This window comes from Ambystoma mexicanum, chromosome 5q, assembly GCF_040938575.1.
Source record: "Ambystoma mexicanum isolate Mex_15411 chromosome 5q, UKY_AmexF1_1, whole genome shotgun sequence".
In the NCBI taxonomy this organism is placed as follows: Eukaryota; Metazoa; Chordata; class Amphibia; order Caudata; family Ambystomatidae; genus Ambystoma; species Ambystoma mexicanum.
Window position 1 is genome coordinate 822,599,589 of NC_090933.1, and position 288,358 is coordinate 822,887,946.

Sequence of the window (288,358 nt, forward strand, 5' to 3'; positions counted from 1 at the left end):
TCCCCTAGTAATTGGGCCAATTGGTCAGTTTTTGAGGTATCCATAACGCCCGGGTGGGAATTTGTGGGTAGGCTTCGCGTTCTGTTACGCTCACCTGGCTCCCACAGGGGCGTCGATCTGAACTGGACAGCTGCGGTCTCCACCAATGTGACGTGTAGTGCCGAGATGACGGACTGGACTAGCCCACACAGCTTCGTTTGCTTGGCCCATAGGAATATTCTTCTGCAAATGGAGTAAGGGAATTAACCACCCGTGGAGTTGAGCGTTAAACCCCACCCCCACTCCCGCTGTTCTCCCCACTGATCACCTTTGGTGTCCCCTCTTTTAGCCTCACCTGATGTTTTGGTGAGCACAGGGGCGCGTAGATAACCAGTTGCTTCACTGGCTCGAAGGAATTGGTGAGTTCCAGAACAATATTGACTCTGAGATTCTCGGCAAGACGTCGTAAGTATGTAGTTCGTAAGACTTCAAATGTCTGTCTGAAATGTTTCCCCTTAGGGGCCGGGGTTTGGCGAGGATGCAGTGGAAGCTGCACCGACCCGTGAAGAGGAATAGTACCCCCGGGGGTAAAATTAGGTAAGTCTATGGGGGTAACTAATATTGCCTCTGTGTATTCCCTTGGCTCACCTTGCTGTTCTTGTCTTCCCCTTAGGTGCCGGAGTGCGGTGGGAGCATGCAGAAGGATGCAGTGGAATGTGAATATGCTGCGAAGGCCGGTGAGATCAGCGCGGCGCTGCTGCAGGCGAGGCGATGCGCATAAAATAACTTCTTTCTTCCAGCTCGAAGGCACGATGGATCGGGAATTCAGGTAAGGATCAAAGGTATTGCTCTTGTTCTAACCTTTTCTCCTTCTCTCCCCTTTTTCTAGGAGCTCCGGACTCGAGGCGGGCATGGCAGAAGACTGGATTCAGACTTACAGGCACTGTGAGCGTTACGCTGCTGGATGCAGAATAACGAGAAGCGTGTGCTGCTCTTCGGGCGTGGTTTCAATAGCCTCCAAAGTTGTCCCAGGTAAGTATTCCTCATCAGCCCCACCGGAGTAAAAAAATAGTCCCTTAGGTAAAGTAGTCCCTTCCAAGCCTCCTTTGACTTGGAGCTCTTGCAGCATGGTCTGAATCAGGTGAGTTTGCAGCATGGTCTGCATCAGGTAAGTTTTAATCTATGAGCCTGGCGCCTATGGCGCCAGGACTGACTCTCCATATGAGCCTGGCGCCATAGGTGCCAGGACTGCACACAAATAGCCGCTAACAGGGGTTTTTGGGTTTGCTTAGTATAACTTGATGCCTGCTTCCGGGGTTGCTGAACTTGGTCTGGGTCCCCGGGGGTAGGCATCATGACAGCCTGTGCCAAAATCAGTGGTACAGGGCAAGGGCCCAGGAGCAAAATGTTCTTGTAGCTGCAGTCAAGTCTTTGGTTAATGATTTTGAAAAGGTGAATGCAGAAGGTGAAAGACAATGTTAAGAGAGAGGGGCGGCCAACCCAACAGGTAGGTAAAGGATTAAAAACACATTTAGTGCTACCACCAAGAAAGCGCGGCCTGGCAGAACAATGTACCTTTAAAATGTAGAAGTGGCTCCTGCGGTGGCGGTTGTTCCTGGTAGTTCCTGCAGTTCGGGGGATCCAGCAGAGGAAGAGAAGCTCTCGTCATGGAGGAAGGTTCGAGTTACTGCACTACCCAGGGATGAAACCAGCCGCGGTGGTGCCAGACGAATAAAAGGTACGCTCCTTTAAATCGTGGTCCGGGTGGACTGGTGCCTGGCTATCCGGCCTCCGGACAGCGTACTGGAGATTCGACCAAGGCAGGTCCGGGAAGGCGATTGGCAAACTGGTTGGCTCCACCAGCTCAAGGGAAGAAGGCTCTTGCAGATGAAGATCTTCTCTCTTCGTGTGGAGAAAAGTGGTGAGACGCTGCAGCAGGGCTTCACCGGTGGTTCAGTCATTGCAGATGTCTTTGGCTTCTCTCCTCTTCGGCTTCTTAGCACCAGTGGTGATGTCTTGCTCTTCGATTCCTCTGGACCCGGCTTTTATGCAAAAAGATCCCCATTCATACAGCTTGGCTGTCACTCACACAGTGGAGTGGTCATCTTGGCGGGAGACCCTGGAGCTTATCAGGATAGAGTGCAACATGGGTTGCTGAGGCAACCCTGTCCAGGGGTCCTACTTCCCCTCCCACACAATGGACCCACCCCAGACTCAGTGGCGCCGAAAGGAGGGCTTCTTGGCAGAAGCCCACCAAACGGACGAAGAAAGGATCCCCGACCTGGGTTAGGAGTTTAGAGATAGGCACGAGAAAGAAGTTATAATAAAGTTCTGGCAAATAAAACCTACCGGAGTAAAGTTAATATTAAAATGCACCAGCGGTATGATGGAGGCTGTCAGAAAAAGCGGTAGCATCGAACAATGGGAAAATCCCAATAGAAAATATTTGCGGTCAAATATATATGGTAGTAACCACTGCCACCACCAGCCAGAAACTTTTGAGAGAGGGACTGTACGGTACCCTCTCGAAAATGAACAAAAACTATTAACTGTTAGGAAAGATTTCATATTGTAGGTAATTTCCCTTCCATGTGGCAACCCCTAAACTTTTTGCTGTTGTTTTCACCTTGATCTAGACTTTGCCAGAGAAGCGCTGCCTTCTGCCGCACTCCTCTGGGCTTTCGCTCCATTCTTACGGGGAAACTGACATGCCCTTAAGACAGTCAGTACCGGGAAACGTTTTCCGTAGTTTTTTTCTCATGTTGCAACTTTCGCGCAACATGGCACAAGAGTGCACCGTAACTTACATTACCGCTCTTGGGTCTCTAGTCATTCTACAGGCCCTACAAACTCTCGATGGATTTATAACGAACTGTGCAAGTATGTCACGGACGGGACTGGTGGCAGCAATCGTTTCTTTGTGTTTTTGAACTCCCTTTTGCCCTGTTAACCGCGCTTCTCGCGTTTTGGCCAAAATGGGTGGCCTGGCTTCCAAAATGGCCATGCCACGAGGTTCTTTGTCCTGTCCATTGACTGTCTTGCCCCTTCACCTTCCCCAGGTCGAGCCGACCCGGGGCCATCCTTATTTGGGCATGTACTTTCCCGCGAAACACAGATGCTTTCGTGGGCTTCTGCATGCCTTGTGTGTGCCTCCAAGATGTGGGCTGGGATGTCTGGTCCCAATACACATCCTGGGTGCCAGAGAGTCTAGTGTGTCTTGAATGCCTGGGACCACCGTGGTCCATGATAGGTCCACGTATGGTGTGAGTGTTTTGTGAGCAGAACTTCCATTGGGTCCTCTCCGTTTGGCGCGAAGGGAACTCTGGATAGGAGGAGGCTGGAAACACCACTACCATGTCGATCTCCTGAGTTCTAACGAATGACGGATACAGGAGCCAAGTATCCTGCAACTAAGAGGCTGAACCGAGGAATCGCTGGTGACCCGCTGAAGAACTGCTCCTCTGCACTGCTGTCGCCCTGTGAAACCATTCTGCCTCTGATCGAACGAGAAGGCCTGTACTGGTACTTCGAACCTTTGGAATAGTGGGAACAACTATTCTTGGCATCGTCATCATCTCCTGCACGTAAGCCTTCAGAAGCGTCTCTCGGCCATCCAGTGGACTGACCAGCTTACCCAGGAGTCTTGCTCTGCAACTGCCGTCAGGTTGCTGCTGTATTCCGAGTCCTTGGCACTCTCCCACGATTCGTACACTTGGCATTCCCAGGTCTGAAGTGAGAAGTGTACATTGGGCTGAAATACACACAGCTGCTTCGTTGCCCTGCTGTGGTAACAAACTGTGTGGGTTCACTGCGTTTGGGACATCCTCAACTCTAACTTCTGCTGCCGCAGAATATACACGACGCTGAGATGTCCCCTGCTCATATCTGAACCTGCCAGCACTGAAACTGACGCAGAGAAGCCTGGGTCTGCCTGCATCGGGGACCGGTGAGTAGCAATGCTAGGAACTGGTCGCCCTCCTGCAGTAGCCCGTAGCTTTTCCTCGGTGTGTTAAACAGCACACCTTTTTCGCACTCGTGCTCTGCTTCTGCCTGCAAGTGGAAGCTGCGCTTGAGTAGTGGAGATCTGTTCGCCCTCCATTGCTCACCGCTCTGAACGGCCTGACTTCCTTGAAGAGACTCCCCTTAGCCCGTTGGCACCAGCGTGTGCAGGTACTTTTGAGCACAAGGCTCCACTCTTCGTAGGGCTCGGACTTCCTTCTAGTAAGGTGGCCTCTGAAGGCGAACTGGGTCTAACGATTACTTGCACTAACTGTTTTCATCCCCATCTAGGTGGTCTGCATATTTCGTGCTTCTAACTCTTTAGACCCTTCGGTAATTGTATATATATTGTATTTGATTGTGATGTCTTGGTTTACTTGAGTTTTATCGTGATTCTTTACTATGGTCAATGTTACAGAGGCCTTGTAATAAATGTGTCTATATTTTTAATATAACACCTGCTTGGAGTAATTTGTAAGTGTCCTTGCTTTGTGTGCTCATTGCAGGCTTTCAGTCACCCTCACCCCTCTTGAGACCTAGTCTTGACCGCCGTGATCGCTACCTTGATTGGTCTGGCTTGTCCAGAGGTTACCCTGTTCCAAGAAAGTAGGCTGGCCTTCTGAACCTCTGCCCCTCCAGGACAGAGTTCAGAAATCCATCTTAACATTAACCCTTTCCAGTACCTCCATAGTAAGATGGATTGGACTGGTTTAGTTTATAGAAATTGACTAGTAAAGTCATAGGGACTTTACATGCCCTGCGAGACAGTAGTCAGTCCCAGGGTATGGAGTCTATGTTTGGGGGTCGCTACGACACCTGTGTGTCACTGCACTGAGGGTGCAGTGTAACACATGTGAATAAAGATGGTTCCTATGGGGTGAGAAAATCCCATAGACATTAAACACAAAAATAGCCTAGAACACACATAGCAAAAATGCCTAAGAGTGGGAAAATGAGTCTCACTCTTAGCAGGAAAAAAGAAACAAACCCTTCAAATCCAGCAAAGCTTCTGGGGGACTCTATAGGTAAGGGAAATAAGCCATACAATGAGAATTCTCCCTAACAAACACACACTGGCGGACTTTCTCAATGTACTCCCTGTTCCAACTTGCCCAATGGTGTTTGGCAAAACAGTGCATCCATCCTTTTGTAGCTGCTAAATGCAGTTTTAATGCGAATCAGTGGTGCTCAAAGGAGCCAGTGCAGCCATTCTGCTGGTTCTGCTGAAGTGCAGCTTGGTTATGGATGGGAATTCTACTGAGTGGGTCAATGTATCCCACATAAGGAGATGGCTCATTGGTGTGCATACTATATTATGAGAATTAGTGGTAACACTCTGTACCCCCTGAATGCCAGTTAGTAAAAGGGCATGTCTGGCAATGAAAGGCTGCTGTTTGCTCATTCCAGCAGAATGTACTTAATTTCTCTTTGTGGTTGCTTATATCTAGGGTTTGTTCATTGTAGTTGGTTGAACAATGCCTTTGCAACATAAATAGGTAGTGCCCTGAAAGATCTAAATAGCAGGGCAAGATCATCATTTTGAGTGCATTACAAGGGCCTATCAAACACAATGCAAGGTTGTACCATTTTTTGATTTGTTCAACGGTGTGGGATGTTTTTACCGATGCATCCGAGCCCTACCACAAAAACTGTGCCTTACTGGCATTGAAAACATCATGATGGCCAGAACTTCCCAGAAAATGCACAGGGAAATGCATGAAGAATAGGCTGCCACCCATTGTTGCCGATGTTGTGGGCACAGAAGGGCACTGCCCACCATTGGGCTACACACAGTAGCCTGAAACCATTGCAAAAGGGGCAATGCTGATTGCCAAAAGCAACCCACAACTATTGGGAATTCATTTCTTCAATGGGCATAAAATTATTTTACTGCAGAACCACACCAGTGCCATGTGCTGAACCTGGATAATATACTTCCATGTAAAATCTCTTGTTTGAAATGCATTAATTCAAGACTGATCCAAAAAAAAAAATGCATGCAGTACCCGCTTTGGACTCAAGGCGGTGCTAGCGGTTTAAACTCTGACAAGAGAACTGCTACTTCAGAAGCTAATCAGCCTTCTGTGACAATTGGGACTTCAAAAGACTGTGGGTTAATTAGAAAGCTAACCACCTGCTGTTCCCAGAGACAATCTGATTTGATTAACAGGCCAAAAGGCTGGGAAACCTTCTCACCTCAGAAAGCCCAGGATATCACATGGTCATGCTAACCAAATGCAAAGTGGCCCCATGGTCTGTTGACCACAGCTTGCTGGAGCCCACACAAAAGACCTTTTCCCTTGAATAGGATATGATGATTTTGACTGTTTCCTGTCAACAAAGATCTGCCAGCCAGGAGAGACATGTGATCACTGTCATCCCCAAACTTTTGGGGCGGACTCAAACACTGCAGTACTTTGAATTGAAAGCAAATATATATTTTACAGAAATACTGATAACTCTGGGTAACCAGATGACAGAAATGTGAAATTTGGGGATCCTTAAAATGAAAACTTTGCCCACAATTCAAGCCCAAACTCCAATTTGTGTGATGTTCTGGGGCAAAACCCCGCTATTTATTGATACTACAGACTCTGTGTTTAAGCTAGAGACATGGGAATTTACTGGAGTATGTATGGACAGGCCGTGTATATGTGTATAATTTTTAATGAAAAACCAATGTTGCATAACCCACTAAAATCGAAAATAAGTTGCAATTTCTTTAACCAAGCTCCTAGAAACGCCAGAGTCGGAACAGTGCCTACCTCATGTGATATATGATGTGTGTAGATGATGTAAAAACAACTGTGTATTTGGGAAAATATGTATTTGGATCAAATATAGATTTGTGTGCAATTTGACAGGGGAGTGTCCTTTCTGCAGGCCATAAAATGACATCACTCTGACACACTATCCTTCCCCCAATCAAGGGAGAAAGGAAAGCTTGGCCAATGATAAATTGAGAGAGGGGCTGGCTTAGTGATGCTGCGCACACACCCACTTTCTAAACACACAAAAGCAGACAGTGCAGGACAAGTGGGGATCCCTTTTTAACCTTCCGCGGGACGCTCTGCAGGGAGACTTCAGACTTCAATCCATCAATCTTCAGAGACCAAGACTTTACTTCAGACTTTACTTCAGAATTTGTAAAGATCAGGCCTAACCCACAATCTGAGTTCTCTTCAGCAGGCCTCAAAATCATTTGCAGACTATTCACAGCCGGGCTGAGCTGTTGATTCTGGCCTGAAACCCTGCGCCAGAAAGATCCAGAAGCAGTGCTGTACCCAGAGAAAGCAGAGACACCCAGAAAGCAGACCAGAGATCCAGAGAACCACAGGCCGCTGTATCCGGGGAGCTGACCCAAACGCTGTGAGCAGAACCGGTGCCTGACAGACCCAGCAGAGCGGAGCTGACCCAGGCGCTGCGCGCAGAGACCGTCCGTGGCGAGGGAACCGCAGCCAATCCTGACCCAATCCGTGGCGAGGTCCAGTCCTTTCAAAGCTAGGAGTGAGTACTTAGATCAGATTGTGACAGAAATAAGCTCTTAGTTAAAATAATTTAATCCAACTATTTTAATCTGATTAGAACTGTCTCCTAGAAATCGTGTCACCTGTCATTTTCAAAGCTGTCACCTGTCACCTTGAGTTACTTTAAATCCGAAAAATGACCTTTATAAAATAGTTCATATCTCTGGAACCGTTTGTCCTAGGAACTTGGTTTAACTTTCCTCTACTCCTTATACTTTTGCCGTAATCGCGATTCACACACTCACGAATTTTGCTGCGATTTGCGATTTGGCCTGATTTCTTTACCTATAAAAAGATAGCAGCTTTTTGCTTTCCTCTGCTAAAAATTTGTTTGCCTCTTAATAACCATCCCTGAATCATTGCTAAAGTGAGCCTGAGCTCATCCCAAGTATCTCTCACTTACCCTGAACCTCCTAAAGGGAATTAAAAGCATTTTCAGCATATTTCTCACTTCATTGCCACCACATTCAAAGCAATTGGGCCTGTGTTTTAAAACTCATACCTGTTTTCTCTAGGCTTGCTGGGGTGGGAACTGAATTTTGTATTGTATTTGATTGCATTCCTGAGAACTGTGTGTGTTACTTCCAGCTCCTTGCATTGCAAATAGGGGGGGGGGGGGGTGAATTGCCACCAGGGGAACAGTGAACATATGATATCTTGTGAAACCATATTAGTTAGTTTCTGTACTGCATGTTCATTCAACATTGCATCCATTTGAAACCATAAAAGTATTTTCGCTGCCTTATCCATCCTACACCAGCTCCTCATCGATTATAAAGAAGTGTGCTAGTGTCAGATTACCCATTGTTGATTAACATTATATTCATAAGGGCAATATCGATTATTCATTTATTATAAAAGTGTGCTATCTATATGTCGTTTTATTTCTCAAATAAACCTTTTAAACTTGCAAAACAGAACTACTTCTTGGCTCAGTGGGGTCAGGGGGATTCTAAGAGAGGGGTGTTATATAGGGGTAGTCATCCAGAACTCATGAACTGGACATAAAGATATATCAATAAGGGTTTCCATTCAGTATCCCAGACTAGGCATTGACTTAGCTGTAGTGTTGAATTGAATCCTCTTACAAATTGGTGGCTCGTAGCCGGGGATTCCGGATTAGGTCTATCACTTGTGCAGATTAATACAGTGTGCTAACTGACAAGATACATACATCCGGTCGGATCACCACGCTGTGTTACGCTGTAAAGCACTCCTCAAAAGGACGCTCTAAGGGAAAGGTCTGTTTTGAAAAAATAAAATACAAACTTCTGTAAGTCTGGAAGGAACTCAAATTCCAGAATGACGACACTGGTAGACATCAAAATAGCCAGAGAGCACTTCTTACATAAGCTATTTGTGAGAGGACTCATCAGGACCAAACGGTCTGGTTGCAGGCAATCGCGCAACAGGTCACTGAAACAGGGTCAGATATATGGGGAGATCAGGGTCCCCTACATGTGGCCCTGAGTGAACTATATATGGCCCCTAAAGCCAAAGATGAACATAATAAGATTGCCAGGATATCAGCATATTTGTATCTATATATGGGAGCCATGCAGGACAAATGTGCTGAAGGCCAAGATCTGGCAAATAGGCAACAGCTGGCGTTAGAAAAGGCCCAATCTGACCTGGTCTCTTCTGAGCAGAGGCTGCAGAGGAGCCAGGAGTCAGGAAATGATAGCAGGCAGTATATCATTAAAATAAAAGAGGACATGGATAGACTGCAACAGGAAAAGGCTGACCAGGATACCAGATTTCTGGCCTTGCAGAAGGAGTACCAAGAAGGTTTGGACTCCCTTCTTGTCACACTCACCTGATTCCCACGGAGGCGCAGGTCTGGCTTCGAGTGCTGATGCTTCTTCTATGGTGACGCGCAGGACTCTGAAGATGGACTCACTGGCTCGCAGGAATATTTCCCTGTGCGTGAAAAGGGAGTATTACCTACTGACGGAATAATGCTCAAGCCTCCCACTCCCTTCCAGCCCTCCACGATACCCTTCCTCGATTCCCCGTGAAGTCTCGCCTTAGGGTCTGGAAGGATGAGTTCTCCATCCTGCTTCTGATGCAGGGGCGCGTTGAAACCCAGTTACTTCACTGGATTGAGGTTTTATGGGAGTTCAATAAGCTTGACTATTCAGGTAAGGCGCTGTAAGAGTTCTGTAGCAAGTTCCAAAGTTCAAGCTTAATAATAATGTTCATTGTCTTATTGCAGCAAGTGCTAACGCTTATGTCTTTTTCCCCTTAGGGGCCGAGGTTCGGAATGCCGGAGATATGGCGCCGACCCGAAGTGAAACGTGCAGTTCCAGTAAATGACAGGTAAGTTCTGGATGAGCGTTCGGGTAATGTCTTTGCATTCGCTCATTCAATGTCTTTGTCTTTTTTCCCCATAGGGCCGGGGTCCGGAATGCCAGGAAGCGGCAGGACCCGAAATGAAATGGGAATGACCCAACAGGTAAGTCTTAGAAGGAAACTGAGCTTTTCCTATTCCCTTCCTACTCTCACCTTTTGTTCTTGTCTTTTTCTCTCTAGGCTCTGGGAGGTGGCTGCAGATCCGGATGATCGCTGCTGAAGATGGAGGTGCCCAGGAAAGGTGAGTGAAATGCAGCGCTGCAGCGATCGAAGCGAAATGCTTTTAAAATGATGTCTTCCCTTTCAGGATCGTCGGTGTGAAGTCTCTGTGATGCAGCTTTAGCAGGTAAGGTCTTCTTTCTCTCCAATTCTCTCTTAGCAGGTGACCCAGGATGCTGACAGGCGTGGCTGAAGTCCAGATGCAGGAGCTGACACGGTGAGCATCCAGCTGCGAGGAGCAGAACAACGCGAAGCGTGAGTTGCTGATCGGCCGTGGTTTAAATAGCTTTGGAAGAAGTTCCAGGTATGTATCCTTCCACCGATCAGGTATGTATCCTTCCCCGACCACACCCAGGGGAAAGTAGGTCCACAGGTTAAGTAGATCCATTCAGGCCTCAAGAGGGCCTGGATGTAGCAGCATGGTCTGCATCAGGTAAGTGCACCTTAAAACACTTGAACACATGTCTAGCTTTATGAGCCTGGCGCCTAATGCACCAGGACAGGGGTCCAACATGAGCCTGGCGCCTAAGGCGCCAGGACTGTGTCCAAAGGGCCCCAGCTTGGGCCCGCTGGCGCTTCCCTGGGGGAAATGATGCCTGCCTCTGGGGTTGCTGGGTCGGACCTGGCTCCTTGGAGGTAGGCATCATGACAGTACCCCCCTCAAGGCCCCTGCCAAGGTTGTTCCCTCCGGGGGTTTTGGCTTCTTCGGAAATCTCCGGTGGAACCTTTGTATTAATCGAGGTGCGTGAACATGGTTACTAGGCTCCCACGATCTCTCCTGAGGTCCATATCCCTTCCAGTCAACAAGATAGAAGAGTTTTGACTTTAACACCTTGGAGTCTAAAATGTCTTTAACTTCGAATTCTAATTCCCCTTCAATTTGAACTGGGTCTGGAGGCTTGGACAGTCGGGTCCCAGGTTGTACTGGCTTCAAAAGTGATGCATGAAAAACTGGATGAATACGCATGTTAGACGGTAAATCCAGTTTAAAGGCCACGGGATTGATTATAGCCTTGATGGGATAAGGTCCTATGAATCTGGGATTGAAGGTTCGCGGGCCCTTGAGGGGTAAATGTTTTGTTGCTAGCCATACCTGATCTCCTACTTGGTAAGGAGGAGTTTTACTTCGGTGCAAATCAGCGTTTTCTTTATACTTTTTCTTGGCTTGCTGTAAATGAGTTGCAGCTTCTTTGAAGGCTTGGGTTATTGTGGAATGCAGATGATTTACTGCGGGCATTTCCAGGGTCAGAGTTGGATCTAGATCAGAGGTCCGAGGATGGTGACCATACAAAGTATAAAAAGGAGTTTGTCCAGTTCCGAATGCACTGAATTGTTGTATGCATATTCTGCGATCCAAAGGATGTCTTTCCAATTTAACTCGGATTGGTGTAACATGCACCGAAGATATTGCTCGAGAGTCTGATTGGTTCTCTCGGTTTGTCCGTCGGTCTGGGGGTGGTGGCTGGTGGATAGCCGCACATCTATTTGTGCTAGTTGGCAACACTTCTTCCAAAAATGAGAGATAAATTGACTTCCACGATCCGAGACTAATATGGAAGGGAAACCATGTATGCAAACTATACTCTCCAGAAATTCCTTGGCCAAGGTGGAAGCTGAAGGCAAACCTTTTAAAGGGATAAAGTGGGCCATTTTGGAGAATAGATCCACAATTACAAGGATAGTGTTGTAACCAGCACAAAGAGGCAGGTCAGTTATAAAGTCCATTGACAAGGTGTGCCATGGTGCCGGTGGAATATCCAAGGGTTGAAGTAGGCCGGCTGGCCTTTTCTTTTGACCCTTGTTTTGGGCGCAAAGTCCGCAAGACAAAACAAAAGACTTTATGTCTTTTATCCAAGAAGGCCACCAGAAGTGGCGTTTGATTTTTTCCTCCGTTTTAGCGATACCAGGGTGTCCTTCCATTAATGATTCATGATGATGGGCAATAACACGTTCTTGCAATTCTTTACTAGGCAGAAACAACCGCTCCTGGAAGTAGGGTAAGTCAACCTTAACGGTGTAATGAGGACCCTTTTGACTCCATTCCAGTAAGGCTGAAGAGTCTAGAAGTTGTTTTACTTGCGTTTGGATGTCCTCAATAGTTTGCAATGAAATTAGGCCTAAGATTCTTTGTTCTGGTATGATTGGCACAGGTTCTAAACTCGAATTGGGTTCTTCCATGCCAATCCGGGATAAGGCGTCCGCTTTACCATTCTTGCAGCCAGGGCGATAGGTAATTACAAAATCAAATTCCGCAAAGAATAGAGCCCATCGGAGTTGTCGTGAAGATTGAGCCTTGGCCGTCTTTAAATACTGTAAATTTCTGTGGTCCGTAATTACGGTGATGGTGTGTCTTGCCCCGAGAAGGTAGTGACGCCAAGCCTTGAAAGCAGATTTAATAGCCAGTAACTCTTTGTCGGTAATTGCGTAGTTGATTTCAGGAGGAGAACATTTCCTGGACCAAAAGGCCACAGGGTGTAGTTGGTTAGTTTCTGGGTCTCTTTGCGACAGGACAGCTCCCATGGCCGAACTGGATGTGTCGGTTTCCACAATGTAAGGGAGATCTGGGTGCAGATGCTTCAATATAGGTGCAGAGGTGAATTTGGTTTTCAGGTCCTGAAAGGCTTGTTCGGCCTCAAGAGTCCATTCAAAGCATTTGTTTTTCTTTAGGAGAGCTGTGATGGGTTGGACTGTTCGGGAAAATTCCGGGATGAATCTGCGATCGAAATTGGCGAAGCCGAGCATGCTCTGAACTCCCTTCACCGAGCTAGGAGATGGCCATTTGAGGATGGCGTCCACCTTTTGCGAGTCCATTCGGACTCCTTGAGGTGTCAGGATAAAGGATGGTAAGGTCTTCTTTCTCTCCAATTCTCTCTTTGCAGGTGACCCAGGATGCTGACAGGTGTGGCTGAAGTCCAGATGCAGGAGCTGACAGGGTGAGCGTCCAGCTGCGAGGAGCAGAACAACGCAAAGCGTGAGTTGCTGATCGGGCGTGGTTTAAATAGCTTTGGAAGAAGTTCCAGGTATGTATCCTTCCACCGATCAGGAATGTATCCTTCCCCGACCACTCCCAGGGGAAAGAAGGTCCACAAGTTAAGTAGTTCCATTCAGGCCTCAAGAGGGCCTGGATGTAGCAGCATGATCTGCATCAGGTAAGTGCACCTTAAAACACTTGAACACATGTCTAGCTTTATGAGCCTGGTGCCTAAGGCGCCAGGACAGGGGTCCAACATGAGCCCGGCGCCTAGGGCGCCAGGACTGTGTCCAAAGGGCCCCAGCTTGGGCCCGCTGGTGCTTCCCTGGGGGAAATGATGCCTGCCTCTGGGGTTGCTGGGTCGGACCTGGCTCATTGGAGGTAGGCATCATGACACTTCTGCAGAGCCATAAAAAGCTGGAGCAACAACTGGACTTCAACAGGGCATGCACAGAGCAGGTAGCCACCCTGCAAATTTGATTAGACAGAGAGAAAGAGGAAAGCAATAAATTGATTGTGAAAGACCTGGATACCCAGGCAGAGTTTGATCAGGAGCGCCAGAGAGCTGGTGCCTTCCGAAGGCAAAGGGACGACCTGGCAGCACAGATGCAGGCTCTTAGTCAGGAAAGGGATACCTTAGGCCAGGAAGTCTGCCATTTAAAAAGAAAAATGGAAGAAAATCACCTCGTCCTCCAGGGACTGGGTGACCTCCAAAAAGAAAACCAGAACTTGTTAGAGCACACCAGGAGGGTGGAGGAGGCTCTGGCAAGAAAGGAGCAGGCCAGTAGCGAAGGGACTCAGGAGGTAACCCTCCTGCAGCAAAGACTGGCCCAGTACTCCAGGAACAACCAGGAGGCACAGAGAGAAAATGAGGCTCTCTGTCAGCACAATGATAGGCTCCAGAAACAGGTAGCCATGCAGGAGAGACTGATAGAGTCTAGTAAGGCCTTAACTGAGGAACTGAAGGCGCAGGCTCTTGCATTGCAACAGGGAGCAGGGGCTGATAGAGATGAGGTTCGCTGGGAAAGGGAAGTACCGGAACATAACCTCGGGAGCCCTAGTACCAGAGGCCTTCATCTCTCTCAGTCCCTGGACTCTGCCACCCCCATATCCCCTGGCGCACATGAGCACAGGGATGGCAGATTACTATCCAGCCAAAAGCATGGGGATCATAGGCCAGTACCTCCCAGGAATGGATGGGCGGGTATCCAGGTATGGGCACCCAAGCACAGTGCAATTTAGTGGGGAACCCCAGGAGAGTAGGCCCATTAAGGGCATCCTGAAAACCTCTGCCCAGTTAGGTCAGTGGGGGGGATACCCAGCAAATCCTGGTAGCAAGGAGGGATCTGAAGACTCCTCTGAGTGTCACAGGACACAGGAGACCAGGTCCCCACATTCGGCCAACCATTCCCAGGCTCGCAGAATCCGGGAAAACCTGGAAGATCAGACGGGCACCTCTGGGAGCAGTGCTTCTGAGTCAGAGGATGAATGGACCAGGGTTACCCAAACCAAAAAGGCCAATAAGGCAAAAAGGGCCTTGCTTAAGGACCCATTGAAACAAATAAAGGCAATCAGGAGTGTCATCACTCCTTATCATAAGAACGCCAAGTATTCCGTTTGTGAACACTTGGAGCTCTATGAGCAAATGATGGAGACTTTGCATTTGAAGGACAGCAGTAGCTGCATCCAGTACGTCAAATGGACATTCTCCCCAGAATACTCCAGTTTCTTTGCGGGGCTGGAGGACCAAAATCATTTAAGATGGTCCACCTATAAGGCGGCCATCTTGAAACATTTTTCTGTTCACAGAAATCCTCAAGAGGCTCGCAAGGCAGCCTACAATTTGCAATGTGGGGAGGATCAGGCCCCACAAGAGTTTGTGCAAGAATTAAAACATGCTTTTGCGCAGACCACCAGAAGGGTGCGCACGGATAGCAGAGAATTTATCAATACGTTTTTCCATGCCTTACCCAAATACATAATGACCCAGCTCGTGAGAGATTTTCATGAGAAAAGATCTTTAGACTGGGTCATTGAACAGGCTACCCGGATCTATGAGGTGCAGAAGCCCATCGAAAATAAAAATAATGCGCCGAAAAACCCCAAAACCAACAGCACCCCTGCTGCTGCCAAGGTGGCAGAGGTAAAGGTTGCCCCGTTTAAGATTTGGAGATGGGGGGGGCCTAAAAACCTGCCTGCACCAAATAATTCACAACCCAGAATGCCCTCGGGCCAGTCACAGACAGGGAGTCGAGGAGGTAGTCCCACAAATGGGGTCCCCCGCTCCCCTGACTATGTAAGTCCCTGCTACAAGGGAAACCGACCAATCCTGGGTTATGTGTGGACTTCTCCAGCCCAAGGGGGGGGGGAATCCAGCCAAGCACCTAACCCAGGGAACTTCCCTCCTAACTTCCCCCAGGAGGGCAGAAATTCTCCAAATCCTGGGCAGAACTTTTTCCCCAGGTATCCGCCCAATTTCCAGCCCCAAAATCATCCATCCTTCTTTCCCCAATTCCCTGAGCCCAGACAACCTAATCCGGGAGAGGGGAGGCCAAGGGTGGAGGGGTACCAACATCTTCCCAACCAGGGGTACTACCAGAGAAGGGATAGCTATCCTTCCCGGGATCAGCCCAGGGGAGAAAATAGAGCCCCGTATCAGCCTGAGCGGGTTTCACAACTTGAGCGCCAGGTCCAAAATATGGCACGGGATCTGGGTCACATACTGAGGGCTCAACAGAACCCTCAGATGAGCATGCTACCGCAGAATGCCCCAAACTCTGGACCTGGTGCTCCAGAACAATGACGGGGGCAGCACCCCGATAACCCACCGGTTCCCAGGGAGGAGGCACAAGGGGAAGGGGGGTGTAAAGCCTAGGAGGAAGCTTCCTTCCCAACTTGTAAACAGCCCCTGGAAAACCAGGAACCGGAAACAAAATCTCCTGCCCCTGAAAGTCTGCCACCCAAGGAGCAGAGAGGGGGTAGGAGAAACAAAGGACCCAAACAGACCCACTTTGTGGAGGAGGTACAGGTCTTCCAATTTGAGGGAGAGGGATCCTCAGAAGATCCTGGGAAAAGGATCTTCTCCTTCAGAGATGGGGGAACTCCTCCCAAGGAAAAATGGATCCCAAGGGATGCCAATTCAGACTGGGGAGATGTGGAGACTGAGCTACCGCCGCCCATCATCTCATCCCAGAACCAACAATACCAAAATCCCGTGGGTCAAACCCATCCTGAGGACTGCCTCCAAAAAGGGGGGGGGTGGCCCAGAACCCAAAACCATTTCCAGTAGCCAACTTTTTCTTTCAGATTCCCCAGGCTCTCCACAGAATTCTGCCCAAATCTTTTCGCTAGCAATGTCCAAAACCAGAAAGTTAGCCCACCAGTTGTCCAAAAATGTGCATTATCTGTGCCCCCTTGAGGAGAAGGAGGGAAGATACTATGCCCCGGTACAAGTACAGGGGCAGGGTACAATTTTGGCACTGGTGGACACTGGATCCCAAGCTACCCTTCTGTCCAAAAGGGCCTTTGATTAACTAAATGCAGGAAGGGTGGAGAATTACCGTATTCCTCTCACCTCTCTTCCTGGGCAACTGCAGAACTTTGACGGGAAGGAAATTCCTGTTGAGGGGACCGCAGACTTGGACATTAAAATTGGGCGACACAAGGTGAAACACCCGGTCATAGTAGTGACTCCAGAGGGCACCCCTTGTTTTCTAGGGAATGAACTCCTGAGAAGGTTGTCACTCCTAATAGATTGTGTAAACAAGGTCCTCTGGACCCAGACTAGCTGACCAATAAAATTAAAACAGAGTGTCAACCATGTTAGTTTAAATGGCACCTGCCACATGGTTGAACAAAAATCTGACCAAGTAGAATTTCACTTCCAGAACAACCAAACTCCAGACGTGACAGTAATAGCAGTAGGACAACAGACTGGTGATGGGGGGTCCTCTCTATTTCTGAAAATCAACCTTCCTTCCAGTTTAAGGTGGTATTCCACACTGGAAGGGAACACCCTGAAATTCTTTACTAATCCACAATCAGAAACTCCCACTCCTATAGTCCAGAAAGATGTGAAATCAGCTCAGAGCCTGGCTGATATTCAACAAATTGGAGAGCAGTTGTTCATCCCTGTTCAGTTAAATGATGGGAAGGACTCTGTTCTCGCTCGAGTGTGTGTGAACAACGGTAAGAGCTTCATCAGCGAAGCCATGTTCCGCCAACTCCCAAAAGATCCAGCCATTCCCACATTCAAACAAATGGGAAATGGACCTGGAAGCACCTAATTCCAAACATATCCTGCCAAGAAGGTGTATGCTCAAAATCTCCATTGGCAACAAGAGCATAGTCCATAATTGTTGGGTCGTGCGAGACGTCACTGCCGCCTTTTACTTAGGCAGTGACATTCTCAATCGCTTTGCCATTAGTTTGGACCTAATAAACTTCAAAGCTTGGTCCCGATTAGCGGATAATCCCATGGGCTTTGATGATCCAGAAAAAGCATTTAGGTCAGCTCAATTGCTACCTTATGCAGTTGAAATTCAGAGCAAAGAGGAAGTCACCATCCCAGAAAGGACCCTACAATTCTCCCTGGAAGTGAAAGTTAAAAGAGGAAAAAAATTGAAAAACCCTGATGCTTATATCCATCTAAATGCTTCTCTCCAACAGCAATGGTTAGGGGTAAACCCAACACCATTAGTCAACATAGAACATGACACCATTCCAATAGAGGTGGATAACAGCGACTTAAAGAGTATTACTCTAGCCGCAGGCACCATTATTGGAATGGCGATTGATGACCGACATTTCTCCATTGATTTAGGAAATTAAATGTTAGGACCAATCCCCAAGGACTGTTTTGACAGTGACAATACAACACCAGACAGGATTTTCACCCGGCATGGGGGGAACTTCCTGGTGTACACTTCTTGCCCTTATGGTAAGGAAGATGTGACTTGTGACTTCAGGAGGGATGAGGTGATTTTCCAGGTCCATGAGGGCTGCCTTCCCACCTGAAGCATCCAGTCCAAATCAGCACTCTGACCAGGGACTTCTCCACCCAGCTGGAGGAGGCCGCTGAGATAGCCAAACCAGAAGTCTTTCCAGGCTTCAGGCAGATGGTGGAAGAGAGAGTCGACCTAGCTGATGCCTGTGTGACTCTGGAACAGAAGCAAAAGTTGAAACAAGTTTTCTTGGATTTCCAAGATCTCTTTGTGGTAGACTCATATGACTGCGGTCGCACCGACATCCACACCACAACAATTCCCACAGACCCTGGAATGACTCCAGTGTTTGTGAAGCAATATCGCTTGCCTCTCGCATCCATGGAGTCCCTTACTGAAATAATTAAGAACCTTGAGTCACGGGGAATAATTCGTCCAGTACACAGCACCTTCAATAATCCGGTGCTCGGAATATTGAAGCCAAACGGCCAGTGGAGACTCTGCGCTGACCTTAGGGAGCTCAACAAATGGGTCCATACTTCCCGATGGCCCCTGCCCTACATTGACCAAGGGCTGGCCCAGATTCAGGGGTCACAGGTATTCACAGCAATAGACCTGACCAATGGATACTGGACCGTGCCTGTCAGTAGGGAGGACCAATACAAACTGGCTTTTGCCTTTGGGGGCCAGCAGTACACATGGACCCAGACTCCCTTCGGATACCTCAAATCCGGCAATGAATTCAACATTTTCCTACATAAGGCCATGCCCGACCTGGGTGCGAGGGGTAACCTGGCTTATGTAGATGATATCCTCATCAAAAGTTCATCTGTGGAGGAACACACAGCAGAGATCCGTTATGTTCTGACACAGTTGAGGGCCGCCGGAGCAAAACTTTCCTTTCAGAAAGCACAGTGGTGTAGAACCCGTGTTAATTTCTTGGGGCATGAGATTACTCCTCAGGGTCTCTCTCCCCAAGAAAAGAAAGTGGAAGCACTCCAGAAACTGAAAGACCCCACAACTCTGCGGGAACTAAGGAGCCTCCTTGGACTGACTAATTACAGCAGAAAGTTCATTGAAGGCTACGCAGAGAACACTAGACCCCTGATTCATCTCTTGAAGGGGGGGTCAAGTGGGAATGGGGTCCTGAACAATCCGAGGCAGTAAGAAAACTCAAAAGAAGCCTCTCACAAGCGCCTTGCCTAGCTTACCCTGTCAGAAACAAGGAGTTCTTCCTGGAGACGGGGTTCTCTAATACGTGCTTGACGGCAGTATTCTACCAAAAGCATGACAAGGTCAATAAAGTAATCTCCTATGCGAGCAAAACTTTATCCTCTGTGGAGGAAAAATTCAACGATTGTGAGAAGGCACTCCTGGCAACGGTGTGGGCATTGAAGAATTACCGCCCGTTTACCCAGGGGGAACACATCATAGTGGAAACTCCACACTAGCCTCTGCAATATCTCCAAAGTGACAGAATCCGGGCCGGAAATGTGAGTAATTCCCGAATTACTTCCTGGATTCTGTCAATGCAAGGCTTTCCTGTGGAGGTCAGATATGGCCAAAACAAGAAGAGTCCCTTCGCGCAAGGTCTGGCTGACTTGCATGATTGTGCCAGAGAAAACTGTCTCGAGGACGAAAGTCTAAAAATCAAGGACAACATGGAGGCATACCTTAATTCCCCACACAAAGTCTTTGAAGGAGACAAGTGTGAGGGAATGCCCACTGTCTATGTGGATGGATGCTCTTACCATGTTGACAACGACGGGGAGAAAGAACTGGTTGCTGGCGTAGGGATTGCATGGGTGAAGGAGTTCCCAGAACCCTCCGCTGGATACAAAATTGGTCCCCGAAGTAGTCAGGTGGCAGAATTGATGGCTGTGCATCAGGCCATCCTCACTGCTGTCCAGCATCAACTCCACGAACTGGTCATAATCACAGACTCGGATTATGTACGGAACGGGTTCGTGGAGCACCTGGTCAACTGGAAAACCAGAGGCATGTTATGCGCTAATAACAAACCCCTGAAACATGGGAAGTTAATCCAAAATATTGATGATCTGGTCACATCGAATGGGATGACCATCTACTGGAAAAAGATCAAGGGTCATTCCAAAGTAGAGGGACCAGAAAACTGGAAATGACTTAGCTGATCAGCTGGCCAAAACCAGTGCCATCCAAGGGGATCTAATAGAAATAGAGTCCCTGTTGGGGGAAATCCAGGTCACTGCTATCACTAGGTCCCAGACAAATGCTCACAATGATCTTTCAACTGCACAATGGAGTAAGGAGACCCCTGATGCTGATTTAATTACAGCTCAGAAGGGGATCCAATTATTGGTAAGTTTTACCAACACCTTGAGGACCCTGAGAACTTTCCCCTGACGGATACCGATTACATTGGGAAAGAGGACCTAAGAGTGTTGATGAAATGTCCAAAAATGTTCCGGATCCAAGACGGTTTGCTGGTAAGGAAATCCAAAGCTGGCCACAATCACTGGGTGGTTCCTACCTCATTCCGAAGCCTGGTGTTAAGTCACGCCCATGACGCGTCCACCGCCGGTCATAGGGGGTTTCACACAACACTGGAAATCTTAAGAGAGGTTGCATACTGGCCACGACCAATACTTGAAGGGGTTTCTTGTGTGTGCACAATTTCAGCCATCATCCCTCACACACCGTGCTCCTCTCCAAAAGAGGGGGATGACACTGCCATGGTCAGATTTGGAAATCGACTTTGTAGGCCCTGTGATTCGCTCGTCTAGAGGAAACAAGTACATGTTGACCATTACATGCTTGTTTACCAAGTGGGTGGAATGTCTCCCAGCCCCAAACTGCAAGGCAGAAACAGCAGCTGCCCTGATGATTAACCACATCTTTTCCCGTTTTGGTCTACCTCCTAGGATTGAGTCAGACAGAGGTAGCCACTTCACCAGTGAAGTAATGACAAAGATGTGGGAGATCCTGGGGGTGAAAAGAAAGCTACATATTGCTTACAGACCAGCTTCTTCTGGAGCAGCAGAGAGATATAACCGAACCATTGTGAGCATCTTAAAAAAGTTTGTGGCAGATTCTGGGCCAAGTTGGGATATCCGATTACCTCTGGTCCTAATGGCCATCAGATCTACCCCTTCATCTGCAACCAAAATGTCACCATTTGAGTTGATGACTGGACGCAATATGGTGCTTCCCCAGCACTTGCTCTACAGAACCCAAGAGCAAACGTTGATAAATGCCTCCACAACTCATGAGTATGTGGAGAATTTAAGGAAACACCTTCAGCATGCTTTTGCCTATGCTCAGCGGAATCTAGAAAGATCAGCCGAGAGCATGAAGACCCACTATGATTTAAAAACTACCCGAAAGGAATATAAGGTGGGTGATCGGGTCTATCTATACAATTTCCAAAGGAACCAGGCCAAACAGCGAAAATTCTTGCTTACATGGAAGGGACCGTTTGAAATTATAGACAAGATCTCCCTGTTGCCTATAAGATCTGCATCCCCAAATGCAGTCTGGCGGAAGGGGAAGACAAGTGGGTCCATATTAACCAGCTAAAGTGTTGCCATCCCAGGCACACTTTGCAGCAACTGGAGGAGTCCTCTGCAATACCAGAGGGGGCCGCTCCAGAGTAAGTCAGTTCAAACTCTAAAACATTCCACATATAGCATATAAAATTCTGTGATCCTTGTATATATATATGTATGTTCTTGTCTCCTAAATTAAAAAAGAAAATGTATATGTTCATATCTTCTGATTCATAAAATGTATATGTTCGCCACACCATTAATAGTGGTGGAAAAATGTCTAGGAATGTGTATTGCCGCTTTGCTTTATCATCCTAGGAGAGAGGACACCATGGAGATTGACCAAGGAGGACGACCGGGGACCGGGAGCAGAGACCCGAGGGGCCCGGGGAACCGCCCAATATTCCCATCAGGACCGGCGAGGAGACCCGATCGATCCAACTGGATGGGGGAAAAGATGCTGAACTGTGCCATCTTCTGGAAGAAGATGAGGAGAACATCCCAGATCTTGCGAGTTCCATCTGAGAAAGGACAGAATGGCCATAGCAAGAGAGGGGGCTTGTGGGATGTTTTTACCCATGCATCCGAGCCCTACCACAAAAACTGTGCCTTACTGGCATTGAAAACATCATGTTGGCCAGAACTTCCCAGAAAATGCACAGGGAAATGCATGAAGAATAGGCTGCCACCCATTTTTGCCGATGTTGTGGGCACAGAAGGGCACTGCCTAAAACCACCATTGGGCTACACACAGTATCCTGAAACCATTGCAAAAGGGGCAATGCTGATTGCCAAAAGCAACCCACAACTATTGGGAATTAATTTCTTCAATGGGCACAAAATTATTTTACTGCAGAACCACACCAGTGCCATGTGCTGGACCTGGATAATATACTTCCATGTAAAATCTCTTGTTTGAAATGCATTAATTCAAGACTGATCAAAAAAAGAAATGCATGCAGTACCCGCTTTGGACTCAAGGCGGCAGTAGCGGTTTAAACTCTGACAGGAGAACTGCTACTTCAGAAGCTAATCAGCCTTCTGTGACAATTGGGACTTCAAAAGACTGTGGGTTGATTATAAATCTAACCACCTACTGTTCCCAGAGAGGATCTGATTTGATTAACAGGCCAAAAGGCTGGGAAACCTTCTCACCTCAGAAAGCCCAGGATATCACATGGTCATGCTAACCAAATGCAAAGTGGCCCCCTGGTCTGTTGACCTCAGCTTGCTGGAGCCCACACAAAATACCTTTTCCCTTGAATAGGATATGGTGATTTTGACTGTTTCCTGTCAACAAAGATCTGCCAACCAGGAGAGACATGTGATCACTGTCATCCCCAAACTTTGGGGGCGGACTCAAACACACAGTACTTTGAATTGAAAGCAAATATATATTTTACAGAAATACTGATAACTCTGGGTAACCAGATGACCGAAATGTGAAATTTGGGGATCCTTAAAATGAAAACTTTGCCCACAATTCAAGCCCAAACTCCAATTTGTGTGATGTTCTGGGGCAAAACCCCGCTATTTATTGATACTACAGACTCTGTGTTTAAGCTAGAGACATGGGAATTTACTGGAGTATGTATGGACAGGCCGTGTATATGTGTATAATTTTTAATGAAAAACCAATGTTGCATAACCCACTAAAATCGAGAATAAGTTGCCATTTCTTTAACCAAGCTCCTAGAAACGCCAGAGTCGGAACAGTGCCTACCTCATGTGATATATGATGTGTGTAGATGATGTAAAAACAACTGTGTATTTGGGAGAATATGTATTTGGATCAAATATAGATTTGTGTGCAATTTGACAGGGGAGTGTCCTTTCTGCAGGCCATAAAAAGACATCACTCTGACACACTATCCTTCCCCCAATCAAGGGAGAAAGGAAAGCTTGGCCAATGATAAATTGAGAGAGGGGCTGGCTTAGTGATGCTGCGCACACACCCACTTTCTAAACACATAAAAGCAGACAGTGCAGGACAAGTGGGGATCCCTTTTTCACTTTCCGCGGGACGCTCTGCCGGGAGACTTCAGACTTCAATCCATCAATCTTCAGAGACCAAGACTTTACTTCAGAATTTGTAAAGAACAGGCCTAACCCACAAGCTGAGTTCTCTTCAGCAGGCCTCAAAATCATTTGCAGACTATTCACAGCCGGGCTGAGCTGTTGATTCTGGCCTGAAACCCTGCGCCAGAAAGATCCAGAAGCAGTGCTGTACCCAGAGAAAGCAGAGACACCCAGAAAGCAGACCAGAGATCCAGAGAACCACAGGCCGCTGTATCCGGGGAGCTGACCCAGACGCTGTGAGCAGAACCGGTGCCTGACAGACCCAGCAGAGCAGAGCTGACCCAGGCACTGCGCGCAGAGACCGTCCGTGGCGAGGGAACTGCAGCCAATCCTGACCCGATCCGTGGCGAGGTCCAGTCCTTTCAAAGCTAGGAGTGAGTACTTAGATCAGATTGTGACAGAAATAAGCTCTTAGATAAAATAATTTAATCCAACTATTTTAATCTGATTAGAACTGTCTCCTAGAAATCGTGTCACCTTTCATTTTCAAAGCTGTCACCTGTCAATTGAGTTACTTTAAATCCGAAAAATGACCTTTACAAAATCGTTCATATCTCTGGAACCGTTTGTCCTAGGAACTTGGTTTAACTTTTACTCCTTATACTTTTGCCGTAATCGCGATTCATGCACTCGCGAATTTTGCCGCGATTTGGCCTGATTTCTTTACCTGTAAAAAGATAGCAGCTTTTTGCTTTCCTCTGCTAAACATTTGTTTGCCTCTTAATAACCATCCCTGATTCATTGCTAAAGTGAGCCTGAGCTCATCCCAAGTATCTCTCACTCACCCTGAACCTCCTAAAGGGAATTAAAAGCATTTTCAGCATATTTCTCACTTCATTGCCACCACATTCAAAGCACTTGGGCCTGTGTTTTAAAACTCATACCTGTTTTCTCTAAGCTTGCTGGGGTGGGAATTGAATTTCGTATTGTATTTGATTGCATTCCTGAGAACTGTGTGTGTTACTTCCATCTTCTTGCATTGCATATAGGGGGGGGGTGAATTGCCACCAGGGGAAAAGTGAACATATGATATCTTGTGAAACCATATTAGTTAGTTTCTGTACTGCATTTTCATTCAACATTGCATCCATTTGAAACCATAAAAGTATTTTCGCTGCCTTATCCATCCTACACCAACTCCTCATTGATTATAAAGAAGTGTGCTAGTGTCAGATTACCCATTGTTGATTAACATTATATTCATAAGGGCGATATCGATTATTAATTTATTATAAAAGCGTGGTATCTATATGTTGTTTTATTTCTCAAATAAACCTTTTAAACTTGCAAAACAGAACTACTTCTTGGCTCAGTGGGGTCAGGGGGATTCTAAGAGAGGGGTGTTATATAGGGGAAGCCATCCAGAACTAATGAACTGGACATAAAGATATATCAATAAGGGTTTCCATTCAGTATCCCAGACTAGGCATTGACTTAGCTGTAGTGTTGAATTGAATCCTCTCACAACGGTGCAGGATATTAGTTTTCCATAATTAGCTCAAGCTATTCAGTCATATCTCTGACATCAACTGAGCTTTCAGTTACGCGTTAGATATACTTGTTTTATTGAGATAACCTTTGTATCTGACACATTCCCAAACTGGCTTGCATGTGTCTCCAGATCGTTGAAGGTGATAGAGGGATAGATGGTACAGATTGCTACTTCCTAAGAATATAAACATATATGTATATCTCCAGTTTGAACAGAGCAGAGGGGGCAGTATAGCTTTACACATCATGGTGTTATAGCGGAGGGGTTACACCTGCATTGCACAAAATATGGGGAAGACGTTGAGTCTCATTATAAGGTTGCTAGTCCGGTAACAACGGTACCGTAAGCTTGCCGGTACCGTTGTTACCGGACCGGCAAACTACAAAGTCTGCTCGCGGGTGCCTTTTCGCTCGCCGGGTCCGACTTGGCAGGCGGATCAGCACCGGCAAGGTGACCATGTCGGAATGGTGAATGGTGCCCGTGCATCCGGCCTCCCCATTTCCATTCGAGCCCTGTGTGGCTCGAATGGCAATAGGGAACATTTCTTTCCGGCGCCCAGGAATGGGCAATTACCGGGTCCGCCGGGGCTGTAATGCCCCGGGAATTACCCATTCCCGGGCGCCGGAAAAAAATTATTTTTATCGGCACGACTACCGCCGGAGTCATAATGAAGCCCATTGCCTTTGAGTACCTCTTATTGTGGAGGTAATGGGTAGTATACCATGTATACAGAGATGTGCCCTGGAATTGGGATACATGAGATAATAGTTCTATGAATATCCACTTTCCTTAGGCAACCAAGTGTCCTGTCAGAATTCAATAGAGAGCTTGATTGACTGCACCATTGCTCCTTGTTTTTATTTTGTTTCTTGTTTTTTAAGAAAGGTAGTCATGTGTTCTTCTTTTCATGACTCCAGTGTATCCACTATTCCATGTGGTAGCAGGACTGTTGGCAGCTGCTAGAATGCCTCTCAGACCTATTGTACCTTACTATGGGATTTACTGGTTGGTGCATTCTTAACATAGATGCTGTAAACAGGGCGTCAATTGCAAGCAAGACCAAGCGGATGCAAACATGTAAGGTTACGCGGGAGGTGGGTAAAACGTTGCATTCTGGTGTGATATGGGTATTACAGAGCCTCTGGTGCGGTCCAATGAAGCGCATGCTGAAACGCAGTAGCTTAGAAATGAGGTGCTGAATTAATCATAGCGACCTATGTGTTGATCACGTGTGTTCTCCACTGAACTCGAGATGTTTGCTTATTCGTTAGCTCTGTTTTGCTCTCAGGTGGGATTGCAGCTGCAACCAGGATCCTATGCGCCCTAATTGCATAACAGTAGACATACAACAAATGATTCCTGTTGCTTTTGGAACTTTCACTTCTGTAATTATCATTACCACAAACTGTGTATATTTCTGACATGTATTAATTGTATCTAAAGTGTGCGATTTCGCATAACTCTGAACTAAGCATTGCAGGGGCATGGCCCTTAATCATTTAAACAGGTCCAAATGATCAGATAGTCCTGCTGACTTTATGGTGCTAGTGATACGTTTCGATAATCTAGTACTAACAATGGTGAGCAAAATAAAAACCCTAGATGCGTTATTCCTGACGTGGCAATAGGGGTCGCTGTTCCGCCATCAGCGGCCTCACTCTGTCAGTCTCAGTCACGTGTTTTTGGCTCGTCTCACTGAGACGCATGCTTGCTAGGCCCGCGGGCTTCTTTTCAGACACCTGCTATGACCTGGCTCTCGTTACGCTCCAGAGACCATCGAGACAGGCATCTTCATGCGTTCTTCCTGATGGCGGCACCGAGTGACGGGATTCTTCTTTCTCACCTAATAAAGCATACCATTTTTCGCCATGAACTCTTTTTTGATTAAGCAAGCATATTATTTTTATGACTGGTGATTGAAAATTACATTTTAGCAGACATAGGCGATGACAGGGGGGTTTGCTTTCCTCTGTACAATTTTCGCTGCTCTAAATGTATTAAAAATGTAAAAGAAAATGTAAAAGGGCACATTTACATAGAGAAATACATCTAATGAGACTAGAATATATGTTTCTTCTTCGCTAAAGCTTCTCACTCTGGAAAGTAATCAGGCACACCTTATGTTTCCCCCCAGGAAATCATGTAGCAAACTAGCCCTTATATCACAGAAGACCAAGGTTAGAAGTATGCTTTTTATAAGAGAATCAGCTTCACATCATGATGTGTCACTGATATTACTTTTGAAACTGAGCTTGAAAACCAGTTACTACACAAAACTGGTGCAGATTTTAATTCTCATCTCGTCTAAATACATGATAGGTTTGAAACAGATGCAGCTGGTGAGTTTTTTTCATAGGAGAAAACGTAGGTTAAATGGCAGTGTTTTGGTTTTTGTGTAGGTCTGGGCAAGTGTGGTAATAATTGACCATTGATGCCAGCAGCTGCAAAATGGTCTGAGAATGTAATAGCTGTAGCTGGCAAATGTCTAATACTTCTGCCCAAGACAAAAATGCTGGTTTTGCCAATGTTTTTTTTTTAAAAGGACTTCAGTGGAGGAAATGCAAAGTGCTTATAAATCGAGTGGCTGAAGGCAGGCCTGAGTAAGACATTTTAGTTACACTAGTAGTTCCTTTACAGCTACAATTAAGTCATTAACTTTCAGAAGACTGCTTTAAAAAAAAAAAACACTGACGGGAACTTTGAGCTCAAATTTTGACTTAAGGCTGGATAAACCTAGCTCAAAGAGATGCTAAGAGCAAGTGTTTTGGGTAGGGAGGGGCAGGAGGTGGGTGAGAATAACACTAGGGATTAACATGGTAATGAGCAGTCAATGGGTGGGTATATACCAAACAACACATACACGCTTTGTAACCTTCCTCATATACTATTTCTCCAATGCAAAGGTTTCAGTTTTTAGATGGCAATAATACTCCAACTGCTAAAACTAAAAAAGCCTTATGGTTTACAGTCCTTTCTGTAGGGGAAAACATGAAAACACTGAACAGGGTGTCAAGTCAATACACCATCAGTATACAACACAGAAGCATTTTGCAAGCCATTTTCAATGGCTTTGTCCAAAGAGAAACCACAAGACCTGTCTGAATAATGTATGCCAGAATTGTATTATACAACACATGTTCATCCTGTCTCTGCCCAGTAGATGCCACTGTAAAAATATGTGTTCATTCTGAGCTTGCCCAGATTGTTGATTGCATTGCCCTGGAAAACACATTTTCATACTGCCGCTGCCCAATATGCATCAGTATTTCCATTTTAAGGACACAATTTGTTATTTTGATTTATACCATGGACCGCTACCACCCAAGGGCAGTCTCAGGGCATTCACGTGGCTCTGCAAAAAAGAGGACGGGTTGGTTAGTGAGGGAACAGGGATAGGATAGGTCCAAACCCTGGAGAAACTGGAGTCTGTGTGTGTTGGCTTGCGGATGGTTGGTTGCGTGCACTGACATTGTATTTGTATGGGTAAGGTACACTGCCTGGGTTTTTTCTATGTGACTGTTATGTAGGAGTGTGTCATTGTGGTTTATGTGTAGATTGAATTGTATTTAAGGTTGTGCGCACTGGCTTGTTGTATCTTCTCTAAGGCAGTCGCTCTCAAGTCATCTAGATAGCTTGCAGAGAAACTCAGCATCTCTGGCGTACAGCGCACCACCAGAAGCCAGGACAAGTTCAGTCTTGAAATTAACAACTGCAAAAGGGAAAGGACCAGTAAACAAGCCTTCTCTCCCTATGCCCCAAGACTATGGAACCTCCTTCCCGTTAGCATCAGACTCGCCCCCACGATCCCACAATTCTGAAAAGAACTCGACTCATCTCTTCCAGGAATCTCTCAGCCTCAACACCTAGGCCATCACCTCGCCCCTCTTGCCACCTGACTTGCTAGAAGCTGCCCATCCCTCTCCTCCTTGCCACCTGGTACAGCTGTACCCCTCCTCTCTGCCACTCTGTATCCCACCCCTGATATATATCTGTATTTTTGTTACCTCTGACAAGTGCTCCATTTTGTTTCTGTACTCTTGTATAATCATAATTGTTCTAGTATAACACACTTAATACCAGAGACCAGTTTCTAATGAGAGACCGTGATTCCAACCTGTGTTGCTATGCATTGTCTTGCTTCCAAGACAAACACATTGCCCCTGAGCGATCCTCCACTGTAAAGCGCTACAGTATGTATCTGTATATGTTGTATACCTCTGTAAAGCGCTCTGTTGCTTATCAAAGCTAGGTCTGCGCTCAATAAATATAATAATAATAATAATAATAATAATAATAATAATAATAATAATAATAATAATAGTCCAATGCCTGGGTTGTTTCTATGTGACTGTTTTTTATGTAGAAGTGTGTCTGTGTGTTTTATGTGTAGATACGATTGTATTTCATGTTGTGTGCACTGACTTGTATCTGTATGAGTAGGGTCCAGTGACCAAGTGTGTTGTTGTAAGCTTGTGTAGGGTGTGTGTTAGTGTATAGGTTGGCTAGCCCACTGGGTGTGTATGTTGGTGGTGTGTTGAAGAAAGCATGAGTGGCGTGGTTAGTGCATTGGCTACTCTCTAAGTTCTTCTATGTGACTAGCAAGTCTAATCTTCACAGATCTATCTAAATGTGCAGCATGGCTATTCTTCACAATCTTTCTAAATGTGCCGCATGGCTAAACTTCCCAATCTATCTAAGTGTGACACTTGGCTAATCTTCACAAATCTATCTTAATGTGATGCGTGGCCAGGGGAGTTGCTAGGTCTGGAAAAGACCCGGGGCTAAGCTGATGTCGGAAGTGTTGGGGCTGGGGGCTAGCTAGTCTTTTGGCTGTAGCTCCTAAAATTCTGACCAGGGCTACAACCAAAAGATCAGGGGCTATAGCCCCCTTAGGCCCCCCTAGCAACGCCCCTGTGCATGGCTAATCTTCACAAATATATGTAAAAGTGCTGCCTGGCTAATTGTCGTAGATATATCTAAATGTGCTGCATGGCTAAATTTCTCAATCTGTCTAAGAGTGATGTGTGGGTAATCTTTGCAAATGTATGCAAAAGTGCTGCATGGCTAATGTTCACAGATCTATCTAAATGTGCCTATTGCGCCCTGATACCCTCGGGTCTGGCGCGCATTACAAATATTAAAACAAACAAACAAGCAAACTTCTCAATCTATCTAAGTGTGAGGCATGGCTAATCTTCACAAATGAATGTAAAAGTGCTGCATGACTAATCTTCAGACATGTATTTAAAAGTGCTGCATGGCTAATGTTCATAGATCTATCTAAATGCTGCATGGCTAAACTTTACAATCTATCAAAGTGTGACGTTAGGCTAATTTTAAAAAATCTATCCAATTTTGCCGCATGGCTAAACTTCACAATCTATCTAAATTTGATTTGTGTCTAATCTTGACATATCTATCTAAAGGTGCTCCATGGCTAAACTTCACAGTCTATATAAGTGTCCCACGTGGCTAATCTTCACAAATCTATGTAAACGGGACACGTGGCTAATCTTCACAAATGTATTTGAAAGTGCTGCATGGCTAATGTTCAGAGATCTATCTAAATGTGCTGCAAGGCTAAACTTCACAATCTAACTAAGTGAGACACGTGGATGGTCCTTGCAATTGCTAAATGCAGAGTGTGACTACTTGACACAATTAGGTTAACAGTAGAGGATTGCTACCTGACATAAATTGGCTAAAAGCAGAAATTGGCGAGTTGGCCCAATTGGGCTGACTGTATGTAGGCATATAATATTAGTTAATGGGGGAGGTGAGGGTTTACACAAATAGGCTAAGTGTGAGATATGGCTGACTTACTCAAACGGGCTATGAGTGAGGTGAGGCTACCCAACACAATTAGGATGAATGCAAAGTATGGATACCTTACAAAGATAGACTATATTTATAATGGGTAATTAGAGTGGTGGGATTTTAATGGAAGGCAGTAATGGCTGTACTCCCTTACCTTATCAGACACTGCTGGTTGACGGCGGCAGGATTCCCAGCCGAACACGGGCAAACACGCACTGCCACTGTTTCTTCAGGAGCAGCCTTTTGCCTTGGGGTGCTTAGCCGTGGGCTGCCCAGGCAGGGGCTGCACTGGGGGTCAGTCTCAAAAAATTTTACTCGGGCCAATCAGGGTTTGGGGTGGGTGGGAAGTGGGCAGCTATGGGAACATGGAACCGGGTTGTGGTGCCAGCTGGGATGCGGCTAGTGCACAAAGAGACATCTGACTGCCTCAGCCAATTGCTAAAGGGCTCGGTGGGGAAAGAAAAAAAGGCAGAAACAAACAAAGGACTACAGCACCAAACATGGGCACTCTTCAGGCAGACCAGCGCAAACAACGGGTTAGGAGTCAAAGTCAAACAACAAATAAATCCTTCTGGAAATCCAGACTATCCCAATAAATTATTGCAATAAACTCACACGTTCATCCATAAGGCATCCATAAGGCATCCAATTTCTAGCCAAATCAGATTGGAATCAAAAGGAAAGATCTCACTGGGCACCGGCCAGGCCCTAGGACTGATGACCAAGTGGTCTGTGTGTAGGAAGGCTGCAGATCACATTCAGGAAGGCTGGGTGGGAAAGGAAAGAAAAACAGAAACAAAGCAATACAGCACCAGACCAGGGCACTCTACAGGCAGACCTGCACAGAAATAGGTTGGGAGTCAAAGGGAAACAACAAATAAATCCCTCTGAAAATCAACAACTAGCCCAGAATAAAGATTGCAATATATATACATATCCCTCCAAAAGGCACCCAATTCCTAGCCAGACCGGATTGGAATCAAAAGAAAAACACTCACAGGGCACCTACCAGGCCCTAGGACTGATGACCAAGTTGTCTATGTGAAGGAAGGGTTCAGATTACATTCAGGAAGGCAGAGGGAAGCAGGGAAAGATGGCCACCAGGACAGAGGGATAGGGACATTTGACTGCCTCAGCCAATTGCTAAAGGGCTGGGTGGGGAAAGAAAACAAAAACAGAAACAAACAAAGGACTTCAGCACCAAGCCAGGAGATTCTACAGGCCGACCTGCGCTAAAATAGTTTGGGAGTCAAAGGGAAACAACAAATAAATACGTCTGAAATTCAATTAGCCCAAACATTTTTATTATTGCAATATATTCACATATTCCTCGAAAAGGCACCCAATTTCTAGCCAACATCAGATTTGAATCAAAAGAAAATCACTCACAGGGCACCTGTCAGACCCCAATATATTCCAAAATGTGACTGTAGGAGCACATGTGCATGCTGCCTATACGCACTGGCACATTTTACCATAGTTACCGTAATGTGTCAGTGGCAGTCTCCTCTGGATCCAGATCTCCTCCTCATCATGGAAGCATGGTGGCAGGCAGGAATACTCAGAAACATGTGCAGTATTTGTGTATGTATGTTTATGTTGAGTGAGCAGTGAGGCTCCATGAAATGTATTGGAATGTAATGATGCAAGTGGAATGGAGTGTCCAGCAGTTTTATTGAAGTCTTGATTTTGAGAATACTTATGAGATTGAATATTAGTTATTAGTTGAATATTGCATTTCCACGGTAGCTTTCTTTGTGGTATATGGAAGTCTGGATATAGGAATAGGCAATGCTGTATGTGTGCCTATCCAGCATTTGTGAATAGATGGAACAGTGCTTGTGATCTTGTGTCTAAGAAAATGATTTAGAGATTCTCTGTTGTATTAAGCGGCCGTTTTGTCGGTAAACATTTGTTTTTTTAAAAGTAACACATTGGGTGTACTGTCCAGTAGAGGTGACACAAGAATAAGAATGTAAGAACAATTTGTATCTAAATTTGACAGTTTACATAGGGACCTTAGGAGTAGCTAACCTATTGTTCCCCTGTATATCTGTTACTTCATGCAATACTATGGCAATAAGCCCCTCGTCGGCGGGCCAATACCACCCGTGGTAATGCCCCTGGGGCCCATAGGGGCATTACCATGGGCGGTATTGGGCCGCCGTTGAGTAGCTTATTGCCATTTGTATTCCGGGGTCTACAGGCTCGGGAAACTAGTTTTCCGGAGTCTGCAGCCCCAGAATATTAATCCGTTGACTAAACCTTTTCAAGCAGCATTTCATTTGCCATTTGAAAAGGTGTTACTGCAGTACACGTTAGTGCTAGGAACACTGGATTGCGCATACTGCTGCATTATTATGGAGAAACAGGGTGCCATTTTGGGCCAACTTGCTCCATAATAACGAATGTCAGGAAACTGGCCACCTTGGAAAAAGGTCCCTCGTCCCTTTCCATGGTCACCAGAAAAAAAGAAAAAAAAGAGAGTGTAGCCGGTGTGCGATGCACGTAAGTGTGTCCACGGGATTACACCGTGGTATGGCTCAGAAACGAGCCAATCCATGTTAAGTGTATCCCGTGGATGTCACCGCCGGGTACTAATACCTTGTATTGCAGTTTTTTTGTCTTGTGTGATCTTTGTTGAGTCAGTGGGCCTCATTACATGGATGGCGGTAAGGGATTACTAGTACCGGTAAGGGTACCGGTAATCCCTTACCGCCTTACTACGAGGTCCCTTTGTGGGTCCCTACCTTAACGGCTGGTTTTACCAGTCGTTAAATACGGGACCCGCAAAGGGACTCTGAAGGTAAATACGGTACTGCAATTTGCGGTACCGTAATTACTGCCTTCCCCATTCCCATTGAGCCCTATGGGGGCAAAAATGGGAATGGGGAAGTGCCATGGTGAATGGGGAATTACCGCCCCCACACACCTTGGAATGGCGGACTCGGTAAAATACCGGCAGCAAGCATGGCGCTAACAGCGCCATGGTTACCGCCTTCCGTGTAATGAGGCCCAGTATCTTTTCTAGCTTTTCCTACTTTTTAGTGTTCTCTTTAGGGGAGGTGGTTATTAGTTTGTCTTCATACATATATGGTTTTCTTTGCATTAGGTGAGGTTATGAGTTCGGACAGAATACAGGGAGTTATAGTGTTTTCTTTTCTTTTTGGGATAAGAGCGAACATTGTGCTTGAGTGTGAGGGACTAGAGGTCAGGATGTGGCAGATCCTGATAGAAGGTGCCAAGTTTCTATCAGGATGTGGCAGATCCTGATAGAAGGTGCTAAATTTCTTTGAAGGCTAAGTTGGTTTGATAATGTTTGTGCTTTCATGTGAGCGGTTATGACAGTTGTATTTGTACAGAATCATGTACGCATAGTAATTATGGCATAGGGTAGGGTTCCATACTGTTTGTTTAGGAAGGAGGATGTGTACTATCTGTGTATGTATGTTCATGTGAGCAGTGAGGCTCCATGGCATCTACTGGAATGTAATTATGCAAGTGGAATGGAGTGTGCTGAGGGTTCATGTAGTGACTGTTGGGACACACAGAGATAGACAGAGGAACCAGAAGGATGCTTGTTACCTCTCTCCTACATCTTAACTATATATGTAACTACGACATATTAAAGAAGCATTCATTTTCTACATTGCCTGATATGGAGTGGTTCCTGCATCTTCATTACTAACATAAGACCAGGGAGAATACTTAAACAGGCTAATCCAGCCCCTCTCCTTCTGGGCAGAGCTAGAATACAGGCCCTGCCTAGCAGGGGAGAAGCCTAGCACAGAGTGCCTCCCTTCATCACCCACCTCCCTTTGCTTCTGCACAGGCTGGGAATAGAGTCAGCATTATAACCCCATCCCAACCCTTGTGGTGACAGGGTGAGAGATAAATCCACATTGTGCTTTTCCAATGGGTTGCTTTGCTTGCGCCACACCACCAGATTACCATTTGTTCCCACCTTGCAAGCAACTGCCTAGTCACACTTGGAACATCAACCGGGCCTCTGGTAGGCCTTCTACCGGGCCTACCAGAATCCCCTCTAGTCCTTCCCTAATATCTCTGTTTTCATGTTGCAGATGGATAACATCAAAACACATTTTACCACCTCTTCCAACTACCCACTATCATTCACAATTGCAGTAACAAGACTATTGCCACTGAGGCATCACACTAGCAAGCCCAGAAACTATCAATATCTCAATGATGCATTATCCTTTTGACACAAACAACAAAAGATGTTCCTCACACTCACAATAAGTAGTATAAATAGAAATAGGAATGATTTATGAATCCATCATCACTTAGTATGTGCAACAGGAAAAAAAAGTAAAACAAATTAATTTAAAAGTTAATCCTGAGTTATATGCAGAAAACAACATCATTGGGTGGCAGAAAAACCTACACGAAAGAAACAGACATTACAGATACTCAGTTCAATCATTTCACATAGATACCTCACTTTCAACACTCATGAAAATAAGGTATACCATGCATGCAAAACAGTTTTAGCAAAAACAAAATAATACAAGTAATCTTTATGCACGGCCGGTAAAGAAAATAAATCCAACTATTAATTTCTATATATTCAATTTACAAAATGGAGGATTTGCAAACATACATGTTTTGACTACACATGCAGCAGTGATTAATTAGCACAATCTTCTCCATGGACATTATAATCAGTATAAATCTGAAGATTAGGACGAGAAAATGTTATTACTGCTCAAGAAAATGTGAACTTTATGTTGTGAAATGTGAGGGACTACAATACATTATTACAAAAGAATATCCTTTGTACTGAAATTAGTCAGCACACAATTATATACACTCTAAAGACAAGGATGCAGAATTTAATAGTATGGGCTGGCTATCAGATATTCCAACATGAAGCCACCAGAAAAGTGATGGCAGACCCTCAGGAGGACTGCTTATTGCAATCAAAAACAATTTGAATTGCGGTAGCAAATTAGCATCACACAAATGTAAAGGTCTCTTGGCTAACAAAATAGGATTTATGATTGGGAACAAGGGGAAGAAAGGAGGCGGAGAGAGTAATGTGGTTGCAAGCTTAGGAACCTGAGCATTCGGCACAAAGCTCCCTGACAAATAGGTTTGCAGCCGTGTTGGCGAACAAGGATGTGGTGTTGAGCGACGAAGATGCACAGTAGACACTGCCTGATGATACATAGCACGCAATGCAACATCCACAGTTCTGAGCCTTTAAGAGACTTTAAGAACCATGGATCAGACCCTGTGAGACAAGTCCCTAGCAAGACAATGTCGCAATGTTGAGCGACGCAAGTGCGTAGGAGACGCTGCCCGACGATATATAGCATGCAATGCAACGACGACGCTTCCGAGCCTTTAAGAACCAAGGACCAGACCTTCTGCAGCAAAGCCCTCACAGGACAAGGCTGCTATGTTGGGTGACGCATGTGTTTGGTGACAAAGGGGTCGGAGGGGATGTGGAAACGAAGAGTGGGAGCATGCAGCGTAGCCATCAACCAGCAGCAACTGCAAGGTAGGAAAGGTGCGTGCAGTGGGTGCAGCCATTACTGCGCCCTGGTACACTGCCCGACATTGCAAGTACTTTCCTTTCCAATAGGTTTTCTTACCTTGCATTGTGTCCCATGCATCCACTAGGCTGCCCTTTCTTCAGGGTAGCCGTACTCTATTTCTTCACTGCTTTTACTGTGAGCTGTTGTGCTCAGGTGTGGCAAGCCTCAGATCCTGGGTGGCAATCAGGACAGAAGGTGTTATAGAAACATTTTCAGACAGTTGTATTTGTCCAGAATCATGTAGGCATAGTAGTTATGGCCTAAGTTAGGGTTCCATATTGTTCCATATTGTTTGTTTAGGAAGGAGGATGTGTACTATCTGTGTATGTATGTTCATGTGAGCAGTGAGGCTCCATGGCATCTATTGGAATGTAATGATGCAAGTGGAATGGAGTGTGCTGAGGGTTCCTGTAGTGACTGTTGGGACACACAGAGACAGAGGAACCAGAAGGATGCTTGTTACCTCTCTCCTACATTTTAACTATATATGCAACTACGACATATTAAAGAAGCATTCATTTTCTACATTACCTGGTATGGAGTGGTTCCTGCATCTTCATTACTTACATAAGACCAGGGAGACTACTTCAACAGGCTAATCCAGCCTCTCTCCTTCTGGGCAGAGCTAGAATACAGGCCCTGCCTAGCAGGGGAGAAGCCTAGCACAGAGCGCCTCCCTTCATCATCCACCTCCCGTTGCTTCTGCACAGGCTGGGTGGGAATAGAGTCAGCATTCTAACCCCATCACAACCCTTGTGGTGACAGGGTGAGAGATAGGTCAACATTGTGCTTTTCTAAAGGGTTGCTTTGCTTGCGCCACAACACCAGATTACCATTTGTTCCCACCTTGCAAGCAACTGCCTAGTCACACCTAGGCACATGAACGACTTCTACCTGGCCTACCAGACTCCCCTCTAGGCCTTCCCTAATATCTCTGTTTTCATGTTGCAGATGGATATCATCAAAACACATTTTACCACCTATTCCAACTACCCACCATCATTCACAATTGCAGTAACAAGACTATTGCCACTGAAGCATCACACTAGCAAGCTCAGAAAAAATCAATATCTCAATGATGCATTATCTTTTTGACACAAACAACAAAAGATGTTCCTAACACTCACAACAAGTAGAAATAGAATTAGGAATGATTTATGAATCCATAATCACTTAGTATGTGCAACAGGAAAAAAAAGTAAAACAAATTAATTTAAATGTTAATCCTGAGTTATATGCCGAAAACAACATCATTGGGTGGAAAAAAAACCTACACGAAAGAAACAGACATTACAGATACTCAATTCAATAATTTCAAATACATACCTCACTTTCAACACTCATGAACATAGGGTATAGCATGCATGGGAAACAGTTTTAAAAAAACAAAATAATACAAGTAATCTTTATCCACGGCCGGTAAAGAAAATAAATCCACCTATTAATTTCTTTATATTCAATTTACAAAATGGAGGATTTGCAAACATACATGTTTTGACTACACAAGCAACAGTGATTTTTTAGCACAATCCTCTCCATGGACATTGTAATAAGTATAAATCTGAAGATTAGGAGGAGAAATTGTTGTTACTGCTCAAGAAAATGTGAACTTTATGTTGTGAATTGAGAGGGACTTCAATACATTATTACAAAAGAATATTCTTTGTACTGAAATTAGTCAGCTGAAGTAATTAGGAGACGACCCAAGTACGCTTTGTATAAGCTTTAATGAAAGGCCCCCGGTGGGTGGGCTGCTATGATGGAAATGAGTTGAACACTCTGTGTGAGAGCGTTCAACTCCAAACATTCCACACTGACGTAAGGTCAGTGTGTACATATTATAACATCTCCCTTACAAGGAAGAAATAAAGGGAAGGAAGGAAGGGGGGGGGGGAGAAAAGGGAAAGGAGGACAATGAAATATAACTGTAACACTTTCTCATCGGAAATATAACTGTAAGATTTCCTCATCAGAGGTTTCCTCTTGACAGTAGACTGCAGTGCTTCGTGCATCAGTAATAAACCTAGTCATCGTTATAATTTCGGATGATTCTCCGGTTCCTCTTAGAGAGGCTGACTGTAGGTTCAGAGGTCACGTCACTGTTCTCATCACAGTCTTGTTGATGTGTGTCTTCTGGCTGGATAACCTCTCTCGTTAGTATGTCCTTACTTGTACTGGGCTTTTTGTGGTCTCTCTCTATTTTCACTAGGTCATCGCCGGACCACTTCTTTCCATCCTCCAACAGTACAGATTTGCCAAAGCATCTCACTACCCTTTGCGGGGATCTAAAGCGGGATTCTCCCTTGACGATCTTCTTGGGTTCTTTAACACATACCAAATCTCCTTCTTGAATTATCATCTCTCTTACTTTGTTTTTTGAGTCGTAGTATGTTTTGTATTTGCTCTGTTTATCTCTTACACGTTCCTGAATGTGATCCATGTCCAATCTCACCTCTCCATTGTCCATAAAGATCCAGGCTGGTCTGAGTCGATTGCAGGCAACTCTGCCTCTCATCATTGTGAATGGTTCAACACTGGTGGTGGAGTGTGGAGTTGTCCTGTATGCACATAAGGCCTCCTTGAGTGTCTCCTTCCACGGAAGTGTGTTGACGATGGCTAAATGAATCACACTTTTCACTAGCCTGTTCATTCTCTCGACGAGGCCATTGGAGATCGGATGGTACAAGGAGGTGGTGATGTGATGGATAGCTTTGTCTTTGAGGAACTCCTGTAATTCTAGTGACAGGAACTGTGACCCATTGTCTGAGACTAGTTCTTTGGGATCACCTTCCTATTGAATATGTCCGTTAGGAATTCAGTGATTTTCTTTGTGGTTACATTTGTCTCTGCTACACACCACTCCGTCCATTTAGATGTATAGTCTACTAAGACTATAATATAGATTTTGACCGCTTCTAGATTTTCAAATGGCCCCATGATGTCTATGGCCACTTTAGACCATACATTCTTTGGGCTTTCAATTGGCTGTAATGGTGTTTTCCTTGTGGTTTTGGACTTGTCACTTGAGGAACAGGCGGAGCAGTTTTTGACCAACTCCCCCGCTTCCCTCCACATGTTCGGCCACCAATAGTTGCACCTTAAACGGTTCTTGGTCAGACTTCTCCCAAGGTGCCCTTCATGTGCCAGATCCAGCAACTTTTTTCTGAGCTGTATCGGTGGGATTAATCTTTCACCTCTGTAGATGTGTTCTTTGTCCATGTATATTTCTTGCCTGATGGGAATGAAGTCTGTTAGACTTTGGGATGGCGTTGTCCAATCGTCTGCTATTGCTTTCCTAATTTCTCTTTGCTCAGGATCACTGTTTGTTTTGCTTTTCCACTCATCGATGGGAATGGCTGGATTTATGGTTGCTATTATGTCTTGGTCTGGATCTTCAGGTTAAATGTCCTGATTGGTCGATAGCCTGGAGAAGCAGTCAGCCACTTGATTTTGTGTCCCTGGAGTGTAACATATGTTGATGTTGTATTGCATAATATCGAGGATCCACCGTCTTATTCTCGGGGATATGAGATGAGGTGTCTTTGACTGAAGAATGTGTACAAGTGGTTTGTGGTCTGTTCTGAGTGTAATGGGTAAAACCCAAATTAGATTCCGAAAATGTTGCAGGATCCGTCTTACTCCCAGTGCCTCTCTCTCAATCGTGGAATAATTTAATTCTGCTCCTTTTTGTACCCTGGATGCAAAGGCAATCGTTACTTTGCCCTTGCTATGGATTTGCTCCAGGACCCCACCTAGACCGATCTTACTAGCATCCACCGATATGATTGTTTTTGCCTTTCCGTCAAACATACCTAAGACGGGTGCTTGATTGATGTTGTGTTTTATTTCCTCAAATTCTGTTTTGCATTTTTCAGACCAGTCGAACTTGTTCATCTTCTTCATGATACTCCTCATGTTCTTGGTCTTGTCGGCATAGTTACCTACAAATTTTGAATAGTACTCGGTCATTCCAAGAAAGCTTCTCAATTGGTCTTTGTTTATCGGTTCAGCGATGCTTAGGATGTTATCTATTAGTTCTTTCTTGGGACTGATGCCATTGGAGTCTATGGAGTGGCCAAGGTAGGACACTTTGTTGCATTTGATGTTGCATTTTTCTAATTTTAAGGTGAGGCCACTTTTCTCAATCACTCTTAATACACTGGTAAGTATTGCATCGTGTTCTTGTTCTGATACAGCCGATATGAGGATATCGTCTTGGAAACAATGTACTCCTGCCAAACCCCCAAACAGGTGTGACATTAGTCTTTGGAACACAGCAGCGGCAGATGCGAGACCAAAAGGCATCCTCTTAAATCTGAATGCTCCTAGAGGATTGACAAAAAATAGGTGAGGCTTCTGGAACCCTCTTTCAAGTCTATTAGGTGATATGCAGATGAAAGATCTAGGGTACTGCAATACTTCGCTGGCTTCATGGTCGTTAACAGCTCAGATATGTTTGGGAGTGGGTGCCTGTCAATCCATATGTTTTTGTTTAAGTCTCTCAGGTCAAAGCACATTCTTATGGAGTTATCCGGTTTCTTCACAAGCACTATGGGAGCAAGCCATTCTGAGCTCTCAATGGGTTGTATAATGTCCTGCTCACATAAGCGCATTAGTTCTTTCTTGAGTGCTTCTTTTGTTCCTATGGGGACTCCACGGACTCTGTGGGCTATAGGAATGGCCCCTTTCTTGAGAATGATCTTATGATGAAACCCCTCCAGGAGCCCAATTTTTTTAGAGAACACTTTGGGAAACTATATTGCCAGGGTATCTTTGATGTTTTTCACGTCGCTCAGAACAGCCATTATGGGGTTCTCCTCGCCGGGATGGATTCTCACACAAAGAGCGGCTTGCTCTTCCCAGCCTACTATGGATGAACCTTTATTTGCTATGAAAAGCTTGCAGTAGGTCGTTCTGTCGCGGAACTTGAGTTGTACCCATGTATAACCAATAATGTCAATGGGACTCTTCCCGTACCCTGTAGCTCGTACTGCCGTGGTGCACTTCAGTGGGAACCTGCGTAGGTGGGGCACGGCACGTTGTGCACAGCTATGGGTGGAGATGAGATGCCTATGGAATCTTGTGGGACTATTCTGTGCTGCAAAGTCTCTAGGTATCAGTACAATGAGTGGGTCTCGGCATGGACTGTGACCTCACAATGGGCTGACATGTAGGATGGCTGGTCCTGGAAAGTCTTTAATGGAATGTCCAGATCGGGTTCTGAAATTGGATCACAATGACAACAATGACGGCTTGAAGCAGAGTGAAAGTTCCTGAAATTCCTTCTGGCTGCGTGGGCACTGCAGGGCAACAAAGTGGCAGCTTTTGAAAGAGAGACAACGTTCTAATCAGGGCAGCGGTGTCAGTTTCAATGGCAAATGAGGTGTATCCAATTAAAGATCAAAAGCTCAAACAAACAACAAAAAAAAATGTGTGCGTTTGGATGAAAACGCGTGCGTTTGCTTGACAGTTCAGAAATCTTAGTTATGTCCTCCCCCCACCTCTGACCTGATGGCTGGACAGCTCTTCTGCTGCGAGGAGCACCGTTGAGGCCGGATTTTATGGGAATGTGCGCCACTCTGAACTCCCAGCAGGGAGGAGCGGCGCCCTTCACTGGCAGAACACCAGAGGCTGTGGGGAGAGTCAGCAAGGCCTCTCTCGTGTATCGTCTGGCAGCCGAGTGGGGAGAGCAGGACAAAAGGTGCGGCGCAGGAAGCCGTGGGAGCGACTGGTACGGGATGAGTGTCGCAGGCAGGAGCAGGGAACGGTGACCGCTCCGGGGGCCTTATGGGGTGTTCCTCGTCGCCATTTGAAGTAATTAGGAGACGACCCAAGTAAGCTTTGTATAAGCTTTAATGAAAGGCCCCCGGTGGGTGGGCTGCTATGATGGAAATGAGTTGAACACTCTGTGTGAGAGCGTTGAACTCCAAACATTCCACACTGACGTAAGGTCAGTGTGTACATATTATAACGTCAGCACACAATTATATACATTCTAGAGACAAGTATGCAGAATTTAATAGTATGGGCTGGCTATCAGCTATTCCAACATGAAGCCACCAGAACAGTGACACAGACCGTCAGGTGGACTGCTTATAGCAATCAAAAAAACAATTTGAATTGCAATAGCAAACTAGCATCACACAAATGTAAAGGTGTCTTGGCTAGCAAGATAGGATTTATGATTGGGAACAAGTGGAAGAAAGGAGGTGGAGAGAGTAATGTGGTTGCGAGCTTAAGAACCTGAGCATTCGGCACAAAGCTCCCTGACAAATTAGTTTGCAGCCGTGTTGGCGAACAAGGCTGCGGTGTTGAGCGACGAAGGTGCACAGGAGACACTGCCTGATGATACGTAGCACGCAATGCAACGTCCAAGTTTCTGAGCCTTTAAGAGCCTTTAAGAACCAAGGATCAGACCCTCTGAGGCAAATCACTCGCAAGACAAAGTTGCAATGTTGAGCGACGTAGGTGCGTAGGAGACGCTGCCCGGCGATACGTAGCATGGAATGCAGCAAAGACGCTTCAGAGCCTTTAAGAATCAAGGACCGCACCCTCTGCAACAAAGCCGTCACAGGACAAGGCTGCATTGTTGGGTGATGCAGGTGTTTGGCCATGAAGGGGTCGGAACGGGATGTGAAATCAAAGAGTGGGAGCCTGCAGCATAGCCATCGACCAGCAGCAACTGCAAGGTAGGAAAGGTGCGTGCAGTGGTTGCAGCCGTGACTTCGCCCTGGTACACTGCCTGACGTCAGACATACTTTCCTTTCCAATGCGTTTTCTTACCTTGCATTGTGTCCCATGCATCCACTAGGCTGCCCTTTCTCCAGGGTAGCCGTACTCTATTTCTTCACTGCTTCTACTGTGAGCGGTTGTGCTCGGGTGTGATAGGCCTGAGGTCCAGGGTGGCGGTCAGGACAGAAGGTGTTAAACATTTTCAGACCATTGTATTTGTCCAGAATCATGTAGGCATAGTAATTATGGCCTACGGTAGGGTTCCATACTGTTCCATATTGTCTGTTTAGGAAGGAGGATGTGTACTATATGTGCATGTATGTTTGTGTAAGCAGTGACGCTCCATGGCATGTATTGGAATGTAATGATGCAAGTGGAATGGAGTGTGCTGAGAGTTCCTGTAGTGACTGTTGGGACAGAGAGATAGAGAGGCAGAGGAACCAGAAGGATGTTTGTTACCTCTCTCCTACATCTTAACTATGTCTGTTACTACGACATATTAAAGAAGCATTCCTTTTCTACATTACCTGGTATGGAGTGGTTCCTGCATCTTCATTACTTACATAAAACCAGGATTGAATACTTCAACATGCTAATCCAGCCTCTCCCCTTCTGGGCAGAGCTAGAATATAGGCCCTACCTAGCAGGGGAGAAGCCTAGCACAGAGTGCCTCCCTTCATCACCCACCTCCCTTTGCTTCTGCACAGGCTGGGAATAGAGTCAGCATTCTAACTACATCCCAACTCTTGTGGTGACAGGGTGAGAGATAGGTCAACCTTGTGCTTTTCCAATGGGTGCTTTGCTTGCGCCACATCACCAGATTACCATTTGTTCCCAACTTGCAAACAACTGCCATGTCACACTTGGCACATCAATGCCTACTACCTGGCCTACCAGACTCCCCTCTAGTCCTTCCCTAATCTTTCTGTTTTCATATTGCAGATGGATAACATCAAAACACATTTTTCCCCCTCTTCCAACTACCCACTATCATTCACAATTTCAGTAACAAGACTATTGCCACTGAGGCATCACACTAGCAAGCTCAGAAACGATCAATATCTCAATGATGCATTATCCTTTTGACACAAACAACAAAAGATGTTCCTAACACTCACAACAGGTAGAAATAGAAATATGAATGATTTACGAGTCCATCATCACTTAGTATGTGCAACAGGAAAAAAAAGTAAAACAAATTAATTTTAATGTTAATCCTGCGTTATATGCAGAAAACAACATCATTGGGTGGCAGAAAAACCTACACGAAAGAAACAGACATTACAGATACTCAATTCAATAATTTCACATAGATGCCTCACTTTCAACACTCATGAAAATGAGGTATACCATGCATGTGAAACAATTTTAGCCCAAACAAAATAATACAAGTAATCTTTATCCACGGCCGGTAAAGAAAATAAATCCACCTATTAATTACAGTAGTGGCTGTGTAGTTATGATTAAGTTGCTAATCCCATAGGAAGAGCACTTTTTGGCAGCTTATAACTTCGCTCTCCCTGGATGAATCCTCACCAAACCTTGCAAAATAAGTATATGGCCCACTCTGAATTGCAAAGTTTGATGAGATTTGGTCCGGGGGGGCAAAGTTATAGGGGGGGTCCCAAAATGTATTTTTTCCCATAGACTGAATGGGGAAAAATCTTTGCTCTCACCTACAGCCCAAACCGCAGGATGGATTTTCATTAAATTTGCGGCAGGAAAGCGTGCTGAAAGCGTGCTTTTGTACATTTGGTGAAAATCCGTCCAGTAGTTTTTTTTAAACATCCAAAAATGAGGTCACAAAAAATGTGTGATATCTATGGGGGTCATTACGAGATGGCCGGTAGCCATGGTGCTATTAACACCATGGCTGCCTCCCATACCATGACAGAGTCCGGTCTCGTTCAATGGGGATTTACCGGTGTAGTCCGACCGTGGCTGGACCGGTAAGTCCCCATTAAACAAACCATTGCCCATTCCCATTTGTGCCCCCATAGGGCTCAATGGGAATGGGGAGGGCGCTAATAACGGGCTCGGGCTGGAGTCCTTGTTCCAAAGCAAATGGAAACACGTGTCAAATTTACTAGGAGGCCATTGGCATAATGTCATCAGGGTAGAAGGTTGTGGAAGCAGGATGCACTACAGGGTTTTATGGTTGATTTCTGAATAGATCAGACTCAAATTTAGAAAGAGTTAGAAGCAAATCCTAAGGAAGAGGGGTGACAGAGAAATATAAGCAATGGGGCACCCTGGATGAAGATGAGTAGGGCATGAATGTGGTATTCCTACAGGATACTGAAGAGAAACAGGTGAATAAGGCCGTTGTGGTATCTAAGTAGATGTCTCAGAAGAATGAGATTGTGGCCTCTGAATCCGTTCAGCCCCTTGAAGGTGGGTGAAGCAGGTTCAGGAAGCCCTTGTCCAGTATCAGGCAGGACCGTAGATATCTCCTTCCATGGCATAGCCTAACTCATTATTGGTCTTGAGGTATTTAAGCTTGCCATATGGGAACACTTTTAAAGGGGAAGAATTCCCTCTTCGTCAGCACCCACCAGTATTTATGGCAACAACTAAGGAATGTCAATATGTTCCTCTATGCAGGACATGCCTTCTCATTACCAGACAAAAACTGTCATTAGTCCTCTGACCTTCTGATACAGCCCATGTACCTCTGCTCTTGTGCATAGCAATGCTCATTTTGCCCTAGTGGACCATCCACCAGCAGTATTACCATCACCATCTGCACATCAGCTTTTTAGTTATGGTGAGAATAGCTGTTTCTTCAGTCACAGAGGGGCTGACTGATGGGACATGCAGGTGCATACATTCTGTGTTGCCAAAAGACCATACATTTGCAGTAGCTAAACTCACAGCAGTGAATGATGCAGAGAAGTGATGCATGATCCAGCACCATCTGACTTTCTTGTAGGCTGTCCGCAGACATAAAAAATGCAATGCAGTAGCCCATATAGCCATTTAAAATGTTTGATTCTATGGGTGTGATCTATGGGTGTGAAATGCTGCGGTGGTTGTGGCCAGGGCCTAGAGTCTTGGGTGCATGGCCGTAGGCACATAAGACTCTAGGCCCTGGCCACAACCACCACAGCATATCACACCCATAGAATCAAACATCTATCAAATATTTGCAAATCTACAGTTTGTATACTGTTTGATTTGTATAGTTTGTATGTGAAGTTTTGGCTATGTCATGTCATTAAGATTGTAGAGTTTGGTAACAAGCACTGCAGTACAACATATCCATGGAAGTAAACATTTTGGATTGTGGTGCATGGTTAGACTTTTGCTTCAATGGTTGTGTTATGGAGCAGTATTTATGAGTTATATTATAATATACTTACCGTTTGATTTTTTGTGATTGGATATATTTTTTTCATGACTTGGGTAACTGGTGCAGATATTCTTTTTCAATTTCTGTGATGAAAGAAAAGATCATGTTATTGTAGGTAGTTTATAAAGACTGACAGGCCGATTCATGTAATAATTAGCGCGGCGCAAGTGGCCAAAAACGTGCGATTCGCAGTGGAATAGCGAAAATCGCAGTGCAAGTGCGAAAATCGCACGAAAAGCAGCGCACATCGATTCGTGGAAGGCCGTGCGCGAGAAAACCATCGGATGTGCGCTAAAAAAGTGTGCGGCGCACGTTGGCGCACAGGCCATCTAACGGCGTGCGCCAGGTCACAGCGAAAATCGCACAGGCCACAGTGAAAATCGCACATAGCGCGGCGCACACAACAAAAGTAGGCGGAACACGGGGCGTAACACTCAGAATGGGGAACAACTTGCCAAAATGTGGGCGTCACGGGGGAAGTACAGGGTGCAAGTGCGCGGAACGCCCACACGCTCGCCTACAACATGTATTCATGGAATCGAATAGGGCAAAAAAGCGCATGGTCAAACCAGCGCACAGGCACAAACACGACCGCCACAAGAAAGCAGGAGGTAGCGTCTCTGCACCTGTAATAAATGTGCGCCAAAAGGTGCGCCAACAAATAGCACCTATATACAGCTATGAAGAATGTCCTATACTGTGGCCCTCCAGGACAAATGACGTGCAAAGGGGTACCCACAAACACGGACACCCGCTGACTGAAAAATAACGTGTGCGTGTATTCCGGGGTGCGCGGGAAGTTTTACACGCGATTTGGCAGGGTACGTGGATTTCAGGGGTGCGCAGGAATTTCCACACGCGACTTGGCTGGGTACGTGGATCTCAGGGGTGCGCGGGAAGTCTCACACGCGATTTGGCAGGGTACGTGGATTTCAGGGGTGCGCGGGAAGTTCCACACGCAATTTGGCCGGGTACGTGCGCGGGAATTTCCACACACGATTTGGCTGGGTACGTGGATCTCAGGGGTGCGCGGGAAGTCTCACACACGATTTGGCAGGGTACGTGGATTTCAGGGGTGCGCGGGAAGTTCCACACGCGATTTGGCCGGGTACGTGCGCGGGAATTTCCACATGCGACTTGGCTGGGTACGTGGATCTCAGGGGTGCGCGGGAAGTCTCACACACGATTTGGCAGGGTACGTGGATTTCAGGGGTGCGCAGGAAGTTCCACACGCGATTTGGCCGGGTACGTGCACGGGAATTTCCACATGCGACTTGGCTGGGTACGTGGATCTCAGGGGTGCGCGGGAAGTCTCACACGCGATTTGGCAGGATACGTGGATTTCAGGGGTGCGCGGGAAGTTCAACACACGATTTGGTCGGGTACGTGCGCAGGAATTTCCACACGCGATTTGGCTGGGTACGTGGATCTCAGGGGTGCGCGGGAAGTCTCACACGCGATTTGGCAGGGTACGTGGATTTCAGGGGTGCGCGGGAAGTTCCACATGCGATTTGGCCGGGTACGTGCGCAGGAATTTCCACACGTGACTTGGCTGGGTACGTGGATCTCAGGGGTGCGCGGGAAGTCTCACACGCGATTTGGCAGGGTACGTGGATTTCAGGGGTGCGCGGGAAGTTCCACACGCGATTTGGCCGGGTACATGCGCAGGAATTTCCACACGCGATTTGGCTGGGTACGTGGATCTCAGGGGTGCGCGGGAAGTGGCACATGCGATTTGGCAGGGTACGTGGATTTCAGGGGTGCGCGGGAAGTTCCACACGCGATTTGGCCGGGTACGTGCGCGGGAATGTCCACACGCGATTTGGCTGGGTACGTGGATCTCAGGGGTACGCGGGAAATTCTACACGCGATTTCGCTGTGTGCTCGCAGGTATTCCCTGTACACCCTCCACGGCCCCTGCAGGCAGCCGACACCACAGGGGACTACCCTGCACACCTGCTCATGTCACCCAGCACCCCCACCCCCCAGCACTGTGGGGCACCCTCCACCAGGCCCCCACTCATATCCCTTATCACCCCCACCCGCCAGCATCCATGGGAACCCTCCACCAGGCCCCCACTCATGTCTCCCATCACCCCCACCCCCCAGCATTGCAGGGCACCCTCCACCAGGCCCCCACTCATGTCTCCCATCACCCCCACCCCCCAGCAGTGCAGGGCACCCTCCACCAGGCCCCCACTCATGTCCAACTCATGTCTCCCACCACCCCCACCCCCCAGCAGTGCAGGGGCACCCTCCACCAGGCCCCCACTCATGTCCCCCTGCACCCCCACCCCCCAGCATCCAGGGGCACCCTCCACCAGGCACCCACTCATGTCTCCCACCACCCCCACCCCCCAGCAGTGCAGGGGCAGCCTCCACCAGGCCCCCACTCATGTCTCCCACCCACCCCACCCCCCAGGACTGTGGGGCAGCCTCCACCAGGCCCCCACTCATGTCTCCCACCACCCCCACCCCCCAGCCACCAGGGGCAGCCTCCACCAGGCCCCCACTCATGTCTGCCACCACCCCCACCCCCCAGCAGTGCAGGAGCAGCCTCCACCAGGCCCCCACTCATGTCCCCCTGCACCCCCACCCCCCAGCATCCAGGGGCACCCTCCACCAGGACCCCACTCATGTCTCCAACCACCCCCACCCCCCAGCAGTGCAGGGGCACCCTCCACCAGGCCCCCACTCATGTCCCCCTGTACCCCCACCCCCCAGCATTGAAGGGCACCCTCCACCAGGCCGCCACTCATGTCTCCCACCACCCCCACCCCCCAGCAGTGCAGGGCACCCTCCACCAGGCCCCCACTCATGTCCAACTCATGTCTCCCACCACCCCACCCCCCAGCCACCAGGGGCAGCCTCCACCAGGCCCCCACTCATGTCTCCCACCACCCCCATCCCCCAGCAGTGCAGGGGCAGCCTCCACCAGGCCCCCACTCATGTCTCCCACCACCCCCACCCCCCAGCCACCAGGGGCAGCCTCCACCAGGCCCCCACTCATGTCTCCCACCACCCCCACCCCCCAGCAGTGCAGGGGCAGCCTCCACCAGGCCCCCACTCATGTCTCCCACCACCCCCACCCCCTAGCAGTGCAGGGGCAGCCTCCACCAGGCCCCAACTCATGTCTCCCACCCTCCACCCCCCCAGCACTGTGGGGCACCCTACACCAGGCCCCCACTCATGTCCAACTCATGTCTCCCACCACCACCACCCCCCAGCATCCAGGGGCACCCTCCACCAGGCCCCCACTCATGTCCAACTCATGTCTCCCACCACCCCCACCCCCCAGCCACCAGGGGCAGCCTCCACCAGGCCCCCACTCATGTCCCCCTGCACCCCCACCCCCCAGCATCCAGGGGCACCCTCCACCAGGCCCCCACTCATGTCTCCCACCACCCCCACCCCCCAGCATCCAGGGGCAGCCTCCACCAGGCCCCCACTCATGTCCAACTCATGTCTCCCACCACCCCCACCCCCCAGCCACCAGGGGCAGCCTCCACCAGGCCCCCACTCATGTCTCCCACCACCCCCACCCCCTAGCAGTGCAGGGGCAGCCTCCACCAGGCCCCCACTCATGTCCAAATCATGTCTCCCACCACCCCCACCCCCCAGCAGTGCAGGGGCAGCCTCCACCAGGCCCCCACTCATGTCCAACTCATGTCTCCCACCACCCACACCCCCCAGCCACCAGGGGCAGCCTCCACCAGGCCCCCACTCATGTCTCCCACCACCCCACCTCCCAGCAGTGCAGGGGCACCCTCCACCAGGCCCCCACTCATGTCTCCCATCACCCCCACCCCCCAGCATTGCAGGGCACCCTCCACCAGGCCCCCACTCATGTCTCCCATCACCCCCACCCCCCAGCAGTGCAGGGCACCTTCCACCAGGCCCCCACTCATGTCCAACTCATGTCTCCCACCACCCCCACCCCCCAGCAGTGCAGGGGCACCCTCCACCAGGCCCTCACTCATGTCCCCCTGCACCCCCACCCCCCAGCATCCAGGGGCAACCTCCACCAGGCCCCCACTCATGTCCCCCTGCACCCCCACCCCCCAGCCACCAGGGGCAGCCTCCACCAGGCCCCCACTCATGTCTCCCACCACCCCCATCCCCCAGCAGTGCAGGGGCAGCCTCCGACAGGCCCCCACTCATGTCTCCCACCCACCCCACCCCCTAGGACTGTGGGGCAGCCTCCACCAGGCCCCCACTCATGTCTCCCACCACCCCCACCCCCCAGCCACCAGGGGCAGCCTCCACCAGGCCCCCACTCATGTCTCCCACCACCCCCACCCCCCAGCAGTGCAGGGGCAGCCTCCACCAGGCCCCCACTCATGTCCCCCTGCACCCCCACCCACCAGCATCCAGGGGCACCCTCCACCAGGCCCCCACTCATGTCTCCCACCACCCCCACCCCCCAGCAGTGCAGGGGCACCCTCCACCAGGCCCCCACTCATGTCCCCCTGCACCCCCACCCCCCAGCATTGCAGGGCACCCTCCACCAGGCCGCCACTCATGTCTCCCACCACCCCCACCCCCCAGCAGTGCAGGTCACCCTCCACCAGGCCCCCACTCATGTCCAACTCATGTCTCCCGCCACCCCCACCCCCCAGCCACCAGGGGCAGCCTCCACCAGGCTCCCACTCATGTCTCCCACCACCCCCACCCCCCAGCAGTGCAGGGGCAGCCTCCACCAGGCCCCCACTCATGTCTCCCACCACCCCCACCCCCCAGCCACCAGGGGCAGCCTCCACCAGGCCCCAACTCATGTCTCCCACCACCCCCACCCCCCAGTGGTGCAGGGTCAGCCTCCACCAGGCCCCCACTCATGTCTCCCACCACCCCCACCCCCTAGCAGTGCAGGGGCAGCCTCCACCAGGCCCCCACTCATGTCTCCCACCACCCCACCCCCTAGCAGTGCAGGGGCAGCCTCCACCAGGCCCCCACTCATGTCTCCCACCACCCCCACCCCCTAGCAGTGCCGGGGCAGCCTCCACCAGGCCCCCACTCATGTCTCCCACCCTCCACCCCCCCCCAGCACTGTGGGGCACCCTACACCAGGCCCCCACTCATGTCCAACTCATGTCTCCCACCACCCCCACCCCCCAGCATCCAGGGGCACCCTCCACCAGGCCCCCACTCATGTCCAACTCATGTCCCCCTGCACCCCCACCCCCCAGCATCCAGGGGCACCCTCCACCAGGCCCCCACTCATGTCTCCCACCACCCCCACCCCCCAGCATCCAGGGGAACCCTCCACCAGGCCCCCACTCATGTCCAACTCATGTCTCCCACCACCCCCACCCCCCAGCCACCAGGGGCAGCCTCCACCAGGTCCCCACTCATGTCTCCCACCACCCCACCCCCTAGCAGTGCAGGGGCAGCCTTCACCAGGCCCCCACTCATGTCCAACTCATGTCTCCCACCACCCCCACCCCCCAGCAGTGCAGGGGCAGCCTCCACCAGGCCCCACTCATGTCCAACTCATGTCTCCCACCACCCCCACCCCCCAGCCACCAGGGGCAGCCTCCACCAGGCACCCACTCATGTCCAACTCATGTCTCCCACCACCCCCACCCCCCAGCCACCAGGGCCAGCCTCCACCAGGCCCCCACTCATGTCTCCCACCACCCCCACCCCCCAGCAGTGCAGGGGCAGCCTCCACCAGGCCCCCACTCATGTCCCCCTGCACCCCCACCCACCAGCATCCAGGGGCACCCTCCACCAGGCCCCCACTCATGTCTCCCACCACCCCCACCCCCCAGCAGTGCAGGGGCACCCTCCACCAGGCCCCCACTCATGTCCCCCTGCACCCCCACCCCCCAGCATTGCAGGGCACCCTCCACCAGGCCGCCACTCATGTCTCCCACCACCCCCACCCCCCAGCAGTGCAGGGCACCCTCCACCAGGCCCCCACTCATATCCAACTCATGTCTCCCGCCACCCCCACCCCCCAGCCACCAGGGGCAGCCTCCACCAGGCCCCCACTCATGTCTCCCACCACCACCACCCCCTAGCAGTGCAGGGGCAGCCTCCACCAGGCCCCCACTCATGTCCAACTCATGTCTCCCACCACCCCCACCCCCCAGCAGTGCAGGGGCAGCCTCCACCAGGCCCCCACTCATGTCCAACTCATGTCTCCCACCACCCCCACCCCCCAGCCACCAGGGGCAGCCTCCACCAGGCACCCACTCATGTCCAACTCATGTCTCCCACCACCCCCGCCCCCCAGCCACCAGGGCCAGCCTCCACCAGGCCCCCACTCATGTCTCCCACCACCCCCACCCCCCAGCAGTGCAGGGGCAGCCTCCACCAGGCCCCCACTCATGTCCCCCTGCACCCCCACCCCCCAGCATTGCAGGGCACCCTCCACCAGGCCGCCACTCATGTCTCCCACCACCCCCACCCCCCAGCAGTGTAGGGCACCCTCCACCAGGCCCCCACTCATATCCAACTCATGTCTCCCGCCACCCCCACCCCCCAGCCACCAGGGGCAGCCTCCACCAGGCCCCCACTCATGTCTCACCACCACCACCCCACCAGCAGTGCAGGGGCAGCCTCCACCAGGCCCACACTCATGTCTCCCACCACCCCCACCCCCCAGCCACCAGGGGCAGCCTCCACCAGGCCCCAACTCATGTCTCCCACCACCCCCACCCCCAGGCAGTGCAGGGTCAGCCTCCACCAGGCCCCCACTCATGTCTCCCACCACCCCCACCCCCTAGCAGTGCAGGGGCAGCCTCCACCAGGCCCCCACTCATGTCTCCCACCACCCCCACCCCCTAGCAGTGCAGGGGCAGCCTCCACCAGGCCCCCACTCATGTCTCCCACCCTCCACCCCCCCAGCACTGTGGGGCACCCTACACCAGGCCCCCACTCATGTCCAACTCATGTCTCCCACCACCCCCACCCCCCAGCATCCAGGGGCACCCTCCACCAGGCCCCCACTCATGTCCAACTCATGTCTCCCACCACCCCCACCCCCCAGCCACCAGGGGCAGACTCCACCAGGCCCCCACTCATGTCCCCCTGCACCCCCACCCCCCAGCATCCAGGGGCACCCTCCACCAGGCCCCCACTCATGTCTCCCACCACCCCCACCCCCCAGCATCCAGGGGCACCCTCCACCAGGCCCCCACTCATGTCCAACTCATGTCTCCCACCACCCCCACCCCCCAGCCACCAGCCACCAGGGGCAGCCTCCACCAGGCCCCCACTCATGTCTCCCACCACCCCACCCCCTAGCAGTGCAGGGGCAGCCTTCACCAGGCCCCCACTCATGTCCAACTCATGTCTCCCACCACCCCCACCCCCCAGCAGTGCAGGGGCAGCCTCCACCAGGCCCCCACTCATGTCCAACTCATGTCTCCCACCACCCCCACCCCCCAGCATCCAGGGGCACCCTCCACCAGGCCCCCACTCATGTCCAACTCATGTCTCCCACCACCCGCACCCGCCAGCCACCAGGGGCAGCCTCCACCAGGCCCCCACTCATGTCTCCCACCACCCCCACCCCCCAGCAGTGCAGGGGCAGCCTCCACCAGGCCCCCACTCATGTCTCCCACCCCCGACCCCCCCAAGCACTCTGGGGCACCCTCCACCAGGCCCCCACTCATGTCCAACTCATGTCTCCCGCCACCCCCACCCCCCAGCATCCAGGGGCACCCTCCACCAGGCCCCCACTCATGTCCAACTCATGTCTCCCACCACCCCCACCCCCCAGCCACCAGGGGCAGCCTCCACCAGGCACCCACTCATGTCTCCCACCACCCCCACCCCCCAGCAGTGCAGGGGCAGCCTCCACCAGGCCCCCACTCATGTCTCCCACCCCCGACCCCCCCAAGCACTCTGGGGCACCCTCCACCAGGCCCCCACTCATGTCCAACTCATGTCTCCCGCCACCCCCACCCACCAGCATCCAGGGGCACCCTCCACCAGGCCCCCACTCATGTCTCCCACCACCCCCACCCCCCAGCAGTGCAGGGGCACCCTCCACCAGGCCCCCACTCATGTCCCCCTGCACCCCCACCCCCCAGCATTGCAGGGCACCCTCCACCAGGCCGCCACTCATGTCTCCCACCACCCCCACCCCCCAGCAGTGCAGGGCACCCTCCACCAGGCCCCCACTCATATCCAACTCATGTCTCCCGCCACCCCCACCCCCCAGCCACCAGGGGCAGCCAACACCAGGCCCCCACTCATGTCTCCCACCACCACCACCCCCTAGCAGTGCAGGGGCAGCCTCCACCAGGCCCCCACTCATGTCCAACTCATGTCTCCCACCACCCCCACCCCCCAGCAGTGCAGGGGCAGCCTCCACCAGGCCCCCACTCATGTCCAACTCATGTCTCCCACCACCCCCACCCCCCAGCCACCAGGGGCAGCCTCCACCAGGCACCCACTCATGTCCAACTCATGTCTCCCACCACCCCCACCCCCCAGCCACCAGGGCCAGCCTCCACCAGGCCCCCACTCATGTCTCCCACCACCCCCACCCCCCAGCAGTGCAGGGGCAGCCTCCACCAGGCCCCCACTCATGTCCCCCTGCACCCCACCCACCAGCATCCAGGGGCACCCTCCACCAGGCCCCCACTCATGTCTCCCACCACCCCCACCCCCCAGCAGTGCAGGGGCACCCTCCACCAGGCCCCCACTCATGTCCCCCTGCACCCCCACCCCCCAGCATTGCAGGGCACCCTCCACCAGGCCGCCACTCATGTCTCCCACCACCCCCACCCCCCAGCAGTGCAGGGCACCCTCCACCAGGCCCCCACTCATATCCAACTCATGTCTCCCGCCACCCCCACCCCCCAGCCACCAGGGGCAGCCTCCACCAGGCCCCCACTCATGTCTCACCACCACCACCCCACCAGCAGTGCAGGGGCAGCCTCCACCAGGCCCCCACTTATGTCTCCCACCACCCCCACCCCCCAGCCACCAGGGGCAGCCTCCACCAGGCCCCAACTCATGTCTCCCACCACCCCCACCCCCAGGCAGTGCAGGGTCAGCCTCCACCAGGCCCCCACTCATGTCTCCCACCACCCCCACCCCCTAGCAGTGCAGGGGCAGCCTCCACCAGGCCCCCACTCATGTCTCTCACCACCCCCACCCCCTAGCAGTGCAGGGGCAGCCTCCACCAGGCCCCCACTCATGTCTCCCACCCTCCACCCCCCCAGCACTGTGGGGCACCCTACACCAGGCCCCCACTCATGTCCAACTCATGTCTCCCACCACCCCCACCCCCCAGCATCCAGGGGCACCCTCCACCAGGCCCCCACTCATGTCCAACTCATGTCTCCCACCACCCCCACCCCCAGCCACCAGGGGCAGACTCCACCAGGCCCCCACTCATGTCCCCCTGCACCCCCACCCCCCAGCATCCAGGGGCACCCTCCACCAGGCCCCCACTCATGTCTCACACCACCCCCACCCCCCAGCATCCAGGGGCACCCTCCACCAGGCCCCCACTCATGTCCAACTCATGTCTCCCACCACCCCCACCCCCCAGCCACCAGGGGCAGCCTCCACCAGGCCCCCACTCATGTCTCCCACCACCCCACCCCCTAGCAGTGCAGGGGCAGCCTTCACCAGGCCCCCACTCATGTCCAACTCATGTCTCCCACCACCCCCACCCCCCAGCAGTGCAGGGGCAGCCTCCACCAGGCCCCCACTCATGTCCAACTCATGTCTCCCACCACCCCCACCCCCCAGCATCCAGGGGCACCCTCCACCAGGCCCCCACTCATGTCCAACTCATGTCTCCCACCACCCGCACCCGCCAGCCACCAGGGGCAGCCTCCACCAGGCCCCCACTCATGTCTCCCACCACCCCCACCCCCCAGCAGTGCAGGGGCAGCCTCCACCAGGCCCCCACTCATGTCTCCCACCCCCGACCCCCCCAAGCACTCTGGGGCACCCTCCACCAGGCCCCCACTCATGTCCAACTCATGTCTCCCGCCACCCCCACCCCCCAGCATCCAGGGGCACCCTCCACCAGGCCCCCACTCATGTCCAACTCATGTCTCCCACCACCCCCACCCCCCAGCCACCAGGGGCAGCCTCCACCAGGCACCCACTCATGTCCAACTCATGTCTCCCACCACCCCCACCCCCCAGCCACCAGGGCCAGCCTCCACCAGGCCCCCACTCATGTCTCCCACCACCCCCACCCCCCAGCAGTGCAGGGGCAGCCTCCACCGGGCCCCCACTCATGTCCCCCTGCACCCCCACCCACCAGCATCCAGGGGCACCCTCCACCAGGCCCCCACTCATGTCTCCCACCACCCCCACCCCCCAGCAGTGCAGGGGCACCCTCCACCAGGCACCCACTCATGTCCCCCTGCACCCCCACCCCCCAGCATTGCAGGGCACCCTCCACCAGGCCGCCACTCATGTCTCCCACCACCCCCACCCCCCAGCAGTGCAGGGCACCCTCCACCAGGCCCCCACTCATATCCAACTCATGTCTCCCGCCACCCCCACCCCCCAACCACCAGGGGCAGCCTCCACCAGGCCCCCACTCATGTCTCACCACCACCACCCCACCAGCAGTGCAGGGGCAGCCTCCACCAGGACCCCACTCATGTCTCCCACCACCCCCACCCCCCAGCCACCAGGGGCAGCCTCCACCAGGCCCCAACTCATGTCTCCCACCACCCCCACCCCCAGGCAGTGCAGGGTCAGCCTCCACCAGGCCCCCACTCATGTCTCCCACCACCCCCACCCCCTAGCAGTGCAGGGGCAGCCTCCACCAGGCCCCCACTCATGTCTCCCACCACCCCCACCCCCTAGCAGTGCAGGGGCAGCCTCCACCAGGCCCCCACTCATGTCTCCCACCCTCCACACCCCCAGCACTGTGGGGCACCCTACACCAGGCCCCCACTCATGTCCAACTCATGTCTCCCACCACCCCCACCCCCCAGCATCCAGGGGCACCCTCCACCAGGCCCCCACTCATGTCCAACTCATGTCTCCCACCACCCCCACCCCCCAGCCACCAGGGGCAGACTCCACCAGGCCCCCACTCATGTCCCCCTGCACCCCCACCCCCCAGCATCCAGGGGCACCCTCACCAGGCCCCCACTCATGTCTCCCACCACCCCCACCCCCCAGCATCCAGGGGCACCTTCCACCAGGCCCCCACTCATGTCCAACTCATGTCTCCCACCACCCCCACCCCCCAGCCACCAGGGGCAGCCTCCACCAGGCCCCCACTCATGTCTCCCACCACCCCACCCCCTAGCAGTGCAGGGGCAGCCTTCACCAGGCCCCCACTCATGTCCAACTCATGTCTCCCACCACCCCCACCCCCCAGCAGTGCAGGGGCAGCCTCCACCAGGCCCCCACTCATGTCCAACTCATGTCTCCCACCCCCGACCCCCCCAAGCACTCTGGGGCACCCTCCACCAGGCCCCCATTCATGTCCAACTCATGTCTCCCGCCACCCCCACCCCCCAGCATCCAGGGGCACCCTCCACCAGGCCCCCACTCATGTCCAACTCATGTCTCCCACCACCCCCACCCCCCAGCCACCAGGGGCAGCCTCCACCAGGCCCCCACTCATGTCCCCCTGCACCCCCACCCCCCAGCATCCAGGGGCACCCTCCACCAGGCCCCCACTCATGTCTCCCACCACCCCACCCCCCAGCATCCAGGGGCACCCTCCACCAGGCCCCCACTCATGTCCAACTCATGTCTCCCACCACCCCCACCCCCAGCCACCAGGGGCAGCCTCCACCAGGCCCCCACTCATGTCTCCCACCACCCCCACCCCCTAGCAGTGCAGGGGCAGCCTCCACCAGGCCCCCACTCATGTCCAACTCATGTCTCCCACCACCCCCACCCCCGAGCAGTGCAGGGGCCGCCTCCACCAGGCCCCCACTCATGTCCAACTCATGTCTCCCACCACCCCCACCCCCCAGCCACCAGGGGCAGCCTCCACCAGGCACCCACTCATGTCCAACTCATGTCTCCCACCACCCCCACCCCCCAGCCACCAGGGGCAGCCTCCACCAGGCCCCCACTCATGTCTCCCACCACCCCCACCCCCTAGCAGTGCAGGGGCAGCCTCCACCAGGCCCCCACTCATGTCCAACTCATGTCTCCCACCACCCCCACCCCCCAGCAGTGCAGTGGCAGCCTCCACCAGGCCCCCACTCATGTCCAACTCATGTCTCCCACCACCCCCACCCCCCAGCCACCAGGGGCAGCCTCCAACAGGCACCCACTCATGTCTCCCACCACCCCCACCCCCCAGCAGTGCAGGGGCAGCCTCCACCAGGCCCCCACTCATTTCTCCCACCACCCCCACCCCCTAGCAGTGCAGGGGCAGCCTCCACCAGGCCCCCACTCATGTCTCCCACCACCCCCAACCCCCTAGCAGTGCAGGGGCAGCCTCCACCAGGCCCCCACCCATGTCTCCCACCCCCCCAGCACTGTGGGGCACCCTCCACCAGGCCCCCAATCATGTCCAACTCATGTCTCCCACCACCCCCACCCCCCAGCAGTGCAGTGGCAGCCTCCACCAGGCCCCCACTCATGTCCAACTCATGTCTCCCACCACCCCCACCCCCCAGCCACCAGGGGCAGCCTCCACCAGGCACCCACTCATGTCTCCCACCACCCCCACCCCCCAGCAGTGCAGGGGCAGCCTCCACCAGGCCCCCACTCATTTCTCCCACCACCCCCACCCCCTAGCAGTGCAGGGGCAGCCTCCACCAGGCCCCCACTCATGTCCAACTCATGTCTCCCGCCACCCCCACCCCCCAGCATCCAGGGGCACCCTCCACCAGGCCCCCACTCATGTCCAACTCATGTCTCCCACCACCCCCACCCCCCAGCCACCAGGGGCAGCCTCCACCAGGCACCCACTCATGTCCAACTCATGTCTCCCACCACCCCCACCCCCCAGCCACCAGGGCCAGCCTCCACCAGGCCCCCACTCATGTCTCCCACCACCCCCACCCCCCAGCAGTGCAGGGGCAGCCTCCACCAGGCCCCCACTCATGTCCCCCTGCACCCCCACCCACCAGCATCCAGGGGCACCCTCCACCAGGCCCCCACTCATGTCTCCCACCACCCCCACCCCCCAGCAGTGCAGGGGCACCCTCCACCAGGCACCCACTCATGTCCCCCTGCACCCCCACCCCCCAGCATTGCAGGGCACCCTCCACCAGGCCGCCACTCATGTCTCCCACCACCCCCACCCCCCAGCAGTGCAGGGCACCCTCCACCAGGCCCCCACTCATATCCAACTCATGTCTCCCGCCACCCCCACCCCCCAGCCACCAGGGGCAGCCTCCACCAGGCCCCCACTCATGTCTCACCACCACCACCCCACCAGCAGTGCAGGGGCAGCCTCCACCAGGACCCCACTCATGTCTCCCACCACCCCCACCCCCCAGCCACCAGGGGCAGCCTCCACCAGGCCCCAACTCATGTCTCCCACCACCCCCACCCCCAGGCAGTGCAGGGTCAGCCTCCACCAGGCCCCCACTCATGTCTCCCACCACCCCCACCCCCTAGCAGTGCAGGGGCAGCCTCCACCAGGCCCCCACTCATGTCTCCCACCACCCCCACCCCCTAGCAGTGCAGGGGCAGCCTCCACCAGGCCCCCACTCATGTCTCCCACCCTCCACACCCCCAGCACTGTGGGGCACCCTACACCAGGCCCCCACTCATGTCCAACTCATGTCTCCCACCACCCCCACCCCCCAGCATCCAGGGGCACCCTCCACCAGGCCCCCACTCATGTCCAACTCATGTCTCCCACCACCCCCACCCCCCAGCCACCAGGGGCAGACTCCACCAGGCCCCACTCATGTCCCCCTGCACCCCCACCCCCCAGCATCCAGGGGCACCCTCACCAGGCCCCCACTCATGTCTCCCACCACCCCCACCCCCCAGCATCCAGGGGCACCTTCCACCAGGCCCCCACTCATGTCCAACTCATGTCTCCCACCACCCCCACCCCCCAGCCACCAGGGGCAGCCTCCACCAGGCCCCCACTCATGTCTCCCACCACCCCACCCCCTAGCAGTGCAGGGGCAGCCTTCACCAGGCCCCCACTCATGTCCAACTCATGTCTCCCACCACCCCCACCCCCCAGCAGTGCAGGGGCAGCCTCCACCAGGCCCCCACTCATGTCCAACTCATGTCTCCCACCCCCGACCCCCCAAGCACTCTGGGGCACCCTCCACCAGGCCCCCATTCATGTCCAACTCATGTCTCCCGCCACCCCCACCCCCCAGCATCCAGGGGCACCCTCCACCAGGCCCCCACTCATGTCCAACTCATGTCTCCCACCACCCCCACCCCCCAGCCACCAGGGGCAGCCTCCACCAGGCCCCCACTCATGTCCCCCTGCACCCCCACCCCCCAGCATCCAGGGGCACCCTCCACCAGGCCCCCACTCATGTCTCCCACCACCCCACCCCCCAGCATCCAGGGGCACCCTCCACCAGGCCCCCACTCATGTCCAACTCATGTCTCCCACCACCCCCACCCCCAGCCACCAGGGGCAGCCTCCACCAGGCCCCCACTCATGTCTCCCACCACCCCCACCCCCTAGCAGTGCAGGGGCAGCCTCCACCAGGCCCCCACTCATGTCCAACTCATGTCTCCCACCACCCCCACCCCCGAGCAGTGCAGGGGCCGCCTCCACCAGGCCCCCACTCATGTCCAACTCATGTCTCCCACCACCCCCACCCCCCAGCCACCAGGGGCAGCCTCCACCAGGCACCCACTCATGTCCAACTCATGTCTCCCACCACCCCCACCCCCCAGCCACCAGGGGCAGCCTCCACCAGGCCCCCACTCATGTCTCCCACCACCCCCACCCCCTAGCAGTGCAGGGGCAGCCTCCACCAGGCCCCCACTCATGTCCAACTCATGTCTCCCACCACCCCCACCCCCCAGCAGTGCAGTGGCAGCCTCCACCAGGCCCCCACTCATGTCCAACTCATGTCTCCCACCACCCCCAACCCCCACCCCCAGCCACCAGGGGCAGCCTCCAACAGGCACCCACTCATGTCTCCCACCACCCCCACCCCCCAGCAGTGCAGGGGCAGCCTCCACCAGGCCCCCACTCATTTCTCCCACCACCCCCACCCCCTAGCAGTGCAGGGGCAGCCTCCACCAGGCCCCCACTCATGTCTCCCACCACCCCCAACCCCCTAGCAGTGCAGGGGCAGCCTCCACCAGGCCCCCACCCATGTCTCCCACCCCCCCAGCACTGTGGGGCACCCTCCACCAGGCCCCCAATCATGTCCAACTCATGTCTCCCACCACCCCCACCCCCCAGCAGTGCAGTGGCAGCCTCCACCAGGCCCCCACTCATGTCCAACTCATGTCTCCCACCACCCCCACCCCCCAGCCACCAGGGGCAGCCTCCACCAGGCACCCACTCATGTCTCCCACCACCCCCACCCCCCAGCAGTGCAGGGGCAGCCTCCACCAGGCCCCCACTCATTTCTCCCACCACCCCCACCCCCTAGCAGTGCAGGGGCAGCCTCCACCAGGCCCCCACTCATGTCCAACTCATGTCTCCCACCACCCCCACCCCCCAGCAGTGCAGTGGCAGCCTCCACCAGGCCCCCACTCATGTCCAACTCATGTCTCCCACCACCCCCACCCCCCTGCCACCAGGGGCAGCCTCCACCAGGCACCCACTCATGTATCCCACCACCCCCACCCCCCAGCAGTGCAGGGGCAGCCTCCACCAGGCCCCCACTCATTTCTCGCACCACCCCCACCCCCTAGCAGTGCAGGGGCAGCCTCCACCAGGCCCCCACTCATGTCTCCCACCACCCCCACCACCTAGCAGTGCAGGGGCAGCCTCCACCAGGCCCCCACTCATGTCTCCCTCCACCCCACCCCCTAGCAGTGCAGGGGCAGCCTCCACCAGGCCCCCACTCATGTCTCCCGCCCCCCACCCCCCCCAAGCACTGTGGGGCACCCTCCACCAGGCCCCCACTCATGTCCAACTCATGTCTCCCACCACCCCCACCCCCCAGCATCCAGGGGCACCCTCCACCAGGCCCCCACTCATGTCCAACTCATGTCTCCCACCACCCCCACCCCCCAGCCACCAGGGGCAGCCTCCACCAGGCCCCCACTCATGTCTCCCACCACCCCCACCCCCCAGCAGAGCAGGGGCAGCCTCCACCAGGCCCCCACTCATGTCTCCCACCACCCCCACCCCCAGCCACCAGGGGCAGCCTCCACCAGGCCCCCACTCATGTCTCCCACCACCCCCACCCCCCAGCAGTGCAGGGGCAGCCTACACCAGGCCCCCACTCATGTCTCCCACCACCCCCACCCCCTAGCAGTGCAGGGGCAGCCTCCACCAGGCCCCCACTCATGTCTCCCACCACCCCACCCCCTAGCAGTGCAGGGGCAGCCTCCACCAGGCCCCCACTCATGTCTCCCACCCCCCACCCCCCCAAGCACTGTGGGGCACCCTCCACCAGGCCCCCACTCATGTCCAACTCATGTCTCCCACCACCCCCACCCCCCAGCATCCAGGGGCACCCTCCACCAGGCCCCCACTCATGTCCAACTCATGTCTCCCACCACCCCCACCCCCCAGCCACCAGGGGCAGCCTCCACCAGGCCCCCACTCATGTCTCCCACCACCCCCACCCCCCAGCAGAGCAGGGGCAGCCTCCACCAGGCCCCCACTCATGTCTCCCACCACCCCCACCCCCAGCTACCAGGGGCAGCCTCCACCAGGCCCCCACTCATGTCTCCCACCACCCCCACCCCCCAGCAGTGCAGGGGCAGCCTCCACCAGGCCCCCACTCATGTCTCCCACCACCCCCACCCCCTAGCAGTGCAGGGGCAGCCTCCACCAGGCCCCCACTCATGTCTCCCACCACCCCACCCACTAGCAGTGCAGGGGCAGCCTCCACCAGGCCCCCACTCATGTCTCCCACCCCCCATCCCCCCAAGCACTGTGGGGCACCCTCCACCAGGCCCCCACTCATGTCCAACTCATGTCTCCCACCACCCCCACCCCCCAGCATCCAGGGGCACCCTCCACCAGGCCCCCACTCATGTCCAACTCATGTCTCCCACCACCCCCACCCCCCAGCCACCAGGGGCAGCCTCCACCAGGCCCCCACTCATGTCCCCCCCGCATCCCCACCCCCCAGCATCCAGGGGCACCCTCCACCAGGCCCCCACTCATGTCTCCGACCACCCCCACCCCCCAGCAGTGCAGGGGCACCCTCCACCAGGCCCCCACTCATGTCCCCCTGTACCCCCACCCCCCAGCATTGCAGGGCACCCTCCACCAGGCCGCCACTCATGTCTCCCACCACCCCCACCCCCCAGCAGTGCAGGGCACCCTCCACCAGGCCCCCACTCATGTCCAACTCATGTCTCCCACCACCCCCACCCCCCAGCCACCAGGGGCAGCCTCCACCAGGCCCCCACTCATGTCTCCCACCACCCCACCCACTAGCAGTGCAGGGGCAGCCTTCACCAGGCCCCCACTCATGTCCAACTCATGTCTCCCACCACCCCCACCCGCCAGCCACCAGGGGCAGCCTCCACCAGGCCCCCACTCATGTCTCCCACCACCCCCACCCCCCAGCAGTGCAGGGGCAGCCTCCACCAGGCCCCCACTCATGTCTCCCACCCCCGACCCCCCCAAGCACTCTGGGGCACCCTCCACCAGGCCCCCACTCATGTCCAACTCATGTCTCCCGCCACCCCCACCCCCCAGCATCCAGGGGCACCCTCCACCAGGCCCCCACTCATGTCCAACTCATGTCTCCCACCACCCCCACCCCCCAGCCACCAGGGGCAGCCTCCACCAGGCCCCCACTCATGTCCCCCTGCACCCCCACCCCCCAGCATCCAGGGGCACCCTCCACCAGGCCCCCACTCATGTCTCCCACCACCCCACCCCCCAGCATCCAGGGGCACCCTCCACTAGGCCCCCACTCATGTCCAACTCATGTCTCCCACCACCCCCACCCCCAGCCACCAGGGGCAGCCTCCACCAGGCCCCCACTCATGTCTCCCACCACCCCCACCCCCTAGCAGTGCAGGGGCAGCCTCCACCAGGCCCCCACTCATGTCCAACTCATGTCTCCCACCACCCCCACCCCCGAGCAGTGCAGGGGCCGCCTCCACCAGGCCCCCACTCATGTCCAACTCATGTCTCCCACCACCCCCACCCCCCAGCCACCAGGGGCAGCCTCCACCAGGCACCCACTCATGTCCAACTCATGTCTCCTACCACCCCCACCCCCCAGCCACCAGGGGCAGCCTCCACCAGGCCCCCACTCATGTCTCCCACCACCCCCACCCCCTAGCAGTGCAGGGGCAGCCTCCACCAGGCCCCCACTCATGTCCAACTCATGTCTCCCACCACCCCCACCCCCCAGCAGTGCAGTGGCAGCCTCCACCAGGCCCCCACTCATGTCCAACTCATGTCTCCCACCACCCCCACCCCCCAGCCACCAGGGGCAGCCTCCACCAGGCACCCACTCATGTCTCCCACCACCCCCACCCCCCAGCAGTGCAGGGGCAGCCTCCACCAGGCCCCCACTCATTTCTCCCACCACCCCCACCCCCTAGCAGTGCAGGGGCAGCCTCCACCAGGCCCCCACTCATGTCTCCCACCACCCCCAACCCCCTAGCAGTGCAGGGGCAGCCTCCACCAGGCCCCCACCCATGTCTCCCACCCCCCACCCCCCCCAGCACTGTGGGGCACCCTCCACCAGGCCCCCACTCATGTCCAACTCATGTCTCCCACCACCCCCACCCCCCAGCAGTGCAGTGGCAGCCTCCACCAGGCCCCCACTCATGTCCAACTCATGTCTCCCACCACCCCCACCCCCCAGCCACCAGGGGCAGCATCCACCAGGCACCCACTCATGTCTCCCACCACCCCCACCCCCCAGCAGTGCAGGGGCAGCCTCCACCAGGCCCCCACTCATTTCTCCCACCACCCCCACCCCCTAGCAGTGCAGGGGCAGCCTCCACCAGGCCCCCACTCATGTCCAACTCATGTCTCCCACCACCCCCACCCCCCAGCAGTGCAGTGGCAGCCTCCACCAGGCCCCCACTCATGTCCAACTCATGTCTCCCACCACCCCCACCCCCCAGCCACCAGGGGCAGCCTCCACCAGGCACCCACTCATGTATCCCACCACCCCCATCCCCCAACAGTGCAGGGGCAGCCTCCACCAGGCCCCCACTCATTTCTCCCACCGCCCCCACCCCCTAGCAGTGCAGGGGCAGCCTCCACCAGGCCCCCACTCATGTCTCCCACCACCCCCACCCCCTAGCAGTGCAGGGGCAGCCTCCACCAGGCCCCCACTCATGTCTCCCTCCACCCCACCCCCTAGCAGTGCAGGGGCAGCCTCCACCAGGCCCCCACTCATGTCTCCCGCCCCCCACCCCCCCAAGCACTGTGGGGCACCCTCCACCAGGCCCCACTCATGTCCAACTCATGTCTCCCACCACCCCCACCCCCCAGCATCCAGGGGCACCCTCCACCAGGCCCCCACTCATGTCCAACTCATGTCTCCCACCACCCTCACCCCCCAGCCACCAGGGGCAGCCTCCACCAGGCCCCCACTCATGTCTCCCACCACCCCCACTCCCCAGCAGAGCAGGGGCAGCCTCCACCAGGCCCCCACTCATGTCTCCCACCACCCCCACCCCCAGCCACCAGGGGCAGCCTCCACCAGGCCTCCACTCATGTCTCCCACCACCCCCACCCCCCAGCAGTGCAGGGGCAGCCTACACCAGGCCCCCACTCATGTCTCCCACCACCCCCACCCCCTAGCAGTGCAGGGGCAGCCTCCACCAGGCCCCCACTCATGTCTCCCACCACCCCACCCCCTAGCAGTGCAGGGGCAGCCTCCACCAGGCCCCCACTCATGTCTCCCACCCCCCACCCCCCCAAGCACTGTGGGGCACCCTCCACCAGGCCCCCACTCATGTCCAACTCATGTCTCCCACCACCCCCACCCCCCAGCATCCAGGGGCACCCTCCACCAGGCCCCCACTCATGTCCAACTCATGTCTCCCACCACCCCCACCCCCCAGCCACCAGGGGCAGCCTCCACCAGCCCCCCACTCATGTCTCCCACCACCCCCACCCCCCAGCAGTGCAGGGGCAGCCTCCACCAGGCCCCCACTCATGTCTCCCACCACCCCCACCCCCTAGCAGTGCAGGGGCAGCCTCCACCAGGCCCCCACTCATGTCTCCCACCACCCCACCCACTAGCAGTGCAGGGGCAGCCTCCACCAGGCCCCCACTCATGTCTCCCACCCCCCACCCCCCCAAGCACTGTGGGGCACCCTCCACCAGGCCCCCACTCATGTCCAACTCATGTCTCCCACCACCCCCACCCCCCAGCATCCAGGGGCACCCTCCACCAGGCCCCCACTCATGTCCAACTCATGTCTCCCACCACCCCCACCCCCCAGCCACCAGGGGCAGCCTCCACCAGGCCCCCACTCATGTCCCCCCCGCATCCCCACCCCCCAGCATCCAGGGGCACCCTCCACCAGGCCCCCACTCATGTCTCCGACCACCCCCACCCCCCAGCAGTGCAGGGGCACCCTCCACCAGGCCCCCACTCATGTCCCCCTGTACCCCCACCCCCCAGCATTGCAGGGCACCCTCCACCAGGCCGCCACTCATGTCTCCCACCACCCCCACCCCCCAGCAGTGCAGGGCACCCTCCACCAGGCCCCCACTCATGTCCAACTCATGTCTCCCACCACCCCCACCCCCCAGCCACCAGGGGCAGCCTCCACCAGGCCCCACTCATGTCTCCCACCACCCCACCCCCTAGCAGTGCAGGGGCAGCCTTCACCAGGCTCCCACTCATGTCCAACTCATGTCTCCCACCACCCCCACCCGCCAGCCACCAGGGGCAGCCTCCACCAGGCCCCCACTCATGTCTCCCACCACCCCCACCCCCCAGCAGTGCAGGGGCAGCCTCCACCAGGCCCCCACTCATGTCTCCCACCCCCGACCCCCCCAAGCACTCTGGGGCACCCTCCACCAGGCCCCCACTCATGTCCAACTCATGTCTCCCGCCACCCCCACCCCCCAGCATCCAGGGGCACCCTCCACCAGGCCCCCACTCATGTCCAACTCATGTCTCCCACCACCCCCACCCCCCAGCCACCAGGGGCAGCCTCCACCAGGCCCCCACTCATGTCCCCCTGCACCCCCACCCCCCAGCATCCAGGGGCACCCTCCACCAGGCCCCCACTCATGTCTCCCACCACCCCACCCCCCCAGCATCCAGGGGCACCCTCCACCAGGCCCCCACTCATGTCCAACTCATGTCTCCCACCACCCCCACCCCCGAGCCACCAGGGGCAGCCTCCACCAGGCCCCCACTCATGTCTCCCACCACCCCCACCCCCTAGCAGTGCAGGGGCAGCCTCCACCAGGCCCCCACTCATGTCCAACTCATGTCTCCCACCACCCCCACCCCCAGCCACCAGGGGCAGCCTCCACCAGGCACCCACTCATGTCCAACTCATGTCTCCCACCACCCCCACCCCCCAGCCACCAGGGGCAGCCTCCACCAGGCCCCCACTCATGTCTCCCACCACCCCCACCCCCTAGCAGTGCAGGGGCAGCCTCCACCAGGCCCCCACTCATGTCCAACTCATGTCTCCCACCACCCCCACCCCCCAGCAATGCAGTGGCAGCCTCCACCAGGCCCCCACTCATGTCCAACTCATGTCTCCCACCACCCCCACCCCCCAGCCACCAGGGGCAGCCTCCACCAGGCACCCACTCATGTCTCCCACCACCCCCACCCCCCAGCAGTGCAGGGGCAGCCTCCACCAGGCCCCCACTCATTTCTCCCACCACCCCCACCCCCTAGCAGTGCAGGGGCAGCCTCCACCAGGCCCCCACTCATGTCTCCCACCACCCCCAACCCCCTAGCAGTGCAGGGGCAGCCTCCACCAGGCCCCCACCCATGTCTCCCACCCCCCACCCCCCCCAGCACTGTGGGGCACCCTCCACCAGGCCCCCACTCATGTCCAACTCATGTCTCCCACCACCCCCACCCCCCAGCAGTGCAGTGGCAGCCTCCACCAGGCCCCCACTCATGTCCAACTCATGTCTCCCACCACCCCCACCCCCCAGCCACCAGGGGCAGCCTCCACCAGGCACCCACTCATGTCTCCCACCACCCCACCCCCCAGCAGTGCAGGGGCAGCCTCCACCAGGCCCCCACTCATTTCTCCCACCACCCCCACCCCCTAGCAGTGCAGGGGCAGCCTCCACCAGGCCCCCACTCATGTCCAACTCATGTCTCCCACCACCCCACCCCCCAGCAGTGCAGTGGCAGCCTCCACCAGGCCCCCACTCATGTCCAACTCATGTCTCCCACCACCCCCACCCCCCAGCCACCAGGGGCAGCCTCCACCAGGCACCCACTCATGTATCCCACCACCCCCACCCCCCAGCAGTGCAGGGGCAGCCTCCACCAGGCCCCCACTCATTTCTCCCACCACCCCCACCCCCTAGCAGTGCAGGGGCAGCCTCCACCAGGCCCCCACTCATGTCTCCCACCACCCCCACCCCCTAGCAGTGCAGGGGCAGCCTCCACCAGGCCCCCACTCATGTCTCCCTCCACCCCACCCCCTAGCAGTGCAGGGGCAGCCTCCACCAGGCCCCCACTCATGTCTCCCGCCCCCCACCCCCCCCCCAAGCACTGTGGGGCACCCTCCACCAGGCCCCCACTCATGTCCAACTCATGTCTCCCACCACCCCACCCCCCAGCATCCAGGGGCACCCTCCACCAGGCCCCCACTCATGTCCAACTCATGTCTCCCACCACCCCCACCCCCCAGCCACCAGGGGCAGCCTCCACCAGGCCCCCACTCATGTCTCCCACCACCCCCACCCCCCAGCAGAGCAGGGGCAGCCTCCACCAGGCCCCCACTCATGTCTCCCACCACCCCCACCCCCAGCCACCAGGGGCAGCCTCCACCAGGCCCCCACTCATGTCTCCCACCACCCCCACCCCCTAGCAGTGCAGGGGCAGCCTCCACCAGGCCCCCACTCATGTCCAACTCATGTCTCCCACCACCCCCACCCCCCAGCCACCAGGGGCAGCCTCCACCAGGCACCCACTCATGTCCAACTCATGTCTCCCACCACCCCCACCCCCCAGCCACCAGGGGCAGCCTCCACCAGGCCCCCACTCATGTCTCCCACCACCCCCACCCCCTAGCAGTGCAGGGGCAGCCTCCACCAGGCCCCCACTCATGTCCAACTCATGTCTCCCACCACCCCCACCCCCCAGCAATGCAGTGGCAGCCTCCACCAGGCCCCCACTCATGTCCAACTCATGTCTCCCACCACCCCCACCCCCCAGCCACCAGGGGCAGCCTCCACCAGGCACCCACTCATGTCTCCCACCACCCCCACCCCCCAGCAGTGCAGGGGCAGCCTCCACCAGGCCCCCACTCATTTCTCCCACCACCCCCACCCCCTAGCAGTGCAGGGGCAGCCTCCACCAGGCCCCCACTCATGTCTCCCACCCCCCCAACCCCCTAGCAGTGCAGGGGCAGCCTCCACCAGGCCCCCACCCATGTCTCCCACCCCCCACCCCCCCCAGCACTGTGGGGCACCCTCCACCAGGCCCCCACTCATGTCCAACTCATGTCTCCCACCACCCCCACCCCCCAGCAGTGCAGTGGCAGCCTCCACCAGGCCCCCACTCATGTCCAACTCATGTCTCCCACCACCCCCACCCCCCAGCCACCAGGGGCAGCCTCCACCAGGCACCCACTCATGTCTCCCACCACCCCACACCCCAGCAGTGCAGGGGCAGCCTCCACCAGGCCCCCACTCATTTCTCCCACCACCCCCACCCCCTAGCAGTGCAGGGGCAGCCTCCACCAGGCCCCCACTCATGTCCAACTCATGTCTCCCACCACCCCACCCCCCAGCAGTGCAGTGGCAGCCTCCACCAGGCCCCCACTCATGTCCAACTCATGTCTCCCACCACCCCCACCCCCCAGCCACCAGGGGCAGCCTCCACCAGGCACCCACTCATGTATCCCACCACCCCCACCCCCCAGCAGTGCAGGGGCAGCCTCCACCAGGCCCCCACTCATTTCTCCCACCACCCCCACCCCCTAGCAGTGCAGGGGCAGCCTCCACCAGGCCCCCACTCATGTCTCCCACCACCCCCACCCCCTAGCAGTGCAGGGGCAGCCTCCACCAGGCCCCCACTCATGTCTCCCTCCACCCCACCCCCTAGCAGTGCAGGGGCAGCCTCCGCCAGGCCCCCACTCATGTCTCCCGCCCCCCACCCCCCCCAAGCACTGTGGGGCACCCTCCACCAGGCCCCCACTCATGTCCAACTCATGTCTCCCACCACCCCACCCCCCAGCATCCAGGGGCACCCTCCACCAGGCCCCCACTCATGTCCAACTCATGTCTCCCACTACCCCACCCCCCAGCCACCAGGGGCAGCCTCCACCAGGCCCCCACTCATGTCTCCCACCACCCCCACCCCCCAGCAGAGCAGGGGCAGCCTCCACCAGGCCCCCACTCATGTCTCCCACCACCCCCACCCCCAGCCACCAGGGGCAGCCTCCACCAGGCCCCCACTCATGTCTCCCACCACCCCCACCCCCCAGCGGTGCAGGGGCAGCCTACACCAGGCCCCCACTCATGTCTCCCACCACCCCCACCCCCTAGCAGTGCAGGGGCAGCCTCCACCAGGCCCCCACTCATGTCTCCCACCACCCCACCCCCTAGCAGTGCAGGGGCAGCCTCCACCAGGCCCCCACTCATGTCTCCCACCCCCCACCCCCCCAAGCACTGTGGGGCACCCTCCACCAGGCCCCCACTCATGTCCAACTCATGTCTCCCACCACCCCCACCCCCCAGCATCCAGGGGCACCCTCCACCAGGCCCCCACTCATGTCCAACTCATGTCTCCCACCACCCCCACCCCCCAGCCACCAGGGGCAGCCTCCACCAGGCCCCCACTCATGTCTCCCACCACCCCCACCCCCCAGCAGAGCAGGGGCAGCCTCCACCAGGCCCCCACTCATGTCTCCCACCACCCCCACCCCCAGCCACCAGGGGCAGCCTCCACCAGGCCCCCACTCATGTCTCCCACCACCCCCACCCCCCAGCAGTGCAGGGGCAGCCTCCACCAGGCCCCCACTCATGTCTCCCACCACCCCCACCCCATAGCAGTGCAGGGGCAGCCTCCACCAGGCCCCCACTCATGTCTCCCACCACCCCACCCACTAGCAGTGCAGGGGCAGCCTCCACCAGGCCCCCACTCATGTCTCCCACCCCCCACCCCACCAAGCACTGTGGGGCACCCTCCACCAGGCCCCCACTCATGTCCAACTCATGTCTCCCACCACCCCCACCCCCCAGCATCCAGGGGCACCCTCCACCAGGCCCCCACTCATGTCCAACTCATGTCTCCCACCACCCCCACCCCCCAGCCACCAGGGGCAGCCTCCACCAGGCCCCCACTCATGTCCCCCCCGCATCCCCACCCCCCAGCATCCAGGGGCACCCTCCACTAGGCCCCCACTCATGTCTCCGACCACCCCCACCCCCCAGCAGTGCAGGGGCACCCTCCACCAGGCCCCCACTCATGTCCCCCTGTACCCCCACCCCCCAGCATTGCAGGGCACCCTCCACCAGGCCGCCACTCATGTCTCCCACCACCCCCACCCCCCAGCAGTGCAGGGCACCCTCCACCAGGCCCCCACTCATGTCCAACTCATGTCTCCCACCACCCCCCAGCCACCAGGGGCAGCCTCCACCAGGCCCCCACTCATGTCTCCTACCACCCCTACCCCCCAGCAGTGCAGGGGCAGCCGCCACCAGGCCCCCACTCATGTCTCCCACCACCCCCACCCCCAGCCACCAGGGGCAGCCTCCACCAGGCCCCCACTCATGTCCAACTCATGTCTCCCACCACCCCCACCCCCCAGCAGTGCAGGGGCAGCCTCCACCAGGCCCCCACTCATGTCTCCCACCACCCCCACCCCCTAGCAGTGCAGGGGCAGCCTCCACCAGGCCCCCACTCATGTCTCCCACCACCCCACCCACTAGCAGTGCAGGGGCAGCCTCCACCAGGCCCCCACTCATGTCTCCCACCCCCCACCCCCCCAAGCACTGTGGGGCACCCTCCACCAGGCCCCCACTCATGTCCAACTCATGTCTCCCACCACCCCCACCCCCCAGCATCCAGGGGCACCCTCCACCAGGCCCCCACTCATGTCCAACTCATGTCTCCCACCACCCCCACCCCCCAGCCACCAGGGGCAGCCTCCACCAGGCCCCCACTCATGTCCCCCTGCACCCCCACCCCCCAGCATCCATGGGCGCCCTCCACCAGGCCCCCACTCATGTCTCCCACCACCCCCACCCCACAGCATCCAGGGGCACCCTCCACCAGGCCCCCACTCATGTCCAACTCATGTCTCCCACCACACCCACCCCCCAGCCACCAGGGGCAGCCTTCACCAGGCCCCCACTCATGTCCCCCTGCACCCCCACCCCCCAGCATCCAGGGGCACCCTCCACCAGGCCCCCACTCATGTCTCCGACCACCCCCACCCCCCAGCAGTGCAGGGGCACCCTCCAGCAGGCCCCCACTCATGTCCCCCTGTACCCCCACCCCCCAGCATTGCAGGGCACCCTCCACCAGGCCGCCACTCATGTCTCCCACCACCCCCACCCCCCAGCAGTGCAGGGCACCCTCCACCAGGCCCCCACTCATGTCCAACTCATGTCTCCCACCACCCCCACCCCCGAGCCACCAGGGTCAGCCTCCACCAGGCCCCCACTCATGTCTCCCACCACCCCTACCCCCCAGCAGTGCAGGGGCAGCCTCCACCAGGCCCCCACTCATGTCTCCCACCACCCCCAACCCCAGCCACCAGGGGCAGCCTCCACCAGGCCCCCACTCATGTCTCCCACCACCCCCACCCCCCAGCAGTGCAGGGGCAGCCTCCACCAGGCCCCCACTCATGTCTCCCACCACCCCCACCCCCTAGCAGTGCAGGGGCAGCCTCCACCAGGCCCCCACTCATGTCTCCCTCCACCCCACCCCCTAGCAGTGCAGGGGCAGTCTCCACCAGGCCCCCACTCATGTCTCCCACCACCCACCCCCCAAGCACTGTGGGGCACCCTCCACCAGGCCCCCACTCTTGTCCAACTCATGTCTCCCACCACCCCCACCCCCCAGCATCCAGGGGCACCCTCCACCAGGCCCCACTCATGTCCAACTCATGTCTCCCACCACCCCCACCCCCCAGCCACCAGGGGCAGCCTCCACCAGGCCCCCACTCATGTCCCCCTGCACCCCCACCCCCCAGCATCCAGGGGCGCCCTCCACCAGGCCCCCACTCATGTCTCCCACCACCCCCACCCCACAGCATCCAGGGGCACCCTCCACCAGGCCCCCACTCATGTCCAACTCATGTCTCCCACCACCCCCACCCCCCAGCCACTAGGGGCAGCCTCCACCAGGCCCCCACTCATGTCCCCCTGCACCCCCACCCCCCAGCATCCAGGGGCACCCTCCACCAGGCCCCCACTCATGTCTCCGACCACCCCCACCCCCCAGCAGTGCAGGGGCACCCTCCACCAGGCCCCCACTCATGTCCCCCTGTACCCCCACCCCCCAGCATTGCAGGGCACCCTCCACCAGGCCGCCACTCATGTCTCCCACCACCCCCACACCCCAGGAGTGCAGGGCACCCTCCACCAGGCCCCCACTCATGTCCAACTCATGTCTCCCACCACCCCCACCCCCCAGCCACCAGGGGCAGCCTCCACCAGGCCCCCACTCATGTCTCCCACCACCCCCACCCCCCAGCCACCAGTGGCAGCCTCCACCAGGCCCCCACTCATGTCTCCCACCACCCCCACCCCCCAGCAGTGCAGGGGCAGCCTCCACCAGGCCCCCACTCATGTCTCCCACCACCCCCACCCCCTAGCGGTGCAGGGGCAGCCTCCACCAGGCCCCCACTCATGTCTCCCACCCTCCACCCCGCAGCACTGTGGGGCACCCTGCACCAGGCCCCCACTCATGTCCAGCTCATGTCTCCCACCACCCCCACCCCCCAGCATCCAGGGGCACCCTCCACCAGGCCCCCACTCATGTCCAACTCATGTCTCCCACCACCCCCACCCCCCAGCCACCAGGGGCAGCCTCCACCAGGCCCCCACTCATGTCCCCCTGCACCCCCACCCCCCAGCATCCAGGGGCACCCTCCACCAGGCCCCCACTCATGTCCAACTCATGTCTCCCACCACCCCCACCCCCCAGCCACCAGGGGCAGCCTCCACCAGGCCCCCACTCATGTCTCCCACCACCCCCACCCCCTAGCAGTGCAGGGGCAGCCTCCACCAGGCCCCCACTCATGTCCAACTCATGTCTCCCACCACCCCCACCCCCCAGCAGTGCAGGGGCAGCCTCCACCAGGCCCCCACTCATGTCCAACTCATGTCTCCCACCACCCCCACCCCCCAGCCACCAGGGGCAGCCTCCACCAGGCCCCCACTCATGTCTCCCACCACCCCACCCCCCAGCAGTGCAGGGGCACCCTCCACCAGGCCCCCACTCATGTCTCCCATCACCCCCACCCCCCAGCATTGCAGGGCACCCTCCACCAGGCCCCCACTCATGTCTCCGACCACCCCCACCCCCCAGCAGTGCAGGGGCACCCTCCACCAGGCCCCCACTCATGTCCCCCTGTACCCCCACCCCCCAGCATTGCAGGGCACCCTCCACCAGGCCGCCACTCATGTCTCCCATCACCCCCACCCCCCAGCAGTGCAGGGCACCCTCCACCAGGCCCCCACTCATGTCCAACTCATGTCTCCCACCACCCCCACCCCCCAGCAGTGCAGGGGCACCCTCCACCAGGCCCCCACTCATGTCCCCCTGCACCCCCACCCCCCAGCATCCAGGGGCACCCTCCACCAGGCCCCCACTCATGTCCCCCTGCACCCCCACCCCCCAGCCACCAGGGGCAGCCTCCACCAGGCCCCCACTCATGTCTCCCACCACCCCCATCCCCCAGCAGTGCAGGGGCAGCCTCCGCCAGGCCCCCACTCATGTCTCCCACCCACCCCACCCCCAGGACTGTGGGGCAGCCTCCACCAGGCCCCCACTCATGTCTCCCACCACCCCCACCCCCCAGCCACCAGGGGCAGCCTCCACCAGGCCCCCACTCATGTCTCCCACCACCCCCATCCCCCAGCAGTGCAGGGGCAGCCTCCACCAGGCCCCCACTCATGTCCCCCTGCACCCCCACCCCCCAGCATCCAGGGGCACCCTCCACCAGGCCCCCACTCATGTCTCCCACCACCCCCACCCCCCAGCAGTGCAGGGGCACCCTCCACCAGGCCCCCACTCATGTCCCCCTGCACCCCCACCCCCCAGCATTGCAGGGCACCCTCCACCAGGCCCCCACTCATGTCCAACTCATGTCTCCTGCCACCCCCACCCCCCAGCCACCAGGGGCAGCCTCCACTAGGCCCCCACTCATGTCTCCCACCACCCCCCCCCCCCAGCAGTGCAGGGGCAGCCTCCACCAGGCCCCCACTCATGTCTCCCACCACCCCCACCCCCCAGCCACCAGGGGCAGCCTCCACCAGGCCCCAACTCATGTCTCCCACCACCCCCACCCCCAGCAGTGCAGGGTCAGCCTCCACCAGGCCCCCACTCATGTCTCCCACCACCCCCACCCCCTAGCAGTGTAGGGGCAGCCTCCACCAGGCCCCCACTCATGTCTCCCACCACCCCCACCCCCTAGCAGTGCAGGGGCAGCCTCCACCAGGCCCCCACTCATGTCTCCCACCCTCCACCCCCCCAGCACTGTGGGGCACCCTACACCAGGCCCCCACTCATGTCCAACTCATGTCTCCCACCACCCCCACCCCCCAGCATCCAGGGGCACCCTCCACCAGGCACCCACTCATGTCCAACTCATGTCTCCCACCACCCCCACCCCCCAGCCACCAGGGGCAGACTCCACCAGGCCCCCACTCATGTCCCCCTGCACCCCCACCCCCCAGCATCCAGGGGCACCCTCCACCAGGCCCCCACTCATGTCTCCCACCACCCCCACCCCCCAGCATCCAGGGGCACCCTCCACCAGGCCCCCACTCATGTCCAACTCATGTCTCCAACCACCCCCACCCCCCAGCCACCAGGGGCAGCCTCCACCAGGCCCCCACTCATGTCTCCCACCACCCCACCCCCTAGCAGTGCAGGGGCAGCCTTCACCAGGCCCCCACTCATGTCCAACTCATGTCTCCCACCACCCCCACCCCCCAGCAGTGCAGGGGCAGCCTCCACCAGGCCCCCACTTATGTCCAACTCATGTCTCCCACCACCCCCACCCCCCAGCCACCAGGGGCAGCCTCCACCAGGCCCCCACTCATGTCTCCCACCACCCCCACCCCCCAGCAGTGCAGGGGCAGCCTCCACCAGGCCCCCACTCATGTCTCCCACCACCCCCACCCCCTAGCAGTGCAGGGGCAGCCTCCACCAGGCCCCCAATCATGTCTCCCACCACCCCCACCCCCTAGCAGTACAGGGGCAGCCTCCACCAGGCCCCCACTAAAGTCTCCCATACCCCACCCCCCCAGCACTGTGGGGCACCCTCCACCAGGCCCTCACTCATGTCCAACTCATGTCTCCCACCACCCCCACCCCCCAGCATCCAGGGGCACCCTCCACCAGGCCCCCACTCATGTCCAACTCATGTCTCCCACCACCCCCACCCCCCAGCCACCAGGGGCAGCCTCCACCAGGCCCCCACTCATGTCTCCCACCACCCCCACCCCCCCAGCACTCTGGGGCACCCTCCACCAGGCCCCCACTCATGTCCAACTCATGTCTCCCACCACCCCACCCCCCAGCATCCAGGGGCACCCTCCACCAGGCCCCCACTCATGTCCAACTCATGTCTCCCACCACCCCCACCCCCAGCCACCAGGGGCAGCCTCCACCAGGCCCCCACTCATGTCCCCCTGCACCCCCACCCCCCAGCATCCAGGGGCACCCTCCACCAGGCCCCCACTCATGTCTCCCACCACCCCCACCCCCCAGCATCCAGGGGCACCCTCCACCAGGCCCCCACTCATGTCCAAATCATGTCTCCCACCACCCCCACCCCCAGCCACCAGGGGCAGCCTCCACCAGGCCCCCACTCATGTCTCCCACCACCCCCACCCCCTAGCAGTGCAGGGGCAGCCTCCACCAGGCCCCCACTCATGTCCAACTCATGTCTCCCACCACCCCCACCCCCCAGCAGTGCAGGGGCAGCCTCCACCAGGCCCCCACTCATGTCCAACTCATGTCTCCCACCACCCCCACCCCCCAGCCACCAGGGGCAGCCTCCACCAGGCACCCACTCATGTCCAACTCATGTCTCCCACCACCCCTACCCCCCAGCCACCAGGGGCAGCCTCCACCAGGCCCCCACTCATGTCTCCCACCACCCCCACCCCTTAGCAGTGCAGGGGCAGCCTCCACCAGGCCCCCACTCATGTCCAACTCATGTCTCCCACCCCCTCCACCCCCCAGCAGTGCAGGGGCAGCCTCCACCAGGCCCCCACTCATGTCCAACTCATGTCTCCCACCACCCCCACCCCCCAGCCACCAGGGGCAGCCTCCACCAGGCACCCACTCATGTCTCCCACCACCCCCACCCCCCAGCAGTGCAGGGGCAGCCTCCACCAGGCCCCCACTCATTTCTCCCACCACCCCCACCCCCTAGCAGTGCAGGGGCAGCCTCCACCAGGCCCCCACTCATGTCTCCCACCACCCCCACCCCCTAGCAGTGCAGAGGCAGCCTCCACCAGGCCCCCACCCATGTCTCCCACCCCCCACCCCCCCCAGCACTGTGGGGCACCCTCCACCAGGCCCCCACTCATGTCCAACTCATGTCTCCCACCACCCCCACCCCCCAGCATCCAGGGGCACCCTCCACCAGGCCCCCACTCATGTCCAACTCATGTCTCCCACCACCCCCACCCCCCAGCCACCAGGGGCAGCCTCCACCAGGCCCCCACTCATGTCTCCCACCACCCCCACCCCCCAGCAGTGCAGGGGCAGCCTCCACCAGGCCCCCACTAAAGTCTCCCATACCCCACCCCCCCAGCACTGTGGGGCACCCTCCACCAGGCCCTCACTCATGTCCAACTCATGTCTCCCACCACCCCCACCCCCCAGCATCCAGGGGCACCCTCCACCAGGCCCCCACTCATGTCCAACTCATGTCTCCCACCACCCCCACCCACCAGCCACCAGGGGCAGCCTCCACCAGGCCCCCACTCATGTCTCCCACCACCCCCACCCCCCCAGCACTCTGGGGCACCCTCCACCAGGCCCCCACTCATGTCCAACTCATGTCTCCCACCACCCCCACCCCCCAGCATCCAGGGGCACCCTCCACCAGGCCCCCACTCATGTCCAACTCATGTCTCCCACCACCCCCACCCCCAGCCACCAGGGGCAGCCTCCACCAGGCCCCCACTCATGTCCCCCTGCACCCCCACCCACCAGCATCCAGGGGCACCCTCCACCAGGCCCCCACTCATGTCTCCCACCACCCCCACCCCCCAGCATCCAGGGGCACCCTCCACCAGGCCCCCACTCATGTCCAAATCATGTCTCCCACCACCCCCACCCCCAGCCACCAGGGGCAGCCTCCACCAGGCCCCCACTCATGTCTCCCACCACCCCCACCCCCTAGCAGTGCAGGGGCAGCCTCCACCAGGCCCCCACTCATGTCCAACTCATGTCTCCCACCACCCCCACCCCCCAGCAGTGCAGGGGCAGCCTCCACCAGGCCCCCACTCATGTCCAACTCATGTCTCCCACCACCCCCACCCCCCAGCCACCAGGGGCAGCCTCCACCAGGCACCCACTCATGTCCAACTCATGTCTCCCACCACCCCTACCCCCCAGCCACCAGGGGCAGCCTCCACCAGGCCCCCACTCATGTCTCCCACCACCCCCACCCCTTAGCAGTGCAGGGGCAGCCTCCACCAGGCCCCCACTCATGTCCAACTCATGTCTCCCACCCCCTCCACCCCCCAGCAGTGCAGGGGCAGCCTCCACCAGGCCCCCACTCATGTCCAACTCATGTCTCCCACCACCCCCACCCCCCAGCCACCAGGGGCAGCCTCCACCAGGCACCCACTCATGTCTCCCACCACCCCCACCCCCCAGCAGTGCAGGGGCAGCCTCCACCAGGCCCCCACTCATTTCTCCCACCACCCCCACCCCCTAGCAGTGCAGGGGCAGCCTCCACCAGGCCCCCACTCATGTCTCCCACCACCCCCACCCCCTAGCAGTGCAGAGGCAGCCTCCACCAGGCCCCCACCCATGTCTCCCACCCCCCACCCCCCCAGCACTGTGGGGCACCCTCCACCAGGCCCCCACTCATGTCCAACTCATGTCTCCCACCACCCCCACCCCCCAGCATCCAGGGGCACCCTCCACCAGGCCCCCACTCATGTCCAACTCATGTCTCCCACCACCCCCACCCCCCAGCCACCAGGGGCAGCCTCCACCAGGCCCCCACTCATGTCTCCCACCACCCCCACCCCCCAGCAGTGCAGGGGCAGCCTCCACCAGGCCCCCACTCATGTCTCCCACCACCCCCACTCCCAGCCACCAGGGGCAGCCTTCACCAGGCCCCCACTCATGTCTCCCACCACCCCCACCCCCCAGCAGTACAGGGGCAGCCTCCACCAGGCCCCCACTCATGTCTCCCACCACCCCCACCCCCTAGCAGTGCAGGGGCAGCCTCCACCAGGCCCCCACTCATGTCTCCCACCACCCCACCCCCTAGCAGTGCAGGGGCAGCCTCCACCAGGCCCCCACTCATCTCTCCCACCCCCCACCCCCCCAAGCACTGTGGGGCACCCTCCACCAGGCCCCCACTCATGTCCAACTCATGTCTCCCACCACCCCCACCCCCCAGCATCCAGGGGCACCCTCCACCAGGCCCCCACTCATGTCCAACTCATGTTTCCCACCACCCCCACCCCCCAGCCACCAGGGGCAGCCTCCACCAGGCCCCCACTCATGTCCCCCTGCACCCCCACCCCCCAGCATCCAGGGGCGCCCTCCACCAGGCCCCCACTCATGTCTCCCACCACCCCCACCCCACAGCATCCAGGGGCACCCTCCACCAGGCCCCCACTCATGTCCAACTCATGTCTCCCACCACCCCCACCCCCAGCCACCAGGGGCAGCCTCTACCAGGCCCCCACTCATGTCTCCCACCACCCCCACCCCCTAGCAGTGCAGGGGCAGCCTCCACCAGGCCCCCACTCATGTCCAACTCATGTCTCCCACCACCCCCACCCCCCAGCCACCAGGGGCAGCCTCCACCAGGCCCCCACTCATGTCTCCCACCACCCCCACCCCTTAGCAGTGCAGGGGCAGCCTCCACCAGGCCCCCACTCATGTCCAACTCATGTCTCCCACCCCCTCCACCCCCCAGCAGTGCAGGGGCAGCCTCCACCAGGCCCCCACTCATGTCCAACTCATGTCTCCCACCACCCCCACCCCCCAGCCACCAGGGGCAGCCTCCACCAGGCACCCACTCATGTCTCCCTCCACCCCCACCCCCCAGCAGTGCAGGGGCAGCCTCCACCAGGCCCCCACTCATTTCTCCCACCACCCCCACCCCCTAGCAGTGCAGGGGCAGCCTCCACCAGGCCCCCACTCATGTCTCCCACCACCCCCACCCCCTAGCAGTGCAGAGGCAGCCTCCACCAGGCCCCCACCCATGTCTCCCACCCCCCACCCCCCAGCACTGTGGGGCACCCTCCACCAGGCCCCCACTCATGTCCAACTCATGTCTCCCACCACCCCCACCCCCCAGCATCCAGGGGCACCCTCCACCAGGCCCCCACTCATGTCCAACTCATGTCTCCCACCACCCCCACCCCCCAGCCACCAGGGGCAGCCTCCACCAGGCCCCCACTCATGTCTCCCACCACCCCCACCCCCCAGCAGTGCAGGGGCAGCCTCCACCAGGCCCCCACTCATGTCTCCCACCACCCCCACTCCCAGCCACCAGGGGCAGCCTTCACCAGGCCCCCACTCATGTCTCCCACCACCCCCACCCCCCAGCAGTACAGGGGCAGCCTCCACCAGGCCCCCACTCATGTCTCCCACCACCCCCACCCCCTAGCAGTGCAGGGGCAGCCTCCACCAGGCCCCCACTCATGTCTCCCACCACCCCACCCCCTAGCAGTGCAGGGGCAGCCTCCACCAGGCCCCCACTCATCTCTCCCACCCCCCACCCCCCCAAGCACTGTGGGGCACCCTCCATCAGGCCCCCACTCATGTCCAACTCATGTCTCCCACCACCCCCACCCCCCAGCATCCAGGGGCACCCTCCACCAGGCCCCCACTCATGTCCAACTCATGTCTCCCACCACCCCCACCCCCCAGCCACCAGGGGCAGCCTCCACCAGGCCCCCACTCATGTCCCCCTGCACCCCCACCCCCCAGCATCCAGGGGCGCCCTCCACCAGGCCCCCACTCATGTCTCCCACCACCCCCACCCCACAGCATCCAGGGGCACCCTCCACCAGGCCCCCACTCATGTCCAACTCATGTCTCCCACCACCCCCACCCCCAGCCACCAGGGGCAGCCTCTACCAGGCCCCCACTCATGTCTCCCACCACCCCCACCCCCTAGCAGTGCAGGGGCAGCCTCCACCAGGCCCCCACTCATGTCCAACTCATGTCTCCCACCACCCCCACCCCCCAGGACTGCAGGTGCAGCCTCCACCAGGCCCCCACTCATGTCCAACTCATGTCTCCCACCACCTCCACCCCCCAGCCACCAGGGGCAGCCTCCACCAGGCCCCCACTCATGTCTCCCACCACCCCCACCCCCCAGCAGTGCAGGGGCAGCCTCCACTAGGCCCCCACTCATGTCTCCCACCACCCCCACCCCCCAGCAGTGCAGGGGCACCCTCCACCAGGCCCCCACTCATGTCCAACTCATGTCTCCCACCACCCCCACCCCCCAGCCACCAGGGGCAGCCTCCACCAGGCCCCCACTCATGTCCCCCTGCACCCAGGTCCTCACAATCCCCAATCATGTGCGTTATGGTCAGCCTCCACAGCCAAAAGGCCCTACCAAGTAACCCATTCACCCACATGGAAATGGAAATTACATGTTACACCCCCAATGTTCATAAAGCAAATGAACCCATGTCCGTCACACACAATGGTTGCAATTGAATGGGAAAACACCCAACATGACATGCATGAAACCAATGAGATGATACCACACAGTGAAGTATGAAAACAAAATTGTATTAAAAAAATTGAATGCAAATGAAATGAAACAAACTACAATGGCAATGAAAAAAAGGTAAGCTGCATGTCCGTCAAAAAAAATTAAAACTACAAATCCAAATCCCAAAAAATGTTGTCCAAAGTCACATTAAAAATAAAATCAATCCGAGAGAGAAAAATAAATGCAAAGACCATTGCTCCATGGTGAATAAATAAAAACAAAAAAAATAAAACAATCCAATGAAGAACTATGTACAAAACATCCAAGGGTCCATGAGCCCAAATGAACAAAGGAAACCTACAAAAAACCCTAACTAAAATGCAACTATATACAAAAGTGGAGCAGTGTCCGTCGACTCCAAATCATAAGAAGAAACAAAGGAAACCTAAAACTAAAGAACTATATACAAAGGCGGCGGGCAAATCCAGCGGCTCACTCCGTGGTGTTCCCGGCCAGGGCATCATCAAACTCCTCTTCGATGTCCCGGAGGCGGTCCTGTTCCATGGCCCCGAGGGTCCGCAGGGACGACGCCATCAGCTCCTCCAACCCCCTGCGGATTGCCTCGAGGCACTCGGCCCGCCTCAGGGCCCTCCGCATGGAGTTCTCCACCCTGACCATTGTGAGCCGCGCCTCTTCCGCCCGCCGCCGCTCCGCACCTATCTGCTGGCCCAACCGCAGCCACACGGAAGACACTTCCCGTCCTGGCTCCTCCTGCCCTCTGGCCGATGCCTGCCCCTCCTATGTTGATGGTCCCGAGCCATGATGCCTCCCACGTTGACTCTGCTGCTGCCTCCGACGCAACTGCCTCTGCCAGCACGACGGCATTCAGGCTGATGGAATCCACCGACGCCGTCATGCACGTGCCCTGCCTGATGATGCCGGCACATCCTCCATCTGCTGGGGTACAGTTGCTGTGGTGTCCACCCCTGCTGGACCTCCGACTCCCGACTGTGGCAGGGATGGGATCCCCACCGAGCTGGCTGCATTGGTCAGGGCAGGTCCACAGGGGGCCCTGGTGGCATCTGGGCCGGAAGACGGCAAGGAGAACGACCGGCGTATAGCCTCCACAGAGGAGGAGAGGGCCGCCAGATTGCCCGACACATGCAGGAAACCCCCGAACATGAAAGATCCCAATAGGGCCACGTCGGCACGGTGCTCTTCGTGATGACGTGCGTGCTCCTCCCGGGAAGCACGCACATCATCACAAATTGCACCCGCGCGCATCGCGACCCCAATCAGGACCTTCTCCATACGGCCACGGGTCCCCTCGTCCACAGGTGGAGGGGAGTCAGGTGACATGGACATCCCCTCTACCTGCGGACGGTCCTGGGATGGGGCATCCCTGCTGGTGCATGGTGGTGCACCCACAGGGTAAGGGACAGCGACATGCACAGGCCCCTCCACGGGGACCTGTGCTGCCTCCTGCCCCTGCCCCTGGACTGCACCACTTGCACCAGCAGGGATGCCCCCACCAGGCCCCATGTGTGCCTCAGTGGCGGCCTCCTCCTCCTCTGTGGAAACCACCAACCTGGATGGCTCCTCACCGTCTTCCGCCATAGCAGGCCCCTGTGGGGGCTCACCCACCCCTTCCGCTGCAGCCGTGGGGGCATCCCCGCCGCCTTGCTCCACAGCGCCGTCTCCGCCCTCTTCTTCACTAGCCACTGCGTAGAGGGAGACAGAGAACACAAGCATCAGGGTACTGTACAATGGTCCCCTAGACAGGAAGCAATAGCAGATGAGTACCACTATCAAAGTACACTTCCATCATGTCCCTCCACAACACATGGGTCAGTCCAGGCAAAACACACACAGTAACAGACATGGTGCATGCCATGGACATTTCCATACATGTCCAATGGACTCTTGAAACATACAATGATATGGAACTCACATGCATCATGGGTCATGCCTATCACATGCACACACTTCACCTCAGTCACATCCATCTGGCCTCATACACCCCAAACACAGCGGATACAAGGATAACTAGGCTGCATCAGTGAATCTGTGCATTGTCACACACATTTGTCATGCATCCATGGCATTCACAAGTCACACACACGCAGGTCAGGCACACAGACATGGCTACCATATATGTACCTGGCATCAGCACCCATCCCTCACCCCCACCCATGTCCAGGAACAGAGACTGGCATGTTCTCATGTGTAAAATCTACATAGGGCTCCCCATGTCACATTTAAACACATGCAACGACCATGTGGTTCACACATCACTGGTCGCACATGCATTACCATGATGTCCCTGCACACATACATGCGTACATGGCCTATGTCACACATACAGGCAAGTATCAGACAACCAGCACACCACAACATGCCCTGTCTCACACAGCAATGCTTGGCCACTCACCGCTCAACTCCAGACGGGTCTCCCTCTCAAGGATCTGTGCGTGGAGCGCTGTGCGTACGCGTTCCAGGACCCTCATCTGGATGGAACTCATGCGGCCCCGGCCCCCCTCCACGAGGCGCCGGGCCTTCACGAGGGTCCTGGACCTCAAGTCCTCCCAGCGCTTCTTGATCTTCTGGACGTCGCGGGTTGCCACCCCCTCCGCGTTGATGGCAACCACACAGTCGGCCCAGATCCTCTCCCGTCCTTCCTTGCTGGCACGGGACGATCCAAAGAGGGCATCATACTGCCCCAGGACATGCTCCACCAGGACACCAACTTCGGTGGCAGTGAAGCTGGTGCCCCTCTGCCCCTCTGGCCTGGGGTTGCCACTGGTGCCAGATGTCGAAGTGCCCGACATGGCAACCCCAGAGGCAGGAGTGGGTGGGCAACTAGGTCCTGGGGCTGGGCTGTGGAGCGATGTTATCCCAGTCGGGAGTCTTCTGTTCCAGCAGGGGTGGACACAGCAACTGGACCCCTGCAGATGGCTGATGTGCAGGCACCAAATGGCAGGGCACGGTGGCAGCAGGCAGGCAGGCAGGCAGGCAGCAGCAGATGGCACGTGGAAGGCTGCTCGGGGCACTGGGGGGCAGTAATTCGGCCTTCTGGGCAGGAGCGTGGTCTTCCGTGTGTTTTCACGTGGCCAGCTTGATACGGAGTGACGTGACCCGCACGGGTGTTTTCCTCATAGCACGTGATGACGGAACACACGTGGAAAGACTGCACGTCAGAGTGTCATCGCGTGTAATTGGACAAAAGTGCGCGTACACGCGATTGGCCTCTGTACGTGTATTTCAAGGGTGCGCGGGCACTTACACACGCGAGTACATCAGCGCACGTGTATTCCGGGGTGCGTGGGAATTTCCACACGCTATTGGCCTGGCTACTGGATTTCAGGGGTGCGCGGTAAGTTTCACACGCTCGCCTACAACACGCGCAAAGAAACACGTACGCCAGTAGGAAGCAGGCATACGTCGACCCGCGACGCATAAATTTGTGCGCAAAAAACTAAAAAGCTCAGACGCCAGGATGAATATACCGTTCCTAGCAGCAGTGGTCGTGGGCTACCAAAGGAGGAGGAGGAGGATAGTCAGGGCCAGAATTTTCACACCCAGAACCAGCCTTTTCGGGATGCCTGATGACCAGGTGTATGGGAGGTACAGGTTTCCACCACACATAATACTGGACCTGGTGATTGAATGGGAGGATGACCTCACATCACCCACCATGTGCTCCTAAGCACTCAGCCCCCTGGAGAAGGTCCTCAATGTACTGCACTTCTTAGCCACTGGATCATTTCAGCGGACAAGTGCCATAGTGGGTGGGGTGTCACAGGCCACGCAGTCACGCTGCCTACACCAGGTCTTGAACATCATCACTGCACGCCCATCAGTCCGCAGGCACATATACCTGCCCAGAACACCTGCAGAAAGGCATGCTGCCGCCCTGGATTTTTACGGTGTGGCACTATTCCCCAAAGTGCTAGGTGCCATCGACTGCACCCATGTGGCTCTACGTCCCCCCAGGGCATCTGAGCACATCTATAGGAACCGCAAGCACTGGCATTCCATCAACGTGCAGGTAGTATGTAATGCCAAGGGAATCATCACCTCAGTATATGCCAACTATCCCGAGTCCACCCACAACAGCTTCAATTACCGAATGTCCACCCTAAGCCGGGACCTAGAAGCTGGGCGGCATGGTGATACATGGCTGCTTGGTGAGTATGAATGCCACTGCAAATGCATGCATGTCAGATACTGAGCAAGGTCACAACCCGACCAATGATACCCATCACCACCTCCACAGGGGACAGTGCCTACCCTCTCAGCCCCCACATGATGACGCCAATTCGGAACCCCACCACGCCACCCGAGGTAAGATATAACAGAGCCCACATTGCAACCCGGGGCATAGTGGAGCGCACATTTGGAGTGCTTAAGTCACGCTTTCGCTCCCTTGACCGTTCTGGCGGGCAGCTGTTATACGCTCCCCCAGTAGTGTGCAGGATCATAGTGGCAGCATGTGTCCTGCACAACGTTGCAACACGCCGGGGCCTGGCCGTGGACATGGTGGTGCCCCCACATCCCCAACCACATGCACGCCCGCTGCGCATGGGAGGGGAAAGGGCACGGGGGCAGGCAGCCCCTACACATCTAGTGGCTAATTACTTCACATAGAAATCACACCCCTGTGGAGTGCACACTGCCCTGGCACATACCATCTGACAATCAATGATGACTCAACCTGACACTGATCCTGAATGTCTGGAGAATCAACCGTCAAAACCATATCAGCCTGAGATTGTTCACCTGGAAGTGTTACAATGTGTGCATCCCTACCTACACAGACACCACCAATGCAGTTTCGTGAAAAACCACATTCATGCAGCTAAAATGAATACCCACTTGCAAAATGCAACATGAGGACAGTGCCATGTCACCCAACCCATCCCCAGCACCGCCACACGACACACCATGCCATGTCATGCTATGTGCGGGTAAACAAAGTAATCCCCACAACATGACACACTTGAGCAGGTATTTAGAAATAACACTTATCAGCTACTGACCCTCAAAACTACCATTAACATGACATTACGAATGTAAGGAATTAGTAGTCTCACCACCTGGAAATGCCTGCACTCCCACCACTTCCAACTGTACAGTGTTGCCGCCATGTAGAGTTGTAGGTGCACTGCTGCCAACATGGACTCCATCTCCAAAGTAGAGGGCCTTGTGTAGACATGAGGAAAGGACCTGCAAATTAGGAGGTAGACATGGATGATGAGTTACACATCAATGCAACATGCAGTGTAAAACACAACAGCAATATGCACTAGGAATGTATACACAGTATTGACTAGACTACCCACACATGTAGTGGGAGTCCAATGTCACCATGTACGTCAATGTCACTTGGGCACACCCTTTGCAAGCCCATGGAAACGGGAAGCAGGAGGGGTGTGTGTGACAAAAACCCAAGCATCTGAACCAAATACATGACAAGCCTGCATGTGCCCAGCCACAATGCAGCGTATGCCCACGGGAGCCACACAAGGCAACACACTGTCGGAAAAAAAACCAAAAAAAAAGAAAAAAAGAAAAAAATCAAAAATGGCCATTAATGGGCCTGGGGGGGCTGGGGAGGCCACCCAGGAGGTCCGAGGACAGGGTGCACTCCAAAACCCACCTGTGTGGATCTTGCGAAAAAAACACCTCCATGGGCTCATGGCCCACACGGCTACCCTATTGTGGGAGTATCACTGCTGTCGCTATTCTCACCCTGTGCAGCTGCATCCGGAGGGGGTGGCACTATGGGAGGCAGCCCACGCAAGGCCCTAGTCTGTTCCTCCATGGCTGCAAGCATGCGGGTGTGGTAGGTCTCGTTCTGGAGGATGAGTGTGCGGAGGTCCCCATGCAACAACTCACGGGATGCCCGGACCTCCGCCCTGGTTGCCTGCATCTCAGCTTAGAGCGTACTGGTGAGACGCTCCAGCTGCTGTTCTGTCCTTCGGTTTGTTGAAGCCTCAAGCTCAACAAGAGTCGTCCTGAAGTGAAGGAGTTCCAGCCTCAGGGCTTCCCTGTGGCCCTGGAACTCTATGGAGATGGCTTCCTGCAGAGTCGCCAGTGCCGCCCGCCTGTCCCTGTTGGACGCCAACATGTCCTCCCTGTGTGACTGGCAGATGGAGTCGGTTGCCTGCTGTAGTCGCTCCATCAGCCTTTCGGGGGGGACAATGGAAGTGGCCACCCTATCCATGGCCTGAGCCATCATCTCTGATGATGCTGCCTGTTGGGTTGCCATACTGTAAATGGATTGCTCCCATGCGGTATTGCCAGGTGGCGTACGGCACCACACCTGTCTGGGGCAAGGCGAACTGCGCCTTGCTGTGCCGGCACTGCCTGAGGCTGCAGGACTGCATTCCCCCTCTGATCTGCTGGCCCAGGAACAGGATCAGATGTCGCAGAGTGTGACCCTGCATCCGTAACCACCAAAGGCGTAGCTGCCAACACTGACATCCCCATTGAGGGTTCTGACCCTGGTGCAGGTGGGTCGGACCGAACAGAATCCCCCCCCGGAACACTCACCTGCGACAGCACGTAGGTCTCATCATCCGAATCAACACCTGAGTACAGCTCGGGGGAGGTGCAGCCAGAGACACCCCTTGAGAGCACGACCTGCAGCAGTTGTGGGTTCTCACCCACCACCACACCACGTCCCTCACTGGTGGTCGGTCGGCCCTCAGACCCCTCCTGGGTCTGCACCATCTCCACAACCCCAGCAGTATCAGGTGCGTCTTCCCCTGCAAAGACATGAAAGCAAACAAATGGAAACAGGCATTAGCACCTTGGCACACAATGAGGGCTGAGAAGCAACAGAACCAGTACTTGATTGACACATGTCCCACATGACTAAAACCCTCCCATGCATGCACCCTCACTGCGTATGAAGGGTAGGCAAATGGCACACACTGATGACACCAAGATGGAAGATGAACACATTTTCTGCATGCTGCCTAGCAGTGGCATCACACATTGGCCTGTGATTGCCAGGTGAAATACACATGCCATCACACAGATGGCATGTACCATTGCTATTGAGTGAAGATGGAGAGGAGGGCAGCACTTATTCATTCAGTCCAGTTCCCTCATGTAATAGTTTTTCTAATTCAAACAGGTCTGATTTTTCACCTGTAGCTGCCAGTCCAAAATGGTCCGATTGCACAGGGACATGTCTAAACAAATGATATCCAGGTAACAAAGTCACTCCACTTTACCATAGCCATGTCAGACATGTGACTAGAGGACTGAGAAATGCCTAGTAAAAGTGGTGGAATGCAAACAATCTGCCTGAATGAACAGAGAAAAATAAGCAACAATGTTGTGGCAAGGTGACACTTCAAGGGCAACTGGCGTGCTGTTGGGCTAGATGTCTACTGCTGGCAGAAGGGATACTGCTATGGCCAAATGCTGCTGCGCAGAATGTATTGCATGAAGCACATGGGTGACCCAAACGACTCAGGCGCACACACCCTCACCTGGCACACAAACAGAAGCCCTCACACACACACCATGCACATGGATGACACACACATGCATGTGCACTCACCGGACAATGCCTCATAATCAGGCAGATCTCCCACGCCTTGGATCTGTTCCTCCGTGACGTAGGTCCCAGCGACTGACTCATGTGGAGTGAGTTCCATGTCTTCTACTGGAGACCCACCTCCAGTCACTAGAGTTGCGGCATGACTTGAGGCCAGCTTATTCTTTGGCTTGCGCTTTAGGTCATTCCAACGCTTATAGCAATCATTGGCTGTGCGCCTCACGATTCCAAGGGCACTTACGATGTCCGCAACGGTCTGCCAGTGTGCCTGGCGTTGTGCAGGTGTGGTCTTGGATCCTGCAACAATGACCATTTCTTTATCATGTGCGGACACATACTCGACAAGTGCATTCAGTTCGGCATCCGTGAAGCTGGGCTTCCTCGACGGGCCGGACTGTGTAGCCGTGTCTGGGGCATGTCTCCCCAGACACGGCTGCCTGTGCCGGACGAGCACTCTTCCTCTTCCGCTTGGAAGGTGGTGGTGATCCTGAGTGTCCTACGCCGCTCTGGACACTGGGGGCATGAGCCCTGGTGGACTCTGTATCAGGAGTGTGGGATTGCACACTCAGCATGGGAGTTGGTGCAGGCATTGGCTCAAGTGTAATGGTGTCAGGGGGAATGTCAGCAGGATGGACTAGGACCGACACTGTCCTGGCTGGGTGTGTGAGAGCTGGGGTGGATGGAGCCGCAGCTGCCCCTGCAGCCTCTCCACCCTGCCTACTTGGGGCAGCAGATGACCTTGCTGCCCCTGATCCACGTGGCCTGATGACATCAACGTGCAGCGCACGTGTCATAGGCCTGCTGACCTGGAAGTCAGCCATGGAGTCAGCCAGGTCTGGTGCCACAATGGGCTGGTCCAACAAGGGCTGAGCATGGATGGTGTCAGCCACATCAGCCTCAACCAGGGGGGGTGGGGATGGGATTATGGGTGCCCTTGACTGGTCCTCCACACATGGGGGGACAGGGTCACCCTGCAAGTAACTACCACGTCCCCTACCGGATCCACCACGGCCACCACTTGTGGCTCGTCCACCTTTGCCACCCTTACGGATTCCTCGCCTCCCAACCATGGCACTGATGTTAATGTGCGTATGGGAGTGGCTGTAAACTATTGTCCTGGGCAATTGGGGGTCAAAGGGGTTGGGTACCAGATGGTAATTGTACCCTAGTGCTCTAGCAAGGCTGAATGTGACGCCTGGGGAAAGATGACGGGTCACGCAACACACAGGAAGCCCAAAAAAGGGAGATGACGTGCACGCAACCCCTCCTAGACCACGTGTGCGGAAAAAAAAACCTGCACTACGCTGTGGCACCCAGTAACACAAGAATGAACGTATGCATGTCACACGCAGCCTAGAATTACCTCTGAAGGGGTAGGCTACACACGGGGCAAGCACAGATGTTAGATACTTGCGTGACTCACCGTCTGCCAGGAAAAAGAGCGTGAAAAAGAAGCGTGTGTGCGCGTTGGCAATACCCCCGCCAAAAGAAGAATTGTACGCTGTCTGAGGAGACAGGACAACAGTAGAAGGGAACGCTGTTTGAGGGAACAGGCCCAGGAAAACCAGAAAAAGAGAAAAAAGAGAAAAAGCTGTCAGAGGTAACAGGGAGTACGAACTTGAAACGCCGTGAAGTAAATCGCGTGTGAAACGACAAGAAGTACAGATTTCACCCACTCGCTCTCCACGAAAAGCATGTACAAGGAAATGGTGTTCTACACGTACCTTTTATGCAGGCCCACACGTCCAGCGTCACTTCCGCGTGTACGTGCTAGGGCCATTTCCACCAATTACACGCTTTGTCAATTCCGCGTGTACGCACTAGGGCCATTTCCACCAATTACACGCTTTGTCACTTCCGCGTGTACGCGCTAAGGCCATTTCCACCAATTACACGCGTTGACACTCAGACGTGTCTTTCATTTTTTTAACACGCAACATTTCAAACGTGTGCCATATTCAACGTGCACGTGACTTCATAGACGCGCTTACGCGCTAAGGGCCTTTCCTCGAATTACACGCAGACATGCTGGATTTTCACATGCAAAATCACTCTGTATCAAGCTGGCCACGCGAAAACACACGGAAGACCACGCTCCTGCCCAGAAGGCCGAATTACTGCCCCCCAGAGCCCTGAGCACACTCCCACCTGCCATCTGCTGCTGCCTGACTGCCTGCTGCCCACGTGCCCTGCCATTTGCTGCCTGCACATCAGCCAGGGGTGCTGTTGCTGTGACCACCCCTGCTGGAACCGAAGACTCCCGAATGCTTTTCCATCGCCCCACAGCCCAGCCCCAGGACCCAGTTGCCCACCCACTCCTGCCTCTGGGGTTGCCATGTCGGGCACTGCAACATCTGGCACCAGTGGCAACCCCCGGCTAAGGAGGCAGAGGGGCACCAGCTTCACTGCCACTGAAGGTGGTGTCCTGGTGGAGCATGTCCTGGGGCAGTATGATGCCCTCTTCGGAAGGTTGTGCGCCGACAAGGAAGGACGGACTCGGATCTGGATGGCCTTCGTGACTGCCATCAACGCGGAGGAGGTGGCAGTCCGCGACTACGAACGTGTCAGGAAGCGCTGGGAGGACTTCAGGTCCAGGACCCTCAACAAGGCCCGGCGCCTCCTGAAGGCAGCGGGCCACTTGTCGGAAGATCAGACGAGGGTCCTGGAACGCATATCCCCAGCGCTCCACATCCAGGTCCTTGAGAGGCAGACCCGTCTGGAGTCGAGCGGTAAGTGTACATGCATACTGATTGTAAGCTGTGCGTGTGGTGGTGTGCCAGGAGTGTGTAGGTTGAACATGTATTTTTATGTGGGCAAGTAGGGGGGGGTGTACAGGGCCGTGAGGGTGACACATGCGAGGGGTCTCATGTGTGACACATGGATGGTGCTTGTGTGTGGGCTTGCATGGCACAGGATGTGGAGGAATGATTGTCAGGTGTGACATGGATGTCGATCGGAACACTGCGACAGTTGGCGGAGGTGTACACATGCATGCAAGTTTGGTGGTGTGTGTGCATGTGTAGTGTACTCCCTATGTTGCATGTGATGTGTGGATGACCTTTGGCTGCTCATGCTGTTGTATGTGAATGGATGGGGCTGGCTGTTGCAATATGGCTGTGGTATGGCTCATGTGTGCAAGTTGAAATGACATGTGTGTTGGGATTGTGATGCCATTTCTGAGGTTTACCAATGCCACTCATGTATAACTGTCATGTGTGTATGAGTCCATTTTACAGTGTCCTGATGCCCGTGTTTTCTTTCTCCCTGTCTGCAGCGTCAACTGATGAAGAGGGCGGAGAAGGTGCTGTGGAGCACAGCGGCAGGGGTCGCACCACCAGCCGGAGACGCAAGGCCCGGATCCCCTCCAGGTTCTGATCTCGTCGGGGAGTGAGGAGTCCGGTGCCATGTCCCAGGCCGCAGCTGCCGAGGGGAGGTCCAAAAGGCGGAGGTTGGAGTTGGACTCCTCGGCAGCAGAAGGGGCAGCTGGGACCCCACAGGGCCCAACGGAGGAAGATGGCACAGTGTCATCCAGGTTGGTGGGGGGTTTGGTGGAGGAGGAGGCGTGCAAGCGACAGAGGCGGGGTCTGAAGGTGGGGATTCCACTGGTGCTAGTGGTGCAGTGCAGGATCAGGGACAGGAGGCAGCACAGGCTGCCGCGGAGGTGCCTGTGTGCAATCCTGTCCCTGCTCCTGTCACTGCATCATCTTGCACCAGCGGGGATGCCTACCTCCAGACCCGTTCTCAGGGAGGGGATTGGCTTACAACACCTGGCCTTCCTCTCCCTGCGGATGTGGCTATCCTGCACCAGGTTGAGCCTGTCCAGGGTGGGGTGGCGTTGCGTCAATGGGCCATGCGAGCTGACCTGCAGTCTTTTCATGATGAGTCTGCACGTCTTCTCGCATGGCTCGTTGACCGCGTTTACCCACTGGGACAGCTCACCAGGGCTGGATTCCTCCGTTTCCTAGACCTTGTTCCTACCCCCTTCTCCACAGAACCCCCTATGCCCCAGTCATCCTCCATGCCATCTTCCCACCCATGTGTCACCTGGGTGCCCTGTGGAGCTGCCTCCGACCGTGCGGCCAGGCTGGTGGAAAACAGATCCCTGCCACAGTCGGGAGTCGGACGTCCAGCAGGGGTGGCCACATCAACGACTGCACCCCAGCTGGAGGAGGATGTGCAGGCACCTTCGGACAGGGTACATGGACAGCAGAAGCTGCAGCAGCAGGAGGCTGTAGGTGGGAGCCACGATAGCTCAGGGCCTTCAACATCGGAGGGGCAGGCATTGGCCGGAGGGCAGGAGGACCCTGGACGGGCAGTGTCTTCCGTGTGGCAGCGGTTGGGCCACGCCATAGATGCGGAGCGGCGGCAGGCGGAAGAGGCGCGGCTCACGATGGTCAGGGCGGAGAATTCCATGCGGAGGGCCCTGAAGCGGGCCGAGTGCCTCGAGGCAATCCGCAGGGAGTTGGAGGTGAACATGTTGGCGTCCCTGCAGACCCTCTGGGCCATGGAACAGGACCGCCTCCGGGACATAGACGAGGAGTTCGATGATGCCCTGGCCCGGAACACCACTGAGTGAGACGCTGGACTGGCCCGCCGCCATTGTATATAGTTATTTAGTGATAGGTTTCCTTTATTGTTTATTTTTATTTGGAGTCGACGGACACTGCTCCACCTTTTGTATATACTTCCATTTTTGTAGGTTTCATTTCTTCTGTTGGGATGATGGACCCTGAATACTTTGTACATAGTTGGACTTTGCATTTGGATATTTTTTTTACTATGAATATTTTTTTCCATGGAGCAATGGTTTTCTATTTCTTTTTTCCCTTCATTTCCTTTTTATGGACTTGAACTTTGGAAGACATTTTTTGGATTATCATTTATTGATTTTATTTTGAAAAGGGACAGCCAGCTTAATTTTCTTTATTTTATACTTGTGTATATTGTTTAATTTTGATTGCCATTACTGTTGTTTTTAATACATTATTTTGATTTTTTCATTCTTCAATGTGTGGTTTCATCTCATTGTTTTCATGCATGTCATGATATGGGTTTTCAGGTTCACTTGCAACCATTGTGTGTGTGTGAGACACATGTGTTCATTTACATTGTTTCCATTGGAGTAGTATCATGGGCGCATGTAATACTTTGTTGTGTCTTTGGGCTGTGGTGGCTGGCCATGAGGCCCATGCTTGAGGATTGTCAGGGCCTGTGGGCAGGGGGACATGTATGGGGGCCTGGTGGAGGGTGCCCCTGGATGCTGGGGGGTGGGGGTGCAGGGGGACATGAGTGGGGGCCTGGTGGAGGCTGCCCCTGCACTGCTGAGGGGTGGGGGTGGTGGGAGACATGAGTTGGACATGAGTGGGGGCCTGGTGGAGGGTGCCCTGCAATTCTGGGGGGTGGGGGTGATGGGAGACATGAGTGGGGGCCTGGTGGAGGCTGCCCCCCCTGCACTATTAGGCGTTGGGGGTGGTGGGAGACATGAGTGGGGGCCTGGTGGAGGGTGCCCTGCTATGCTGGGGGGTGGGGGTGCAGGGGGACATGAGTGGGGGCCTGGTGGAGGGTGCCCCACACTGCTGGGGGTGGTGGGGGGTGGGAGACATGATCAGGTGTGGAGGGTAGTCCCCTGTTTTGTGGGCTGCCTGCAGGGGCCGTGGAGGGTGTACAGGGAACACCTGTGAGGACCCACCCAGCCTAATCGCGTGTGTAACTTCCCGCGCACCCCTGTAATACACGTACCCAGCCAAATCGCGTGTGATAATTCCTGCGTACCCCTGTAATACACGTACCCTGGCTAATCGCGTGTAAAACTTCACGCGTACCCCTGTAATACACGTACCCTGGCTAATCGCGTGTAAAACTTCCCGCGTACCCCTGTAGTACACTTACCCTGGCTAATCGCATGTAAAACTTCCCGCGTACCCCTGATATGAACGTTACCCGCTTTGCGTTTCTTGTTTGGCAGCCCTGTAAACTGGTCCAGGGTTAGCGCAGCCCTTTGCGATGATTTAGCGATTTTGATGGCTTTTCCTTGCGCGAGGGCGTTCTTGGGGGCGTCACTGGCGCTGCTGCAGGGTCGCTGCGATACTCTGTGCCACGGCTGGTTTGGGAGCCTAAAAATCCATGAATACGCTGTGCGCGGAAATCGGTTTTGGCGCACGCGCCTGGGGCAGACAATCGCACGCGGACACTCTGCGCCAGCCGCTTGCAACACTTTTCTGCGAAATTCTATGAATTACCCTGTTATTATATTGCATAATAGACATTTCTGCTTTATTTCAAGCCTCATGTTTAGTAGTTTACAAACCAGTGTACTGTGCAAGTTGTGTAAATCATTCTTCGGGAAGAAAAATCCATTTTGGATTAAAAAAACTTTTTTTGTTATGGTACAGTACATTTCTTTCTTTGTTTTGAGTGTTTACTTGTTGTTTCTGGCTAATGTTGGCTTGTTGCAGATTGTTATATACCTGTTGTCGAATTGTAACTGGTTAAAGTTTTTTATTTATATTCTCAAATTGCTAATCTATCTGTTGGGTTGTTGCAGATTCTTGGGGCAGTTAGATACATGTTGGCATATTGTAACTGTTTATAGTTTTCTAATTGAAGTTTTATTAATGTTTATGCACAGATTAGTTATTACATTTTGGTTTTAAGAATATTAAATAAGCGTTTATAAGATTTGCTGATAATCTTTGCTTTAGAGTAATGGTACTATCATTAAATTCAAACCATCCACAATTCTTTTTTATGTATGCAGTGTAGTGACCTTCATTGGTTGTGGCTCCTGCATGGTAGATTATACCTATTGTTGTGAAGGTTTTCTTACCAAGTGATACTTGACCATGTGTGAATCCAGTCAGCTTGCAGTTGTTTTTGGTACCATCTGCATTGTAACGAAAAAGCATTAGGATTACGTATTTACTATGTGTTTGTATTTGTAAAGTGGAGTGATTATCTGAATTGCAGATAGTACATAATCTGCCATGATTTGCATTTCGTACAAGTTGCTGAAATGGAACGGATTCACAGTTAGGTATGGATACATACACAAAACATTCATTAGGGATTTGTTCCTGTGCCATATTGTTGCACAGAGTGCATGTATGTTTCCACATGTATGAAATCTGGAAGATTTCATTTATAGGTATGTTTTTGTTTTCCAGTACTTGTAGTAACTACATTAGACATTCTTGTGGATCTTCTTGTGAGTTTATAGTGAATTTCACTATTCCAGCACAGTAGTCCAATTATTGTCCAATTATTGTCCATGAACACTATATGTGTTGTCAGGATTGTTGCTGGCATTTCTATGAAGGACTAACATTTACAAACACAATTGGTCTGTATTGCGTAAGTAAATGTTGTCGGCAATTGAAATAGAATATTTATTGCTACATTTGTGTAGCAATTTACACCAGTTATATTTGAAAATGTGAATGGACCAGATAGTTCTGTGTCTAAGTAATTTCTTCAGAGTGTGTGTTGCTTCTTTGAAGAAGTACCTGAGTTACTTTGAGTAGTACATTCTTCTTTGGTTGTAGTAATTGATGAAGTATTAATTTCTTTTATTCTCTTTGGAGGATTTGCAGTGAGATCCTGTTGCATTTCTGTTTGAAGTAGTTTTCTTTTACTACGTTTTGCTTTTTGTGGAACAGGATAGGTTTTTAGATGGGGTGTACAGTGAAGGTAGTCTATTGTATTCTAAAATGCAAGGTATATCAGCATTTACTTAACTTGCATCAAAGTTGATTAGAAATAGACCATCAAGTGTACGTAAGTGTGATAGTGCTACGTAGCTCATGCCTTCTTTAAAGACTGTGTTCCCAATATCTATCAATGCTTTATCTAGGGTAAGACCTTGTGATTTGTGAATGGTGACTGCGTATGTTAGAGTTAGAGAAAATTGCTCTCTGCGTACATACATGTCTTTGAAAAGAAGGAATCGAGCTGTTGAGCAGCCTATCCTTTTTACTTCTGATAGTTTGTCAAAGAGAATATCGACAAACTGAATGTTGATGTCACGTGGGTATGTTTGAAAGCCAACAACTGTACCAAGCAAGTGTTCCATTAACTAATGCTTGCTCCACATCAAGGTTACGTTTAAGCATTACTCTACAATTTAAAGATCATTTTAATATTTTCTCTAAACCAGCTGTGTTGGAGATAGAGTTTTCTAAGATATTTAGTCTTGTTGTGGCTTGTTAACACATGGGTAGTGTCATACCATGTACGTCCAGTTTATCTGTGGAGCAAATTTCAATTATTGGTTGCATTTCTTTTTTCAACATTGTTTCATTGAATTTGGAACAGCTTGCAAGAGTTGGTATCAAGGACATACAATTTATATTTTTATGTGCTCATTGTTCCATGACATCAGTAGCACATGTGTCATGTCCATAAAGTGCATGGATGTGCCGGGATTTTAATATTGCTTGTGCTTCTTGAGATAGTACACCAACTCTCATACTTTTTGAAATGTTGTCGTAGGTGAGGTCAGCAGACTGGCGCATGTTTTCTGTTAATTCTCTGTATTGGAAATGTTGCCAAAGGTTAACATTTCCTATGTTGCCAACAGTTTTACAGCAGAGTTTGTGTCCTAAGGTTTTAATAATAGGTTCACCTTTCACTGGTGTCAATTGAAGAAGATCTCCGAAAACAATGTGTTTTCCTCCAAAGAGCTCTTCGTGGTTTGTTTTGAGTACTTCTTGTAATATGAGGTGAATCAAAGCCAACATTAGGTTGGAGACCATGCTCACTTCATCTATTAGTAGCATTTTCATTTGTTTTAACACTCTGCGTGGTTCTATTGCAGCTGCTGTAGAAAATTTGTAATATTCCAATTTGTTTTGGTGTTCTACTGGAAGGAGTAGTAATCGGTGTAAAGTGACACCACCTATGTTGTAGGCAGCTAAACCTGTGAGGGCAGTTACAACAGCTGACAGTTTGTTGTTTGGCAATTGTTGAAGGAACTTGCTGATGATTTTAATTAAGAATGTTTTGCCTGAACCAGCTTGACCACTGACGTATAGTAGTATAGGTTTGTAATTTTGGCAGGTACATTCTTTATTTTCATGTTGTACACCATGTGCAATTTCTTTTGTTACTCCTTGAAAAATGCTACGCTGCTCTTTGTTCAGTTTTGATTGCAGTACAGTTAAGTCTTCTCTATCTTCTTCATAGTGACACATGGTGTTTTCTACTTCTGTCATAGCTAATTCTGCCTCGTTTGCTATTAGTGGCTGTCCCATTGGTTCTTGGCTTCCTGTTACAGAAGTTTGACTACTTTTGGGAGTGTCCTTATCTAGTTGGGCCTGGGGTTCTTCTTTGTGTTGCTGTTCACTGTGCATCATTGTTTTGTACTGTGTAAAGTTTACATTGGTTATAGTGCTTTCATTTGCTTTGAAAGCATCTTCATAGGAGTCATAGATATCTAGTATCTCTTCTTTTCCCCATGGTTTAAAAAGTTGTAGCAGGGACATGTAATATAGTTCTTTATGTTGAGGAGTTTTTCATGACAATTTGATATGATTAATTAAGCTTTGTTTGGTAAGTTTCACTAAACTGCCTTCACAATTTGTCACTCTGTATCTACCTTTATTTTCATCAGGATTTATATTATTTTTGTATGTGAAGTTTTGGGTTGTGTGGTATAGACACATGGTTTCCAAAGTGGTACTCCTGTTTGGGTAGTATGTGTCTAGTAAAGTGTTTTTCAAAATGTATTGGCTGTTGGGATCATTTTTGACTATTGTTTCTATGTTGTCGTATGATTTGAGAACTCTTTTTCTAGATTTAGCAGGACCAAGACTTAGCCATACTTTATTTTCAGATTTTCCATACAAAGCAGTACCGGTTAAACGATCTGCAGCATCATAGCAGCCACATTCTCTATGAGAGAGCTTTTTTATGCCTAAGCTCTACAATTTCTGAGTGTTTTGTCTGATGATAGGTCATTCCAGAGGTCTTGAAGCTCTGTTGTTTCTGCTTTGGTTAAGTAGTCTGTAACATATCGTGCAACTGCAGTGGAATTGTCTGCAATGTACTGTACATCCATGTTTGCATTCCATAAGAGGGCAATAATTGCATTGTCATCCATGATATATTTTGCTTCTTCTGTTCTTTTTATGTAACATGTGTTCTTAGGTGATTTACCTTTAACACTATGTCTAACAGAGGACATGAAGTTTTTCACTTCACCTGTTTCTGTAACTGGTCTAGGGAATCCAAAGTGGCATTTGGTGTAGTATTTCCCTTTCTTTTTGTATTTGCGACAACAATATTTCCCACATTTCTGTCTTTGAAATTGTACAATTTGTGCATGAAGGTCACTATTTGTTGCTTCTGATGGAATTTCACAAGTGACATATTTTTCGATAAACTGTAAAACAGTGGCATCACTTTCTTGACCAAATTTAAGAGCATCTTTAATCCATAAAAGCATGTGAATATGTGGTGCGCCTCTGGCTTGGTATTCTTTTCTCCAAAAGAAGTGTTGCACTTCTTCAAGGGGAGGAACAGTTTTATTACAAATAAAGTGTAGCATAGCAATAAAGCGATGATGGAAATACCTTGAAACTTTAACAGGATCTAGAGAGCAAAGTTTGCCAGGTGTTAGTATATCTGTGTTTGTTTTGTTTTTGTTTGATTCGCGTAGGAAATCATGTAAATCTTCCCATGCATATTCTGCACAAATTAATGTAACAAACCAAGTGGGCGGGCCAAAGTTTCTTATCGTACAACGTACATCTCCGTGACATCGGAACCAGTACACTTTAGTACCACGCATGTTTGCTAAAAGATTTGTAATGCTTGATTCTAAAATCTCATCTTTTTCTTGCACTTTTTGTAGTAATTGCATAGCTGACATATTTTGAAAGTGGGTACCTGATTTTAATGTGTGTGCATCTCCATAGCATAGAGTTGCTAGTTCACTTTCAAAGAGTGGGTGGAATATGTATTCCACATTTTGTCTAAATCTGGGATCTTCAGAATACATGCGTAACCATAGGTATTCTGATGCTGTTGTCTGAATGGGTCTATCATCGTACCTTCCCAGTAGGAAAGAGTAGAGGAAAAGCACGTGCTTCTATACTTTTTTCCCATTTGCTGATTGACGATCCTTTGGTTTGTCGCATTTGGTACGTTTCTAGTGCATCATCTATGTTGTCATTAGAGTGTAATGGATGAATTGTATAATGGTATAAAATATTGGATACTGTAGCAGGATCTAGAAGTTCAACTTGACCAGTTTCTGCTGACTTTTGAATTATTTCAGTGGGTTCCCTCAAGTTTTCTTCAATATTAATTTCTTTGTAGTATTCATTATTGTCTTTTAGATATTGCAAGGCTTGTCTAACTTTATGTAAGTTTACGAGTTGTTGCCAAATTATTTTGTCTTTTATTAGGTACACCATTTACTAAGACAATTAAATATTGCTCTATTGGACGTTGCACGCCCAGAGTGTGCACATTTTCCTTCAGATCTAATGGTAAATAAACTACTTTGCCACAAATGCCTTTCACTAATTCAGAGGGAGGTAATTTTGCTGTTTTTGGTTGAAGGCATATTATTGCTTGAAATGGGTGCACTGTTTGAATTATGATGCTCCCATATATATTGAGTTGTTGCAGGGGTTCAGTAGTGGGAATAATTCCAAGTTATTTGTGATAGCACATGAAGGAGTTTGGTTGTTGTCAAGTTTTGTAGAGTATTAAGTATTAAGAGTATTAAGGGGTCAGTTATTTCATATTTGTTGTCTGCTATAAGGAAGAGAGCTAATTCAAACCATTTGAAATCTTCATTGTCTTTTATTTTGTAAGTTACATCTACAGTTTTTGTGTTACTTTTATAAAAAGTTCTGCAGCAACACACAAACACATGGTTTGATACTTCAGCAGATGTACTTTTAAATTTTAGTATTTCTTTTTTGTATGTGTGTAGTAGAAGGTTGCCATCTGTACAATTGTTGCTAGTCTGTTGTAAAGCTGTTGTAAAGCTATTGCTTTTTGTAAGCAGCTTTCACTTCCAAAATATTTTCTCTGGATATGCTCTATTTCTTCAAGTAGGTCTTTGGCTGTACCGTGTAGAAGATTGCTATTTAGATTGGCTAGTGCTAAAGCAAAACTTTTAGCATAGTACAATTTATAGACTAGATTTCTTATGGTTGAATGATGTGTTATCATTTTGATATGATGGAAGGTGCTTTTGCAATTAGGTCCTGAAATGCAGGGTAATGAATGTCCTTGTAGTCCTGTGTATTTTGTAGTAGTTTCATTTTGATTTTGTCTTTGCCTTTCACATACTGATTGAGGAACTGGCTTAAAGATTTGAAAGATTTTTTGGCAATGTTACATATTGACGTGCACGGCCATTTGTATACTGGACGTTTTGGTTCAGTCTGATGGAGAGGTGATACTGAGTTTTCTGGGGATATTTTTGTGAGCAGCGTTTCTTGTTCCATAATGGTATTATTACGTTTTTCATACCCTCGTCCACTGCTATGTAGGGCAATTGTGTTTGTTTGCTTTTGTTTGTATGCTTCTTCATTGAAATATGGTTCTGTGCTCGTGGTGTGACTCCATTCACCTCCACAGATATTTAAGAAGTTATTTTTGTTGACATTCCGTTTATTGAGAAGTCTTTTTTGTAATTTAGTAGTTATTTTTGTTAGTGATTTTATTCTGTTTAACACTAAAATAAATAACTTCCTTTTGAGAAGGATTGCACTGTCTATCAAAGCTTCTAAAATTAATTTTCTACGGTAGGTTTTAAGGGTTGTGCATGATTTCGCTCCTGTTTTTATAAGATTCTGAACGACTCTGTGGCAGAACATTTTTCTAAGCTACTTTTTTTGGTATGGTTACTTGCCACTACATCAAGATTTATAGGAGCAGTGTTAGCAGTAGTGGTAGCTGAGTTCTTGTTAATCACTTTCTGTTTTGTTTTACATTTTGAAAGAGGAGGGAACATTTTTGTATTTGAAGCTCGTTTTGTTTGGCTTAATGACTCTATTAGATCTTTTGTTAGAACTTTTTGTACAAATTCTGCTAGAGATGGATGCTTATTTTAGACACTTTTATTTTCATTTGCTCTACTTATGCGTTGCTTTCTATGGACTTGCTTTTTGTTAGGCATTATTTGGGGTCTGTTGATAAAAAAAGAAGGTTTGGGTTGGGCTGTTCCTCAATGTATGTGTGCTGTGTGCATGAGTGTCTGAGTATGATGGTAAGGATGTATGTGGTGGTGTGTGATTGTGGATTGGGCAGCTACAACCAGTTGGGAAGGCTATTCTTGTATTTGTTTGTTACTATACTGGGGTTCAGATGACAGTACAAAGCAAGCTAGTGGTGAGGAGAAGCACTAATACTAAATCTAATGGTATAGAATTAAAACAGTTCTTTGTTCTGTAATACTAACATTCTAGGGGCAGCGTTATGTCATTTGTGCGCCGGAAAACAGGGATTTGCGCGCCATTCTGCCTGCTAATCCATGTTTAACATATGGGGATTAGTGGGCAGAATGGTGCACAAATCTCAGTTTTACAGCGTACAAATTCCATGAATCAACTCCACAGTGTGTTTGAGTAACAGTAATAATATTATGGTAGTATTGTACTTACTTTATTTGTTTTGAATGAGCAGATTTCGTCTGAGTTGTTGTTTGTACTTCAGATGCTGCTGCTTTTCAGGAGAGTGGTCTTCACTGCAATTGTAAAAGAAAGAAGTTAGTAATTGTGTATGTTTATAGCACTGATGTTAATTTAGACATTGATTTTTTTATGGTTTTGTGGTAGTATTCTTCTTTGGTAACTGAACATAGTGTGTGCATGCAGTTTCCTTTGACTATGTACAGGCTTTATATTTTACTTACAATATGTTAGTTCAACATGCTTTGCAAATGAGTAGAATGCTAAGTGTATGAAACTCACTTATTTTCTTAAGGCTGTGTTATTGAATGTTAGGAGATAGAAGAAATAATGATATACTTATTTTGCAATTTTTATAAGGTAAATGGCAGAAACTGTATAGAAAAACATGGAATGTATGCATTTGTGAATGTATGGGTAATAAAGCAGAAGGATGCGATTTACAGGCAGTGGTGGTATTTCAGCTTGGAGCTTATCCTGGCTGTTTGTAATTTTATAATACACTACTAAGTGTTTTTCTACAGTTATACTGTTATTTCTCCCATCTTTTAATATTATATTTTTTTAGATAGCTGTGTGTGTAATAGAAAATTTAGATAGCACACGGGTTTGGAAGTGACAGTTGATTATAGCAGATGGGAAAAATGACAGTAAGTTAATTTTATAGCTTATACATGTTAAGTGGCAGTTACTCTGTTTATATGCATTCATAAGAGTTGTACATGTACTGTGCAGAAAATATGCATACCTGTAGTTTGTATTCTTGCATGTGGATATGCTGCAAGGAGAAATCTTGGAGACTTGTACAGTAGTTTTTGTATTAGGTGCTTTCCAATGAAATGAGACTTGTACTCAGAGTGATCAACAGTACATTTGAAGTGCTGAACTCTGATGATGGAGTTAGATGTAGAGGACTTGGATGTGATTGGTGGATGGTTGTGTGACTGCTTAGCTGTATCCAATGAGGGAATGGCAGGGAGAGTGAAGTGGAAAGGGTAGAAAGGCTGTCCAAGAGTTACATGGTCCGCGGACACCGCGGCTGTCGGCGGACAGGGCGTGCCACATCCAGGATTTTCCAGCAAATGCAGCATGGAAAGGGGACTGTAGGGATCAGCCAATCAGATGTTGAGATTGTGGATTTGTGTTGAAAGAGACTGTGTGTAGTGAAGATGGCAGAGGTGGAGAAAGTCAGGGTGTTGGAGCTTGGAGATATGAGCAGTATGCTCAATGCAGGCATGTGGCAAAGAATGTTGATGTTAAAGGAGTGGAGGTGGTGTGGAGCACTGCGCCTGATTGCAATGTACAGGGAATTGTACAAGTTTGTGAAGATATGGGCAGGATGAACAGTCCCCATGTGGTAGTTTTGCACTATGGTGCTTTCCATTTGGGCTATGTCAGTGCCCCTACTTTGTTGGCAGATTTCGAACACTTGGTTCAAGTAGTAATGAACATCCTTCCAAATGCCAAAGTATTTTTTTCTGGATTAGTACCTAGGGCAATATGGGACAATAGTTCTGTTTTTTTGTCCTCAGCAAAACATTGCTAGGTGTGCAATAAACCGAGGCATGTGTGCCTTCATGCTTAGAGCTGGTATGTTCTTCTGTAATAATGAGAATATTGATTCCAGTAATGCTGTTTATTTTAAAGAAGTTGTAATTTGCTTATCTTTTATGGGAAATGCCATTCTGTTTTGGAATGTAAGGATCAGTTTGGAGAAGGTTATGTGAAAATTTCACGAGTAATGTAAGAAACCCCCCCCAAAAAAATACAAAATAACAGATGTCTGTCAAGCACCTGCAAAAACCCCCCAAAAAACGGCTCTTTCAGAGCCAACCTCAAAGGGGAAATGGGGCACACTATTTCAATTTAAATTCTCCACGCTCAGATTTTCGATATGTCCGCAGACATGGCGGTAGTCCGCGGACACCACATATTACATACAGGGATTTTGGGGTGGAGAGCCATGCACATGAGAAAGAGTAGAGCAAGGGATTGGTCAGTAAAGTTTACTGGGTGTGTTGTGTAAGGAGAGAGTTTGTCAGAAAGTCTTTTTCCTGAGAGAAGAACAGATAGATATGGCTGTGTGTTTTAGAAAACAGATTATCTGGATTTTGGGAGACTCATGGATACATTGGTTAGAGGTGCATGCAGAACACTGTGGAGTAGCTGCAGATCTTGGATTCCCTCATGTGGAAGTGTACTGGCATGGAGTGTGTGGAATGAAGTGGCTGGACTTGGTACCTCTCTGTGCTAGTTTGGAGAAAGAGCATCATCCAGACATAATTATAATTCATTGTGGAGGGAACAGTTAAGGAACGTGTCTGGAATTTCATTGCAATTTGCAATGAAAGAAGGATTTGGGAAGGTTATGGACACATTTCCAAATTCCCAAGTAATTTTTTCTTGTATTGCACAGAGACAAATGTGGCTGTGTTCTACTTTATTTGGTCCACAAAATGGAGAAAGCGAGGCGCAATGTCAATAAGGCTATTTGTGCCTTTCTAAGAATTGTTGGCATGTCCTCTTTTCACAATGAAAATATTATGTTTCATAGCACATACTTTTTTCGCAGAGATGGAGTCCATCTTACTTATGCTGGCAATCAGATTTTTCTGAGAAATGTACAAAATGCATTGCAACCTTTTTTGGAATTACAGCCATCCATTTTGCAGTAGGTGTTGACCATTTCAAGTTTTTCAAACACAAAAAAACCCACCAAAAGGCTGTTTTCAGAGCCACCACTTCCTCCCAGAGAAAAGTGCAATGGTTATGATATGGCAGCACCCTCAAATTTTAAATGTCTGCAAACTGTCCGCAGACTTCCAAGAAATGCACAGGGCCCTGAGGAGAAGAGGGGAAAGGAGGGTAAGGAAGGGACACCAACCATGGGGATAAGAAAGGGCAGGTGGAGAGAGGAAGATGTAGGGTGTGCCTTATTTATGTAGGTAGCAGACCTGGTGCTCCATGACTGCAGTCTCGAAAGCACTTCACTTAGAAGTTCTCCTCCCTGCAGAGTACTGCGTTGCAGTACATACACAATATTGTGACCCTCGAAAGGTAAGGGTCAACAGCATCGTGAAAGGCCTGTGAGGCAGCTGGAGGGATGCACTCTCCCACAGGAGTGTCTCTTGTGGTGACAGGAGCAGAAATGGAGGATGTGGTAGAGGAACTCAACCTACTACGTTGATCACAAGGTACAACCTTGCAAATGGCCCCACCGTGGAACGACCTTAGGTGTCGCTTCATGGATGTCGTACCAAATCTGTACGAACCAGGCCTCCCACGACTCAGCACCATTTTGCACTGGTTGCAGGTGTCCTTGTTCGCATGTGCTTTTGGTACGTCACCATGAATGGTAAACAACCGCCACACCCGAGACTCACGGCGAGTGCTGGTAGTAGGGACTTCCATTACCTCATCCTCTTCATCCGCTTCATCCTCCTCCTCTACATCCTCACACCTGTTCCCTTCTGCAGGCCTTTGTGGAGGTGGTGGTGGTGGAGGGGTTGGGGGTGGTGCTGAGGCAGATGTACCACCCCCAAGGGGTTGGGGGTGGTGTGGCACCAGCTGGAGCAGCAGCAGCCATGGATGCCATCAGGGTTGATGTGATAATCTCAGCAAGAGCAGCAAAGACAGCAAAAGTCAACCTGCAATAGCCAGAAGCACAATGAAGATCAGCTCTGGGGTATGGCCTTTTATAGGGTGCAGGTGCACGCTCTGCAGACAGCCGCACTGTCTTTGGACAGATCGAATACCCCAAAAAGGCTCAAAAAGTTCCAAAAAGTATGTAGAAAGCCAGGGTCATTGGCTGGGACATGTGCAATGGAGAATTTTTACTGTAAAATACTTGGGATTGTCTGAAAAGTACTTTTAAAATGTTCAGGGACCCGGACAGTGTCCGCAAATTAGGACACACGCTCAGCGTGGGTGCGGTCACATGATGACATCGCGAACACGTCCGCGAAGGGACCGGGTGTCCGCAGGACACCAAATGCACAGGAACGGTCATGCGAATGCGCGCGTGTGTTCTACGGACAGTGTTCGGGTCCTCAATCTAATTAAAAGTGCGACACAAGTGAGATAGACAGTTACGGACAGGCGCAATGTTCGTAGGATTTATGGGTGTGGTGCGCATGTGCATAGATGTTCTACAGACAGTACGGACAGGTATAGTGTCCTTACAACACCTCCATTTGGGTTAATTGCGAACATTCCGGGCACCGGGTGTGTTCTAAGAACAGTTCCATGTTGCTTGCGGACAGTACGGACAAGTATAGTGTCCTTAGGACACCCCCATTTTGGTTAATTACGGACATCCCAGAGACCGAGTGTGTTCTAAGAACAGTTCCATCTTGCTTGCGGACAGTACAGACAGGTATAGTGTCCTTAGGACACCTCCATTTTGGTTAATTATGGACATTCCGGACACCGAGCATGTTCTAAGAACAGTTCCATTTTGCTTGCGACAGTACGGACAGGTATAGTGTCCTTAGGACAGCCCCATTTTGGTTAATTATGGACACCGGACAGGTGCCCTGTCCGTGGACACCTTAACTGCCTTTTAAAAAAAATAAGACAGGACTGAATTAAAAAACACATAATATTTTTTTTATTATATACAGATATAAAATTTATGAAAGAGACGGGGAAGCAGAAACTCACACAAACACGGGGGAATTAGTGGTTTTGAGAAGATGGATGGGAGGGGATGAAGGGATGGAAGTCTCATCAAAATGTTTTTCTTGGTGTTTAGGGTTTGGGGATAGTTGACTTGGACATGGAGACGCGGTACAGGTGCCTGTGGGACAATTATATTTATTTTTTTCTTTTATGTGGTCCTCCACAAAATGTTTCAAAAGATTGAAATTTTCCATAAGCATGTCCATTTTTTGTTCCATGCGCTGCAGAGTATTTTCTAATGTCTCTTTTGGTGTATTATTTTTCAATGTTTGTATGGTCTGTTGAAAAACAATATATATGTTAAGTACACATATACTAATGATTATTAATTTGCTTATATAGAGAAGTGTCTACCATTAGTATCACTGTCTTCAGACATTTCCTCACGTGGGAAATTTTACTCAAGCCATTCCAAAGTACTGGACATTGCTGTGTAAAAAAATGTATTAATTTCAGTGTACCAAATACAGAAAGTTTAGAAATATATAAGAAAAATGAAGTTTACTTACTAGTTTCTGGTAAGTTGTGTTCTTACTGTTGTGTAGGTCTGTTGTTGCTCCTAGCTGTGCAGTTTCTGTGAGGTAATTATTTTGGAAACATTTTGTTTTGGTATATTCCATTTTAGCACATATGGTATTTAAATGGATGGTTGATGTGTTACACATATAGGTTCCACTTCTTATTTATTATTACATATAATGTGTTTATATCGTGCTTTTTGAACTTGTTCAGACTTTATATGGCATCCATCCACAGACCTATGCACAGTCCGCGGACATCAAAATAATTAGCAGGGGGTTCGGCATGTTCTATGTTACATGTATGTAAAGTAAGGGAATCCTAGTACACATCTATCAAATTCACACTATGTATATGTGTATTCAGGAAAAAAAACTTTGATAAAGGGAGGTTATGGTTAAGTTGCGCTACTAAAAACCTATGAAATTCAGTACAAAAACTTTGTTAAAGGGACGTTATGGTTAAGTTGCGCTACTAAAAACCTATGAAATTCAGTAAAAAAACTTTTTTAAAGGGAAGTTATGGTTCCAAGTAAATCCGAAAACCCCTGAAATTCGGCAGTTATGTTAAGCTAAGCAACCATAACTCGCGCCACCACCGTGCATTGCTAAGACTAACACCCAGGACATCAAAGGTGACATCACAATTGTCATTGATGACATCACTGATGACATCACACGACTAACTTGCTGTTTTTTCCTTTAGTGATATATCTTAGTATAGTTAGGAACAAAGAAATCAAAAGTAATATATTTGTAGACTTATACTTCAAATATGTTCTTACAATAATTCACTTAGGGTTCACTCACAGCATATGAAACATATACATAAGGAAAATACTCACTCGAAAGACAGCAATGCTTTCTGTGTAGGAAGACAATCATTAAGGTGATCAACACTTTCTTATTGTTCTGCTGTTTTTTTATTACTGTACTTTCTCTGGATATGCTCATATTTATAATCACATTACTTTCTTTCGGATGCAGTCACATCATGTGATAGTTATACATAGCGAAGTAGTAGCTGTGAAGCAGAGCAATCATTTCTGTGCATAAAGATAATCAGTTAGGTTATGAACACTTTCTGGTTCTACAGCTGCTTTTTATGCATACTTCACTTTTCCTTTATATACTCATATTTGTATGTGTTGTTCTGTCTTTGTGTTTTGTATGTAATAATAAAATTATATAGCAAGTGGGTTTTATTAGCTACTTATTACATGTTGCACAGAATGCAAAACTCTAATAAGAAAGCATTTACCATTTCACTATTCAACATGATAAGATTATGAATATTGCACCTTCATCATGTATGCTACACACAATGCTTATATGTATACATGAGTAGCTTAGTATACTGTTAAGAACTTCATAATAGAATGCTATGTATATCAATGCATTGCCTAATGCACTGCATAGCTCAAGATATTTATTACAACGATCCTTGACACTTTTTCTGTCAACATTATAATAAGAATCCCTTGTACAGAGTATTAGGGAGAATTCTCTGTTTAGGCTGAATTTCCTAACCTAGTGAGTCCCCCAGCAGCTTTGCTGGATTTTTGGGGTTTATTTTTTCTCTGCCAAAAGTGAGACTCTTTTACCCTCACTCTTGGGCATGATTTGAGTGTGTTTCTTTGACTCTAGATGTGTTTAATGGGCTATGGGGTCTTTTACTCCATAGGGCTTCATGTGTTTTTGTGATGTGTGTTACACAGCACCCTCAGTGCAGTAACACAGGGGTGTCATAGTGACCCCCTACTATAGACTCCATACCCTGGGACTGACTACTGTCTCCCAGGGCATGTAAAGTCACCATTGGCTTTACTACTCCCAAATTATTAACAGAAACCAGTACAAACCATCATATTGTGGACGTACTGGTCAGGGCAATCGAATTGATTGCCCCGGGGTCTGTTAGTCGAGGGGGCACGTCTCCGTTCCCCCTGATCGAGTTTTGGCTGGTGGCAGTGGAAACTACTTTTTATATTCGACCGCAAACATTTTCCTATGGGATTTTCCCGTTGTTCGAGGCTACCAACTTTAATTATTTAATTCCTATAGCCTCGAACATACCGCTGGTTTATTTATTTAATATTAATTCTCCGGTTGGTATTTTTTGCCAGAACTTGGTTCCAAAATGGCGTTTGTGTTCGCTTCTGTGACTCCAACCCAAGTTGAGCCCTTTGTTCCACTTTTTGGCGGGCTTCTCCACAGAAGCCTCCAAAAGTGGTGCCACTCTGTCTGAGTACCACAGGGGGTGTGGGAGAGGGTTTATGCACCCTGGACTGAGTTACCTTGGTAACTCAAGTCGCACTCTTGTGTGATTGGCACAAGTGGTGAGCCGGCCGGCTCACCACTTAGCATGTTTGATTGACAGCTAGGCTGAGTGAATGGGGGTATGCTGCATAAAAGCAGGGCTTTGGGGACTGGAACTTGAGAAGTTGCCACAGGACCTAAGAATCCGACAAGGGAGAAGCTGAGCCGACCTGCTACGACGACACCACCGGTGGAGCCCTGCTGAACCGTCTCACCACTTTTCCCAATCTCCAGCCCGGAGAGTCTTCTTCCTTCGACTGGTGGGGATAACCAGTCTGCTTCCTTTTTCGCTTCCTGGAGCATCTCGTGGCCGCCTTGCCTGTGCCAAGCACCCCGGAAACCGGGATACCACATTTTACCACTACCGCAAATCAAAGGGTAGTACCCTTAACCGGAAAACTCCGCGTGTGGTTTCTTCCCTGGCAGTGCAACGACCTTCATCTTTACTCCACGTCGAGATCTTCTCTTCCTCTGGACGACACCGCAACTTGCACCCGCTGCCAGGAACAACTGCCCCCCGCTGGAGGATCCTTTCCACATAAGGTACTGTGTCACGCCTGGCTTCCCTTGCAGCCAACTGTACGGGGTAGATTTAGCCCCTGGCTTTCGAACCTGGGTTAGCCTGGGACACCCTGGCTAAACTTTTCTGAGCCTACCTAAAACCTTTCTGAACTCCCTGCAAGGCTTTTTAAGCCTGTTGCCATTGTGTGATCTTGGGTGCATTTGTGCCCTGCTCTCTCCAAGAGTGGGCCCGGCCTATGGACTTTGGCTCACAAGTAACTTTTGACTTTTCTGCCTTGCTTAAGAGTTCCTAAGTATTAGTGTGGTGTATTTTCCTACATTCTGCCTTTTTCCCTCCTTTTTTCATTAACTTATTGGAGTGCCATCTATAGTTAAGCACTCACCTCTGTCTGGAAATAAGTGGTGTTAACTAAGACTTGTCTGATAAGGAATAAGGGATGTATATAGCTTAATAGTAACTGTGTTTAAAGTGATTTACAATAATAGTGCTGGAGTGTTTCAATCAGTGTGTTTTTAAATAAATAATTATATACCTTGATACCAAAGCTCTGGTCAGTGTTTGCTTGTGCTATTGTGTCTGAGTGCCCATCGTGTATACTTTGCATACTGCCTAACTCTTCTTGAGGGAAGTCTGACTGCTCAACCACAGCTACCAGGTAGATCTGGGTGGTACAGACTGCTGCCAAGTGGGTTTACTGCTAACACATGTAGTCCTAAATCTTTTGCAGTGTTCCCAAAGGGAACTGCACAGGTTTCTGCCTAACACAGAGTTTTCATAAAAAGTAAATGCACATGTGATGTTATCAGTGATGTCATCAATGACATTTGTGATGTCATCTTTGATGCCCTGGGTGTTAGTCTTAGCAATGCACGGTGGTGGCACGAGTTATAGTTCCTTAGCCTACCATAACTGGCGAATTTCAGGGGTTTTTCGGTTTTACTTGGAACCATAACGTCCCTTTAACAACTTTTTTTACTGAATTTCATAGGTTTTTAGTAGCACAACTTAACAATAACGTCCCTTTAACAACGTTTTTTTACTGAATTTCTATATATTCAATTTACAAATTGGAGGATTTGCAAACATATATGTTTTGACTACAAATGCAACAGTGATTATTTAGCACAATTGTCTCCATGGACATGTTAATCAGTATAAATCTGAAGATTAGGAGGAGAAAATGTTGTTACTGCTCAAGAAAATTTGAACTTTATTATGTTGTGAAATGTGAGTGACTATAATACATTATTACAAAAGAATATCCTTTGTAATCAAATTAGTCAGCACACAATTATATACATTCTAGATACAATTATGCAGAATTTAGTTAGTATGGGCTGGCTATCAGATATTCCAACAGGAAGCCACCAGAACAGTGATGGTGACCCTCAGGAGGACTGCTTATAGCAATCAAAAACAATTTGAATTGCGATAGCGAATTAGCATCACACAAATGAAAAGGTCGCTTGGCTAACAAAATAGGATTTATGATTGGGAACAAGGGGAAGAAAGGAGACAGCGAGAGTAATGTGGTTGTGAGCTTAAGAACCCGAGCATTCGGCACAAAGCTCCCTGACAAATAAGTTTGCAGCCGTGTTGGGGAACAAGGCTGCAGTGGTGTTGAGCGACACAGGTGCACAGGAGACCTTGCCTGACAATATGTAGCACGCAATGCAACGACGAGGATTCTGAGCCTTTAAGAGCCTTTAAGAACCAAGGGTCGGACCCTCTGTGGCAAATCCCTCGCAGGACAAAGCCGCAATGTTGAGCGACACAGGTGTATAGGACACGCTGCCCGACGATAGGTAGCATCCAATGCAATGTAAACGCTTCCGAGCCTTTGAGAACCAAGGATCGGACCCTCTGCAGCAAAGCCCTCACAGGACAAGGCTGCAGTGTTGGGTGACACAGGTGTTTGGCGATGAAGTGGTCGGAACGGGATGTGGAATCGAAGAGTGGGAGCATGCATCGCACCCATCGACCTGCAGCGACTGCATGGTGGGAAAGGTGCGTGCAGCCATTACTGCGCCCTACTACACTGCTACACTGCCCGAGGTCACGCATACTTTCCTTTCCAATGCATTTTCTCACCTTGCATTGTGTCCCACGCATCCACTAGGCTGCCATTTCTCCAGGGTAGCCATACTTTATTTCTTCACTGCTTCTACTGTTTACTTGCACACCTCTTGCATCTCCTGCTTTTTCCTTCTAGGTGAATGCTTGTCGACCCCTGCAACAACTTTGCCCTACAGTCTGTATTGGGCCACAGCTCTGTTCTCATGATTTGCTTTTTCCAATAGCCCTTTCTCCTCTAGCTTCCCCCACTCTGGCTTCCAGCTCTCCCCCCTAGAAGGCTCTGAGCTGGCTCTCACTGTTGGTACTCATTGCCAGTGGCTGTGCTGTTGTTTGCTGTTCTCTGTTGTAGAAGTTGTTACCTTACTGTAACCTATTGTTCTTTGCCTGTTCCCTGTACTTGTGTATCCCTGTGTTCTCTCTTCTCCCTCACCCTCCGCTTTCACTCCTCCCTTGCACCTCAATTGCTCAGCCTTGCGAAGTGCCTCCTCTCCTCCCTCCCACACCCACTATGGTGCTCTCTATTTACCCTATCTTCTCTAATTGCTTCTCTCTCTCCTATTCTTCTCCTGTCACTAAGTCTGGTAGGAAGAAGTTTAAGAAGGACACACTGGTCTCCAATCCAAGCCTTCCCATTGCTGACACCTATGTCAGTGCTTCTGCAGAGAGACTTGCATTGCTCTCTCCTTAGTCCTCGTAATGGTGGCACACGTTGGGAGGTCCTCTTAGTCTCCTTCCATTCCTCCAGAGTCATCATTAATGTCTATCTCAATGGTACCATCCTGGTACAATGGCATCAACACAACCTTCTACTTTTCGATAGACGCCTCCCTCACCTCATCAACTTTCTTCCTTCTGCCACCCCGGCTACTTCTGTGCTGTCCCCTCAGTCACCTTTTTCTACCACCCTGACTCCTTTGACATCTTCCTCCATGGCTCCCTTTCCACCCCCTCCTTCCGCTACTCTGGCTCCCTTACCAGCTTTGGATTTCCTGGCTCCCTTGCCTCCCTCATCCTCTACCTCTCTGGCTCACTTGCCAGATGACTCTCTCCTGGCTACCTCGCCTCCCTTGGCCACCACCTCTCTACCCCTCTGCCATCCACGTCTTTCTTTGCTCTTCTGCCTCCTCCTCTCTCTAACTCCCATACTCCTCTGCCTCTTCCGGTGGGGACCCTTGTCCCCCTCCTTGGAAGTCTTTTAAAAGCGGCAACCTGCTCCATACTGCTACTCTAAACTGTTGCTCTGCTGTCAAACACTCCTCTGACATCTGGCACCTCATGAACTGCTGGATCTAGATGTTCTCACTCTTACCGAGATATGGTTTAACGTCAGCTCTGTCATGAGTTTTGACACACTTCTCCCAGTGGACTACAAGATCCTCTCCGAGCCCAGGTCCAACAGACCCGGCGGCGGAGTATCCCTGATCTTTCCGGAGTTGATTCATGTCTCCATCATTCCCACTCAACCCTATTCCGCCTTTGAATGCATGGTCTGCAGACTTTCTATTTCTCCTCTCTTCGCTCTGAACCATGTCACCTTCTACATGCCGCCTGGCCAGGCCACCGTCTTCCTCTCTGAATGGGCTGACCTCACTTCTTCTCTCCTCAGGGCTTTTCCACAATCTCTGTGACTCTCTCTCTCTCTTTCCATTCTACCCTCTGGTCTGACCCACTCTGCTGGACACACCTTGGATACTCACATCTCCTCTGACATCCCTCTCTCTAACCCTCTCACTACTCCTCTCTCCTGGACTGATCACTTTTGTCTCTTTTCTCACTTGAAGTTTCCTGTTCCCCTGGAAATGGCCGACCCAGCACTGCCACCCTCCTTCACGGTCATCCGACCCATGATGACAGTGTCAGTGGCAGCCTTTGCCTCCACCTACTCTCCTCCACCTACTCATGTGGCTGACTCCCATCCTGACACAGCCCTTTCCAACTTTCAGCTTTCCATCTATAACACTCTTGACATCCTTGGCCCTGTCATGAGGATCCACGTTAAGCCTGCCAAAAAGTGCAATTCTTGGCATGACTCCGACCTGGTCGCCCTGACACGTAAGTGCAGAGCAGCTGAACAGAATGGGGAGCTTCAGGTTCACCCTCTGACAAAGTGGCATGCCGCCTACTTCAAAGGCAATATAGACTCTCCATCCTCTCTAAAAAAAGAGTTTACATTCAAGTTTGCATCTCCGCCGCATCGAACAACACGGACAAGCTTTTAAAAATCTACAAAGATTTAGCCAATCCTACTGCAGTATCTTCCTCTATCACACCCACCCAGGCCCTCTGATCAAACCTGGCCTCTCATTTCACCACAAAAACTCAGGACATCCTGTCCTCACTCTCATCTGCTCCCTTCCCTCCCTCTACCTCTCTCAGGCTCTGCTTGGCCATACCTTCTTTCTCTGCTCCTCCTTTCCTCTCTCTCTCCTGTCATACCTGATGAGGTTTCCAAACAAATCCAGTCTATGAAAGTCACATCCAAACATGTGTCTCCCTGTCCCTCCAGAACCATTAAGGACAACATTGACTCTCGCACGCCATCCTTGGCTGATCTCTGCAACCACTCCTTCGCCACTGGGATTTTCCCCTCCCAAGCACTCCCTTCTGCACCCCCTGCTGAAGAAGCCTTCTGCTGACCTCTCCATCCTGGAAAACTTGCGCCCAATTTATATTATTCCTTTCCTGGGTAAACACCTGGCTAACCCTCCACAATTAATCTGTTGGTTGTCTACATGACCATCAGTCTGCCTACAGAGCAGCCAGAGGCACCGAAACTGCTCGCCTGAACACCTGTGAAGATTTGCTCTCTAACCTTGACTTTAACTCTCCCTCTGTCCTCAACCTCCTCAACCTTTCTTCTGCTTTTGACAATGTGAACCACGACATCCTGATAACCCGTCTCCGAGATACCTTTGGCATCATGGTTCAGGCTCTGGCGTGGCTATCCTCTTTCTTCTTGGACCGACCTTTCCAGGTTGATCTTGGGTCCTTTCCCTCCTCCATCACACTCTCAACACGTGGTGTTCCCCCTTTGACCTATCCTCTCACCCTGATTTTTCAATGTCTACATGCCGTTCTTGGCCCGCCTGATCTCTACCTTTGCCTTTAACTTTCAGTGTTATGCAGATGACACACAGCTCTCTTTCAGGCTACCCTCAGCCTCCTCCTTGCTCATCCCTGACTGTCTTGACACTATTCAGAAATAGTGCACCTCTAATGATCTCTGCCTTAATGCCAGTAAGGCATAGATCCTTCTCATTGGAACCCCTGCTCCCGCTTTTCCCCTTTCACTTTGGCCAGTCTCCCTCAGCCCTGTGTCCTCACCCTCTTGTGAGGCAAAAAACCTCAGGGTTATCTTTGACTCCACTTTCTCCTACTCTCCACGCATCACAGACATCTCCAAAAAGTCCCATTTCCAACTGCACCTCCTCAGAAGTATTCTACCTTTGCTCATTTTCCCCCAGAAGCTCACTGTCACCAGAGCCCTGATTCTCTCTAGGCTTGATCATTGCAACAGCCTCTTTCTCAATCTACCTAACTCTACCCTTCGTCCTCTGCAACTCATCCAAAACAGGACTACAAGACTTATCCTTGGCCTTATCCTTATCCCTCCAATGTCTCCCAGTGGCGGCCAGGATCAAGTTCAAGGCTCTCTGCATTGTCCAAAAGGCCTTCTGGGGCCGGGGCCTGTACTATCTCCAATGCTCTCTTCCTAGGTACCTTCCTTCCAGATCCATCCGCTTATCTACTTCCAATTCTCTGCAGGCGAGTCGCTTCTCCAAGCAGAGACTGGATGGTAGACCTCTTTCCTCTGGATGTGCCTCCCTCTGGAATGGCCTCCCTTCCAATCCCTGCCTTGAGCCAGACCTCCTTAATTTCCAGAAGCTCCTCAAGACACTCCTTCTCTACTCTTCCTTCTTTCTGCCTCTCCCCTGCTAACCATTCCCTATCTCCTTTTCTATTTGCCTTCCCTCTGCTATCTTTCCCTTCCTCCTGCTCAGTTACATTGACTGGCTGCCTGGTGCTCCTCTGAGTCATATAGGACACCTGCCCCATACCCCCTGCCCAGACCCTAGCACTTGCCTTCTGGCCCTTCTGCACTGCCACCTGGGTACCTGGGCCAATAAGAACTCTGCCCCTCTCCTCTATGTTTGCTTGGGTTACTCTCACTCTGAATACAATAGTTAAGGCTGGAATAACATTTACAAGAAAACACATTCAACAACCCAAAAACTATCCCCAACACTTTCACACTCATCACACTGCCAACCTGACAGTTCCCCCATCTTAAGCCCTGACCTCAGGGCCTGGTTTTTACAGAAATTTCTTGTGAAATCTTTTAATTAAGAATGGAGCATGCATATCTTCACTTGCCTCCAATGATCTTTCTTCCACTCCAAAACCTTTCCAGTCAATCAAGTATTGCAAACTATCTTGCAAAATTCTTGAGTAAAGAATTTCCTTCACTTCATACTCCTCAACATCACTATCCAAATTCACTGAAGAAACAGATTTGTTTAGCCTAGTTCCTTCACAAACTGGTTTGAGTTGACTAACATGAAAAGTCGGGTGAACTTTTAGGTCTCTTGATAGTTTTAATCTAACAGCCACAGGATTTATGACCTTCTGGATCTCAAAAGGTCCAACAAACTTTGGACTGAATTTGTTCTTATCCTTCAATCTTAGGAAACGAGGAGATAACCAAACTCTATCTCCAACTCTATAACTTGGACTTGTCTTTCTCTTCTTGTCAGCAAACCTTTTATACCTGTCTTTACTCGCTAACAATGTCTTTGTAAATCTTTCTAAGCCTTCTTTCATCAATTGCAATCTTTCTTCAACTGGCGGGCTAGTAGAACTGTTTTCTAAAACTTCTCTAAGAAAACGTGGATGAAACCCCTTATTACAAATAAAAGGAGACATAGATGTAGAGTCTTTGGTGGAATTATTATGTGCAAACTCTGCCAACCATAACAAATCTTCCCAAAAACAATGTAGAAACTTTTCCAATTCCTGGTTGACCTTTTCACCCTGCCCATTTGTCTTGGGATGATACCCTGAAGACAATAGAACCTCAATTCCCAGATGTTTACAAAAGGCAGACCAAAATTTTGAGATAAACTGAGAGCCTCTGTCTGAAACTACTTGGCTAGGCAAACCATGAAATCACACTACCTCCTGAAGGAATTTTGTGTGCCAGCTTAGTCGCAGTCGCCTCCCTCTTGACCGGAATAAAGTGACTCTCCTTAGTAAGGCCATCCACTACCACCAATACACTGGAACATCCTTGATATATGGGCAAACCAACAATATAATCCTAAAACACTGTATGCCAAGGTAATGGCAGAATCGGTAAAGGTTCTAACAACCCAGCTGGTTTTCTAACCAAAGAATTTGACCTTGCATGAACTTTACATGTTTTCATATAATTAAGAACATCTTCTCTCATGTTTTCCCACCTAAAGTGTCTTTGAACCAAATCAAGAGTCTCACGATATCCAGGGTGTCCCACCAGAGAGGAATCATGACACTCTTTTAACATCCTTTCTCAGAGATCAGCATTTGGTAAAACAGTTGAATACCAACCCTTGGAACACCTTCCACAATTGATCGCACTGGTTCTAATTTCACCCAGTATTCCAACTGTTTAGAGGACATACTCTGTTTAATCTCTAGAAAGATGGATCCTTCAATTGATGTATTAGCCAAAATAAAATGATCCTCTGAAATCAATGGTCTAGGACTCAATTCCAACTCCTTTTCACTTCCTGGATTTTGTCTGGATAAAGCATCCGCCTTACCATTCAGCCATCCGGGACAAAAGGTGAAGACAAAATCAAAATCAGCAAAAGAAAGTGACCAACGAAGCTGTCTTGGGGTCAGTGTCTTGGCTGATTTCAAAAACAAAAGATTTCTATGATCCGTAAATACAGTAACTGTATGGCGAGCTCCCAACAGATAAAGACACCATTCCTCAAAAGCACGCTTAATGGCTAACAGCTCCCTGTCCATAATGGTTTAATTACACTCTGCCATAGAACATTTCTTTGAATAATAAGCAACAGGATGTATCTGACCAGTCATTTCATGACCCTGAGACAGAATTGCTCCCATTGCCAAATTCGATGCATCTGCTTCAACAAAAAATGGCTTTCTGGATTTGAATGCAACAAAATTGGACTCGAAACACATTTTTCTTTTAAATCCTTAAAAGCCTCCTCAGCATCTTCACACCACACAAATCTTACACCTTTCTTCAAAAGTCTAGTGATAGGTGGAATAATTTGTGGAAAACCCACGATAAATCTCCTGTAAAAATGTGTGAATCCTAAGAAACTTTGCACTTCTTTAATACACTTTGGGGATGGCCAATCCCTGACGGCTGGCACCTTTATCACATCCATTTCTAATCCCTTGGGAGAGATGATAAAACCCAAAAACTCCACTGTCTCAGTGGGAAACTGTCTCTTTTCCAATTTTTCAAATAGATGATTTTCTTGTGATTTCTTTAAAACTGCTGTAACATGATCTTGGTGTTCATCCGTATTCCTTGAGAAGATAAGAATCTCAACTATATATACAACAACAAAGATATCAAGTTATTCTCTCAAAACATCATTGATGAAGAACTGGAAAGCAGCTGGAGCATTGCATAAACCAAAAGGCATCACCTGGCATTCGAACAAGCCAAATCTGGTCTTAAAAGCTGTTTTCCATTCGTCGCCTTGCTTGACTCTAACCAGATGATAAGCTCCCCTTAAATCTAGTTTGGAAAATATTGTTGCTCCCTAAATCCGGTCCAACATTTCTTAGATTAGTAGCAGTGGATACCTAGTCTTGATGGTCAACCTATTCAAAGCTCTATAATCAATACAAGTTCTTAATTACCTGTCCTTTTTGGGACAAAGAACAAAGGTGAGGCGGCGGGTGAGTAGGAATGCCTAATAAAGCCTTTAGATAGATTTTCAGCTAATTACTCTTTAAGATATTCATTCTCTTTTTCAGTTAAAGAGTAAACTCTACTACTAGGAAGACTTGCTCCTGCCCCCAAATCTATCTTACAATCATATGGTATATGGGGAGGTAATTCACCTGCCTCAATTTCATCAAAAATCTCAGTAAAATCTGAGTAGCAGTCTGGTAATTCTCCAATGGTTGCCCCAACAGAATGACGCTCACCCATCCTCTCTGCCCAAGCCAGAATTCTGTTTTCCTTAACCTCCTTTCTTCCAATTTCAAAATTATAACAACATTCCTTACAGAAATCAGACCTTAACTCCACCACCCGTCGACTCCAGTCAATAAAAGGATTATGATAAGTCAACCATGGCATACCAAGAATTATATTTAGTTGCGGAGCATCAATGAGTTCAAACGTCAAAATGTCACCATGGTGTCTCCCATAACCATCTCCAACTGAGTCGTCTAATGGGTAATCGGGCCAGAAGTCAAACTTGATCCATCCACAGCTCTTACCAATCCAGTTACATCTTTCTTTACAAAGGGGATCCGTAAAGATTTCACCAAACCCCAATCCAGGAAATTGCTGGTAGCTCCCGAATCAATCATTATGGGACCAGATCCTTTAAAGATCCTTTCAACAAATAAGGATACAGTAGGTGTGATATGAGGCACTGCCGCTTGAATGGTATCAGCTACTTGTTAACCTCGATTATTCACTGCTTGAATTCTCTTTGGGGTATATGGACAATTTCCAGAAAAATCCCAGAAAATGTCCACTTCTTCCACAATATAGACAGAGGTTATGAGTCCTTCTCCTATCATTCTCCTCTTTGGACAATGGACCCTGCAGTCTTCTGCTTACATCTTGACATTTTTCCTTTTACTTCCTTTAAACCTGAATCCCCTCTCTGCCTAAAAACCTGTTGAACCATTCTCTGTTCATTCCAACCCCTCCTTCACTCACTCTTTCCCCTAATTGAAACTCAATCTGCAAAACCAAATCTACCAACCCTTCAAAAGTAGATGGGCGATAAACTATTACTAATAAGGCACATTTAAACTCATCTCGCAATCCACAATAAAACAATGACGCCCTCTTGTCCTCCGGCCAACTACTCTCAAGAACTAACATTTTAAATTGAGTAATATAATTGACCAATTCACGATTTCCATGCGTAAACTCAAGTAGCTCCCCATCAATCTCCACAGTAATTTGTCTTTTCCGAAACATCTTACGGAATTCCTCCTTAAAAAGCCACAAATCTTTTAATAAAGGACTTCCCTGACTAACTAGAAGAACTGACCAGGTTGCTGCCTCTCCTGTCAAAAAAAACAACATAAATACCACTCTAGCAGCCTCAGTGGGAAAACCTTCAGGTCTACATAAGAAATGTAACTCACATTGAGTAATAAAAGATTGAAACTTCTTTGGATACCCCCCAAAGCGTTTGGGAGGAGCCAACGGCACCAGAACAACATACCCTCCTTGCACACCAACTCCCATTTAACTTGACTCTTCCAATTCCTGATCTCCCACTCCCTCATTAACTAGGACAGGAGGTTCCTTTACATCTTCAACTCCCATGGGTAACTGAGGACCAAGAGCCACCTGAAGCTCTGACATCCTTTCACAAACTTCTTCAATCTTTTTATTTAGTTTGCCATTTTCCAAGTGCGCTACCCTTAGCTCTTCTCTCAGCTCCCTGACCACCTCCTCTGACAACTCCATATTCCTACTGTGGAACTCAGACAGCCTAGGCGGACTTCAATGGCCTTTCATTCTGTCCGGTCCTGTATTATTCTGTCCGCGGAAGCTGCTGAGTCCCACAGTCTCCCAAGACGGTGTGAGCAAAAACTGATCAAATTAAACAGCTGAAGTTCCAACCCTCCAAAGGGAAGGGGGAAGTGGAGAAAACAAAAAACGGCGCAGATCTTATCTCCAGACTGGCATCAATCTGTAAAGAAAATAAATTAATAATTGTTACTAAATCATGCTGTCCTTCCTGCATGCATTTGTATATTTTCTCACTGTGATCTCTCATACCTGTGTTCCCTCTGCATATTGCTTAGAGGGTTTTTTGGTTGCAGTTCTATTTTTTCTGTTTTTAATTCAATTTCTTTTTAAAGTAACTATTCCTTGTTCAATGCACCAAAACTGAGTGGAAAGTTGCTTTTAGAGTTCTGTAGCAACTTCAAATTGAATTGTTTCCTTAAAGAAAGTTCTGTATCTTACTTGAAGTCAAATTGGAAAGAAAACCTAAACAGTTCTTTTGGAGTCTTCTTCAGTAGTAAAATCTTTTAATATACTTATACTTTTAGAAATTTTCTTTTCCAATATGAAACTTTGCTGCTCCTGAAAACTCCTGGTAATTTTATTTGGTTTGATACCAGCGAGCTTATTCTTTTAATATTAAATTTAAAAAGTATTAATTTAACACTATTAACCTCATTCACATGTGTGCCTGACTTCTAATTTTACAGACAATCAATCGTGATGCATGTGTGCCAATTGAAACACTATCAGGCTTCCTAAACAATCTACTGTACGCATGCGTTTGAATTTGAACACCCTCAAACTAAGTCAACATTAAAACAGAACTATCCTAAAAGCGCATGCGTTTGCCTGGCCTCTCAAGAGAATAAACTATTACGCATGCGCAATACGAACTAGCAAACTTCAATGTTTAACTTTTACGTGCACGCGCGTTGATTTCCTAATGCCTGCCAACTGAATCTTTATTGTGAACGCATGCGCCTGCCTGAGCTCTCAAGACAAACCTTTAATGCGCATGTGCGAAACGAATTTAACAAACTACGTAGTTTTACTTTCACGCGAACACGGGTAAACCTACAAATGCTGGTAATCAGAATCTTTATAACAAAACTGCTCACTACCAAGCACAAGCTTAGTTTTCACCAAATAAACTTCTTAAACATCTTTTACTACGCAAACGCTAAACTGAAATTACATTGTGAAGTCTGACAAACATTGGTGACTCTTACATTCAGCTTTCAGTATTGTGCTATGTAAATTTTTCCTTAAGCATGTGTTTCACAAAGAAATTATCTTCTGAACGTTTGCTTTTGCTTAACCTAACTAATTACCTAAGCTAAATAGTCATTTTTAGAAGGAAATTCACAGAAGCAAACTGGTGCAGTTAAGTCCTTTGGCTAGAAAGGTTATCTCCATAATAATCCAAAGTAACAAAATGATCCCACTGAGTATTACAGGTTGTCTTGTCCCACACAGAATTTAGGCATGTTCTTCACCTTGGAGATTCAGGGGAAACACTATTTTTACAGAGTATTCTTAATTCTATTCTATTCTATTCTAAGATTGAGAAACAGGACCTTCCTGAGAGAAACTGGACAATGAAAGGCAGTTTAGAATCTTGCCAAGTCCACCAGTTGACTACCTGGGCCAATCAGAACTCTGCCCCTCTCATCCATGTTTGCCTGGGTTACTCTCACTCTGAATACAATAGATAAGGCTGGAATAACATTTACAAGAAAACACATTCAACAACCCAAAAACTAATCCCAAACACTTTCACACTCATCATAACGCAAAACTGACAGGGCCTCCCTCTGGAACAGCCTCCCTACCAATCTAAAACTTGAGGAGAACCATCTCCAGTTCCCGGAAGCACCTCAAGACCTTCCTCTTTGCTTCTCCCTTGCCCCCCCCCATCTCTCCTGCTGATCTGTTCTCTTCTGGAACTGTGCACCTGGCCACCCTATGTCCTCTGGGCCCAGGTACCTGCTCACCCTGCCACCCTCCCGCACTGCCTCCGGGCCACCCCTTGCACTGGGGTCTGTATCTGCGTCCATACAGTCCCCCCTCCTTTTTCTTCCTGCACTCATCAGACCTACCGTGTCTTCTGCCTTAAACCCAACACTTGCCACTTGCTGACTGCACTATCACTGTTTGTTGCCTTTATTATTTATTATTATTATTTATCTGTTTCTCCTTTGTTCCGCACTTTCCACTTCTCCCCCATGCATGCACTTTTCCCCCTCCACCTCTCCCATGCAGTTGCACGTTCTCAATGTCACTGGGCCTAGTAAGATAGTTGTTTTGTTCTCCACTGTTCCCCTCCCTTGCCTTGTTGGGCTCTTAAACAGTTGTGTACAAGCTCAATAGAAATAAAATATCAATTCGATTCAATCCAATGGGTTGCAGAACTGTCATCTGCACCTCCCAAGAAACAAATACCTTTTAACTGATGCAGCCTCTCTTTTTTTCCACAGACTTTTTTAGGGTGAAATTCCACTTCTGTCGTTGTGCTACCATGCCCCTGTGCACTTTTCCAATACCCCAAAATGGATCCAACCTGAGAATGACACCCACTATCCTGATACAGAATAAACAATCAGCTTTTTTGAGCATGTATTGAAATGTGTAAAAATACACATATCGAATAATCGTCATAGTCCCATTCCTTTTGATGACCACTGGTAGGATTCATTACCACAAATAATTTTTCTACAGCAAATGTCTCATGTAATCTATTGAAAACATTACAAAGCCGCTCTCTTTAGAGGAATTACAATGGTACAGGATGACAAATGTTAAAAAATTACGGACATTTAAAGATTTGGGAACTACTGTAACAAATGTAGAAGAGGATACAGTTACAGATGACGTAAAACAAAGAAAAGATTTGTGAGGCGACGACAGCATAAGGACATTCACTGAATAAGAGACATTGGCCCTCATTACAACTCAGGCGTTAAGGGTTAACGCCACCGTTAACCCTTAACGCCTGATTCCCACCTTAACGCCTGCTTTTTGCAGGCGTTAAGTTCCATGGTGCTAAGGCACCTTGGTGCTAATTACGGCACCGTAATTTACAGTGCCGTAATTAGCGCCTTCCCCACTCCCATTATGCCCTATGGGGCAAAAATGGGAATGGGGAAGGGAAAATGGGAAATGGGGATTTACCGCCCCACTCACCTTGTAATGGGGGGGTAAATCCGCCATCCACCATGGTGTAAACGTAGTTTACACCATGGTGGTAAAGTTGGTGCACTTAGCACCTCAGTTGTAATGAGGGCCACTGATTTATATGATCAATGATTTCTCGTTAACAACTACATAATACTAGACTAACATCTGATCCCACGAAACAAATAGGTTGCACTCAAATGTGGATAAGTGGTACCTTGGTTCACAGTTAAGTAAAAAGGGAATTATTTCTCTTAGAAAGAGGCCAGCCAGGCCAGAGCCTGATCAATGATACCCAGGTTATCACGGTATCACGGAGACAGTTGAGCAGGATGGTATGGTTTACCGTGTCAAAGGCAGGTTGGAGAGCAGATCTTCACGGATGTTCAGGAGAGCAGTTTCCGTGCTTCTGACAGCGCTGAAGCCAGACTGGTGGTCATGTGGACAGCCAACAGAATCGGTAAAGCAAATAAATAGGTTTCTTAATATGGCATAACGTTCCAACAAAATTATTTTTTAATGCTGGGATTTGCCTGTGCTCTTTTTTTAGCAGGTATTTATGCATTTGTGTGTGTCCTTTTAACAGTTCATATTATTCACAAATATTCGATAACAAATTGTTGTCAAACAAAATAAATACTTTCCATACCTGTCGTACTTAACATTAAGCGATCAAGACACAATGGGCTTTATTATAACAGTGGTTGCCACGGTATGAACGGTGCCGGTAAGGCACTGGCACCGTTCATACCGGGCCACCACATTACGAGTTCTGCTTGTGGGTTCCTGACAGCCCGCCAAGTCTTACCTGGCGGGCTGTGCGGCACCCGTGAGCAGAACTCGTGATTGCACCGGCACCGTTATCAACGGTGCTGGTTCAACCATGATCCCCACCCCCATTCTGCCCTGCGGGGCAGAATGGGGATTGGGAGCCCGACATTACGGCCACTCATCTCGTAATGAGTCGGTTATTGCCCAGTCATGGGAGGCGGTCCCGGTAGCGAGCATGGCGGTAGCCGTGCCTGCCATACAAGCACGGCTACCGCCATGCTCGTGATGGGGCCCAATGCCATCTTGTGATTTCCCCATGCACTTTTCTCTTACTTCACTGTCATCCATCCTTTTGGGCATAACCTTAGAACCGACATTCGTACATGGCTGTCATTGGATGAGAGGCCCTTTCTAGGAGGAATGAGGGGATGCATGCCACACATTGTGGGGTGAAAATAAGGGACGCACACAGCAAAGTCTTCCAGTGGCTCACAGCATTGCTGTGACCATTACACAAGCGCAAGGCTATGCATCTTTGAAGTTACATGTACTGGAGTCCTAAAACAAAAATAACCTAACATTTTCATGTTTCAATGCTGGCATTATTGAAAAACAAAACAGCTAAGAATATAAAGGCGTGGACGTGGTGCTTAGCAAAAGGAACATGATTACAACCCTAAGGTGAAGTGTGATTGCTTTCTACCTTTCCTGGCAGTTCTCAACCAACTGCAACACTGAGGAAGGCAATGTCCATCCTCTCTGGTGTCTGGGAAGTCAACTTCCACTAAAATGTACCGAATTTCCTCGAACCAAGATTCAGTCGTCAGCTGGTCTATGTTATTTGACTATGCGTCTAGGAATTGTAAATAGGAAGACCATACAACACTGACAATCGTAACATAAACAAGCATGACCAAAGTCAGAGAGAACATACTGTTGGTGCTGTGTTCACGGGTATTGACACATTGGAGAACTATACAACATAGGAGTTCAAAGGAATGACTTTCAGGGTGTGCAGTATAACCTTTATGGTGCTGTTCAGCCAGCCTCGCCCTTCCTTGCTGCGCCACTTTGCCTAATGCAGCCAGCAACAGAAGTGATTACTCGGAAGCTTCTTCCGCGTGCTCTGAGCTGTCTAGTTATTTTTTCCACGTGCTGGACACACTGGAAGCACTCAAGCTAATTGAACGCCATGATCTGCTGTTCAGTAAGAAGATTAATGGTACAGGAGTCAAGCAGAGAGTCCTAGGCAATAGCTCGCTGCATTGCCCGATATTTACTTCACCTAAACAAAGAAAAGAAGAAATACCTAGTCACATTTGAGAAATCAAAGTGACATTGAAACTATAGGGCTCCACATATTTTGAATGACAACAATATCTCCTCATTTTCTGTATGAATTCTTTAATCAGTGATAGTATACGTTATGCCCATTAAACACATCAGTTTTTTATTTCAAGCGCACCCACTTATGAAAGCATGGCCAGTTTCCATGATACCAGCTAACAGATTGAATTATGCCCGTTTAGCAGATCTTTGCCACTTTCTATCATGGATCGTATTTTATTATGGCCAGTCAGAGCAAAGTTACACATTGGTCCTCATTAGATATTTAGTGGTATTTTGGTGATAAGTCTTCTGAAATACCACCAAACGGATTTACCATTACCACCACTTGGTCCAGCAGAATTTCTGCCAGATTGCAACTGGTGGTAGGTGGTGTTAACCCCATTTATTGGAGACCATAGGACTTCCTGTGGATTTTGGCACAATTACCGCAAGTGGTAATTCTGCTAGCAGTAATTCCTCCAACTTGGCAATTTATTTGAGGTAAGGTGGAGAAATTACCTTCAGCATTTGAGGTTTTTCCACAACCTTACCTCCAAACCTGTCGTTTGGCGGTGCAGTAATGAGGTGGTAATACTGTGGTAACTATTTACAACTGCATTACCGCTGCTTTTGGTCGCACCACCAAACTTGTAATGAGGTCCATGCCTACAAAGAACATTACATCAAAATATGGGATACTACCAGGGTCCCTTACTGGAAAAATGAATACAGGAAATACTACGGGGACTTTGAAAAGAAATCATGTTCATCCTGAAATGAAGAAAATGAAGACTTCAAATGGTCATTGTGAGAACAGCGTCGAATAACCACACCGATATACCTACGTTTTGGCTATGTATTGTCATTGCTCGACTATGCGCAACATCTGTTAACTGGTCATTAGGTAAAACCTAATGACGTTGTGCCTTGGATAGAGGCCGATAACAATCCATTATGTTTAACACTATGGGACAGGATGCTTGACAATAGCTAAATCTTCCTAGGTGAACTCTATTCATGTAGCACTGCATGTGTCACCATCTTAAAATGATGTTGCGACTACTTGCGATAGTCCTTGGGTGGATCGTCACAGATGTAAAGACTTATCTTAGCACATTGATGAAGGCAGAATTGTCTCTTTGTGAGACTCTGGAGGGTAACTTGAGACTTAGATCTGTGGAGAAATGTCATCTTTATGGAACATCGAGAAGGGCCAAGAAATTACTTTAAAAAGCTGGCTAAATGGAGGATGCTAACAGTGCGGAACACGCTGGTTATACTTTTTGTGAAATGTCCTCACTCTGACACTATATGAATAGTGAATTGGTATCAGCTCAGCTGAATGCGGCCATTTCACTACATTTAGTGAGGGGGCCATTTCCCTGTATTTTTTTCAGTGTTTATAAAGTGGGTGCAGGGTTCGGTGACATTTTCATTCTTATTTTAGGGTAGTTCAGGGTTGATGAAGGGGCAGGGCCATATTAGAGAAGTGTAGGGGCTTCCCCCATACAAATGTTTCAAATACATGTGGGGAAACCAGCACAGTGAGTTTGGATCTGGTAAATTGTACAAGATCCTAGTGCATTACCGAGATTTGGCTCGAGGAAGAGGCATTAGGTTAGGTGACACTCTTTGGCAGAGCTGAAGGTGGCAGCATTGCGGTTTGACAGCGTCAAACTGTAAGCACTTTTATGCAAAGAAAGAAAAGCGCAAGTTTAAAACCAAATGTGAGCAGCATCTGAAAAAATGACAAGTCCGAGGAAATGTGATATGTTTGCAGCCCGTCTACAATAAATGTATACATTAAACATTATTTCAGAAAACACAAAAATCAATATTTGTGTTATAGACAGAATACAGCAAACATTTATTAAAATGGAGTTGCAGAGTCAGGGGACGCTTGAAGAACAGCTTGGTGTGCAAAACAAAGAGGAGTCAATGTTGGCTTGGGATCAAGGATGCAATTTTTAAGGAATAACTGCAAAGCACAAATGGAGGCATGCGGATAAGCCATGGATGAGATATATTTCTCTTAGATTAGAAGAGAGGAAAACATCTGCAAGAGCCAAGTTTGGACAATTAAAAGTGTATAAAGTGTATTCAAGGTAGAGTGAGCAATGACACCCAATATAATTAAATCAAATAGCAGTAAATAAGAGGCTGAAAAGGACACATTGTGGTGATGTGACAGGATTGTTATGCAATGCTATGCTATGGTATACTACCTTAGGCTCTCCCATATAGATAGGCCTCAGACCCTCCATTTCACCTCTCTCTGCCTTCCCTCTGCACACAGTCCTCCTCGCCCCGGACAGGCCTAAACCCCTCATGGGGTTTCGTAGGGTTTCTACAAATGCTGCTTATCCATAATACAATATGATGTCCTCGCAGGACTGCCTCACAAGGTCACAAGTGAGATATTGGGCCTCATTCCGAGTATGGCGTTAAGGGATAGCGGCCACCGCTAACGAGAGCGGTGGCGGTAATCCCTTACCGCCATACTCCGAGTTCCCTTAGCGCCATGGTGCTTTTAACACCTGCTTTTAGCAGGCGTTAAATACCATGGCGCTAAGGGACCTTGATGTTAATTACGCCACCGTAATTTACGGTGGCGTAATTGACGCCTTCCCCACTCCCATTATGCCCTATGGGGCAAGAATGGGAATGGGGAAGGGTAAATGGGGATTGGGGAATTACCGCCCCGCCAACCTTGGAATGGGGCGGTAATTCCGCCAACCACCAAGGCGCTGCCGGTCCGGGTACGGCGTCAACCAAGGCGTTAATAGCGCCATTGGTTAGCGCCGTACTCGGAATGAGGCCCATTGACTGTTCTTGCCAAAGGTCTGCAAGATCGTGCCAAGTAACACCCCCCCATTGTGAAAGTGCTAAAGCATTATAGTGGTTGCTTATGATATGCTATATAATCAGCATGCTAGGGGGGGACCTTGGGGGGAGGCCCTTGAGAGTGCCTTGAGCTGACTGCCCAACACTTGCATGCTGTTTTCCCTGCTGATAACTCTGCATGCTGTGTATTTGCAATATAAATACATGAAGCTTGATTTAACATCCGTCTGTCTAATCTCCTTATTTGCTGCAAACTGAAGCTGGCCAAGGGGGCCTTATCTTGGCCACCACAGTGGTCTCTTCACATGTGACTCAGAAGTTGAAAACCAGAGTTAATCATTAAGCCTTGGATGAAGATAGTCATGTGTGTATACTCCCTCTAATGTCTTTGACAAGAGCAGGCTACAAGGTCAACTACAGACGGGAAACATTGGCTCATGGCCAGACTGATAAGAGATGATGGACTAATAAGGAAAGTAGGGAGTAATCTGACAGGATTCAAGCACCTGGGTTTTGGTTGCCTTACGTGCTACTAGACGAGCTGAAAGTCCAAGGTCGTATGAGAATGCCAACCAATCAGTAGGTCTATGGGGAAACCTGCTATACAATGCTGCATAGACCAAACCACTGCCATTTTGTTTGCTATAATCAGTATTATACGAATTTAGAGGTAGTTTGAGGTTTGTCTTACAGATAAGAGACAGAGAATAAAGTACTAACCCATATGCATTCTATAAGTGACATGTTCCCCTAACCAATCCCTACCGCTAATACGTTTTATGGTTTGTCACGTAGGATGGTGTCGTAGATGACGCATGTTGGGTATATGAACTCTGTGTAATCAAGTTTGTGTGTGAGTGTGCAAGCATCCGTCTGATGTTTGCCAGTGTATCCTACTTATTAAACTGAGAATAAAGTAGTATTTTTCCATATTCTTTAGTCTGCCCGGGTTATTTGGTATGGGATCTTTATTGGTAATTCCATCTAGCAAAAGAGACACTTCAAGGTACTAGAGCACATATTGGTAGGAGAGGATGGTTCAGTTCTAGTCGACCTAGGCCCAGATCTTCCTACTTTGGGTTGCTCCGCCATTAGCCAGAAGACTGCAGAGATTCCTCTGGAGAATGGCATGCAACAATACATGTGTAAAAGATACGGTTGGCAGGACCCCCTTTGACGCAATTCCTTTCCAGTCCCCACAGGTGCCCTGTGGATGGAAGGAGAACTGGTTGGTTGAGGGAGAGTCGATGCCGAGGGACTCGAGCTGAGCCACCGACATAAGTACAACATTGAAAGTGGCAAAAATAGGGGGAGGAACTTTGTTGTAAATAATATATATATATACATATGTATAAAAGTAACATGATTTTGGGGGATTAGAAGAGAACGAGATACCTCGATTCCCAGTCCAAGGGGACGGAAGGGTACACACTAAAAAGACTCCAAATAGGGGTGTTATGGATTCCTGAAGCCAAAAAGAAAAGTGTGTATCAAGCTCCAAAATGGGCTAAACATGAGATGAGATACATTTACTAAAGATAGTAAAGGAAGGTGTACGCAGGTGAACATTTATTAAAGTACACATGTGTGGGCTTATAAATATGTCAGTGTCAAGCTTTTGTTGTGTTTAAACCAGTAGATATAAAACGATAGTAAAAAATGAAGCTGATTTTTAGATTATTTGATCAAGAAATCGACATAAATCAAAAGGATGAAAATCAAAGGAAACAAATAAATAAAGAAGAGACTCTTAAAATATCAATGATAAAACAACAAGATATTAAAAAGTGATAGAAAGTGCAAACGTAGGAACAAAAAGAACATTATTGTGTAGAGTTTTAAAAAACTGATAAAATATTTTGATTTTTGGATAATTAAGCAGCAATTGATGGTGCCTGCTTAAATTGATCTGTGTGGTATATTTGATAACATAAAGAGAAGAATAACAAATCAGTTCAATACAGACAGTCAAAATCAACATGTCATCATGGGAGACACTCCTCTTCTACATTTACCTAATATTCCAGGACATAGCGGGCTAAACACTGCAAAAGCGTCAAGTGTTTCAAGAGATCCCCAAGAAACTGCAGGAAGAGGATGTACCCTATAGTTGGATCTTCCCCTTTGGCCTGGTCTTGACCTGGAACAATCAAGATACAATATGCACGACTCCGGAAGAAGCATCACAGATATTGGACCTTCATACACCGGACGAACAAGTGTAGCAGAGTAGCAGCATTTGGTCAAGGGTGCCGGTGCTCAGTATACATTGTGGACTGGACAGTTCTGGGAAAAAATCAGGAAGTTAGCAACAGGACACTTAAAGGGGGAGCTCCTTCTGGTTGAGAGCATTGGGAAGGAGATTCCCTAGGGTGGAATTGTGGAGGGCATTGATGTTCTCTTGAGGAAGTGGGTTTCTCAACAGAGAGGGTCGAAAGAGAACTCTATTTCTCACCTCATGTAATGAGGGGGCTTTAGGGGTGTTGTAGGCATGGGTTTGTTGCTTTAGTTGAGAGGTTAGGGGTTAACATACACAGTTGCTCCCTTAGGATTAGTGGGGGGAGAGGTTGCTCTAGATGTATGGTATCCTTGGGTAGTGGGGGGCATTGTGTCGTATGCTTTCAGATTTTGCCATTGTGTAAGTGGGTACATTCACGGTCCTGACATATAATGTGAGGGGACTTAATACCCCGAAGAAGAGAGGGAAATTGTTATGGAAACTTAGGTGACTGCAGGTGGAAATGGCATGCCTCCAGAAGACGCACCTGGTGAGGAAGGACACAAGTAGGCTAAGATCAATGTATTATCAGCACCAATTTTTTACTGCAGAAAATAATAAGAGCAAGGGGATGCGCATCTTGATTGGTAGGGGAGTACAGTTCAAAGTGGTTAAAGCTAAAGCAGACAGAGAGGGGTGATATATTTTCACAGAGCACTGATTTAATGGAGTGTTTTTTAACAGTTGCCTCGACATATAGCCCCAACAGTGGTCAGAACAAATACTGTAACGATCCTGAGGGAATTTGTGGATTTTGCTGGAGGGGACATGATACATGATACTTGCAGGGGATTTTAACATGATGTTTGATTCTAATTGGGATGATTCCAGAGGTTCATATATGGGTACAGCACAGCCATCAGGGCATTTGTTGAAGGGGTTAGAGGAGGTGGGATTTGTCCACTCTTGGAGGCATGCTAATCCAGGCATGAAGAGTTTTCATTTTAATCTCAAGTTCACAAGATATGTTCCAGAATCGATTACATTATGGTGGGGAAGGTTGTTCTCTCCGTTATGGATTTGGCTACTAAGGGAACTATCCCATTTTCTGACCATGCTCCGGTCTACATTACATGGGATTTGCACCCCTGGGAGGCTAGGCCCTGTTATTGGAAATTAAATGTGTTTCTATTGCAGGGGTTAGTTTGCTGAAGGGAGATTGGGGAAGCCATTGAACAGTATTTTGAAGAGTATGCTCAAGGGGAGATGAGTGAGGTGCTCAGATGGGACGGCTTGAAACATACATACAGGGGGGACTGATCTCAAAAGGAGTAGGGCTGAATCGGGCCCAGAGAGTAGAATTGGAGCACTTACTAATCCAATTGAAGGACCTGGAAGGGCAGTATCAGGACTAGGGTTCTCGTTAATCTTATTGCACACTCCAGGCAGTGTGTGGCCAGATCAATACCGTGGAAGGAAATAAGGTAGAATATGCACTGATGGAAGGTTAAAAATCAATATTATGAACATGGGAATAGGGCGGCCAATCTGTTGGTTTGGAAGCTCAAGGAGAGGGCAACTTGGGGAACATAGGGCTGCTCAGGAGCCTCGGGGGTGGGATAGCCTGCTCAGAACCAGAGAAACAGAAGGCCTTTGATGGGTATTAAATGGGTTTATACTCGTCAGACTCTCCATCGCCGAAGGAGGTTTTCTCCTTTCTAGAGGGGTGTGGGTTGTTGAAGGCGACTGATGACCAGAGGCGGGCTTCAATGGGGAGATCACGAAGGAGGAAGTCTTGTGGGCCATCACTTCATTAAAGGTTAGCAAGTCCCTGGTAATGGATGGGTTCATCAGGGAATTCTATAAGACTTTTGCTAGGAAGCTGGTGGGTCCGCTTCCTTCATTGTTCAATCCAATTTCTCGACTCTTGGTGGCATGCTAATCCAGGCGTGAAAGATTTTTCATTTTACTCTCATGTTCACAAGATATGTTCAAAAATCGATTACATTATGGTGGGGAAGGGTATTCTCTCTGGTATGGATTTGGCTTCTATGGGAATTATCCCATTCTCTTACCATGCTGCAATCTACATTACACGGGATTTGCACCCCTGGGAAGCTAGACACTGTTATTGGAAATTAAATGTGTTTCTATTGCAGGATCCAGCTTGCTAAAGGGCGATTGGGGAAGCCATTGGGCAGTATTTTGAGGAGAATGCTCAAGGAAAGATGAGTGAGTGGGTCAGATCAGATGCCTTTAAAGCATACATACACAGGCATACTGATCTCAAAAGAAGTAGGGCTGAATCGGGTATTGAGAGGAGAATTAGAGAAATTACTAACCAAATTGAAGGACCTGGAAGGGCAGTATCAGGACTCTGGTTCTCGTAAATCCTATTGGGCACTCCAGGCAGTGTGTGGCCAGATAAATACCATGGCAGGAAATATAGTAGAATATGCACTGATTGAAGGTTAAAAAATGATATAATGAACATGGGAATAGGGCGGGTAAACTGCTGGCGTGGCAGCTCAATGAGAGGACAACTTGAGGGAACATAGGGATGCTCAGGAGTCCCAGGGGTGGCATAGCCAGTTCAGAACCAGAGAGACAGAAGGCCTTTGATGTGTATTACAGGGGCCTATACTCCTCTGACTCTCTATCGCCAAAGTAGGTTTTCTCCTTACTAGGGTGTGTGGGTTGCTGAAGGCGACTGACGACCAGAGGCAGGCTTTGAATGGGTTGATCACAAAGGAGGAAATCTTGGGGGCCATCACCTAGTCAAACATTAACAAGTCCCTGGGAATGGATGGGTTCATCCAGGAATTCTATAAGACTTTTGTGGGGAAGCTGGTGGGTCTGCTTCCTTCATTGTTCAATGCAGTTTGGAGGGAGGTCGGGGTACCGATACCTATGCAAGAGGCAAGGTTTTCAGAGATAGAGAAAGAGGGTAAGGAGCCAGAGATGTGCTTGACATACCCGCTAATCACAGTATTGGCTATAGATAGTTAGCTATATGCAAAGATCTGAGCGGAATGGCTACAACAGGTTTTACGAGACCTGGTGGGAGGTGACCAATCTGGGTTTGTGGCAGGGAGACAGGCGGCGAAAACACTAGATGGATGATAAACTTTATCAACATAAAAAGGAATCTCACTTAATGCTGTTGGCTTTAGTTGTGGAGAAGGCCTTTGATCGAGTGGAATGGGTCTATTTAAGAGTGATGATGGGCAGGCTCGGCCAGGGGGAGGACTTCGTAAGAGGGCATTTGTGTTGTACCATGAGCCCTGTTAGGGGGAATTCTCCAGAATGGCTAATTTCCCTTACCTACTGAGTCCCTCAACAGCTTTGCTGGATTTCTAGGATTTTTTTTCACCTGGTAAGAGTGTGAGCCTTTTTTCCCACTCTTACATGTGTTTTGCTGTGTGTTTTACATTTTTGTGTTCATAGACTGTGGAGTCTCACCTACTCCATAGGAATCATCTTTTTACTGTGTGTCACACAGCACATTTAGTGCAGTGACACAGGGTTGTGTTTTTCAGACTTCCCACTTTAAACTCCATTTTCTGGGACTGACTACTGTCTCCCAGAACATGTAAAGTTGCCATTGACTATATTAGTCTTTTTAAATTCACAGACCCAGTACAAACTATCTTCCATAGAGTACTGGGAAGGGTTAATAGTTATCCCTTTTTGTCTGTTTCTCATGGAACATTATTTCGCTCCCCTTTCTTTAAGATTTGGCTGGTGGCAGTGGTATCTACCATTTTTTTCCAACTGCTGACTATGAAAATAGCCTTGGTACTGTTTTAGGCTATGTTAGTAGCCTCAAACTTTAATCCGCTGGACCCCTTTTAAGTTTATTTGGCACGGGCTGGGTTTATTCACCATTTCTTTTTGTAAAGGTCTTTCTCGTGTTTTACTATGCGCGCCAAACCAGGTTTGGTTCCTTTATTTGCCGTCCATTGGCGGGCTTCTGCCTAGAAGCTCTCCTTAGGCGCCTGAGTGTCTGGGTGGACAGGATGTGAGGGAGGGATTTTAGGCACCCTGCACAGGGTCTCCTTGGAGATCCAAGTCACACTCTTGTTTGATTGGCTAGGTGACTGTTCTGCCAGGACCGCCACCCTGCTGTGTGATTGACAGACAGGCTGTGTGAATGGGGGAAAACTGCATAAAAAGCAGGTCTCTGGGACTTGGAAGGCAGAGTCGGCACTGGATCAAGAGAACCGAAGAGAAGCTGATGGAAGAGGACTACTGCAACTACTGAAACTCCCGGCGAAGCCCTGCTTTGGGTCTGAATCTCCTAAACTTTGACGACAGAGAAGATCTGCAAGGAATTTTCTTCACTTGAGCTGGTGGGACCAACCAGTTCGCCAAACACGAAGCAAGGCCTCCCTCCCCTGGTCGAATTTGCTGTGCATCGCTGCAGTGAAACGGATAGCCAGGAAGACCGGCCCCTGTTTGGGTTTTAAGGAGCGCACCTTTTATTTGTCGCTTTGCTCTGCTGCTAGTTTCTTCCCTGGGCAGTGCAGGACCCTCCAGTCTTCCTCCTTCTTGTCAGTCCGACAGTCGCTTCAGGAACCGTGAGCCTGCAGGACCTGCCAGGAACTTCTGCCTCAGCTACAGCATTCTTCTTCTACTAAGGTACTGTTCAAATCTGGTTGTTCGTTCTGTCCGACCCCGGTGAAAGTGTTTGAAATCTTTTGCTAATCCGAGGGCTTGTCCTTCTCTACTCTTTTAAATAATTTTTCTTCCGACCAACTTCGTTTCAAACTCTTGGCAAAGACTTAACCGCAAACTACTCTGAACTGTGTGATCCTCTGCAAAGACTCTGAACCATTAACATTGGCCCAGGCCTATTGATTTGAATCCCAGTTGTAGTAAGCCTTTTCTAGATCGCCCTGCCTACTTACTTGTTGGTGCTGCTTGATTTTGAATCACCTTGTCTTTCCCTCTGTTTTTAAATTGCTGAGTGCCATTTTTCTCACACTTCATTTTGAGCTTAACTTGTCCAGAATTCTTTGGGTGGTGTATAGTGTATTAAGATTGTGTTTTTATGCTGCTTTATATCAGTGAACTGTTTTATAACTGATGGTGTAAATAAATGCATATTCTTTTACTCAGAAACCTTGAGTCAGTGTTTGTTTTACCCATAGTAATTGCTGTCCTTTGTGTAACTTCTGATACTGCCCACTCTTGAGATAAGTCTGGCTGCTCAGCCATCGCTACCACTTTACTGTGTAGTACCGGCTTGTACCAAAGGTGAATTTGTACTTGCACTTGTAGTCTTAATTGCGTGTGGTGTTCCCAAAGGGTACTGCATATGATTCTGCCTAACAAGCCCAATCCGGAGAGGGTTGGTAAATGGTCAGCTGTCTCCGGGGTTTAGACTGTCAGCAGTATGAGGCAGGGATGTCTTCTTTCTTCACTGCAGTTGAACCGTTTGCAGTTAGAATTAGGCCTGACCCAGACATACAAGGCATCAGTTATGACGGGGTCTCACATAAAATTGCATTGTACGCAGGGGATATCTTTCTGGCCCTCTCGGAATTGGAAGTGTCTCTTCGGCTGATGCTGGAATTGCTTAGGAGTTATTTTTTTATTTAAAGTCTATACAAAACATTTACAAAAGCATAAAGAACATTTACAAAAGAAACATATTTTTTTAATGTATATAAACAATTAAAGCCAAATATTACTAATACAGACACATACCTAACCTTAAAGAATACAGACATTTATACTTACATTTCATACACTAAACTGACGAAAGAACACAAAACACATTGGGCCTGATTAATGGAAGTGTTTAATAATCTCGCAATCCCATAGGAAAACATTCCATGAATCAGGCCCATTATGTCACTTGACATATGCCAATATAAAACCTGCTAAAGATAACTTACTTAATTAACCTTAAATTATCACACATTACCTTCTCAAATACAAATATGTGCCAAATTAAAATCTTTAGTCATAAAACATTTAAAATCAACATTTTTTTATGCATATAAGAAGTTAGATACAATCTATCCACACGAAATGCATTTAATTTACAATAATCCACAAATATTTTTTTTAAAACACAGTTAATCTTATTTCGAACATTGTTCTATTCCCCTGTAACATTTGATACCATAAAAGATCCCTGTTTACAAAATGTATTGTTTCAACAAAATGAGCGAAGTAAACAATTATTTGTGGAAGAAGAGCAGGACACACAAGTAACAAATGTTGCAGTGTTTCTTCTTGATCTTCTATTTTGCAAAATCTACACAATTTTTCACTATAGGAATCCTTATTTCTAAATTTTAAGATCTCATTGGTGTTTAGCACATTAATTCTAAATCTCTTCGTTTGATTACATATGGTTTTACTTAGATGTTTGCTTAGATATTTTTCAATTACCGGTTGAAACTTCCAAAATGAGCAAACCCGATTATAGATTCTAGAATTATTAATGCTTGCTTTGTTCGCGTACCAATCAAAGCTTTTTACTTTTTTTTTTTTACTTTATTTGGATTGTTTAATAAAGTTGATAAGGGTAGGCCTAAGGTGGATAGCAAACTTCCTGCTTCAATTTTTAAGTTGTTCATGAAGATACCCTCATTATCTGCCCCTGCTATGGCATAAAGAACATTCTGTTTAGAGATTAAGCATTTCCTCAATAGTGAGGCTCTTTTCCATAAAACAAGAGACTTCAGTCACTGTAGTCCAACTTCGTACCTTATATTTTCGATCGTAAAACTTTTGGGCAGGAAGAATCGTACCCCTTTCCAGATGATACTTTCCACAATATTTAGATAATCCATAAATTCATAGGCACTAAACTCGAGACCATACAATACTCTTGGAATTACTTTCATTCTATAAATTTCTCTTACTGGGACCATGGAAATTTCCTTTATTTTCTTTCAACTATACGCATTTGGCGAAGCGCAGATTCGGCTTTGCTTCTATGGGAATTTATGGCAGTAATTAAGGAGCATGTACTGTAAAGGAGTAGCCCAAAAAACACAAACATTCTGCAATTTCACCTGTTTGCCTTCACATAGCCAGGTGAAATGAGCTTGTGATTTATTTCTTTTACCAAGACGTACAATAATCGTCTTGGAGGGATTGATTTTAAGTTTTAGGTCTCCAACAAAAAAGTTAAAAATTCTTCAATCAGACGTTGAAGACCTACTTTAGTACTGTCCATTAATAGAAAATCATCTGCATAGGAGAGCCACCCCAATGCGACACCTTGCTTAGGAGTTATAAAGCAATTTTGGGGTTCAGGATAAATCTGGATAACTGTGAGGCTTTGAATTTTACCTTATTGCATCATTACCTTTGAATCTTACCTTTTACTGGCACCTGCGAGGTGAGTGTCCCCCTTCTCGCTCTACGTGCCTCAATTTTTGCCACTTGCTGTAGTTTTTCTGCCCCTTTCCACCTTTCTTTCTCCTTTTGTCATCTTTCCTGGCATCTAACTCAATTTTTGCCACTTTCTGATGTTTTTTTGTCTGCCCCTTTCTCGCCTTTCTTCCTCCTTTTCTTATCTTTCCATGCCTCTGCCTCCATTTACGCCATTCTCTGGCCCTTTCACTCCTTTCGTCCACCCTTTTTAATCTTTCTATGCCTCTTCCTCAATTTCTGCAACTTTCTGCCCCTTTTGTGCTTCTTTCGTCCTCCTTTTTTTACCTTCCAGGCCTCTACCGTACCTGGCTCTCTTAGGCAACCTCTGCCCTGCCTTGTTACCCACCCCCACCCACCTACTCTTCCACTGATTGGGTCCCGCTTAGAGGGTGCCAAAACCTGCTTCTTGGGTCCAGACGGTGCAGTCCATCTTGCATCCTGCCCCTGCAAGGTGAGTATCCCCCTTCTCGCTCTATGTGCCTCCATTTTTGCCACATTCTGCAGTTTTTCTGCCCCTTTCCCCTTTCTTCAGTCTTTTGTCATCTTTCCAGGCCTTTGGGATTATACTTGCTCTAGATAGCGCTGATGCAACGCCTATCTAATAGGGATAGGAAGAGGGAAACTAACCATATTGCTATGATGAAACTCTAATAACGTATAGCAATTGGCTATACAGCAAATTCTAAAAAAATCTTTTTTATCAAAACAACAGTTTGGAATAATTCTCCCAATCTTGTGACCATCGGATGGTCAGGCAGTTTGCGTGGGACTGAGTTCCTCAAAAGTGATTTATTCGCCCTCTGCAAAGTGTGCTTGATTCATTCGTGGATATCTTAATGTAAGACCTTACTAGAGAGGAGACGGCTAATCTGTCATACCACTCTTCTTTTTTTAAGTAATAATATGCGTATCTTTGTTGTAACTGGTGTTTGTTATATCCGCAGTTGTCACACTTATATGTTCTCAAAATCTAAAATGTTTTGAAAGTTACAATAAATGCTATTTTTGTTTTTCTGCCCCTTTCTTCCTCCTTTTTTAAAAAATTTTTTCCATGCCTCTGCCTCAGTTTTCACCATCTTCTAGTGTTTTTTGTCAGGCGTCCCTCCCTCTATCCAGGTGTCACAAATCTAGGTGCTATTACATTTTACTGTGTACTGCTGTATCTTCAGTTAGGCATCTCTCCCTCTATCCAGGTGTCCCAAAGCTAGGTGCTACTGTATTTTACTGTCCACTGTTATACTCCCATCTAGGCATTACTCCCTATATCCAGGTGTCCTAAATCTCAGTGCTACTGCATTTTACTCTCTACTGTTGTATCCCCATTTGGCCATTTCTCCTGCTATACAGAAGTCCCAAATGTAGGTGCTACTGGGTTTTATTGTCTTCTGTGGCACCCCCTTTAGGCACCCCCCCACTCTATCCAGGTGCCCTGAAATCAACTCACACATCTACTGTTGTGCCTAGTTGGATGTGCCCCCCTCTACTGAGGCATATAATCTGAGGCATTTTCAGCGGCACACCATGACAGACTATTGTCCTCCCCTTACCCCTCTCTGTGGGCCCCTCTCCCACTGCTCAGACATTCGTTGCAGGGAGACCATGAACAGCAAGACCAAGCATTCTCATTGGACCAAGAGAAAGAACATTGCAGTTGAACTCCATCCAAGTACACAGTGTGTATACCTTACACTGCGTCTGTGGACTCAGGCCACAGGCACAGCCACCCAACCATGCACCTAAGAATACAGCTATGGCTATGCTATTCCGGTCAATCAGCTCACATAGCCGCCCACACTGAAACCCCTGACGTACCTCAACACCTCTGCCATTAGTATACAGCAACAACATATGAAAAGAAATTCCGTCTAGTGGGGCACATCAAATCTTCAGCACTAGCACTCTATCCTAAACCACTAACAGCACCCACCCACGTGCCTGACCTCCGTTTTGCTTACTGGAGCCTAGCCAGCCCACCGAAGTCCTAACATGGCAAAATGCAAAATGCAGACATGCATTTTAATTTAAACTCTTTCGAACCTCCTACACACAGAGGGCGTTCCAACCACAAAGCGCATTAAGGCCATATAAATGGGGAAAGGGCGCTATATAAATGACAAATACAATAGAATACAATAAAATAAAGAAACGCACACAGATGATGAAGATATGATTTTGTGAAAGGAAGGGTATAATGTTCTGTTTTGGGTGACAATTGCATCATGAGACAAGGGTAACTTTAAAAGCTGTATATTAGGAATAAGATAAAGCTAGGCCTGACCAAATGGCCTACCACCTCCCCCCCAAAAAGCTACAGGAAGAGGGATGCCTTGTCTTACCAAGGACATGAAACTCAAGGCTTTTAAAGCGTAACCATAAACAGTATGACTCTGCCTGGAGTTGTTTCACAGGATACAGGATATAAAAACAAATGCCCATTTTCAATTTCCATCTGTCCCTGAGCTTACGCTTTATACAAGAAAAAGCCCCTCTGCACTGCTCCCCTCTCAACTAATCTAATCTTTCAATCAGTCAGGCCAATCCTGAAGGAAAATTCACACATGGGAAGACTGTATGTCTCATCCACAAAGCAGTCATGTCCTGCAATCATTTAAAGTGGATGGGACTGATGTCATAAATGACCCTGCCAGCTTAACTGCAAAGAACCTTCACCATGCCAACAGTATTCACAGGAGTCATAAAATGCCCCAGCCCTGAACTAACAGTATGGGATACCAGATGTTCTGTTTCTGGGCAGATTCATTGGAGATGACATGTACACTTTGGTAAATAAGAGAAACATGCACCATTGAAATTCCATTGGGAATCACTTTATTGCTTATAACTTTTGAACAAAAATGTAGACACTTACAGGGTAATTCATAGAATTTCGCAGAAAAGTGTCGCAAGCGGCTGGCGCAGAGTGTCCGCGTGCGATTGACTGCGCCAGGCACGTGCGCTAAAACCGATTTCCGCGCACAGCGTATTCATGGATTTTAGGCTCCCAAACCAGCCGTGGCGCAGAGTATCGCAGCGACCCTGCAGCAGCGCCAGTAACGCCCCCAAGAACGCCCTCGCGCAAGGAAAAGCCATCAAAATCGCAAAATCATCGCAAAGGGCTGCGCTAACCCTGGACCAGTTTACAGGGCTGCCAAACAAGGAACGCAAAGCGGGTAACGTGCATATCAGGGGTACGCGTGAAGTTATACACGCGATTAGCCAGGGTACGTGTATTACAGGGGTACGCGGGAAGTGTAACACGCGATTGGCCAGGGTACGTGTATTACAGGGGTAGGCGGGAAGTTATACACGCGATTAGCCAGGGTACGTGTATTACAGGGGTACGCGGGAAGTTTAACACGCGATTGGCCAGGGTACGTGTATTACAGGGGTATGCGGGAAGTTTTACATGCGATTAGCCAGGGTACGTGTATTACAGGGGTACGCGGGAAGTTTAACACGCGATTGGCCAGGGTACGTGTATTACAGGGGTAGGCGGGAAGTTTTACACGCGATTAGCCAGGGCACGTGTATCACAGGGGTACGCAGGAATTATCACATGCGATTTGGCTGTGTACGTGTATTACAGGGGTACACGGGAAGTTTTACACGTGATTCGGCTGGGTACGTGTATTACAGGGATGCGATTTGGCCAGGTACGTGTATTACAGGGGTGCGCAGGAATTATCACACGCGATTTGGCTGGGTACGTGTATTACAGGGGTGCGTGGGAATCATCACACGCGAACTGGCTGGCTACGTGTATTACAGGGGTGCGTGGGAAGTCACACGCGATTAGGCTGGGTGGGTCCTCACAGGTGTTCCCTGTACACCCTCCACGGCCCCTGCAGGCAGCCTACAAAACAGGGGACTACCCTGCACACCTGCTCATGTCCCCCTGCACCCCCACCCCCCAGGAGTGCAGGGGCAGCCTCCACCAGGCCCCCACCCATGTCTCCCACCACCCCCACCCCCCCGCCACCAGGGGCAGCCTCCACCAGGCCCCCACCCATGCCTCCCACCACCCCCAACCCCCAGCAGTGCAGGGGCAGCCTCCACCAGGCCCCCACCCATGCCTCCCACCACCCCCAACCCCCAGCAGTGCAGGGGCAGCCTCCACCAGGCCCCCACCCATGCCTCCCACCACCCCCAACCCCCAGCAGTACAGGGGCAGCCTCCACCAGGCCCCCACCCATGTCTCCCACCACCCCCACCCCCCTGCCACCAGGGGCAGCCTCCACCAGGCCCCCACCCATGCCTCCCACCACCCCCAACCCCCAGCAGTGCAGGGGCAGCCTCCACCAGGCCCCCACCCATGTCTCCCACCACCCCCACCCCCCCGCCACCAGGGGCAGCCTCCACCAGGCCCCCACCCATGCCTCCCACCACCCCCAAACCCCAGCAGTGCAGGGGCAGCCTCCACCAGGCCCCCACCCATGCCTCCCACCACCCCCAACCCCCAGCAGTGCAGGGGCAGCCTCCACCAGGCCCCCACCCATGCCTCCCACCACCCCCAACCCCCAGCAGTGCAGGGGCAGCCTCCACCAGGCCCCCACCCATGCCTCCCACCACCCCCAACCCCCAGCAGTGCAGGGGCAGCCTCCACCAGGCCCCCACCCATGTCTCCCACCACCCCCACCCCCCCGCCACCAGGGGCACCCTCCACCAGGCCCCCACCCATGTCTCCCACCACCCCCACCCCCCCCCGCCACCAGGGGCAGCCTCCACCAGGCCCCCACCGTTGCCCCCCACCACCCCCACCCCCCCGCCACCAGGGGCAGCCTCCACCAGGCCCCCACCCATGTCTCCCGACACCCCCACCCACCAGCACTGTGGGGCACGTGGCCAGCAGGCAGTCAGGCAGCAGCAGATGGCAGATGGGAGCGTGCTCAGGGCTCTGGGGGGCAGTAATTTGGCCATCATGGCCAGGAGCGTGGTCTCTCGTGTGTGAACGCGTGGACAGCCTGATAGGGAGTGAAATCCCACACGTCAGCGTGTGAATCGAGGAAAGGCCCTTAGCGCGTAAACCCGTCAACAGCATATGCGCGCCTATAGTCACCTGCACGTGCAGGAAATTGTTGCGTGACACGTCCCAGTGTCAAAGCGTGTGATTGGTGAAAATGGATCTACACGCAGAAGTGACAAAGCGTGTGATTGGTGAAAATGGATCTACACGCAGAAGTGACAAAGCGTGTGATTGGTGAAAATGGATCTACACGCAGAAGTGACAAAGCGTGTGATTGGTGAAAATGGATCTACACGCAGGAGTGACAAAGCGTGTGATTGGTGAACGTACACGCCGCGTAAGTGACGCTGTACGTGTGGGCCTGTATATAAGGAACATGTAGAACACCATTTCCTTGTACGTGCTTTTCGTGGAGAGCGAGTGGGTGAATTCTGTACTTCTTGTCGTTTCACACGCGATTTACTTCACGGCGTTTCCAGTTCGTACTCCCTGTTACCTCTGACAGCTGTTTCTCTATTTTTCCTCTTGTACTGGTTTACCTGGGCCTGTTCCCTCAAACAGTGTCCCCTTCTACTGTTGTCCTGTCTTCTCAGACAGCGTACACATCTTCTTTTGGCGGGGGTTTAGCCAGCCAAACGCGCTCATTTTTCACGCTATTTGACCTGGCAGACGGTGAGTCACGCACGTATCCAACTTCTGTGCTTGCCCCGTGTGTAGCCTACCCCTTCAGAGGTCATTCTAGGCTGCGTGTGACACGCATACGTTCATTCTTGTGTTACTGGGTGCCACAGCGTAGTGCAGGTTTTTCTTTCTGCACACGTGGTCTAGGAGGGGTTGCGTGCACGTCATCTCCCTTTTTTGGGCCTCCTGTGCGTTGCGTGACCCGTCATCTTTCCCCAGGGGTTACAATCAGCCGTGCTAGAGCACTAGGGTACAATTACCATCTGGTACCCAACCCCTTTGACCCCCAATTGCCCAGGACAATTGTCTACAGCCACTCCCATACGCACATTAATATCAGTGCCATGGCTGGGAGGCGAGGATTCCGTAAGGGTGGCAAAGGTGGAAGAGCCACAAGTGGTGGCCGTGGTGGATCCGGTAGGGGACGTGGTCGTAACTTGCAGGGTGAGCCTGTCCCCCCATGTGTGGAGGACCAGTCAAGGGCACCCATCATCCCCCCCCTCCTCCCCCCCCGCCCCCCTCCCGTTGAGGCTGAAGTGGCTGACACCATCCATGCTCAGGTATAGTAGTAAGGTAAGTGCACACCTAATTAGAGAAGGTATTGCGAAGTATTGTTTTAACACCCACAAGGAGTGATCTCTATATTCTTGTGAGGTGCAGAGGAGGAATAGAGGGTCATGGCACAACAACCCTATAGTGAATAAGAACAAAGGAAGAGGACCCAAGGTTTGAGTCCTCCCGTCCCCTGCACACTCTAAGGCTACGCAACAGGGGCGTAGATATTTTAAGGTAAAATTCAAATATTTGTTTTTAGGCTTTCTATAGAAGAATGATTTGTCGAGACTTTTAACTTAAAACATAAGAACAATCGTTTTGGTTTCTTAGGTGTTCAAAAGTGGAGTGAGCACCTATTTATTAATACATAAAACAATGTGTAGTCAAGGCAGGAAAAACAGAACAACATTATAATGTCAACGTAAAGATGATTGATTGAGATTCCACTTTCTATGGCTTGACGCGTTTCGAGGAGATTCCTCTTCTTCAGAAGCCTTTGTGGATCTACTGTCTAGTCATTGTACACATAGAAATAAAGATCAAAAAGAAATCAATTAATCAAACGAAAGTATATGTCTACATAGGCTTCATTGATCAATAAAACAAAGTTTCATAACTACAATCAGATTGAATATATACACATATTGTGGTCTACATTGCACATATTCAGTTTAGTACACCCAGGGTTGCCATATTTTTAGTTGAAAGCAACTCCAAAAAATATCAGTCTAGTGCATTCCCTAGCACCTCTAATGGGAATCTAATACGATAAAGCAGTTCTACAGGTGGTACATGGGGGTTAGCAGACATGATTGCCCAGAGGAGGACAATTTAATTGAGTATGATTGACGCGGGCTACTCACCCAGCGAAGTTGTTTTGACAAGGAAAAGCATTTTCTAAGTAAAGTGCACTAACCTATAGAGGTCTAATGTTGTGGCTGAGAAGCCACCCACAGTGAGAAGTGCGTCAAAAGGTTACATACTAGAGAAACCAAGTTCTCGATGTAAATATTTTCCTGATGCCGGTTGGTGTTCCGACACTCTCAGTGTGACCTGTATGAAATAGTAATCACGTACAGGTCACCGTGTGTGATTCGATGTAACTATACAAGTGTGAAAACCAAAAATGCATTGGTCGGGATATGCCAAAATACCTCTCTGCGGCACGATTCAATGCTGTGGTAGTCTCTGGGACACGTGTAACATCTCAGGGGGAGCAGGTGAGAGTGGATCGGCGGAGTCCTAAAGCCAGCCGTTGTCTGTAGAAAGACAGTGGATTGTAAGTAAGCCTGCAGAACTTGGTAAAACATAGATCGCGTGAGTCGAGTGTGCAGAAAGTTAAAGGAACGCGTACCTATTCCATCGCGATGTTCTATTGAATCGGCAATGCTCTGCTCGTTGTTAACACGATCTCCATGGAAACCAGGGACCGTGTAGAAACAGTCTGGTATTTGGCGGGCTAGATTCAGTGAAGAGACATCAAGGAGGGACTAACCCAATCGTAACAGAATGTGGCGGCCATCTTAGGCAGTCTGGGTAACACTGGTAAGTAAATGTAGTAGCATGTAAACGATTCAGAGTAGCATCATCGAACAACTGAAACAGGAAGATGATGCCAATAGCATGTTTTTGAGAAATCTATGTTTCACCTAAAGTGATCAAATATAGAAATCAGAATAATTTTCTCAAGTGGTTTTTTACGTGATGGTGCTAAGCAATGTGGCATTACTAAGGCATTCGAGTATAGGTGAGTCCCCATGAACATTCATTTCTTTATTACACTTCGCTGAAACATCTGATAAAAAATCTACCAGGTGTCCTCACATTCTTTGTGATTAGCTGAACCATCTGGTTACGAGTACCAGGTGTCCTCACATTCTAAGTTGTACGTAACATACTCAATGTTTAGCCTTAGGGGATAGTTGTACGTAACATACTCAATGTTTAGCCTTAGGGGATACCATTGTAGGTTACATCTTATGTCAAGGATCTCAACTATGTACATACTGTGTAACATAACGTAGATACTCTACTTAAATGGTAGCGTCCCCATAGTTGGTGCTATTTGTGCAACAGATGGCTATTGTTCAATCGGGAGCCATTACGTTACTGATCATCTCATATATCAAATATCAGGTGGGTATTTATTGGATCGTTGCTGACAAACCATGTCCCAAGACTAAGTGAATATGTTGGTGTATACTAGAGGGTGCAGGGTCTACAGGACAGAAATATCTAGACTGTTAAAAAATGTTCAGATAAAGCAGTTAAGGGATGTTTCCTCATTGAGTCCCCTTGGATATTTAGTGTCTAGAAGATATATCCAGAATTTTTCTCTTTGTGACAACAGTCTTGTATAGTTGCCACCTCGCTGTGGTTTGCTAACAACTTCAACGACCTGAAATCTCAATTGGCTGATGTTGTGTTTTGCTTCCATAAAATGTCTGGCTACCGGTGATTTCTGGTTTAGGCACCGGATGGTGGACTTATGCTCTGAAATTCGTTCTTTTAGGGACCTCGTGGTCTGTCCAATGTACAATTTACCACACGGGCATTTCAAAGCATATATGACGCCTGCTGTTAAACAGGTGGCGAAGCTTCTGATCTTTATCTTCCTGCCAGTCGATGGATGAGAGATGGTGTTTCCCTTAATTACATTATTGCAATTGGTGCAATTAAGACATGGGAAAGTACCCATTTTTTTAGTCTGTAGGAATGTTTGTTTCTCCTTGTCAGGTCTTTCAGCTTTCACGAGTCTATCCCTAAGGTTACGACCCCTTTTAAAAGCCATCATTGGTGCTCTTGGAAAAAGTTCCTTCAGATGTTCATCACTCTGTAGTAGTGGCCAGTGTTTTCTTATTGACTTACCAATTTGGAAGCTTTGACGTGAATATTTGGAAATATACATCAATGGAGTGGAACTAGTTTTGGGTTGAGGTGCTAGCAGATCTTTCTGTGTTAGATGATTTGATCTGACGTTGGCATCTTGTAAAATGTCATGGGGGTAACCCCGTTTCTCAAAGCGTTCAATCAATTGAGTGCATTCAACGTCGAAGCCCGCTGGATCTGTTATAATCCTTTTAAGTCTCAGCCCTTGTTGGACCAGCCCATTGTGGCACCAGACCTGGCTGACTCCATGGCTGACTTCCAGGTCAGCAGGGCTACGACACGTGCGCTGGTGCACGTTGATGCTATCATGCCACGTGGATCTGGGGCAGCAAGGTCATCTGCTGCCCCAAGTAGGCAGGGCGGAGGGGCTGCAGGGGCAGCTGCAGCTCCATCCACCCCAGCTCTCACACACCCAGCCAGGACAGTGTCCGTCCTAGTCCATTCTGCTGACATTCCCCATGACAACATTACACTTGAGCCAATGCCTGCACCAACTCCCATGCTGAGTGTGCAATCCCACACACCTGATACAGAGCCCACCAGGGCTCCTGCCCCTAGTGTCCAGAGCGGCGCAGGACACTCAGGATCACCACCACCTTCCAAGCGGAAGAGGAAGAGTGCTCGTCCGGCACAGGCTGATGCCCCCGACACGGCTACACAGTCCGGTCCGTCGAGGAAGCCCAGCTTCACGGATGTGGAACTGAATGCACTTGTCGAGTATGTGTCCGGACATGATAACGAGATGGTCATTGTTGCAGGATCCAAGACCACACCTGCACAACGCCAGGCACACTGGCAGACCATTGCGGACATCGTAAGTGCCCTTGGAATCGTGAGGCGCACAGCCAATGATTGCTACAAGCGCTGGAATGACCTAAAGCGCAGGGCAAAGAAGAAGCTGGCCTCAAGTCATGCCGCAACTCTAGTGACTGGAGGTGGGTCTCCAGTAGAAGACATGGAACTCACTCCACATGAGTCAGTCGCTGGGACCTACGTCACGGAGGAACAGATCCAAGGCATGGGAGATCTGCCTGATTACGAGGCATTGTCCGGTGAGTGCACATGCATGTGTGTGTCATCCATGTGCATGGTGTGTGTGTGAGGGCATCTGTTTGTGTGCCAGGTGAGAGTGTGTGCGCCTGAGTCGAATGGGTCAGCCATGTGCTTCATGCAAGACATCCTGGGCAGCTGCATTTCGCCATTGCAGTATCCCTTCTGCCAACAGTAGACATCTAGCCCAACAGCACCCAAGTTGGCCTTGAAGTGTCACCTTGCCACTACATTGTTGATTATTTTCCTATGTTCAATCAGACAGATTGTATGCATTCCACCACTTATACTAGGCATTCCTCAGTCCTCTAGTCACATGTATGGCATGGCCATGGTAAAGTGGAGTTACTTTGTTACCTGGATATCATATGTTCACACATGTCCCTGTGCAATTGGACCATATTGGACTGGCAGCTCCAGGTGATAAAGCAGACCTGTCAGAATTAGAAAAGCTATTGCATGTGGGAACTGGACAGAATGAATAAGTGCTGCCCTCCTCTCCATCTACACTCAATAGCAATGGCACATGCCATCTGTGTGATGGCATGTGTGTGTCACCTGGCAATCACAGGGCAATGTGTGATGCCACTGCCAGGCAGCATGCATGAAATGTGTTCATCTTCCATCTTTGTGTAATGAGTGTGTGCCATTTGCCTGCCCTTCATACGCAGTGAGGGTGCATGCATGGGAGGGTCTTAGTCATGTGGGACATGTGTCAATCAAGTACTGGTTCTCTTGTTTCACAGCCCTCATTGTGTGCCATGGTGCTAATGCGGGTTTCCATTTCTTTGTCATTATGTCATTGCAGGGGAAGACGCACCTGATACTGCTGGGGTTGTGGAGATGGTGCAGAGCCAGGAGGGGTCCGAGGGCCGACCAACCACCAGTGAGGGACGTGGTGTGCTGGTGGGTGAAAACCCACAAGTGCTGCAGGTCGTGCTCTCAAGGGGTGTCTCTGGCTGCACCTCCCCCGAGCTGTACTCAGCTGTTGACTCGGATGATGAGACCTACGTGCCGTCGCAGGTGAGTGTTCCAGGGAGGGAATCTGTTCTGTCCCACCCACCTGCACCAGGGTCAGAACCCTCAATGGGGATGTCAGTGTTGGCAGCTAGGCCTTTGGTGGTTACGGATGCAGGGTCACACTCCGCGACATCTGATCCTGTTCCTGGGCCAGCAGATCAGAGGGGGAATGCAGTCCTGCAGCCTCAGGCAGTGCCGGCACAGCAAGGCGCAGTCCGCCTTGCCCCAGACAGGTGTGGTGCCCGCCGACGTGGTGGCCATACGCCACCTGGCAATACCGTATGGGAGCAATCCATTTACGGTATGGCTACCCAACAGGCAGCATCATCCGAGATGATGGCTCAGGCCATGGATAGGGTGGCCACTTCCATTGTCCCCCCTGAAAGGCTGATGGAGCGACTAGAGCAGGCAACCGACTCCATCTGCCAGTCACACAGGGAGGACATGTTGGCGTCGAACAGGGACAGGCGGGCGGCACTGGCGACTCTGCAGGAGGCCATCTCCATAGAGTCCCAGGGCCACAGGGAAGCCCTGAGGCAGGAGCTACATCAACTCAGGACGACTCTTGTTGAGCTAGAGGCTTCAACACACCAAAGGACAGAACAGCAGCTGGAGCGTCTCACCCGTACGCTCTCAGCTGAGATGCAAGCAACGAGGGCGGAGGTCCGGGCATCCCGTGAGTTGTTGCATGGGGACCTCCGCACCCTCATCCTCCAGAACGAGACCTACCACACCCGCATGCTTGCAGCCATGGAGGAACAGAGTAGGGCCTTGCGTGGGCTGCCTCCCATAGTGCAACCACCTGCGGATGCAGCTGCACAGGGTGATAATAGCGACAGCAGTGATACTCCCACAATAGGGTAGCCGTGTGGGCCATGAGCCCATGGAGGTGTTTTTTTTTCCCAGGATCCACACAGGTGGTTTCTGGTGTGCACCCTGACCTCGGACCTCCTGGGTGGCCTCCCCAACCCCCCCGGGGTTTTTTAAATTTTTATTTTTATTTTTATTTTTATATTTTTCCCAATTTTTTGGGGACACATTGTTGGCTTCCGTGGTTCCTGTGGGCATACGCTGCATTGTGGCTGGGCACATGCAGGCTTGTCATGTATTAGGTTCAGATGCCTGGGTTTGAGTCACACACACCCCTCCAGCTTCCCGTTTCCATGGGCTTGCAAAGGGTGTGCCCAAGTGACATTGAAGTACATGGTGACATTGGACTCCCACTACATGTGTGGGTAGTCTAGTCAATACTGTGTATACATTCCTAGTGCATATTGCTGTTGTGTTGTACACTGCATGTTGCATTGATGTGTAACTCATCATCTGTGTCTGCCTCCCAATTTGCAGGTCCCTTCCTCATGTCTACACAAGGCCCTCTAGTCTGGAGATGGGGTCCTTGTTGGCAGCAGTGCACCTACAACTCTACATGGCACCAACACTGTTCAGTTGGAAGTGGTGGGAGTGCAGGCATATCCAGGTGGTGAGACAACTGATTTATTACATTACTGAAGTCATGTTTATGGTAGTACGTGCTCAAGTATGTTGTTTGTCCTGCATTACAGTGAGCATTTCAGGTGTAGGAAGTTTCAATTGGGGACACTGTACATCGCAACACTTGTCACGTTGTGGGGATTACCTTGTTTACCTGCACATAGCATGACATGGCACGGTGTGTTGTGTGGCGGTGCTGGGGATGGGTTGGGTGACATGGCACTGTCCTCTTGTTGCATTTAGCAAGTGGGTATTAATTTTGGCTGCTTGAATGTGTTCCTTCACAAAACTGCATTGGTGTTGTGTGTGGGTAGGGATGCACACATTGTAACACTTCCAGGTGAACAATCTCAGGCTGATATGCTTTTCACGGTTGAATCTCCAGACATTCAGGATCAGTGTCAGGTTGAGTCATCATTGATTGTCAGATGGAATGTGCCAGGCCAGTGTGCACTCCACAGGGGAGTGAATACTATGTGAAGTAATTAGCCACTAGCTGTGTACGGGCTGCCTCCCCTCATGCCCTTTCCCCTCCCATGCGCAGTGGCTGTGCATGTGGTTGGGGATGTGGGGCCACCACCATGTCCACGGGCAGGCCCCGGCGTGTTGCAACGTTGTGCAGGACACATGCTGCCACTATGATCCTGCACACTACTGGGGGAGCGTATAACAGCTGCCCGCCAGAATGGTCAAGGGAGCGAAAGCGTGACTTTAGCACTCCGAATGTGCGCTCCACTATGCCCCGGGTTGTAATGTGGGCTGTGTTATATCTTACCTCGGGTGGCGTGGTGGGGTTCCGAATTGGCGTCATCATGTGGGGGCTGAGAGGGTAGGCACTGTCCCCTGTGGAGGTGGTGATTGGTATCATTGGTGGGGTTGTGACCTTGCTCAGTATCCAACATGCATGCATGTGAAGTGGCATACATACTCACCGAGAAGCCATGTATCGCCATGCCGCCCAGCATCTATGTCCCGGCATAGGGTGGACATTCGGTAAATGAAGCTGTCGTGGGTGGACCCGGGATAGTTGGCATATACTGAGGTGATGATTCCCTTGGCATTACATACTACCTGCACGTTGATGGAATGCCAGTGCTTGCGGTTCCTATAGATGTGCTCTGATGTCCTGGGGGGACGTAGAGCCACATGGGTGCAGTCGATGGCACCTAGCACTTTGGGGAATCGTGCCACTCCGTAAAAATCCAGGGCGGCAGCATGCCTTTCAGCAGGTGTTCTGGGCAGGTATATGTGCCTGCGGACTGATGGGCGTGCAGTGATGATGTCCAAGACCTGGTGTAGGCAGCGTGACTGGGTGGCCTGTGACACCCCACCCACTATGGCACTTGTCCGCTGAAATGATCCAGTGGCTAAGAAGTGCAGTACATTGAGGACCTTCTCCAGGGGGCTGAGTGCTTGAGAGCACAGGGTGGGTGATGTGAGGTCATCCTCCCACTCACTCACCAGGTCCAGTATTATGTGTGGTGGAAACCTGTACCTTCCATACACCTGGTCATCAGGCATCCCGAAAAGGCTGGTTCTGGGTGTGAATATTCTGGCCCTGACTCTCCTCCTCCTCCTCCTTTGGTAGCCCACTGCCACTGCTGCTAGGAACGGTACGTTCATCCTGGCATCTGGCTTGTTATTTGAAAAGTGCGCAAATTAATGCTTTGCGCGTGTTCTAGGCGAGCGTGTGACCCGCGCACCCCTGGAATCTAGTTCCCACTCCAATAGCGTGTGGAAATTCCCACGCAGCAGCCATACAGGTGCGCTGACGTACTTGCGTGTGTAAGTGCCCGCGCACCCCTGAAATACACGTACATAGGCCAATCGCATGTACGCGCACTTTTGTCCAATTACACGCAATGAAATACACGTACATAGGCCAATCACGCGATGACACTCTGACGTGCAGTATTTCCACGTGTGTTCCGTCATCACGTGCTGAGTGGGGAACGCCCGTGCGGGTCACGTCAGACGCGCTTACGCGCTGAGGGACTCTGGTCCAATAGAATCGCGTATGCGTGCTGACGCGCTTACACGCTAAGGGCCTTTCCTCAGATTCCACGCTGACGTGCAGGATTTTCACGTGCCAAATCACTCCGTATCAAGCTGGCCACCCGAAAACACACGGAACACCACGCTCCTGCCCAGAAGGCCGAGTTACTGCCCCCCAGTGCCCCGAGCAGCCTCCCACGTGCTATCTGCTGCTGCCTGCCTGCATGCCTGCCTGCTGCCACCGTGCCCTGCCATTTGGTGCCTGCACATCAGCCATCTGCAGGGGTCCAGTTGCTGTGTCCACCCCTGCTGGAACTGAAGACTCCCAACTGGGATTACATCGCTCCACAGCCCAGCCCCAGGACCCAGTTGCCCACCCACACCTGCTTCACTGCCACCGAAGTTGGTGTCCTGGTGGAGCATGTCCTGGGGCAGTATGATGCCCTCTTTGGATCATCCCGCGCCAGCAAGGAAGGACGGGAGAGGATCTGGGCCGACTGTGTGGTTGCCATCAACGCGGAGGGGGTGGCAACCCGCAACGTCCAGAAGATCAAGAAGCGCTGGGAGGACTTGAGGTCCAGGACCCTTGTGAAGGCCCGGCGCCTCGTGGAGGGGGGCCGGGGCCGCATGAGTTCCATCCAGAAGAGGGTCCTGGAACGCGTACGCCCAGCGCTCCACGCCCAGGTCCTTGAGAGTGAGGCCCGTCTGGAGTTGAGCGGTATGTGTCCAAGCATTACTGTGTGAGACAGGGCATGTTGCGGTGTGCTGGTTCTATGATACTTGCCTGTATGTGTGCCATGGGCCATGTATGCATGTATGTGTGCAGGGACATCATGGTAATGCATGTGCGACCAGTGATGTGTGACCCACATGGTTGTTGCATGTGTTGAAATGCGGCATGGGGAGCCCTATGCAGATTTTGGACATGAGAGCATGCCAGTCTCTGTACCTGGACATGGATGGGGGTGAAGGATGGGTGCTGATGCCAGGTACATATATGGTAGCCATGTCTGTGTGCCTGACCTGCGTGTCTGTGACTTGTGCATGCCATGGATGCATGACACATGTGTGTGACAATGCACAGATTCAGTGACGCACCCAACTTACCCTTGTTTCGCCTGTGTTCGGTGTGTTTGGGGCCAGATGGATGTGACTGAGGTGAAGTGTGTGCATGTGATATGCATGAGCCATGATGCATGTGAGTTACATATCATTGAATGTTTCTAGAGTCCATTGGACATGCATGGAAATGTCCATGGCATGCACCATGCCTGTTACTGTGTGTGTTTTGCCTGGACTGACCCATGTGTTGTGGAGGGACATGATGGAAGTGTACTTTGACAGTGGTGCTCATCTGCTATTGCTTCCTGTCTAGGGGACCATTGTACAGTAGCCTGATGCTTGTGTCCTTTGTCTCCCTCTACGCAGCGGCTAGTGAAGAAGAGGGCGGAGACGGCGCTGTGGAGCAAGGCGGCGGGGATGCCCCCACGGCTGCAGCGGAAGGGGTGGGTGAGCCCCCACAGGGGCCTGCTACGGCGGGAGACGGTGAGGAGCCATCCAGGTTGGTGGTTTGCACAGAGGAGGAGGAGGCCGACACTGGTGCACACATGGGGCCTGGTGGGAGCATCCCTGCTGGTGCAAGTGGTGCAGTCCAGGGCCAGGGGCAGGAGGCAGCACAGGTCACCGTGGAGGGGCCTGTGCATGTCACTGTCCCTGACCCTGTGAGTGCACCACCATGCACCAGCAGGGATGCCCCGTCCCAGGCCCGTCCGCAGGTAGAGGGGATGTCCATGTCACCTGACTCCCCTCCACCTGCGGACGTGGTAACCCCTGGCCGCGTGGAGAAGGTCCTGATTGGGGTCGCGATGCGCACGGCTGTGATTCGTGATGACGTGCGTGCTTCCCGGGAGGAGCACGCACGTCATCACGAAGTGCACCGTGCCGACGTGGCCCAATTGGGATCGGCCATGTTCGGGGGTTTCCTGCATGTGTTGGCCAATCTGACGGCCCTCTCCTCCTCTGTGCAGGCTATCCACCAGTCGTTCTCCTTGCCGTCTTCCGGCCCAGATGCCACCAGGGCCCCCTGTGGACCTGCCCCGACCAATGCAGCCAGCTCGGTGGGGATCCCATCCCTGCCACAGTTGGGAGTCGGAGGTCCAGCAGGGGTGGACAACACAGCAAGTGGACCCCAGCAGATGGAAGATGTGACGGCATCATCGGGCAGGGCACGTGCACGACGGCATCGGTGGTTTCCATCAGCCTGGATGCCGTCGTGCTGGCAGAGGCAGTGGCGTCGGAGGCAGCAGCGGGCTCGACGTGGGAGGCATCATGGCTCGGGGCCATCAAGATCAGAGGGGCAGGCATCGGCCGGAGGGCAGGGCAACCCTGGGATGGTGGTGTGTTCCGTGTGGGAGGAGTTTGGCCAGCGGATAGGTGCGGAGCGGCAGCGGGCGGAAGAGGAGCGGCTCGCCATGGTCAGGGCGGAGTTCTCCATGCGTCGGGCATTGAGGCGGGCTGAGTGCCTCGAGGAAGCTCGCAGGGAGTTTGAGGTGGACATGGGGTTGTCCCTGCGAGACCTCGGGGCCAGGACAGAGTCCCGCCTCCAGGACATCGACATGGAGTTCGATGATGCCCTGGCCAGCAACATCACCAAGTGAGCCGCAGGACTTGCCCGCTGCCTTTGTATATAGTTATTTAGTTAGTTAGTGCTAGGTTTCCTTTATTTATTTTTATTATTTTGGCCCGCTCGGACAATGGCCACTTTTTTGTACATATATTTTTCATTAGTTAGTGGTAGGTTTCATTTTTGGTGTTGGGCTCATGGACCCTGGAACATTCCTGTATATAGTTTGTTTTTTTGGGAGATACATTTTTTTAATTTCTTATTGTTTTCACCATGACGTAATGGTTTTTCATTAATTTCCTATGACATGATATTGCTTTGGACAAATTCATTTTAATTTTTTATTCCTTTGTTTTTTTGTTTATCACTTTTGTTCTCGGACATGGACCATTTATTTACTTAGCCACATCGTTGTATGTTTGAAAAGTTCACTTATTTTTGGTATTTAATACATTTTTTATATTTTCTTACACTTGTGTTATTTTCTCATTGGTTTGTTACATGTCATGATATGGGTTTTGACATTCACTTGCACCCATTGTGTATGTGTGTGTGACGGACATGTGTTCTTTTGCATACTTGGCATTGGGGTTGTGTCATGTGATTGCATTCACTATGTGGGTGGATGCAATCCTTGCCTGGGTGTTTGTGCTGGGTATGCTGGCCATTACTGCCATGATTGTGTATCGTCAGGACCTGGGGCCAGGGGGACATGTGTGGGGGCCTGCTGGCAGGTTCCCCACAGTGCTGGGGGGTGGGGGTGGTGGGAGACATGAGTGGGGGCCTGGTGGAGGGTGCCCCTGGATGGTGGGGGCTGGGGGTGGTGGGAGACATGAGTGGGGGCCTGGTGGAGGGTGCCCCTGCACTGCTGGGGGGTGGGGGTGGTGGGAGACATGGGTGGGGGCCTGGTGGAGGCTGCCCCTGCACTGCTGGGGGGTGGGGGTGGTGGGAGACATGAGTGGGGGCCTGGTGGAGGGTGCCCCTGGATGGTGGGGGCTGGGGGTGGTGGGAGACATGAGTGGGGGCCTGGTGGAGGCTGCCCCTGCACTGCTGGGGGGTGGGGGTGGTGGGAGACATGAGTGGGGGCCTGGTGGAGGCTGCCCCTGGATGGTGGGGGGTGGGGGTGGTGGGAGACATGAGTGGGGGCCTGGTGGAGGCTGCCCCTGGATGGTGGGGGGTGGGGGTGGTGGGAGACATGAGTGGGGGCCTGGTGGAGGGTGCCCCTGGTGGCGGGGGGGTGGGGGTGGTGGGAAATATGAGTGGGGGCCTGGTAGAGGGTGCCCCTGGTGGCGGGGGGGTGGGGGTGGTGGGAGACATGAGTGGGGGCCTGGTGGAGGGTGCCCCTGGTGACTGGGGGGGTGGGGGTGGTGGGTGACATGAGTGGGGGCCTGGTGGAGGGTGCCCCTGGATGGTGGGGGGTGGGGGTGGTGGGAGACATGAGTGGGGGCCTGGTGGAGGCTGCCCCTGCACTGCTGGGGGGTGGGGGTGATAGGGGACATGGGTGGGGGCCTGGTGGAGGCTGCCCCTGCACTGCGGGGGGGTGGGGGTGGTGGGAGACATGAGTGGGGGCCTGGTGGAGGGTGCCCCTGCACTGCTGGGGGGTGGGGGTGGTGGGAGACATGGGTGGGGGCCTGGTGGTGGCTGCCCCTGCACTGCTGGGGGGTGGCGGTGGTGGGAGACATGAGTGGGGGCCTGGTGGAGGGTGCCCCTGGATGGTGGGGGCTGGGGGTGGTGGGAGACATGAGTGGGGGCCTGGTGGAGGGTGCCCCTGCACTGCTGGGGGGTGGGGGTGATAGGGGACATGAGTGGGGGCCTAGTGGAGGGTGCCCCTGGTGACTGGGGGGGTGGGGGTGGTGGGTGACATGAGTGGGGGCCTGGTGGAGGGTGCCCCTGGATGGTGGGGGGTGGGGGTGGTGAGAGACATGAGTGGGGGCCTGGTGGAGGCTGCGCCTGCACTGCTGGGGGGTGGGGGTGGTGGGAGACATGGGTGGGGGCCTGATGGAGGCTGCCCCTGCACTGCTGGGGGGTGGGGGTGGTGGGAGACATGAGTGGGGGCCTGGTGGAGGGTGCCCCTGGATGGTGGGGGCTGGGGGTGGTGGGAGACATGAGTGGGGGCCTGGTGGAGGCTGCCCCTGCACTGCTGGGGGGTGGGGGTGGTGGGAGACATGAGTGGGGGCCTGGTGGAGGCTGCCCCTGGATGGTGGGGGGTGGGGGTGGTGGGAGACATGAGTGGGGGCCTGGTGGAGGCTGCCCCTGGATGGTGGGGGGTGGGGGTGGTGGGAGACATGAGTGGGGGCCTGGTGGAGGCTGCCCCTGGATGGTGGGGGGTGGGGGTGGTGGGAGACATGAGTGGGGGCCTGGTGGAGGGTGCCCCTGGTGGCGGGGGGGTGGGGGTGGTGGGAGACATGAGTGGGGGCCTGGTGGAGGGTGCCCCTGGTGGCGGGGGGGTGGGGGTGGTGGGAGACATGAGTGGGGGCCTGGTGGAGGGTGCCCCTGGTGACTGGGGGGGTGGGGGTGGTGGGTGACATGAGTGGGGGCCTGGTGGAGGGTGCCCCTGGATGGTGGGGGGTGGGGGTGGTGGGAGACATGAGTGGGGGCCTGGTGGAGGCTGCCCCTGCACTGCTGGGGGGTGGGGGTGATAGGGGACATGGGTGGGGGCCTGGTGGAGGCTGCCCCTGCACTGCTGGGGGGTGGGGGTGGTGGGAGACATGAGTGGGGGCCTGGTGGAGGGTGCCCCTGCACTGCTGGGAGGTGGGGGTGGTGGGAGACATGGGTGGGGGCCTGGTGGAGGCTGCCCCTGCACTGCTGGGGGGTGGGGGTGGTGGGAGACATGAGTGGGGGCCTGGTGGAGGGTGCCCCTGGATGGTGGGGGCTGGGGGTGTTGGGAGACATGAGTGGGGGCCTGGTGGAGGGTGCCCCTGCACTGCTTGGGGGTGGGGGTGATAGGGGACATGAGTGGGGGCATGGTGGAGGGTGCCCCTGGTGACTGGGGGGGTGGGGGTGGTGGGTGACATGAGTGGGGGCCTGGTGGAGGGTGCCCCTGGTGGCGGGGGGTGGGGGTGGTGGGTGACATGAGTGGGGGCCTGGTGGAGGGTGCCCCTGGTGGCGGGGGGGTGGGGGTGGTGGGAGGCATGGGTGGGGGCCTGGTGGAGGCTGCCCCTGGTGGCGGGAGGGTGGGGGTGGTGGGAGACATGGGTGGGGGCCTGGTGGAGGCTGCCCCTGCACTGCTGGGGGGTGGGGGTGATAGGGTACATGATTGGGTGCCTGGTGGAGGGTGCCTCTGGTGACTGGGGGGGTGGGGGTGGTGGGTGACATGAGTGGGGGCCTGGTGGAGGGTGCCCCTGGATGGTGGGGGGTGGGGGTGGTGGGAGACATGAGTGGGGGCCTGGTGGAGGCTGCCCCTGCACTACTGGGGGGTGGGGGTGGTGGGAGACATGGGTGGGGGCCTGGTGGAGGCTGCCCCTGCACTGCTGGGGGGTGGGAGTGGTGGGAGACATGAGTGGGGGCCTGGTGGAGGGTGCCCCTGGATGGTGGGGGCTGGGGGTGGTGGGAGACATGAGTGGGGGCCTGGTGGAGGCTGCCCCTGCACTGCTGGGGGGTGGGGGTGGTGGGAGACATGAGTGGGGGCCTGGTGGAGGCTGCCCCTGGATGGTGGGGGGTGGGGGTGGTGGGGGTGGTGGGAGACATGAGTGGAGGCTGCCCCTGGATGGTGGGGGGTGGGGGTGGTGGGAGACATGAGTGGGGGCCTGGTGGAGGCTGCCCCTGCACTGCTGGGGGGTGGGGTGGTGGGAGACATGGGTGGGGGCCTGGTGGAGGCTGCCCCTGCACTGCTGGGGGGTGGGGGTGGTGGGAGACATGAGTGGGGGCCTGGTGGAGGGTGCCCCTGGATGGTGGGGGCTGGGGGTGGTGGGAGACATGAGTGGGGGCCTGGTGGAGGCTGCCCCTGGATGGTGGGGGGTGGGGGTGGTGGGAGACATGAGTGGGGGCCTGGTGGAGGCTGCCCCTGGATGGTGGGGGGTGGGGGTGGTGGGAGACATGAGTGGGGGCCTGGTGGAGGGTGCCCCTGGTGACTGGGGGGGTGGGGGTGGTGGGTGACATGAGTGGGGGCCTGGTGGAGGGTGCCCCTGGTGGCGGGGGGGTGGGGGTGATAGGGGACATGAGTGGGGGCCTGGTGGAGGCTGCCCCTGCACTGCTGGGGGGTGGGGGTGGTGGGAGACATGGGTGGGGGCCTGGTGGAGGCTGCCCCTGGATGGTGGGGGGTGGGGGTGGTGGGAGACATGAGTGGGGGCCTGGTGGAGGGTGCCCCTGGATGGTGGGGGGTGGGGGTGGTGGGAGACATGGTTGGGGGCCTGGTGGAGGGTGCCCCTGGATGGTGGGGGGTGGGGGTGGTGGGAGACATGGTTGGGGGCCTGGTGGAGGGTGCCCCTGGTGACTACGGGGGTGGGGGTGGTGGGAGACATGAGTGGGGGCCTGGTGGAGGGTACCCCTGGTGACTGGGGGGGTGGGGGTGGTGGGAGACATGAGCAGGTGTGCAGGGTAGTCCCCTGTTTTGTGGGCTGCCTGCAGGGGTCGTCGAGGGTGACAGGACCCACCCAGCCTAATCGCGTGTGTAACTTCGCACGCACCCCTGTAATACACGTACCAAGCCAAATCGCGTGTGATAATTCCCGCGCACCCCTGAAATACACGCGCCCAGGCTATTCGCGTGTGGAAATTCCCGCGCACCCCTGAAATACACGTACCCTGCTGTAATCGCGTGTGGGACTTCCCGCGCACCCCTGTAATACACGCGCCCAGCCTATTCGCGTGTGGAAATTCCCGCGCACCCCTGAAATACACACGCCCAGGCTATTCGCGTGTGGAACTTCCCGCGCACCCCTGAAATACACGCGGCCAGGCTATTCGCGTGTGGAACTTCCCGCGCACCCCTGAAATACACGTACCCTGCTGTAATCGCGTGTGGGACTTCCCGCGCACCCCTGTAATACACGCGCCCAGCCTATTCGCGTGTGGAAATTCCCGCGCACCCCTGAAATACACGCGCCCAGGCTATTCGCGTGTGGAACTTCCCGCGCACCCCTGAAATACACGTACCCTGCTGTAATCGCGTGTGGGACTTCCCGCGCACCCCTGAAATACACGAGGCCAGGCTATTCGCGTGTGGAACTTCCCGCGCACCCCTGAAATACACGTACCCTGCTGTAATCGCGTGTGGGACTTCCCGCGCACCCCTGAAATACACGCGGCCAGGCTATTCGCGTGTGGAAATTCCAGCGCACCCCTGAAATACACGTACCCTGCTGTAATCGCGTGTGGAACTTCCCGCGCACCCCTGAAATACACGCGGCCAGGCTATTCGCGTGTGGAAATTCCCGCGCACCCCTGAAATGCACGTACCCTGCTGTAATCGCGTGTGGACCTTCCCACGCACCCCTGAAATCCACGTACCCGGCCAAATCGCGTGTGAGACTTCCCGCGCACGCGTATTTTTTGTCAGCGTGTCCATGTTTGTGGGTACCCCTTTGCACCTCATTTGTCCTGGAGGGCCACAGTATAGGACATTCATCATGGCAGTATATGGGTGCTATTTGTTGGCGCACCTTTTGGCGCACATTTCTTACAGCCGCTGAGACGCTACCGCCTGCTTTCTTGTGGCGGTCGTGTTTGTGCCTGTGCGCTGGTTTGAGCGTGCGCTTTTTTGACCTATTCTATTCCATGAATACGTGTTGTAGGCGAGCGTGTGGGCGTTCTGCGCACTTTTACCCTGTGCTTCCCCCGTGATGCCCACATTTTGGCAAGTTGTTCCCCATTCCGAGTGTTACGCCCCGTGTTCCGCCTACTTTTGTTGTGTGCGCCGCGCTATGTGCGATTTTCGCTGTGGACTGTGCGATTTTCGCTGTGACCTGGCGCATGCCGTTAGATGGCCTGTGCACCAACGTGCGCCGCGCACTTTCTTATCGCACGTCCGATGGTTTTCTCGCGCACGGCCTTCCATGAATCGATGTGCGCTGCTTTTCGTGCGATTTTCGCTATTCCACTGCGATTTTCGCTATTCCACTGCGAATCGCACGTTTTTGGCCACTTGTCGCGCGCTAATTATTCCATGAATCGGCCTATAAATGTTCCACTTAAAAGGCTCTATGGGATGGATGTAAATGACTTTTTTTTACATATGTTAATTATGCACATTATGAAAATGTGGATAGTTTTGTGCAGACACATACAACATTAATGATTCACATATCCTAGTATCTGTGCTGTTGTGCCTGGGACTTTGAGATGGAAAAACCTTGTTTCCATCTCAAACATCACATGTTGTACTGAGATGAAAATTTCATTATTTAATTTGCCTAAGTCAGATCAATCTGATGAGCACATTAGGAACATGATCACATGTGAGGAATATGCTGTTTTAGAAAGATATAATTGTTTAATCCATCAATCTCTAAGATTACAGCATTTCAAATGGGGGACATGGTGTGAAAGTTACTCCCATCAGACTGCTCTTCTCTTTAATTTGCCCAATGAGCAAGCAGAGGTTGGTTTATTGTGATGTCACTTTTGGGCCACCGACCAATTGCAAACATTGACCATTTAGGTTAGAGAATGATGCACACCTGTAAGGGGTGGGATTTCTGTTCCATAAAAGCTCAACCCCATACATTCCGAGACACTAAGTTTCTCGCTCATTGATGGAAGTAGAGAAAGGAGAATTGATAACAACAGAAAGAAAATTTAATAGACTGCCTTCCTTTTTGGAAGTATTTTGGATTAAAAACAGCACATTGTAATAGAGGCCTATCTAGAGTTGAAGACATATGGCCTAATTACAAGTTTGGTGGTAAGTGGTAAAGTTGGCGCCAACTCTGTTACCGCTAACTTTACCACTATGCCAAATGAAGTGTTTGGGCATGGAGTGGAGTATTTGCCTCCATGAAAATCCTGGAGGTAAATGCTCAAATTCAGCAATGTAAAAATCAGCAGATTCGGGGGAATTAACACGCCAGAAATCCCACCAAAGTAATTCCACCAAAAAAGCCCCTTTTAGTCCAATGGACTCTAATTAAATGGGGAATTACACCACCACCGCCACTTGTAATCTGGTGGAAATTCCACTGGACCAAGTGGCGGTAACAGTAATTTGTTTGGGTGGTATTTCAGCAGATCTATCTCCGGGATACTGCCCAACTCATAACTAGGCCAATAGGCTTTCTTCAGTGGAAATGAATGCAGCCAGGCCCCAATACTGAAAGAAGAATATCAGGCTGTAGAATGGAGCTGACAATGCCTTGCTGACTGATACACACTTGCTCCAGAGGGGGAGAGTTAAACCAGTCCTTAACAGGGTAATCACGTGTCTCTGTGACATTCAAAAGAAATGTTCATGTATGTATGATGCTAAGGGGAAATATAATACTGAGGGGAAAAATACTCTGTAGGGGAATACATTAAATCCTGCCCCTTTCATTTGTAAGTACTGATGGGTGGGGGAATATACATTGCCTGTACACTCTGGGAAATTTGAAAACATTTGAAAATTGTGCATGCTTCTGGAATTATAGATTTCATCAAATAAAACATTTGGTCTGTATATGGAGAGATCCCCTGACTAATGCTCTGTCCATTGGGCTAGCAAAGAAGAGTAAACAACATCTCACTGTGTGCATACCTAGAAAAATAAACAAATTGGAGTTATTTCCTGGCAACACCAAAATTAGTTCTGTGACTGTTGCGGATCCATTTAAAAATCTGGCCAAAGGGTTATTAACTGCTACCCATTTTCCCACCTTTAAATTGTCCATTAAATATGAGAAATGTAAATTTTTACACAGTAATGCAATAGGAATAAAACGTCAACTGCACATAATATCCTTATGTTGATCTCCTCTGTTGAATATGCTTGGAATCATAGGGAAATGATAGTCTACGGTGCCTACATAGATTTTAGTGCCACATTCGACACTGCGCGATGAAATAAGCTACGGGTGGAAGCGTGTGGCTTGGAACATCCCGATGGGGCTGCTTAAGATGATCATGTTGCTCCACGCTGAATCCACTGTTAAGGGCACCTAAATGGTGAAGACCAACTTTCTGCTTCCATTCCAACAGGTAGAGTTGTAAAACAGGGGTGTATTATTGCTGCCACCTTGTTTAATCTATATTTGGCGGATCTTCAACTCGCATTTGATAACAGCGATATTCGTGAAGTCAAAGTTGGGTCCCATCGCCTAAGTTGGCTAGCATAAGCAGATGACCTGTTGTTGCTCGATTTTACGCCAAGGGACTTCAATCTTCGATTAATGGACTTGGAGTCTTTGCCAAATATAACGATTTACAGGTCAATATCGAGAAAAGTAAGATGATGGTTTTTGCCAGTACACAGAAACTGAAGGTGAAGCCCCATTGTTATCTCAACGGTAATACATTTGAGTGTGTCAAATCCTATAAATACTTACAGCCCGATTCATGGAATAATTTGCGCTGAAATTGGGTATTTACCTTACTGGTACAGACTCATAAATTGCCCAGAAAATATTAGCATGTGACAATCATAGAAGAAAATATGCGCAAAATGCCATGCATCTCAGAGTTATGGTTAAAAATGACAAGGGACCAAGAAGGAAAAAGGAAGAAGAGAAGGAAAGGGAAAATACAATAAAGTTAAATATGTAATCAGATATATAATCTATATAGCCCTTCTCTATATCAGGTAAGAGGATAGGAGAAAATTGAACCTTCTGGGGGTGTTACAAAAATGTGTAGAATTATAATACATAATTTAAGGGGGAATATCTTCCCCAATACTGTACGATTCATATGTTCTTTTACATATTATCATCAATAATGTTTTATACCCCCAGGAAAGTGTATAATTCTTCATAGATATTGTGGCCAACAGGATTTTTACTCTCAAAATTGATAATGAATCTTGTTTCTTATATATGTATATGAAATAAGTAGAGACAGGTAGAGTAAGTAAGGCTGTTTTGGGGCACTGAGTGCAGTATTTTAGTACCTTTGGAGAACTGATTTGATGTTATCAAGCAACAACACATTTCCTTCATCAGTTAGGTGTACTCTGTCATGTCTATACAAATTAGTCATGTAGAATTCTATGTTGTTGTTTGATATTCATAATTGTTTTTGTTCTTTCATGAAAGCTGAAAATACTTTATTAACATTTCTCTGTGATTTTTCACTTTTAGAAGTTTTTTCTAGTGGCTAAAATGGAACTTAGAACCTAGCTATGTTTTTAGTTGCATTCTACAACTGCATACCTTTAGTTTAAAGCTGAATCTAGCTGTGCCTCGATTCGCATGCCGCAACTCCCTATCTTCAGGTTAATAGCGAAAGCTATATCTAACTGGGCTGCTATCTGCGCACCTGACTTAGTCAGCTAGCATGTACTCTCCTAAACCAAACATACTAAGTATCACTGCACTAGATAGGACAGCTAAGTTACCTCTCTACGCTGCCTCCCTCATCATATTAGTGGTATTATCACTCTCCTACCTGACCATGCCTATTTCTCAACAAACCATTGGACCTACAGTAAACCAATATCAAGATGATACTACCACATACAGGGCCTGTAGTACCACAGACAGAAACCTCAAACTTTGTGCTCGCCTACCAAAATTGTACGAACTACCAGCAAAGCAAATTGAACAAATCAACTTCCTAAAAATGAACATACAGCCGAAAACCACTGCAGAACACACTAGGAAAGCTCATATCCCTAAAAGACCCACACAAAAATGCTCCAAACCTACCATTATAGCATGCACCATGCTCACTAAACATCACCTCAAAGGTGCACTCATAAATGCTAGGTCCCTAGTCGCTCATGCTACAGAAATCTCAGATATTATTCTCGGACACCACCTAGACTTCCTAGCCATATCAGAATCATGGCTTCACGATGCAGCGGGTCCCGCCCTCTCCTTAGCAGTTCCCGACAATTATACCATCATACGAGCTGACAGACACACCTCCCGAGGCGGGGGTCTAGCCATTATTGCCAAGATCATTCTCGACAAAAGAGTCTCCACATCCCCCATCACGAAATCTTGTGAATGCCTCTCGGTCAAAATAGCCACCGCCAGCTCCCAAACATTAAACATTGTCCTGCTCTACAGACCTCCTGGTCCTATTGGAACCTTTGTTGAGGACCTCTCCACCACCCTGTCCAACAATTTGAAAAACACCTCCCAAACTATAGTGCTAGGAGACTTCAACCTAGGCTACAATGATATTAAAGACACCCAGTCCACAGCTACTGCTCTGATCCTAAAAGAGCTGGGCTTTGCCCAAAGAGTCACCTGTCCCACTCATAATAAAGGTCGCATCCTTGACTAGATAGCTGATCACAACTGTGGAGTAACCATTACAGACACTGTTCCCAGAATCTGGACGGACCACTTTCTACTTCTATTTACAGTAGATACTAACTTAGCCACAGCCAAGCCCACACCTGCCCCTCCAAAACCCACGTGGAACAAAAAGCTAATAACCACGGAAAAATTGTTGCCAATCATACTACCCCAACTAAACTCGCTCCCAGCTAACACGGAGCCTGATATGCTAGTTGATCAATTCAATGAAACTATGAACTCAGCCCTTGATCACATAGCACCGCTCAAATTACGGACTAGTAAACCAAAAAAACATCTCAACTCATGGTTCACCCCCCACCTAAAAAATCTCAGGTTAACCAAAAGAAAACTAGAATCCAAATGGAGACTTACTCCTACAGTAGAAAACAAACTAAACCTTGCAAAGATATCATCCCAATACAAAAAAGATATCCTACTAGACAAACAGGAAACTTACAATACCAGAATATCCCAATCTAAATCAAGTGTCAGAGAACTGTTCAGTATCTTGAAAGAGCTGGAAACACCCTTCATTCCCCAAGAAAACTGCACCAAGGACAAAAAATGGTGCTCAGACATTCAGTTTGCCCTTACCAACAAAGTAGTCAACCTACAAACTAAAATCGCCTTCAAAAAAGCATCTCTCACACCTCAGGACGCTCTAACCCCAGCACCCCTACTTAAATCTAAACAAATAACACGTTTCTGCTTCTCCAAGGTATCTACCATTGAAGTCGAAAAAGTGATCCTGGGACTTAAACCATCCAACTGTAAAGGTGACCATTGCCCTGCCCAATTAATTAAGGATGCTGCGAGAGAACTATCGCCATTCATAACTAAACTCATCAACTCATCCTTCACTACCGGCATTGTACCGAAAAATCTTAAAGAGTCATGGGTCCTGCCACTCCTAAAGAAGCAAACCCTCGACCCTGCCATTCCCACCAATTTTAGGCCTATCACGACTGTGCCCTTTCTTCTAAAAATTTTAGACAAAGTGGCATACATGCAAATACAAAATTTCCTTGAATCCAACCACCTGCTCGGAACCCGCCAATCTGGATTCCGTCCCCAGCATGGAACAGAGACTGCCCTTATCGATCTCAAGGCCCAAATAGATCAATGTAGGGACAATGGCCAAGCAGCCTTACTCCTCTTGCTAGACCTCTCAGCAGCGTTCGATTTATTCGACCATACAGTTTTATGCAGCCACCTAGACTCTGCTGCTCACTTCTCTAAAGAGGCCATATTATGGATCAAATCCTTCCTGAATAACTGCACCATGAGAGTCTTCTCTCCATCAGCCTCAGCTGACCCAATCCCTATAACGTGCGGTGTACCCCAGGGATCTTGTGTATCACCAACCCTCTATAACATATTTACAAAGCCGCTCTTTGACGAAATGGATCATCTGGGTATCGCCTACACCAACTATGCAGACGATACCCAGATCCTCCTTCCGCTTTCAGGAGATTACGTCGTGGATCTGGCTTAGTGAATAAAATTTACAGCATCGTTCAGGCATGGATGGCCACACACGGCTTATGCCTGAACGACGACAAAACTGAGCTCATAATCCTAGGCACCCCGACATACATAACTAAACTTAACACTGACTATGCCAGCTTCATTATCGATGGGAACAATATCAAAGTAGCAAAGGAAGTCAAGACCCTAGGCTTTTACCTTGACGCCACCTTAAACTTTGGCAAACAAGTCAACTCCCTAGCTTCTTCTACAGCATATACTTGCAAACTCATTAGAGCCAGCAAGCAATTCCTCTCTACAGACAGCTGCATCACGCTTGCCAGAGCCCTTATACTGTCCAAACTGGACTACTGTAATGGTCTCTACATTGGGGCTAACAAACAGACTATCCAAAAAATCCAGGTCCTACAGAATAATGCCCTGAGAGCCGCGCTTAAGATCAACAGGAAAGAGCATATCTCCTCTATAAGAAGAGAATATAAATGGCTATCCACTCAGGACAAAATCCAACTCAAAATTGCCTCCCTTACTCACAAGTGCCTCAATAACATGGCACCACCCTACCTCATGGACAGGCTACACTTAAGAACCTCACCTAGACCAACAAGAATGGTCAATGCGAATTGCCTCTATGTCCCTCGCTTTAAACGTGCCACTATTGGAGGACATAGCTTTGCAGTCAAAGCAGCACAGCTTTGGAACTCCCTACCACATGACATAAGAGAACCCCAGCCCTTTGCGAAATTCAGGCAGAATTTGACCAAGTGGCTGAGAGCTAATGACATCTAACTAATCCGACCTGCTTGACCTGACTGTCCCTACTAGCGATCCACCTGCATGCCCCAGCTCTGATACCACGTTCTGTATTTTACACCTTTGTATATTACTGTACTTATTCCACTGTATATCACCTCCACATTGTTAAATATTCCTGTACCCTTATCAGGGACGTCATTTGGGGGTCGCCAGGGGTCGCAACTGCGACCTCTGTGGTGTCCCTTGCGACCTCTGTGGTGTCCCTTGCGACCTCTACTAAAAAGAAAATACATTTTTTTTTTTTTTTTTTTAAGTTATGCAAGCTCCTGGGCTGTGGCTCTTTACTTCTGGGGTGGCTGGCTTTCTTGTTCAGGCCCCTTAAAAAAAAGACTTGAGGCACTTGTTCTTATTTTTCTTCTAACACTTTCAGCACTGACCCTAAATAAGAAAGAATAGGAATACCAAATAATGTGTCTTTCTGGAATTCTATAAGTAATTGCTGGGCTCATTAAATGTTTATTTCAGGCACACTTCAGGGAGTGAGTCACTGATTTAGTCTGTTCTTAAACGCCTCACTAAGCCTAAGCCGTTCATCCTTCTGAGGTCGATAAATGAGTACCAACACAGGTTGGGTGATATTGGGTGTATATTTTTTCTATATAAAGCGCTTAATGATGTGTTATTATATAGCACTTACGCTTATCATTTGGTCATGGACGTCTGCTTGCATACACAGTCATTTGGTAATACGGGCCAATAAACACTGAACTTAATGATACATATGGCGATCCATTCTTGTATGAATGTACACCATATAGTGATATCATAACTATATTTTTCATAGTGTACAATGCTATGTGATGCCACTTCCTGTTTTGTCAACGGGTGAAATGTCGTGTTCCATCGCTACCCGCTATATCACTTTGGGGCGGGGTCTAATGACATCACTTCCTGTGATGTCATCAGAGGGTCAAGGGTCGGGTGATGTCACTTCCGCTACCCCTGGCATTTTGGTGAAATGACGTCCCTGACCCTTATCACCTCTTGTCTGGACCTAGCTCCAGCCCTGCTCATTCTTGCTTATTGTATACTGCATTATGACCATGCACATGTACCTGTATATATTTTATTTATTGCTGAATGTACTATGATTATGTAGATGTACCTGTAACAAAGTTGAGCATATTCTTGTCTTGTGCGCCCTGATTCTCCAGGGCTTGGCGCGCCCTACAAATAATAAACTAAACTAAACTAAACTAAACTAGAATTAAATCTGGTGTCCCACTTCCATTTTTGCCTCTGAGTCAGATTGGAAAAGATGAAGATGGTGTTAGGAAGAAGTTCCATTCGTTTTTACAAGTCCTGTTTCATCATTAAAACAAGGGACATACCTCGTACAGTACCCACATTATTGTCACCACAATGAATCAGTATGATGTTTGGCTTCCCTGTCCTTCTTAGATTGAACAGAATCTGGACCATTGCATTCACTCAATCCAAACCATTTAATTCTAAAATAAGTCAAACCTATGTCCATGTTAATAGTTACTTTTTCATAAACAGTGACCACAAGACCCCAATTTCTCCAATTAGCCACACAGGTTTACAAAGAGTCATGATATCTGTTTTTCTTCTCAGTTTGTAGGAAAATGATTCTTTGTTTGAATTTTTAGTAATAGCAGGAGTGTGACATTCAAGATGTGTGTATTTTGGTGTTTGCAGTTGGTTAGTGTTAATGTTGCAAGTGAGTACTTAGCTGTGATAGGTTGCAGTAAAAATATGTTGCCCTTTCTAGTAGTATGCTTTCTACAGGTCCATTTTGTGCTATTGATTTTTTTTAAGTATGATATCCACCATTTGTAGATTTTGTAATTCTGATTGCAGAAGCCATACTGTGGATATGATGACTCTGTGGCAGTTGCGAAGATCTGTGCATTCTTTGGAATAGCTGAAGGGGAGTGATAATGTATTTTTATATAGTTTATGCTTTATATGAACTGTGGCTTATAAAAAGGTATATTAAGTACATTTATGTTTTTGAGTTAGTAAAGGTTTATACCTCTTATTTTTAAAGTGAGGTTTTTCTTTTATTGTGTGCATTTACTGTAAGTGCAACCTTTTTGCCCTTATATATCCATCCTAGACATGCACTCTTTAGTTGCAATAATTTCCATATTTTCATTTTCTATATACCCACCCATACACCTTAATTCCACTGTTGTTATCCTCATCGCACATTCTATCTGCACTTGCTTTTATTTCTATGCACCCATTCTATCTTTATTCTTTGTACTGTTATGTTTGTATTGTAAGTTAAGTTAAACTTGGTTTTATGTTTTTATTTTTATTTTGAAGGCTAGGTATGTATGTAGCAATTATATTTGTTTCTTTACAGCATTGTTGAATTATGCCTACCAAGAGGCGTGAAGAACGTGGCAGGAAGAAGGATCGTTTGCAGCAAAGTAATATTTTTTTAAATACAATTCTTAAAAGTCATGTTTCAAATTCTGTACACATTTATTTTAATAAAAATACATCCATGCCTGTTAGTGATGAACATGTCCATATTCAGATAGGAGATATGCCAACTAAACAAAGCAATGTAACCCAGCATATTTGAAGTGAAAGTGATGAAAAGAAAATGTATCAATACCATTAGTAGTTAGGAAAAAATAAAAGGTTTTTACAAGAAAAGAAAGAAGATGTCCTATAAGTTCTAAACAGAGGAATAAAGATATATATAAATGTTCCACTCTCAGGTCTTTACAAATCTTTGGAGAAGTCAAATCAAAATCTATATATTTTGTGAGGCGTTTTTTGGAAAACAATAATAGAAGGAATGATTAGAAAAGATTTTCATATCAAAAGAAAATTGTTCATTTTTGCATTGAACAAACTTACCAAGTTAATTAAGGTCACCATGCCATTCTTCAGAAAGATACAAACAGTTCATGTACTTACATGTGACAACCTTTGTGAAGTGTTTGGTGGAGAGTAGAAACACACTTCTCACACAGAAATATGTTTTAATGAGGAGAGTTACATTCAACAAAGGGATGTAACCCTTGCTATTGATGAGAATGGACGAAGATGTGATATCCAAAATGCTGTGATTTCTGAAAAGGAAGAAATCCTAAAGACAGTCAGTAGGGAAGTAGAAAGTTTAGGATGGTCTGCAATAAAACCTAGACAACAAGTGAGGTATGGACGTGTAATTATTTGTGTGATATTTATACGTTTTCTTGTAAAGTCAAAGAGATTTTTGCAAGTTTTGCAAAGAAATGATAATGTTCAAAAACAGATCAAGATGCTGCAGATAATAGATGACTGTGGAGTTCATGAGAAAATAGGACTTCTGGGTCACTCTCTAGCTTGTCTTGATAAAAGCAGATGTAAGAGTCTGTTTCATCATATACAGATGCCGGATGCACATCATACTGAAATTAGATATCTTCTGGTATAAATGCATCAGTGCAAAACACCACATATATCCCTTGCACTTTTAAATCAAACACTTTGTTTGTTTGTTTGTTTGTTTAGTATTTATTATGCGCACCGGACCCTGGGGTATAAGGGCGCAGAAAGTAAGAATATGTACAGCTTAGAGCATAAGTTACAGGTTACAGTTACAAGTTACAGAAATTACCAGTTACAGGTGCAAGTTTACAATACAAGTTTACAATCGTATGGTGCAGATGCTGTGTAGCAAACAGGCGTAAGCATTATCATAGGTTCAATTAGCAGTTACTGTCGTTAGCCAGTTGATTACAATTTGCCTGAATTTGGAAAAAGAGCATTCTAGCCTTGCGGTAGTGGGTAATTCGTTCCACAATTGAGCAGCTTTGACTGGGAAGCTAGCTCCGCCTATGGTGGTCAGTTTAAAGCGTGGTACTTGTAGGCGATTGGTGTAGGCAAGTCTGGTTTGTCTTGTGGGGTGTGATCTAGTGAACCTGTCCTTTAGGTATTGAGGGGCTTTGTTATGTAGAGATTTGTGTGTGAGAGATGCAGTTTTGAGTCTGATTTTCTCATGGGTGGAGAGCCATTTGTGTTTCCTTCTTATTGCTGTAATGTGTTCTCTCCTGGGGATGTTCAATGCCGCTCGGAGGGCCTTATTTTGCTGTATCTGGATTTTGTTGATGATGGATTTAGTGGCTCCTATGTATAGTGCGTTACAATAATCTAGTTTAGAGATGTTAAGGGCTCTGGCTAGTGTTAGACAACTGTGCTGAGAAAGGAATTGTTTCCCTGCTCTAATGAGCTTACATGTGTAGGCTGTTGAGGAAGCTAGGGAGTTTACCTGTTTGGAGAAAGATAAGGTAGAATCAAGGTAGATCCCTAATGTTTTAACTTCTTTGGCAACTTGTATGCAGTTCCCATCAATGGTAAAGGAAGAGTAATTTGTACTTAGTTTATTGATGAGGGGTGCGGTGCCTAGGATAAGAAGCTCAGTTTTATCATCGTTCAGGCATAGGCCATGGGTTGCCATCCATGCCTGAACGATACTGTATATTTTGTTCACCATAGCTAGATCTTTTTCGTAAACCCCTGTGAGTGGGAGGAGGATCTGGGTATCGTCAGCATAGTTAGTATACGTGATACCCAGATGGTCCAAATCATCAAACAGGGGCTTAGTGAATATGTTATATAGCGTTGGTGAAACGCATGATCCCTGTGGCACACCGCAGGTAATAGGGATGGGGTCTGCCGCTGCTGTAGGTGAGAAAACCCTCATGGTGCGGTCACTAAGGAAGGATTGTATCCATGCTATAGCCTCAGTGGAGAAGTGTGCTGCTGAATCTAGGTGGTTACATAGGACTTTATGGTCCACTAAATCAAAAGCGGCCGATAGGTCTAGTAGCAGAAGGAGTGCTGGTTTTCCAGAATCTCGTACTTTGTCTATTTGGGCTTTCAGGTCAATCAGTGCAGTTTCTGTGCCGTGAAGAGGGCGGAAGCCAGATTGTCGGGAGCCTAATAATTGGTTTTGTTCCAGGAAGTTCTGGATTTGGATGTATGCCACCTTGTCCAGTATCTTCAAGAGGAATGGAACCGTAGTAATAGGTCTATAATTAGTGGGTATAGTGGGGTCTAGAGTAGCCTTTTTTAAGAGTGGGAGCACCCAGGACTCTTTTAAGTTACTGGGGATAATGCCTGTGGTAAAGGAGGCATTAATTAACTTAGCGATAAATGGTGCTAGATCTCGTGCGGCATCTTTGATGAGTTGTGCTGGACATAAGTCTCCTTTGCAGTTGGACGGTTTTAGACCGAGTATTGCTTTCTCTACTTCTAGTATGGAGACTTTGGAAAAGTGGAATTGCGTAGTGGGTTTGGAGTTAGGCGGTGTCTTAATAGGCGGTAATATATTGGGTGCTAAGGTCTCGCGTTTTAGTTCTATTTTCTTTTGGAGGTTTCGGACTTTGTTAGAGAGGGCTTGCTGGATTTCAGAGCACCACTTTTTGTCTTTGAGACAGTTATCTTGAGGTGTTATTGGGTTTTCTAGTTCACTGAGTATGGCGAACAGTTCTTTTGTACTTGATTTGGCTTGTGTGATTCTGTTATTGTAGGTCTCTTGTTTAGCTAGGATGATTTCTTTTTTATAATGAGAAGAGATGTTGACTAGTTTCAGTTTATTTTCTGGACTGGGGTTAGTTTTCCACGTATTTTCCCATTTCCTTTTTTCTAATCTTAGATTTTTTAAGAGGGGGGTGAACCAGTTGTTCAGGTGGCTCTTAGGCTTGCTGTTTCTGAGCTTGAGTGGTGCGATGTTGTCAAGGGTTTTGTTCATGATGTTGTTAAATTCTTCCACTAGGCTGTTAGGGTTAAGGTTGTCAGGTAGGGCGTCCAGAGTGGGCATGATGCCGGGGAGTAGTTTGTCTAATGTCATGTTTTTTTTGTTTCTGGTAAGTGCAGGAGGTGCACACGGTTGTTGTAGTTTGGGGGTGGTAGTGTCCAAGGAGAATGAGATTAGATGGTGATCTGACCAGATTTGGGGTGAGATGGAGAGATTAGCTATATTGCAGTTGTGGTCAGCAATCCAATCAAGGGTTCTCCCTTTGATATGGGTGGGCTCAAGCACTCTGTGTGTAACCCAATTCTGTTAGGGTGTTGGAAGCTGCTGTGGCTTGTAAGTCGTTGATATCATTAAAGCCAATATTGAGGTCACCTAGTAGTATTGATTGAGTAGTATCTTTGAGGTTTTCTGATAGGATGGTAGTTAAGTCTTCTATGAAGTTCTTGATAGGACCTGGAGGTCTGTATATCAAGTGAAGGTTAAGAGTTTGTGAGTTAGCTGTGGGTGTCTTGGTGGACATTATCTCACAGGATTCAATGGTTGGTGAGGGGGTGAGTCTCATCCCAAGTTTAGTTTTGACGATGATGGCTAGTCCGCCACCTCGAGCTCCGCGCCTATCCGATCTGAGGATAGTATAATTGTTGGGCACAGCTAGGGATAGTGCTGGGCCTGATGCCTCATGCAGCCAAGTTTCTGTAATGGCTAGGAAGTCGTAGTCTTCTGTCAAGATAATTTCAGATATTTCTATGGCGTGGGCGACTAAGGATCTAGCGTTTATTAAGGCTCCTTTGATTTTCGGTGTGTGGTTAGGGTGTGTAGCAGTATTTATTGCGGCATTAGGAGGGGCATTTGTTTCTTTGTTTGTTTGGTAGTTATTATACTTAATGTAGTTATGGGTGAATGGTTTGCGAGTGGGTTCCTTTTTGGCTCGAATGGTATTAGTTTCGTATTTGATGAGTGGATCAAAGATTCTGGGTAGTCTTGCTCGTAGTCTTAGGTTTCTGTCAGCTATGTTACATTGTGTAGTGGATCGTTGTGTTGTGGTTGCTGTAGGAGGCGACATGGTGAGACGTTCCCAAGGGGCGAGTGAGGAGGTCAGGTATACTAGATAGGATAGTATAAGGAGCATTGTATAATGTGTGAGCATCCTGTATCTAGAATGATGGCTGGAGTTATAGTTTTGGGTAGAATGCAGGCAGAGTAGCTGCTAGGTCTGCTATGTTGTTATCTAGTGTGTGAGGTCAGGCATAAAGTGTTAAGTTGCAGTGATCCTAGGGCGCAGACAGATGGCAGTATGGTGTATGTATGGACATGGGCAACACAATTACTGTGGTCTATGAGCGACCAGAGGGCACAACACAATTACTGTGGTCTATGAGCAGCCAGAGGGCACAACACAATTACTGTGGTCTATGAGCGACCGAAGGGCACAACATAATTACTGTGGTCTATGAACGACCAGAGGGCACAACACAATTACTGTGGTCTATGAGCGACCAGAGGGCACAACACAATTACTGTGGTCTATGGGCGACCAGAGGGCACAACATAATTACTGTGGTCTATGAGCGACCAAAGGGCACAACACAATTACTGTGGTCTATGAGCGACCAGAGGGCACAACACAATTACTGTGGTCTATGAGCGACCAGAGGGCACAACACAATTACTGTGGTCTATGGGCGACCAGAGGGCACAACACAATTACTGTGGTCTATGGGCGACCAGAGGGCACAACATAATTACTGTGGTCTATGAGCGACCAAAGGGCACAACACAATTACTATGGTCTATGAGCGACCAAAGGGCACAACACAATTACTATGGTCTATGAGCGACCAAAGGGCACAACACAATTACTGTGGTCTATGGGCGACCGAAGGGCACAACATAATTACTGTGGTCTATGAACGACCAGAGGGCACAACACAATTACTGTGGTCTATGAGCGACCAGAGGGCACAACACAATTACTGTGGTCTATGGGCGACCAGAGGGCACAACATAATTACTGTGGTCTATGAGCGACCAAAGGGCACAACACAATTACTGTGGTCTATGAGCGACCAGAGGGCACAACACAATTACTGTGGTCTATGAGCGACCAGAGGGCACAACACAATTACTGTGGTCTATGGGCGACCAGAGGGCACAACACAATTACTGTGGTCTATGGGCGACCAGAGGGCACAACATAATTACTGTGGTCTATGAGCGACCAAAGGGCACAACACAATTACTATGGTCTATGAGCGACCAAAGGGCACAACACAATTACTATGGTCTATGAGCGACCAAAGGGCACAACACAATTACTGTGGTCTATGGGCGACCAGAGGGCACAACACAATTACTGTGGTCTATGAGCAACCAAAGGGCACAACACAATTACTATGGTCTATGAGCGACCAAAGGGCACAACACAATTACTGTGGTCTATGGGCGACCAGAGGGCACAACACAATTACTGTGGTCTATGGGCGACCAGAGGGCACAACATAATTACTGTGGTCTATGAGCGACCAAAGGGCACAACACAATTACTGTGGTCTATGAGCGACCAAAGGGCACAACACAGTTGCGGTGGCATTGGTGAGGCGCGGCGCGATATGTTACATGAGAGCAGTAGCAATAGCCTGGTGCACATAAGTAACAAGTGGTTAGCAAGAGTGAATTCACCGAGTTTGTATGTTTATACTAGCAGTAAGCCGTAGACATTCACATGAGGACCGTAGGGTAGACTAAGCAACTAGGGTGTTATGCTTTACTCACAGTGGGTTGAGTCCAGACAATGCAAGTGGAGAGTACTGCTTCCTCCTCGGCATAGCGGAGGCTGTTCCTCGGTTAGATTAGTCTCTTTTTCGGTGGGGTCCGTCAGGAAACCTTCTTGCTCCCTCAAGGAAAGGTCTCGACTCTGTACTGGATTCTCCAACACAGCAGAATGTTTGGTCGGGATGTAGGTTTGGTATTGCGCTCACATGCGCCAAACAGGGGCAAAACAGGGCCTTGTACTGGCCTTTGACTGGCCGCCGGCTATTCCGCCTGCCGGCGGAAGTTCGAGTTTAAAATAACTCGTTGCTAGGCGACCGGGGGAAGCCGAGCCTCGATTTCATGCCGCATCGCGCCCGACATTTTGTTTCAGGAAGGAAATGTCGGCGCGGTGCGGTGCGTGCCCAGATGGGTCACCGGTGCTTGTCTTCATGTGGGGGCAGTGTGGGCAGATGGAGGGGCCCTGGCAGGGCAGGTAGTTGCACCTCCGAGCCTGGGTGGGAGGGATGGCCCGTTGCGGTCGCGGTCGTTGTTGCAGTCACTGCGATGCCTCCAGGAGTTGGAGCGCGTGGGTGGCTGCTGGTGGGGGCTCCTGCCCGCGCCACTTCTGGAACTCGAGTGGCTCCTACAGGGGCAAAACAGGGCCTTGTACTGGCCTTTGACTGGCCGCCGGCTATTCCGCCTGCCGGCGGAAGGTCGAGTTTAAAATAACTCGTTGCTAGGCGACCGGGGGAAGCCGAGCCTCGATTTCATGCCGCATCGCGCCCGACATTTTGTTTCAGGAAGGAAATGTCGGCGCGGTGCGGTGCGTGCCCAGATGGGTCACCGGTGCTTGTCTTCATGTGGGGGCAGTGTGGGCAGATGGAGGGGCCCTGGCAGGGCAGGTAGTTGCACCTCCGAGCCTGGGTGGGAGGGATGGCCCGTTGCGGTCACGGTCGTTGTTGCAGTCACTGCGATGCCTCCAGGAGTTGGAGCGCGTGGGTGGCTGCTGGTGGGGGCTCCTGCCCGCGCCACTTCTGGAACTCGAGTGGCTCCTACAGGGGCAAAACAGGGCCTTGTACTGGCCTTTGACTGGCCGCCGGCTATTCCGCCTGCCGGCGGAAGTTCGAGTTTAAAATAACTCGTTGCTAGGCGACCGGGGGAAGCCGAGCCTCGATTTCATGCCGCATCGCGCCCGACATTTTGTTTCAGGAAGGAAATGTCGGCGCGGTGCGGTGCGTGCCCAGATGGGTCACCGGTGCTTGTCTTCATGTGGGGGCAGTGTGGGCAGATGGAGGGGCCCTGGCAGGGCAGGTAGTTGCACCTCCGAGCCTGGGTGGGAGGGATGGCCCGTTGCGGTCGCGGTCGTTGTTGCAGTCGCTGCGATGCCTCCAGGAGTTGGAGCGCGTGGGTGGCTGCTGGTGGGGGCTCCTGCCCGCGCCACTTCTGGAACTCGAGTGGCTCCTACAGGGGCAAAACAGGGCCTTGTACTGGCCTTTGACTGGCCGCCGGCTATTCCGCCTGCCGGCGGAAGTTCGAGTTTAAAATAACTCGTTGCTAGGCGACCGGGGGAAGCCGAGCCTCGATTTCATGCCGCATCGCGCCCGACATTTTGTTTCAGGAAGGAAATGTCGGCGCGGTGCGGTGCGTGCCCAGATGGGTCACCGGTGCTTGTCTTCATGTGGGGGCAGTGTGGGCAGATGGAGGGGCCCTGGCAGGGCAGGTAGTTGCACCTCCGAGCCTGGGTGGGAGGGATGGCCCGTTGCGGTCGCGGTCGTTGTTGCAGTCGCTGCGATGCCTCCAGGAGTTGGAGCGCGTGGGTGGCTGCTGGTGGGGGCTCCTGCCCGCGCCACTTCTGGAACTCGAGTGGCTCCTACTTGTTTCTGGAACTGTAGCAAGTTTACTTTTTACACTTCAAATTATAAATGCAATGCATTTAAAAGATTATGGCCCTCATTACAACCCGATGGCGCCGTTAACCCTTAACGCCTGATTCCCATTTTAACGCCTGCTTTTAGCAGGCGTTAAAATGCAAGGAGATAAGCCGCCTTGGTGCTAATTACGGCACCGTAATTTACGGTGCCGTAATTAGCGCCTTCCCCACTCCCATTATGCCCTATGGGGCAAAAATGGGAATGGGGAAGGGGCCATGGTGAATGGGGATTTTACCGCCCCGCCAAGCTTGGAATGGGGCGGTAAATCCGCCATCCACCATGGCGTTAACGTAAATTATGCCTTGGCGGTAAAGTTGAAAACTTACCGCCAAGGTTGTAATGAGGGCCTATGTGTATGTAGATGAAGCACTTACAGGAAGTGGAAATGATGACCCTTTGCTTTCATAGGATCTGATTTGTCAACAGTATACAAAAAGCATTGCAATGTTTGAGTTGTGTTCTAGCAAATGATCTGACATTGTTTGCATGTCTTGTGACACACTTTCTATACATCTCAAGTACAACTAATTGAGGAGAAAATTAAACACAGTGCAGAACATGTTTGGAAAGACCTTTACCTGTATTTGTTTGTAGAAGAACGATTTGACACAAGTGACACACAATATTTTTGTAGACACTGCATTGGGTTTCATATCAAAGAAAGCATTACTCCCAGAAGTGTTTTGAGTGACATGGTAGTGCCTGATATCCATGATGTGCTTTGAAAATGTAGCATGTTTGAAGTGATTGCCTTGCAAAATGTTCATCCTTTCCAAGTTATTGTTAGATTGCAAACACAGATGTCTAAACTGCCTAAAAAATCAGTAGTGCAAAGTGTGAGAGGCAAAGTTGTGTATTTATCTCTCAATTTGCAAGAAAATATAAACACTCTAGGAGTGAAGCAGGATATTGCAGATTCTTTCTTTGTTTTAGTAAATGGTGCTGCCACAAAAGATAAGAGCATTTGGCAACAGCTTATAGATATTGGAAAGGCGAAAGATGCTTTTGTGTTTCTACTGGAGCACAATGATTTGTACAAAGGCAGTCTGACTCTACCAGACTTGTATATGCTTGATGTTGAGTCAACAAGCAAAAGCAGTGAAGGTCAGTTCCAACATCTAACTGCTGCAGAAGGGAATAGTTTGTATGAACATTGCATTATTCATCCTCTACACTCACATGGAGTCATGGACGACTGTTTTGAATTATACCAAATGAAAGCAAGTGTCTGGCAAACAACTTTAGAAGCTTGTTGTTTACCTGTGCTTTTTCTTACTGGAGCAGTAGGCAGATAGGATGAGGTTCCAATTTCTTCTTTAGAATATCGTTGTACACAAATGTATTCTGAAGATTTCTGATTCCGCACCCAATGTTGAATATATTGTTCACTTATTGTATGAAAAGGAATTTTCAACATTATGTTATGCTGGTCTCATACAGGCACACTGGAACTAGATTTTAAAATCTTTCTGCATGCGAGAAGCTGCAAAAGATAAAAGAAAAAAATGAAATATTAGAAAGATAAATTACCAATATCTTTTCCACAATGAGAGGAACTAAGGAATATTGGTATAGAAGACACTCAGAGGTTAGTTGCATGATCAGAAATGTTGGTCCTCCAACTTGGTTTGTGACTTTAAGTTGCATTGAGTAGGGTTGGGATGATCTTGCACAGTGGATTCGTGAAAGTAATCCACAAAATGAGGACATAGAACACATGACATCAGGAGAATTGTGTTCTATGTACCTTGTAAGTGTATCAAGATTATTTCATCACTGATTTTTAGCCATGTTACACTTCATATGTAATAAAGAGAATGGTCCACTAGTCACTGTGGAACATTTCTTTTGGAGGAAAGAGTAGCAGGCAAGTGGGCTCCACATATATATATATGCTGTTGTGGATTAAATATGCTCCTCAGTTTAGTAAAGAAAGTGATGGCTGTGTGATGAATTTAATAGAAAAATATGTTACTTGTTGCATTCCTGCTCAGCATATGAATGCTGATCTATGGAACACAGTGGACAGATTTCAAAGGCACTCATGTGGCAATTACTGTCAGAGAAAATATAAAAGTAAAGACAAGTACTACACTCAGAGCAGATTTGGCTTTGCAAGGCCTGTGACACTAGTTGTTTGAACAAATAGTCGAATGCCATCTGTTCGACACCATCTTCCTGGTAAGTCACCACGAAATACATATCTATTAAAAAAAGATAAGGAACTCCAATGAATTAATGATTATAATCCTGTCATTGCTCAGCTTTCGAATGCAGATACTGATGTACAGTACATTTCTGATGATACAATAGCTGTTGCTCATTATGATACCGCATACATGTCAAAAGCTGAAAAAAGCAATGCAGCGAAGTATGGGCAGACTTATCAGCGGACAAAGGTCTTAGTCAGAAACTTCTTAGCTTTGGTCTGAAGATGCTCTCAAATAGAGAGTGTGGAAGCTATGAAGCTGCAGATCGGCTAATTAGTTTGCCTCTGTATGGATTTATCATTAATGTACTGTGGGTAAGTCTTGGCCCAGCTACTACTAGAAATTGGGTACTGAAGCCTTGGAATTAAATTCAGCAGTTAGCTGAAAGAGTACCTGATAGTACAGAGATTCTGAAAACCAACTTGATAGATACCTATTATCCAAATCGGTCTGTAGAGTTAGAAGATCTTTTTTTATATGAAGTAGCAGAATGCTACTCATATCGAAATATTGAACCAAACAATGACAGATGATGGTTTAAAGTACATTTATGTACTGGTTGTCTAGTGAGATATGAAAAACCAAGTTTCATCAACCACATGAAACTGTCGTGCCAAACTGCAGAGAAAAGGGAATTATTTTATTTTTGCCTTTTGAAGTTGTTCTTCCCATGGTGTGCAGAGAGTGATTTGTTTGGTAGTTTTGAAACTTTTGACCAATCATTTTTTTGCTAAAAAATACGTAATTAGAGATCCAAAATTTGAGCAGTACTTAGAGTTACTGGAAAAAGAACTACATCAAGAAGAACCTTTGGCAGTTGAATTGGCAAAAGAGACTCCTGGGGGAAGTCAAGATTCTTGAGTATGAAGTCAAAATGTCTTAGGTGAGCCAATTATTCAAACTGATGTTGTGATTGCCATTGAAGAAGTAGAAAGTGTAATGCAACAAACTAAAGTTGGAGGTAGATACTATGATACATTAGTAAGTAAACTCAATGTAGAGCAGAAGGTAGTTCATTGCAAAATCAAAGATAGGTCTTTACACGGTTTATAACATGACAAGGATGAAGGTTCCTGTGTGAAATACAAACTTTTATTGATGCATGATAGTGGACAAGCAGGAACAGGTAAACCTTTTTTAATTCATGCATTAATAACAATGATACAATATGTAACCAATTGCTCTCTGTTATGTATTCTAACTGCTCCAACAGGTCTAGCAGCATTCAATATAGGAAGTGTTAGTTTACATTTATTGTTGATGCTACCAGTGGAGCATGACAATAAACTAGAGTATTGAAAACTGGTATCAGCACAAGATGTAGGAAATGTTCTAAGAAAATGAAATACCTTGATTGTAGATGAAGTAAGCATGGTGCCTAACTTGATGCTAGCTTTCATTCACTTGTGAATGCAAGAGGTCTTCAAGAATGACTATGTCATTTTGTTTGGAGGTAAAAATGCCCTTGTTTTCGGAGAGTTGTTACAGTTAACTTCTGTGAAAGGTAAACCTGTTTTCAAGAGGCTGCAATCTAAGGATAGTCAAAATATTATAGGGAGCATTGTTAATTTTAACATTTTAACCTCTGGAATTGTTTTGAATTCTAGGACCTTACCATTAATGTGAGGCAATCTGCAAACTTAGAGTACACAGAAATGCTTAATAAGATTAATAGCTCTCCCCAGACTAGAAATGGTGCACATGTAGAACTAATTTGCACAACAAAAACGCATCTCCATCTGAAGAAATTTTTCTTAGACTACGATAAACTGATAAAGCCGATTTCAGTAAAAAAAAAATTAAAATTTGAATGGACCGATTTCACACAGCACATCGATGATGAACCCTTACCAGAAGCCTTATCAGAAAGCGCACATCTACATCACAAGAGGACGTTTTTAAGAGAGCAAATTTATACAGTTTCCACAGTGAACATGTCGTTTTTATACAATTTATATGTATCTTCTAGACTAAATGGTCTAATTTGTTTTTACGGCAATTTGACAAAGAAATATTGAAGATCCCAATTCTGTCTTTAAGACAACTGCCACTCACTAGGCGAGGTAATGCTTTTCTCTTTATCTCATCCCTAAGTAGATACCAATGCTTATAGGTTAAATAGCAGTAATAGCTCATGCTTATTTATATGTTTTTGTCAACAGACATCCAGTTTCTATGCACTATTAATTGTGAATCAGGGAAGATTAATAGAGATCTCCTTTAAAGTAACAGTGACTTACTCTACTCTCCTCAAGAAGGTTCCTCACTCAAGTAGTGAACTGAAACATGGTGAGACTAAATATATTGAACTGTTTGTACTAGGTTAGCATTTGTATCATCCTAGATATAACCACAGTTGAATAGTGCATTTATAATCTATCCTGAGGTTCTGATGTTACACCTGTATACTCATAGACACATTTACAATCTTACTACATGTTTATTTGGTCACTAACACTTTATTTTAAAGTTTTTTATGCTATGTTTCAATATATGTGATGCATATCTCTTTTGTCTAAATTATTTTGTGTTTTTAAAGTTTTGAATAAACTGATATTTTCTTTAGATCATGTATCAGTATAGATGCACCGTTGTGATCTGTTTCTACCTTCTATTGAAATATACACTTGTCACAAGATCAACGCTACAATGCTGCTCTCTGAGAAGCAAGATATTGTACAGATTAAATTGTGCAATGTTTTAGATGTTTTATGCCATTAGAGTTAGATAAAGGAGCAACAGCTTGATTAATTCAATTAGACAGTTCTATTTCTAAAACAGCAGTTTTAGAATCAGTTTTAAAACTGTGCATCAATGCACACGTAATGTTAAAGAGGAGCTTGAATGTAGAAATTGGTCTAGTCAATAGAGCAATTTGAAGAGTGGTTGCATTTCACACTTTTGCTTACAGAACAAATATTAAACATATTCAAGTGAAGTTTGATCATATAGAGGAACCTCATTTGATTTCTAGGATCTCTGCACACTTCATGTTTTTTCAGTGCTTCAATGCCTACGGGTTGTATATGCGCTTTACAGATGAAATAAAAAATAAATAAATAAATAAATAAATAAGGATACCTTTGTGAAAAAATGCAATTACTATTCATAAATCACAAGAGTTGACTTTAGAAGCAGCACATATTGACATTGGCCATACAGTGTTCAAAGATGGAATGCCATATGTAGCCCTGTCAAGTGTAAAATATATTGAAGGTTTACTTTTTATAAACTTTAATGAAACAAAAGTGACAGCTGACATTTCTTTCATTGGAGAATCTAATAGCTGATGTGTGCTGTATGCTCCTCACCTTGACTGTATAGCTCTAGCTGCTAAGCACTTAGCAAGGAAAAATAAGGAACCTGTGAAGCTACATTCAATTAAAGTGGTTGCTCTTAAGAGTAGAAAACACGAGAATCTACGGTGTTGGAAACTCATGCAAATATGACATAATCCCATACTAGATTTAGTAATCAAACTGGTGTTTAATGCTAATCCAATGCAGCTTTGTGCATGTTGTTTCAAAATACACCAATAATGCAAGAAATATCTGTAGATGAAAGAACACAAAGTACACTTTCATTTCTTAAAATATTTGTAGATGAAAGACCACCTAATACACATTTGGCAATGTCAATCCAAAAAGTAGTATCTGTTGCAAGTGGAAGTCAACATTTTTCTCAAAATACACAGGAAGATAGTCAAAAGATTTTAATAACTCTTTTCAATGTATTACTGCAGGAAACCGTTAGTGTAGATAGATATGTAGGAATGTCTTACAAGTAGAACCATAAGTGTCCACAATTTAACAATGACCACATCACTCAGGATATTTCAGATATGTATGTGTTCCTCTCCCCGATCTGAAAAGTGTAAATTTGTGAATTTATCTGATCTCGTAACAAAGGTTTTTCATGATATGCAATGCAGTGACAGTGGTTGTAATTTACAGTCTACACTGCAAAATCTAGTTTTTAATAGTAATAAGTACCTCTTAATTATGTTTCAAAGATACAGTGTAGATGTTAGTAAAATTGACACATTGATATTGAATTTTGCAAATAGTCAAGGTCCTATTAGTAAGAGCACTTCCAAAACTTGTGCCATTATTTTACATGAGGGAGCATCCATTCACTGTGAACATTTCACAAAAAGGATGCGTACAAAAGTAGATTGGCTTGTCTGCAATAACTCTATAGCCATACACCAAGCTTGACCAATGCTTACTTAATGTTGCTAGAAGCAAAGTTTTAAAATACGTTTTATATTCTTTGTGAATATAAACATGCAAAATGGATGATTGAAATGGGAAAATGGGTTAATATATGTTTTATATAAACTAGAGGGCAGATTGTTACTAGGGTGCAATTTAGAATCACTACAGAATACATTTTTACACACGATTGTCAAGATTATATAAATTAGAAAAAAACAGCATTCTGCAATCTTCTACTTCTGTTTTATTTTATTAAACATTGTATATTTTAATATGTACAAGTGTTCCCGATAAGAACATGGTTGCATAAGTGGTTCCATGTACATTATTTTGAGTGTTACGGAGTGTAGATGTTCATAACTGTTTACATCTGAAACAAGTAACCAGTAGGATGTAGTTGCACAAAAAAAGAAAAGTGCAGTGTTACTAAATGAAATGAGATCTGACTACTAATAAGAATGTTATGGGAGGATTTAGGTATAATGTATCTTACTTTTTATGTGTGTAGGTGGCCAAAATAATGATGCACACAACATTTCCAAGAAGTATTGCAATTCAATTAAAAAGGAAAACAGCCTACTTTTAGCACTAAACAATTCAATTACAGGGATACGACCACACTGCACCATTTATTAAAGCAATTTTAGCAAGGCAAAACAGCTCCTGGACCAGCCGACACGTGTTTCGAGCAATGCTCTTTCTCAAGGCTTCTTTTCCTGCTAATTCTGTGGAATGTCACTGTTGCGGTAGCAAGTAGATTCTGTGTTTGCCTTTCGGCTGCAGCGTCTGTCAGAATTAGCATTGGGTAATCACCTGCACTTCTTTGTAGACGGCCATAGGGAGGATTGGCTCCAAACAGGGCCAGAAGCCTTGAGAAAGAGCATTGTTCGAAACACATGTCGGCCGGTTCAGGCGCTGTTTTGTCTTGCTAAAATTGCTTTAATAAATGCAATACTGAGGGCTAAATGGCGCAGTGTGGTTGTATCCCTGTAATTGAATTGTTTAGTTTTGTGGAACTGTAAGCAGAGGCTCCACATCTGACACAACCACCCGCAGCCTGTGCCTGGTTTAAATTGTTGTAGACCCGACATGTATATACAAGCGCTGGGATTCCAATATATTTTCTGCTTCTAGCTTTCTCCTACTTTAAGCACTAGTTGGTAGATTCTCTAAAGTACTTCTAGTTCAAGGTTTTTAGTTTGCACAACAGTCCTGGAATGTGTTCTACATTACACTGTAGAATTATTTTGAAAATAAAGTATGATCATTTTTTATAGAGTAGTTCGCACAAAATTGTTCTTAGCTTCATATGTGTCTAGGTAGCCAAAACAAAGGATGCACACCGATTTGAAAAGACGTATTTTAATGACAATTTAGAGATAATTACAATGTTTGAAAGTGAACTTTGATTTAATGGAAATAAGGGATTCCATACTGCACACAACCTTCTGTGCAAATAGAAGAATTAAATAACAATACACATTTTTAATAAAAAATACATTTTCTAGAATAGTTTACACAAAATTGTTATTAGCTTCTAATGTGTGTAGGCGGCCAATAAAACGACGCAAAAGATTTGAAAATAGTTATTTTAATGATAATTTAGATATAATTACGATATTTTATTTGAAACTGAACTTTGATTTAATGGAAAAAAGGGATTCCACACCGCACATAGCTTTCTGTGTAAATAGAAGTATTAAATACCAACTAACATTTTAAGAAACATTTCAAGATGAAATGTCATTAACTGTGTAGGTGGACAAAACAAGGACACAAACAGATATTGCAAGAAGTATTGAAATACAATGTGTAAGATTCTTAGTGTAGCTTGTAGTATGTGTTGAGTATTTGCACACAGGGAAGTTTTTATTATCAACTGATGAGTTGAAATAATGGTACAACATGAGTTTAAAAAGATTTACACTCAAAATAATGCTATAATCTTGGCATGTCCTCATTCTTTTATTTGTAAAGCTCAAGACATAGTTGGGTTATGTCTTGATTTCCGGGTTAAGGTTGTATAAAATAGTCTGCAAATTTCATATAATTTAACATGAAAATGTTTGTGCAGAAATTAAACATAGCTTTTGTGTATACAGTTATTTCTTTGTTTGATATTATTAATGCACTTTTATGTTTGAAAGATGATATACTGAAATGCCTCTCAAGGTGCAGAAACTATTGATCTGTCAGGCAATTCTATTTAATATAATGTGCATTTATTGGAATAGCAACATCCTCAGTAAGCCTGTCATATAGAGATGCTTGTAGAAAGTGATATATCATTTAATTTGTGTGTAAGTAGTTATTTTTAAATATTTTAGATAAGTGAGTAGAGGATTTTTCTCTGCAATTAGTTTTTTCCCTCTATATAATATTTAATATGTACAATCTTAATTGGTTGAGTGCTAGAAATACATTTAGTATTCACAAAGTACTATTATTAAAAGAAACGTTAGCACTTCTATTATAAAATTAATTTAATCGTCTTTCAGAAATGTTGAAGTGACCGAATAGAGAAGATGAAATATCCATGAAAGAAATTAGCTAAGGTATTTTTTTTTATACAATATCATATAATAGCATCATTTCTATATTAGGTTGATTGTTTGACTGGTACTGTACTGGTACTGTATTGGTACTTTACTAGTGTAGTGGTAGTGTTCTAATAAATATATATAGTGGGCACGATCAAAGGCTGTGGCTATCGGCCATGGCTGAAGACTATGGCTATGGTCACAGCAAAAACTATGGAATAACAAAACCCTTGAAATTCAAGGAAAATTCTGTAGTTGGAGGGACGTTAAGGTGAGAACATAATGCAATAAAACCACTGAAATTCAGCTAAAGCCACCTTAACGTCACACATCCTGTTGTGCATCCTATGACCACAATGATGATATCACTGATGACATCATTAATTACATTGCAATGGTAACCGCATTAGGCATGGTATTCTGTCATGGTCAGTGGGCATGGCCAAATATATTTTAAAATATTAATGGGCACTAATCATGGCCTTCAGTCATGGAGACTGGCCATGGCCTTAAGTCATGTACACTGTATATTTTAAAGCACTAACAGGCCACAAACCCTCTGTCATGTCCCCTGTATATTAAATACACAATACTAGCCAGTGGCCAGGGCCACTAGCTATGGCCTTTGACCATGAGCAGTTTGTATATCTTTTGGCCATTCCCACTGTATATTTAAAAATACTAACATGCTATAAGCTATGGCCTTCAGACATGTCCACTGTGTATTATACAACACTTAGGTCGCAGAGCAGAATCGGAACGAGTCAGCAGTCTCTGCAATCAACACTGCTTGGTGTGAGATTCCCTCGAAATTGACTATTCTTCCTGTCCTATCTGCAATCAATAGGCTGTGCCTGGTAAAATTTACAAAAGGAGGAACACAGCGTGTCAGCGCACGCGTGGCAGAGCAGAGTCGATACGAATCAGGCAGTCTTTGCAGTCAACCCTGCTTGGTTTGAGAGCTGGCAAAATTGGTTATTCTTACTGGCCTATCTGCAATCAACAGGCCGTGCCTGGAAAAATCCACAAAAGGAGGAACACAGCGCGTGAGCGTGCGCGTGGCAGATTAGAAACTGAACGAGTCGGGTAGTCTTTGACGTTAACCCTGCTTGGTGTGAGAGCTGACGAAATTGATTATTTTTCCTGGCCTATCTGCAATCAACAGGATGTGCCTGGTAAAATCAACAAAAGGAGGAGCACAGCGCATGAGCAGGCACGTGGTGTAGCAGAGTCGGAAAGAGTCAGGCAGAGTTTTATATTGCTGCTGTAGTTCACAGATCATACTCCTTACACGAGTGGGACCAAAATCGGCACATTGGGCCTTGTAAGGGGAGGGACATTTCGTTTTTACAAACCCCCCCCTCCCGCGTCTCACAGCATTGCCTAATTGAATGGGGCATTCGACAGCTGTATTACGGTCAGGGAAATCTCTGTCTGTCTGCCCGACTTGAGAAAGGTTTCAGATACTAAAACTCCTTGTTTAATGTCGAGTACAAATGTCTCTGTAAATGATAAAGCAGTTGAACCAATTCGAGCGAGGAAAGCCTCTGTTGTTTAAACTCCTGGCACCATGCCAGACATAAATACAACTGTAAATGTGAATGCTGCTGGAAATATGAAGGACTCATGTCACATTACAATTACATGCTTTTTCACTGCTGCCACCAAAAAGCAACTTGCAAGTTCAAGTCCTGAGGCTGTGTCACTAATAGCACCACCTGTAACGATAGCTTCTCCCACGGCATTTATCGATATAGAAAATAACAACTTGTGACTGAACCTTTGCTTAAACGTACACCGCAATACAAGCAAACTTCCAAGTCGGGTCTCTTCAGCATCCATCGAGACCTCAAACGCAAATCTTTCTGCTACACCAAACGTGGTATGATTGCAGTCATCCTCATCTGAAGACTCATATTCTACTGACTCATCAGTAACTTCCAAGGAAAATAGACACATTCACAAGCCTTACCCTGTTTTTAATGTGTCCAACTGGTCCACATTATTGGCTATGCTGGATGTCACCTTTGCAATGTGCTCAATGCTTATACAGGAGCGGCGAGACATACAATGTGTATTGGCGAGGGTTGTGGACATCATCTTAACTAATAGCCAGGGGATTTCTGTGCCTGTAGTACCCAGTGACGAGATGCAGGGGGGGGGGTGGTTTATCTTCACTTTCTGATTTTGGCACACCACTGACACTCACTCCACAATCCCCAAATAGGAACATAAGCTTAAATGAGGAAATGGAGGAGATCTTAGAGGTCTCAAAGCTGACGATTGGAAATAAGTGTAAACCTAAACAAAGAAGGCAAAGAAAGAAAAATACTCAACATTGTACATAGCAGAGCTGTGGTGGTCTAGCTATAATTGATAAAAAAGCAAGGTCAAATGCACAGGCGTTGGCCATGTGTAAAACAACAGACTAACTTGTGTTGATGAAAAAGACTGTTATAAATTGTCACAAATAATTGAGAAGAATGGGCAAAAGAAGACACAGCAAGAGCACAGCAGACTCAGACTTTGAACAACTGACTTAAAGCACAGGAGGCATAGCCCGTTTTGCAGATTGATGTTGTGCCTTTTGATAATGCTGCTAATTTTAATTTTGATACTATTCCCAACTTTAATCCTATTACAAGTGTCAAAGTCACCTTCAATGGCTCTTGCAGTGGAGGTCCCTACAGACACTGTATATAAACAGCACGGAGCATCTGTAAATTTACAAGGTGGCAGGTCTTCTTGGGAAGAGAATGAAAGTCATATCCTTCTATCTGATAGCTGGTATAGATAGATAGAAGGAAGTCCTAGGAAGGTGGTGGCACATCAACAGCATTATTCTTGGTTACCACCTAATTCTATTTTTTTTACTTAAATTATCACTTCTAGTAGCAGCCCTTTTTTAAAGAGGACGCATTTGTTACAACTGATCCATTTAATCCCAGATTTGCAAATAATCACTACGGCTGATATTAAGAAGGTGACTTACCAGAGCTGGAAAGCAGTAGCAACTGGATCATTGCAGCCTTTATATCACCTGTGATTGTCCAACATGTGCGCATATTGATCAGTTCTTTCATCTGGACTTTGAATTACATGTCAATTCACAGACATACAGGTCGATTATGGCACTGATATGGAATCACAGGTTGTCAGGACATAATGGTGTGTCAGCTGAGGGTTATTCTCAGCAATTGGACACTGGGCAAAGTGTATATCATTGGGTTATATGTCATGTGGCTCTTATGAGAAATATACAGATTTTGATTCTGGCTTTCATGCGAATTACCCATAGAGTGCAACTTATTGACCAGTTAACTTTTGTAATGAAATTAAGGTAACGGAAATCAAGGTAATTTTTCTGAACACAAGGTGCTACCATTCTTTCATGGCAAATCCGTAGGGTAGGAATTTGATTAATTCTGCAGACATTTTTGTGTTACACGAAACCTGGCCCAAAGGGAAGGTATTGATGGATGGATACACGATGGTAACTTGCCCAGCTCATAGAGGGAAAGAAGGACACCCATTTGACGACCTTTGTTTTGGGGTAAAAACCCAATTTCAGTTAGTCATCTATAAACAGGATATTCATTTGGTAAATATACTGTGTGTGCTCATCAATGGCTTCCCCAACCTAAAGGTTAGGACATTGGTTGTGACACTGTATGACCCTCCAGATGGTTCTTCCACAGGTGCACTGTCAGAAAGTTTAGGTCGAACATTGACACATTGGTTTTCGGAAGAGGTTGAGAGCGTTGGAGCCGCCATCGTGGTAGGAGACTTTAATGCACAATGTTTGACTATGGAAGAAATGGATCTTAATGCATTCAGGGTTGATAGATCATGAGCCAGGGAGACCAAATTGAATAAACATCAGAATCTCCTTATAGGGAAGGGAATACAATGGACAGAAATCATGAATTACTTTAATATGTACTCAATGTCACCGACTGATGGAACTGAATTGTCAAGTTTTAAGACTTGGCAAGGCAGAGGGAAGACATCATGTTTAGATGCAGTCTTTGTAACAGAGAATCTTAGTACGAGAATGGTCAAGTTTGAGGCAAAGTTTAAAGACCAAAGTGATCATGCAGCTCTGGTGGCCACATTCAAATATTGGGTGGGCTTCCCTGAAAAGACTGCCCTGGCCAATGTAAATGTAAAGGCTAACCGTATAAGATGAACAGTTGCGAATATTAACCAAGCAAATGTGATATTGGCCAAGCTGGACTATCAGGGAGACATCTATCATGCTAAATATGTGTATTGCATAACTGAGGTGGAGCAAAAGATTATTGAAACTGACGTAGGACATATGCACACATATTACAGACCGTAAGGAATCTTTGTATGATGTCGAAATACACAAAACTAAGAAGAAATTTCGTAAATCCCTTTGCCTAATTAAGAACTCAAAACTACTACAATATGAGGGGAAGAGAATAGCTCTGAAAAAGTTGACAGCCAAATACAAAGCATGATTAAAACAACATAGGCTAAATAGGAATTCCTCTAATAGGAAATTGGTACACAGATAAATCAGGGCCCAAGACTTTCTGGCTATTACATTGCACTTATATAGCCCAACGTGAGCAACATGAAATGACTATTATACCCAAGGCCAACTGAGTACAACACATCAAAACATTATTTTGGAAGGAATCAGGAGGGAAACACAAGGACATAATCATGAAAGGAGAGAACGCAGTGGTTGACATAGACTTCGACGAGGATGACATCTAACAGATTATTATGAAACGTAAGATATATAGGTCACCTGGACCTGACAAATATTGTGATTGAAAAGAACCCAGTTCTTTGAGTGAAATGTTTCCGTCAGGACATTCAGGTCATCATAGAAAGTGGCATTCTCCCAGAAAGCTGGTGATTTTCTATCCTTATCACAGTGCATAAAAGGGGACTAAGAACAGACCCGGGACATTTTTAGACTACTGCCGATGTTATACACCACTAGTAACATTTTTGTGAAAATACTATTGAAACAGCTAAATAAATGGTGTGAGCGTAGGAGATTGCTGGACCTGACCCAGAATGGCTTTCGTAGTGGTTGTAGTTTCACACACTGCATTTGGACATTGCAATTATTACTGGCTTAAAACAGGAAGATGGCAAGTCTCTGACTATGGGCCTCATTACAACCCAGGCGGTAAGTTCCCTACTTTACCACCATGGTGTAAACTCTGTTTACTCCATGGTGGATGGCGGATTTACCGCCCCATTCCAAGGTGAGTGGGGCGGTAAATCCCCATTCCCCATTTACCCTTCCCCATTCCCATTTTTGCCCCATAGGGCATAATGGGAGTGGGGAAGGCGCTAATTACGGCACCGTAAATTACGGTGCCGTAATTAGCACCAAGGCGGGTTAGCGCCTTGCATTTTAACGCCTGCTAAAAGCAGGCGTTAAAATGGTAATCAGGCGTTAAGGGTTAACGGCGCCGACGGCGCCGTTAAACCCTTAACGCCTGAGTTGTAATGAGGCCCTATATGTCTGCTATGTGGATTATACTGGTTTCTTTGACAGTGTAAATAGAATACGACTATGGCAGTAGTGAAGTTCCTGGGGTATTGACTAGACTCTATCATAATTTATAAGGGAGTTAAACACTTGTACTAACATTTTAGTCAGAACATCACAAGCAGGTACTCAGACCCAACTAATAGATACAAATGTGAGACTTAAGCACCCACATTGTATAATTTATATTTAAGTGACCTGTGCAATGGATTTGAGAATTGTGACAATTTTCCCCCAAAATTGGCAGGGTTGCCTGTGAGTTGTCTATGTTATGCGGACAACACGATCCTTATGGATCAAACGCCTCTGGGATTACAGAGATCTTTGATTTGCTTAGAAAAATATGCAGGGGAAAACGGACTTAAGACAAACCAAAGCAAGACGAAGATAATGATTTTGGGAGGAAAACAACATCGCAATCTCAAATTTAGTTAGTATCTCGGTGGGGATACACTTGAAATAGTGAGCTCCTATATACATTTGGGAAGCCCTACCTTTTTCCAGCCCAATAGCAAATTATATAAGGGACTGGCACAGATGAAGATCCTGGGCAGGTGGCAAGTCATGAAAGAGTTTGTGAATCATTGAAGTGGGGGCTCAATTGTGAAGAGTATGGTACCAGCAATATTATATGCTTTGGAAACTCTCCCTGAGAAATATTTAGCATGGTTGAGATTGCTTGAGGGATGAATACCTCTCTTCTAAGAGTCCCACCGGCTGTCCCTGTGGAGGCCTTTCGCCTCGAGTTGCGTTTGATTTCATGGTAGACTTGTTTGGACGATTGCGAGGTGCTTATTATATATTAGAGTAAATCATAGCATTGATGACTCTAATGTATTAAGGAACATCATAATTGACCATGTGACACAGTTTCTGGCTAGACCGAAGGGAGCATATACAAATCTAGCATATAGAGTTTTATCGCTTACTCCACAACAGCACTTTAAAGACCTCTGCATTTCTTTGACAGAGGTAGAAGACCCTGAGCATTTCAAAATAAAGTTTAAAATAAAATCAAGCATTTAGGGATAAGGTGGACAGTATAGAAGGATTCACTGGGAAAAAATATATACTGAGCATGTTAGGCAGGGCTTTCTATTGAATTCCCCTTCCAGTTATTTGGTCAAATGGTGCAGCACAAAGCTGCATAGATTTGTATTATATTCACGCTTCAATATTTTTCCTGTATTAGAGTATACTGGACCATGGAATGGGACACAGAGTGAAAAACGTAAGTGTAGACTATGTTCCACACATATCGAAACATCAAAGCATAGCCTTACTGGCTGCAAAACATTGCTAACCCTGATAAAAAGGATTATGGCAATTTTCATAATGATGAATTCGGCTACCTTTACGACCAATTTTGGTCTACTGTTTATCCGGGGAATTCACTGGTTATCTCTGCTGCCTCATTTTAAATATGGAAACAATTTGTAGAAAACCTGACATCTAGAGAACAAATATTTATATGAAAATGTATATTTTATTTACATGGAAATGCTGAACTATTGTTATGTTGATGCAATAATGTTGCTACTCAATGGGATATGAATGGATGGAGTTTTAATAATGCTGCTATTTGATGAACTGTCGGGGTCATGAAGTGATGGATTTTAATAATTTAAGTACTTCAAATATGTATGATATGGTTTGTAGGGGGTAATTTGTCACACACACTTCAATAAATAAAAAAATGATTAAAAAAATAACACTAAACAGCCACTAGCTAAGCCCTTTGCCGTACCCGCTGTATATTATATACATGAACGAGCAGCTGGCCATGATATTCAATACAATACTGGCCAGTGGCCACGGCCTTAGGCCATGCCAACTGTATATTCTAACATATTAATGGGTACTAGCTATGGCCTTTAGCCATGGCCAGTGATTACAGCTTTCAATCTTGCCCATTGTATATTTTAAAACAGTGACGGGTAACTAGTATGGCTTTCAGCCATGCGCAATGTATATTTCACAACACTGACCGACCACTATCTATGGCCTTTCGTGATTGCAAGTGACAACAGCCTTGGGCACAGCGAAGTGCACAGCCTAAATTGTTATTACAATAATAATAGTTTTTAGGAGCTAACTTATTAATGATGTTATGCCTAATGCCATTATTGATGTAATCTGTTATTTACAATGTAATTAGTGTTGTCACCAGTGATGTCATCAGTGGTGCGATCTGTGATGACATCAGTGTCCTCACACAACATGTAATTAGTGATGTCATCAGTGATGTCATCTGCAATGTCATCATTGTGGTCATTGGCTGTGCAACAGGGGGCGCAAATTTAAGGTGGCTTTAGCTGAATTTCAGGGGTTTCGTTGCGTTAAGTACTCACCTCATCCCTACAACTAAAGTATTTTCCTTAATATATATGTATATATATATATATATATATATATATATATATATATATATATATATATATATATATATATATATATATATATATATATATGTAAATATATATGTTCACTGAAAAAACTTTGTTAAAGCGTGGTTATGGTTAAGTTGCACTAATAAAAACGTATGCAATTCAATGAAAAAACGTTGATAAGGGGACGTTATGGTTACAAGTAAAACCTAAAAACCTCAGAAAATCACCAGTTATGGTAAGCTAAGCAACCATAACTCGCACCACCACAGTGCACTGCTAAGACTAACGCTCTGGATATCAGCCCCCTCTTGACAAAATCCCACCAAACTTTACAAAAACATTTATATTTAGATCTAAAATGTTTTTGCAAACCTTTGTGTAGATTCGTCAAATGGCACCACATTTATAAGCCTTTACAATATTTTGGGACTCCCCCTCTAATTTTGCACCCTCTTGACAGAATCCCACCAAACTTTGCAACACCATTCAGAATCAGGTGTAGAAACAGTTTCATTGAGTGGCGCCAAAGTTATAAACCATCGAAAAACTGATTTTCACCAACCCTGTAATGCAGAAATAGGCATAGATGTCCTCGAACATCTGAAGTGTTCACGAACATCACAGGACTTCGCCCCAACATCCGGACTGTTCGAGGACTCTGGGGGGGAAAACACCAATTATTTTTGCTTCTTATGGCCATGTCCCATCCCATCCTCATCACCCCTCACCTCCCCAGAGATTGTTTGATAAGTTTGACAAGTGCAATGTGTTTTTCAATATTTCTTTACTGCAATGTCTGCAGACACCGCATACTGTCCACGAATCCAACATGGCGGGCGTTTCCAAAAATGTGATGCACTTCATGCTTTTCACCATCCAATCAGTGGTCGTGTCCAATGTCCGAACAGGGAAATGGGTCTGCGGACTGAACCCAGATATCACAATATTTTTTTAACCTGGTTTTAGCCTGTTTTAAAGAAAACTACTGGACGGATTTACACCAAATTTACAAAAGCACGCTTTTGGGACCAAGCCGCCGCTACTGCTGCAAATTTGGTGAAAATCCATACAGTGGTTTAGGCTGTAGGTGGGAACAACATTCTTTTTCCATTGCGCCTATGGAAAAAAACAAATTTTGTCCACACTATAGCTTCCCCCCCCTGGAAGAAACCTTACCAAACCTACCAAAAAACATTCAGCGCAGGCCATATACTCCTTTCGCAAAGTCTGGTAAGGATTCTTCCAGGGGGAGCGAAGTTTTAAGCCGCCAAAAAAAGTGCTCTTCCTATGAGTTGAACAACTTAGTCATAAATGCACGGCCACTACGGCAGGCCGTGTAATATGTCACACTGTTAAATAACCCAATTGACCCAGACACCACAAAAATGTATTAGTGGTCATTGTTTTTCTGCACCTTCCTCAGGAATGTGGGGGTCCTTGTGGATGACATTCCTGTCTGGGTTTTCATGTAGTAGAGGATTTCACAGACCTGCGATAATAAAAAAACATAAAATGTGATTCTTTTCTTACTTGTGGTTGCTTAATTCAACTAAGTCACACATCTAATTAATTAGGGTCTGTTTTGCCCTTCCTAATTGGAAATAATGTCTCCTCTCTTTAACCATGGATAGCTTCTGTGAAAAGGGCAATATGTGCCTCTTTAAACTTGGTGCATCCACTATCGGTCATGGAGTGCAGGTCATACATTTAATCAATTAGGGTCCGTTTTGCGCTTCCTAATTGGAAATAATGGACCTGATTTACAAAGCGTTTTTCAATGGGATTGCACAATTGTAAAACGCTTCTGTCAATCAGTCCCAATGTCTCCTCTCTTTACCCATGGCTAACTTTAAGGAGTCCCGTACATTGGGATGCACAATCATTTCTAAGTGTGTGTTTGAAATAAAGCTCGGGAAATAAAAACACAATGGCCAGGCAGGGTCATTGCCATTGTGGGTTAATGACGAGAAAAGGGGAATGAGTGCCTATTTAAACCTGGTGCATCCACTATCAGTGAGGGAGTGCAGATGCACATCCAAATGTGTTCGTAACCTCTGGATTTCAACCTACTCTGTGAATGCCAGGCCATCCCATTGGGCAGGGCTGTCACAAGATGTGGTGATGCCCGGGGAAAAACATTTGGTGAGGCCCCCTTACGATTTTCTGCACTGAGCCAGTGGCGGCACCTCCGCAAACAGGAGACTCGAGAAATCTCCCCTTGAGTTAGTGTGGAGGAACCCAAATATGGTTTATTACTACAACTTCCAATCAACTACAGCAACGTTAGATTTCTCTACTGATGCCAGCATTAAGGAGCACCCTGGCCCTGTGTGCACAGTAAAACACACATCATAACACAGTGACAGATAGATGACGTACAGTGAAGGCTGGTGAATTTCTGAACAGAAGAGGCTTAAATGTTTGTACCAATTATGCAGGATCGACAAAGCACAGTGAGGGAGCCCAAAACAAACAAGGGTTGATTGAGGGGGTTTCTCACTCCCAAGAACATTTCTGAAACATTTGGTTAAAATTATGCATTTTACAGCACTTTCTTTGTAAAATTGGGCAGAAATCCATACAGTTTGCAATTGGTTTTGTATGGAAGTACATCTAAAAACCCAATAGTTGCAAGTCACCAACCGTGCACAGCAACATTTTCCAATACATTTCATGCCGACATATGCTAGTATAAAAATATATCCATGATGGTTGTTCCCATGTATGTCCATGCAGGCTGCACCTATTTATGCCATTATTACCATGTACAGACTCCCAGCCACTAAAAATGCCATGCCACAGAAAGTATGTCCAGGCAGTATTGTGCACCATAAGTTTTTTTACTGCCTAGATTGGCCTAAATTCAATGTGGGCCAATTTAGCAAAGTAGTATGTTTGCTTTAACCTTGATGCACAGTCCTGTGCATTAAGGGTAAAGCAAACCAAGCACTGGCAATGCTAACAGTTTGGGCTTTCGGGTAGGCATGGTAAAGGCACTGCAGTATTGGTATTAACTGGATGTTGATGGTAGCAGGTGCAAACTGGTTTGAGTACCTGAGCATCTAATAGCAGTGCCTGGCAAATGCCTATTACTTATGGACAAGTCAAAACTGTTGGCTTTAACAATGTTTATTTTTAACAGGACTTCAGTGAAAGACATGCAGGGTGCAACACCATTGAGCAGATCGGGCTCTAGCCCCCTCCCGATCTGGTAGGCTTTGTTGACTCAACCTGGCTGCATGGGCAGCGTCAGCCCCTGACTAGGGAGGGCTGAAGCCCTCCCGCATTGAGGCAGAATGCCTCTTTTGGTGTGTTTCGCCAGCCCATAGCACTCGTTAAGGAGCAGAAGCATCAAACATGAAGAGCACAAAAGCCTATCCGTGCGATATCAACAGACTAACTTTGATAAAGCCAAAGTCTTAACTTCTGGTCTCAGCTTTTAGATGGCCCACGTTTCCAGTGATTAGCATGGCATTATGAAAGTAAACTGCCTCTGAATTGGGATGAAAGGTACTACTAGTGGCCAAAGGGAAGGTGAAATAGCTATTCAGCTTCCCAGCTAGGCTTAGTGAATTGGGAGGGAAGGGGGAGCAGGGCTGGTTGAAGATGTGTCAGGGCTGGTGGGGGCCCATTTCTTTGTGATGTTTGGGGGCACCCCTGGCCTTACAGATTGGAAAAATAAGCCAAGGCAGCCGTGGAGGGCTTAAATCAACAATGAAGTCAAAATAATGCAGCAAGGTGGTTAAAAGCTGCAGATTGTCAGTAGGTTTCGGTGTCATAAGACTGCCAGCATGGGGATAGCTGCTTGGGGGCCCATTTCAACTGTAAAAGCTAAAAGACCCAGACTCCATCCCTCAGTCGGGAGACTGGCAGCACAATGTGTTTATTGGCCCCACATTGGCCCCACTCACTATCCGCTTTCAAAAGCGCCATCCAGCCCCTGCCGGGCTGACCAACAGAGTTGTGGCCAGACAGAACAGGACACAGACATTAAACAGTGCCTGCAATTCGCTGTTAACAAAGGCCCTGCAATTACTAACATAAAACATTTCACGTTTAGCACCTGCATTCATAACATACATTTTTAGCTAATTGAAATTGTGATGTGAGGTTAGCACTTACATGCCAGGGCAGTGATTAGAAACGAAGTCCTTAAGTGTGACGTTTCAGAAATGAAAGAGAGAGTTAGTGGCTTGTAACATTGAAACTTTACCCAAATAGTCTCAATCGAACGTGGAAAGATGTTAGATGTCCCCCCACAAGAATGTTTCCCCCTCTCTCACTGCCTCTGAAGTTAGCGCCTCTCCCAACATTTGAAACTAGTCCCACCCCTGCACCCTCTCTCCGCTCCCCAAATTGTTAGCCCATGTGCACCTCTGATGCCACGACCCCATCCCTTAATTAAGTGCCTGCAGTAGGGGCAGGCTGGCACACACACTCACATTCAACACTTTCACCCATGCATTCATCCACCAGTTACACAATTTACATGCACGCATAGATAAAACCAAACACAGCATTGACGCACACATAAACACCAACATGCATGCATGCATTCATACACATATACATACTCATTTAATTTAAATACACATATATACACAATTTATAATAAAAAACAATTACCTTACCTCCATGCACCCTTCAAAAGCACCTGGGGAGCCACAGCACTCCGACACGTAGACATGCTACCTGACAGGAGAGAACTCCTCTCCTATCAGTCAGCGTGTTCACCCTGAGCAACGTGAACACACTGACTGACAGGAGGGGAGTCATCTCTTGTCATTCAGCATGTCTATGTTGTCAGCTGAATAAACTTCTGAGCCCTGCTGTCTCCCATTGTTTTGCTGTTTGTTGCGGAGCAAAACGGCTTTGCAACAAACAGTAAAATCATTGCAACGGTAGAGAGCAGACATCACAGACATCACAGTCCCCATCACAGTCCCATGTGTGAATAATGGACATGGGTGGACTGTGCTGCTTTCTACTCAGGAGAGTGTGCCTTGAAGCCCCCTAGCAAGCACGAGTGCCAGGGCAGTTTGACCCTCCTGCCACCCCACCCCCTCATGACGGCCCTGCCATTGGCTGTTTGGGCTACATGTGAAGGGAGGGAGGTGAAAAAAAACAAAAATCGTTGGGTGTTTGTATTGTATCTAATGTAGGTAAAGTACAACACAAGGAATCCAAGAACACTGAACAGAGGTTGTACGACACTCTCTGGTCATCCCTGCGAAGTACCTATGTTGATAATTGCACCAGCTCCTCAATGGTCATTGGTAATGTCCAGAAAATTGCATATGATGAGGTTATCTCAGGGACCTCACACTATGAATAGACTACTCCTCAACAGCACATGAGTAATATATGCAGATTGAGTATGCAGGGTTGTCAACCCAGACCACCAAGGATCAGGAGCATTGTGTGTGTGTGTGTGTGTGTTTGTGTGTGTGTCTGTGTGTCTGTGTCTTTTCATCCCCACCTTGGGAACTACCAGGTCACTCCCTGTGTTGGAATACCTTCTGATAAGTTAAATAGCCCAGGGTGTTTGATTTTTTGTAATATTCTGGTGCAGATAATTTTGTTTCTGAAAGGGAGGCCTGCCAAGCAGAATCCTCTTTCATAATGCTCAATGGAAAATCATAGTGCACTCATGTGCCTTTGCTGTGACCATGTCTTCACATCCCGAACAACTGCACTGCAGTGGCACCAGGGCAGACTCAAAGATCCCATGTGCATTCCTCACAGCTGTTGGAACACAAGGTTTTAACAGGCAGAGGTGTTTTTTTGATCATCTGCTCTTCTGGTTTCTAACCTAATAATTGTGTACCCTGGTCAGCATGGGGCATGTCAAACTGCAAATATAAGCAATGTGTGGTTATGACATGGTGACTACTGGGATCACACAATTTTACAGCCAAAGCATTTGGATGTCTTGCTTCTGTCAGCTTGGTGAAGTGACTCAGTCATGAAAGGACTGGTGTGTATTAACTGTTCGACCAGCATGTCTCCATAACAACCACGTGGAAGCTTGCCAATTAAGCTACATCCCTTCATACCCCTGAGAAAGGCAGACATCTTCCTTCAGGGTGCAGGAATTCTCTCCAGGAAGTCCCCTGCCATCAAATGCTTCAAATACAGCTTGTGCAAAACAACAACACTCTCACACAACATGGAAAGGGGGTGGAGTTAGAGTATCCCAGGGAGATGTTTGGCCAAAAAAGGGGTTCCACCACCTTGGATTCTGGTAGGGCTCCCTAAACATCCCACCTCATCAAACCTCCCACAGATAAAGCCCTCAGGCTATGACATCATAAGGCAAAGGAAACTGGTTACCACTACCTGTATTGGACCCCTGACAACAGGCTTACTTTGGACAAATCCACTGTAGTATTTTGCCACTATTAGGGTGGTAGGGGGATTCTGCCCTTACATGATTCGTCTTGAGACTTCAAGACAAGTAGGATTCACCCTCAACTTTGCTGGGATACAATACATTCCAAAGTCCTTTGCCATAGAGGTGAAGACAAACATTTCCAAGTAAGAGGACATCTTTTCTCCTGACCCACAACAGACGACATTTGGGGTGGCCCTGCTGTGAACCAAGGTCTTTCTGCTGCCTGGAGACAGAAAACAGGACCCTACTCACTGGATTTAAATGACCCAATGTAGGTCCGAGACAGCCTTAATGGAAAAGAAGTGCAGAACATTGGACTCACCTTGTCGCTGGGTACCAGCATTGGACCTCCCAGCAACCACCTTGAGACCATGCTTGGCTCAGTTTGAGCTGCCTGATTTCCTGTTTCTTCAACCTGTCTTGACTCCAACTTAAGGCAGTGAAGTATCTCGCCACTTGGCTCAAAAGCCAGCTCACCACTATGTATGCACCAGACTCACCTTCATCACATGCACCGACTCAACCCAACAGAAGTATCATCACAACCAGACTCAAAAGCCAACACCTTGGAAGCCCGTTTTAAACACAGACTTGACAAAGTGTATTGATCCAAGTATCATGCACAAACTCTATCCACAGACCGTCACATCTCAAAGCTGACTCGCAACTGGAGCAATGAGACTCAAAAGTCCTAAAAGTGGCTTGACTGCAGAAAAACTCCAAGAAACATGGTTCGATATGATATGATATGGCATTTATAACGCGCCTATACACAAGTGTTTCAAGGCGCGACGTGGCAAGGGAGGGTAAACAGAGGGAAGACAGACAACGATCCTACTAGGCCAGGTGTCATTCAGAATGCGCAAGTGAATGGGAAGGGCGAGGGGGAAAGTGCAGTACAACAGATAAAGAACAATAAGTAAATTACGGCCAGCTGGTGGCAAGTGCAAGGGTAAGTGCAGACATCAGGTCTCAAGTGCTGGTAGTGGAACTGTAGAGATACAGAAACAGTCCCTAAGTGCAGGGTTGCCAGGAAGGAGGTGCAGGTGTGCGACTGGCAGGGGGGGGGCCGGGGCCCGAGATCAGGGGGTGGCAAGGTAACCAGTGCAGTTTCAGTTTCAGCCAGGAAGTCAGCAGGGGAGAGGAGGAGAACAAGCAGAAGCAAAGAGAAATGTGTTGAGGTGCTTCCGGAACCAGAGACGATTCTCCTCAAGTTTCAGGGAGGCAGGGAGGCTGTTCCAGAGGGAAGGCCCCAGCTGAGGAAAGAGATCTACCACCAACTCATTTCTTGGAGAAGCGACTGACCCTGAGGGAGTTGGAGACGGATGAGCGAAGAGCTTGAGAAGGAAGATATTTAGGAAGAGCGAGCTGAAGGTATTGAGGCCCCAGGCCCCAGAAGGCCTTGTGGATAATGCAGAGTGTTTTAAGCTTAATCCTCGCAGCCACTGGGAGCCAGTGCAGAGATTTCAGTCCTGGAGAGATACGATCCCTGTGCTTGAGGCCAAGGACAAGTCTCGCAGTCCTGTTCTGGATGAGTTGCAGAGGATGAAGAGTAGAAGCAGGCAGATTTAGAAAGAGGCTGTTGCAATAGTCCAGCCTAGAGAGAACCAGAGCTCTGGAGACAGTGAGCTTCTGGGGGAAGGAGAGGAAAGAAAGAATACCACTGAGGATCTGCAGCTGGTAGTGTGACTTGTTAGAGATGCCAGAGATGTGAGGAGAGAAGGAGATGTCGAGTCGAAGATGACCCCAAGATTTTTAGCCTCACAGGTGGGAGCAGGAAGAGGGCCAAGGGAGGCCGGCCAGAGAGTAACAGGAAAGGAGGGAGCGGGTGTTATATTGAGGAGAATCTCAGTATTATTGGCATTAAGGCAGATATCATTTGCGGCACAACACTCCTGGATGGCAGACAGGCAGCCAGAGATGAGAGAGGGAGAAGAGGTGGCTGAAGGTAGCCTGAAAATCAGCTGAGTCTCGTCCGCATAGCACTGTTTATATTGAGTACCAAAGACAAGAGATCCTGTTATTTGCAGTGGTCCTGTCCCCCTGGTCTAATTTACAGGGCCCTTGTGCAGGGGCATCGCAAGGGGTCGAAAGGCTATAGCCCCGGGTCTTTTTGTTGTAGCCCCGGATAGAAGCTCAGGGGCTACAAACAAAAGGGTAGCCCAGAGTGAATGTACAGACTCTGAAATCTCCAAATTTAGAAGAAATATCAAAACCGTTGAGCTCACCTTCCTTAGGAGGTAAAGTCCACTCTCGGCTGCACTTATCGCAGGCCGAGGGGCTCCATCACGTGACCCAGCCGAGGCCCCTCAGCCAATAGCGTTCCCCGTATGCTTTGACAGATGGGCCTGGCCTCCCTTCCTTCAGCTCATATAAGGTAAAAAAAAATGAATTCTCCCCACAGTTTTGGAACATCGCCCCTGGAAGAAGGACCAGAGTGGGAGAGGTCCACCCCCCTGTCACCCTACGCCTCCTACATCCAGCACACACGGTTTTAAAACCCGCCAAGGATTTGCTCTAAGACTCCCAGTTGAGGCCCATGTTTTGAGACTACAAGGTGGCAATGTTGTGGGGGCCTGCTACAAAAAAGAGTGCAGATCCAGAGAAGGCACATAGAAGGCTCCATGAGCTATTCAGGTATGTGCAGAATGGTCAAGGAGGATACTCGGACCCTGTTTTTTCAATATGTACTCCAACAAGCCTCTGACTGTAAAAGTCCACCTTATTATATTCATTTAATACTTCCACTCACTTTAGACCCTTCAAAAGCTCTCAGTGTGTACTAGAAAGCTAAGAGAACTACGTGCAGAGTAATACAGTGATCTGCCCAGGATCACAGAAATTGGTTTGATAGGACAATCTGAATTGGATCAAATGCCTCCTTCTTCGACACTAAGTTCTTGATCACATCCCTTTTACAAGGTGACTGTGTTTGAAACCTACAAAATAATCTTGGCAGCCACAACAGTACCCATGTGAGCGGTAAAGGCTAGGCAATTGTGTGATGCACAGAGCCTACCGTCGCTAAAGCATAAATTGACATTCAGAAGCCCTAAAGTATGGGTCGGGCTTAGATAGGTGCACTGTAATTGTTTACTTGCACGTAACCCCCACTGGGACAATGTACCTACTGCAGAGATCTGAGTGTAATCTGAAAATTGCATGTTTGAATCGCTGGCTGAGATCTCTCACCCTTCAGAGGTTAGTAAAAGAAGCAACATTGAGTTGGGTGAAAGAGGCACCAGGCTGCACCAGGCTGCATTTTTACGCAAACCAGCTGCAGCAAGTATTTTTAAAATTCACAATATTTATTTAGTTTGCATGATAACATCTTTGCTGATGACAGAGTTCTTGGTTGCACCTATTGGTGCATGCAACAGGACACCCCTGCATGAAAGAGGCTTGTCATCTGTGGTATCTTCCTTCGTAGCATTAATAATTATGTTTTTTTTACAGAGCACACAACAAACTGGGCTATCTCGTAGTGCATAATTGGCAGAAGGTATTGCCCAGCTCAAGGTATAAAGCATACCCAACCATCATATGCTTGAAAGGCTCCGGAAACCATGGTTGGTGTTGAAACCTGTGACCTAGAGGTTACATGCAGATCTCGGCAGGAGGCGCTCAACCCACTGAGATTTCTTACTGGTTATGTGAGCCCTAATTCAGCAATCCAGTCATTACAACAATCGGATGCCTATAATCCTCACATACATTTCTTCCATATTACCAAACAGCCTTTTATTCTATCACAGAGCGTGAGAGGACCAGGGGGGCACTTACGTGCTCTGTGATAGGATAAATGATAGGCTGACTAAGTCAGTCTGGCAGTGCTAGAGTCGTGATCTACAGCCATTGGTACTCAGGAGATAGTCACAGACTCGCAGATTATCGCACCGGCTCTGGTGGCCCAGGATAATAGATATTATTGCCCTCTCATTGCTACTCATTTTATAACTCTCAATGGATAAGAGGCTGAGTTGCACAGTTGGGCGATGAATCAGAGGACTGCCATTCACACAAAGATCTCTGCATGAGTACTTAACCCACTGCATTACCTTATCAGCTGAAGCTGCGGACACTTTGATGATCTCCTATTCCACCAAGAGCCTATTGGCACACTGATTCTGATAAATTGCCACGTGTTTGGTCGACCTGTATGCTTTTATATGCACACTTGGTTCTGTGGCAATACCATTTACACAGATAAGTGATATCCTTTTTGGGGGTAAGTCTTTAATGGAGGGGGCTTAATCTGGCTGGCAGAGCAAAAGAGTCTGAGAGCAATTAAGAAGCTGAAGGGCCTAGAGAAGCTTGGAGGCCTGATCGTTGTTGGCCATCAAACACCTGAATAGCCTGCAAGATTGGAAATAATGACCTTCCTGGAAAAGATGTGGGACTGCTGGAGAGTGGGTGAGGAATATATCCTTTAGTGATATGGGCTTTATGTCCCTGACTAGTGAGATGGCCACTTTATCTTGCATTTAGCTGAGCACTATATACCCGAGTGAGCTGGGCATTATGTTCATAAAGCATGAGCTGGACACAACTGGGAGCTGGAAGATGTGGGCTAGTCATTATATCTCTGGATGGATTACAAATAGTAAGCAAAGCAAGGCTCTATCTCCTTGTGACTGTGATGGGAACACAAAATCAAGCTGGTCACTATATCCCTTTTACTTTTTGTTTAAGAGTAGTTATAATGAGGGAGGTTAGCATTCCTAGTACGGAAAGAAACACTGACACATCATAGTTTCTTTTCCATCCTGACACCTGTTACTTAATCCTAAAACATGAACTGCCCATTTTTGTTTTGTTGGGATGCACGTCCAGACCAGAAAATAAGGGAGAAATATTATTGGAAGTGTGTATCCCTTGCGAAATAATGATACAGTACAGACATGTAGTTTGTCCCATGCTGCTAGGGACTGCTCTTTCATTTACCTCTGCAGATTTGGCTCAAGTTCCCGACAAGTTGTGGACGAACAATCCACATGACGTGGGACTTTTAAAAAGTGTCACGCTGATACGCATCACCCTGAAACCCGGAACTGTGTTTCCATGAGTAAACTTTATCGCCTATCAAAGGTCGCAGAGGAGGGGCATCATAGTACCCTCAAACTCACCCTGTAACACGGCTATTTATCCAGTGAAGAAATTGAAAGGTCTAGTTGGAGGATGATTCAAGATCTATGCCCTTTTAATGACATTGTACAGACAGAGTTCCCAGTGGTTACTAACTAAGCTACAATATTGTGCAATATACCCATTGAACCCACCCATTTTACTGTAGTGAACTCGAAAAATTCCTTTTTCTCAGTACCCTTGTATCCTGACTAACAATATGTCACTTCGTTCACATTTGCTGGGAGATTATTCCAACATACTAAGCTTCCCCAAGGGTACTGTGAGTGCCAGCATATTTTTAAAAAGGTGCTACAAGAAGATTTAGGTATCATTGCTGTCCCAAGTACCATAATTCAATATGTGGATGAATTGTTGGTATGTAGCAGCACAGAACACCAATGCAGGGAGGACTCTATACAATACTTGTTACAATTGTTGGCTGACAAAAAGTACTAGGTGGACTGAACAATGTACAATATTGTCAACAAGAGGTGTTGTATTTAGGACAGTTGAATGGTAAAAGTGTAACTTCAGAACAAGCAGCAGCAGTGCGCGCCACACCCCAGCCAGTGACAATCAAGGATATGCAGACATTTCTTGGATTATGTCATTACTGTAGAGCATGGATTTTTGAATATATATCATACCCTGAATCATTGCTCCAGGCCCTCAAAGAAGCTCAGCGGACAGAATTTACTATTATTTGGACAGATGAAATGATTACTAAGTTTCAATAGCTTAAAGATGTTGTTTCTACTGCCCCAGTATTGGCTACTACTGACTATATGCAATTTATGTATCTCTTTTCACATTCTGATGGTCAGATGATGACTGGCATACTGACACAACTCAGCACAATGGGGCATAAACCTTTGGCCTATTATAGTGGCATGTTAGATTCTGTCATGCAAGGGCAGTTTCTGTGCAAACAAGTTTTGGCTGCTGCTACATTTGCTATTGAGAAGTCTGTGACTATTGTCATGGGATGTTCTTTAACATTGTACATGGAACATGGGACGTTTGCAATACTAGAGAGGTCCAAATTCACCCTGACCACACAAAGGGATTCTTCAAATGAAGTAATACTGTCAAGCCAGTCTATTCACATATTTTTTTGTTTTAAGACAGTGAAGTCAGCTACCTTTTTGACTGAACCTATTACTGATGATGACGAGGTACATGACTGTGTCACATATGAAGGTCCAGAGGATGATATTCCTAAGAGACATGACTATGCTCTGAATGAAGGAGAAATATATTTTGTTGACATGTCTTCAAATATTGACCAGGAGACAGGCCAAAGACATGGTGGGCAGCAGTGGTGCATCTAGTTGATGGAGAATATGAGGTTGTTTTGCAGTGGAAGCCGCCAGGACATTATTCAGCACAAGCAGCAGAACTAATCACCCTCATTGAAGCACTTGAGTCAGGACAGGGGTGTTGAGTAACAATATATTCAGACTCGGCATACGGCACAACTGATCATTCGGGGCTGTTGAGATGGATGAAAAGACGGTTTTGCAGAGCCGATGGATCCCCCATTCAGCATGCAGCTTTGTTGGACAGACTGATTGATGTGCTTGCCGCAATAGTAAAGTGTGCCACCCACAAAAATCGTGTCGACTTTGTCTCCCTTGGGAACGAAGCAGCAGACACTGCGGCAAAGCAGGCCACTCATTTGCCAGTACCAGACATACATGAGCATCCAGTGTTTGTGAACTTGCAGTTACAGTTGCAGGTTCCATATACGGCCCTCCCTGTTACAGAAATTATTGAGACACAAGGAGAGGTCCCACAAGGTAAAAAGTTAGTGTGGCAAAGGAGAGAGTGTGCACAATCCCCAATGGCTTGGTGCTGGTGTGGAGACAGATAAGTACAGGGAAGGATGTGATGCCTCAAGCATTGGCTTTGGTGGCATTCAACCAGATCCACAACCCTGCCCATGTATCTAAACAACATATTGCATCTGATATTTAAGAGGACTGGTATGTACCTAATATTCAGAAATTGTTATCCCTGTTCACTTCCAACTTTGTAGTGTGCCAGACATACAGTATGGGACAAACTTTGAAGACACGAAAAGGTACTTTGCCACATCCAATTGGCCATTTCGTGATTAACACATAGATTTTGCTGATATGGGAGAGAGGTGTAATTCTGTTTGTTACTTGATAGTGGTTGTTTGTCCTTTTTCCCATTGGAATGAGGCTGCTACTTGTGCACTTCCTGAAGCCAGATTGGCTGCCAGGTTCTTGGTGAGAGAACTGTTTCCCCAATGGGGAGTGTGCAATAACCTTAGGAGCGAAAATGGCACCCACTTCTTCAAAATGTTGTTTAAAGAAAGTGCAGCTCTTTTAGGAATCAAGCACAAGTTGTGTTCCATTTATCACCCTCAGGCCAACTGGATTGTAGAAAGAATGAAAGGTCTGCTTAAAACAAACCTGTCTAAGTAAGGTGCAACACTGAAAAGGAACTGGCTGCATTTCCTCCCCTTGGCATTGTTCAGTTTAAGGACCTTTGCCTATCCGCTCATGAGATTGTGATGAGAATTTGTATGCACACAGCACTAACTCCTGTGCGGAATGCTTCAGCTGCTTACAGGGCTACGTCGATCCTGGTTGATGAATTTAATTTGTATTTCATGCAGTTAACAAAGTGTATTAAATACATTTCTCAACAGATTGCTCCACAGTTGGTGTAAAACATAGACAACAGCACTGCACCGGATTCTGCAAGTTCACCACTATTGCAATTGTTCCCTAATGAGAAAGTTTATATAAAAAATGTTGTCCACAGGTGGAGTGGACGTAGTTACAATGGTCCCTACACTCTAGTATATGCTACTCCCCTTGCTGTTAAAGCAAAAGAGCTGCGTTATTGGGTACATTTGTCCGATGTCTGAAAAGCATCACAAACCGTGCCCCTACCTGTAAGCATTTTGACAGAGTGTTTTTAAATTTCTGTTGTTGTTTGGTGATTTTGGTTATTAGCACTTACAACAGCATTATTTGCAGTAGGTTCTTAGTAGGGTCTTGTATTATCTTTTGATTTTTCATTTTTTATCTGCACTTATTTTGTGTTTTTAAAAAATGTTTTTGAGTTTCTTTATTGCACTATTTTTATTCAGATGACTACATTATGAACAGTATTAAAAATGTGTGTTCTGGACGGAAGTGCAGTGTGACACTGTATTCACTTATGTGTGGGTTTGCCTTTGGGTTGTTTATATATTTATTTATTTAATTAATTTATTTAATTTGATATAGCAACCAGACGCGAAGGTATCACAGCACTTGTACAAAGTAAGTGGTTACAGAATGAGCGCAGAGAATGAACATAGTACACATTTCAAACATATTTTTTAAATGACCATGTTTTTAGGAGTTTTTAAAGACAGTGAAGGAGGGTTCATTCTTGATGTGGTCTGGGAGGGAGTTCCACAGAGTATGGGTCGTGAAGCAAAAGCTGAATCCTCTTGCTCATTTGAGGTTGAAGCAAGGCATCTGTAGGGTAAGTTTGGAGTGGAGGGAGCATGTAATTGGCTTGGGTGAGATGTGTGGAATGAGGTAAGAAGGAGCGTTCTTGTGCAGGCTTCGGTGAGTGATGGATAAAGATTTGAAATCAATTATTGCTTTTATAGGAAGCCAGTGAGCCAAGCCTCTCTTCTTGATGTTGTAACATGGGCTGAACATTTTAGATCCAGGGCTGATATCAATGCTTCATTTTGCAGAAGTTGAAGCTTTGCAAGGTTTTTGGCTCAGTTGCCTGAAAATAGCAAGTTGCAATAATCGAGCTTACTGCCAATACTAGCTTAGGTGATATGATTTGATATTTTATTTTTATCGCGCTCGTACACAGGTGTTCAGGAGCACGACCAGGTGAAGGGAGGGAAACAGGGGAGAAACAAAAATAAAACAACGATCTTACTAGGCCCAGTGACATTGAGAATGCGCAAGTGCATGGGGAAGGGAAAAGGGGGAAAGTGCATGGAAGGGGTGAGAAATTGGAAAGTGCAGAGCATAGGAGAGAACAGAATAAATAATAAGTCAAATGAATAAATGAATAAAGGTGATAAACAGTGGTAGTAGCCGGTAGGTGGCAAAGTGCTAGGTTGGTCAGATAGGGTGTATCTGATAAGTGCAGAAGAAGAGTGGGTGAGGGACTGTATGGGTACAGCTACAGGCCCCAGTGCAAGGGGTGGCCCGGAGGCAGTGCAGGAGGGTGGCAGGATGAGCAGGTATCTGGGCCTGAAGGACAGAGGGTGGCCAGATGCACAGTGCCGAGGGAGAAAGAAGATCAGCAGGGGAGACGAGGGGCAAAGGCAGACGTGAAGAGGAAGGTCTTGAGGAGCTTCCAGAACCGTAGATGATTCTCCTCAAGTTTCAAGGTGGCAGGGAGGTAGTTTGAAAGGGAGACCACAGCCGAAGACAGATATCTACCCCCAACTCGCTTCTTTGACAAATGACTGACCCTGAGGGAGTTAGAGGTTGAGGAGCGAAGGGCTTGAGAGGGGAGGTATTTACGGAGGGATAGTTGAAGGTATTTTGGACCCAGGCCCCAGAAAGACTTGTGGACAATGCAGAGGGTTTTACATTTAATAATTGCATCAACTGGGAGCCAATGAAGGGATTTCAGAGCTGGAGAGATAGGTTCCCTGGGCTTGAGGCCAAGGACAAGTCTCACAGTCCTGTTCTGGATTAGTTGTAAAGGGCAGAGAGTGGAGGCAGGTAGATTGCAGTAGTCCAAACTGGAGAGAATCAGAGCTTGGGAGACAGTGAGCTTCTGAGGGAAGGAGAGGAAAGGAAGAGTGTCTCTAAGGAGGTACAGTAAGAAGTTTGACTTTTTAGAGACATCAGAGATGTGTGCGGAGAAGGAAAGTGTGGAGTCAAAGATGACCCTGAGGTTCTTAGCCTCGCAAGTAGGGGCAGGAGGAGGGCCAAGGGAGGCCGGCCAGAGAGTGAGGGGAAAGTATGTAGAGGGTGTACCAATGAGGAGGATGTCAGTCTTGTTGGCGTTTAAACAAAGATCATTGGCGGCACACCAATTTTGAATGGCGATTAGGCAGTCAGAGCTGAGGGAAGGAGAGGAGGTGGCTGAGGGAAGCATGAAAATGAGTTGGGTGTCATCAGCATAGCACTGGAAATTTGAGCACAAAATGGAAATGCAGTAGGCGAGAGTTGCCAGCTATTGGTTGAAAAGCCAGGGCGAGAGGTTAGACCCCTGGGCAACACCACAGGTAGAGAGGGAGATAGAAGATAGGAAGGATCCCAGTTGTACCTGGGAGGGTCGATCAGAGAGGAAAGAGGTCAGCCAGGCCAGAGCCTGGTCGGTGATACCCAGGTTGTCACAGAGACGATTGAGGAGGGTGGTATGGGTGACCATGTCAAAAGCAGAAGAGGAGATATCAAGTAGGATGAGGACAGAGGGAATGTTAGAGTCAAGGTCGGAGAGCAGGTCTTCACGAATGTTCAGGAGAGCAATGTCTGTGCTTCTGGCAGCTCTGAAGTCAGATTGGAGGTCATGAAGAGAGCCAACAGAGTCAGAATGAAGGTTAAGCTGAGAGATCGCAACTTTTCCAGGAGCTTACCCAAAAAGGGAGTAATAGAAATTGGGTGATAGTTAGCTGGACAAGAAGGATCAGCTATGGGTTTCTTGAGGAGAGGATGCACAAGGGAGTGCTTCAGAGAGGAGGGGAAAGATCTAGAGGAAAAGGAGAGGTTGCAGAAATCGGCAAGGGCCGTAGCAAAGGTGTCAATGTCGTCCTTAATGGTTTTAGAGGAACAGGGATGGACCTGTTGTGATGAGGCTTTCATAGATGGGACTTGTCTAGCGACCTCGTCAGGGGCAAAAAGAGGAAAGGAGTAGAAAGAGGGAGGGAGGTAGCTGAAGGTGGGTCAGCGAGCAGAGAAGGAGAGGGGAGAGGGGCGGGAGAGGAGGAGAATGTGGATAAGATGTCCCAGGTTTTAGAGATAAACCGTGAGGCAAGGGCATTGCAAAGAGCCTGGGAGGCGAGAGGAGGGGTGGATACTGGAGCAGGATTGGCCAGCTCCTTACAGATTTTAAAGAGTTTGGCCGAGTTGGTAGATGCTGCACTGACACAGGCTTGAATGTGGACTCGCTTCTTGGTGCAAACAGAGAGTCGGTATTGCCTTTGGAGCAGGCAGCAGGCCATTTTGTCAGACGATGAGCAAAAAGCCCTCCATTTCCTCTTGGCCGCCCTACACTTATGTTTAAGTGTAGCTAGGTCAGAGTCATACCATGAATTGCACTTGACTTTGGTCTTCAAACGGATTCTCATGACAGGGGTAAGAGCATCAAGAGTAGCAGAGATAGAGGAGTAGAGCAGAGACAGGGCTGTGTCAGTGTGTGAGTCAGCCTGGGGTGAAGGAGGGGGTGAGAAGGTGGCAGCAAAAGCCTCGACTGACACACGCTTCATGGGCAGGATGTCCGAGTAGGTGGGTGGCAGTCTTGGGGTAGGCTGGCTTGAGGGGAGGAGATGGAAAGATGAGAAGAGAGGAGACACTGATCAGTCTAGGAGAGAGGAGTGTTGAGGGGAGTAGATAGGGAAAAGCCAGAGGATATCAAGACATCAAGTGTGTGACCAGCAGAGTGAGTCGGCCAGAGGGGAGGGGAGAAAGGGATAGTGAATCGCAGAGGTCGCGAAAGAGCGCAGCTGAGCAACAGGGAGAATCAAGATGGATGTTGAGGTCACCAAGGAGGAGAAGTTGAGTGGTAGAAGCCAGGAGGGCAGAAGAGAGGTCTGCCCACTTGCAGAGAAAAAAAGGTCATTTGACCAGGGTGCCGGTAGAGGGTAGCAACAGTAAGAGAGTGGCTAGGAGAGAGACAGAGCCTAAAGACAAGGCATTCGAAAGAGGAGTAAGAGTGGGGATGATGGAGGCAGGAATCCACTCTGGGAAGATCAGGGCAACACCCCCTCCGGGCCGGGTGGATCTGGGGGTAGAGAGTGTAAAAGCTTGTGACAGAGCTGGCCGTGAACCATGCCTCGGTAAGACCAAGGACATCAAGGTTAAGTTCTTCGAGGAGGTGGCAGATGTCAGAGGAGTGTTTGACATCAGAGCGAGAGTTGAGGGTGGCAAGATGGAGAAGGTTGCCAGCCTTAAAGACCTTCCAGGGAGGGGTACAAATAAGAGGTATGCCACAGGGAGGTGTGGAGAAAGGAGAAAAGGGCAAGGAAGCCAAGGGAGGAGAGTAGGGGACAGGAGGAGATGAGAGGAAGTTGATGAGGTGAGGGAACCACCTATCAAAGAGACGAAGACAACAATGTCAAACAATTCAGTGAGTGTCAAACAATTCCGGGGTGAGATGAATTTCCTGCTAAGGGAAATGAGTTTGGCTGTGTAGGCGGTGGTGGAGACAAGGGCACTGATATGGTGGCCCATGTTAATCTCTGAGCCAAGGTAGACAGCTAGGGTCTTAACATGTTTAGACACTTGGATGGTGTTACCATCTATGGGGAACAAAGAATAAGCCAGGTCCAGGGTGCTAAGGTAACGCACTGAGCATACAATAATGAACCCTGTCTCTTTGTCATTTAGGCATAGGTTATTGGTAGACATCCAGTTCTGGATGATACTGTAGGGCTGGTTGATAGTTGTCATGTCTTGGGCATAATCCCCTGATAATGAGAGTAAGACTTGTGTGTTGTCTGCAAAGTTGTTGTGAGGAATGTTCAGTGCATCAAGGAGGTCAAAGAGCGGCTTGGTGTAAGTGATTCATAGGGCAGGTGAGATGCAGGATCCCTGGGGAACACGACAGGGAACTGGGACCCTGTCGACAGTGAAATCGTTTATGAAGACCCTTGAGGTGTGTTCTCTCAGGAATTATTTAATCCATTGGGAGGCCTGGTGTGAAAAGTGGAAGTTGGTAAGGAGTTGTTGGCAAAAGATGTTGTGATCAACAAGGCTGAATGCTACTGATAGGTCAAGGAGGAGCAGGATGGCAGTTTTTCCGGAGTCACATATGTTGTCAAGTTGGACTTTAAGATCCAGGAGTGCTGTTTCAGTGCTGTGCTTTGGTATGAAGCCTAATTTTCTGGAGCTAAGGTGCTGGTGTTGCTCACGGTGGATTTGGATTTGGGAGTAAGCAATGTGGTCTAGGATTTTGAGGGGGAAGGGTACAGTTATAATGGGTCGGTAGTTTGAGGGGAGGGTAGGGTCAAGTGAGGATTTCTTAATGAGGTGGGATACCCAAGCAGTTTTAAGGCAAGTGTGCTTGTTGTTGGAGGCAAAGGAGGCATTCAAAAAGTCCGTGATTGCAGGTTCTTGTGTGACTGCACAGAGTTTGAGGATGTGTGCAGGGCAAACATCACCTTTACAATTGGATGTTTTGAGGTGTAGGATGGTGGCAGAAACCACTTCTGGGGTGACAGGGGAGAAGTGGAAGACAGGGGGATTGGGGCTGGGGAACAGGGCTGGAGGGGGGCGAGGAAGGGTGGTTTGGCAATGAGCAGAGGTTTCTTGGCATAAATTTAGGCTTTTAGGGATTTCATGCTGTTGGAAAGTGAGGTTTGAATGTTGGTGCACCAGGATTTATACATGTGTACTAGAGAGGGTGAAGAGGAGGGATTTTCTAGCTCCTTGAGGATGGAAAATAGTTCTTTTGCACTGGAGCTGGCCGCAGAAATTCTGTAATTGTATGAGTTAGCTTGAGCTAGAATGAGAGAGGTTATGTAGATTTTGGATGCAGTAAGGTAAGCAGCGCAATTGTCAGGTAAGGGGGGTTGACTCCAGATGTAGTGTAGGGTGCGTGTGTGTTTTTGGATCAATACTAGTTCCTCTGAGAACCATTTGTTAGGTCTTGTACCTGCTTTGGTGTTAATGGGTTTCAGTGGGGCGTGTTGGTCGATGGTGTGAGCGAAGGTGGAAAGAATCAAGGATGTGTGGGCTTGGGCATCATTGGGGAGCTCAAACTCAATGAGGGAGTGATGGGACCAAGGCAGAGGTGAGATATTTCTGATGTTAGGAGGTGTGTTGAGAGTAAGGATCCAGTCCAAGGCAGGTTATATATTTTAATTATATGTATTCAGTGCAGTTATATGGGAAGGCCATTTAAAGGGGGGTGGGAATGTAGTAGTAGTAGTAGTAGTAGATCAACACCACATGATGAATATTTAACCACAGTGGTAAAATGTAAGCGGATGAAGATACAGGATACTTTATTATGGGATTTAAAATACGAGTGAAAAGGGGTTTGGAGCGAGAAAAGGAGTAGGACCAGTACACAGGTGTAGTGTTTGATACAATGGCCAATGTGCACCACCCCGAGTTTTACAATATCTGATATGGTTATATGACCTCAGTGGGGAAACAGAGGTACAAAGGGAGTTTTTTTTTTTATTCAAACCGTTGTTTATTAGTTCGATCAACAAACTTTTACAACTTTTATACATTAGTCATTTCTTCATATGATATAATTGAAAAATTTTCTAAATGCAGTTTTTCTTCCTGCATAGCCATACTATTGATGCTATATACAATTTAACATAAGTTATATACAATAATTCATAATTCAATCATTTATGCCCTGTTCGCCATAAGGCCGTTGATTTTGACATCTTCCTATGTGCATTTTTTCAGGGGCAAAAGTGGTGTAATACACTGTTAATGAAGTTTAAGTTAGCACTTAAATCTACTTTTTTCAACAACAAAAAAAAAGTTAGTTATAGCCGTGCCTCTTATTGCGCACATTACAGAAGGAAAATCACTTTCTAATCCCAGTCATCTATAGATTATACCATCAAACCGACAGCATTTGCTGACAAAAATAGTATACAATGAGCATTAGTTACAACAGCAGCTACTCAGCAACTTGCATCTTGTTGTACATATTTTCGAGCTCATAGTTAATGTTTGTTAAGAGTCTACACAAAGATAATATGAAACTCGTTCTAGTTCCCCACATGCAGGTTCGCCAAAGCCATTCCCTGGTTGCCTCAGAGAGTAAACACTCTGTTGCGATTGTTAATATATGTGTAGCCTCAAAATGTGGAAAAAATATAACAAGATGTTTCAGCGTATCCTTAATAGAGGCATCTTTACAAAATCTACAAATCAACTCCCCATCTGCTTTCAGCAGAGGGTTCCAGCTACCGATTCTTTCTAAAGTCAGAGATTGATTCATTTTGAAATGATAATATATTTCTCTGGCTTTATCAGAGGGAAACTGGATTACATATGGTTTGTGAGGACGTCTTGGGGAGCAGAAAAGGGCTGCTTCCTTGTAACCTTTAAGTTCATCTATTCGGTTTAATGTTTTGCACCAGTCATGCTCAATAATATGCAATTTTACATGATTTGGTCTGTATTCTAAGTCTGCTGGTTGAACAGCAATTTCGTTCAAAAGATGAACCATTTGGAGGTAGTAGATCGTGATGGAGGATCGTTCAGGGGCGACCATTAGGTGACCTAAATCTTCGTACAGACAATTATCTGGAGGATATAGAATTCTGGCAAAGTTAGAGACTAAGCGCCAGTTCCGACGTGCAGACAACGCAGTTAGACCTAGTTCTTGCCTTATTATCACATTAGGAATGGATTGGGCCAACCGCAATGCTACCTTCCATAAGCGTCCTTGTAGTTGGTCAAGATAGCTGTTGATATTAACAAGACACATATCCAATGTGAAAAGGAGCACAGATTCCACTTTCAAGATGTAGAATTGCAATAGTGGCAACAGTGAGAATTTACAGAATTTTACATAGACCATCCTCATTTGAGTGGAAAGGGGGTCCGCTTTCTTTTGTAATATCTCCTTCCACATTGCCAAGGAATTGGAATCAGATATTGTGTATCCTAGATAGCGGATGGCAGGCACAATAGTTATAGGATAATTTTCAATTTTCCAGTTGTGGGTGATGTTTTTCCTCTTGAAATTCCGAAATACAACAATGTGAGATTTTTCCACATTACATTTTAAGTTGTGGGTCTGACAATAGGAGACAAATAAGTATAATTTTATTTGGAGCCCTTTGGGTGTTCGATCGAAGATTACTATATCATCGGCAAAGGCCAGCCATTGTATTTTTAAATGGCGAAGCCTTACCGGATAAGAAATCTCTTCATTCCAAATGTCATTAATAGCACATAAATAGAGATTAAATAACGTGGCCGCAAGGTTGCATCCTTGCTTCACACCAACATCAATCTTTATCGGATGCGTTGTTGCACCTTCCTTGTTGACTCTTACCAAGTAGGTGGTGTTTGTGTGAAGCTTGGATATCAACTGTGTTATGTATTCAGGTATATTCAAGGCAGCCATTTTTTTCCAAAGTAGTGTGTGTATGACACAGTCAAATGCGGAGGTAAGATCTATTGAAGCCATGTAAAGTGCTCCAGAGTTCCGTAATTTAGTTTTCGCTAGTAGGTGCGCCATGATGGTTGCATTTAGGGGGGTACCCATCCTTGCCCGGAAACCAATTTGATATCAGGATAAAATCCTAAACTGTCCAATGACCACTTGTAATTCCCGCGATCGGTCGATAATTGCTTGGCTCAGACCTCACTCCCTTTTTATATATCGGCACAATGATGGAATTTAGCCATGAGGGGGGGGGTGTCGGCGCTTACTAGAATATTGTCGAAGAGTTTCTTAAGTATCTGAGCCCACATGGCTGGATTCCGTTTGAGTATACAAGATGGAATTCCATCGGGGCCCGCTGCTTTCGAGTATTTTAATCTGGTAATCGTGGTCTCTATACTATCTATTTCCCATGGCGGGAAGGATGAAGCAGCTAGTCTAATCCATTTATACTCGATTTTTGCAAAGGCTGTGGGGAGGGCAAATTTATTTTCAAAGAAAGACTTCCAGACCTGTGCAGAGATCATGGAAGACAGATCAATGGGGAGTGTAGTAGTTCCCGCCCTGAGCAATGCCCATGTGGAGCGTCTATCCCTGTGACAAAGGGTACCGAGCATTTTCTGATTTGCCAGATTGTGAATAAAGTGTTTGTGATCTCTGCATTTGTTTCGATAAGTATTCAAGAGCCTTTTTTTCTGTCAGTAAGACCTCCCACGTAGGAGAAGTTTTGCGAATTTCACGAAGAGCCATATTCTTCGATCTTTTGGGTTCAAGAATAAATTTGGAGTTTAGGGTGGTGCAACCTACGGGCGGGTGGAGCCTATTCCACTGCAACAAGTTTATTACTCCAGTTATTATTCTGGATAAATCATCAAGTTCTAGGTCTGGGGAGATTCTATGATGGTGCGAGTTATAATAAAGTGTGAGGCATGCAGAGATCATATCATTTACCTTATCACAAAGTCCGGTTGCCCATCGAATTGTTAATCCAGGTCGATCCCCTTCTAGCAGACCTTGCTGTGGGTCCTTGACTAGTAGTGCCACATCTATCTGAAGATTTAGATGAATCATGTAATGGTCATTGTAGCCAGCATCGGAGATTTGTATGTTATTTGAGAACGACTGCAAGCCCAGAGATATGGCAAAGTAATCAATACAAGTGGAATGGCCAACTCTCCTCCAAGTAGAACACCCATTGGTAGTTTCAAAGGGGAGGCTGTCCAGTTCCCAGGATTCCAAATAATCTTTCCACAATCGACCTCTGTGTACCCCTTGCTGCGCAGCCCCGCAATTCATGAGAGTAGTATTTGTTTTTATGCAATACGCGTTGAAATCCCCTCCTATTATAATGTCTGAGGTAGGATGCACTGATAGAACTTCATCAAATAGTTTATCTAACTCTTGAAAGGCAAATGTTATGTTGCAAATTGCAGGATTATGATATAGACATATAATAAGAAATGGAATTGACTGTTTCCCCTTTAACATGATCAATATGGCCAACATTGTAATTGCATTATAGACATTTAACACCAGTGCATTTAGGTTGGTGTTTAAGCATATTGCTAGACCACCATACGGTCTACCACATGTGCCCCTTTTCGCTTTTGTTTGTATAACAGTATATCCAGGTAGCAATAATTTGTGGTCACGCATGGTTTCCTGGCATAGCATAATATCACATTTTTCATGTGGATTGTTAAACCACTGCTTTAAATTATTAAAACCACACAAATTCCAAGACAAAAAGGATACGAAAGAAGTCTGGTTAGTGGGGAGTGTTATTTACAGCAGGGTTCAAAGTGTTGTGTAGGGCAGCTAGCCATGACCAATCCTTGCTAGTATTGGATAAGCCTACTAATTGGGCAATGACTTCTGTATTCAACCCACTCTGTGCAGGACGAGAGGTTAAATTTGACAGAAGTTCAGGAGTATGCACTATAGGAGTTTCATTAAAGGAGATGGCATCATCAATGGAGTCAAAAGGGTACGGCATCAGGCCAATATAACGGAGCTCTTCCATATATTGCATGAAAAGGTTGGTAATAATGGCCGATTGCACCTTGCATACCATGCGGTTGTTCTGAATCGGTGGTAAGGTAATCCACTCAATATCAGTCGTGTGCAGAGTGCAAAGACTGCGAATACGACCAAAGGCCTGCAGAAGTACAGACCCATTGAGTCGCTTTATACCATTCTTGTCTGAGATGATTTCCCATCCGATAATCGTAGTGGACTGTTTGGGGATTTCACCCATCATTTGAAAGTCCTCCCCAGCATATAACGGATGTGAGTCCCGGTGCTTTTCGCCCACTCCCTTTGAGTCTTGCATGAGTGAAAGATTATTGCCAGACCCAGTCTGATGCCCCAGGAGGCGAGGGTGATGACAGTTGTCATTTACTAGGATATCCCTAGAGGCTGTCTTCATGTCTGGCTCCTTCTCACTTTTGATGGATGCATTCTCTACTACCTTTCCTATTTGAGTGATTTTATTGTCAGCAGGTTTGAAGAAATTAGGTAGTTGGGTCTGTGACGATGAGTGTACTTTCTCATCAGAGGGGGCCTGCCCCTTCTGAGATGGGATTTTTTTGCAGTTTTTGTTAGAGGGAATTTCCCTGGTGTCCATACCATCTTCAGTGATTTTCTCTGTTTCTGGATCGGTCACTGATGGAGGTATGTTGGTATTTGGGGTTTTTTTTTGTCTGCTTTTCCTTGGACAGCAAGTTCCTTTGTAGAGATTTTGGTCGCCTTGTTATGATCTGCTTTCCTTTTCAAAGCACGGAAAAAAAGTCTTTTTTCCTTCCTTGAAATAAAGGAGCGCTCTACTTGGGGGGTTGATGGAGGGAATTTTCAGCAACTACAGGTGGGAGGCTATCAGGAACAAATTCAATTTGGTCATTATTTTCAAATAGTTTAGTTAGTACTGAGGGACTGTCCGGGCGGAATATCCGTAGAGTCAAAAGAATCCCCCGATTTCTCTTCCCCAGGGCCAGATTGTAAGAAAAACAGCACATGTTCAAGCTTTTACGCATGTGAAGCAACTTCCATACATAGTTGGGCATGCGTAAGAATATTACAGGAGGTGTTTGGTCTTGGAGCAATCACAGTTCAAGCAAATGATTGCGGGAATGCATACTTAACACAGGGAGCATTCATGATACTAGGTTCGTTGAGGGGTGCAGCTAAATCATCTGTTTGCGTAGACACAGAGCTATTAAGAGGTGCATCCATTTTCAACGGTCTTTGCTCCTCTGGTGCCCGTCTCAGAGTGACCGCAAATATGAAACCCTCCAATTTATTGATTTTTAATAGTATTTCTGTCAACGCTGATTTGCAGTCCCTCAATTCGTAGTGCGTGTACTCGTGAATACGATCCAGTAAGTTGAGTATTCTTGTTAGTACGGGGTAGGATGCTTCAAGGGATTGCATGTCCTCGGTGGGCACTAAGATGTCAAAACCCAATGGGTGGTTAGACAGCTTTTTGGCAGGGGAGTGCAATGGGTCTGTGTCAAACTTTGTAGTGCCACTTGGTACTCGGGTTGGAGAAGAAGGCCATGAGCTAGAAGTGGGAAAGTTGGAGGGTTGAGATTCAAGCAAAGGAAGTTTTGGAGAGATGTTTATATCCTCCGTATGTGCCACATCTTTGCAATGGATGTGCACATCCGCTCTCTTGCAGTTAGTTGAAGTGACTGGGATGGAAGGTCCAACCGAGAGCCGTACACGTTGTTCAAGTGCAGCAAATACGACTGGGGCTAGTATGGAATTATCAGAGGGTGAGGAAGGTGTATCCTCAATGGGGTGCCCATGATCAGGAGGTATGGTATCCATACGCATGCTAAGGAAGCTTTTGCGGGGTGGTTTAGGTGAGCTCTTATTAGACATAGGGTCATCACTAAGGAAGGGAGACCCCTTTATTACAACTGCGTGTGATTGGGCACGCGCGTAGGAGAATGCAACCTCATGCTTTATTAGGTCCTGGTCAGTTACCAGACCCCAGTGCGCTGCCAAGCCAGCGCCTTCGCTCGACATAGGAACATCGTTCCTCACGAGTTCCTTTGAAAGTAGCATTCTTTTGTTTTTCCGTGTTTTTTTTCCATTTGCAGGTTCAGAAGGAGACAATTTTAAGGGATGACCACTACGTAAGCAAGAAACCATTTAGGCCTAGCGTACTTCACTCTTTAATGAGCAAGCGTGAGGTCCCACCAAAGTACCACCCAGACTAGGAAATTTCCTAATTGGGAATTAGCACAGGGGCTCGTGCTCCCCGCCTCACCGCCCAGCAGCTCAACAGCCACTTAGAAACCACTTCGAATTACACCTACTTTGATTGTGTCAGTGTTATAGCAGCAACACAATTCACTAGCGGGAGTTATGTAATCAGGCCGTGCATTCCATATTCACAAGTTCATCTCAAATGAAAAGTAACAGATTGCGTTGTAAAAAGGAAAACATCCTATATCCCGAGATCTAGATATAAGAACAAATACAGTTTCTTTGGATTTACGATAGAATGCAAAAATGTTGCAAACTCCCCCGAGGTATTGTGCGGAGACTGCAGAAGTTAGGCCCGCGTTTTTAGTCCTTTTGTGCACCCAGCACCCTGCGCACCGTGAACAGTAAACAGTACTTCAAATGTACTTCCACGATGTGCACGCGCGGGTGCGCTGGGTGCGCGTTCTTTGTGTCATTCAAGGGGACGTCACCAGACCAAGGGGCAGGACATCGTTCCAGGACACACCTTCAGAAGGGGAGGGAAATTACCATAATTAGTAAGTTGTTTGTTATACTATTTGCACGTTAGCTATTACACGCGTATCAAGGACAACAAAGAGACTAACACAAGTACACACTAAACACCATCAGCACAACGTGACAACGTGACATCAATTTCATAAGTCCTTGTGTGTGATTTAGCTTCACGCAAGCAAACAGTCACCTTCACTTCCTGTCAGGGAGGTCAGGCACTTGTGCATCCGATAAAGACTTCCTGATGCCTCTGGGTTTGGATGCGTGGATGCGTGGGTGCACGGAGAGTCAGCTTCCAGAGGAGCTCCGGTAATGTGCAGCCACAGTAAACAGTACTTCAAATGTACTTCCATGATGTGCGCGTGCGGGTGCGCTGGGTGCGCATACTTTGTATCATTCAAGGGGGCGTCACCAGACCAAGGGGCAGGACACACCTTCAGAAGGGGAGGGAAATTACCATAATTAGTAAGTTGTTTGTTATACTATTTGCACACTCGCTATTACACGCGAGCGTATCAAGGACAACAAAGAGACTAACACAAGTACACACTAAACACCATCAGCACAACGTGACAACGTGACATCAATTTCATAAGTTCTCGTGTGTGAGTTAGCTTCACGCAGGCAAACAGTCACCTTCACATCGTGTCAGGGAGGCCAGGCACTTGTGCATCCGATAAAGACTTCCTGATGCCTCTGGGTTTGGATGCGTGGATGCGTGGGTGCACGGAGAGTCAGCTTCCAGAGGAGCTCCGGTAATGTGCAGCCACAGTAAACAGTACTTCAAATGTACTTCCACGATGTGCGCGCACAAGGGAGTTGTTATGTCTGTTCCTTCATCCCCCCATGCATTGGGAGCACCCAAAATGTTAGTAACTCAGAAGGTAGCACCCTTGGAGGCCCAGTGCCTGGTGCATTTAGCGCTGTATCAGGTTCTCAGTCTATTCCAGGGGCACAAAGTACAAGTTGTACTGATAGACCAAGATGAAGAAAAGTGTGCAAAGGACAACAGTCCCTTGAATGCAAACCATGGCCTATGTTGAAATTGGATTCAGTATTGTTTATATCAAACAGATTGGAGAAGACGGTGGTGAGCTGTGCAGCAGGGGGGTTGGCAGGGTTCGGAGAAGAAGTCATAAGGAATATTAATAAGAACTGTTTTGAGATATGGCCTGCACACATATCTAAGCTAACATGGATTGAAGTAAGTGGGCATGGAACTGTTCCAGTAGCCACTAACACTAAGTGCAATAAGACATTGTTCATTCCATATCTTGCCAAAGGAACAGCAACATTGATGAACATGTATTGGGTATGCGGTCACCAAGCATACCTGCATCTTACAACCTTTTGGCAAGGCACCTGGCCATTGACAACCTTGCTCTCACCTATCTTGGTGGTGCCAGAAATATACTTGACAAGAGCACCAGAACGTGAGGTGTTGCAATCTGTTTCACTGTCCATACAACCTCCCAAGTGAAGAAGAACGAACAGTCCTTGAAGTCGGGAAGAAACAGGTTGATCTATTTGTCGAAAGAATCATCCAAGCTGCTTAAAGCAATCCGAGAAAAATAGTGATTGTGCATCAAAACAGAAGTATTCTTCAAGAACATTATGGCCCCAGGAATTCAGGCTGTCACAAATGACATGTGGTTGCATATTGTGTGTTGGGAGGTGATCCAGTTGGCAAATGATACTGAACAAGGTCTCAATGCAAGAGCGAACTGGTTGATGACATAAACAGATATGTTTTGGATCTGTGATGATGATGGAAGGTGGCATGTGCAAGAAGATCGGGTTGGGTTGTCATGTTGCATATACATACCCCCAAATGATGCAGAGAACGGCCCCCTGATGTAGTATACATATATGCACGACAGTCATGACACCAATCAACACTGCATCTACGAGTAGGCCTGACTTCCCAGGCGTGTCAAAGAACACGCATATGCCCCCGCATCAGTTAGGCCTCTGAATTAATTAGGTAGTAATGTGTGCAGCCAAAGAAGTAAAGGGCTGTGGTCTGGTACCAAGGTCCTATTTCTGGGAGCGATGGCTGAGGTTTTGGGATGCCAAAATTCGAACCAAGATTTAGGACACTAGCACCCCCCAGAATGACGGCCACTCTATTTGAACTACCAGATGTGCAGGGAAATGGGCTCTAAATCCTTTGTAAACTGGATTGATTAGTGGGACTCTAGTTTCACACTTGGGGAGGGGAACTGATAAAGGGGAAAGCAGAGAACGACATGATCTATCTTGTGGGCCAAGGAGAGCTAAGAATGATGTCCATACATTTGGGAGGGCATGATGGTGGCGCCAACACATCTGGGATGAGAAAAGGGCTGCTTTGTTTAAAAAGGACCAGAGTGACCTCAAAGTTGCCCACTGAGTTTACGTTGATAACCTGGTGCATGTCACATGGATAGGATCGAAGGTAGGGTGGTGCCAGTTGATGTTAACCAATTGCTTTACAGTATTCAATGATGGACGAGGACGTTACTCACATGCAGTGAAGCTGAGCGAGAAGCCAGCGGAAACAATTGGAGGATGGACTTTGTGTAATCATTAGTATGTATATAGCTGGCAGCCAATGAGGGTGGGGATTAACACTGTATATCGAATGCATCTTAAGTGACGATTTGTGTGTTTATAACCTGAACCTTGTACGAAAGACATCAGAGAGCTCTTTGGCAGTGGATTTGTAATGCCCTGTCACCTTATTCTTTTGTACACAAGATTAAACTCTTGTCTTTCTCGAAAAAGGATGCACCTAGCCCTTTTCCCTAGCGGGTTGTATTTTCTCGGTCTGATCACTGGGAGTTCCACTACAGTTTATAGGGAAATGGCTACGTACTAATAGGCATTTGTCCACATTTCCCTCCTAAACAGAATGCAAGGCTTGTGAAGCCCTCTAGGAATTAATTCCAGTGTACAGCCAGAAGTATGGGTAGGGATCCATAATCCACACTGGAAAGGTAAACTGGCAGGTACCACATCTTGACACTATTGCTTTATATTATTAAATGGAAGAACATACTTTTTAAGTTGTATATGCACCCCTAGTTTCCACTGACATGTATCCCAACCTGATCCTGACAAGAAATAATGTGTATAAAACATATACATGTGTGTCACGTGATTTGTTCGTCCACCACACAGTGTCATTTTTTGAGAAACATGGCCTTTGAGTCTTTGCTATGAAAAATGTTGTCCCTTATACTATCAGAGCTGATGACTATGGGGTTTGCTGCTTCTGGAGACGTCAACAGCTTTCATGCTACCGTCTTCTCTTTTCTCAGTGCTCAAGTATTCTTTCAATGCCTTGGCCCAACATACAGGAATCTCTGGCAAGCTTTCACAGTCTTTTGATGGCATTGCGATCCCAGATGTTTCAGCAAGAGGTTTCCCTGTGTTAACCCATACGATTTTTAACTGAACTCTCAAATAATGTAGGCTTATTTGTGTATGGGCAATACTGCACATTTCTACAAAGATCTGGAGCATCTCAGTACTCAATTTGGATGTTGATGGCATAAATGTACCATAACACATCATTCCATGAAGCACTTCTGGTTATTCAGATCTAAGAAAGCGAATATATGAACACTTGACACGTAAACGGTTGGTAAGAAATAAGAATCATGAGGGAGAAACCCACAATGAATCCTGGGTTAGTGTCCTGGCTACTATTCAGGCAGTTGAGAGGGGTGTGATCCATCAACACTAATACAAATCATACATTGTGGCAAACCATAAAAGAACATGCATCGCCAAATACATCTTGTTGGAAGCAGAACCTTTCATGAGATCCAAAAGGGCAACTGCTCTGGTGGAAAAGCCCACAAGGAAATGATTATAATACACAACTAAGACAAGGAAAGAACACATGGAACATTGAGTCATAAAATTGTGTAACATTGTCCACCTATATGCCGTAGATGACCATTGCCGAACACACTAGTCACTGGTGCATTTTAGATGACACACTTAGAAGGGTTTGGCATCAAGATGGCAGACTGCAGTCTGCACAACGGTTGTTCTAATTGAGGAACATTGACCCATAAGCAACTTAATGGTAACACTTTCCTAAGTAGGTCAAATTGTTAACACCATGAGTGGCCCAACAGAGTACAGGAGGAAGTATTTTTTGCTAGCTGAGATAAGTGGAATTTGCCAATATAATTTTAAACATGGTTGACATATACTTAGTGAGGCCTAGAGTCTGCTCAGATTGTCAAATTGAGACATGTGATATTTGGACGATCCTCTGTCTTCTTACTTTTAAAACATATGTATAGGATAGGTTTGTGATGTATTGAGTTCATTGGGAAGAGCAACACAATAGATATATTAGTTTACTCTTTTGGTCCATAACATTCTATGATTTATTTGTTTTTTCAGAATTGGGCAGCAAATGCAAAATCATCATGGTTGTATAGAACATCTCTTCACAAAGTTCTGTCACTGCATTGGGCCGGGAAACTCTACGCCTCTGTTCGATGTTCTAGCATGTATTCTCTTATCAAAATTAATATGGTTCCAGATGTGGAATTAACACAGAAATACATGGGCTCATTATGAGTTGGTCGGTGTGGTAATAACATGCCAGTATTAACGTATACTGGCACATTAGCGCACCGGCCAACTACGAGTTTGCCAGTGAGGTGGCTGAATGACCTGCCACATTACTGGAAAAAAATCACAGGTATTGCAGGTATTGCAGGTGCCGGTGATACCGATGCCTGAAATACCGGTAAAATCCCCCATGAAACTCTGTGGAATGGGGAGTTACACTGGCTACCACAACTAATAATTCAGTGGACATTCCACTGGACTGATTGGCGGTATCAGTAAATCCATTTTAGGTGGAATTACCACCAGTATACCGGCAAACTTGTAATAAGCCTGTGGATTTACTTTTGCTTCCTTTACCCTCTTCCCACTAGACACCATAGAGGCAACCTTCATGACGTTCCCTATCACAAGGGCTGCTGCAGCCCTTCTGGTAGCCTGTGGTTGATTAGACATGTCTCAAAAGGCTGCTGCGCTGCCTACCAATTTATGTTTGTATATTGATAAGCATGGCGAGGCTTGGAAAGAACAGTGCATGGAAAACATGGCAAATGTTAGCATTTTGACACATGCACTCCCTTCTTAATATATGTACTTGCAGGAAATCTCCATTTTAGGCTAGTATACCACATTAATAACCTATCCATTTGTGATGTTCAGATGTTCTTGATACCTTAGATTTTTTTATACCTGGGAATTTAGGTTTGACAAGAAAGGGGTTATATTGTCTATACATATCTTATTTATAACCCCCAGCAATGTTCTTCATAGGGGAATAAGTGTTTCATATACAAAGGCTTTGGCACAGTGGATGGAGATTCCACTTTCAATAGTAGTACAACGTCCCTGATGTCCCGGCAGAAAGAGAAGGCACAAAGAACTAATAGATGGTTACTTCATTTTATTGCTTTTATAGAACTTGTAGATCATATGTTTAACCTGAAGGGTATCATTCCACTAAAGTTCAAGAGCAGTACACAGAGATAAACCCCTACCCAGAGTGCTGAAATGATCATGTTTTGAGAGCATGTCAAAACCTCAGGTAATTATTCTGCAGTCTGAGCGAACTGGGAGAGTGTTACATGGAAAAGGCTAGAATGTAAAGCACCCTACCACCCCAGAGGCTGCTTGAGAAGGCCATTGTGGCCTGATCTCAGGGTCCACGAACGAGAGTAAATAGCTAATTTAGGCCTTAGAAAAGGGGAGGGCCAGCCCATGTTGGGCTTTGAGTGGAACATAACCCTTTATAGCAACTATGTTTTTCTATAGTGAGCAAATGCTATGTTCAAAGTGCCAGGGAGGGGATTCTTTTCCACGTCATTCTAGCTGCCATATTCTACACCTGCTGGAACTGTCCAATGTCCAGTCAAGGAAGATCCAAAACCCCCCACTGCAATACTAAAGCATGGATGACATGAAGGTGTGGACCACTGCATCTTTATGTGGGAACATCAGAAAAAGAAGAACACAGAGCAATGATTTAAAAATGCTTGATGAACTTTCCTCAAGAGAGGGGACATTTGAGAGAGACGTTTGAACGTAAGACCAATTTAAGGTTACTGGCATGTTCCATGGGTTTAGGGCAGGTCAAACCGAGTTTGCATTCTGATATTACTGTCCAATGAAGATGATCTATGTGACTTTGAAAGCTCATACATTCGTCCATCTCAGCATAGTATTGTATGTTAATCCAATAAATTATATTAAAACTCAAACTTTAGTCATTTTTTAAAAACTGGACTAACATGACGACAATAATTATTGCACATTTACTGATATCAAAAAGAATGACAGTCAGTGGATACAATACAGGGACAGTGAGGGAAGGCAATTGATCATGAAATTTAGGCTTGAGGAATCTAACTATGTCTGTGCCTTTGTGTATATTTCAAATAAGAAAGATGGTTATTTCTCCAATAAGGTACCTTAAAGAATTTCAAAATGTAAATGCAACAATTTTATGTGACAGATGGCCTGGATGAAGCGCAGAGTCTCGTTCCTACTTCTAGTGTTTTTATTGGGACACACATTACATGTAGGGTGCGGTTCCTTAAAGCATCATTAGGACTGCAGAACAGACAGGCATAGGTTGTGGCACAAGGTTCATACCTGCTGGAAAAGGGGTTTCGGAAAGTGGTGCTAGGGCTGACACTCTATCTCTCAACCCCCCTGAAAACCGCTGTATCCCAGGCATCAATAGCCCCCGTTGGTTTCTATAGCACAGTAACCCCTACTATCTATTTGCTAACTTGCTCTAAGCGGGAGCCCATGAGGCACTGGGTTTCTTCTCCCTCAGGGACCTCGTACCTACTTCTACACTACCACAGACGTTAGTTCTAGAGGGTGAAGTATGTGTGCCCCCTGATCTTATGACCCCTTTCTCTTTATTCTATTCCTTTCTCTTCTCTGCTCCACGCCACCAACTCCACCCACCTTTGCTTCTTTTTTACAAATCTCTTAGATATCAGTACTGTTTCTCCCTATCACTCTCTCCTCTTTTCTTTACCTTCTATACACACAACTATGTTTCCTCCTACTGTACTCCTGCTACATCTATGTCCTGTATTATTACTAATATGACCAACCAACACAGCCAAGGTCTCTACTACCATTGGCCCTCTACTACTCAAGTGCTCCCTAAATTAGAAGTACTGTCTCTAGTATGAATGCATGTTTTCTATTACTGTGTTGTTACTTCTATGCCATTTCTACCATTATCACTCAGCTACCACTGCTACTGCTCTTCTCATTATATATCCACTGCTCTTATATCCATGATACTCAGGGATGTGGTTCCCTGCACGCCCCTTCACTATACTCACTCTCACTACTGTAAGCCCCTTCCCACTTCTATAATGCACCCTGTTCCTTACACTCCACTTCTACACTCCCCTCTAGTAGCCTCACTCTATCCTAACACTCACTACATTGTAGACTAGTTACTACAGTCACTATTCTACTCCTATCTCCCCTGTATTCAATATTTCTCTCTCACCCCCTAGACCTCACCTCCTATACCTCCCACTTACTTCACTACAACACACTACACTACACACCACTGAAAACACTCTCTCTCAAATACTTCACCGTTGCAAATTCTACCCCTCCAACACTCTGCTCAACCATCTTTCCTCTGCCTGGTGTCTTGGCCCCTCTCCAATACCACTTACCATCTACAACCTCACCCATACAACCCACATCCTGCCTCTTCTGCTGTCTGCTCTTATAGTGCAGGGCTGGGTGTGAAGTGACTAGCTCATCTTCCCATTGGTTGCAATGCTCAACTGATTTCCTGCAAACATCAATGTTTGTCATTTCCCCAGGTGGAGGACTACACAGCTGGGAGGCTTTAACATACCCTATAAGTCCCCACCCCTTTTCCTGCATGGTGTTACCAACAGTCTGGTGTTTCTCTGTCTTGCTGTGGGCTGGAGATTCGATGGGGTGTTAGTCTTTGTTGGATATGGTGCTGCTTAGCAATCTGCTTAAATTACTGCAGTTTTGGGATTCCAGTTGTTTGGATCTGGTCTGGATTTTCCTGGTTGCCTGCAAAGGGATTCTGGGAGTTGCGGTTCTGAAAAAGCCCTTAGAAAACTGTGGCGAGCAACTGTACTGGGACGCATTGAGATATTTTGAGTGGCATCAGTGTTGTCATAATTGACACAAGGCGGATTTTCTGGGGACCAGTGACCCCCCAATTCCAATTTACCACAACTGAGGGGAAAGGATTGGTTTGTGTTTTGCTTTAGAAAGCCTTCTGCTACAGGCTGAGAAGGGTCACTCCCCTTCCTTTTTGACATGGTCAGGACACTGACCGTGTTACGTAGATCACAACAGGAACATTAAATTGATGTATTTCTTCAGTGTTGACAAGATCAAATGCGCCAAGACACGCAAAACACCCACTAGAACTGTATGGAAGAAAATGATAAATTATATGGCCCTAGAAGCTGTGTATCACAGTAAATAGCATACTACTCGAGACAAAATGTTCTAATCAGAAGCACATCAGAGTTTGTTATAAATAGACTATATCCTAGTGTGACAAAATGATCTGGTGAATGTAAAAGGCTGTATAACTGGAATGATGGTATTGTTAGCTCATACACTGGTGCACATTGATTCACTCTTTTCTGATATGCCACCCAGGAAGGCAAGATAGGCATTTGATAATACTTCTCTGACTGATGCCCTGATCATTGGGAAAATAGACAAAGATTTTGGAACGTTTTTGGAGATAAACAAGAGAAGCATATTCTCAGCAGTGATACTGTGGGAATCCTCATAGGCCTCCCACAGTACCACTGTGGGAAGCCTTTGAGGAATCCCATAGCATCGTTGCAGCCGCAGTGCCACTGTGGGAATCTGGAAGGATGAGAGATAGGAATGTAACATTATTGAATGCAGAAAATAATTGATGTATTGGTACAGCATGACCTAGGTAAACAAAACGTCTGAGTGGTGATGGTGGGCAACTAGAAGGTAAAGCGAACCATGCAGACATGTTCCGAGTAGATTATTTGTGGCTCGGGACAAAGTTCAATCATTGGTAGTCTGGAGAAAATGCATCAAAACTGTTTTGCTTACAGGAAAAAGCATTGTAGGACAGAAAGGCAAGTAAGAATGTTGGAGAACAAATCTGGAAAGATGGTGTTCTCATATGAATCCAGTACAAATTAATTCAAAGGAGAACAATCCTGATGATGCATCAGTTGATGCACTCCTATGTTGAGCAGATTTTCCAAGGATAAATCCAAGGATAACACAGGAAGAACCTTGGGACTTGGAATGACCCTTAGAGGCAGTCAAACAAAGAATGCAATACATAATATGAATAGTAGTACAATGAAAGCCGACAGCAGAGCAAAGTTAGCTGGCTATTTATTTGAGTAGATATTTGTCTCAGCTCCTTCTCTCAGTAATGGCTCTTCTGTGTCCCCACATTCCAGAGCTTTTTCTGGAATTCAGGCTGCCAGGAGCCAATGCCACACCCCCCTTTTGCTTCATGAGAAGCCTGTTTCTTCTCTATTGGATGTAGTCCTGTAGGTATGTTGGTGTAACATGGGGCCTGCCAGTTCTGTAAGCAGACAAGGAGATTGTTTGTCCCCGCATTTTGTCAGCTGAGCAGGATGCAGGGTATTACCCACTTTCGTCAAAATAATTTCCTCAGCAGGCTGCCTTCACCAAATGGCAGCCTGTCGAGGAACAATGCATGTGTTCAATTTGCATTCAGTTGACATATCAGGAAGTGGCAGACAGTGAGAAAAGATGGGGGAATTGGGCATTGGGGGGAAGGATGATGATGTGTGTTTGTGCATATGTTTGTATGTGTGTGGTGTTTCTGTGTTTTGATATTTTATGTGTGTGAAACAGGGGAGCAGGTCATGAGTCCAGTGGTGTTTGGTGTGTTTCCCACACAAAGCATAGGACCAGGCCCTGCTACTCAGCTGCTACGCCCACCACCAGTTTCCTGCGTTCCAAGCAGCCACATAAGGACTGCAAGCCATCTGAAGATAGACAGCATTGATGAGGCTGCTGATCTAATGACCAGGCCCTGCCACTTAGCTGCCCCGAGCATCATCTTTTTCACCAGACCTCCTTAGGCATCCTCATTGTTGTAGCCATCAGCAAGGATGGATGAAGACAAAGATCTTGCCTCTTTGAGCCTGTTGAGGGACTGAAAGGTCCAAGGCCCAGTTGTTCTGCTCATCACACACATGGTGGACATCACCATGTGTCTCCTGACACCACAGCCCATCCACTCCAGTCAAGAGCTCAACAAAAATCCATACAGCTATGTTGACAAACCTTATGAAAATCTCCTGTGCACCCCTGGAGCACACTCCAAATACCCACACACACTTCATTATGCTGATTAACACCTGCTCTACAGTTACTCAACATTTCAACTTTGCAATCACAGTGCTCTTTTTGTCACAGAAACCAACCTCCTCCCACATCTTTGACATCCTTGTACATCATGGTTAGTGTATGCAAAATGCTGTTTGGGGAAATCCACAGTTGGGGTGGCAGTCATCCATACGATTTACTGGCCCTGTATGATGATCTTGACACCTACACCATGTCATAAAAATCTGTCTCATGCTGGTTCCCCAACACACAATGATTCAGTCACCTGACACTTCACCTACATGCCACCTCAAGGGAGTAATGGCTTCATTAGTGACTTCTCCAACCTTCTCTCCTCTGTAACAATATCCTTCTCTAATAACATATTTCCCTCAAACTGCAATGTCCCGGATTCTCAACCAGCAAAACATCTTTTTGACTCACTACTCTCTCTGACCAATGCCATGGATCTCAAACATATAATACTCTCCCCGACACATGTCAACGGCTAAACTCTTGGCCCCAAACTTGCCTCCACCTCGCTCATTTGTTGCACATTCACACTCCTTCTTGACCGAAATAACCATGCTGTGACCCCTCTATTTTCATCACATACATCAGTGCCACATAAAGGCCAAGTGAAATGCCCTTTGATTGACTGCCGCTCTTTCAGTAACTTCCCACTAGATAACTTAGAGGCAACGTTTGCAACATTCCCCATCACTGCGGATTATGCAGCCCTTCTGGAATTATTCAACCTCTCCACCTAGGAGGTAGTCAATGCCCATGCACTCCTAAAGACTAGCCACCCCAAAGCAAAACCATCTGCACCATGGTACACAGTCAAGCTCTTCTCCAATAAACACTCAATCAGATCCTTGGAAAAGATGAGGAACAAAATACACAGCTCAGAAGATCTCACATCCTTCAAATCACTTTGCACCCAGAACAGAGATACAATCTGCAAGGCTAAGATTGCTTATTGCACCTTCACCGTTGAGGTAACCTCTAGCAGTAGCAAAGCCTTATTTGATGTAGTTGAGCCCTGTGCCAAGCTCACTACTGACCCTGAGGTGTCGGATTCACACACAAATCGGACTAAATCAATAGCTTATTCATAAACAAGATTAACAAAATTAGAACTCTCATCAACACCTCTATGGTGGGCAAAGTTCCACTTTCTATCCCCTTCTGCACAATGTCCTGCTCGGTATTGCTAGTAGTGCCGCTGAACACTGCGAGGGACTCCACGAGAATAATTGAAGGCTTACAGCCTCATCATATAAGACGGGCTCATACAACTGTGGTACAGAGGCTTGCTATATACAACAAGACGGCCAACAACCCCCCCAGCACATCTCAACTGCGGGTCACCCTCAACCACCAGATGTCTCTATCTCAAGCCACATGCAGTGTGCCCCAACTCTTGGGCTTAGGGATATGGAGTTTGACACCTAGGGGTCCTTTAATTTACACACTGAGGATGGTGGCATTACACTGATGAACGCCACCGAAATGTGACTCATGCTGGAATTCCACCCTTGTTTGCAATTCCTGCATCTCAGTGCACATTATCACTACCACCTCATGTCACATCAACTCTCCACCATTGAAAAGTCATTTTTCAAAAAACAAAAGGGAAAGATAGAATGAACTCTCTGAGACAGGAGAAATGAACATTCTTGTCCTCTTACCATTAAGGAATGTTTTGAATCATAAGAAATATGCTTCTACATTTTAATGTCTTTGAAGAAATTACTTTCATTTACAATTGGTATGTTTGTAAATATTCAGCAAACTACATCATCACTTATGAAGTACATTCTCTAAAAAAATTGATGATCAAGTATGTGTTAACCAGACATTGTAACCTGGTCTTTGTTTATGACGTGTTGTCTTTCTTCTGTTTCTTCACAATTCTCTCTCTGGGTCTCTCCCCGCCCCCAACCCTGGTTTTTCTTTCTTTCCTTTCCTTTTTCCACTTAACTCTTTTTGGAAGTTATACTTTTTTACTTTTTATTCTTAATGTTTTGTTTACACTATAGAAGGTTTAATGTAATAACCATGTTTGTGCTACAACAATACAATCCTTAAATGTTTCATAGACAGTGTACTGGAGTGCTCATAAAACAGTGTTGGTACAAAAGTGTGGGAACACAAATATCCTAATATTTAACACAATTTGGTGAATTTCACGACCAATCACCTATTATATCTTGTTTGCAGGGGTTATTTTTGTTTATCTGCTCTGTTGTGTGAACACTTCCCTCAACGAGGGTTCATTCCCAGTCACACTCTACAGACCTTTCACAAGCCAACCATTCATTGGGAAAATCATAGAAAAAGGTTGTTGCATCCCACTAACTAAAATCGAACTACTCAGCCTCTGTCTTCACTACCAGTCCAGTTTCCACCCCAAATCCAGTGCAGAGACTGTCACTAGCCAAGAGGTGGGCAATGTACTGCAATTCATGTGTGCCTCTTATCCTTTGAGACCACTCGGCTGCCTTTCATACTGTCCGTATCAGACACTGCTTGCCCTCTTCTTTGACAGGATGGGCTTTTTCTGTACCTTCCAAAAAATGGTTTGCTTACTACCTATTCAGTAGACACCAAGCCATACAGATGAGTTTGTTTAGATATAAACAATTGCTTGTCACGTGGGGTCCTCCAAGGGTATCCTCACCCCAATCATCTTTAATCTTGATATGTAACCTCTGGTATTTTCCTGAATTATTGCAACATAACCATTCATAAATATGCCAATGACACTTAGCTGTACCTCAAAGACAAAGGCCCCAAGGACATAATTTCCCATCATGAATGCCAGGCCACCATCCAAACCCGAATGTCGATTGCCTACCTGGAGCTTAACCCCATTGAGACTAAATTCATCCTCATCGGTCCCCTGTCAAACAATAGCACATCCAAAAGTTGTTTGACAATATGCAACTCTAAGGATTCACCCTGCAGATTTCAGGATCAGACAGATCCCTAGTTTTCATAGTCAACAGCAGCATCTCCTTCCCAAAGCACATAGCCATGAAAGATGAAACAGATCACCAAATTCTGCTAAATAAAACCCTTCATGCCCCTGTATGACTTCTGGATTCTAATTCAGGCTTTCATGATCTCCCAAATTGAAGGGGTAAATGTCCTCTTAAGCGGGCTCCACGGCGTGAATCTGGCCCCCTAAAGTCTTTCCATCATGCCGTAGCCTGCCTCATTACCGGTACCCGCAAATTAGACCACATTACTCCCTCTGTGCGTGAGTTTAACTGACCCCCCTTTGCTCCTCCAGGATCTTATTCAAAAGTGCTGTCATCACTATCTACAAAGCAGCCTGAACAATACAACAACATACCTGGTAGCAAAGTACCACACCCGGGAGGCTCTTGTACCACCAATAGCAAGGAGTCAAAGCTAGCCCGCTAGAGAAGACCCACAAACAGCCTTTTTCCTGCCACTCCCCACCCCTCTGGAACTCTATCCCGCTGCAGGTTTGGAATGCTCCCACCATCCTCCAGTATTGTAAAACTCTAAAATGGCGATCAATACCTCCAGCACAACACAATTCATGTGTTTCTGCGCCTTCTGCCAACAGTACTGTGCTAATGTTAAAAAACGCCACTTCAATGCCAGAATCAACACATTGTAAAGCATTCTCCTGCTCTCAAGCTAGGCTCACGCTATAAACGAAAACACAATTTAAAAAACAAAAATTCCCATTTTCCTGGCACTCTATTCTCCCTCGTGTCTCACTCACCATTACCCTCTACCCTTTCCAGGTTCCTCACTGTCTCCTCCGAGTAGAAAATGTACTTTCCTCCTGCTCTCTGTAGCAGCTCTTCTCCGTCCCTACACTCTCTCTCTGCCCCTGCCTTCTAAAACCATTTCTAGAATGCAGGACGTCAGATCCAATGCCACAACTGAAAAAAGTCCCTGGGATCGATGGTTACCCTGCAGACAGCCACATGCACTTGGAAAACAGACTGGCTGACCTACGACTAAAGCTGTACTGAGAGCAAAGGCAATGAGCAGCTTCCTCCGACTCTGAAACAAGGCATAATAACAGTGCATCACAAAGACGTCAAGACGCCAGAAAGTTGCGCTAGCTGCAGGCTCATTTCACTGATTTCCTCTAATTGCAAAATGTATACAATCCTATTGGCCAACAGACTGAACGTAGTGATGAAGAAGATTATATAAGTGGGATCCATAAACAACAGGGAAGGTATTCACAATATGCCGTTTCTGTTAGATGTTCAGTGACGAAAGAAAAGAATGGAGCGCCCAGTGGGGGCATTTAGATTTGAGGCCGAGAAAACGTTAGATCAGATGAGCAGGAATTTCACGAATAAGGACATGTCATTGGGTAAGGAGTTCATCATAGGTGCCCATCTGTTATTTGGACGATGAAGCCTCTATATAGGTTAATGGACTCCACTTGGGCTTTCTGTGCCCACCAAAAAATGCAATAAGAGGTGACGAACCCAGGGATGCAGCAGGTAAAATGCCCTCAAACTTTCAGATAGTTTAAGGGGTGCTATGTGGTACATTAAAAGCATGAGTGCGTGCATGGGCTCTCTGGTGAGAATCTGCCCTGAGGCTGCCCCATACATTTCATTCACCTCACCTTGCACATGATTGGGGTACAGGGTACAACCAAACTCTTGCGCTCAAGCACATCACATTTTGATGCTTTAAGAAAATGTGCCCCTCATGCCTCCAAATCATGAGTCTGGAAAAGTGCCTGTCTCTGCCTGCCCTGCCTCTCTGCACACAGCTGAGCATTTCAACATCAGTGCTCCAGCTTGCGGCAAAGGGATGGCCAGGGCAATGAAGAAGGCAAGATGCCATATTAACATGGCCACTGACGCTGTCGAGAGCCCGACAGCCAGCCATGCAGGCCCTGAGGGGCTCACCTCCATCTAACCTCCTGAATGGAGGACGACTGCAACAAATGAAACAGCCTCCCCGAGCCGGGAGCCAAAGCCATCCTGCTTTTGAAGGCCCGGCTTAAAGGCCTATCGTCCCTGTCTCTGCCTGCCCTGCCTCTCTGCACACAGCTGAGCATCTCAACATCAGTGCTCCAGCTTGCGGCAAAGGGATGGCCAGGGCAATGAAGGAGGCAAGATGCCATATTAACATGGCCACTGATGCTGTCGAGAGCCCTACAGCCAGCCATGCAGGCCTTGAGGGGCTCACCTCCATCCAGCCTCCTGGATGGAGGACGACCGCAACAAATGAAACAGCCTCCCTGAGCCTGGAGCCAAAGCCAGCCTACTTTAAAGGCTCAGCTTCAAGGCCCAACGCCCCTGTCTCTGCCTACCCTACCTCCCTGCACACAGCTGAGCATCTCAACATCAGTGGTCCAGCTTGTGGCAAAGGGATGGCCAGGGCAATGAATGTGGCAAGATGCCATATTAACATGACCACTGACACTGTCGAGAGCCCTACAGCCAGCCATGCAGGCCCTGAGAGGCTCACCTCCATCCAGCCTCTTGAATGGAGGACGACTGCAACAAATGAAATAGCCTTCCCGAACCAGGAGACAAAGCTGGCCTGTTTTAAAGGGCAGACATCAAGGCCCATTGTCCCTGTCTCTGCCTGTCCTGCCTTCCTGCACACAGCTGAGCATATCAACATCAGTGCTCCAGCTTGCGGCAAAGGGATGGCCAGGACAAGGAAGGACCCAAAATGCCATATTAACATGGCTGCTGATGCTGACGAGAGCCCTACAGCCAGCCTTGCAGGCCCTGAGGAGCTCACCTCCATACAGCATCCTGCTTTGAGGACAACCACAACAAATGAAACATCCTCCCCGAGCCAGGAGGCGAAGCCAGTTCATTTTAAAGGCCTGGCTTCAAGACCCATGGTCCCTGTCTCTGCCTATCCTGCCTCCCTGCACACAGCTAGGCATCTCAACATCAATGCTGCAGCTTGCAGCAAAGGGATGGCCAGGGCAATGAAGGAGGCAAGATGCCATATTAACATGGCCACTGATGCTGTTAAGAGCCCGACAGCCAGCCATGCAGGCCCTGAGGGGCTCACCTCCATCCAGCCTCCTGAATGGAGGAAGACTGCAACAAATGAAACAGCCGCCGGGAGCCGAAGCCAGTCTGTTTAAAAGGCCCGGCTTCAAGGCCCATCCTCCCTGTCGCTTCCTGTCCTGCCTCCCTGCACACAGCTGAGCATATCAACATCAGTGGTCCAGCTTGCGGCAAAGGGATGGAAAGGACAAAGAAGAAGCCAAAATGCCATATTAACATGGCTGCTCATGCTGATGGGAGCCCTACAGCCAGCCTTGCAGGCCCTGAGGGGCTCACCTCTATACAGCCTCCTAATTTGAGGACAACCGCAACAAATGAAACAGCCTCCCCGAGCCAGAAGGCGAAGCCGGCTCATTTTAAAGGCCCAGCTTCAAGGCCCATTGTCCCTGTCTCTGCCTCCCAGCACACAGCTGAGCATATCAACATCAATGCTCCAGCTTGTGGCAAAGGGATGGCCAGGACAATGAAGGAGATTTAATGCCATATTAGCATGACCACCAACGAAAGCCCTACTGCCAGCCTTTCAGCCCCTGGGGGGCTTACCTCCATCCAGCCTCCTGATTGGAGGACAGCTGCAACATGTTAAGCGGCTTCACTTCAACACTACAGCTAAGTCAATGCCTAGTCTGGGATGCTGAGGGAAACCGTTATTGATATATTTTTAGGTCCAGTTCATGTACTCTGGATGACAACCCTTATATAACACCCCTCTCTTAGAATCACCCTGACCCCACTGAGCCAAGAAGTAGGTCTGTTTTGCAAATTTAAAAGGTTTATTTGAGAAATATAACAATATAAATCTATCACACTTTTATAATAAATTAATATTGGATATCACACTTAAAATATGACAGTGATCAACAATGGATAATGTTCTACTGGTAAACTGATTTGGTTACTTAGAAGTAGTATAGAGGATGAGGTAGCTGAAATGCTTTATGGTTTCAAGGAAATGCAAGGTGGAATAAATGCAGTACAGAAAATAAACTGATATGGTTTCACAAGAGATAATATGTTCACTTTTTCTCTGGCAATTCACGCCCCCCCCCCTATGCAATGTAAGAAATGGAAGGAGATGGAAAGAGGAGCACACAGTTCTCAGGAATGCAATCAAATACAATACGAAATTCAGTTCCCCCCCAGCAAGCTTAGAGGAAATAGGTAGAAGTTTGAAACACAGGCCCAAAATGCTTTGAATGTGATGACAATGAAGTGAGAAATGTGCTAAATGCTTTTAATTCCCTATAGGAGGTTCAGGGTGAGTGGTAGACACTTTAAATCAGTTCAGGCTCACTTTAGCAATGCTCTATGCGTAACTACCAGGTTGCAAACAGATTTTAACAAAGGAAAGAATGGAGCTGCTATTTTGACAAGTGGAGAAATTGAGCCAAATCGCAAATCGCGGTAATTTTTGTGAGTGCGTAAATCGCGATTGTGGTAAAAGTATAAGGAGTAGGAAAGCATGTTGGAAAGCCTTGAATCCCAGCTTTCAAATGGAAGTTAAACCACGTTCCTAGGACAAACGGTTCTGGAGATACAGATGCTTTTGTGAAGGTAGTTTTTCGGATTTAAAGTAAAACTCAGGTGACAGCTTTCAGCTTTAAAATGACAGGTGACAGTTGTGCAGCTTTAGAATGACAGATGACAGCTTTCTAGGAGGCAGTTCTAATTAAGTTAAAATAGTTTGAATTAGATTATTTTAACTAAGAGATTGGTTCTGCACAGTTCTGCTAGGTACTCACAATATAAATTTGAAATAGGCCTCGTAACGGATCTGGTCAACACGTCCAGCGGCGGTTCTCTCTGCTCGGCTGGTCAATCAGGCACCGGTTCTGTTCACTGTGATCCGGATCTCTGGTTCTGCTCACAGCGGTCTGGGTCTGGTCTGCGGTTCCGGCAAAAGTTCTTGGCAAAGAATTCAAACAGCTCGCCCGACTGTTAAATAGTTTGGTTAGGTTTGCTGGATTCTGAAGGGCTGCTGAGAATACTTTTGCTTGCAGTGGGCCTTCTAGGTTCAAAGTTCTGTAGTCTATGGGTCCCTGGTTCTGGTCTCTGTCTGGATGGGATGTCGGCCATCAAAATGCTCCGCAGAAATGGAAAATGAATCTCTCTACCTGTCCCAGAAGTCTCTTTTTATGTGTTTTAAAAAGTGGGTGGAGAGGCTAGCATCACTGAGCCTGCCCCTCTCTTGATTTGATAGGTCAATAGATTCTTTGGTCCCTGATTTGGGAAGGGATAGTGTGTCAGAGTGATGTCATTTTTATGACCTGCAGAAATGACACTCCCCTGGTCAATGTGCACACAAATCTATTCCTGATCCAAATACATATTTCCCAGGTACACAGTTGTTTGACATCACATACACACATCATATATTACTAAAGATAGTCCCTGTCCCGACTCTGGCGTTTCTAGGAGCTTGCATTCAAAAATGGCAACTTATTTTTGATTTTAGTGGGTTTTGCAACATTGCTTTTTCATCAAAAATTATACAAAGGTACATTTCCCTTCCACATATATCCCAGTAACTTTCCATGTCTCTAGCTTAAATACAGTGTCTACAATATTCATAATTAGCAGGGTTTTGCCCCAGAACATGGTACAAATTCGAGTTTGGACTCAAATCGTGAGGGCATTTTTCATCCTAAGACTCTCAAAGTTGTACATTCCTGTCATTTGGTTACAATAAGTTATCACTGTTTCTATAAAATATATATTTGTTGCAATTCAACTCCCCAAAGTGTTTGGGTCCGCCTCCAGAAGTCTGGGTGGGTCAGTGATCACATGTCTCTCCTTGCTGGCAGAGGGCTGTTGACAGGAAACACTCAAAATTAACATACCCCATTCAACTGAAAGGGGCTATTGTCTCTCTCCTCCAGGCTGAAGGGGAAACCCCCTCCCTCTCACTCAGACGGGCCATGTGATATCCTGCCTCCTGTTGTGAGTCTCTGGGGTGTTAATAGTTCTCAGCCTCTTGGCCTCTGGGAACAGCAGGTGGCTAAGATTTTCAATTAACCAACAAGCTTTGAAGTCCCTGCCCCTCTTGCAACTCCTAAATACAGTTTCCCTGTCAGAGTTTAGACCACTAGCGCCGCCTTGGGGAATTTGTCGGTACTGCATCCATTTTTGAGTTGTCTTGAATTCGACAGGAGATTTTTGCTATTATTTTGATAGGCATCCTTACATTAGAGTGGTGATGTGGAACCCCCCACAAGAAGGTTGTATCTTTGGAGTGGTCTTGTGCCAACTGCGCAGTTCTCCTGGATTCTGGCGTGAATTTGGGCGGCAACAGCTCATCCCCACATCCACCCAGTCTATTGATTTAGTTTGTTCTGGGATAGAATAATGGGCGGCGACAGCTCATCCCCACATCTACCCAGTCTAAGGATTCAACATGGGTCAAAACCCTTGACAAACCCCCCCGCCCGACTGCGCTTTGATTCGAGTCGAGGGGAAGTTGGGTGCCAAGGATGTTTTGAGCCCTGTGCTGGTATGTCCGCATTATCTTCTTCCAATTCTGTAGATGGCACAGTTCAGCATCTTTTCCTCCACCCAGTTGGATCGATCGGTTCTCCTCGCCGGTCCTGATGGGAATATTGGGCGGTACCCCGGGCCCCTCGGGTCTCTGCTCCCGGTCCCCGGTCGTCCTCCTTGGTCAGTTTCCATGGTTTCCTCTCTCCTAGGATGATAAAGCAAAAGCGGCAATACACATTCCTAGACATTTTTCCACCACTATTAATGGTGTGGCGAACATGTACATTTTATACATACGAATGCATTTTGCAGTCTGATTTTAAACACAATATATAACAGGGAACATTTGCATTACGTTACTATATTTTCGATATGTGGAATATTTTAGAGTTTGAACTGACTTACTCTGGAGCGGCCCCATCTGGTATTGCAGAGGACTCCTCCAGTTGCTGCAGGGTGTGCCTGGGATGGCAACACTTTAGCTGATTTATATGTACCCACTTGTCTTCCCCTTCCGCCAGACTACCTTTTGGGATGCGGATCTTGTACGCTGCAGGGGAGATCTTGTCTATAATTTCAAACGGTCCCTTCCATGTAGGCAAAAATCTTCGCTGTTTGGCCTGGTTCCTTTGGAAATTGTATAGATAGACCCGGTCCCCCACAGTATATTCCTTCCTGGTGGTCTTCAGGTCGTAGTGGGTTTTCATGCTATCAGCTGATCTTTCTAGATTCCGCTGAGCATAGGCAAAAGCATGCTGAAGGTGTTTCCTTAAATTCTCCAGATACTCATGAGTTGTGGAGGCATTTATCAGTGTCTGCTCTTGGGTCCTGTAGAGCAGATGCTGGGGAAGCACCATCTTGCGTCCGGTCATCAACTCAAATGGTGACATTTTAGTTGCAGATGAAGGGGTAGATCTGATGGGCATTAGGACCAGAGGTAGTCCGATATCCCAACTTGGCCCAGAATCTGCCACAAACTTTATTAATATGCTCACAATTGTCCGGTTGTAGCGTTCTACTGCCCCAGAAGAAGCTGGCCGGTAAGCAATATGTAACTTCCGTTTGACCTCCCAGTATCTCCCACATCTTTGTCATTACCTCGCTGGTGAAATGGCTACCTCTGTCTGACTCAATCCTTTGAGGTAGACCAAAACGGGAAAATCATCAGGGCAGCTGCTGTTTCTGCCTTGCAGTTTGGGGCCGGGAGACATTCCACCCACTTGGTAAACAAGCATGTAACGATCAACATGTACTTGTTTCCTCTAGACGAGCGAATTACAGGGCCTACAAAGTCAATTTGCAAATCTGACCATCGCAGTGTCATCCCCCTCTTTTGGAGAGGCGCACGGTGAGTGAGGGATGATGGCTGAAATTGTGCACACACAAGACACCCCTTCAAGTATTGGTCGAGGTCCTGCAAAATGTGTGGCCAGTATGCAACCTCTCTTAAGATTTCCAGTGTTGTGTGAAAAACCCTATGACCGGTGGTGGCCGCATCATGGGCGTGACTTAACATCAGGATTCGGAATGAGGTAGGGACCACCCACTGATCATGGCCAGCTTGGGATTTCCTTACCAACAAATCGTCTTGGATTCGGAACCTTTTTGGACATTTCATCAACACTCTTAGGTCCTCTTTCCCAATGTAATCAGTATCCGTCAGGGGAAAGTTCTCAGGGTCCTCAAGGTGTTGGTAAAACTTACCAATAATTGGATCCCCCTTCTGAGCTGTAATTAAATCAGCATCAAGGGTCTCCTTACTCCATTGTGCAGTTGAAAGATCATTGTGAGCATTTGTCTGGGACCTAGTGATAGCAGTGACCTGGATTTCCCCCAATAGGGACTCTATTTCTATTAGCTCCCCTTGGATGGCCCCGGTTTGGCCAGCTGATCAGCTAAGTAATTTCCAGTGTTGTCTGGTCCCTCTACTTTGGAATGACCCTTGATCTTTTTCCAGTAGATGGTCATCCCATTCGATGTGACCAGATCATCAATATTTTGGATTAGCTTCCCATGTTTCAGGGGTTTGTTATTAGCACATAACATGCCTCTGGTTTTCCAATTTACCAGGTGCTCCACGAACCCGTTCCGTACATAATCCGAATCTGTGATTATGACCAGTTCGTGGAGTTGATGTTGGACAGCAGTGAGGATGGCCTGATGCACAGCCATCAATTCTGCCACCTGACTACTTCGGGGACAAATTTTGTATCCAGCGGAGGGTTCTGGTGACTCATTCACCCATGCATTCCCTACGCCGGCCACCAGTTCTTTCCCCCCGTTGTTGTCAACATGGTACGAGCATCCATCCACATAGACAGTGGGCATTCCCTCCCACTTGTCTTCTTCAAAGACTTTGTGTGGGGAATTAAGGTATGTCTCCATGTTGTCCTTGATTTTTAGACTTTCGTCTTCGAGACAGTTTTCTCTGGCACAATCATGCAAGTCAGCCAGACCTTGCGCGAGGGGACTCTTCTTGTTTTGCCATATCTGACCTCCACAGGAAAGCCTTGCATTGACAGAATCCAGGAAGTAATTCGGGAATTACTCACATTTACGGCCCGGATTCTGTCACTTTGGAGATATTGCAGAGGCTGGTGTGGAGTCTCCACTATGATGTGTTCCCCCTGGATAAACGGGCGGTAATTCTTCAATGCCCACACCGTTGCCAGGAGTGCCTTCTCACAATCGTTGAATTTTTCCTCCACAGAGGATAAAGTTTTGCTTGCATAGGAGATTACTTTATTGACCTTGTCATGCTTTTGGTATAATACTGCCGTCAAGCACGTATTAGAGAACCCTGTCTCCAGGAAGAACTCCTTGTTTCTGACAGGGTAAGCTAGGCAAGGCTCTTGTGAGAGGCTTCTTTTGAGTTGTCTTACTGCCTCGGATTGTTCTGGACCCCATTCCCATTTGACCCCCCCCTTCAAGAGATGAATCAGGGGTCTAGTGATCTCTGCGTAGCCTTCAATGAACTTTCTGCTGTAATTAGTCAGTCCAAGGAGGCTCCTTAGTCCCCGCAGAGTTGTGGGTCTTTCAGTTTCTGAAGTGCTTGCACTTTCTTTTCCTGGGGACAGAGACCCTGAGGAGTAATCTTATGCCCCAAGAAATTAACACAGGTTCTAAACCACTGTGCTTTCTGAAAGGAAAGTTTTGCTCCGGCGGCCCTCAACTGCGTCAGAACATAACGGATCTCCGCTATGTGTTCTTCCACAGATGAACTTTTGATGAGGACATCATCTACATAAGCCAGGTTACCCCTCGCACCCCTCGCACCCAGGTCGGGCATGGCCTTATGTAGGAAAATGTTGAATTAATTGCCGGAGTTGAGGTATCCGAAGGGAGTCCGGATCCATTTGTACTGCTGGCCCCCAAAGGTAAAAGCCAGTTTGTATTGGTCCTCCCTACTGACAGGCACGGTCCAGTATCCATTGGTCAGGTCTATTGCTGTGAATACCTGTGACCCCTATCTGGGCCAGCCCTTGGTCAATGTAGGGCAGAGGCCATCGGGAAGTATGGACCCGTTTGTTGAGCTCCCTAAGGTCGGCGTAGAGTCTCCACTGGCCGTTTGGCTTCAATATTCCCAGCACCGGATTATTGAAAGTGCTGTGGAGTGGACGGATTATTCCCCGAGACTCAAGGTTCTTAATTATTTCAGTAAGGGACTCCATGGATGTGAGAGGCAAACGATATTGCTTCACAAACACTGGAGTCATTCCAGGGTCCGTGGGAATTGTTGTGGCGTGGATGTCGGTGCGACCACAGTAATATGAGTCTACCGCAAAGAGATCTTGGAAATCCAAGAAAACTTGTTTCAACTTTTGCTTCTGTTCCAGAGTCACACAGGCATCAGCTAGGTTGACTCTGTCTTCCACCATCTGCCTGAAGCCTGGAAAGACTTCTGGTTTTGCTATCTCAGCGGCCTCCTCCAGCTGGGTGGAGAAGTCCCTGGTCAGAGTGCTGATTTGGACTGGAGGCTTCAGGTGGGAAAGGCAGCCCTCATGGACCTGGAAAATCACCTCATCCCTCCTGAAGTCACAAGTCACATCTTCCTTACCATAAGGGCAAGAAGTGTACACCAGGAAGTTCCCCCCATGCCGGGTGAAAATCCTGTCTGGTGTTGTATTGTCATCACTGTCACTGTCAAAACAGTCCTTGGGGATTTGTCCTAACAGTTCATTTCCTAAATCAATGGAGAAATGTCGGTCATCAACCGCCATTCCAATGATGGTGCCTGCGGCTAGACTAATACTCTGTTAGTCGCTGTTATCCACCTCTATTGGAATGGTGTCATGTTCTATGTTGACTAATGGTGTTGGGTTTACCCCTAACCCTTGTTGTTGGAGAGAAGCATTTAGATGAATATAAGCATCAGGGTTTTTCAATTTTTGTCCTCTTTTAACTTTCACTTCCAGGGAGAATTGTCGGGTCCTTTCTGGGATGGTGACTTCTTCTTTAATCTGAATTTCAACTGCATAAGGTAGCAATTGAGCTGACCTAAATGCTTTTTCTGAATCATCAAAGCCCATGGGATTATCCGCTAATCGGGACCAAGCTTTGAAGTTTATTAGGTCCAAACTAATGGCAAAGCGATTGAGAATGTCACTGCCTAAGTAAAAGGCGGCAGTGACGTCTCGCACGACCCAACAATTATGGACTATGCTCTTGTTGCCAATGGAGATTTTGAGCATACACCTGCTTGGCAGGAGATGTTTGGAATTAGGTGCTTCCATGTCCATTTCCCATTTGTCTATCAGTTTGAATGTGGGAATGGCTGGATCTTTTGGGAGTTGGCGGAACATGGCTTCGCTGATGAAGCTCTTACCGTTGTTCACACACACTCGGGCGGGAACAGAGTCCTTCCCATCATTTAACTGAATAGGGATGAACAACTGATCTCCAATTTGTTGAATATCAGCCAGGCTCTGAGCTGATTTCACATCTATAGGAGTGGGAGTGTCTGATTGTGGATTGGTAAAGAATTTCAGAGAATTTCCTTCCATTGTGGAATACCACCTTAAACTGGAAGGAAGGTTGACTTTCAGAAATAGAGAGGACCCCCATTACCAGTCTGTTGTCCTACTGCTATTACTGTCACGTCTGGAATTTGGTTGTTCTGGAAGTGAAATTCTACTTGGTCAGATTTTTGTTCAACCATGTGGCAGGTGCCATTTAAACTAACATGGTTGACACTCTGTTTTAATTTTATTGGTCGGCTAGTCTGGGTCCAGAGGACCTTGTTTACACAATCTATTAGGGGTGACAACCTTCTCAGGAGGTCGTTCACTAGTAAACAAGGGGTGCCCTCTGGAGTCACTACTATGACCGGGTGTTTCACCTTGTGTCGCCCAATTTTAATGTCCAAGTCTGCAGTCCCTTCGACGGGAATTTCCTTCCCGTCAAAGTTCTGCAGTTGTCCAGGAAGAGAGGTGAGAGGAATATGGTAATTCTCCCCCCTTCCTGCATTTAGTTCATCAAAGGCCCTTTTGGACAGAAGGGTAGCTTGTGATCCAGTGTCCACCAGTGCCGAAATTGTACCCTGCCCCTGTACTTGTACCGGGGCATAATATCTTCCCTCCTTCTCCTCAAGGGGGCACAGATAATGCACATTTTTGGACAACTGGTGGGCTAACTGTCTGGTTTTGGACATTGCTAGCGAAGAGATTTGGGCAGAATTCTGTGGAGAGCCTGGGGAATCTGAAAGAAAAAGTTGGCAACTGGAAATGGTTTCGGGTTCTGGGCCGCACCCCCCCCTTTTTGGAGGCCGCCATCAGGATGGGTTTGACCCATGGGATTTTGGCATTGTCGGTTCTGGGATGAGATGATGAGTGGCGGTAGCTCAGTCTCCACCTCTCCCCAGTCTCTATTGGACTCCCTCGGGACCCATTTTTCCCCCATCTCTGAAGGAGAAGATCCTTTCCCCAGGATCCTCTTGGGATCCCTCTCCCTCAAATTGGAAGACCTGTACCTCCTCCACAAAGTGGGTCTGTTTGGGTCCTTTGTTTCTCCTACCTCCTCTCTGCTCCTTGGGTGGCAGACTTTCAGGGGTAGGAGATTTTGTTTCCGGTTCCTGGTTTTCCAGGGGCTGTTTCCAAGTTGGGAAGGAAGCTTCCTCCAAGGCTTTACACCCCCCTTCCCCTTGTGCCTCCTCCCTGGGAACCAGTGGGTTATCGGGGTGCTGCCCCCGTCATTGTTCTGGAGCACCAGACCCAGAGTTTGGGGCATTCTGCGGTGGCAGGCTCATCTGAGGGTTCTGTTGAGCCCTCAGTATGTGACCCAGATCCCGTGCCATATTTTGGACCTGGCGCTCAAGTTGTGAAACCCGCTCAGGCTGGGAAGGGTAGCTATCCCTTCTCTGGTAATACCCCGGATTGGGAAGATTTGGGTACCCCTCCACCCTTGGCCTCCCCTCTCCCGGATTAGGTTGTCTGGGCTCAGGGAATTGGGGAAAGAAGGATGGATGATTTTGGGGCTGGAAATTGGGTGGATACCTGGAGAAAAAGTTCTGCCCAGGATTTGGTGAATTTTTGCCCTACTGGGGGAAGTTAGGAGGGAAGTTCCCCGGGTCAGGTGCTTGGCTGGACCCCTCCCTTGGGCTGGAGGAGTCCACACATAACCCAGGATTGGTCGGTTTCCCTTGTAGCGGGGACTTAAATAGTCAGGGGAGCGGGGGACCCCATTTGTGGGACTACCTCCTCGACTCCCTGTCTGTGACTGGCCCGAGGGCCTTCTGGGCTGTGAATTATTTGGTGCAGGCAGGTTTTTAGGTCCCCCATCTCCAAATCTAAAACGGGGGCAACCTTTACCTCCGCCACCTTGGCAGCAGCAGGGGTGCTGTTGGTTTTGGGGTTTTTCTGCGCATTACTTTTATTTTCTATGGGCTTCTGCACCTCATAGATCCGGGTAGCCTGTTCAATGACCCAGTCTAAAGATCTTTTCTCATGTAAATCTCTCATGAGCTGGGTCATTATGTATTTGGGTAAGGCATGGAAAAACGTATTGATAAATTCTCTGCTATCCATGCAACCCTTCCGGTGGTCTGCACAAAAGCACGCTTTAATTCTTGCACAAACGCTTGTGGGGCCTGATCCTCCCCACATTGCAAATTGTAGGCTGCCTTGCGAGCCTCTTGAGGGTTTCTATGAACAGAAAAATGTTTCAAGATGGCCGCCCCATATGCAAACCATCTTGAATGGTTTTGGTCCTCCAGCCCTGCAAAGAAACTGGAGTATTCTGGGGAGAATGTCCATTTGACGTACTGGATGCAGCTACTGCTGTCCTTCAAATGGAAAGTCTCCATCATTTGCTCATAGAGCTCCAAGTGTTCCCAAACAGAATACTTGGCGTTCTTATGATAAGGCGTGATGACACTCCTTATTGCCTTTATTTGTTTCAATGGGTCCTTAAGCAAGGCCCTTTTTGCCTTATTGGCCTTTTTGGTTCGGGTAACCCTGGTCCATTCATCCTCTGACTCAGAAGCACTGCTCCCAGAGGTGCCCGTCTGATCTTCCAGGTTTTCCCGGATTCTGCGAGCCTGGGAATGGCTGGCAGAATGTGGGGACCTGGTCTCCTGTGTCCTGTAATGCTCAGAGGAGTCTTCAGATCCCTCCTAGCTGCCAGGATTTGATGGGTACCCCCCCACTGACCTAACTGGGCAGAGGTTTTCAGGATGCCCTTAATGGGCCTACTCTCCTGGGGTTCCCCACTAAATTGCACTGTACTTGTGTGCCCATACCCGGATGCCCGCCTATCCATTCCTGGGAGGTACTGGCCTATGAGCCCCATACTTCTAGCTGGATAGTAATCTGCCATCCCCGTGGCCCTGGGCTCATGTGCGCGAGGGGACATGGGGGTGGCAGAGTCCAGGGACTGGAAGAGATGAAGGCCTCTGGTACTAGGGCTCCTGAGGTTATGCTCAGGTTTTTCTCTTTCCCAGCGAACCTCATCTCTATCCACCCTGCTCCCTGTTGCAATGCAAGAGCCTGCACTTTCAGTTCCTCAGTTAAGGCCTTACTAGACTCTATCAGTCTCTCCTGCATCGCTACCTGTTGTTGGAGCCTATCATTGTGCTGGCAGAGAGCCTCATTCTCTCTCTGTGCCTACTGATTGGTCCTGGAGTACTGGGCCAGTCTTTGCTGCAGGAGGGTTACCTCCTGAGCTGTGTCCCTTTTGGCCTGCCCCTTTCTTGCCCGAGCATCCTCCACCCTCCTGGTGTGCTCTAACAAGTTCTGGTCTTCTTTTTGGAGGTCACCCAGTCCCTGGAGGCCCAGGTGATTTTCTTCCATTTTCCTTTTTAAGTGGCAGACTTCCTGGCCTAAGGTATCCCTTTCCTGACTAAGAGCCTGCATCTGTGCCGCCAGGTCGTCCCTTTGCCTTTGGAAGGCACCAGCTTTCTGGCGCTCCTGGTCAAACTCTGCCTGGGTATCCAGGTCTTTCAAAATCAGTTTATTGCTCTCTGCCTTCTCCCTATCTAGGTGGCTTTGCAGGGTGACTACCTGCTCAGCACATGCCCTATTGAAGTCTAACTGTTGCTCCAGCTTTTTCCTGCTCTGCAGTAGGGAGTCCAAACCTTCTTGGTACTCCTTCTGCAAGGCCAGAAATCTGGTATTCTGGTCAGCCTTTTCTTGTTGCAGCACATCCATATCCTCCTTTATTTTAGTGATGTACTGTCTGCTGTCATTTTCTGACTCCTGGCTCCTGAGCAGCCTCTGCTCAGAAGAGTCCAGATCAGATTGGGCCTTCTCTAACGCCATCTGTTGCCTATTTGCAAGATCTTGGCCTTCAGCACATTTATTCTGTATGGTTCCCATATATAGGTACAAATATGCCGCTATCCTGGCAATCTTATTATGTTCATCTTTGGCTTTAGGTCCCATATATAGTTCACTCAGAGCCACATGCAGGGGACCCTGATCTCTGCATATATCTGACCCTGTTTCAGTGACCTGTTGCGCGATTGCCTGCAACTAGACTGTTTGGTCCTGATGAGTCCACTCACCTCTCACAAATAGCTTATGTAAGAAGTGCTCTCTGGCTATTTTGATGTCTACCAGTGTCGTCATTCTGGAATTTGAGTTCCTTCCTGATTTACAGAAGTTTGTATTTTATTTTTTCAAAACAGACCTTCTCCTTAGAGCGTTCCTTTAAGGAGTGCTTTACAGAGTACCACAGCGTGGTGATCCGACCGGATGTATGTATCCCGTCAGTTAGCACACTGTATTAAGCTGCATAAGTGCTAATTCTAACCCAGAATATCCCGGCTCCGAGCCCCCACTCTGTTAAGCGGCTTCACTTCAACACTACAGCTAAGTCAATGCCTAGTCTGGGATGCTGAGGGAAACCCTTATTGATATATTTTTAGGTCCAGTTCATGTACTCTGGATGACAACCCTTATATAACACCCCTCTCTTAGAATCACCCTGACCCCACTGAGCCAAGAAGTAGGTCTGTTTTGCAAATTTAAAAGGTTTATTTGAGAAATATAACAATATATATCTATCACACTTTTATAATAAATTAATATTGGATATCACACTTAAAATATGACAGTGATAAACAATGGATAATGTTCTACTGGTAAACTGATTTGGTTACTTAGAAGTAGTATAGAGGATGAGGTAGCTGAAATGCTTTATGGTTTCAAGGAAATGCAAGGTGGAATAAATGCAGTACAGAAAATAAACTGATATGGTTTCACAAGAGATAATGTGTTCACTTTTTCTCTGGTAATTCACCCCCCCCCCCTATGCAATGTAAGAAATGGAAGGAGATGGAAAGAGGAGCACACAGTTCTCAGGAATGCAATCAAATACAATACGAAATTCAGTTCCCCCCCAGCAAGCTTATAGGAAACAGGTAGAAGTTTGAAACACAGGCCCAAAATGCTTTGAATGTGATGACAATGAAGTGAGAAATGTGCTAAAATTCTATTAATTCCCTATAGAAGGTTCAGGGTGAGTGGTGGACACTTTAAATCAGTTCAGGCTCACTTTAGCAATGCTCTATGCGTAACTAGCAGGTTGCAAACGGATTTTAACAAAGGAAAGAATGGAGCTGCTATTTTGACAAGTGGAGAAATTGAGCAAAAACGCAAATCGTGGTAAATTTCGCGAGTGCGTAAATCACAGCTTTAAAATGGAAGTTAAACTACGTTCCTAGGACAAACGGTTCCGGAGATACAGACGATTTTGTGAAGGTAGTTTTCGGATTTAAAGTAAAACTCAGAATGACAGGTGACAGCTTTCAGCTTTAAAATGACAGGTGACAGTTGTGCAGCTTTAGAATGACAGATGACAGCTTTCTAGGAGGCAGTTCTAATTAAGTTAAAATAGTTTGAATTAGATTATTTTAACTAAGAGATTGGTTCTGCACAGTTCTGCTAGGTACTCACAATATATATTTGAAATAGGTCTCGTCACGGATCTGGTCAACACGTCCAGCGGCGGTTCTCTCTGCTCGGCGGGTCAATCAGGCACCGGTTCTGCTCACAGCGATCCAGATCTCTGGTTCTGCTCACAGCGGTCTGGGTCTGGTCTGTGGTTCCGGCAAAAGTTCTTGGCAAAGAATTCAAACAGCTCGCCCGACTGTTGAATAGTTTGGTTAGGTTTGCTGGATTCTGAAGGCCTGCTGAGAATACTTTTGCTTGCAGTGGGCCTTCTAGGTTCAAAGTTCTGTAGTCTATGGGTCCTTGGTTCTGGTCTCTGTCTGGATGGGATGTCGGCCGTCAAAATGCTCTGCAGAAATGGAAAATGAATCTCTCTACCTGTCCCAGCAGTCTCTTTTTATGTGTTTTAAACAGTGGGTGGAGAGGCTAGCATCACTAAGCCTGCCCCTTTCTTGATTTGATAGGTCAATAGATTCTTTGGTCCCTGATTTGGGAAGGGATAGTGTGTCAGAGTGATGTCATTTTTATGACCTGCAGAAATGACACTCCCCTGGTCAATGGCACACAAATCTATTCCTGATCCAAATACATATTTCCCAGGTACACAGTTGTTTGACATCACATACACACATCGGCCCTCATTACGACCCTGGCGGAAAGCGACTGACCGGACCGCCACAGCGTAAATAGCGTTTCCGCCATTGCACGATGGAGCAAAGTGCGGCCCATTCCGACCCATCGGGCACGAGCACCACGCCATGGCGGAAGTGCAAAGTCCGCGATGGCGGAAATGACCCCAAAACGGCCCACACCGCCGCCGTACGGCGCCCTAGGTGCAATACCGCCACCCATCATAGCGGACACCGCAGTGAGCGCCAACCGGAAAGTACGGCGACCGTAAATATACGGAAACGGAAGTAAAAACATGGGCCCGGAACGGGAAACAACACCCCGTACACCTATAAAACCACAAAATACACACAACCACTAAAAACACCACCCTGAGACACATCCCAACCCGTCATCCACCCTAGTGAAACCAAGAAAAATGGGAAAAGTAGCGAAGAAAGCGTGCGACCGCAAGCGGCAGGTCCACTTCTCCCGTGAGGAACTCACCGTGCTAACAGAGACCCTCCAGGAGAATGCCGCCGCCGTCTTCTCCACGCAAATGACCAGGACGGCACTTGCGAACAAGAAGGCCATATGGGCCCTGGTAGCACAGCGGGTAAGTGCGGTGGGGACCGCACCCCGCAACCCACAGCAATGCAGGAAGCGGTGGGACGACCTGTGGATACGCGTCCGTAGCATACTTTCTGCCAACCGCAACATTGCCACAGCCACCGGGGGAGGGTCGGAATCACCCATCAAGCTGACCCCCTGGGAAGAAATCTGTGCCTCCACCATTGGAATGGAGAGAATAGAGGGAGTCGGAGGGATGGAGAAAGGAGTGCAGACATCCGGAGAATCAGGTAGGTGGCCCAAATAAAACAATGCCAAAACCACAATGTACAATCATGTGAAGTACCACGTGCCCACATAGTGCAACAGAAACACATGGCCAGGAGAACGTCCACACACATTGGCCTGATAGCGCACTTTAAAACCACAATAAATACATAAATAATTAAAAACCCAAAAAACACCCACTACACGTGCAGCAGGCACACCCTAACTGCAGGCTGCCAAACAACTGCACCCTCACTCCACACACAAATGAAAGCACCTCCAAGGCCCCGACCCAAATCACCCTCAGGTACCACCCCAATGCATGTGATACATTGCCATTCCAATTCCCACAGACCCATTAATAACGCTCGCCCTCCTTTACTCCACCACAGGGTCCGATCCAAACGACGAGCTCCAGGACACCCCTACCAGCACACCTGCAAAGAGGGCCAAGACCGACGGCCAAAGACCCTCCACCTCAGCTGCACGCATCAAGACACGGCAGCAGCACATATCAAGTGGCAGCACACAGGAGGGAACATCAACAGGCACCCCAGCAGCCAGCATGCCCACAACAGCACCACCACAGGTCCCCCCAATGGATGCCACAGAAGGTACTGCCTCTGGTGGCAGCAGCACCATAGGTGACACCCCATTAATGGCAGCATGCTCTGACACAGAAGACGGGGATGTCGAAGTCAGATCCATCCATGACCTGTCCCAATCCCCCTGTCTGTTCCATCCCGTACACCATGAGGATACGACGCAGGGGCACCCACAAGACGACGACTGGCCATCCCCCACAAGCCCTGTGGCAGGGCAACATGAGGCGAACAGCCCCTCTGTGACACCACCGCAAATGGCCATGGCCCAGCAGAGGCAACAGTCCCTCGACCAGTTAATCGTGCAACAGCAGCAACTGGCCACGCTCCTCAAGGACCATGCCGATGGATGTGGGGGCACTAAGGCAGACATAGAAACATCAACTGAGACACTTAGGGCACAAATCGAGAGTAGCACCGAGAGCCTGAGAGTCCAAATGGAGAGTAGCACCGAGAGCCTGAGAGTCCAAATGGAGAGAAGCACCGAGAGCCTCAGGGGGGAACTGCATGCGACGTCCAAAGACGTATGTGCCGAACTTGCCGCAGTGCGCCGTGTGCTCACTGAGCTCTCACAAACCCTTAGGGACATGCATGGACGTGAGCAGGCAGAGACATCATCCGTTGCAAGTTCCGTCCAGGGCAGCCCCCAACGTAGATCTGGGAGGAACCTGCGCTCCACAGGCAGGGGTGCCCCTGATACCCGCAGAGGGGGCTTGCAATAGCGACTGCCCACTGACAATGAGCATCTTTGGACACTGGTGTTCGGGGGGGAGGTAGGAGGGTGAAGGGGGTGTGTTGGGCTCACTTGGGTGGCGGGTCGATAGGGTGTTCAACATGATATCACATATGCCATAAACAATGCACGATCAAACAATGAGATGTGTGGACAATGATCTTTGTGTACTAGGCCATCATAGGCGTACAGTCCATTTTGTGCATGTACCAGACACACACAGTGCCACGAGTCCCGTGTCCATGTATCAGCCACCAGGCGTGAGTGCTAGAAGCATGCATCTATGAGATGCTGACGAATTTCACGGCCCTCCTGTGCCTCGCAGACTCCTTGAGGTGCTGCCACATCCCCACCCTCATCATGACCATCTTCAGGTGCTTGCAGTTCTGCGTCAGGGGGCATGGTTGTAGTCCTCCTCATGCTGGTCCCGTGGGTTCCGGACTGGTGTGAGGAGCCATCTCTTCAGTGGATATCCGGCATCACCTGTATGTGGACGATAAACGAATTATGTGGAATGCCATTGCTACGTACGCACCCCACATCATCATGCATGAAATGAGACTCACCGAGTAGCCAGGATCTGTTCCCTGCGTGTCGCTCCATGTAGCGTGGTATTGTAGAGTTCCTCAAGACCATAGAATCATGGGTTGATCCAGGGAATCGGGCACAACAATGTGTAATGATCCTGTTGGAGTCACACACCATTTGTACATTCAGAGAATGAAATTGTTTCCGGTTGCGGTACTGGGCCTCCATGGCATGTGGGACGACCAATTCCACATGGGTGCAGTCGATGGCACCAATGCAACCCGGTATGCCGGCAAGTCCATGGAATCCCACTTTTGTGTTGGTAATTTCCTGCTCCGAGCGTGGTAGAGAGATGTAGTCGTCTGCGTGCTGCAGGAGGGCATCGAGCACTTGCAATAGTGTCCGTGAGAACAGTGGCTGAGAAATGCCATGCAACTGTCCGACTGTGTGCTGGTAGGTGCCTGTGGCCAGGAAGTGGAGTACAGACACCACCTTCAGTAGGGGTGGGATGGCGGTTGGGCTATCTATCATGCTGACAAGGTCAGCCTGTGTCATGTCCACAATGGCGGCTATGGTGTCCCGGTCCAAACGGTAGAGGGTGTGGATCTGCTCAGCAGTGAGGTTGAACGGATGTGCTCGGAGGCGTGGGATTGCGGGCTGCCTGCGTGGTGGTAGTGGCTGTGCTGGCAGCCCTTGCTGGCCCTGCCTTGCCCTCCTCCTCCTCCTGCGTCTCCTCCGTGCGGCCGGTTGTAGTTGGTGTTCGTCTTCTTCTTGGAGTTGGAGTACTTGCAGTGCTATCAGGTCCCCCAGGGCCAACATCGCGAGTCCTGCCGGTAGCATTTCGGAGTGGTTGTGGGAGGAGACTGGGCGTGCAATTTATGTGTTTTCAGGCTGTATGGCCTCCACCTGTGGTGATTCATTCCACCTGTGCAAGCTGCTCTCCCCTTTGGGCGAGCACGTCCCGCACACAACGCTGCAATTCGAGGAATGGCATCTTGCTATTACAATCATGTATTAGTACCCGATGGCCGTGTAACATTGGTTGATATGTTCATTCGGCTATGGTCCCATTGTTTCACATGCATTCTTTGCAGTCGCGAACAGACTTGTGAAGGGTCAGTGGAACGTAGTACTCGAGTAACGGTGGGCCCTCATGCATCACTGTACCGAGTTGCACCGACGGGCGGGGCGTCCCATTTGTGGGTGAAGGCAGTTGCCATTTTCACACACAGCCGCACTAGATGGTTTAATTTGTGATTTCAAGCGGCCACAGATGCCTTTTCGACGTGATGTTGCAAATGAGGAATTCGAAGGGCGGCGCTTTCGGTCTTCAGCTAGCGGCGAGGAGATGCCCACAGGTCTGACTGCAAATATAACGTTCTATTGTTCAGTGTCCTTGGGACAGGGGCCATGGCGAGGATGCAATGATTGATATGAATAGTTTGGGATGCGCAATAGCGAAGTGGACGATGAGGCCGGACGTTCCCAAATACATGTTACTTCACAACACTGGAATTACGGGCTGGGGCACAGTGGATTTTGCAGGCTGCATAACGCACAGACTCAATGGAATTCTCACATGTTATGTGAGTATGGTAACAGGCGTTCTCATTACGGGATGAGGGAATGATGAATGGATGCATGGGCAGATGATTTGATACGGTGTTTGCCATGTACAGGGCTTCTTAGAATCTGTCCGCCTCCCCTGCGCTATGTGATGCAGGGCTGCCATAGTGGGACCATCGTCTATCTGGCCTTGTTGAGCCCTCCCTGTCTCGACGCGCCTTCAGACACTTGTGTCCATGCACGTTACCAATCCCATCTGATGGATTCTGTTTTCACAGACGCATGCACAGGTACACTCGTTTGTGATGGTGTTTTCACCTCGATATGGATAGTTATGAGTCGCAAGTGGTTTTGGGGTGGTGATGATCCTTTGGAGTGGGCTTGCATGCATATGGCTGTGGATTTAGTGTGATCATTGAGGTGAGTTGTTCGGATGTAGTTCTGATGGCCATTCTATTCTTTTTCTTTTCTTTTGGTTGACAGTTATCTCCTCCCCTTTTGCCACTGCCATCTGTATGCCACTCCTGCAGATGGCTTTTACTCCCGACACCTGCTGCTTCGTGTTAATCAGTGGAGCAGCATTACGATCTTATGGGACGATCGCCAATGGGCCACATGCCCTTACGCAGTACTAGTGGCTCGGAGCAACATTTCGGCCTTTCAGCTGGACTAGTGCCTCCCTATTGGGATGGCCCTGCGGTTCTAGGCGCTTCCATGTTGCCTTTTCGTACGGAATGTAGCCCCTGTGTACCATGAGGGAACAGGGCGTCACACAGGAGGTAGCTGGTCATTTCTTGCGGATGCAGCCCACAATGGTGAAATGTGTTTTGGAGTTCATGGCCTAATGGCTGTATGGGCTTGGTGAATCTGTTGTGCATTAAATTTCTATTCTGATATGGGCCGTGTAGCGTTCTTCTTTGCAAAGTGATGTGGCATATTCCTATTTGGGGAGCGATGTATTGTGAGGAGATCTGCATTGGGTTCCAGCTTCGGAGTATAGTTGCGTGGTACTGTGCTGGGCGCGTTTGCCTACGAAGCCCAGTGAGGTCAGGGGTGAGGGCTGCCAATATGACTGTTTGGATGATGTCATGCTCAGGGGCGGGGGATTAGGTTTTGTGTAACAGATGCCGGTCAGCCAGGTGGATTGGTGGAATGATGTGATTATCGGAATTATGCTGCCTGTGTTTGCGTGCGTTTCTTGGTGGGAGACTGAGGTCATGTCCATTGGTATAGCTTCTGTATTCGTGCCATCTGTGCCCTGCAGCTCCCATTGGCCCCTCTTGTGATTCTTTTGTTCGTTGGCATGCATGGGTGACTTGTACATTTCACTGGTTGCATTGTGACTTCGTTGCACCTACGGGGAGTTGTACTATGTGGCCAGGGAGCGGTGTACAGGCACTCAGTGGGGCCGTTTACGGTTGATTCGCGATGCCGTACTTCTCACCATGGCGGAATGGTACTTTCCGCCGTGCTTGATGGCGTTAGGCACATGTCCGCTAGGGTCGGAATTCGCGTACCCTTGCGCCATGGTGCTAATTAGGGTTTGGCATGGCGCGCGCGCGCGTACTTGGTGCAGTTAGCGTTGGCGTTCACTACGGTGTCGCTAATGGCATCGTACTTTACGGTGACGGGTCATAGTCGCACCGAGCGCTATTCGATGGCGGTATTGCATTTCCGCCATCGTTTTTCGCTTTCCGCCAGGGTCGTAATGAGGGCCATCATATATTACTAAAGATAGTCCTTGTCCCGACTCTGGCATTTCTAGGAGCTTGCATTCAAAAATGGCAACTTATTTTCGATTTTAGTGGGTTTTGCAACATTGGTTTTTCATCAAAAATTATACAAAGGTACATTTCCCTTCCACATATATCCCAGTAACTTTCCATGTCTCTAGCTTAAATACAGTGGCCCTCATTAGGACCCTGGCGCTAAGGGGTTTGCGCCAGCGTTAGCTGCGCTGACCCCTTACCGCCAACTACGAGTTCCCATAGCGCCATGGTCATTTTTCCGCCCGCTTTTTGCGGGCGTAAAAATCCATGGCGCTATGGGACCTCGGTGTTAATTACGCCACCGTAGTGTACGGTGGCGTAATTAACACCTTCCCCACTCCCATTGAGCCCTATGGGGCCGAAATGGGAATGGGGAAGGGTAAATGGGTCAATGGGGACTTACCGCCCCGCCGACCTCGGAATGGGGCGGTAAGTCCCCCATCCGCCATGGCGTAAAGGGACTTTGCGCCATGGCGGAAAAGTCCGCCGATGGCGGAAAAAATCCACCAGGGTCGTAATGAGGGCCAGTGTCTACAATATTCATAATTAGCAGGGTTTTGCCCCAGAACATGGTACAAATTGGAGTTTGGACTCAAATCGTGAGGGCATTTTTCATCCTAAGACTCTCAAAGTTGTACATTCCTGTCATTTGGTTACAATAAGTTATCACTGTTTCTATAAAATATATATTTGTTGCAATTCAACTCCCCAAAGTGTTTGGGTCCGCCTCCAGAAGTCTGGGTGGGTCAGTGATCACATGTCTCTCCTTGCTGGCAGAGGGCTGTTGACAGGAAGCACTCAAAATTAACATACCCCATTCAACTGAAAGGGGCTATTGTCTCTCTCCTCCTGGCTGAAGGGGAAACCCCTCCCTCTCACTCAGAAGGGCCATGTGATATCCTGCCTCCTGTTGTGAGTCTCTGGGGTGTTAATAGTTCTCAGCCTCTTGGCCTCTGGGAACAGCAGGTGGCTAAGATTTTCAATTAACCAACAAGCTTTGAAGTCCCTGCCCCTCTTGCAACTCCTAAATACAGTTTCCCTGTCAGAGTTTAGACCACTAGCGCCTCCTTGGGGAATTTGTCGGTACTGCATCCATTTTTGAGTTGTCTTGAATTCGACAGGAGATTTTTGCTATTATTTTGATAGGCACCCTTACATTAGAGTGGTGATGTGGAACCCCCCACAAGAAGGTTGTATCTTTGGAGTGGTCTTGTGCCAACTGCGCAGTTCTCCTGGATTCTGGCGTGAATGTGGGCGGCAACAGCTCATCCCCACATCCACCCAGTCTATTGATTTAGTTTGCTCTGGGATAGAATAAGGGCGGCGACAGCTCATCCCCACATCTACCCAGTCTAAGGATACAACATGGGTCAAAACCCTTGACAAACAAATGAAACAGCCTCCATGAGCCAGGATGCAAAGCTGAAACATTGTAAAAGCCCGGCTAAAAGGCCCATTGTCCCTGTCTCTGCCTGTCCCTGCGTGGCCTGCAGGTCCAGCCACACTGCACCCTGCTTGTTGTCACCCGAGGACTCCCACTGAGCGTACATCACTGGATCATGCTGCTCTCCAAATTGTTCCCAGCTTCACCCTCAGCTACCTACCTGCAACCTCTCCTCGCGGTAGAGGCTGCCATCCTGGGAATTCCTTTATCAAATGGAATTGCCCCCTCTGCCACCTGTATCTTCGCTATTAAGGTAAGGAGGATAACCATTCCTGCTCCTGACAATGTTCATTGTGCCTCACCCCACTCTCCAATTCATAAGGATGAACATATGTTATGCAGTGTTTTGCTCTTCATGCTCCTTGCACACTGCATCCACAGAGTATGGACTTACTTTACTGCCCACCTGTTGTTAATTCTGCATTTACCTTTGCGTATGATTCACCTGTACGCCTACTGTAGCCACCCATACCATGAGACGTGGCTGTGCTGGACTATGCATTTGCCCTAATTTATGTCTCACCTGTATCTTTATGCTTACTGTAGCCCCTCGTACCATGAGGTGTGGCTGTGCCGGTCTATGCATTTACCCTAACATATGTCTGACCTGTATCTTTATGTCTACTATAGCGCCCCCGTACCATGAGGCGTGGATGCGCTGGACTATGCATTTACCCTTACTTATGACTCACCAGTATCTGTATTCCTACTATAGCCCCCGTACCATGAGGATTGGCTGCGTTGGATTATGCATTTGCCCTAACGTATGACTCACCTGTATCTGTATGCCTACTGTAGCCCCCGTACCTTGAGGTGTGGGTGTGCTGGACTATGCATTTACCCTAAATTATGACTCACCTGTATCTGTATGCCTACTGTAGCCCCCTGTACCATGAGACGTGGCTGTGCTGGACTATGCATTTGCGCTAACGTATGTCTCACCTGTATCTGTATGCTTACTGTAGCCCCCCGTACCATGAGGTGTGACTGTGCTGGACTATGTATTTACCCTAATTTATGATTCACCCATATCTGTATGCCTACTTTAGCCCCCGTACCATGAGATGTGGCTGTGCTTGACTATGCATTTGCCCTAACTTATGTCTCACCTGTATCTGTATGCCTACTGTAGCCCCCGTCTCATGAGGCGTGGTGGTGCTGGACTATGCATTTACCCAAACTTATGTCTCACCTGTATCTTTATGCCTACTGTAGTCCCCCCATACCATGAGGCGTGGCTGTGCTGGATTATGCATTTGCCCTAACGTATGACTCACCTGTATCTGTATGCCTACTGTAGCCTCTGTACAATGAGGTGTGGCTGTGCTGGACTATGCATTTACCCAAACTAATGTCTGATCTGTATCTTTATTTCTACTGTAGCGCCCCCGTACCATGAGGCGTGGCTGCGCTGGACTATGCATTTACCCTAATTTATGACTCACCAGTATCTGTATTCCTACTATAGCCCCCGTACTATGAGGAGTGGCTGCGCTGGATTATGCATTTGCCCTAACGTATGACTCACATTTATCTGTATGCCTATTGTAGCCACCCTGTACCATGAGACGTGGCTGTGCTGGACTATGCATTTACCCTAATTTATGTCTCACCTGTATCTTTATGCCTACTGTAGCCCCCGTACCTTGAGGTGTGGCTGTGCTGGACTATGCATTTACCCTAAATTATGACTCACCTGTATCTGTATGCCTACTGTAGCCCCCTGTACCATGAGACGTGGCTGTGCTGGACTATGCATTTGCCCTTACTTATGTCTCACCTGTATCTGTATGCTTACTGTAGCCCCCCCGTACCATGAGGTGTGACTTTGCTGCACTATGTATTTACCCTAACCTATGATTCACCCATATCTGTATGCCTACTTTAGCCCCCAGACCATGAGATGTGGCTGTGCTGCACTATGCATTTGCCCAAACTTATGTCTCACCTGTATCTGTATGCCTACTGTAGCCCCCGTATCATAAGGCGTGCCGGTGCTGGACTATGCATTTACCCAAACGTATGTCTCACCTGTATCTTTATGCCTACTGTAGTCCCCCGTACCATGAGGCGTGGCTGTGCTGGATTATGCATTTTCCCTAACGTATGACTCCCCTGTATCTGTATGCCTACTGTAACCCCTGTACAATGAGGTGTGGCTGTGCAGGACTATGCATTTACCCTAAATTATGACTCACCTGTATCTGTATGCCTACTGTAGCCCCCTCTACCATGAGACATGGCTGTGCTGGCCTAAGCATTTGCCCTAAATTATGTCTCACCTGTGTTTGTATGCTTACTGTAGCCACCCCCGTACCATGAGGCGTGACTGTGCTGGGCTATGCATTTACCATAACTTATGATTCACCTATATCTGTATGCCTACTGTAGCCCCCGTACCATGAGATGTGGCTGTGCTGGACTATGCATTTGCCCTAACTTATGTCTCACCTGTATCTGTATGCCTACTGTAGCCCCCGTATCATGAGACGTGGCTGTGCTGGACTATGCATTTACCCTAACTTATGTCTCACCTGTATCTTTATGCCTACTGTAGCCCCCCCCTTACCATGAGATGTGGCTGTGCTGGACTATGCATTTGCCAAAACATATGTCTCACCTGTATCTGTATGCCTACTGTAGCCCCCGTATCATGAGGCGTGGTGGTGCTGGACTATGCATTTACCCAAACGTATGTCTCACCTGTATCTTTATGCCTACTAGTCCCCCCGTACCATGAGGCGTGGCTGTGCTGGATTATGCATTTGCCCTAACGTATGACTCACCTGTATCTGTATGCCTACTGTAGCCTCTGTACAATGAGGTGTGGCTGTGCTGGACTATGCATTTACCCAAACTAATGTCTGATCTGTATCTTTATTTCTACTGTAGCGCCCCCGTACCATGAGGCGTGGCTGCGCTGGACTATGCATTTACCCTAATTTATGACTCACCAGTATCTGTATTCCTACTATAGCCCCCGTACTATGAGGAGTGGCTGTGCTGGATTATGCATTTGCCCTAACGTATTACTCACATTTATCTGTATGCCTATTGTAGCCACACTGTACCATGAGTCGTGGCTGTGCTGGACTATGCATGTACCCTAATTTATGACTCACCTGTATCTGTATGCCTACTGTAGCCCCCGTACCTTGAGGTGTGGCTGTGCTGGACTATGCATTTACCCTAAATTATGACTCACCTGTATTTGTATGCCTACTGTAGCCCCCTGCACCATGAGACGTGGCTGTGCTGGACTATGCATTTGCCCTAACTTATGTCTCACCTGTATCTGTATGCTTACTGTAGCCCCCCCTGTACCATGAGGTGTGACTTTGCTGGACTATGTATTTACCCTAACTTATGATTCACCCATATCTGTATGCCTACTTTAGCCCCCATACCATGAGATGTGGCTGTGCTGCACTATGCATTTGCCCTAACTTATGTCTCACCTGTATCTGTATGCCTACTGTAGCCCCCGTATCATGAGGTGTGGCGGTGCTGGACTATGCATTTACCCAAACGTATGTCTCACCTGTATCTTTATGCCTACTGTAGTCCCCCGTACCATGAGGCGTGGCTGTGCTGGACTATGCATTTGCCCTAACGTATGACTCACCTGTATCTGTATGCCTACTGTAACCCCTGTACAATGAGGTGTGGCTGTGCAGGACTATGCATTTACCCTAAATTATGACTCACCTGTATCTGTATGCCTACTGTAGCCCCCTGTACCATGAGACATGGCTGTGTTGGACTATGCATTTGCCCTAAATGATGTCTCACCTGTATCTGTATGCTTACTGTAGCCACCCCCGTACCATGAGGCGTGACTGTGCTGAGCTATGCATTTACCCTAACTTATGATTCACCTATATTTGTATGCCTACTGTAGCCCCCGTATCATGAGACGTGGCTGTGCTGGACTATGCATTTACCCTAATTTATGTCTCACCTGTATCTTTATGCCTACTGTAGCCCCCCCCCCCTTACCATGAGATGTGGCTGTGCTGGACTATGCATTTGCCAAAACATATGTCTCACCTGTATCTGTATGCCTACTGTAGCCCCCGTATCATGAGGCGTGGCGGTGCTGGACTATGCATTTACCCAAATGTATCTCTCACCTGTATCTTTATGCCTACTAGTCCCCCGTACCATGAGGCGTGGCTGTGCTGGATTATGCATTTGCCCTAACGTATGACTCACCTGTATCTGTATGCCTGCTGTAGCTCCTGTACAATGAGGTGTGGCTGTGCAGGACTATGCATTTAACCTAAATTATGACTCACCTGTATCTGTATGCCTACTGTAGCCCCCTGTACCATGAGACGTGGCTGTGCTGGACTATGCATTTACCCTAATTTATGTCTCACCTGTATCTTTATGCCTACTGTAGCCCCCCCTTACCATGAGGCGTGGCTGTGCTGGATTATGCATTTGCCCTAACGTATGACTCACCTGTATCTGTATGCCTACTGTAGGCCCCCTTCAACCCACCCCGGATACCACGAGGCGTGGCTGTGCTGGGCTATGCATTTGCCCTAATTTATGATTCACCTGTATCTGTATGCCTACTGTAGTCCCCCGTACCATGAGGCGTGGCTGTGCGGGATTATGCATTTACCCTAACTTATGACTCACCTGTATCTGTATGCCTACTGTAGCCCCCTCCCGCCTCCCCCAAGCCCCACCGTACCATGAGGCGTGGCTATGCTGGACTATGCATTTACCCTAACTTTGAACCTTTCAAGTACCACCTTTACGCTGTAATGTATGCCTGGGCCTGCACTCTGAACTTACTGTAACTAGCGCCCTGATACCTGAAGGTTTGGCGCTCTGCTATAAATGCTAACTAACTAAATAAAATAAAATCGCAGCTAAAAATATTAGCTTTTGAGTCTTATTACTAAGGACTACATGAATTATTTTTTGAATTATTTTGCGGGTGGAAAAAAATATTAATAACAGAAAGATAGGAAGTGTCCTTTCTTACAAATGTATTTGCATTCCTACAATGCCATTATCTCACGTACAAACTCAACACAATTCGGCATGAGTTTATAGATCTACTTCTCCTGTCTTAGAATACAATGGTCCCCATCGGTTTTGTCATTTTCCGAGTGAGTGACATGTACTTTCCTCCAATATACTGCGTGACGTTGCTCTGAGAATTAAACATTAAGATTGATTGGCGCGGGCAGGGAATAGACAGACCAGTTCATCACTCAGCTCCGCGATCAGGCAAATGTCATAGCTTTGCATTTTTCCCAGAGATCCCCAGTTTATCGTTACGCTGAGACTTACTTTGTCTCCTTCAATTTAAACCATGCACAGTATATTCTTTTCTGCTGCCATTTTCCTTTGAGAGAGAAAATATCATGGAAACATACTTGGGGTCATGAAGGTAACATCTGAAAGGGTTCATTAACAGCATCTTTCCAAGGGGGGGATTTGGGGGGGGGGCTCCGCCTGGCCATTTGTTACTGTGGCATACCACTGCATAAGCAAATCATAGAAGACAAGATTAAATAGCTTGGATAGAGTTATATTTTCAAATTATATAGCCACCTGCATATTTTCTTCGCTTACTTCCGAGGCTGGGCCACTATATTGCTTTGTATTTTGAGCCTAACACCAGCAGCCCGATTTTACAAACACCTTGATTGCACGCAGGGGACTGTCAACGTTAGCACTCACATGATGTGGGGTTTCCTGCATGTAATGTTAAACATCCACGTGGTGCAGCAGACAAGGAAGGAGCAAAAGCCAGTTGAACTTGTATTTTACACTTCGTCTCATGGAAAAGAAACGCTGCCTGCAGATACGACTTGGGGTTAGCGTTTACTAAGGGATTCCTGTGGAATCCACCTGGTGTTAAACTGAATCCATTCGTTCGAACTTATCTTCTTCGCATTGCGCACCTCTCCCATCTCGTCATTGCTGCAAAGCAGGCGTCACGTTGAATAGATGCATACAAGCGTCACACTTCCGTTTAACGAACCCACTCATTTAAAATGTGGCTACCGATATTTAATTTGATAAGTATAGCCACATCCTCTGCAAAGATACCATTATCATATCTGAATATCCCCAACTAGTCAGGCTGGACAAACTTTGAAACTTGCATAACCACACATATGTCAGGTCATTGGAGTGGGAAGGTGTTTACAGGCTAGCAGATTACCTTGTGAACAATGACATGGGGGTTCTTTGCACGAAAAGTCGCGATGAAGATAAGTCACAAACTAAGTGGTAAAAACAATTACTTTACACTTAAAATAATGAAAACAATATACCTAATGACATTTTAAATGATGCAAACAAAATCAACTTTTTTTTTAAAACGTTTTTAAAACTGAACATTCTACCCAACTCTCTACATGTTAACTATATATTTGGTTTCCTACTGATTTAGAGGTACATGTGGGGCCCTATTGTAGAGAAGGAGCTAAGTACCCCCCGCCTCAACCACTTTGCCCATATTGCCTATATTTTGGGAACCAGAGTGTGAGACAAGTGAGTGAAAATATCGATATCGAAGAGAATCCTGGAAGCAAGTTTCCCATTGAAGAAACCATATCTGCATACGAGACAGTGTGATGGCCATTTGAATGAAATCCCGGAAGAAACAGGACCAATGAATGGCAAAGAAGAATGGTGACGTCACGCAGAGCCGAGCTGACGTACATAGAAGAGATGCAGAGACTGGAGAATGAAGATATTCTATAAGGCATCAAGAAAGTATCGAAGATAAGTGACATCTTGGGATCAAGATGAAGAAACTTATGCTACAGAACTGATGAAGATATCAAGATATTTTACACGTGTACAGATGCAAAGAAACGCAAGCAGACAAATTATTCTTGAGGCTAGCTTTAAAGTGAAGAGATTGCGGGATATGCCACCATATGCATACAAATCTGGAGATCTATAATTTGCTAAATGTTGAGACTACAGAAGCTTGCTGCAAAATGCTGAACGCATGGGTAAAAGGAAATAAAGAAAAGTTGGAATCAGTACAATGCTCATTAGAAGTCCTGACCCAGAACCCGCAAAGGGTAAAAAAGAAAATGGAGGACCTGGACTGGATCTTAACGTTAGAAACTGCAGCAAAGAACAAACTGACAGCTCACTTGCCGCCGTTGCAGAAAAGCTAAATGAGACACAGGAATTGCTGAAAAAATTCCCAAACAAAACTTTAAGAAATGTGTTTCTCATGGCGCGGCTAAATTTATTAGACACAAACGAAATACGAGTGATCAGAGACCTTTCAAATTCTAATAAATGAAGATTCTGTAAGGATGCGACACAGATTGAAACACACAGATTGAAACAATAAGACACCTTCTTCTTGCATGTTCAGAAACACAGAAAATTACCTTACCTAGAACATTTATGTTCTCAATTTCTTCTGAATGAAGAAGACGCGTGTGAGGACTTTTAGGAAACTTGAGAGCCCATCATGAAACATTTTGTGTATGTTTTCCTCAGTCTTTTATTGTACTTTTTACATTCATACCATGAAGACTTTTTGAATAGAAGTATATTAAAAGAAAAATAATAACAAAAAAATATATTGAAGTAAGTCAAGAATGGATGTGTCCGCTACATATTATAGCAGAGCTGGACCAGAGAAGGAAGGCCTCTTTTCCAGTGTGTCGCATTTAAAAAAAAAAAAAAAAGCAATTGAATTACAGAAGCAGATCTCAGAAAGGCGAGAATGGATGAGCCAAGAAGCCGAGGACTTATCAGGAAGGAGTGAGCAGACGTTGGATACAAATCGTGTGAAAGAACAAATCTCTTGTTCAGAAGACATGGACAAAAATAAGGAAGACGTCAGAGGTCTATTTGAAAATAGTATTTTAAATACACTATGGCGCGATTTTGTGGTCTTCAGTCACGTGGAAGAATGAAGTTGGTAAAGTAACTTGAGAACGATGAACGTTTAATATTAAATAATTGACTTGAGGAGACACCACGTAATTGAGATATTGAGTAATTAACTTGAGGAGAGGCCAAGTAATTAAAAGGTATTGTGAGGAGAGGCCACAATAAAGAGTACGCCCAGATTTCCTGCGTCGTAAAGACGTAACAGAAGGAATCGTACCTAGAGCCCTAGTGACGGGTGACATAGGCGACAAACTAGATTAAAGACGAGTTTGAAGAGGACGATTCACATCCCGATCGGGGTATTTTTTTAGGCGTAGGATAAGTCTTGAAGAGAAGACTGAGATATTTGTGGCCGGGTGAGTATGTCCGTTTGTCTGTTTTATGTCACCGAATATGGTGAAATAACAATAGAGGAATTGATAAATGTGAAACAAAATCATGTGATTTGAGAATGAATTATTTATTTGTTGAAATTGAATTGATGGTGTTTAGTAAACACATAGATTAAAGTAAAAAACGTGATATAGGGTTTGTAGCCTGCAACGGTTGGTGCACACTCATATTGTTTTGTTTTTCTGAAAGGTACCTTTAAACTTTGCAATGAGTAAAGGTGAGTATTGACAGTCAAGTGTGATGTGTCAAAACTGAGGATATTACTCTGCTTATACATCTCTGCAAGCAGCTACCCAAGCATGCGCCCAATCTTAGCCAGTACAGTGCATAGTGGGTTAACGGTACAGCAGACAAAAAGTGTTCATGCCATTGCCACAAGGGGATCATTATCAAAGGCAGTTTTGCAGCACATGATGACATATTTGCATGTAGCATATACGGGAAAAAAGTTAGACAAGCAATTAGCGAGCTTAGAGCTCTGGAAAACGTACCAGGAGGAAAGAGAAGAGCTGCCTCTTGAAGATTGGATGCTGAATGTATGCAAAGAGGGGGTTGAAGAGCTTTCTGCTCCACTTGCTATGCCTGAAGCAGGCGGCGATAGTAAGAAAGATGATGGGTTGTACCCATTAAGGGAGCTTAAAGCAGCAACAGTGTATAGCAACCCGGCATATGAGTTGCATGCTCAAAGCAGCGACAAGGGCCCAGAGAAAAATACTGAGAGAGACATAGGGGGTCATTCCGAGTATGGAGGTAGCCATGCCGCTTTTAGCGGCATGGCTACCCCCATACCGGGTACCAGGTCCGGGTTCCCTAAATGGGGAAATACCAGGCCATTTCAACCTTGGAGGGCCCGGTATTTCCCCATTCAAGGAACCCAGACCCTGTGCATCCCCAATCAAGCCCCCATAGGGCTCAATGGGAATGGGGAGCATGCTAACAACGGGGCCGTTAATAACAGGCCCGTTGTTAGCATGCTGGACCGCTCGCAGGACCCGCTAACGATGCCTGGTTTTACCAGGCATCCTTAGCGGGTCCCGCGAGCGGACCTCGTAATGAGGCGGTAGGGGGTTAACGCTGCCGGCAGCTCTACTGGCGCCGTTAACCCCCTACCGCCGTTAACCCCCTACCGAAGTGAACAACCAAGTACATCCTTAGATATAAGACAAGAAATACAGAAATGGAATGGAGAAAAAGATAAGACTGATGAGTTAGCGCTTATACTGAACAAATGGATGGGTGTTCAGATTTTGCTCAAACTTGATGGTTAGAGCATCAAGGACGTAAGGCAAAGAGAAGATCGAGATGAGCAAGATAAAAAGGATAAAGACAGAGAGGAAAGATTGAAAGAAGATGGGACGAAAAGAAAAGATCAGTAGCAAGAGGAGTTGTATCAAGAGGAGCAACTGAGAAAGCAGGAAAGAGCAGAGGAGCAGAGAAAGTATGACAACAGACCGAGGGCAATCAAAGAATGAGAAAGACTAGAAAGGAAAAGAATGGAGGAAGAGGAACAGAAATTAAGGGATAAAAGAAGGCAAAGACGTAGAGATGAAGAGATACGAATGGCAAACGAGAGAAGAGACATTAAGAGAAAAGAGGAAGAAAGGGTAAGAGAGGAAGCAAGAAAGTGAATAGAATTTGACAATGAGCTAGAACGAAAGAGAAGGCAAAGAGCATGCGACATTGATCATATGGAAAAGGAAGTAATGGATCCTAATCCAGTAGTGGCATGGGAAGACATAGAGGAGTTTCCCAGCACATGAGCCAATAGCAGGTCCGTCTAGAGCAGATCTAGAGGATAAGTTTGACTCGAGAAACATTGGGGATGCTATCAATAAAGTCTATCATGATATGAGGACTAAGAAGGTGCTGCAAGGGAAGGGTAAAAATTATAGACTGTAGAGTACACAGCTGTACGATAAAGAGGGAGCCTCATGTAGTTTTGAGCCAAAGGAGCTGTCTTTAGATAGACTGTCTCTGCTTAGAGACAAAGAAGAGAGAAGTCACACGAGTTGGGGACAGGATATGTCAGACAAGGACAGAGCAACCTTCTGTGGGGAAGAGGAAGACAATGCATGTGGCCCTGAAGGGTGTTTTTCAATGGATAAGAATGTAAGATGGTCGGATCTAGACCTACCCAAACCTTGGGCGTCAGAATCATTGACCCATCTAGATCCACCTAGAGGAAGATCCCATGGTGAAAGGGGGGGGCTCACCACCTTATGTGAGCAGGTTAAGGTCACTGCCAGGTAGAAGGCGGAGCGGAACCATTGTCCCTGTTATGGACAGACAGATGATGGGAGACGAATGTGAGTTTGGGATCTCGTAGTTTCCTTTGTTGGAAAAGGGAGGAGCTAGTCCATAGTATATTCCTTGGCCACAGATGGATAAGGATAATTTAAGGTGTAAACTCCTGAGTTTAACTTCTGGTGCTGGAAAATGGATACATGAGTTAGAGAAAATGACAGGAGGAAACACGTTAGCTATAGGGGACATTAAAGGTCTCCTGATTGCTATCCTTGGGAAAGGGCTGATGATGGTTGGGAAAGAGCAGGGTATTCTAGTGTTAGCACAGTGAACACTGCTCATGATGGGGCACCGTGCAAGTAGGGCGACGGTCTGGAAAGCGCTTAGAGTACAATATCCGGACACTTCAGATATGGGAGCTATAATAGTGAAAAAGATACAGGAAGGAGATGATCCTCTTGTTTACTTTCAGAATTTCCAAGAGCAGTGGGCTTTGGAAACACGGGAGGCTTGGCGGGAATATATACCTGTATTTTATCATATATCATGTCAAGGGCTGCCAGAAGTAGTACAGAAGCAGCTCAGGAAATTGGCGGGCATGCAAGCGAAGCAGTGGTCAGAAACACAGTTGACCATTACGCATTATTGCAGACTTTTGCAAGAGAAGAACCGAAAGAAAGACGATGCTAGGAAAGGTGAAGAGGCAAAGTTAGTGTAGAAGAAACTGTCAAAATACGCCATCGAAGGGGCGATGTTGGCTAGTGGAGATGGAATGGGTTCACAGCAAGCAGCGAACATGGCGCAGGTAAATAACCAAAGGCAGTTCGATCAAAATAATAGTGGATTTGCACCACAGGGACGGGGAGGCTTTTGAGGTAGAGGCTTCCAGAATGATCAGGGAAACTCCCAGAATAATCAAAGTGGATTTCAAAACACACAGAACGATAGTCAAGGCATGCAGGAGGGGCAAATTAGATTTTGATTTTGAGTTTGAGGATTTCAAGCACTCACCATTCATACTTAATGTATTTGGGCGCAGATGTTAACTATATACCATGAAACAGGCATGTGACAAGGTTCTGGACGATTTTTAGTCCGTCTAAATTATCTAAATAATTTCTTTTTTAACTTAGCTCTAAATGCCTCCATGGTCTGGCATAACTGAACCTCTCTTGGTAGCTGATTCCATCGTTTGGGGCTGAATACCCCAAACCTCCTGTCACCTTTGGAGACTCATCTAGTCTGGGGTACACACATCTGCATTTCCCCTCCTGACTGAAGGTCTCTTTTTGTATGATAGCAACATACTTTGGTGATGAAATACTCAGGAGTCGAGTTATACATACATCTGTACATCAGGCAAGCAACCTTGAACTTAATGCGGTCTTCCACTTTAAGCCAACGTAAAGATCTGCGTAGGAAAGACACAAGGTCCCTTTTCCTTAAGTGGCCCACCAGCCATACTACTGCATTCTGAGCCTTCTGTAGCCTTTTAATCTGGCCTGTAGGAATACCTGCCAGAAGGCTATTGCAGTAGTCCAAATGGGAGTTGGTCATATCCCCTATTATTGCTGCCTGGTCTTCCTTAGGGATGTATGACAGCATGTCTCTCAACATTAGTAGAGAGTAATGTACTGCCTTCACTTTGACCCCCACCTGGCCTCACTGTCCAGGAAGATATTTAAGAAGTTGAAGACCTTGTGGACGATGCAGAGAGGTTTGAACTTAATACTCGCAGCCACTGGGACCCAGTGCAGAGATTTCAGTCCTAGAGAGATACGATCCCTGGGCTTGAGGCCAAGGACAAGTCTTGCAGTCCGGTTTTGGATGAGTTGCAGAGGGCGGAGAGTAGAAGCAGGCAGATTTAGAAAGAGGCTGTTGCAATAGTCCAGCCTATAGAGAGAACCAGAGCTCTGGAAACAGTGAGCTTCTGGGGGAAGGAGAGGAAAGGAAGAATACCTCTGAGCAGGTGCAGCTGGTAGTGAAACTTCTTAGAGACATCAGAGATGTGAGAAGAGAAGGAGAGTGTGTAGTCGAAGATGACCCCGAAATTTTTAGCCTCCCAGGTGAGAGCAGAGAGAGGGCCAAGAGAGGTCGGCCAGAGAGTGACAGGAAAGGAGGGTGTGGGTGTGCTAATGAGGAGAATCTCGGTCTTACTGGCATTAAGGCAGAGACCATTGGTGGCACACCACTCCTGGATGGCGGACAGACAGTCAGAGATGAGAGAAGGAGAGGAGGTGGCTGAGGGAAGCCTGAAAATGAGCTGAGTGTCATCCGCATAGCACTGGAAGTTGGGGCAGAGCATGCCAATGTGATGGGCAAGAAGTGCCAGGTATTGGTTGAACCGCCAGGGAGAGAGGTTAGACCCCTGCTGAACACAACAGGTAGAGATAGAGATGGAGGAGAGAGAGAACCGATTTGAAACTGGGAGGGTCAATCGGAAAGAAAATAAATCAGCCACACCAGGACCTGACCAGTGATCCCCAGGTTATCACAGAGACGGTTGAGCAGGATGGCATGGTTGACCGTGTCGAAGGCAGAAGAGAGATCAAGTAAGATGAGGACACACAGGGTGTTGGTATCAAGATTGAAGAGTAGGTCATCACAGATTTTTAGGAGAGCAGTTTCCGTGCTTCTGGCCTCTCTGAAGCCAGATTGATGGTCATGGAGACAGCCAACAGATTCAGTGTGAAGATCAGGCTGGGAGATAGCCAGCTTTTCCAGGATTTTGCCCAGGAAAGGAGTGATGGAGACTGGGTGATAGTTAGCCAGGCAGGAGGGGTCGGAAGAGGGTTTCTTAAGAAGAGGGTGCACAAGGGAGTGCTTCAGGGGCAAGGGGAAGACTCCAGTGGCAAAGGAGTGGTTACAGAAATCAGCCAGGGCAGGAGCCAGAGAGTCAATATGGTCCTTGATGGTTTTGGAGGAACATGGAAGAACCTGTTTTGACAAGACTTTCATAGATCGGACTTGTCTAGAAACCTCATCTGGGGAGAACACGGGAAAGGCAGAGAAGGAGGGAGGAGAGGTGGCCAAAGAAGGGCCAGAGGAAGAGCAGAGAGTAGAGGGAGAAGGAAGAGAGGGAGAGAAAGAGGACAGGATGTCCAGAGTTTTAGAGATGAAATGAGAAGCCAGTGCCGTGCAAAGTGCTTGAGAAGGGACAGGAGAGGTAGAGACTGCGGCAGTTTTGGCCAGTTCCTTTCAGATTTTAAAGAGTTCAGCCGAGTTGTTGGATGCTGCAGAGACGCGGGCTTGGATGTGAGCTCTCTTCTTAGTGTGAACAGAGAGTTGGTATTGCCTTTGGAGCAGGCGGCAGGCCAGTTTGTCAGAGGATGTACATGAAGCACGCCATTTCCTCTCAGCCACCCTGCACTTGCTTTTAAGGATGACGAAGTCTGAGTCATACCAGGAGTTGCACTTGGCTTTTGGCTTCAGGTGGATCCTCATGACAGGGGCAAGAACATCGAGAGTGTCTGATATAGCAGAGTGGAGCATGGAAAGGGCTGTGTTAGGGTGAGAGTCAGCCAAAGGGGGAGGGTGGGAGGGAAAGTGAAGGCAGAAGCCTCAACTGACACACGCTTCATAGGTCGGATGACTGAGAAGATGGGTGGCAGTGATGGAGTTGGCTTGGCCTGAGGGTTAGAGAGGGTGAGCTGGAAGGAAAGGAGAAAGTGATCACTCCAGGAGAGAGAAGTGGTGAGAGGGAGTGAAAGGGGAAGGTCAGCAAGTGCCCTGCAGAGTGAGTCAGGCCAGAGAGGAGAAGGAAGAGTGAGAGAGAGTGGCAAAGGTCGCGAAAGAGTCCAGAGGAAGGGCGGATGTTGAAGTCTCCAAGAAGGAGGAGCTGAGTGGTCAAGACCAGGAGGGAAGAGGAAAGGTCCGGCCACTCAGAGAGGAAGGAGGAGATCTAACCAGGTGGCTGATAGATAGTAGCCACAGTAAGGGAATGATTGGGAGAGAGAGAGAGCCTGCAGATGAGGCATTCGAAAGAGGAGTAGGCTTGTGTAGGAATGACAGAGGCAGGAATCTACTCAGGGAAGATCAGGGCTACACCCCCTCCGGAAAGTTTGGGCCTGGGCGCAGGGAGGATCTTGTAGCCATCAGGGAGGAGAGTGTCAAAGCGCATGACAGAGCTGGCCGGGAACCATGTCTCGGTGAAACCGAGGACATCAAGGTCAAGTTCTTCGAGAAGGCGGCAGATGTCAGAGGAGTGTTTGACAGCTGAGCGAGAGTTAAGAGTGGCAATATGAAGAAGGTTGCTGCCCTTCAAAGACTTCCGGGGAGGGGTACAAATCAGAGGGGGTGCAGAAAGGGAAGGAGGAGAGGGCAAGGTAGCCGAGGAGGAGAGAGCAGGGGAAGGCGAGGAAGCCCTGGAGGGAAGAGAAGGGACAGCAGGAGAAGAGAGGAAGTTAATGAGGTGCGGGAAGTGTCTATCAAAGAGGAGAAGATTGGCCTGGGGGCTTTGGACCAAGACGGTACCATTCAAGTAAACATTAATGATGACATTAGAGGAGTGGAAGGAGGCCAGGAGGGTCTCCCAACGGGTACCACCATTAATGGGAGAGGAAAAGAAGGGAGAGAGCACAGAGACCATATGTAGATTCCATAGGTTTGGTGAGGGAATGACAAAGAGGATGTCAGTGAGAGTTTGCCTAGAGGAGGCACTGGTATAGGTGTCAGCGATAGGGAGGCCTGTGTTGGAGACGAGGATGTCCTTTTTAAACTTCTTCCTACCCGATTTAGTGAGGAGATCAGGGTAGTTGATACAGAAGCAGTTAGAAAAGAAAGATAGGAGAGACAGAAAGCTCCATAGAGAACGAAGGGAGAGGAGAAAAAAGAGATTGAGTGGGAAGGGCTAGGGGAGAACACTAGGGAAGGACACACGGCAGGGTGGAAGCAGACAAGACCGATGGATGAGACAGGTTGACAATTAGACAAGGACAGGTGCTAAGATAGTGGTAGAAAAGTTCGCTGGATGAGTGCTATTGCAAGGAAGCAAGCCACAGGACAGCACTACTTTCAAAGTACAGGAGAAAACACACCTAAGTTTGAGAGTCCTGAATAGTGGGAAGAAGGCCTAGGTTTCACAATGCAATTTAGAATACTTTCACGATGCAGTTTTGATTACAGGAGAAAAACACACCAAGTTTTTACACATAGACCTGGGTATCATCCTCATATGAATGAAACCCGACCCTATGTTTCCCCAGTATGTCGAGCACCACGGGGATGTAGAGGTTAAACATCAGAGGTGAAAGAGCTGAACCCTTGAGGACTCCACGCTTCGATTTGGAGACCTCCTCCTATATGTTGGACATTTGGTATGTCAGGGCACTTTGCTCCTACATGTAGAAGACAAGGATTTGTGCAGAATGGGCAGTTCTCAAGAGGCGGGAATACAAACCTGCCTGCATATTTGCAGCAGAATGGAGATGGGTTTGCTCAGAATCAAACAGTGCAGCAGACACAAGCACCGAGAATGGAACAAGATTTTCAAACACAACAGGCATCAATGAATCTGCCACAAGGGCAGTCACACCAGTCACCCATGCCGATACAGCAGTGCACAAGCACGGGTCAGTAAATGACTCCTAGGATAGGGGGTGTCACTGTTGATGGAGGGGATCCTTTCAGGGGTGCGGGGATGAGAATGTATCCACAATTGGACAGCTCACTGGGAGACATAATGTGTTCAATACTATCTGTGACGCCTAATCCTCAAGAGGAACCGATGGTTGATGTCAATATAGAAGGCAAATCTTTTTTGTTTTTAGTAGACACAGGTGCAAGACGCTTATGTATACAAGAGGGGACATTTTTGATGTCTGGAATTGCCATGAACACTCAAGGTTTCACAGGATCTACAAGCAGAGTTCCTTTTACTGATGCATTGACAGTTTCTATAGGGGAGTGTGACATGTCTGTGCCATTGTTATATTCAAGGCAGACGCCTGGCAGTATATTAGGTCAAGATTTAATGACCAAGTTGAACATGACAATTTTGTTCACTGATGAAGGCATATTGTGTTCAACACCAGGAGTGCATTATTTAAACGTGAGTGAATTTATTATGGCATTTGCAGGACAAGTGGTTATGCGAGGAGTACCATTAGAACCAGAAGTTTTTCACTATGGGGTACGCATTCTGTTGACATGGCTGCCAGGTTTAGTGGGCAGAACTATGAGAATACCTGATGCATTTTTATTTAGGCCAAATATACCTATGGATGAAGAGGAAGGGCAAATCTTTCCTTTAGAATTACAAACAGCCATAGTGCAAGGGGTAATGGCTTTGCTTGATGGGAATGATCGATGGTGCACATTGATTGCTATTGGGGATTGACTGACGTCACTAATGAGGATATGTTTGGAGATCATCCATCAGATGGCAAAGTAGTATTCGAGATGAGTACTACTTACTGGGTGAGAGCAATCAAACTTGAGGTTGCTCAAAACATTATGTTCGCCCAGAAAAGTACTGAGTAATTTGATGACGACATGGCAAAAGTGGCAGTCTCATTATGGACAACAGGCCCCTATAACGTAGACCTACTGAAGGGAGCTGGGGAAGTGAAGATTAAATTGAAAACGAGCAATTTTCACTCAAGCACAACAGTATCCCATGTCTCGAGAGGCAGATGAAGGTATTTTTAAGGCAATATCTGCTATGATGGAACAGGGCATCCTAGTGATGTCAGAGTCACTGTGTAATACCACAATTCATCCGATTAAAAAAGGGAAAGGGGTTTGTGGCATTTAATTCAAGATTTAAGACCGATTAACCAGATTGTAGAGGCTGAGTTCCCTCTAGTTCCTAATCCTGTGATGATCTTATGCAATATCCCTGTTGAAGCACAATATTTCACTGTGCTTGATTTAAAACATGTGTTTTTCTCAATCCCATAACATAAAGACTCGCAAGAGTTGATGTCATTTACGTTCAGAAAAAGTCATCTGAAAAGCACTCATTTACCCCAGCGGTACTATGAGTCTCTGTGGATTTTCAATAGAGTCCTACAGATAGACTTAAGTAATATAGATTTGAAAAGTGTTGTGTTGCAATATGTGGATGGCATATTGGTCTGTAGCACCTCAGAGGAAGAGTGCAGACATGATTCAGTTCAACTGATGATTATCCTTGCAGAGAAAATATAAAGTAGACAAGGAGAAATTGCAGTATTGTCAAGAGGAAGTGCTGTACATAGGCCAGCTAATTTCACATGAGGGAAAGAAAGTTACTGCTGAGAGGACTGAGGCTATTTTGAAAACAGTAAAGCCACTCACGATAAAGCACATGCAAAGATTTTTGGGACTGTGTAACTATGTAAGAGCATGGGTCTTTCATTACAATTCATACATAAGGCCTTTGTTGCAAGCTCTGAAGAAAGCACAGATAAATCAGGAAAGAATTGTTTGGAATGAGGAGATGGAAGAAGGGTTTGATGAGTTCAAAAAGGCAATTTGCACAGCCCCTGCTTTAGGGATTCCCAAATATGCTGAGGAATTAGTTTTGTTCTTGCACACGAATGGCACTGTTATGACAGCAGTACTCATGCAGAGAACCACATTTGGATACAAGCCCCTTGCATATTACAGTGGGATTCTAGACCCAGTAATGAGGGGTCACTTTCCATGTGAACAGTCTTTGGCTGCCTCCACGTTCACCCTTGAGAAGGCTGCCAGCATAGTGATGGGATGTTCCATGATGTTGTCGGGGGGAAATTCTGCCGGGGTCGGCCGGACCGTCCGCAGACCTCCGGGCAGGGAGGCCCCAACTCCTCCCGTATATCCCAAAAGAGATAGAGTATGAGACACACGCAAGAAGCAAGGTGACTCTGCTGTTTATTAGACAAAACGGCAGGGATGGGTCAAGGAGCGTACGCGTCCGTCCTGACACACACACAATCGTGGGGCTTGCAGGCCCTTTTTACCTTAGTATGACGCGCTACTTGCGTCACTTGGAAAGTTTAGCAAAAAACCTATCTCCACTCTGGATTGGTTACTCGAGTGGTAGGATTAGTATAGCGCACATATAGAGAACGGTGTTAGTGGCTGAGGGTTAGTCAGGTGGTATACCTGGGCTGTCCCTTCAATTTGATACATGAAAATTGTTACATGAAGACCTCTGAGGATTGGTCAATGTGAATGGCGTCAGTGATAAGAACCCCATGTTCTAATTGGTCCGCTCGCGAGCCTCCCAGTCTGGGACTATCGCTGTTCCCAGCTCGCGGTGCACCTGTCATCTGCAACAATGTTTTAATATGGGTAGGTGTAAACAATGTGAGGATTTATTCATATGTTGCGAGGTCGAATACTCCGACTGCTGCAGATGTCAAATGAGTCTTTTAATTGTATCTGCCGGTGTCTTGAAACGTGGGATTCAGGCGTCTCCTTCCTCCTGGGCTTGGCATCTTGTCAGGTTTGACTTTGTCACGTGAGGTGGGACCGTGTTTGAGGCAAAATTCAACACAATTAATATTGTTTTTCCTACTGTGTGCCTGGTTTATCTTGCAGGTGCGACCTTGGCGTTGGCTTGCAGCGTGCGAGATTGCAACATCGTGCCCTTGGCAGTGTGCTTTCGCCGGGCTCATTTTGCAGGGTCAGCAACCCAGTTCTTGCTCATTCAATGTTCATGGAAGCTTTTGCCTGCGGCCTACTTGGGCCTAGTGCATAGGTGGAACCGTTTGATGCAGGGCGCTTTAGGTTACGGTATCATATTGCTTTATCCTCAGTATCGTATCCCCGTTATATTCTTCATTATGGTACATGGTTCTTAGAAGAAGCGTGAGCAAGCCTTTTTTATATAAGTTCATGATGCGTCTTGCGTTTCTGCATTTTGAGAGCAGCCTATGTGGAAAATAATAAAGATGTACGTCCGTGAGTATGTCTGTCGCCTACGTCATAGCACTGAGTATATTCTTCATGTAGATTGGTGCAGGAGTGTCCGGTGTGTATATTTGCACAGGTGTGCTGACCGTTGGCTAGGTCGTCATGGCATCTCTAACGACGTGTAGGTTTAGTCGAGTTGGTCCGTGCCGCAGGTGTCGGCATGGACAGGGCGGGCTGCTGGGCAGGTAGATGGGCACATCCGTATGTTCCTGTACCAGGGTATTTGGTCGTCCGGTAGATAGGCAAACTCCTCTCGTGGCGGGTGTCTGGGCCGTGATCCTCTAGGCCAAGCGCGAGAGGGGAAGGGCGGGAGCCTGTTCTTCCATTCTCCCACTTCAGTCCTCCCTCTGGTCGACTTGTCGACCACAAACATATCCTTTTCTTTATCTCCTCTTACTCTCCATATTTTAGTTATTCCTCCCAAATGTCCATAGTGGTTAACATGGTCTTCAAATGACCAATACATATAGTCACATGTTCCTCCAGGAGTGCAGTATACCCATTTCCCTATGTAGCTCCTTGGGTTTCCTGGGTTTTTGAGCTTCACAGATGGTGGGTCCAGGTGGTTGGTGATGATCTGGTTGCGCAACTTCTCTCTCTCTTTTATGATTGTGCCTGTGTGTTGGCCGTCATCTGTTGGCATCAAGAGGTGTATACCAACCATTTCGATCATCTCGTCTGTGGTGCGTGCCTTCCGGGCCTTCCAAAATCTTATTATGATCAGTGCAGCTCCAGCCAAAATAGTGCATCCAACTATAATCTTCAGTCCATCTGACAGCCAAGATGGCATCCATGACCATAATATTGAAAACCAGCTCTCATCCTTTTTCACACCTTTACTTTCATCCATCATTTTTGAGTGCATCTGGGCCAATTGTGACACAGCTTCCGTGAGGGTACCATTGTCAGCATCGTTAGCAGGAATGAATGTGCAGCATGATTGTCCTATCTTTGCACAAACTCCTCCTTCCATTGCTGTGGAGAGGTCCAGTACATATCTGTTCTGTAGTGCAACCATTCTTACTGCTCGCAATTCCTCTTTTATTGCGTTGAATCCATTTACTGTAGAGTTAATTGTCATCATTAGTTCCCACCTAGTTATCTGGAGCCATTTCGCGTTTGCGTAGGCCTGCAGTCCAGGATGTATTATTGAGGAGAAGAACATGGCTGCTCTGCTGAATAGTCTGTGTTCCGGCGGAATTGAGGTGAGTGCTGTTTCCGACCGTCCCCACAGGTAATTTCCTGTCAGGGGTTCTCCTTGTCTTTTCCTTCTGTTGAGGACAGTGTTGTTGCCGTTGCGTCTGTTCTCTGGCCCTTTCCGAGGCTGTGCAGATCTCTTCTTCCTTTTGTTTCCTTCATCCATCTTGGGGAAATTCGCCATATTCACATGCTTCTGGGGTACCACTAGTAATGGTACATTAACGTGTACTATAGTGCATACACCATTCCATAAAGGGGGCAGTGTGTGATACGCCTTGTCTCCATAGGCCCAGTAATGGTCCATTACTACTGCTGTTCCTGCTCCCCCCTCAGGTAACTCCATCACGCTTTCACAGTTGGTGTTATATCCTACATCCACCTCTCCTTTATGTTGGTAACATACCTTAGGCGCAGTTAGCGGCAATATTGTTATTGGGTCTTCATCCTTCTCCATCCACGTAAGCATGGGTACGTACTTGATCCAAGTCATCCAACATCTATGGTTATGTCCATCAATAGTTGAAATATTTTCTCTGGTTACCATGTTGCTGCCAACCACTCCTATGTCCCATTTGTTGTCCATGTACACCTTCCCTGTTATTATCATCAGTGGTCTTTCCCAACATCCGTTTTTACCAGGGAATTCAGCGGCGTACCAATCACATGGTAGGTACTGCAGTGTTACCTTCTTTGTTTCTCCTTTTTCAGGACCACTTGTTATATATCTGAATCCTTCAGCATGTAGACTGCTCTTGTGGTAACTCAAATAAGTCTTAAGGAAGTTGTTTTCATATGGATATGTATCTCGTGTTTTCCACACCAGATGCACCACCGTCCCTTGAAATCTTCCTTTCGTCTGGAACAGTGCCAGGTATATTATACATCGTGCTATTTTTCCATCTATCTCCGTGGCAACAAATGTTCGAAAAGCGCTCATGGCGTATGGGATCAATGAGCAAACGTAGCAGCTGTCTTCTGTTGTCTGCTTGCCTATTTTGGTCATGTGTTGGTACCACATGTTGTTCGAGACGTGTGCTGAATCTTGTACATAGTTGTCAATGCCTTTATTATCTGAGTATGTGCTGCGTTTAACTCTATTTTCCTGGTGAGGGGTTTTACTAGTACCACCTGACGTAACACCTGTTGCAGCTGGGGGTGGGGGTATATTAGGTTTGGGTACAGCAATAATATCAATAGCATAGCTGTACTGCCATACAGAGGCAGCCAAGAACCCGGTGATCATTAAAATCCCTATCAATTTTATTACAAATGCTAGTTTCACCGGCATTTTGCTCTTACCTTGCTGCAGTCCAGCAGCTTATTCTTGCGACGTTACAGTTGCCCGCCTGAAAATTCTTAATATGCTCGTTATTAAGGTTAGTTATTGTTATTAAGCTCTCCCTATCAAGTAGTCATTCAGTGCCCAGGCGAAGAGCTGTTCCCACGCCAATCTAAGCGATCTATCTCTTAGGGCAGGCAAGTATGGTTGGAGGTGGGGCATTGAATGTTCTATGGCCAAGAGGAATGCTGTGTAGTAGACACGTACCCTCTTTCCTTTCAGGTACGTTGGCCGTTTTATTTCATATACAAATTGGTGTGACAATTCTTCCAGGTAATTATCGTCTGAGGGTACCATCTACTCCTGGGCAGTGAATTAGTTAGTTATCTACTTTCTTAACAGTACAATAATACGCTTTACCTGCATGTGCGAGAGAAAAGAAAGAGAACATTCAGGTGTTTACATGTGTATATGTGCAAAACAATGTCCTTCAGTTCAGTTATTACTACAGTGGGTAGGGGGTCAATGGGCAGAGGGTTTGGGGCTCAGCTGGCGGGAGTCTCTTTACCCTTTGATCGTGTAACCATGGGCTGGGCGGTATGGGGATCACCCCTTTCTTCTCTAATAGTTGTCTCTGGGGAATCTGGGGGGTGGCAGGGTATGGGGACACTTAGGCTGTTAGTTGTGGGAGAAGTCTCTTCCTCCGTTGGTGACGCTGTTGTTGTTCTTCCTGTGGCCCTGTCGGTGGCGCTGGGGCGGGTCTGGAGTTTGTAGATCTTTACGTCGTGTAGGTGGTTCCAAGCACGTTTGTCCTGTAACTTTACTGCTCTCGTTGATACCTCCTCTACCAGATGGGGGCCAGTGAATCGTGGACTGTTCCACTTTCTGTTGAAATTGCGAAGTAGTACGTGGTCACCTTTAGCAACCTTGCACAGTCTTTCCTTTTCCAATTCTTTATCCACGTCTTCTTGTTGGTCGCTGTTAGACCCGCCCCGCGTGCGCTCGAGCTGTTGAGACACAAACACTACACTAGTAATCAAAGAAGACACATATTGGTACATTTCATCACCAAGAACACTCGCAGTACTCTCGTGGTCAGTAAATGCTCTTGATGTTGGCGTTAGGGGAAGGCGCATTTGACGTCCGGTAACCACCTCGTGAGGAGTGAGGTGGTGGTCGGACCCTGGTCTATTCCTTAGCTCAAATAGGGCTAATGGAAGGCAATATAACCAACTCTTCTTTGTTGTTTGCTGTATCTTTGCAATTGCCTCCTTTAATAGGCCGTTCAGGCGTTCACATATCCCGTTGGCCTGTGGGTGGTATGCACATGCAAATTTATGCTTGATGTTCAGCAAGGATGTAATGTGCTGGAACATTTCGTTTGCGAAATGTGGGCCATTGTCTGACCTTAATACCTCACACACTCCCCACCTAGGGAAGACCTCCCTCACTAGGAATTTAGCTGCTCTAAATGCATCTGGGTGTGAACAGGGCCCTGCTTCAATCCACCTCGAGAATGGGCATACTACTACAATCATATACCTATTTCCTTGACATACGTTGATCATATCAACATAGTCAATATGGAGATGTCGAAACGGTCCCTCTGGCCGGGGTATAGTACCTCTTATCACCTTCAGAGTGTGGCCGGCCGTAAACTGTTGACATGTGAGACAATTGCTGATAAAATTTGACACAAGAGAATTTAACTCGGGGCAGAACCAGTCTTCCCTAATTCGTGCTGCAATTACTTCCTTGCCTGTGTGGGCTGGGTAATGTAGTTGGCTCAGGGCGGTGTTCAAAAGTGCCAATGGTATTACAACCTTTCCAGTGTCACCCTGGCGCCATAGTGCGTCGGTTGGTGACATTGTGCATCCTCTTTTTACCCATATTTCTTTTTCGGCCATTGGTGCAGCCGCTTGTAGCTCCATAATCTGTGTGGCTGGGAGATGGGTGTACCCTTCTCTTATCAACATCTCCTTAGCCACTCCCCTCCCTCTCCCTCTCTGTGACTCTGGGGGGTTCCATATCTCACCAAAGTATGCAGCATACTTTGCATGTGCGTCTGCTGCTGCATTCCCTTTTGAGATGTGATCTTCACCCTTGGTGTGTGCGGTGCATTACACTAAAGCTAATTCTTGGGGGTCATTTATTGCTTCAATTAGTTCAGCCAATAGGAGGGCATGTTGCACTGGAGTGCCATCAGCTCTCCTAAACCCTCTTCTTCTCCATTTCGACAGCCCTGAGTGGACAGTGGATGTAACATACGCGCTGTCGGAGTATATGGTCACTCGTTTGTCAAAGCTTTCCTTCAACGCCAAGATCAGTGCAACTAATTCCGCTGCTTGAGCGGAGTAATGCTGTGGTAATTGTACACATTTCATGGCCACACACACCGGTATCTCCATCATTTTTACCACTGCTGCCCCAGTCCTCCTTACACCATCCCTCTGGTCGATAGTTGATGACCCATCAATGAACAAGAGCTCACCTCCCTCTAGCGCGTTTTCTTCAACCTTTCTAGTACATGAGTACATGTCAGTTATTTG